The following is a 256,162-nucleotide window of genomic DNA, read 5'->3' as shown; positions in this document are numbered from 1 at the left end:
TAGTGAGTAGTGCGCTGTAACTATAGCACTGCCGCTCTTTCGCTTACATCTGTTTCCAGTTTGGAAAGTTGTCAACAAAATGTAGCCGAATCAGCAAATTAGCTAAACACAAATATTAGTTTAAGCAGATGAAATTATTTTCAAGTGTGCTAGCTTAAACAAGGTACACCAACCACATGCCACAACACATCTTACCAGCATATATAGGCAGATTCATGGCCAACATTTAGTGGCTGCGAATGTAAAAACTAAATCTTAAAAAAATATAAAACATTTCTATGTTCAGAATGACAGAGTTATTGAACACTAAAAGCAACAAGATTTTTTTTATTTTTTTTTTATATGAGCTGCACTTCAAAACATTCTCACACATTTTCTCAGACTGGAAATAAAAATAAGGAAAAATATCAAGTTAGAACACATAGCCCAGATAGACAGCTGTTGGTCAGTTACTTTGCTTGCAGTGAGGTAATATGGCCACTGGAGGGAGCAATTTATTTTGTTGTGTGACTGTTTGAGGCAACAGTCAACAACTTCAGCCTTTGTATGAAAATCTTATGGTTCCTTCAAACTCTGACGTATCAGTATCTCAACACGTCTAGTTTTGTACAGTTTTCTTCAGCTCTGCATCTAATTATATAGTGTTGACAAATAAGGTATGAATGTTAATAAATTAATCTATTGAGTAAACAATCAGATACCAAATTGTCCCAGTGGTCTCCCATTAGTTATGTGTTAATAACATAACATGTGATATGAAAATGTGCAAATTAATCAAATAAGCACTGCAAAACCAATCTCGGTTGTATTTTCATTTTATTTTTTTGTAATTTAAGCTAAGCACTTTTTCACCACACAACAAAGCTTTACAGTATAATCATTGATCTCATCACATTTGAACATCTAAAGCAGGTAAATCAACCTGGCATTTGACAATGACAGCACAGCTGAGAATTAAGCTCTATCTGCTGACTCAGCATACTGCACTGAAACGGAACCAGTTCTACACTTGTAAGAATCTTATGTATCTTTGCTATGAAAGATCTTTCATAGCATCCCTTATGACATAAGAAAACTGTTTTGGTTTCTTTTTTACTTCCGGAGAGTCTCCACCCTCTCCCAGTCTCACCTTAATAGAGCAGTAATAGAGCAATTAGAGAAATGTTAAAGGTATGTCCCAAAAGGTATCAATAACAGCATATTGGCTATGGAAATGTGCAAATCAATCTGTGTCAAAATCACAGCAGAAACACTCACTTTAATTTCACAAGATCAAATGAGAGACTAAGTCATGAACTACATATACAAACACACAATTATTCAGTGCTCTCTTTTTCAAATCCCATATTCTCCAATAAACATTAGAATTATTCTGTTCATCAAAATGCCTAAACAATATAAATCATTAAATCATCTATGAAAATAGAATAGCTATAGTCATAACATAAATGTGTTCACCTGATCTTTCTTCAACAGTTTTTTCTCCAGATTTCACTCAAACTTTTGAAAGATAATCAGGATGATGTTGAATTGAAAATATGATCAACTTAAACAATGCGTTTCCTCTTACTCCCTCGTTAACTCTTCCTAACAGTTTGTAATTTCCATTTGCCTTCAGCTTGTGTACAAACTGGTTAAATATATCAAACACAGGAAAAGCACATCCCATGATAATGTTGTCTCCAGAGTTGTAATGAAATATATAACTATGCAACCCAACAACTCGGCCAGAGGCGTCGAACACTGGGGAACCAGAGGAGCCAGGACGCATGGTGGAGGTTTTGTAGGTCACAACATGTTTTTCGAGAGATCCATCAGGCAGTATGTGCTCAATTCCTTGTTTTGTGATTTTTTGAATGATGGAGTAGGCAGTGAACAGATCATCTTTATACTGACGTAAATGATCGTTGATGGCCTGTACCCTGTCATTTTTCTTAATTATATATGTAGGATCCATTTTTTTCACTCCTCCCCTTGGGTGGCCAATGATAAAAGCTTGACCGGACTGAGGGACTAGACCAAAATTCTTGAGGAGCCCTGGTGGTACCTCAATTTTTGTGTATTGGTTGTTGTAGTTGTGACCTTCAGGGTTGAGCTCCAGTATGGCATAATCTCTGCTTTCTTCAAAGTCAATTAATGTCTCCTTACAAGTGAAGTAATAGACATTTGTGAGAGACTGAGGATCATCATAGTAAAAGTCAACCCACACATTTACATCCACCTGCATCGTTTTTTCATCAATGTGATCATTAAATAAATGTGCATTAGTCAGGATGAAGTTTTCAAATAGCACGAAGCCTGTTCCATGACCAACACCCTCAACAGTGACTTTACAAACCGACTCGCCGAGTTTCAGCAGATTCTTGACTTTGTAAACATCACTAAAAAAACTTTGGAAGTGTCCAAAATCGTCCTTCTTCTCTGTCACTTCTTCCTCATATGAATCAGCACACAATGTTTGTTCCATCCATTTTCTCTGAGAATCTGAGGTCTTAGCCAGCGAATTGTAAGGAGTTGACTGATCTATCAGCACTTTGGGTAAAAACTTTGCAAACTCAGACTCAGTTGGATTTGTTGCCCTCCCTTGTTTTCCTTTAGCATACAAAAATGAATAGGCATCATTACAGTCAGCTACACATCTGTCAGTAGGAGAGTCAAATACAATGTGATCAGTTGTCCTTTCTGTCTGGGTAAGACCTTGACAGATATGTAGGTCAGTCCTGTTTGAACTGTCCTTCTCCTGTTGTCTCATCATGATGGTGTCATTTTCTTCTGTTGTTTTCATCATCGATTCATTTGTAAAGTTCAGCAAAGAGCATCTTTGGGTGTGTGGTCTAAAATCTGTAACTGTGGCGATGTTTTGACAGGGTCTTGGATCACCTTTCTCAGCAGCATGGCCAAGTCCACCCAGCAGGAGGAGAAAGAAGAAGAACCATCTTGTCACTCGCTGAGGCTTTTCACCTCCTTCTGAGTGGTTGGAGGAGGTACCAGTCGGCTGGACACATACATCCATTCTTCTCTGCTTTCAAATTCAAAATATGTTGTGATTGCCACCAGCACCTGGAACATACAGTCCATAGTATTAGCTCTTAACTACTCAAGTATCTACTGTAATATTTTCATCCATCCAAGCCGGGTCACTAGTTTCATTTTTACTGCATTTCATAATATGTTGTTTCCCAATGCACTGTTTGTTATCGTAGCAAGAAGATAACAGTTCTGTTTAAACCTGCCTCATGCAACACTTGACTGAGCATAGGACCTTTTAAACGTGCCAATGTATGAACTGATTTTAATCAATGTAGCCTACCATTTAAGCATCTTTTGACGTGTGCACAACAGTGGAAACAATCATGGTGGGAATGTAATGTATACATTTAAAATGTGGCAAAAATCTGTTGGAAATACAAAAAACAGTCACAGTGTAAAAGAATAACACAGTTTAGTGTTCCATATGTCACAAAAAAACACAATGTGAAAACAATGTGAGTGTCAGACATTTAACATTATTAAAGAGTTAAATTATAAACACTATTCAAAGAGTATCTTTAACTTGGAACCTCTTTCACATAATTATGAAAACATACTTACAATGTAAGGAAAGCACCCGAATGTCTTGGATTTGTTTGAAGAAGTATATTCTAACTTTCAGTTCAGGTTGACAGTATAAACCTGTTGTTCCTCCCCCAGTAAAAGCTTTGACAATGACAAGTCAGCCTTATCAGCTGATAACGTTGATCTTTTTATATGATCATATTTTCCAAGTGAGGCCCAAATGTCATTGTCAAAGCCTTCACTCTGTGTTTCTATTGGCAGTTCCAGAAAAGCAGTGTTTGTGTGGGAGGAACAACCATTTTATAAGTTTCAAGGTCCATTTATTGTCATTATAAAACATGCTTTCACATGACATCGAAATTTATACTCAGGTCCCTGCAGTAAGTGACATTGAAAAACAAGTAAAAAGAGTGAATAGAAGACAGCATACTGAAAGTCAGGATATACCTCTTCAACCAAATCCAAGGTAAGACACCCAGGTGCTTTCCTTTTATACATTATATGTTTTTTATGTGGCGGAAGAACCTTATAAAACAATAGCTTCATAATAAGTTTCCAAGATATTTTAGTTGCAAAAGAGCCCATCAAAGTTGTCTCTGTGTATTAAATGTAAACCTACAGCAGAAAGTGGGAAAACATCTTTCCGAGAAATTGGTCTGTGGAAGCTTGAACCAGTTTGCCAAGATTCCACAGTGAGCCAAGTGTCAGTGCGAGCATCTTTGTAAACCAAACAGTTATCTTCTTGTTATGATAACAAACCGTGTGTTACTATAAAATGCAGTAAAAATGAAACTAGTGACCTGTCTACCATGTAACACAATCGGCTTACCCTACCTGTATGCCTCAAAAAGTGAGTAGTATAGTAGCTCTTGGATGGATGGGTGGATGAATGATACTTGAGTAGCAAAGAGCTAATACTCTGTATGTTCCAGGTGCTGGTGGAAACCACAACAGACATTAGGATTATAAAAGCATAAAAGAGAAAAAAAAAGAATGGATGCATGTGTCCAGGAGCAGACTGGCACCTCCTCCAACCTTTCAAGAGGTGAAAAGCCACAGCAAGTTGAAAGATGGTTCTTCTTCCTCCTCCTCCTGCTGGGTGGACTTGGCCAAGCTGCTGGGCAAGGTGATCAAATTTGCAACATTACGACGGTTACGGATTGTACACAGATTGTCCATCAAGGTCTTACCCAGACAGAAAGGACAGTTGATCCCATTGTATTTGACTCTCCTCCCAACAGATGTGAGCTAGCTGACTGTAATGAAGCCTATTCAGACTTGTATGCTAAAGGAAAACTAGCCTGACTCTCGCCAGACCCTTGTAGTTCCGCAAAGCTACGCTGAGCTCCACACAAGGGTCTGGGACTGCTCCATAGGCGATTCATTTCAGAAGGCGGGGCCTTGTAAAAAAAATCTTGTATGTGATTGGATAAACCACTTGTCCGTTATCTTGAATGACGTGCTACTTCAGCCACTCACTGCGAGCCGCCATTGTTGTTTGACTCAAACAGTCGCTTCAGCGCTACGTCACACCTCAGAAAGTCCCGCCCGGCGATCCTGATTGGTTCATTATTTTTTGCTCCGGGGAAGAAGTTTGCATTGGCCTCGAGTCCAGACCCTTGTGTGAAGCTGAGCGTAGCGCCTCTGGTGGAGCTTTGCGGAACTACAAGGGTCTGGCGAGAGCCAGGCTAAAGGAAAACAAGTGCAAGCAGCAAATCCCACTGAGTCTGAATTTGCAAAGCTTTTACCCAAAGTGCTGATAGCTCAGTCGACTCCTTACACCTCGCTGGCCAAGACTTCAGATTCTCAGAGAAAATGGATGGAAGAAACGTTGTGTGCCGATTCTTACGAGGAAGAAGTGACAGAGAGGAAGGACGATTTTGGACACTTCCAAAGTTTTTATAGTGATGTTTACAAAGTCAAGAATCTGATGAAACTGGGCGAGTCAGTTTGTAAAGTCATTGTTCCGGGTGTTGCTCATGGAACAGGCTTTGTGCTGTTTGATAACTTCATCCTGACTAATGCACATATATTTAATGGTCACGTTGACGAAATAACGATGCAGGTGGATGTATATGTGTGGGCTATGTTCCACTATGACGATCCTCAGTCTTTTAAAAATGTCTATTACCTCAGTTGTGAAAAAACATTAATCGACTTTGATGAGGATGAAGATTATGCCATACTGGAGGTCGGCCTCAACGTCATCAACGAAAACATAAAAATAGAGTTACCACCAGGGCTCCTGAAGAAGTTTGGTCCAATGCCTCAGTATGGTCAAGCTTTTATCATTGGTCACCCAGGAGGAGGAGTGAAAAAAATGGATCCTACGTATATAATTGAGAAAAAGGACAGGGAACAGGCCATCAATGATCATTTACGTCAATATAAAGACAATCTGTTCACTGCCCACTACTTCATTCAAGCAATAACAAAACAAGGAATTGAGCACATACTGCCTGGTGGAGCTCACGCAGATAACGTAGTGACCTACAAAACCTCCATGCGTCCTGGCTCTTCTGGTTCCCCAGCATGTGACGCCTTTGGCCGAGTTTTCGGGTTGCACAGTGCTGTGTTTGGTCAGACCTCTGGAGACAATATTATCATGGGATTTGCCTATCCTGTGCTTGATTTGTTTAAACAGTTTGTAACTAAGCTGAAGGCAAATGGAAATTATAAACTGTTGAGAAGAGTTGAAGAGGAAGCAAGCGGAAACATATGGTTAGAGTTGATCGCTCCTCCAACTAAATATCGAGATGATCACAAGTTCTCTGATGACTATTCTTCGAAAGAAGAACTGTGAGGAATCAGAAGGAAAGGTGAACTGTTGGGGAGAGAAGAGGGGATCACTTTTGAGCAATATCAATAAAATCATTTCTTTTTCATATGTTTATTCCTAAAATTTAAGATGACCAATGTGATTTTGTAGAATTTGAAAATTTAATGACAGTTGCAAATAATTGTGTTAGTGTTTCCGGTTAATGAATTAGAACCTCACTTTATCTTGTTAATTTTCAGTGTATTCTAGGTCTCCTAGTTTCCCAGCACTCACTCACCTGATGCCAGTTCCCACATCACCCAGATCAGCATTTGTTTTAGCTCATGTCACACCCACTTTTTGTTTCCTGTGCAGCTTGTTGACCTGCCTGTTCTTTTGCCTGTGAGTCTGTTTACATATATTAAAAACTTATTTTCTTGAACATCCAGTCTCCCTGTGTTTGTGTTGCTACCATGTTATGTTTGAGTGAGAACCCAAGAGCCTCAGTGTTTCCCTGAATACAAATCCTAAAAATATTAATCTAAACCAAAATCTAAATAATGTCCTTCATCTAACTGCTGTTGAGAATTTACTACCTGGCAGGTGAGACTGGGAGATGGTGGAGATTCTCCATTTGTCAAAAAGAAACTAAAGTAGTGAAGTGAAAATGGCCACTAGGGGGAGCAGTTTATTTGTCATCGATGGTACAGGTGGTTGTGTGACTGAGGCAACAGTCAACAACTTCAGCCTTTGTTTAAAATCACATGGTTTATTCAGCTCTGAATCTAATCATATAGATTTTTGACAAATAAGGTGTAAATGCTAATGAATCAATCTACTGAATAAACAATTATATACCATATTGTCACAGTGGTCTTCCATCGATTTTGTATTAATAACATAACATGAGATATGAAGAGATACAAATTAATCAGATGAGCACTGCAGAACTTTAATTTTTACTTCAGCACTTTTCCACCACACAACAAAGCTTTCACAATCATAGATCTCAGCTATGATTGTCACATCTGAACATCTAGACCAGATAAATCCACCTGGCACGTAACAATGACAGCAGGTGAAAATGAAGCTTGAACTGCTGACTCACCATACTGCACTGAAATGGAACCAGTTCTACATGTGTAAGAATCTAAAGTATTATTGAAATCTGGGGCTGGGTCTTTCAAAGAATCCCCGTGATGAAAACAGTTTTGGTTTCTTTTTGACTTACGGAGAGTCTCCACCCTCTCCCAGTCTCACCTGCCAGGTAGTGAATGAATTCTCAACAGCAGTAATACAGCAATAAGAGACAGTTGACATTATTTAAAATGTCTATGCAATAGGTGAGCAGGGAAAAACCACTCAAGGTTTTTATTTCATTTTAATTTCACAAGATCAAATGAGAGACTAAACTACATATAATAACACAATTACTCAATGCTCTCTTTCAATTCCCATATTATCAAAATGCTCAAATTACATTCTAGACACAAGATACATCCATTAACTCATTGAGTGCCATTGACGTATATATACGTCAATCAAAATCCAACGCTTGAGTGCCATTGACGTATATATACGTCAAATGCAGTTTTCTGCGGCTGGTAAATGGGGACGCTGTTGCGCACACTGTGAGTAATTTTGGGGCTTCTGGGATGTGTAGAACGAATGAGACTGTAGATCAGAGCAAGAAGTGAAGAGGAAGGAGAAGACGAGTGCGATCGGTACAGAGATAAAAAAGTTGGGAAAAGTTTCTATTTCTAGAGGAAAACGACGGGCAGAGCCTGGAACAAGTGTAACGTGGAGCTGGAGGAAGCTTAGCCACGGATGCTATTAGCATAGCTCCAGCATGAAGTGATCGGAGGAGGCAGGAAAGGTAAACTCATAGATGATCAGCACCGAAATGCCGAAGCGAAAGCGGATCGCGGAGTCAGTTTCACCAGTTGCTGTAAACCGACGTCGTGACGACGAACCGAGAGATCAGCGCGGTGCGTCGCTGCCGCGGCCGCGTCCAGCACAGAGGCTGAAGACGCCACGACGTCTCACTCCCTACTTCAGAGACGAGGCGAAGCAGCAGCAGGAGGAGAAGTAGGAGAGGGGAGGGGCAGAGAGGGGGTGAATGGAGGGGGAGAGGAGGGGGGAGGAGAGGGTGAGGGGGCAGCAACTGCAGGAGGAGTAGGAGAGCAGACATCACTCTGCATAGTAGGACTCCTACTTGTTGTATTTTAGTTTTTTTTTTTTTTTGTACAATGAAAAAACATGTGAAATGAAATTTTCAGATGTCTTACATGTTTTTGAAGCCAAAATTAAAACGGATAAATCACTGTTTTTCTTGAGAGACTCTCTTTCACAAAAATGCATTTTTCTCAGCTTTCTAGAAAAAAAGTGGTCTTTTTGGTGCAACCAGGCTCTATTCAACTTAAGATAAATTAAGAATGGAACAAGGTACAAACAAATGGTTTTTTCCCTAGTTAAATAGAGAGTCTCCTCTTTCCTTTGAGCTATTTTGTGTTTTCAGAGTCATAATACAAAATATTCTCTTGGTCTTAAAATATTACTCAAAATGCCCCGAAACGCTGGCACATGGCACTGACCATTTTATAAAAGGGCTGGCACTCAATGAGTTAATCATATGTAAAAATAAGTAACTATAGTCATTACACAAAAAAAACAGATCATCAACAGTTCTTTCCTGTTTCTCAAACTTTTGAATGATAGTCATCAGAGAACTGATCATCAGAGATTATATTGAATTGAAAAGGCGATCAACTCCAACAATATGTTTCCTCTTACTTCCTCCTCAACTCTTCTCAACAGTTTATAATTTCCATTAGCCTTCAGCTTGTGTACAAACTGTTTAAATATATCAATCACGGGAAAGGCACTTCCCATGATAATGTTGTCTCCAGAGTTGTAATTAAAAATATAACTATGCAACCCAACAACTTGGCCAGAGACGTCAAACACTGGGGAACCAGAGGAGCCATGATGCATGAAGGTTTTGTAAGTCACTCGGTGTTCTTCCAGAGCTCCATCAGGCAGTATGTCTTCAATTCTTTGTTTTGTGATTTTTTGAATTATGTTGTAGGCAGTGAACAGATCATCTTTATACTGACGTAAATGATCGTTGATGGCCTGTACCCTGTCCTTTTTCTCAATTATATATGTGGGATCCATTTTTTTCACTCCTCCTCCTGGGTGGCCAATGATAAAAGCTTGACCGGACTGAGGGACTAGACCAAAATTCTTGAGGAGCCCTGGTGGTACCTCTATTTTTGTGTATTGGTTGTTGTAGTTGTGACCTTCAGGGTTGAGCTCCAGTATGGCGTAGTCTCTGTTTTCTTCAAAGTCAAAGTCAATTAATGTCTCCTTACAAGTGAAGTAATAGACATTTGTGAGAGACTGAGGATCATCATAGTAAAAGTCAACCCACACATTTACATCCACCCGCATCGTTTCTACATCAACATGACCTCTTAATAAATGTGCATTAGTCAGGATGAAGTTATCAAACAGCACAAAGCCTGTTCCATAACGAACACCCTCAACAGTGACTTTACAAACCGACTTACCCAGTTTCAGCAGATTCTTGACTTTGTAAACATCACTATAAAAACTTTGTGAGTGTCCAAAATCGTCCTTCCTCTCTGTCACTTCTTCCTCATAAGAATCAGCACACAATGTTTCTTCCATCCACTTTTTCTGAGAATCTGTGGTCGAGGTGCAAGGAGTCGACTGATCTATCAGCACTTTGGGTAAAAGCTTTGCAAACTCAGACTCAGTGGGATTTGCTGCCCTCCATTGTCTTCCTTTAGCATACAAGTCTGAATAGGCTTCATTACAGTCAGCTAGCTCACATCTGTCAGCAGGGGAGTCAAATACAATGTGATCAACTGTCCTTTCTGTCTGGGTAAGACCTTGACGGACATGTTGGTCGGTCCTGTCTGAACTGTTGTTTTCCTGTTGTCTCATCACCATGGTGTCGTTTCCTTCCATCGTTTTCTTCATCAATTCATTTGGAACGTTTGGCAAAGAGCATCTTTGGGTGTGTGGTGTATAATTTGTAACTCTGTCAACGTTTTGAATATGACAGTGCTCTGGATCAACTTTCCCAACAACTTGGCCAAGTCCACCCAGCAGGAGGAGCAGGAAGAACCAGTTTTTCACTCGTCGTGGTTTTTTGCCTTGTTCTGAGTGGCTGGAGGAGGTGCCAGTCTGCTCCTGGACACATGCATCCATTCTTCTCTGCTTTCAAATCCAAAAGATGTTGTGGTTTCCACCAGCACCTGGAACAAACATAGCATTATTTTTTTACTCCTCAAGTATTAAAGCAGAAGTAAGCGATCCGGTCGTTTTCGCTAATGCTGCGTTCGAGGCAGGCTTTTGAAATCGTAAATTACAGCTTAAAGTCGATAAATGTTTTCTCCTCGGCTCAGAGCAGAGCAGAGGGACTGAGAGACCCGTGTTTCAGACCAAACACTCTATAGAAGTGATTGCTGTCGGAAGATATAACTATTTAAGACTTATATTAACACAAATATATCACTTACTTCTGCTTTAACTGTAAAATCATTCATCCATCCACCCAAGAGCTACTATACTGCTCACTTTGTGAGGCTTGGAGGTGAGCTTCAGCCAAACCAATCTTGGTATTAAGCAAGAGCTTGTTACATGCTAGACGGGTCATTAGTTTCATTTGAACTGCATTCCACACTATGTGCTGAAGCAATGCGGAGTTTGTCATCATAATAAGAAGATAACTGTTTTGCTTTACAAATATGCTGGTAGTAACACTTGGCAAATTTCCACAGACAGATACAGAGACAACTTCAGTAGATACTTAAGCGACAGAAAAATATACATATTTTCAATTATTGGAAATAAACTAAGAAGCTGTCATCTTAAGGTTGTTTTGCTGGACATAACCTTACAATTTTTATGTATGTGTTAGATAGTCACATATGAAAACATACTTACAGTGTAAGGGGAGCTCCTGGGTGTCTTGTCTTGGATGTGGTTGAAGAAGCATATTCTAAATTTCAGTTCAGGTTTATAAAGAGGTTGTTCCTCCCACACCAACACTGCCTTTCTTTTGAAATGTCCAATAGAAATACAGAGTGACGACTTTGACAATGACGTTAGTGCCTCATTTGGAGATATCGTATGAATGCCCCGTTAGGTCCAACAAGTCCATAGCAAACATATCACTAAAGTTAACACTATTCTCACTTTGGAAATAAAAGTAAAGGAGAATATCAAACAATTTCAACTTGCAGCTGTTGGTCAGATACTTGACCACTAGGGGGAACAGTATATTTGTCATTCTATGCTACAGGTGGTTGTGTGACTAAGGCAACAGTCAACAACTTCAGCATTTGTATGAAATCACATGGTTTCTTCTAACTCTGAGGTATTGGTACCTCAACGCGTCTGGTTTTATACAGTTTTCCTCAGCTCTGAATCTAAACGTGGTGGTGAGATATAACATAATGGTCATGAGTCAGTTTTAGCAAATTGTTTAACTTTTCATTGTTGTCATAAGGAGCTGTTGAGAAACAAGATTTAAAAAAAACACCAGTAAATGAATGTATTGAGTAAATAAATATAGACCATATTGTCCTAGTGGTCTTCCACTATGTTTTTGTATTAATAACATCACATGTGATATAGAAAGGTGAATATCAATCAGGAGAGCACAGCAGAACCGCTCTAGGTTTTAATTGAACTTTTTTCACCACATGGCAAAGCTTCAATACTTATTGATCTCAGCAGTGATTGTCACATCTGAACATCAAGAGCAGATAAATCCACCTGCAGGTAACAACAACAGCAGAGGTGAAAATGAAGCTCTGACTGCTGACTCATTTTCCGGTGACTCTGCATACTGAAATGGAACCGGTTCAACATTTGTAAGAATCGAAAGGATTTCTGACTTTCAGAGACTCCCCATGATTACATCAGTGAATGAGAAAACAGTTTTGGTTTCTTTTTGACTTACGGAGAGTCTCCACCCTCTCCCAGTCTCACCTGCCAGGTAGTGAATTCTCAACAGCAGTGAGCAGGATGACACATTATTTAGATTAATATTATTTCGATTGATTTTTATTCAGGGAAACAGTGAGGCTCTTGGGTTCTCACTCAATCATAAACCTGACCTGCATTTCAGACCTACGGCACATGGTAGCAACACAGCACAGTTGGACCCAAACACAAACACACAGGGAGGTTGGATGTTCAAGTAAAGAAGCTTTTAATGTTCATAAACAGATTCACAGGGAGAGGAACAGGCAGGTGAACAAGCTCAACAGGTAACAAAAGGTGGATGTGCAGAAACTTAGGTGATTTCAAAGTGTAGTCATGTATAAAAAAGATCTAGAACACACTGAAATTTAACAAGATCCAGTGAGGAACCAACTCATTAACCGAAAATACTGACAATTATTTGTAACTGTAACTTAATTTACAACAATCATCCTGTTGAAAAATCCAAATGTTTGTTTGGTATTCTTGGAATAAACAATACAAATATCACACATCACAATGATTGTATTTATAATATTGCTCAAACGCGATCCCCTCTCCTCCCCCCTACAGTTCTTCAACAGTTCACCTTTCCTTCAATCCTCACAATTCCTCTGTTGAAGAATAGTCATCAGAGAACTTGTGACCATCACGATATTTAGTTGGAGGAGCGATCAACTCTAACCATATGTTTCCGCTTGCTTCCTTCTCAACTCTACTCAACAGTTTATAATTTCCATTTGCCTTAAGTTTGGTTACAAACTGTTTATATATAGTAAGTAGAGGTTTGGCGCATCCCATGATAATGTTGTCTCCGGAGTTATACTGAAATATATAACTATGCAACCCGAAAATTCGGCCAAAGGCGTCAAACACTGGGGAACCAGAGGAGCCAGGACGCATGGAGGAGGTTTTGTAGGTCACTACGTTATCAGCCAGACCTCCATCAGGCAGTATGTGCTCAATTCCTTGATCTGTGATTTTTTTAATGATGGAGTGGACAGTGAACAGATCATCTTTATACTGACGTAAATGATCATTGATGGCCTGTACCCTGTCCTTTTTGTTAATTCTATATGTGGGATCCAATTTTTTCACTCCTCCCCCTGGGTGACCAATGATACAAGTGTTACCATACTGAGGCATTGGACCAAAATTCTTCAGGAGCCCTGGTGGGACCTCTATTTTTGTGTTTTTATTGATAAAGTTGAAGCTCTCAGGGTTGAGCTCCAGTACGGCGTAATCTTCCTTCTCATCAAAGTCAATTAATGTTTTTTTACAACCAAAGTAATAGACATTTGTGAGGGACTCAGGATCATCATAGTTGAATAGAGCCCACACATTAACATCCACCTGCATTGTTTCTTCATCAACGTGACCTTTTATTAAATGTGCATTAGTCAGGATGAAGTTATCAAACAGCACAAAGCCTGTTCCATAACGAACACCCTCAACAGTGACTTTACAAACCGACTCACCGAGTTTCAGCAGATTCTTGACTTTGTAAACATCACTATAAAAACTTTGGAAGTGTCCAAAATCGTCCTTCCTCTCTGTCACTTCTTCCTCATAAGGATCAGCACAAAATGTTTCTTCCATCAATTTTCTCTGAGAATCTGTGGTCTTAGCCAGCGAATTGTAAGGAGTTGACTGAGCTATCAGCACTTTGGGTAAAAGCTTTGCAAACTCAGACTCAGTGGGATTTGTTGCCCTCCCTTGTTTTCCTTTAGCATACAAGTCTGAATAGGCATCATTACAGTCAGCTAGCTCACATCTGTCACTAGGAGAGTCAAATACAATGTGATCAACTGTCCTTTCTGTCTGGGTAAGACCTTGACGGACATGTTGGTCAGTCCTGCCTGAAGTGTCCTTCTCCTGTTGTCTCACTATGGTGTCATTTCCTTCCGTCATTTTCATTATCACTTCATTTGGAAAGTTCTGCAAAGAGCATCTTTGGGCGTGTGGTGTACAATCTGTAACTGTGGCAATGTTGCGAATATGATCACCTTGCCCAGCTGCTTGGCCAAGTCCACCCAGCAGGAGGAGGAAGAAGAACCATCTTTTAATTTGGTGTGGCTTTTCACCTTCTGAGAGACAGCCAGTCTGCTCCATTCTTTTCTGCTTTCAAACCAGCACCTGGAACATACAAATTAGCTCTCAACTACTCAAGTATCTACAGTACCGTAATATCACCCATGATATAATACCAAAATTGGCTTAAGCCAAGTATTATACAAGAACCTGTTGATAGCATGGGCAGTATGGTATGGTAGTTTCATTTTTACTATAATTCTATGTTGCATCACAATGTGCTGTTTGTTATCATAGCACGATAACGGTCTTGTTTTAAGATGCTGGTAGGGAAGATTGACTCACTGTGGAATCCCGGCAAACAGGTTCAAGCTGCCAAAGACCGAATTCTCGGAAACACGTTCACCAGCTCTCTGCTTTGGGCTTACATATAACTGTAACAGACGGAGACAATTTTCATTATTGAGCAACTGAAAAAGAAATCAATTAGTGAAATTGGTTAAGCAGCTGGTGTGTTAGGGTTGTTTTGCTGAACATAACCACATCAATTCCACATATAGTATAAAAAGCCACATAATTATGACAATATATTGATAGTGTAAGGAAAGCACCTGGGTGTCTTACCTTGGATGAAGTTGGAGAAACATATTCTAACTTTCAGTTCAGGTGTTTATAAAGCGGTTGTTCCTCCCACTCAAACGCTGCTATTGAAACGTCCAATAGAAATACAGAGTGACGACTTTGACAATGATGTCAGTGCCTCATTTGGAGATATTGTATGAATGCCCTGTTTTGTCCAACAAGTCCATCAACATTTTTCGAACAATTAGTACCAAATATATCACTCAAAAGTAAAGTTTACACTATTTTCTTTTATTGATATGGTTGTTTTGAATAGACACTTGAAATACAGAGACTGTTTGTCAGATTATTGTATTAAGGCATGTAACAAACTATTCTGCTTCAGTTGCACTAGAAACTGAAGCAGTTTCTATATGTAGTATAGTGACATGATATGAGAAGATACACCTTATCAGCTTTTTAAAATCACATGTTTTTCTGAACAGAGTTGAAGTGACAGTGTAGAGGTTTGTTTAAAATAAATGACAAAGCTGCATTTTTCCCATACAAAGACAAATAAAGTGGCTTCCAGAAACAAATTACTTAGTAGTTAATAATGTTAAAATGATATTGAAAAAACAAAGACATAAGAGACAGAGAAATAAAAAACATTTAAAATAAGACATCAACAAATAAAACAGAAAACACAATACAAGACCTGGCCTTGATTCAGTAAAGGAGGAAAAGGCCCAGGCAGGCTTCCCACACCCATTTGTCTGGTCCTAAATTGAGACTCTAGTTTCCCTCCTGTCCACATCAATTCCAAGTTACAGATTTTGGTTAGCATGTTATAAGCTAGTCTGCTTCAGTTGCACGAGAAAGTGGGGAATATAGTATAGTGACATGATATGAGAAGATCAACCTAACAGCTTTTTAAAAATCACCCGTTTTTCTAAACAGAGTTAAACTGACAGTGTATACTGACATTTCATTGAAATAAATGATATTTTTCCCATAAAGGCAAGGAGACAACACATGAAACAAAACAAACAAACAAAAAGCACTTTTAAGTGTTTTTGTAGAGACAAATTACTTAAAATGTTAAAATGTTATCTAAAAAACAAAAACAAAAGAGACAGAGAAATAAAAATCATTGAATAATTTCCAACTTCCAGGTATTGGTTATTTAAAGCAGAAGTGAGTGATCCGGTCGTTTTCGCTAATGCTGCGTTCCAGGCAGGCTTTTGAAATCATAAATTACAGCTTCAAGTCACAACTGTCTATAGGCACTCTAGTCACAACCATAGACTGTAAAAGGTCACAACTTATGACTTTGTAGTGTTCCAGGCAACCCACTCGTGTTTTCCCGACCTGTTTTACCGGTGAAAGTCACTATAACGGCCACTCGTAACTTCGGACCCGTGAAATCGTACCAGTACGTCTTTTTGTACAGTCTATGTACCAGATCGAACTGGTACGACTTCACAGGTCGGAACAAAAACGAGTTTCATTGAACGCACCATAACAGTCCTCGTCCCTACGTCACCACATTCACGGCGTTCCTTGGCTGCACACACAGCCCTGCATGCCGTTCTCTCTCCTCATTGGATAAAAACTGTAGGATATGATAAATGTTTTCTCCTCGACTCAGAGCAGAGCAGAGTGACTGACAGACCCGTGTTTCAGACCAAACACTCTATATAAGTGATTGCTGTCGGAAGATATAACTATTTAAGACTTATATTAACACAAATATATCACTTACTTCTGCTTTAAGTCAAAATGATCCTGGAGTTTGTTTGTTTTTTTCCACCTGTGTTCTTCCTGTCTGCCCAGCGCTGATGTTGGTCAGAAAATCTCGGCCTAATCAATAAAGACACTGTTCCAGAAAACTTTATGAACTAAAATAGTATACAGCCAGATATGTACTTGTAACATCCCGGAGAAGCTTCTAATTTATACCCCATCTGTTTCCATTGGCTCCTCAGCATCTGCTCGCTCAGCTTCCATTACCTCTTTCAGGTACCCATTTTCCTTTGCTTCCTTCTCAACTCTACTGAACAGCTCCTCGTTTCTTTTTTCCTTTAGATTTCTCACAAATTTTCTAAAAATAGTGAGCAGAGGATGGGCGAACTCCATAACATTATCTTTTTTGTTTCGAAACTTGTAGGTAAATCCTGCGCTGTGCAAACCAAAAACTCGGCCAAGGGCATCAAACACTGGGGAACCAGAGGAGCCGTGATACATGAAAGTGTCATAGGTCACTATTTTATCTACATCATTCCCACCCATCATTATTTTTTCAATGCCTCGATCTTTGAGCTTGTCAGTGATTACATACATGATCAAGGCACTGGCTTTGTATGGATGTAATTTATCATCAACAACCTGTCCCCTCATACCTTTCTCGATGATACATGTAGGATCCATTTTTTTCACGCCTCCTTCTGGGTGACCAATGATGCAGGCTTCACCATCCTGAGGCACTGGACCAAAGTTCTTAAAGAGTCCTGGTGGGACCTTGATTTTCTTTGACTTTCTTCTTTGTTTGGGGTTCTCACCCTCAGGGTCAAGCTCCAGTATGGCATAATCCAGTTCAGCGTTGAAGTCAATTAATGTTTTCTTACAGCTGAACTGGTTGTAGTTTGTGCGAGGCTCTGGGTCATCATAATTAAATAGAGCCCACACGTTTACATCCACCTGACACTTTTCTTCATCCAAGTGCTTGTCAAATAAATGTTTGTTTGTTAGGATGAAGTTACCAAACAGCACAAAGCCAGTTCCCTGACAAACACCCTCAACAACAACTTTACAAACTGACTCACCAAGTTTCAACAGATTCCTGATTCTGTGAACTTCACTAAAGGATTGTTGGATCTTTCCAAAATTTTCCTTCCTCAGGGTGAGTTCTTCTTCAAAAGAATCACCAGGGAATCTTTCCTCCATCCATTTTTTCAGATCTGGAAACTGCTTGCGCAGTCTCTCATAAATCTCTTTAGTGTTGTCAATGCTTGACTCTTTTACTGCTCTTCCTACAGTGATTCCACTCTGCTTCACTACATCTATGACTGACTTTGTCTTCTGTCTGCTCTGTAGATCATTTGATGCATCTTTGTTTTCCTGCTGTTTCTCATCTCTTTTTCTCTTGTTCAATGGAAGACAGATCTTGAATACCTTACGCTCAAGGTTGACAACCTTTTCTGTACATCTTGTAAAACATTTTGGATTCTCATTGTCAGACAACTTGAATTTGCCGAGGTTGTCAATAAAGCGACCGTCTCTTTTCAGAGCTTCTTCAATTGTCATGCCCTTCTCTCCATAAACACAAAGGGTCCTGTACTTTTTGACAGCACTGCTTCTAAAAAGCTCCTTAGATTTGGTGTTCACACCTCCCTCCTTATCAATGAAGAAGACTGCATAAGCCTCTTTTGGATGTATTATTTTGTTTTGTTGGTCTTGGACCTCTTCGATCCTTCCTGATGTACATGATAGGATCAGACACACATCATCACTGAGACAAGTACAAGGGAAATGTGTCACAATAATCGTTTCCTTATCCCCTTTACCCATCTGAATTATAATGTTTTCATCAGCACATTTAATCTTCTCCTTGTACATTTCAGTTAATTTTATCGCCTCCAGCACTGTGCAAGGTTGATGGCAGTCAACAGTTTCTTCATGCTCAGACCCGCTGAATTTCAGTATGACATGGTGCAAATGTCCACCCTGCAGAAAAACCAGTGACAAAGTAAACATCAGATAACCTTCTTCTTGTGAAAATAAAGCCTATTCTGTGCATTGTGGTCTACTCACAACTAAGTCATTCTCCTCCTTCACTTTCACTTGACAGCTTGTAAAAGTCTGTGCAATAAGAGAAACATTTACAGTCACCTCATTCATGACTTGTGGCAAAATGGTTTTAAAATAAATGTCGTCATCTATTTTATCCTTACTTTTTCCTAGTAGCACAACTCATAACTGAGGTCACAGTGTGTGTTGGACTGCGTTATACAGTATATAAAAGAAATCCCATCGCACAGAGGCAGAGAACTCACCTGAGAGGCAGCAGCTCCACCTACTGGTGTACTCTCTGTCCTGCTGCCAGGATCCTGATAATAAGAAGATGCATACACAAATCAACTGGGTATGTTGTTGCTTATTCTGAACAGAAACAACACCCACATTAGGGAGAGGTGGCTTTACTGTAACCAACATTAAGGATACACAAGACACAGACATCAAAGATAATACATGTAAAGTTTTAATTACAGAACTGTTATTAGCCAAACTGTTACTTACCTTTTTCTTCTCTATTTTCTCTTTGGGAGGCATTTTGACCTAATATTACAGAGGCAAAATATACCTTTGTTAGAATGACATGCTAAAGCACTGAACAGGCCATCTGAAACCTTAAAGCAGATATCAGTGGAATGTTTTTGTTAATATAAGTCCTAAATAGTCCTATTTTCCGTCAGCAATCACTTACATGAAGTATTTCAGCCTAAACACGAGTCTCTCCGTCACTCTGCTCTGCTGTAACCCGAGGAGAAAATTTTCCTTGTGGGATACAAGTGTTATCCAATGAGGAGAGAGAACGGCATGAAGGGCTGTGTGTGCAGCCAAGGGATGCGCGTGAATGTGGTGACGTAGCACGAGGACCAATTGATGCCTGACAAGGGCGGGGGCTGCTAACTCATGGTGCGTTCAAAGAAACTCGTACTTTGTGTTTTTCCTTCCTGTGAAGTCATACCAGTTTGATCTGGTACGAGTTCACGGGTCGGAAGTTACGAGTGGCCGTTATAGGGAACTTTCACAGACAACAGGATGGTAAAAACACGAGCTACGGGTTACCTGGAACGCTACCAAGTCGTAGTTGTGACTTGAAGCTGTAACTTACGGTTTCAAAAGCCTGCCTTGAACGCAGCATTAGCCGAAACGGCCGTGAAGCTGATATCTGCTTTAACTTTGAAACTGAAAATGTAAAAACTGACTTTTATTTTCACTTTGTCATTGATTAGGAAGTGTTGTTATCAGCCTCCTATTTGCAGTAGTATGCAGAATGTTAGCATGGTTGGTGAGAGATGACTCACCATACAGTAAACTGACTTCACCCTATCACACAACGAGCAGTTGAGCGATGTAATGGAAAATGTTATATCTATGATCCTTGGATGAACTTCGAAGATCTTATGTTTACGACCTCTAGATGAACTTTGAGGAAAAGGGCAAGTTCAACTTTTGCACTCTTTGCTCCTGTTATAGTTATGCTTAAGAAAGTGGCTGTCTATATGCCTGAAACCATAAGTATTGTACCTGCTTCCTCTTTCACACATGTTAATACTAGCCTAATGATACAAATAAAAAATAATGTAGGCTACTTATAGTTAAAACCTCTTTTTGCTGGATTTATGATTTTATCTCTCACAAGCTAAAAGGACATTTTCCCTGGGGACTAAACAAGCACAGACTCACAACACATGAACAGTAAAATTGGGGGGGATTCACTGTCAGCATATTAAGGGTTGGCAACAATTAAGTGTTGAGGGAGTTGTACTATGCAAAATCGAGCATTACCCTGTATCAGCATTCTGCTTCCTGCTCTTTATGCAGTTTGCAATTGCACCGTTCAGAGATGGTTACTATTGTAGCCAATTTGGATCTGTGTGTGTGTTTGTATGAATAAATGTGGGTGTGTCAGTGGTGAGGCACTATGGTTGCTATGGGTTACCTGCACACCTGTGGGCTAAGGTTAGATGAGGGAGACATAGCTCAGGAGTGGCAGGTAATCAGGATCAGGGACACCACACAGTTTTTCAACCGTATCTGTGTGTGTGTGTGATGGCTAAATGGGTTTTGTATCACAGTCTTAGTATTTTTGTATGAGCTCACTTTTAAGTCTATTTGGCACCTGGTCTTTTGTAGTTTTAAGATTTAAAGTTAATAAAGTGTCAAACCCATTCCCATGGAGGACCTCATTTTTTACTCACCACCATGAGTTGGAAGTGACTTCAGATTCCCTCAAGTGGCCTTTTTTGTAGTTAGATTGCCACTACAGTTACACTTTGGCTTTTTGTCTACGGTTCTTCTTGTCTTTCTGTCCTTCCCTTCTTCTTATTTTCCCTTGCCTGTCCTCCAAAAACATAGGTCCCTCCAAAATGTTTACACACATTTCCTTATTAAAACTCAGTAGATTGTGAAAGTTCATTATGTCTGCTATATACTTTCAAATCTGACAGGAAGATCACGCCTCTGTAACATCAGCTGATAAGGCATGTCAGGGATCAGAAAGACTGATGCCGAAACTAGTCAACAAGGTAAAGAAACCTTTTTTGTCTAAGAAAAGAACCTAAAACTAAATAAAACTCAGTAGTTTTGAGTGCTCACAACATTACAAACATAACACACAAAAAGCATATCAGAAAATTCTAGCTACTTTGAGAGCAGGCTACACTTTATAATATAATTTAAAAATTGACAATACACATATCATACAATATTATAAAATACAATACAGAAACAAACAAACAAAACATTAAATCATGATTATAGGAAAATTAGCCCAATTGTTCACAGGTTATACCTTCATGAAATAAATAAAGTGTTACAATAAAATGACATGTGTAATATAACTGGAGCTGTGACCACTAAACACCACCTAACCTTAGACTGGGTAGTACAAGGGTGTGGTTGTACCTGCCTGCCTTCACTGTGGTCAGAGTGACAGAATAAAGGGGGTAGAGCTTGTCAAAGCAGATTCAGTGAAGATAGAGACAGTGAAATCAACATAATGCCTTCATTTTTATGACCCTGGGCTGTTTGTGTCATTAAATCATTACACAGTGGTGTGAATGAAGTGATTTAACTGCTTAGATGACACTATGATTCAACCAGCCGGCTAACACAAAACATCAATCATCAGCTTAAGTTACATTATCCATTTAAAACTTGACCTGATCGAGTCAACATGACCCGCTCTCAGCTCATTTACTTAAATTAAGCTAAATGTTAAACATAGGCTACATTTGAAATAACTTACACCTTTCATGACGTAAATTAAGAGTGTCTTTACCTGTTAGTTGTGATTAAGAGTCTGGAGTTTTAGTCGCAATGACGCCGGCGGCACAGTCGATCCTCTTGATTCAGAGCTGATGCCTGTTGTTTAAAAGTAGAATTTAAAAAATCAGGATAATTGGAAAAGCCAGGTTGGACAAAGTCTCATATGTCCATCCTGTTTTAATTGGTTTTCCGAACGGCAAAACAGAACAGGGGGCAGCTTTGTCAAGCCGGGTGTTAGGATTCACTGATGAGAGGACAGGTCAGGTGTGGCGTACTTCCCTCCAATAAACAGCGGATCTTAATGCTGATGTAAGGTGACTCACCTCTTATCAAAGTAAATACCGCTGCTGTCATTGAGTTCAGAGGGAGTGGTGAGTGGGGAACTGCTGACAGATTGAATGTATTAGTAATCCATTAAACTAGAATCTGCCATAATCGCAACTCAAATTAACAGTTGTGCACTTTGCAATGATGAGCAGTGGAAATTGATTCATTGCAAAAATCTTTTATAATCTAAAGTTCATACAGCACAAATACAAGTGGCCAAAAGCGCAACAGGTGAAACTTAATTAAGAACATTATGCAGTCTGATACTTCAATAAATTACTGATAACAATCTTCAAATGAGACGTATAAATTATTTGAAAATTATTGAATTATTGAATTTGATTATTTACATCAGTGCACTTCAATACAGTCAGTGCAGATACGATTACGATTCAAGATTATTGTGATATTACGAGTCGAGGGTTTTACCCCGATCGTAGAAGCCACGTAGTCAGAACAGATTTAAAGGATAATTTCCATTTTTTACAACCTGGACCTTATTTCTAGCATAAAATACGATCATTTACTCACCCAGATAACTTTGGTGTCATTTGTCCTCATTTCTTTAACTGCTGAGTTCCTTATTCTTGTCTTGCCTTTTGTGCTCACTATTTATCTACATTGCACTATCAAGACAGCGGGCTCTTTACCCACTTCCCCATCAAGAAGCCAGAAGTGACAAAGTCCAGCTAGAAAAAAATGTTGAGCTGTCCATCAAAACATTATTTTTAACGATCTCATATTTTGTCACGTTAAATAAAAATTTGGAACAACATCAAAGTTAGAACAGAATTTCAACTTGCAGCTGTTGGTTAGATACTTTGCTGGTAGCGAGGTGAAATGGCCACTAGGGGGAGCAGTTTATTCGTCATCTATGCTACAGGTGGTTGTGTGACTGAGGCAACAGTCAACAACTTCAGCCTTTGTATGAAATCACATGGTTTCTTCTAACTCTGAGGTATTGGTACCTCAACATATCTGGTTTTATACAGTTTTCTTCAGCTCTGAATCTAAACGTGGTGAGATATGACATATGGGCCAGTTTTGGCAAATTGTTTAACTTATCATTGTTGTCATGGGAGCTGTTGACAGACAAGATAAAAACACTAGTACATGAATCTATTGAGTAAATAATTATAGACTATATTGTCCTAGTGGTTTACCACAATTTTTTGTATTAATAACATCACATGTGATATAAAAAGGTGAATATCAATCAGGAGAGCACAGCAGAACCGCTCTAGGTTTTAATTGAACTTTTTTCACCACACAGCAAATGTTCAGTACTCATTGATCTCAGCAGTGATTGTCACATCTGAACATCTAGAGCAGATAAATCCACCTGCAGGTAACAACGACAGCAGAGGTGAAAATGAAGCTCTGACTGCTGACTCATTTTCCATGACAACGCTGACTCGTCATACTGCACTGAAATGGAACCGGTTCAACATTTGTAAGAATCAAAAGGATTTCTGACTTTCAAAGACTCCCCATGATTACATCAGTGAATGAGAAAACAGTTTTGGTTTCTTTTTTTACTTACGGAGAGTCTCCACCCTCTCCGAGTCTCACCTGCTAGGCAGTGAATTCTCAACAGCAGTTAGGAGAAGGACTGTGAGCAAGATGACACATTATTTAGATTAATATTATTTAGATTTTTATTCATTTTTATTCACTCAATCATAAACCTGACCTGCATTTCAGACCTACGTCACACGGTAGCAACACAGCAGAGTTGGACCCAAACACAGACACACAGGGAGGCTGGATGTCCAAGTAAAGAAGCTTTTAATGTTCATAAACAGACTCACAGGTAGAGGTACAGGCAGGTGAACAAGCTCAACAAGTAACAAAAGGTGGATGTGCAGTGCAGAAACTTAGGTGATTTCCAAGTGTAGTCATGTATAAAAAGATCTAGAACACACTGAAATTTAACAAGATCCAGTGAGAAACCAACTCATTAACCGAAAATACTGACAATTATTTGTAACTGTCACTTAATTTACAACAACAATCCCATTGAAAAATCCAAATGCTCATTTGGTATTCTTGGAATAAACAATACAAATATCACATTCACATATCACAATGATTGTATTTATAATATTGCTCAAACGCGATCCCCTCTCCTCCCCCCTACAGTTCACCTTTCTTTCAATCCTCACAATTCCTCTGTTGAAGAATAGTCATCAGAAAACTTGTGGACATCACGATATTTAGTTGGAGCAGGGATCAACTCTAACCATATGTTTCCTCTTGCTTCCTTCTCAACTCTACTCAACAGTTTATAATTTCCATTTGCCTTCAGTCTAATTACAAAGTGTTTATATATATTAAGTAGAGGATATGCACACCCCATAATAATTTGAAGGTCGTCTCCTAATGAATAACCTTTTATTAAACTATGCAACCCAACAACTTGGCCAAAGGCGTCAAACACTGGGGAACCAGAGGAGCCATGACCCATGAAGGTTTTGTAGGTCACTAAGTTATCAGCCCGATATCCACCGGGCAAAATGTCTTCAATTCCTTGCTTTGTGATCACCTGAATGATGGAGTAGGCAGTGAACAGATTGTCTTTGTATGGACGTAAATGATCATTGATGGCCTTTATCCTGTCCTTTTTCTCAATTATATATGTGGGATCCATTTTTTTCACTCCTCCTCCTGGGTGACCAATGATACAAGTGTTACCATACTGAGGCATTGGACCAAAATTCTTGAGGAGCCCTGGTGGGACCTCTATTTTTGTGTTTTTATTGATAAAGTTGAAGCTCTCAGGGTTGAGCTCCAGTACGGCGTAATCTTCCTTCTCATCAAAGTCAATTAATGTTTTTTTACAACCAAAGTAATAGACATTTGTGAGGGACTCAGGATCATCATAGTTGGATAGAGCCCACACATTAACATCCACCTGCATCGTTTCTTCATCAACGTGACCTTTTATTAAATGTGCATTAGTGAGGATGAAGTTATCAAACAGCACAAAGCCCGTTCCTCGTCCAACACCCTCAACAGTGACTTTACAAACCGACTCACCGAGTTTCAGCAGATTCTTGACTTTGTAAACATCACTATAAAAACTTTGGAAGTGTCCAAAATCGTCCTTCCTCTCTGTCACGTCTTCCTCATAAGGATCAGCACAAAATGTTTCTTCCATCAATTTTCTCTGAGAATCTGTGGTCTTAGCCAGCGAGTTGTAAGGAGTTGACTGAGCATTCAGCACTTTGGGTAAAAACTTTGCAAACTCAGACTCAGTGGGATTTGTTGCCCTCCCTTGTTTTCCTTTAGCATACAAGTCTGAATAGGCATCATTACAGTCAGCTAGCTCACATCTGTCAGTAGGAGAGTCAAATACAATGTGATCAACTGTCCTTTCTGTCTGGGTAAGACCTTGACGACGTTGGTCAGTCGTGCCTGAAGTGTCCTTCTCCTGTTGTCTCATCACTATGGTGTCATTTCCTTCCGTCATTTTCATTATCACTTCATTTGGAAAGTTCTGCAAAGAGCATCTTTGGGCGTGTGGTATACAATCTGTAACTGTGGCAATGTTGCGAATATGATCACCTTGCCCAGCTGCTTGGCCAAGCCCACCCAGCAGGAGGAGGAAGAAGAACCATCTTTTAATTTGCTGTGGCTTTTCACCTCCTTCTGAGAGACAGCCAGTCTGCTCCATTCTTTTCTGCTTTCAAACCAGCACCTGGAACATACAAATTAGCTCTCAACTACTCAAGTATCTACAGTACCGTAATATCACCCATGATATAATACCAAGATTGGCTTAAGCCAAGTATTATACAAGAACCTGTTGACAGCATGGGCAGTATGGTATGGTAGTTTCATTTTTACTATAATTCTATGTTGCATCACAATGTGCTGTTTGTTATCATAGCACGATAACGGTCTTGTTTTAAGATGCTGGTAGGGAAGATTGACTCACTGTGGAATCCCGGCAAACAGGTTCAAGCTGCCAAAGACCGAATTCTCGGAAACACGTTCACCAGCTCTCTGCTTTGGGCTTACATATAACTGTAACAGACGGAGACAACTTCTTGAGCAACTGAAAAAAATCAATTAGTGAAATTGGTTAAGAAGCTGGTGTGTTAGGGTTGTTTTGCTGAACATAACCACATAAATTCCACATATAGTATAAAAAGCCACATAATTATGACAATATATTGATAGTGTAAGGAAAGCACCTGGGTGTCTTACCTTGGATGAAGTTGGAGAAACATATTCTAACTTTCAGTTCAGGTGTTTATAAAGCGGTTGTTCCTCCCACTCAAACGCTGCTATTGAAACGTCCAATAGAAATACAGAGTGACGACTTTGACAATGATGTCAGTGCCTCATTTGGAGATATTGTATGAATGCCCTGTTTTGTCCAACAAGTCCATCAACATTTTTCGAACAATTAGTACCAAATATATCACTCAAAAGTAAAGTTTACACTATTTTCTTTTATTGATATGGTTGTTTTGAATAGACACTTGAAATACAGAGACTGTTTGTCAGATTATTGTATTAAGGCATGTAACAAACTATTCTGCTTCAGTTGCACTAGAAACTGAAGCAGTTTCTATATGTAGTATAGTGACATGATATGAGAAGATACACCTTATCAGCTTTTTAAAATCACATGTTTTTCTGAACAGAGTTGAAGTGACAGTGTAGAGGTTTGTTTAAAATAAATGACAAAGCTGCATTTTTCCCATACAAAGACAAATAAAGTGGCTTCCAGAAACAAATTACTTAGTAGTTAATAATGTTAAAATGATATTGAAAAAACAAAGACATAAGAGACAGAGAAATAAAAAACATTTAAAATAAGACATCAACAAATAAAACAGAAAACACAATACAAGACCTGGCCTTGATTCAGTAAAGGAGGAAAAGGCCCAGGCAGGCTTCCCACACCCATTTGTCTGGTCCTAAATTGAGACTCTAGTTTCCCTCCTGTCCACATCAATTCCAAGTTACAGATTTTGGTTAGCATGTTATAAGCTAGTCTGCTTCAGTTGCACGAGAAAGTGGGGAATATAGTATAGTGACATGATATGAGAAGATCAACCTAACAGCTTTTTAAAAATCACCCGTTTTTCTAAACAGAGTTAAACTGACAGTGTATACTGACATTTCATTGAAATAAATGATATTTTTCCCATAAAGGCAAGGAGACAACACATGAAACAAAACAAACAAACAAAAAGCACTTTTAAGTGTTTTTGTAGAGACAAATTACTTAAAATGTTAAAATGTTATCTAAAAAACAAAAACAAAAGAGACAGAGAAATAAAAATCATTGAATAATTTCCAACTTCCAGGTATTGGTTATTTAAAGCAGAAGTGAGTGATCCGGTCGTTTTCGCTAATGCTGCGTTCCAGGCAGGCTTTTGAAATCATAAATTACAGCTTCAAGTCACAACTGTCTATAGGCACTCTAGTCACAACCATAGACTGTAAAAGGTCACAACTTATGACTTTGTAGTGTTCCAGGCAACCCACTCGTGTTTTTCCGACCTGTTTTACCGGTGAAAGTCACTATAACGGCCACTCGTAACTTCGGACCCGTGAAATCGTACCAGTACGTCTTTTTGTACAGTCTATGTACCAGATCGAACTGGTACGACTTCACAGGTCGGAACAAAAACGAGTTTCATTGAACGCACCATAACAGTCCTCGTCCCTACGTCACCACATTCACGGCGTTCCTTGGCTGCACACACAGCCCTGCATGCCGTTCTCTCTCCTCATTGGATAAAAACTGTAGGATACGATAAATGTTTTCTCCTCGACTCAGAGCAGAGCAGAGTGACTGACAGACCCGTGTTTCAGACCAAACACTCTATATAAGTGATTGCTGTCGGAAGATATAACTATTTAAGACTTATATTAACACAAATATATCACTTACTTCTGCTTTAAGTCAAAATGATCCTGGAGTTTGTTTGTTTTTTTCCACCTGTGTTCTTCCTGTCTGCCCAGCGCTGATGTTGGTCAGAAAATCTCGGCCTAATCAATAAAGACACTGTTCCAGAAAACTTTATGAACTAAAATAGTATACAGCCAGATATGTACTTGTAACATCCCGGAGAAGCTTCTAATTTATACCCCATCTGTTTCCATTGGCTCCTCAGCATCTGCTCGCTCAGCTTCCATTACCTCTTTCAGGTACCCATTTTCCTTTGCTTCCTTCTCAACTCTACTGAACAGCTCCTCGTTTCTTTTTTCCTTTAGATTTCTCACAAATTTTCTAAAAATAGTGAGCAGAGGATGGGCGAACTCCATAACATTATCTTTTTTGTTTCGAAACTTGTAGGTAAATCCTGCGCTGTGCAAACCAAAAACTCGGCCAAGGGCATCAAACACTGGGGAACCAGAGGAGCCGTGATACATGAAAGTGTCATAGGTCACTATTTTATCTACATCATTCCCACCCATCATTATTTTTTCAATGCCTCGATCTTTGAGCTTGTCAGTGATTACATACATGATCAAGGCACTGGCTTTGTATGGATGTAATTTATCATCAACAACCTGTCCCCTCATACCTTTCTCGATGATACATGTAGGATCCATTTTTTTCACGCCTCCTTCTGGGTGACCAATGATACAGGCTTCACCATCCTGAGGCACTGGACCAAAGTTCTTCAAGAGTCCTGGTGGGACCTTGATTTTCTTTGACTTTCTTCTTTGTTTGGGGTTCTCACCCTCAGGGTCAAGCTCCAGTATGGCATAATCCAGTTCAGCGTTGAAGCCAATTAATGTTTTCTTACAGCTGAACTGGTTGTAGTTTGTGCGAGGCTCTGGGTCATCATAATTAAATAGAGCCCACACGTTTACATCCACCTGACACTTTTCTTCATCCAAGTGCTTGTCAAATAAATGTTTGTTTGTTAGGATGAAGTTACCAAACAGCACAAAGCCAGTTCCCTGACAAACACCCTCAACAACAACTTTACAAACTGACTCACCAAGTTTCAACAGATTCCTGATTCTGTGAACTTCACTAAAGGATTGTTGGATCTTTCCAAAATTTTCCTTCCTCAGGGTGAGTTCTTCTTCAAAAGAATCACCAGGGAATCTTTCCTCCATCCATTTTTCAGATCTGGAAACTGCTTGCGCAGTCTCTCATAAATCTCTTCAGTGTTGTCAATGCTTGACTCTTTTACTGCTCTTCCTACAGTGATTCCACTCTGCTTCACTACATCCATGACTGACTTTGTCTTCTGTCTGCTCTGTAGATTATTTGATGCATCTTTGTTTTCCTGCTGTTTCTCATCTCTTTTTCTCTTGTTCATTGGAAGACAGATCTTGAATGACTTCAGATCAAGGTTGTCAACCCACTGTGTACAGACAGTACGAACATTTGGATTCTTATTGTCAGACAACTCGAATTTGCCGAGGTTGTCAATAAAGCGGCCGTCTCTTTTCAGAGCTTCATCAATAGTCATGCCCTTCTCTCCATAAACACAAAGGGTCCTGTACTGTTTGACAGCACTGCTTCTAAAAAGTGGCTTAGATTTGGTGTGCACACCACCCTCCTTATCAATGAAGAAGACTGCATATTTCTCTTTTGGATGTATTGTTTTGTACTGTTGGACTTGGACCTCTTCGATCTTTTCTGATGTACATGATAGGATCAGACACACATCATCACTGAGACAAGTACAAGGGAAATGTGTCGCAATAATAGTTTCCTTATCCCCTTTACCCATCTGAATTACAATGTTTTCATCAGCACATTTAATCTTCTCTTTGTACATTTCAGTTGATTTTATCGCCTCCAGCACTGTGCAAGGTTGATGGCAGTCAACAGTGTATTCATGGTCAGACCCACTGAACTTCAGTATGAAACGGTGCAAATGTCCACCCTGCAGAAAACCAGTGACAAAGTAAACATCAGATAACCTTCTTCTTGTGAAAATAAAGCCTATTCTGTGCATTGTGGTCTACTCACGTCAAAACCATTCTCCACCTTCACTTTCCCTTGACAGCTTGTAAAAGTCTGTAAAATGAGAGAAAGATGTTAAAATTCTTAAATTCTTGTGAAAATAAAGCCTTCTGTACATTGTGGTCTACTCACAACTAAGTCATTCTCCTCCTTCACTTTCACTTGACAGCCTGTAAAAGTCTGTGCAATAAGAGAAACATTTACAGTCACCTCATTCATGAAATGATCAAAGTAGGGACTTGTGGCAAAATAGTTTTAAAATAAATGTCGTCATCTATTTTATCCTTACTTTTTCCTAGTAGCACAACTCATAACTGAGGTCACAGTGTGTGTTGGACTGCGTTATACAGTATATAAAAGAAATCCCATCACACAGAGGCAGAGAACTCACCTGAGAGGCAGCAGCTCCACCTAGTGGTGTACTCTCTGTACTGCTGCCAGGATCCTGATAATAAGAAGATGCATACACAAATCAACTTGGTATATTGTGGCTAATTCTGCATAGAAACAACACCCACATTAGGGAGAGGTGGTTTTACTGTAACCAACATTAAGGATACACAAGACACAGACATCAAAGATAATAAATATTTGTCGAGTTTTAATTAGAGAACAACTGTTACTTACCTTTTTATTCTCATAAAAGCTCCTGATATCCATTGACCCTGTTGTCTTTTTGGGAGGCATTTTGACCTAATATTACAGAGGCAAAATATACCTTTGTTAGAATGACATGCTAAAGCACTGAACAGGAAGTGACCATCTGAATCCTTAACTTTGAAATTGAAAATGTAAAAACTGACTTTTATTTTCACTTTGTCATTGATTAGGAAGTGTTGTTATCAGCCACCTATTTGCAGTAGTATGCAGAATGTTAGCATGGTTGGAGAGAGATGACTCACCATGGTAACCACTACAGTAAACTGATGGCTACTTCACCCTATCACACAACGAGCAGTTGAGCGATGTAATGGAAAATGTTATATCTATGATCCTTGGATGAACTTCGAAGATCTTATGTTTACGACCTCTAGATGAACTTTGGGGAAAAGGGCAAGTTCAACTTTTGCACTCTTTGCTCCTGTTATAGTTATGCTTAAGAAAGTGGCTGTCTATATGCCAGAACGGTTATTAGCCAAACTGTTACTTACCTTTTTCTTCACAAGAGAGGGCCTGATGTCCTTTGACTCAATTTCCTTTTTGGGAGGCATTTTGACCTAATATTACAGAGGCAAAATATACCTTTGTTAGAATGACATGCTAAAGCACTGAACAGGCCATCTGAAACCTTAACTTTGAAATTGAAAATGTAAAAACTGACTTTTATTTTCACTTTGTCATTGATTAGGAAGTGTTGTTATCAGCCTCCTATTTGCAGTAGTATGCAGAATGTTAGCATGGTTGGAGAGAGATGACTCACCATGGTAACCACTACAGTAAACTGATGGCTACTTCACCCTATCACACAACGAGCAGTTGAGCGATGTAATGGAAAATGTTATATCTATGATCCTTGGATGAACTTCGAAGATCTTATGTTTACAACCTCTAGATGAACTTTGGGGAAAAGGGCAAGTTCAACTTTTGCACTCTTTGCTCCTGTTATAGTTATGCTTAAGAAAGTGGCTGTCTATATGCCTGAAACCATAAGTATTGTACCTGCTTCCTCTTTCACACATGTTAATACTAGCCTAATGATACAAATAAAAAATAATGTAGGCTACTTATAGTTAAAACCTCTTTTTGCTGGATTTATTATTTTATCTCTCACAAGCTAGAAGGACATTTTCCCTGGGGACTAAACAAGCACAGACTCACAACACATGAACAGTAAAATGGGGGGGGATTCACTGTCAGCATATTAAGGGTTGGCAACAATTAAGTGTTGAGGGAGTTGTACTATGCAAAATCGAGCATTACCCTGTATCAGCATTCTGCTTCCTGCTCTTTATGCAGTTTGCAATTGCACCGTTCAGAGATGGTTACTGTTGTAGCCAATTTGGATCTGTGTGTGTTTGTATGAATAAATGTGGGTGTGTCAGTGGTGAGGCACTATGGTTGCTATGGGTTACCTGCACACCTGTGGGCTAAGGTTAGATGAGGGAGACATAGCTCAGGAGTGGCAGGTAATCAGGATCAGGGACACCACACAGTTTTTCAACCGTATCTGTGTGTGTGTGTGATGGCTAAATGGGTTTTGTATCCCAGTCTTAGTATTTTTGTATGAGCTCACTTTTAAGTCTATTTGGCACCTGGTCTTTTGTAGTTGTTTTTTTTAAAGATTTAAAGTTAATAAAGTGTCAAACCCATTCCCATGGAGGACCTCATTTTTTACTCACCACCATGAGTTGGAAGTGACTTCAGATTCCCTCAAGTGGCCTTTTTTGTAGTTAGATTGCCACTACAGTTACACTTTGCCCTTTTGTCTACGGTTCTTCTTGTCTTTCTGTCCTTCCCTTCTTCTTATTTTCCCTTGCCTGTCCTCCAAAAACATAGGTCCCTCCAAAATGTTTACACACATTTCCTTATTAAAACTCAGTAGATTGTGAAAGTTCATTATGTCTGCTATATACTTTCAAATCTGACAGGAAGATCACACCTCTGTAACATCAGCTGATAAGGCATGTCAGGGATCAGAAAGACTGACACCGAAACTAGTCAACAAGGTAAAGAAACCTTTTTTGTCTAAGAAAAGAACCTAAAACTAAATAAAACTCAGTAGTTTTGAGTGCTCACAACATTACAAACATAACACACAAAAAGCATATCAGAAAATTCTAGCTACTTTGAGAGCAGGCTACACTTTATAGTATAATTTAAAAACTGACAATACACATATCATACAATATTATAAAATACAATACAGAAACAAACAAACAAAACATTAAATCATGATTATAGGAAAATTAGCCCAATTGTTCACAGGTTATACCTTCATGAAATAAATAAAGTGTTACAATAAAATGACATGTGTAATATAACTGGAGCTGTGACCACTAAACACCACCTAACCTTAGACTGGGTAGTACAAGGGTGTGGTTGTACCTGCCTGCCTTCACTGTGGTCAGAGTGACAGAATAAAGGGGGTAGAGCTTGTCAAAGCAGATTCAGTGAAGATAGAGACAGTGAAATCAACATAATGCCTTCATTTTTATGACCCTGGGCTGTTTGTGTCATTAAATCATTACACAGTGGTGTGAATGAAGTGATTTAACTGCTTAGATGACACTATGATTCAACCAGCCGGCTAACACAAAACATCAATCATCAGCTTAAGTTACATTATCCATTTAAAACTTGACCTGATCGAGTCAACATGACCCGCTCTCAGCTCATTTACTTAAATTAAGCTAAATGTTAAACATAGGCTACATTTGAAATAACTTACACCTTTCATGACCTAAATTAAGAGTGTCTTTACCTGTTAGTTGTGATTGAGTCTGGAGTTTTAGTCGCAATGACGCCGGCGGCACAGTCGATCCTCTTGATTCAGAGCTGATTCCTGTTGTTTAAAAGTAGAATTTAAAAAAATCAGGATAATTGGAAAAGCCAAGTTGGACAAAGTCTCATATGTCCATCCTGTTTTAATTGGTTTTCCGAACGGCAAAACAGAACAGGGGGCAGCTTTGTCAAGCCGGGTGTTAGGATTCACTGATGAGAGGACAGGTGTGGCGTACTTCCCTCCAATAAACAGCGGATCTTAATGCTGATGTAAGGTGACTCACCTCTTATCAAAGTAAATACCGCTGCTGTCATGGAGTTCAGAGGGAGTGGTGAGTGGGGAACTGCTGACAGATTGAATGTATAAGTAATCCATTAAACTAGAATCTGCCATAATCGCAACTCAAATTAACAGTTGTGCACTTTGCAATGATGAGCAGTGGAAACTGATTCATTGCACAAATCTTTTATAATCTAAAGTTCATACAGCACAAATACAAGTGGCCAAAAGCGCAACAGGTGAAACTTAATTAAGAACATTATGCAGTCTGATACTTCAATAAATTACTGATAACAATGTTCAAATGAGACGTATAAATTATTTGAAAATTATTGAATTATTGAATTTGATTATTTGAAATTATTTAACATCAGTGCACTTCAATACAGTCAGTGCAGATACGATTACGATTCAAGATTATTGTGATATTACGAGTCGAGGGTTTTACCCCGATCGTAGAAGCCACGTAGTCAGAACAGATTTAAAGGATAATTTCCGTTTTTTACAACCTGGACCTTATTTCTAGCATAAAATACGATCATTTACTCACCCAGATAACTTTGGTGTCATTTGGAGTTAGCCGCGCCGCACCGCGGTCGGAGATGACATCATCCAGGTCAGAGGTCAGTAGGTCAACCTACAGGCGCAGCATGTTGATAACATGCCACCACGGGCTCAGAGGGGAATAGCACTAGCCCATCATAACAAAATATTGGTGAAATGAAGGAGTTTTGCGGCGGATAATGTGTTATTTAGAGGCTGCATTGCGTGCCCCGTGTTCTCGCATTATACGGATATGCGCGCCGCTCCACTGGGGCTAATTTCGTCAAAACGACTCCAAATGACACAAAAGTTGTCTGGGTGAGTAAATGATCGTATTTTATGCTAGAAATAAGGTCCAGGTTGTAAAAAATGGAAATTATCCTTTAAGCAAATTTATACCATACTGGAGCTTAACCCTGATGGCCAAAAACACACAAAAAATAGAGGAAAATCATGATTCTGGAGATTTTGTAACGTGAATGACAGTAGAAAATAATTATCAGTGTGTTAGTATTGGGCACATGACGTCTGTCCGACTACCCATTTCTCCGACCATACATTTCTTTATTTTTGCGTCCATTAGTCCGACCTCCCACTTCTCCGGCTTAAGTAGCCCTAACCCTTAACCTTACCCTAAACCTAACCTTAACACTGTAGAATGGGTAGTCGGAGAAATGAGCCGTCGGACTTTTGGGCAGTCAGACTGATGTATGCTCCCCGTTAGTATTTTGGTTCTTGAGTTAGTCCCTCACTTTATCTTGTTAAATTTCAGTGTGTTCTAAGTCTCTTTATGCACGACGACTCTTTGAAATCACCAAAGTTTCCCTGCAGTCACTCACCTGATGCCAGTTACCACATCATCCAGAGCAGCATTTGTTTTACCTCATGTCACACCCACTTTTTGTTTCCCATACAGCTTGTTCACCTGCTGGTTCATTTGCCTGTGAGTCTGTTTGTATTTATAAAAACCTATTTTCTTGAACATCCAGCCTCCCTGTGTGTGTCTGTTTTTGCGTCCAACTCTGCTGTGTTGCTACCATGTTATGTTTGAGTGAGAATCCAAGAGTCTCAGTGTTTCCCTGAACACAATCTAAATAATGTTTCATCCTGCCCACACTCCTCTGTCCTCATTTCTTTAACTGCTGAGTTCCTTATTCTTGTCTTGCCTTTTGTGCTCACTATTTATCTACATTGCACTATCAAGACAGCGGGCTCTTTACCCACTTCCCCATCAAGAAGCCAGAAGTGACAAAGTCCAACTAGAAAAAAATGTTGAGCTGTCCATCAAAACATTATTTTTAACAATCTCATATTTTGTCACGTTAAATAAAAAATTGGAACAACATCAAAGTTAGAACAGAATTTCAACTTGCAGCTGTTGGTTAGATACTTTGCTGGTAGTGAGGTGAAATGGCCACTAGGGGGAGCAGTTTATTCGTCATCTATGCTACAGGTGGTTGTGTGACTGAGGCAACAGTCAACAACTTCAGCCTTTGTATGAAATCACATGGTTTCTTCTAACTCTGACGTACCAGTACCTCAACACGTCTGGTTTTAAAACAGTTTTCTTCAGCTCTGAATCTAAACGTGGTGAGATATGACATATGGGCCAGTTTTGGCAAATTGTTTAACTTATCATTGTTGTCATGGGAGCTGTTGACAAACAAAATAAAAACACTAGTAAATGAATTATAAACTATATTGTCCTAGTGGTCTTCCACAATTTCTTGTATTAATAACATCACATGTGATATAAAAAGTGTGAATATCCATCTGGAGAGCACGGCAGAACTACTCCAGGTTTTAATTGAACTTTTTTCACCACGGCAAAGCTTCAATACTCATTGATCTCAGCAGTGATTGTCACATCTGATCATCTAGAGCAGAACATCTAGAGCAGATAAATCCACCTGCAGGTAACAACAACAGCAGGTGTAAATGAAGCTCTGACTGCGGACTCATTTTCTGGTGACTCGGCTTACTGCACTGAAATGGAACCGGTTCTAAATTTGTAAGAATCGAAAGGATTTCTGACTTTCAGAGACTCCCCATGATTACATCAGTGAATGAGAAAACAGTTTTGGTTTCTTTTTGACTTACGGAGAGTCTCCACCCTCTCCCAGTCTCACCTGCCAGGTAGTGAATTCTCAACAGCCGTCAGGTGAAGGACTGTGAGCAAGATGACACATTTTTTAGATTTTGGTTAAGATTAATATGATTAGGATCTGTATTCAGGGAAACACTGAGGCTCTTGGCTTTTCACTCAAACATAAACCTGACCTGTATTTGCAAACAACCTTAAGGTCACATGGTAGCAACACAGCAGAGTTGGACAGACACACAGACACACACACACACGTGTGAAAGTGAAAGTGATTAAACTATATCCTTAGACCTACCTTGTAACACAGCTCAACTAGATATTATTCCCAGGATCTTCTACGCACTTTTGATGACTGTAAGCACTTTATCATGACACGGTTGCACTTTTGTACTGTCTGAATCTGTATTATTTATCTATTGTACTGCTGCTATTTTATAACATGCCTTTGTTTTTATTTATTGTAATTTGTGTGTACCAGGGAACATCTATGTATGGGACAGCGGATGTAAATTAGCCTGTGGCTACAATCCGGCGTGCTTACGATTGTTTCGTTCATGAACTCGCATTGTCCCATTTTAAAAATAAATTGAATTGAATTGAATTGACACAGGGAGACTGGATGTTCAAGTAAAGAAGCTTTTAATGTTCATAAACAGACTCACAGGTAGAGGTACAGGCAGGTGAACAAGCTCAACAACAAAGGGTGGGTGTGCAGGGAAACTTAGGTGATTTCAAAGTGTAGTCATGTATAACAAGATCTAGAACACAAATTTAACACAACAAGATCCAGTGAGGAACCAACTCATTAAGCGGAAATACTAACACACTGACTGAATTATTTGTAACAGTCATTCAATTTACAACAACCATCCCGATGAACGGTCCAAATGCATGTCTTATATTCTAGGATAAACAATACAAATATCACATTAAAAAAAAAAGATTGTATTATAATATTGCTCATCTGTGATCCCCTCTTCTCTCCCCTACAGTTCACCTTTCCACAGATTCCTCACAATTCTTCTTTTAAAGAATAGTCATCAGAGAACTTGCAATCATCTCAATATTTAGTTGGAGGAGCGATCAACTCTAACCATATGTTTCCTCTTGCTTCCTTCTCAACTCTACTCAACAGTTTATAATTTCCACTTGCCTTCAGTTTGGTTACAAACTGTTTATATATAGTAAGTAGAGGATAGGCACATCCCATGATAATGTTGTTTCCAGAGGTATGACCATACATAGCACTGTGCAACCCGAAAACTCGACCAAAGGCATCAAATGCTGGGGAACCAGAAGAGCCATGAAACATGGAGGTTTTGTAGGTCACTATGTTATCTGCCAGAGCTCCACTGGGCAAAATGTCTTCAATTTTTTGATCTGTGATCACCTGAATGACGGAGTGGGCGGTAAACAAATTGTCTTTGTATTGTCGTAAATGATCATTGATGGCCTGCAGCCTGTTGGTTTTCTCAATTATATACGTAGGATCTATTTTTTTCTCTTCTCCTCCCGGGTGACCAATGATAAAAGCTTGACCAGACTGAGGCATTGGTCCAAAATTCTTCAGGAGCCCTGGTGGGACCTCCACTTTAGTGTTTTTATTGATAAAGTTGAAGCTCTCAGGGTTGATCTCCAGTATGGCGTAATCTTCGTACTCATCAAAGTCAATTAATGTTTTTTTACACCTGAAGTAATAGACATTTGTGAGGGACTCAGGATCATCATAGTTGAACAGAGCCCACACATTTACATCCACCTGCATCGTTTCTTCATCAATGTGACCTTTTAATACATGTGCATTAGTGAGGATGAACTTATCAAACAGCACAAAGCCCGTTCCTCGTCCACCACCCTCAACAGTGACTTTACAAATCGACTCGCCCAGTTTCAGCAGATTCTTGACTTTGTAAACATCACTATAAAAACTTTGGAAGTCTCCAAAATTGTCCTTCCTCTCTGTCACTTCTTCCTCGTAAGAATCAGCACACAACGTTTCTTCCATCCACTTTTTCTCAGAATCTGAGGTCTTAGCCAGCGAGTTGTAAGGAGTCGACTGAGCTATCAGCACTTTGGGTAAAAGCTTTGCAAACTCAGACTCTGTGGGATTTACTGCCTGCCCTGGTTTTCCTTTAGCATACAAGTCTGAATAGGCATCATTACAGTCAGCTAGCTCACATCTGTCACTAGGAGAGTCAACTACAATGTGAACAGTTGTCCTTTCTGTCTGGGTAAGACCTTGACGGACATGTTGGTCAGTCCTGCCTGAACTGTCCTTCTCCTGTTGTCTCATCACTATGGTGTCATTTCCTTCCGTCGCTTTCATCATCACTTCATTTGGAAAGTTCTGCAAAGAGCATCTTTGGGCGTGTGGTGTACAATCTGTAACTGTGGCAATGTTGCGAATATGATCACCTTGCCCAGCTGCTTGGCCAAGTCCACCCAGCAGGAGGAGGAAGAAGAACCATTTTTTAATTTGGTGTGGCTTTTCACCTCCTTCTGAGAGACAGCCAGTCTGCTCCATTCTTTTCTGCTTTCAAACCAGTACCTGGAACATACAAATTAGCTCTCAATTACTCAAGTATCTACAGTACCGTAATATCATCCATGATATAATACCAAGATTGGCTTAAGCCAAGTATTATACAAGAACCTGTTGACAGCATGGGCAGTATGGTATGGTAGTTTCATTTTTACTACAGTTCTATGTCGTATCACAATGTGCTGTTTGTTATCATAACAAGAAGATAACGGTCTTGTTTTAAGATGCTGGTAGGGAAGATTGACTCACTGTGGAATCCCGGCAAACAGGTTCAAGCTGCCAATGACGGAATTCTCGGAAACACGTTCACCAGCTCTCTGCTTTGGGCTTACATATAACTGTAACAGACGGAGACAATTTTCATTATTGAGCAACTGAAAAAAATCAATTAGTGAAATTGGTTAAGAAGCTGGTGTGTTAGGGTTGTTTTGCTGAACATAACCACATCAATTCCACATACAGTATAAAAAGCCACATAATTATGACAACATATTGAGAGTGTAAGGAAAGCACCTGGGTGTCTTACCTTGGATGAAGTTGGAGAAACATATTCTAACTTTCAGTTCAGGTGTTTATAAAGCGGTTGTTCCTCCCACTCAAACGCTGCTATTGAAACGTCCAATAGAAATACAGAGTGACGACTTTGACAATGATGTCAGTGCCTCATTTGGAGATATCGTATGAATGCCCTGTTATGTCCAACAAGTCCATCAACATTTTTCGAACAATTAGTACCAAACATATCACTCAAAAGTAAAGTTTACACTATTTTCTTTTATTGATATAGTTGTTTTGCATAGACACTTAAAATACAGAGACTGTTTGTCAGATTATTGTATTAAGGCATGTAATAAACTATTCTGCTTCAGTTGCACTAGAAAGTAAAGAATATGTAGTATAGTGACATGATATGAGAAGATACACCTTATCAGCTTTTAAAAATCACATGTTTTTCTGAACAGAGTTGAAGTGACAGTGTAGAGGTTTGTTTAAAATAAATGACAAAGCTGCATTTTTCCCATATAAAGACAAATAAAGTGGCTTCCACAAAAAAATTACTTAGTAGTTAATAATGTTAAAATGATATTGAAAAAAACAAAGACATAAGAGACAGAGAAATAAAAATCATTTAAAATAAGACATCAACAAATAAAACAGAAAAAACAATACAAGACCTGGCCTCAGGTGTGATTCAGTACAGAAGGAAAAGGCCCAGACACAGGCTTCCCACACCCCTTTGTCTGGTCCTAATTTGAGACTCTTGTTTCCTTCAGGTCCACATCAATTCCAAGTTACAGATTTTGGTTAGCATGTTATAAGATAGTCTGCTTAAGTTGCACGAGAAAGTGGGGAATATAGTATAGTGACATGATGAGAAGATCAACCTTAACAGCATTTTAAAATCACCCGTTTTTCTAAACAGAGTTAAACTGACAGTGTATACAGACGTTTCATTGAAATAAATGACAGAGCTGTATTTTTCCCATAAAGGCAAGGAGACAACACATAAAACAAAACAAACAAAAAGCACTTGAAATTGTTTTATGACTTAGATATTAAAATGTTATCTAAAAAACAAAAACAAAAGAGACACAGAAACAAAAATCAGTTAATAAAAAAAGTTCCAGATATTGGTTATTTAAGTCAAAATGATCCTGGAGTTTGTTTGTTTTTACCATCTGTGTTCTTCCTGTCTGCCCAGAGCTGATGTCGGTCTGATCAATAAAGACGATGTTCCAGAAAACTTTATGATCTAAAATAGTACACAGCCAGATATGTACTTGTAACCTCCTGGAGAAGCTTCTAATTTATAGTTACCCCATCTGTTTCCATTGGCTCCTCAGCATCTGCTCGCTCAGCTTCCATTACCTCTTTCAGGTACTCATTTTCCTTTGCTTCCTTCTCAACTCTACTGAACAGCTCCTCGTTTCCATTTTCCTTCAGATTGCTCACAAATTTTCTAAAAATAGTAAGCAGAGGATGGGCGTACTCTATAACATGATTTTTTTTCTGTCGAAACTCGTAGGTATATCCTGCGCTGTGCAAACCAAAAACTCTGCCATGGGCATCAAACACTGGTGAACCAGAGGAGCCGTGATACATAAAAGTGTGATAGGTCACTACTTTTTCTGCATCATTTTGATCCATCATTATTCTTTCAATGCCTTGAGATTTGAGCATGTCAATGATTGACTGGATGATCAAGACACTGTCTTTGTGTGGATGTAATTTATCACCAACAGCCTGCTCCCTCATCCCTTTCTCAATGATACACGTAGGATCGGTCTTTTTCACACCTCCCTCTGGGTGACCAATGATACAGGCTTCACCATCCCGAGGCACTGGACCAAAGTTCTTCAAGAGTCCTGGTGGTACCTTGATTTTCTTTGTGTTTGTGCCTTGTTTGGGGTTCTCACCCTCAGGGTCAAGCTCCAGTATGGCATAATCCAGTTCAGAGTTGAAGTCAATGAATGTTTTCTTACAGCTGAACTGGTTGTAGTTAGTGTGAGGCTCTGGGTCATCATAATTAAATAGAGCCCACACGTTTACATCCACCTGACACTTTTCTTCATCCAAGTGATTGTCAAATAAATGTTTGTTTGTCAGGATGAAGTTATCAAACAGCACAAAGCCAGTTCCCTGACGAACACCCCCAACAAGGACTTTACAAACTGACTCACCCATTTTGAACAGATTCTTCATTCTGTGAACTTCACTAAAGGACTGTTGGATCTTTCCAAAATGTTCCTTCCTCAGGGTGAGTTCGTCTTCAAAAGAATCACCGGGGAATCTTTCCTCCATCCATTTTTTCAGATCTGGAAACTGCTCGCGCAGTCTCTCATAAATCTCTTCAGTGTTGTCAATGCTTGACTCTTGACTTCTTTTGACTGCTTTTTCGACAGTGATCCCACTCTGCTTCACTACATCCATGACTGACTTTGTCTTCTGTCTGCTCTGTAGATTATTTGATGCATCTTTGTTTTCCTGCTGTTTCTCATCACTTTTTCTCTTGTTCCGTGGAAGACAGATCTTGAATGACTTCAGATCTAGGTTGTCAACCCACTGTGTACAGACAGTACGAACATTTGGATTCTTATTGTCAGACAAAGTGAATTTGCCGAGGTCGTTGATAAAGCGGCCGTCTCTTTTCAGAGCTTTTGCAATTGTCATGCCCTTCTCTCCGTAAACACAAAGGGTCTTGTACTTTTTGACAGCATTGCTTTTAAAAAGCTCCTTAGATTTGGTGTGCACACCTCCCTCCTTATCAATGAAGAAGACTGCATAAGCCTCTCTTGGATGTATCATTTTGTTTTCTTGGTCTTGTATGTCTTCGAACTTTTCTGGTGTACATGATAGGATCAGACAAACATCATCACTGAGACAAGTACAAGGGAAATGTGTCGCAATAATAGACACCTTATCCTCTTTACCCATCTGAATTATAATGTTTTCATCAGCACATTTAATCTTCTCCTTGTACATTTCAGTTGATTTTATCGCCTCCAGCACTGTGCAAGGTTGATGGCAGTCAACAGTGTATTCTTTACGGTCAGAGCGATTGAATTTCAGTGTGAAGCGATGCGAATGTCCACCCTGCAAAAGAACAGTGACAAAGTGAACATCAGATGGCACCTTTCTTGTGAAAATAAAGCCTATTCTGTGCATGATGTACATTGTGGTCAACTTACAACGTAGCCTTTCTCCTCCTTCACTTCACCTCCTTGACAGCCTGTAAAAGTCTGTACAGTAAAAGAAACATTTACGGTCAATGTAAAAGCATGCACATCATTCATGAAATGATCAAAGTACGGACTTGTGGCAAAATGGTTTTAAGAGCAGATTGTTATAATATTTTGTTTGTGACGTCTTACTAATAATAAGCACTGTCAACTATTTTCTCCTCAATTTTTCCAGGCAAAACTCTTTTTTAGATCATAACTGAGGTCACAGTGTGTGTTGGACTGCGTCATATTTTTTTTTTTTTTTTAAACATCCCATCACACAGAGTCAGGGAGCTCACCTGTGAGGCAGTAGCTCCACCTAGTGGTCTTTCAGGATCCTCCTAAAAACAAGATACATACACAAATCAACTGGGTATGTTGTGGCAAATTCTGCACAGAAACAACACCCACATTTGGAAGAGGGGGCTTTACTGTAACCAACATTCAGGATACACAAGAAGAGAAGAGATCAAAGACTCAAGATGGATTCATTAGTCCTGTAGGAAATTGGTCTCAGACATGCAGACTGCTACATGCATGGTGCATAGGCACGATATTATTGTGTAGACAGGTTTAAAGTGCAATCATCACAATACAATAATACATATCTGTCAAGTTTTAATTACAGAACATCCTTATTTGCCAAACTGTTACTTACCCTTTTCTTTTGAAAATAGGAGTTGATATCCACGAACGTTGGCCTTTTGGACGGCATTTTGACCTAATATTCCGAAAACAAAATGTGATGTTGTTAATATGACATGCTAAAGCAATGACCAGGAAGTGGTCATGTGCACAGTTCAGAAATGGCTAAACATTCCCGATTGTCTCATTCCAATGGTTCTTCTCGTCTTTCTGTCCTTCTTTGTGTGTTTGGACCACACCTAAGGGAAACAGTCTCTAATCGGATCGCTACTCTAGATGGCATCACCCTGACCCCGAGTACAACTGCGAGGAACCTTGGAGTCATTTTTGACCAAGACCTTTCTTTCAGCTCCCACATAAAACACATGACTAGGACCGCCTTCTTCCATCTGCGCAGTATCGCTAAGATTAGGAATATCCTCTCCCAGAGTGATGCTGGAAAAACTGGTGCATGCATTTATCACTTCTAGGCTAGACTACTGCAACACTCTCCTGTCAGGATGTCCGAAAAACTCTCTAAGGAGTCTCCAGCTGGTCCAGAATGCCGCAGCGAGGGTTTTGACAGGAATAAGGAAGAGAGAGCACATCTCTCCCACCTTAGCTTCTCTCCACTGGCTTCCTGTAGGATTTAGAATAGACTTCAAAATCCTTCTGCTGACTTATAAGGCTCTTAATGATAAAGCTCCAACCTATCTGAAAGAACTAATCATTCCTTACTGTCCTACCAGAGCACTCCGTTCCCAGAATGCAGGTCTGTTAGTGACTCCCAGTATCTCTAAAAACAGACTGGGAGGTAGAGCCTTCAGTTACCGGGCTCCTTTACTGTGGAACCAGCTCTCTCCATGGGTCAAAGAGGCAGACACTCTAACTACATTTTGAACTTATCATTCTCTGTTGTACTTTGTAGTTTGACCTTGGTGTCTCGCACTCTCTCTGTGTTTCCGCAGATCCACAGGAGCTCCATCTCTCTGCACCAGCCACCGCCTGCATCGCCCGCTTCCCCCCTTTCCCCTGCTGCTAGACCGGCCTCCCCTCCCTTCCCATGAACCAGTCTGCCATCCAGTCCTCCCATCGAGCTGACCGGCTCTCCCTGCCTTCCCTCCCACCAGAAACTGCCTCCATCAGCTTTTGTTAACAATTCCATGTTTCCCACATTCTGTGTTTTATAGTGTATTGTTGCTACACAGTGCACTTTTGCCCAAGACAAATTTCCCCTTTTGGGGACAATAAAGTTGATCTAATCTAAATCTAATCTGTTATAAACTATAAACTGTTTTCTTGTCTAACAACATCGATTGCACGTCTGTCCGTCCTGGGTGAGGGATCTGTTTGTCTCACATTAAGGCTGCTGCATACATGGTGTATAGCCAGGACATTATAGTGTGGATCACAACACAATAATAATATAATAAATAAATAATAAGTAGTAATTACAGAATATTGTTAGCCAAACTACTACTTACCCTTTTCTTCTCAAAAGAGGACCTGGCATCCTCTGTCCTTGGCCTTTTGGAAAGCATGTTGACCTAATGTTACAGAAGCAAAATTTGATGTTGTTAGCTAAAGTAGCATTAGCAGGTACGTCTTACAATGTTGTACTGTTCTTATACAAAGTTCAGCCAAACACCAGGTTGAAGAGAGAGGGATAGCAGAGGCTCCTCTGACAGCTGTGGAGCTGCAGCTGAACCGGCTGGAGAGCACAGCGCGACCCACGTCCTTTTTTGTTTGTTTGTTTGTTTGTTTTTTTAGCAGTGCAGTTGTCACAGGTGATGCATACCGTATCTATGTCCCAGTATGTTTGTCCTCTGATCTTCCTTCATGTGACCGCACTGCATAACTGGCGCATACTGTAAGTCCCCCTGTGTAACTTTTTGCTGTGAAATATGACTGAAGGTACGAGTGGAAGTCTGCTATAATGCTACTTTAATATTCATTCAACAATCTTTTCCCACTTAAAAAATATAAATAATAATAATAAAATGTGTGCACTTTTAAATACATTTATTATAGGGCAAAGAATGCGTAGACAAAAACGTTGACTTTTGTGCAGGTGGAACATGCTCAAACTGTATTAGTAGCTACTAGTAGCCTAGCTCATATCCCTTTAAGAACCGTGTGCGTGTCTTGTTAGTAACGGCTCGAGCACTGGAAGAGAGTAACGACTCCACCATTGGCTCCCGTGCCCCTAGTGGCAGGATGTGGGTATTGCAAAAGCGCCCAGAAAACCCATTCACTCCAATGTATGTGTTTTGCCCACTTGCTTGTAAATTGATGAAAACATGTCTTGGTCATATCAAATTATACTTATAATTTGTTTATTACAAAATGTAGATTGAAACATTAACTGTTTTTTTGTTGTTGTTGTTTTTTTACTCACCTATGTGTTAATGTTTATCTGTAAAGGGTCCTCAATGATGCTATTAAGGTGGGTGATCTAAATGTCCTTAAATTATTGAAAACACCACACTTGCTCATTCACCAACAATGCAGCGATGTCAGTTCTTGGGCGCTTTTGCAATACCCATATTCCTCCACCAGGAGGCGCTTCCATTGAACCGATGCTGTCCTTACTCTCTTTTCCAGTGCTCTAGTAACGGCACTACACGACACGCCCCCTACACGCCTCTCTCTTGCAGGCCGCAGACGGACATTGGACGGGAGGGGTGAGTGAGTGAGCGCTGCAATCTAGAATCTGAACGCTGGATGTCACGGTTTAACCCCAATACTAAACACTGAGGCTTTAAAAAAAAAAAAAAAAAACCTCTCTCCTTACCAGGAACTCCAGCAGTGGAGAAAAGTAACAGACAGTAAAATAAACATAAAAAGCGTATTCCTTCATTTCAATGGCCCAGGGCTGTTTGTGTCATCTAGCTGCTAACGATCAACAAGCTTACACAAACCTAACCTCAATTATTAGCTTAGCCTACCTACATAAAAGCAGAAGTAACATCAGCCATTTTGACCATGTCAACATGACCCATTCTCAGTTCGTTTAGCTACTTAAACTAGGTTAGAAATAACGGTGTAATCTTTCATGACTCAAATTAAGAGTGTCTTTACCTGTTAGTTGGTTGTCATTGTTGTTGTTGTAGTAGTAGTAGTAGTTAGTGGTTTAAAGTCCGCTCTTCTGGTCGATCCTCTGCGGTCCAGAGCTGCCGAGGGAGTGAGGGGGATTCGAAGTACCCGCCGTGAAAAAGGGGAGGGGCGATGCCAGCGCTGCCTTCAGGACAACTCGGAAGTCGGAACTCCAGCCCGGAAACTTATATCGAGGATCTAACCATGGCTGTTTCTGACACTATTAATGTTATTACGTATAATCTTGGGTAATTATATCCATTGTGCAAAACGGAGGAACTCTAACCCTTCCTTTTCTTGTTTCATTAACAAGTTTAAGTTATTCTTTTCATCCCTTAAAAAGACAAAAAAAAGTATGCAAAAAAGTTAAGTCTAAATATTTCTCGTTTCCTTCTCTTCTAAGCTATATTTAAATTTAACTTATCTTTTGCTGCTCTGTTTTTGTCTAACATGTATGCCTGGGAAATACTAATTGATTTATTTATTATTTACTTTTTTGTTTCATGATTCCCTTACTGTTATGTTGGCACTCTACACCGTGCCTGTTTTTCATGTGTATTGCTGTTGTTGTTGTTGTTGTTGTTGTTGTTGTCACTGACAGTTTGTATTTTCAATGCTATTAAAAATAAATAAATAAGTTAGCGAGGAGAAAGAATATGGGTGCACGAAAGAAGTTTGGTATATTGTTGCAGTTGGCTGAACACTAAAAATACATGCAGCTGCAATTCATGTTTATTTTAGAAGCAAAAGCAAAATTATTTTTATTATTATTATTTTGAATTATCCCGGACCTGTTTGACGCCGTTCAATTCATTTTTTTTTTTTTTTTTTTTTACAATGCGGAGCTCGTTTGTCCCGAGTTGTCTTGAACGCAGCAGGAAAACTAACTAGTACTAGAACTCTATTTACTTGGTCATGTCTGGTCATGTCCGGCAAAGCGTTCAGCGATATCTTACGGGGCATTTTGATTTGATTTTATTAAGATGAACATCCCCATTAGCTGCTGCACCTAATAATATAGGTGTCAGAGCTGAAATGTTAGGATCCCCTGTGGTTCACTGTCCAAACTGATTGACTGATTGAAACTGATACATTTAATCTGAAATAGATTTAAAAGGACATTATAATGCTCATAGAGGGGGGATTTAACTCCATTGAGTGAATATAAACAATTACCAAATGATTTATTCCATTGCTACTGTAGAATAATATGCAGTTGTGTTGACAACAATTTGCAAACTATAACAATTGAGTGACAACAAGCCACTTTCTCACTCATGTGTGGTGGTTAAAATAAACTATTACGCCCGAGTGGGTGCAAAGATAAAGATAGACAGGACAGTGCTGTTTTGCTTTGCTGGCAGAGTGTTCGAGATGTGACCATGCAAAGTTGATGCATTGCTGTGTGATAAGACACTTACTCCACCACCGTGACCGGAGATTACCCTGAGGCTACAGCTTGTTCATAATCAGCGGGTTCAAATATAGGCTACGCACCAGCCTTAAACATTTCTTCAGAACCACCAAAGGACAACCTTAACCCTCTATGGTCCCATGTTGCCCCCACTTTTTGGCCTGTAACATCTCCACAATTCATTCCATTTAATGCTGTAATACTTAAAAAAAAGAGAGGAGACCTTAGAGAACCAATAACAATGCTTTAATTTATCACATTCCTTTCAAGAAGCCATACTGAAACCCTTTTTGCAGACTTTTTCAAAGGAAACAGGTTTGCCATTTTGCTCCACTAAAACGGTCTGAAAACATACAGTAACTTCCTGGCCCCTTTTTCATCTGGAAAAATATATATTTACACTAATAGATTAGTAAAGTTAAATTTTTAATAGTTCCATGCAATTTATTTACTTATTAAATAATGGAAACTTGTTAAAATGCACCTGTTGCCCGAAAGCAACAACGTACCATTATAGAACATTGCAATGTTGCCTTGAGGCGACAGTGGACCATTATGGAATCAATATTGCATTATGAGACTATGGTAGTGTGTGTTTAGGTGTAAATATAATGTTCAAAAACATATAATTCATCATAATTTTGTTTTTTATCCTTAATAAATGTGATTTTGGATGCAGTAAAGTAAACATCAGGCTATTATGATGAGGAGGAGGAAGATGAGAATGAGAATTCGGATGAGGATGAGGCCAGTGAAGGGGAAAGTCTACAGAGACTGGTGTTTCTAATACAGTATATGATTAACCGTAATGGTACAATGTAAAAATTTCTTTAGATTATGTTTATTTAGTCTATTTTGAGACATAAAAACACTCCAAACATGTTTTCCCCCACTGGCATCATAATGCGTAGGTACCATAGAGGGTTAAAAGTGACACACAGAAAGACAGGCAGAGATTTTTTTTTCCATTTGTAGTTAGATTTATTCAGTATAAAGTTAATAGCAGCAGTCTTGATAAGAAAGCAACATCTACTTGATTTGGCAAAAGAAAGATTTCCTCCTGATGAATGGGAGAACATTTCATGGATCTGATAAAGAAAAAAAAAAACACAAATAATAACGGACAGTTTGGAGGATGGCTACTGTCGTTATGGAGAACATGCAAGAGTTCACTCAGATCTGCCACAACGTACTTCACCTGCTTTACTTTATGGAGTGTGTACTGTATAATACCTAATTAATGAACGATTAAAGCAGAAGTAAGCGATATTTTTGTGTTAATATAAGTCTTAAATAGTTGTATCTTCCGACAGCAATCACTTCTATAGAGTGTTTGGTCTGAAACACGGGTCTGTCAGTCCCTCTGCTCTGCTCTGAGCCGAGGAGAAAACTTTCCTTGTATCCTACAAGTTTTATCCAATGAGGAGAGAGAACGGCATCGTAACTCGTGTTTTTCCGACCTGTGAAGCCGTACCAGTTCGATCTGGTGCGAGTTCACGGGTCGGAAGTTACGAGTGGCCGTTATAGTGACTTTCACAGGTAAAACAGGTCGGAGAAACACGAGTGGGTTGCCTGGAACGCTACAAAGTCGTAAGTTGTGACTTGAAGCTGTAATTTACGGTTTCAAAAGCCTGCCTGGAACGCAGCATTAGCCAAAACGACCGGATCGCTTACTTCTGCTTTAAGTAGGCCATTATTACCAAGCTAACGTTAACACTGAGGGATACAGCACGGTATCCCAGAATGCATTTTTGCATTGACCAGACAGTTGAGAGTGACAATCATCAACAAGTATATTAGCAGGCCGGCGGTTCTTAAAAGTCGACCACTGACTGTCAACTTTAGCTTTATCATACAAATTAAGATTATAAAACAGACATCCCAAATAAAAACCTATAAGTAACAAACAAAGAAACAAACTCGACATGTAAACAGGTTTTGTGTGTGTGTGTGTGTGTGTGTGTGTGTGTGTGTGTGTGTGTGTGTGTGTGTGTGTGTGTGTGTGTGTGTGTGTGTGTGTGTGTGTGTGTGTGTGTGTGTGTGTGTGTGTGTGTACCACCAACTCCCGGACAGAGTCGTAATCAAAGTGCAAAGAGCTGTGGCTGTTTCAAAAATGTAGATCAAGTCTTGTAAAACAAATAGTTGGACTTGGAAACTTGTTAGTGGTGCCGACAGACCAGACCAGCAGTGAGCAGTGCTCGGGAAAAGAATATTTAAAAAAACCCCAACAAAAAACAAATTTTTTTTATGACAATACAAAATAAAGCACTGTAAGACCGAACAGTCAAAGCTGGTCAAAAAAGATGAGATGTGTTAACTCATAATTTAAAAACCAACCATTTCAACACAAACGGGCTGAGTCATTTAAACAAATTTCCAGTTTTAAGTTTACAGTCATTTACAACTTTGATGATTGTGATGCATTGTACTCAAATCATCTGACAGCAACTCTTAAACTACGTGATGACGTCACGTACGTCCGTACGTGATTCGACGTGCCTGCCGGTCAAACTGGAAGTTTGTCCGCCATTACTGTCACTCTCGCTTGCGGATCATGCAAACTGCCACACCTGACGGACTTCACCCGCCGTTCTTTTCTGCCACGGTGCTGACAGCGCTTACTGCCTTCATTCTTATGTTTTCCTTGGTCGTACTGCTTTGGTGAGTAATTTCTTGGTATGCATTTCAGAACTTGCGTTGAATTACTTTGTTTGAAATTCATTTTTCTCAGCTCAAACGTAGTTTTTTTAGCTTAGCCTAGTTTAGCGAAAAAACGTGGTAGAAAGGAGTCCGTCGTGCTGAGCAACAGGTACACAGTAAGTTAGACGTATCCGGTGTGTGCCTCCGTATCAAACTTCTTCCAAAACTACTAAAAACGATTTTTTTCCCCCCTCCAAATTAATGTTCAAAATGTTTAATTTTATTTAGCACGTTTCAGTAAAATGTAATGGTTAAATTTGATGGTTGGCACCAAGGTTTTACCTAATTGTAATGCTATAACGTTGTTCCATGTGTATTGTGCTTATGTCAGGTAAGCTAATAATAAAATTAAAGCCTGTATTTTTTGTGTGAAAAAAACCCATCGCGGTCACAGCCAAGGTCCCGTGTCCACGGTCTGTGCGCAGTAACCTGACTTCCAAAGAGTAGAAGAGTAAAAACTGAAAATCAGTAAAGTGCTAAAGAAATCAAATCCCAGGTCTTTATTTACTTGCTATAGGCTTTTATACATTTTACGGTTAGTGGTGTAAGGACTGTTTTGAAGATTAGGGCTGCAACGAGTAGCAGATTTTACTATCCGAGTATTTGAGGCCGCTACTCGAGTATTCGTTTACGGGGGTGGGGTGGTGCGGTGCAAGCGGAGCGCAGAGGCATGCGGGGGAGAGCAGAGCATAGGAGAGCGAAGCGAAGACAGACGGACAGCCGTCCTGTTAGAGGGGGGGAACAGGGAACTCCCTGTCAGGTAAATCGGACAGTCAAGTAACACACTTTTTTTCATAATAACACACTTTACAGCTGAAACAGTTGTCCATACAGTGTGATATTTAAAAGTATTAAGCAGCCTGTTTAAACATTTACACAAGTATACTCAGCAAAGCCTTTATGAAAGCAAGGTATCAGTAAGATATATATTAACTACCTTCTCACTGAATTCTATGTTGCTCCTCACCTTGTAACGTTTCAACATGCAAGTAAACCCTACAGAACAAAGAAATAGAAAAATAAATATCTTAATTGTTTGAGACTCCCCTCTCCATGAACAGTTTTTTTAGGGTGTCCTTGGATTTTGTGTATTACAGTTTGAAACAACACTGTGTTTCATGCAATGCCTGTAATGTTAAGTAACTGATGAATGTTCAATGCTATTGATAGAAAAATATTCCATTACATTATAAAGGTTGCAGCCTGTCTAACTTTTAATTCTCTCTTTCTCCTGTCTGTCTGTCTGTCTCCTCCTCTCTCTCTCTCTCTCTCTCTCTCTCTGCAGGCTGAAGCAACGGGGCCTTCAACCTGGTATGTCTACTGAACATAATATCATGTAAAACGTGGTCCTGAGAATTTTGGTTTTGCCATGGCTTGGAGGTGCAAACTTTGTGCTACTGTCTTTGATAAAAGGACACAGTTGTTTGAACACTATCGTTTGCATCATAGCAATTTCTCCTCAGTCAGTCCATTGCCTTGTCTCTATGATGACTGTGTCTGCACATTTTATTCATTAAATGCATTGAAAACTCACTTAAGCCGGTTACACACTCAGACAGGAATACAAAGTGGCAGTCTGTTAGGATGTGTGTCATTTGTCTGTGCTGTGTGTAAAATCAAACAACCTTTTAATGATAAAACTCTTCTCAGTCATTTAAGGACACATTTAAAACAGAATGAGATGGTGGATTGTCCATTCAAAAATTGCCACTACCGTACCAATGTGTATTCCTCATTCAATGCTCACAAAAGTAGGACTCATCCAGACTGTGAAGTCTCAGCTTTTAAAACTGAGATTGTCTTGACAGAAACTGACTGCCAACCAGTTCAGGGACAAGCTGAATCTGATGAAGCTGGTCCCTCTTTTCTTGAGCTGGATGCTCCAGAGTGTAATCCTCCTGAGTCTGGATTTGACAGTGGTGAATTGCAAGCTCAACTGAGAAACAACTTGGCTTCTCTGTTCTTGAAAATGCACAGTGTTCTGCATGTATCAGAGATGGCGATACAAGACATAGTTGAAAATTTGGCACAAATATTCACATTGTCCAAACCCCTTGTGAGAGACTCAATCATCAAGGTTTTAGGAGAGCATAGTCAGTCTCTAAATGATGCTCTTCTTAATGAAATTGTGGAAGCCGTCATGAAAAGTAATGTTTTTGTCAGCACTACTGCTGAGGGTGCAGAGTTGTCCACTGCTAAGCGGAGGAAAACGTTTGTAAGGAGTAACTACCCTCTGGTAATGCCAGTACAGTATGCTGTGGATTCCACTGGGCACACAGCTGTGTATGTTCCAGTACTACAGATGCTTCAAACAATGTTTAAAAATACAGATCTTCTTGACAAGATTCAAGAAACTAAACCATCACCACCTGGAATGTACATGTCTCATGAAGATGGGACATATTTCAAAGAAAATCCATTGTTGTCAGCAACAGGAGAGTTGAAGTTGTCACTGATTTTGTATGTGGATGACATTGAGCTAGCTAATCCTTTAGGCACCTCTAGAAAGATCCACAAGCTTTGTGCAGTATACTGGTTGCTAGCCAATATACCCAGTATGTATCGTTCCAGCCTTCATGTCATACAGCTAGCTCTGCTGTGCAAAGTACCTGATTTGCAGAGTTGCGGTTATGAAAGTGTCCTTTCACCTTTGTTGAAAGATTTGAGAACTCTTGAGCAGGATGGCATCTTTATTGAACCTGTCGGCCAATGTGTAAAAGGCACTGTCATGTGTGTCGCAGCTGATAATTTGGCTGCTCATGGTCTTGCAGGCTTTGTACAGTGCTTCAGAGGAGATTACACCTGCAGATTTTGTGTCTGCACTGCAGCTCAGAGACAGTCCAAAGATGTTTCTGAAGGAGAGTTTTCCATGAGAACGACGACCTGCCATGATATTCATGTGCAGAAAGTTGTGCAAGGAGAAACTGCATCTCATTGCGGCGTTAAGGGTGAGTGTGCTCTTAGTAAGATATTGCAGCATTTTCATCCAATTTCTGGTTTCCCGCCTGATATACTTCACGACCTTTTTGAGGGTATTGTGCCAGTGGAATTGGCCTTGTGCATCAGGGAGATGATTCGTCTGAAATACTTCACACTTGAATATCTAAACACAAAGATTCGCACATTTCCATATCAGCACTCTGATAGGGTTGACAAACCACACCCAATCCCAAAATCTTTTGCTGCCAAATTAAGCATTGGCGGCAATGGGCACGAAAATTCCACTCTGCTGAGGTTATTGCCTCTTATGGTAGGAAGTAAAGTTCCGGAAGGAGATGAAACATGGGCCATACTGATGGACCTGAAAGACATTGTGCAGCTGGTGTTGTCCCCATCTTTCACAGAGGAACACATCCAGTACATGCAGGCTAAAATAAGTGATCACAGACAGGGTCTTCAAGCTGTGTTTCCAGACTTTAAGCTCAGACCAAAACATCATTACATTGAGCATTACCCAGAACTGACAAAGCGTTTTGGGCCACTTGTTAACCTCTGGACCATGAGGTTTGAGGGAAAACATCGCTTTTTCAAGAGGGTGATACACGACACACAGAATTTCAAGAATGTCTTGAAAACTCTTGCAACCAGGCATCAGCATATGATGGCGTATCACCTCAATTCGCCATCTTTTTTCAGACCCCACACACAAGCCTCAAGTGTCACCTCGGTCCAAGTCGAAACACTGCCACAAGTGGCCAAAGACTTCATACAAACAAAGACAGACAGCCAAACTGTATACAGTACATCAAAGCTCTCCATAAATGGCACAGAGTTTGCAAAAGGAATGTTTGTTTCTGCAGGCCAGACTGGAGGACTTCCAAAATTCAGCAGAATTGAACATGTACTGCTTGTGAACAACTCTGTGTCTTTTCTTTGCAGGGACTACGAGTGCTGGTACATGGAACATTTAAGATCGTTTGAGCTGACATCTACAGGCAACTTCCTTGTGCATCAGCCGTCAGACTTGAATGACACAGTAAGCCTCACAGCATACATTCTTGATGGACACTTGATGTTGACACAAAAAAGATTTATTTTGATCTGACTTGATGACTTGAAGCATTAAAATGTATTTAGAAGCAGGCACCTGCACTGTACCATAGTGCTGGGCAATAGGGGCAAAATCAAACATCAAGATATTTTGACCAAATACCCCTATTAATATTTCATCAATATCGTAGGGATGATTGTTTGTGCTTTCACAAAATATTTACACAATGAGTTTTGATTAATAATTATCAGTAATGAGAATATAATAGAACAGCCAGATCAGTATGGTAAGTTCAAAAAGTAACATTACTTTATTGTAATGCAGACTTTAAAACCAGGAAATGACAGAACTTATGCCATATCACCAGATGATCTAGTCCCATATCATGATATCCTTACATTGCCCAGCTCTATTATACAGTCCCTTGAAACAGTGCCTTCTGCTTAAAATAATGACTTGCACCAATCATAAACAGTGATTTGTATTGAAAAATGAAATATGAAGGAAATTGTTGGCAATTATTTTCAGCCAAATTGTTGTCATTAATGAATTCTCTCTCTCTTTTCCTTCTTAATGATAGGAAATGGCAGCTCAAAACTTCCTCCTTCATGTCCATATCTCCCCAGACGTTGTCAGAAAGATGACATTCAATTCACGTCCAGAATCTGTGGATGAGCTAAAAATTATGATGAAAGAAAAGTTTAGGCTAGACGGTGACTTTAGCCTAGCATACCAAGATCCAGATTTTGATGGGCAGTTATGTTCACTTGTAGACATTGAAGAACTTCCGCAGAAGGCTGTACTGAAAGTGATCAGGTCTGAGAGTGATGCCAGTTCAGTTGCATCAGATGACACAATAATATTGCCTCATGCTATGACTTCAGCCAGGGCTGAAAGATGGCCTGATGTTTTTTCAGTGCCGACTTTTTCTCATGAGGTAGAATTCTTACTTGATGAGGGAAATGCTACATATGAGCGAACAGGGAAAACGCTTAGGTTATCTAAGGGACAAAAGCATGATGTTCTCGAGAGCCTTGCTAACAAAATGCATAGCTTCACAGCATACCCTGAGGATAAGCAGTTGTCAGTGGTAGCAGAAGCACTTGTCACCAAGCATCCCTGTCTTAAAGAGCCAGGATCTCAGACAGGATGGTATGGTTGGAAAAATAGTTTGAGGTTTAAAATGGGGAACTACCGTAGTAAGTTGAGTCGGGCAGGAATTTTTGAGGTAGCTGTAAATTCTGGGAAGAGGAGCAGAAACAACCCAGACAGACAAGCTCCCCATGCTAACATCAAAAGACCAAAGAGGGCAGAGGTGAATTTCCTTCCTAATTTCCCAAGAGGTGAAGATGCTGCAAGCCTTGAACAATTGAGACTCCAAATCGTAGATGAAGTGAAGATGAGTGACAAGAACCTTCTCCTGATTGGAAAGTTGATGCAGACCACCTTTGCCCTGCGGCGCAAAGAGGTCATCGATGATGAGCCACCTGTCGGCGACATCCTGGAACGCTGGCCTGCCCTCAAACTTGAGTCACAGGTAATATGTCTCTCACAAATCACATTTGAGTAGATGTACTAAATTTAATTCCTTTGTGTGGTTTTGTCAGTGAGAACTTAAATAGTCTTACTCTAATGTAGATTAATTTTTCTCCAAAAGCTAACAAGTGGTCATAGTATGTCCGTGTACGTTTCCATCTCCATGTGTCTTATTTTTCCTCAGGAAAGACACATATACAATGCTCTGACTTAAGCAATCATTTTATTTTTTTACAGATCTGTGCAGAGTTTCACAGAATCTCAAACATCAACCTGAAGAACTGCTTCTATGCTGAGTTGGATCAACACGCCCCCCGTTTTCTGAGCTTGTTCAGGAAGACAGCTGCACGCACAGGGAAAGTAGCAGAAGTCCTCAGTGAGATCTTCAGGATTTATGACCTCCAGGTACGTTGTGTAAGCTTCTTGGTGCTTGATAATGACGCTACAATAGTTTTCTTTATATTTGGTAGGACTCTGACCTCTAAAAGCAAGTAAAGCAAGAATATGTTTTCACACCCAAGGAACAAGTTGACGTCCATGTCAGACGTGCTGCTGTCCTCCGTGCTCTCCCTGCATATTTGCATGAGGATGACTCTGGATTTCTGAAGCAATGGGATGTAAGTATGTTATGGGATGCCAGTTACATTTTTTTTACTCGAATCTAGAAAATCAGTTTGTTTGTTTTTATTAAAAAATGTCAGTGTTTGAATATGTTATGTTTCTTGCCAGGAAGCATGACCTGATTACTCAAGATAAGAGCTTGTGAGAATTTTTGTGTAGTTCTTTTGAAAGGGAAAAAATATATATATACAGCGGGGAAAATAAGTATTGAACACGTCAACATTTTTCTCAGAAAATATATTTCTAATTGAGCTATTGACATGAAATTTTCACCAGATGTCGGCATCAACCCAAGTAATGCACACATACAAAGAAATCCGAACATTAATGTCCATAAATTAAGTTATTTGTAATAAAGTGAAATGACACAGGGAATAAGTATTGAACACATGAAGAAAAGGAGGGCAAAAAGGTATGGAAAGCCAAGAAAGCAGCTGGAGTTTGTCAGTATTTAGAATGTAATCCTGTCTCCTATCAGTGCAAAGTAATATCTGCTGGTTTAGTCCTGATTGATGCCTTTTAAAAAGGTTTCTCACCACCAAGGTGTCAGACAATAAGTATTGCATGGTGGGCAATGGCAAAGGGCTGTCTAAAGACCTACACAACCTTACTATTGCAAAACAGGAGTCAAAACAATAATCAGAAGGGTTCCCTAACAGTCCAGGACACTGGTGGAGAGCTTCAGAAAGACCTGGAATCAGCAGGTACAGTTGTTTCATAGAAAACAATAAGTAATGCACTCAACCGCCATGGCCTCCATGCACACACACCATGCAAGACATAGAGGCCATGGCGGTTGAGTGTGTTACTTATTGTTTTCTATGAAACAACTGTACCTGCTGATCCCAGGTCTTTCTGAAGCTCTCCACCAGTGTCCTGGACTGTTAGGGAACCCTTCTGATTATTGTTTTGACTCTTCTGTCTGAAATCTTTGGCTGCGTAGGTCTTTAGACAGCTCTTAGACAGCTCTTTGCCATTGCCCATCATGCAATACTTATTGTCTGACACCTTGGTGGTGAGAAACCTTTTTAAAAGGCATCAATCAGGACTAAACCAGCAGATATTACTTTGCACTGATAGGAGACAGGATTACATTCTAAATACTGACAAACTCCAGCTGCTTTCTTGGCTTTCCATACCTTTTTGCCCCTCCTTTTCTTCATGTGTTCAATACTTATTCCCTGTGTCATTTCACTTTATTACACATAACTTAATTTATGGACATTAATGTTCAGATTTCTTTGTATGTGTGCATTACTTGGGTTGATGCCGACATCTGGTGAAAAGTTCATGTCAATAGCTCAATTAGAAATATATCTTCTGAGAAAAATGTTGACGTGTTCAATACTTATTTTCCCCGCTGTATATATACACACACACACACACAGTGGCTGTTAGTTAACAATGTATTTACCGCAAGTATTTTTGTGAAATAGCTGAGGCAGTTTGGGGTCAACATCTCTGTTCTTGTCCGCAGATGTCACAGTCTGACGAACCAGACATCAATGACGTACCAGTTGGGCTCCTCTTGATCAGTGCCAGTTCAACAGATGCTACATTCTTCTGCCCAGAGAGGATTGCAGTCGTGCTTGAGGGTAACATGGTTATTGAGCTCCCCACATTCGCTGATGCATTTGTCATGCTTTTTGCACTGATTTATGCGCTGCATCTAAGTTACCCAAAAGCCTTGGCCAATACATTTGACTTTACCCAGAAAGTCTTGATGGGCCTGGATGATGGGAAGCTGAAGCCTAGGGTGTTGAGCCTTAAAAATGCCATTTTGGCAGTGGAGTAATTTCCTGTGTATGGACATACAAAAACCAGGTTTCTTGTTTACTTGATACATTTGCACAGGATGCACTTGATACACTTTATTTTTCTTTTTTGAAAAGAGATCTGTTTCAACAGTATTCTCAGTGAATTTTGAATGTGTTACTGTTCAAAAGTGATTTTTGCTGTAGTGTTTGTACTATATGGATGTGTATAACAGAAATGGCTACTGTAAAACAAGTAGCTTCTTAGTAGGTCGTTCATTTTTGCTATTCTCTTTGTACTGCTGTAGCCATTTCTGTGGAATCGTTAATGTACGGGTGATGATCAATGAACAGAACTGTTTATGATAATATTGGATTTGAAAGGCATAGTTAGGGTTTTTTGATATAAAGTTGTATGACCTCCTCACCATTAGTTCAAAAGAGTAATCCACAGCTGTAGCTCTGGGAGACAGAGTGAACAATAAATGGTGGCACTACAGCTGTAGATCCAACTTCAGCAACAATGCCAGAACTGTGCTTGCAGGATGCAGTAGGGGAAAAGTGTTGACACTGTTGAGGCACAACACTAATGGTGAGATGTCATACAACTTCATGCCAAAAAACTCGAACTATCCCTTATGATTTTAGCGATTTTAAGCTCTTCAAATTTTAACTAACCAAACAGTAAATCAATAAACAGTTTTCGTGATTGATTTTGTTTTTGCTCCCCCCAGAAAAATTGTGTATTTGTAAGATCACAAGTGTTTGTCCACTCATAGATGTGGTGGTTATTTCCTCTGGCCATTTTCTTAGGCCTTTGCACTGTTTTATAAGTACTACCAGTACTGTATTTTTGATGTTACTTTTGGAGTGTTTATACTGTATGGAAGTGAACTTGGTTGGCGATATACTATATACGGTAACAGTTAACAACAATCAGATATATTGCCATGTTCTTCAGCATGTAATTCCTTTTTTTTATATACATAATGGTTATGGCAATATTGGATTACTATAATTTTGGCATCAATGGGATGACATGCTTGGAATGTCGGGTATTCAAAACCACAACATTTTTCTTTGAGAAAATTCACGATGTATATCAGTATCACGATAAAACTTACCTGTACCGTGAAAGGAGTTTGTCCACTTCCAGGGTTCTAGGATAATCCTCTTGCCATTTTCTAAAGGCACTTGCACTGTTACTTTGCTGTTACTTAATAAAAGAGTAACTTGTATTTAAATTCATCTGTTTTTAATGTTTACTCAAAGTATGTTTGTAGTTTGTAGTAAAAGCTACTTAATAAAATTTACGTATTAAGTATGTATTTCATGTTTCTTAATTTGAGGGAATTTTAAGTTAAAATTAAGTGAAATATTTAAGTATATTGAACTTAAATAAGTAAAGTTAATATAAAGTGAACATTGTCTTGCTTAGAAATTAAATGTTTTCTGTTAACATAACCAATATGTTTTAGTTAGTTCTACTTATTGTTTTTGAGTACTCTGAAAACAAAAATACAGAGTAGTAATAACAAAATGAAGAAGAGTTTCTTAACTTAAAAAAATGTAGTGAAAAGTACTTAACCAAATATGTTTACTTAACTTACAATATTGTGTAACTGTCACTTAAAAATTTTTATGTAATCAGTTACAACAATTTTTTTGAGTTGAATTAACTTATCCGGTTTTACAGTGAGCAATGGTCAACATGCAAGAGACAGTGTTTCAACAAGTTCCAAACTGGACACGTTTCTTTCTTCTGTTTGGAAAAGATGAAATACTCGACCTGTGCTTCGATGTTTCTGTTCCAGTTTAGTTGGCAGCAGCTTTGGGATCACGGTGTCCCCCAAAGACCGGCCGAGATCGCCCTGCACCAAACCAAACTTTCCTTTTCTTTTCTTTTCTTTTTTTTTTTGCAAGCGCTCGGTCCAAGAACTGAAGCACCGACGAAACATAAGACGACAGCAGCAGCAGCAGCTACAGTCAGTTCCTCCTCTTCCTGCTGCCAAACGTTAACGTCTCTCTCACACTCGACTCAACGTCCAGACCTTCCTACGGCGGCGTCAGCGGCGTCGCTCCTCGAGGCCGATCTATCTATTCGAGGCCAAGTGAGAAGTTAATTCCATGGACGATACCGATGATGATGGGTTGCCAGGCAACGAGGTATCTGAGCCAGTCGAGCAGCTGCCCGTAGAGGACGTGTGTCTTTTCCCAGCTGGCGACAGGTGGAGGAGTTAAGGAGCGATTCCAGAAGACACGGACCGTTTTAACGGTAACGCACTGTGGTAAAAGATTAAACAGGTTGCACATTATGGTTGATTTTTGTTGTGTTTAAAAGGGATAGTTCAACATTATGGCAAAGTGGCACATTGCCATTATCCCTATAGTCATAGCAGTAGGTTCGTTACCTTTAATTGTCGGTGCAAGCTATTTTTAGAACGGCGGAGCAGAGCCGTGAGCTGCTCAGAGCTACGCTACGGAGGCTCATTATGGGATTTCTTGGTTTCCCTCATCAAACTCATCAATAACACAATCCAACAACTCCACAACGCTCTGGTGGACAAGTTGTGAGCTGCACATTCACCACGCTATGAGATAATAACACAACGTTACCACACAGAGTTGTTTTAGAGGGAAATACAGAGACTGTTGATGAAAAACTGCCCCTGAAGGCAACGTGCATCAGCGGTTTTGCATGTATTTCCCTCTAAAACAACTCTGTGTGGTAACGTTGTGTTATTATCTCATAGCGTGGTGAATGTGCAGCTCACAACTTGTCCACCAGAGCGTTGTGGAGTTGTTGGATTGTGTATTTGATGAGGGAAACCAAGAAATCCCATAATGAGCCTCCGTAGCGTAGCTCTGAGCAGCTCACGGCTCTGCTCCGCCGTTCTAAAAATAGCTTGCACCGACAATTAAAGGTAACGAACCTACTGCTATGACTATAGGGATTATGGCAATGGGGCCAATTAGCCAAAATGTTGAACTATCCCTTTAACACCTGAAATCAACCTTATATTTTGAGAATAAACTCTACGATGGACGACGGAAGGATACGGGTTGTTCATCATCCGCTTCAAGTCAACCTTCTCGTTGCAGTACGGACATGTCTGCTTCTTACCCACAATGCACCAGCCGCGGATGCAGAACTCGTGGAATCTGGATGAGGAGGGGGAGTTAAGGCAGAAAGACTGAAAATCATTTAAAATATATACATATATATGTATAGACACAGTGTGCAAACAGCTGGTAGGTGTCTTCTATGAACCCCTCCTCCTCCACGTCCACCAGGATCCTCTGACCACACACGGCACAGATGTCGTTGGTGAGGCTCCTGCTGGGCATCCCCCCTTTGTTGTAGTACTGGAAACACACACACACACACACACACACACACACACAAGGACAACAGTGTGTTAATTTAATACAGTCAGTGCAAATATCTGTAAAGTGCTATTACGATTCATCTTTGTCATACTTTCACTACAATTCCCATAATTTTGTGGATGCAGTGTGTAAAAGACTCAATTTCAGAGGCTAAAAACACATTTTGACACCTCTTATTCATTCATATCCAGGCACATAAACGTTGAGGAGTGGAGAGTTTTACCCCGATCGTAGAAGCCATGTAGTCGGAACAGATCTCAGCGAAGTCTCTGCCCATGACGCCGTAGTAAAGGCCGTAGAACAGCATGATCACACCTACGTCCATGGAGTCCTCCGCCTTGATCCTACACACACACACACACACACACACACACAAAGACAGTCGTGTCTTAGTAACTATAGATTATTATGCACTGTACATGTTTACATATCCAGCATCTGGAGAAAGCTTTCAAAACAGCTGTAAAGGCGCTGACATCACAGTGTAGCGACCACGTACACAAACTCAAAATCTTTCCAAGAATATTTGTCTCATTTCTAGTCAAAACTAATCTCTTTCCACTTAAAATAAGACTCATCACCTAAAAAGCAACTTGTTTTTAGATCATTTTCACTTGAAATAAGTAGAAAAATCTGCCAGTGAAAGCAAGTTTTTTGTACTTGTAAAGAAAAACTTGCTCTACTATCAAAATGTTCTACTTATTTCAAGTGAAAACATGCTTGAAAGAAATAAAAAAGTACTTTTTATGTGAGGAGTCTTGTTTTAATGTAATTAGATTTGTTTTGACTAGAAATTACATTTTAACTAGAAATAAGACAAATATTCTTGGTACGATTTTGAGTTTTCGCAGAGTACTTCAATTTAAGAACGTTTTATTGCAGGTTTCAACTCATCAAACGACCTTTTGGCCCATCATGTGTGTGTGTGTGTGTGTGTGTGTGTGTGTGTGTGTGTGTGTGTGTGTGTGTGTGTGTGTGTGTGTCAGCAGCAGCAGCGGACCTGAAGAAGACGTTGAAGCCGAACATGGTGAACATGATGGCCAGGTAGCACAGGACGCCCACGGCGTAGCTCAGCTTGTAGATCAACAGGAACCACTTGTAAACCATCCTGAGAGACGACGAGAAGAACCAACATCAACTTCAACACAACGCTGCAACAAACCAATAGAGAGGCCGAAGTGGAAGCAGGAAGTAACGGTCGCCATGGGACCTCAGGTCGAAAAAAGTCTCCATGTAAATGAACGGGAGAGAAAGTTTTATTTCGTGATCCGATTGAATTGTGCCATGAGAAAAAAATATGACCTCTACCTGTTTAAAACATCACGTTTCATGAAGATCAGCAGTTTGTTGTAAAACTATTGTAGAATAAAACTCTGAAGAATCCGTAACCAGAAAGACTCCAGGTCATGTAAGTGACCACATGGCGTCCTTTCCCATGTCAGTTGGTGACACCAGGGGCCTCATTTATCATTGTGGATACACCTTTTTTTACACCCTTTTTGCCCTGTTTTGTGCGTACGCACTTTTCTCCGCCAAATTTGGGATCTATCAAGCCAAAACCTGACGGGGAAAAGTGCGGACATTTACACCCATTTTGACCCTGGCGTACCGTGATTTACGCCTTTTTTGAGGAACAGGAGGAATTGACCCTTCGCCAACTCCTCCCACAAACGGCTATTGTCCAATCCTACGTTAGCAACCGTAACTATAGGCCTGGCAAGCTTTCCGCAGTGAGTCATTACGTTTGCTTTTGTGGACACATTTTGAGACTAGGACGAAAAACATTTGTTTGTAGAGAAGGATGTTGTTGTTGCTGCTGCTACTACGGCGGCGGCGGCAGCAGCAATATAGAGATGTTCAGATACGAGCTGACTTTTTTTTCGACTTGAGCAAGTGTAAATATGGGGATAACCATATGTTCACCTCCGAAATGACAGCTGTACTTTTACCGCGTTTACCTGGGCTTTTAGGCGAGGGATCCTCCAGGCAGGGACTGCTTTCACTGACTGATACAGCGGTGGGAGAAAACAAAACAGCAGCGAAAGCTGTATGTGGTTAACAATCGCCCAAAAACTTGCAGTTTGACAACGTTTCATGACCAGTGAGATGACCTAAGTCTTCGTGGGTTGATAGACGGTAAAATTACCAACCCGCTCTATAATAACACTAGGCTCTATGTTAATTGATAAACAGAGCGGATTGTGGATTTTGCTTTTTTGATTAGGTTATATGTGACGTCCGACAAGGATCAAACCATCCAAGTTTAAAAACACATCGGCAGCAGCGCCCAGTGATCTACAGCTACTGAGACTGTTATTAATCTGTCACCTGAGTTAACGAGGTGCACCTGTGTTTGGAGCTGACGAGAGGAGAGAATAAAGAGTGAGACGACGCGGCTCTGAGGAGGAACTGTGAAGGACTCTGTAATGGAAAATTACCTAAACCGAGTCCAGTAGAGCTGTAACTGTGTAGTGGAAAGGCGTGCAAAGTAATGGTAACTATCGTCCTGCTTCCTACATTGTTTTAACATCTAGGTTAAAAAAAAAAAAAAAGATTTTCTGGGATAAAGGGGCAGATTACACAAGATTCTTCTTCTTTCTGCTCCCTTTTGTTGAGATTTGGGAGGTTTTTGTTTCTATTGTAGCTTATTAAAATGCAAGATCATTTTTCTGACTGAGTTATTGCCCGATATCGCCGTCTGCTTTCGGAAAAGTTCCGCTTCTTTCCCCCGTCCTCCGCCCGCCTCGTTGTCACTTTGTTGTCACTTTGTAGCCGCTCCACAGAGCACATGGCTAATTAAATATGCACGTGCTGACCATATATGGTTGTATATAGGCGTTCCGGGGGCAGAGTAAGAGGTGTGTTCACGTGTGCACCATTCTTGGGTCCGGTGTGATTTAATGCGGAGAGTTGTGCGTACGCACAGTTTGATAGATCTGAAAAAGGTGTAAATATTTTGGGTGTACGCCATTTTCGTCTTTTCGCCGTACGCAAAAATGTAGTAGCAGTTTTACACCCTCTTTGATAAATGAGGCCCCTGGGGTCTCATTTATAACCGTTGCGTACGCACAAAACGGGCCTGAAAGAGGCGTACGTGACTTTCCACGCCAAGGTTGTGATCTATAAAAAACAAACTTGACGGGATGTGCGCAGCCCTAAGCAAACTCTGAGCCATGCGTACGCTGGTTTGGAGGAAAAGGGGAATTGGCGACACAGGCGGTGTGGTGTTGAACTGAAGTCAGACTCAGGAAATGTAGAGTGAGAAGAACGATTATGTTTTTATTATCGGCCGTCACACATTTAATTTCAACCCGTATGCCTTAGATCCATGTTGCCATGGTGATTTAATTCAACAGCGTTATTTTGCATCGGACGTGTTTCAGAAACATCTTCTTAGAATTTAACTGAAAATTCAAAATCAAAATTCCTTCTCTATATTTAATTACCACCATCTCTCCGTCATATTGTACTCCCCCAGCGCAGGAGGAGGAGAGGACGGCGCGGCTGCATGGAATAAAGCATCCAGTCCTATCGAGAGTCAATTAAACATCAAAGACTGGGAAAAAGCCACTATCACAATCGTTACACTCTGTTTTCTTGTTATCAGTCCTACTTAATGCTGTTCATCACAAAAACCGAGAAAAAATCGGCATAAATAAAAGCGTCATGTTAATTCTGAAGAATATATTTCAGGATGGAGGATACCACAAACTGACTCAACAAGTTTTATCGATCAGTCTAATTACTGTTAATAGGCCTATAGCGGTGAGCCCCGTGCGTAATGCTGCACCACGGCACCGCTGGAGGAGAATAAGGAGGGAGAGGGTCTTCAGGGACCAACGACTGTCTGGCCCATGATGGTGACTGGTTCATAACTTGTTTCAGATTCACTAGAACTGTTGTCATTGTTGTAACCATGTGCCGAACCAGGTCCAGCATTTGAGAGGGCAGTGCACCAAAACAACACCGCGTGCGCTCCGTGCCGCTGACGCCGTTAACAGCTGCAGCAACACGTCACGTTGTCACTTCAACACCTGCAGCTAATTCACAGCGCCGACACAACAACAGCACGTCAGGCTCATTGACATGCAGACCGCATTCATGTGGTGGTTTGCATTGACCATCTACGGTTAAAACAGGGCGTGTACAGGGCGGAACATGAAGCTGATTCAGCTGCGCACACTTGTAGGAACTCTGTGATTTATGAAGGGAAGTTTGCTTGCAAGTGTGTGTGCGCAGGGTTTTATAGAGCAGCAGAGATATAGCCTTACTGCTCCACAAAATGACACAGGAAAGCTGGTGGCAAAACTCTCTACACACTCTCTCTCTCTCACGGGCAGTGACACGCTGTCACATTTCAGCACTGAGACAGCGGACAGCGCACTTTTTTTGCGAGATCTCGCAAAAAAAAAAAAGTCCTTTCATGTCCCTTTAGGGGCTTCGTACTAATGTGATACTATTTAATTAGTAGTACTAAGTATTAATTTATTTATTTATTTTGAGATTAGTGCTCTTAAAATGTTTGAATTTAGTTAGCTTCTCTTTTTTTTTTTGCCTGTAACTGCTTCGGTAACGCTAATGACAACTCGTATTAATGTGCTAATGTTAAGCTAGCTAATAAGGCAGTTTTCCTGCTCAAAAGTAATTTTATAAAAGCCATTGGCCATTCCCTGTTTAAAATACCTTTTAATTGTGATATAACCGACAGTTTGAAGCGATAGCCTCTGTGAACTAACGTTACAGCGACCGTATTCAGGGCGTGTGTCTGTGTTTAATGTTATCTCTGGCAGGGAGCTGGGGAAGGTTAATCAGGAAAAAGCCCTGCCCTTTATAAGGTTTTTATAACAATGCCTGCTCACTTTACATCACTTTACTCGGCTAATTACTGGTGACAAATAATTTGAGCAATCAATTTGTGGTTAAAATGTAAGTTAAAAAAACGCCAGCAGCAGTTGAAGAAGCCTAACTGCGCACATAGCAACGGTTCCCATAGCAACAGCTGATCAGCGTAGAGCTAATGAAAACTTTTATTAGTGTGAATGCTTTCAGCATTCACACTATTGTTCTTCTGTTCGGCCATTTTCTTCCGCCTTTTTACGGTCTTCTTCTAGTCCTTCATACATTGTGCTATTTCAACAATTCATATATCAAAACGTGCAGCTTTTTCTGGACTTTATCGGATGTATTCAAATTTTTCATACTTTTTATACTTTTTCAAATATTTAACTTTTTCTGATTTTTTTCAGCTTTATAATGGGTGTTTTTCTGACTAAACTGTCAGCACGGCCACAAATTAAACTCTAGACAAATTATTTTCTCCAGTTTTGTAGCCACACTTGTCTTCTGGCTAAAATTCTGGTCAAAAATGCAAAGAGACTTATATATATTATTAAATATTTTTTAAATGCAGCCAGGGAGCTCTCTGCTCTCATTCAGCCCAATGCATTTTTTTCACAGCAGCAGGAGAAGGAGCTCAACTTTGTAACTTGCTGTTAAGTGCTTTTTAATTCATTTTAATTCACCAAAAAATAGTCACAGGTCACAAAAAAGTCCTCTTCTTACTTGGTGTGGCTAATTTCTGCACTTTCCTTCCTTTTTTTTTAAGCAGAAGCCAGTGATCCTCTTATTAAAGGTTTTATTTGCCCCTCACATACTGTCTCTGTCTGTAGCCTAGTGGTTAGCTTGCTGGGCTGGAGACCTGAAGGTTGCTGGTTCAAATTTTGCCTCAACAACAATTATAGTGAATTATTTTCCCAGTCGTCCTCTGTTGACTTCTGATAACTTGCTTCATGTTGAAACTGCTGCTCTCAGCCTGAAATTCACAGAAATTTTCATTGTAAGTCATTCAAGCTTGACTCTCAAGCTTTCTTGGTGTTGACAGTGTTTCCAACAGGTGCAGCTTTGGGCTCATTAACTTCAGAGTGAGACAGAGTGCAGCTCATCAACAGACAACAGACAACTGTGTCTACACTGTGGCCTAGAGGCAGAGTGAAAGTCTGCTGACCATGAGATTGTGGGTTCGATTCCTACCTCAGTCAAACATTTGTATGGTGATCATTCACTATTTGCTAATTCTGCAACAGCGTTCAGCTGCTTTCAGCATTCACACCATTTCCATTCTTGGAAATGTTTTTTCGAGTTTTTTACTGTTGCCTGAATTTGAGGACATGACAGGTTCCGGGATATTTTTAGCCATTATGATTGGAGGGTTTCAAATTAATCTCTCTGTCCTATTTTTCTGAAACCTAACAATTTCAAGTCTGATCAGAGCGGCGTCCCTAGCAACGGTCTATTTTACATAGCAATGGTCTGTTACAGACCTTAGAATGCAGTGGTTTATCACTCATAATACAGCATTTCATAGAGCCATGTATTAAATATTTATAAAATATACACTACTAGTATATTTTTAGACTATATGCGACGGGTTAACTAAATTGAGCGTAGTGTTAGTTCTGGCAGGCCACGACGTCAAGCTTTAACTGCATAGCTGTCATCGCCGGCGCAGATCAGCTGATGGCTCAGCTGACTCTGCGTGTCCGCTCCCTATTGGGAAATTGCATTCAGAGCGGGGTATTTAAACTGCTCTTGCCCGACCCTCCTTCCTGCTTCCTCTGCTGCTGGCACTTTCGCAACCCACCTCCACCCCAGCTCCTCCTGTATTCATGTTGGTTGCTCTGCTCTGTCTGGGTTTTCTTTGCTGCTGCGCTCCCTGCTTATGCCGTTCATGATGGCTCGTGAAGGGCAGGAAGGTGCTCTTCCTGCCTCAGGCTTTCCACGCAAGCGCGTGGAAGAGCAGGGGGTCCGTGAACAGTATCATACCGCCAAATAAAACTGTGCAAGTAAATAAAGATTATTTTGACAAAAGTGGTCCTGACTGAAGTAGATTAATGGATTTTTTTTTCAGTTCGTTATTCACAGGCGACTTTTTTTTTTATCATTGATACAATTATTTTGTTTAGTTGATTAATTATTTTGGTCTATATAACTTTATAAAACAATATACAATTTAAGAAAATTGACTGATGCACAGCAACTCACAAGAGTATCTGACTCCTCAGTTGTTGCCAACTTTTTCTGTTTGTCACCTAAGGTGGTTTTACAACAGTTCTTTTGTCTGTTCTCATTTTAGGTTCAATCAGAAAGACGATCAGCCTACTGTAAGTCTGTTCAAGTTGTCCATTGACATGTTTTTTGATTTGGCCTATGTTTTTCAGCCTTGTGGAGTTATTCCAGCTATCTGATGAAATTAGAAATGTGACCATTTGACTAATTGTTTTCTGATTATGATATAACATAAAATAGTGTTCTTGCAGTAGTTTTATTTTATAGTGGTGGTTTTCTGAATTGCTGTCTAATATTTAATTTGGCCACTGGATCCCAGTGGTAGTAGCCTTGTTTTAGTTTTATAATTGGATGTTTTATAATGTATTTGCCGAATTCAGATAAATATATACAGCCTGGAATATGAAACACCCAGTGACACTGACACAGATGTCACGGTTCACAGGGAAGAATCAACTATTTTTTTTAGTTCTCTTGAGAACCGACTTTTCAAGTTCTTAACTTGTTATTTTTCACATTTTCTTCCAACAGGAGCTGTTAGGAAGAAACATGCTGCTACCAGTGCAGCAGACACTGAAATAAATGCCTACGCCACCCACTGGTTAAACCTGGCCACTGACCATGGGGGAGAGATCAGGAACGGGCCAAAGACGCGTGACAACCCCAAGTGGGTGTGTATGAGTGTGTGTGTGGCGCCCTCTCGCTCTCCTGTCTCTCTCTCCCTCAGGATTGCTCATGGGCCTCCGGTGTGCATGCTGGGGGGGGCGTGGCCACGCTCCTAAAAGCTGGGTGGAGAACGCCGTCGCTCTCTCTCATTCCTTCCATGGCCTGGCTTCCCGCAGCTTCCCCGTTGCATCTGCCCTCTTGGTTTTAATGCACAGACAACACCCACATATCCATCCATGCACCTGCACGCACCACTGATATCCTTCACTACTGATACCGTTCATTCATTGTCTTTGTACAAATAAATGTGATTATTGTCGGCACCTTCCCCTCTCCGCGTTTTGTTTGTCAGGAAAAGGAGCCAGTCTGACAGACGCATTAACTGAGGTACAATTTAAAAGTGTTTTTGCAGTTACAAATCCTGTCTTTTTTTGGCTTTACTTATATCCACGACATCCCCTATAAAATATACATACTCACTAGATCTAAGATTTATTATATTATATTATATTATATTTATATATTTTAATTATATTATGTAGTATTTATTTAAATCAGACATAGGCAAACTCTTCCACAAAGGGCCATGGCTGCCCCCATGTCTTCCTGCTTCTCTTCACACAGTCGCCCGGCGCGACCAGTCTCCCTCCAGCTCTGGAGCTTTGCTTGGCGCCGCAAATGGCGACGGTGCCAGTACCTGTGGTCCCATTGCCGCCGCTGTGCACCAGCTGCCGGTAATGAGGCGGTGCCAGTTGCCGTCGTAACTACCGGTAGCCTAACTGGTGGCGGCAACGGGACCGCCGGTACGGGCACCGTCGCCATTAGCGGCGTCGAGCAAAGCTCCAGAGCTGGAGGGAGGCTGCTAGCCGCGCAGCCCAGCACAGGGTGCTGTGTGTGGGGAGAGGATTAGGAAGACCTTGGTCTGTAGCTCAGCGAAGCCGCGGTGTGGCTGTGTGCAGCGTGACCCCGCTCAGGCTGCAGCGGCGACTGTGTGCCGGGGAGAGGAGCAGGGAGACTCAACGCGGCACTGGTACTAGTAATAAGGGCAGCAACACATTCTGTGCTTCTGTACTGTTCTTCTCTGAATCCTAGTGGGGCTTTCAGCAGCAGACCAGCCGGGGGTGGGGGCCAGCAGGCGCTGAATTCCGGGGTTCATGTGTCTGTGGCTGCAGCTCAGGGTGGTTACAAACCACTTGTAGTTTCTAAGCGGAAGGGGGTGGGGACGAAGCGGGACGTCTCAGGACGAGGAGGAGCCAGGGAGTCGAGGGGATTGGATGGAGGGTATTAGAGAGAAATTGACCAATAGGAGCCATCCGGTCCGCATGGCTCCTATTAGTCAACTTTGTCTTACATTTAACTTAAAACTTGTTGAAACCTGCAGAAACAGAAATACGAATACAAATTACTTTATTAATCCCCAAAGGGAAATTCATTTGTCTGTCAGCTCATCTACCATTTGCAGAAGAAGAAAAAACCCTGATAGCTTCTTCTTTGTCTTGCAGCAAAAAGAGAGGAGCCATCCACCACCGCTGCTTTCCTGGTCCATCAAGGTGCCATGATGTGGATGATCCGAGTTCAGAATGGCCTCCACCATCTTCAGTGTGCATCTCTCCACCACATCCCTCAGTGAGTCACATCAGGGAAACATGATTGCAGTGCCTCGATGTTTAAAATGTTTGAAATATTTGGTAGCCTAACACTGACAACTTTCTTAACAGACAAAAGGATTGTTTTTTTTGTTTTTTTGTTTGGGTTTTTTTTGCGTTACTTTGACTAACTTGGCGTTACTGACAACTTTCTTCTTTGTCTTTTGCTTTCAGATACCTCCTGTGATTTCAAGTGCCACGATGATGTTCTGAGAACTGTATTAAGAATTGTGAGAATGATTTTTCTGATGCGAGTCAGGTAAAGCTCATTTGAAGCCTGGGCCGTTCTAGCCTGGTACCTATTTTCTGATACCTTAAATTAAGATAGGCCTAAATTAAATGGTTGTTATTCCAAACAATACACAATTCTGAGTTATGTATTTACTGTTATGTATTTACTGCCATTTATCAAAAGCAATCTGACTGATAAATAAAGCGTGGATGACTTCATGATAACCTAGGAAGTCACTCAGTTTTCCTTGTAAATACTGTAGATCATTAACCTCAGATACAGGTCCCATCTCCCTTTCATTTAAAAATATTGGGTGTAGTGAAAGGTCAACATTTGCGTGTATTTGGTTCTGATTAAAGCAGAAGTAAGCGGAATATTTGTGTTAATATAAGTCTTAAATAGTTATATCTTCCGACAGCAATCACTTACATAGAGTGTTTGGTCTGAAACACGGGTCTGTCAGTCACTCTGCTCTGCTCTGAGCCGAGGAGAAAAGTTTCCTTGTATCCTACAACCTTTATCCAATGAGGAGAGAGAACGGCATAAAGGGGCGGTCCTCTCTGTGTGTGCAGCTAAGGGATGCGCGTGAATGTGGTGACGTAGGGACGAGGGCGGGGACTGCTAACTCCATCGGCTGACAAGAAGTTAGCCAAAACCACCGGATCGCTTACATCTGCTTAAATCAAAGATTTGCAAACATTTCTTTTTTAATTGAGGTTTGGAGGCCATTGTTTAAAGAAGCAATGTTTAGTTCAAACAATATAATGTCTAACCACTGGACCCAATAATTTAATCTGTGATGGCAAATGCCATCGTATTATGGTCTGGGAAAAGCTGCTTGCAATGCTTCATACGATTTTCAATTTGTGACTTGAATCTGGAAACAGTTCACAATCTCTATTTGCTCATGTATCATATGCACATAGCATTGTCTCCCAAACGCTCAAAATGGTAGGCTAATATCCTTAGCAGGACAGGGATTTGCCCAAATGACTGTTTTAATTAAGATTCACTTGACATTAATGTACTCAGTGAAATTGGGGATGGCTGATCTCTAAAATCCAGAAGGGAAAAAGGGAAAGTCCAGCTCTATCAGTCCGGCCTGAACAAGATGATTCAATACACTCTTGATTTACATAGGGCCCTCCAGAATTACATGCATAATGTCTTGTAGAGTTTGCTATATAGTATCTTTCAGTATTGTGCATCCTCATAAAAGTGTGCCTGCATGCCCACAAACAAAGAATATCTGCAGCTGTGATAAGACTTGTGATTTTTACAAGGGTGTCTTTTGTAAAAATCAATAGTAATTTTTTTGCAGTTAAATTTCATTATATGAAAAAATGTTGGGTGTTCTACTGTAAAATTACCAAATGGAAGTTTGGGACAAGTGCGGGTCCCAACTAGGTAGCTTCTACATGTGGCCTGGAGGAACGGCCGACCTTCTGGTTGGTGGACGACCTGCTAAACCTCCCGAGCCACAGAATAAAATAATTAAATCTAACAACACTTGGATAATTTCTATGATGGCAATGATCAACCATGCAATTATTGCCATGTGTGACTCCAGTCAAACTGCTGAACCAAAGTGAATGTGTTTCTGAATGAAGTGAGAGATGAATCTGTGGATGTTCACAGAGTCTGATCAGTTCACCATCACTGATCAATTAAAGTCCAGTTTAAACCAGTTTCAGCTTCAGTTTGTCCTGATGTGAGGTGTTACCTGCAGCAGAAGCCAGTAGGGGGCAGCACCACACTTCACCCTGAACACTGTGACTCTGTAGAGCTGCTCTCAGATCAGTTTATGGAAGAACAGAACACCTTCCTGAGGATCAAGCAATCAATCAATCCATACATACATACATACTGAAATCTATAAGTGCATAAATATATGAAACATTAAGTTTGGTCAAAATGAAGAAAAAAAGTCCTTTCTGTGTTTTTACAGTCATTTCTTTCATTCATAAGAGACGGTGCGATTCACAGAAACAGGAAGTGGCATCAGAGAGAGTTCAGATGAGGTCAACATGTGATTTTACTAAATGTAAAACAGTCAGACACAAACAGCTTCACAGAATCATCAAGACTTGATCAGATGTCAAAGATCAACCTGAACTCATTGATTATCAGTGATTGATCGTCAGAGATCCAGTCAGACTCTCTGTGACAGTCAAACAACTTCCTGTTCTTAATCTGAAACAATAAAACAGTGAATTCTGAATGTCTCACAACACTTTCACTTTTGGCGCACTGAGAGCCGTTTGTGATAAATACACAGCTCCACCCATGAAGGATCATGTGACCTGAGTTTAAACCTCAGGGTGGAGCTGCTCAGATCAGGTCAGACCAGAATATTAACAGATAAACACACAGTTTCTATTTACATTAGGGATGCAAATTATCGAGTAATTCATTAATCGATAGTTGATAGACCTTATCGATCGATGATCGATTAATTGATAAGCGGCGATTTTCCTGAGAACCTAAATTTAAGTGGAAAATTTAAGATCAACATTCCTTATGGACTTTACACTAGTATTTGTTAATTTATTTTAAGAGCACAGCACAATGAAAATGTTTAAGTAGCACGTTATTTGGGACAGAGAGCTCTGAGGTTGAAGTCCTATCATAATGAGATGAGATGAGAGACACCGCTGCGTTTCCATTACAGATTTTCGCAAAATAAAAGCGATATTTCTGAAACTTCGAAAAAGTGCAATTGCCATTTGCGGGTGTTTCCATTGAAAGGTATTTTGCGAATGAGCCGTAATGCGTCTTGCGTTTCTATGGTGACGGCACAGCGATCTCAGCTGCCGACAGCTGTTGCTGTTATTGTTATTAACATTGACAAAAACAGCGCTTGATTGCTGAAAGGCAAAGCCCGTGTGGCGCTGGCAGCGGCCACAGATAAGGACGCACTCACACTAGGGCCAGTTGTTCCGTACCGTGCTGAAACCCGAATGCCCCCCTCTCCCCCGCTGGCCCGCACTCACACCACCTCCAACCCAAGCTGCTCAAGCACGGCTGCCTCCGTTGATATAGAGGGACTATTTGTTTACCAACACGGCGGATGTGCGCTTTAACCTGACTGCAGAAAGAACGGAGCCTTTTAACACCAGCGGTGATGAGGCGCTGACAACAATATAGGTGGTTGTGTCCACACACCCGTACTGGTTCATTTCGGCGCAGGAGGGAGTGGGAGCGTGGATGCGAGCCAAATTTCCTTCAACCATGCACGGAAAAGTGGAATGATAGGAAAGGTTTTTCTAATTTATTGAGAAACAATGCCCAGGTCAGCAATGCATGACAATAAACATGTGGTTCATTTGTCCCCTCAAGTTACATAAACCAACACAGCGTGGACACACGCGCTGTTCTCCGCGGCACCGCAACGAGCGCTTTTTCTTTCTTTTCTTTTTTTTTAAATTAAGCTCCGGTAGCGACCGGCTAAACTACGGAAGGATACTGTAAACCAGCGCGGATCCGGTGTGTTTATCAAAGCTTGGTCGCCGTGCTGAGGCACCGGGTCGGTTTGAGCTGCGTTCAGGCTGCATAACAACTCCTCAGGCAGCTCCGTGTCGGCGGCTTTTTGACTCGTTACTCACTGGTCGTCTGTGTGTTAGCGATTGTACGTGCCCTTCTTTTCCCTATAAGAGGGCACGGTTGCTGGTCTCCAGTGTTCGGACGCGTGCTAGTGCAGCAAACAACAAAAGGTGCCCAAGGCGAGGGTTTGTGCTAAAACACACATTTATTATAACAAAATACAACAATACCTCCTTGGCGGATGGGACACGAAAGCACATAAAGACACGGTCAAAACTGTATGCCTTCGACCAGCACACCTGTAGGCTGATTGTCCATGGTTTAAATAACCCCCCGTGACCCGGTGTGCATGATGCACTTCCGGTGTCAGCCGAAGTCACCACAATAAAACCCGCCAAGAAGAAACACCAAAATAAAAGCGCAAATGGCTCCTACACACCGGGCCCCAAATTGCTTCTGGGAGCAACCAGGGCAATTTATAAACATACATACCAGGAGCCATACAACAAGCAAACAGTAATAATCAATATTCAGTCAATAAGCTGTGGTGGCGGGATGGCAACCCGCAGCCCCAATGGCTCCGATGGCAGACCGGCAGCTCCAGCAGCTTCCGCTGACGACGACCAGCAGCCCCTATGGCTACATGATGACCGACAGCTTCAGCTGGTGGCCCCAATGGCCACGGTGCAGACCGGCAGCTCCAGCTCCAACTGCTCCGCGGTGAGGACCCGCAGCCCCTATGGCTCCGGGGCCGACCCGCAGCTTCACTGCTCCGCGCCGCAGCCGCTCTGTTGCCGCCACGCCGCTCCACCGCCCCGCTGCGAGTGTAGATCCACAGCCCCAATAGCTGCGGTGGCAGCCGGCAGCTCCGTTGTCGATGACCCGCAGCCCCTATGGCTACGGCCACGGCAGGCAGCTCCCGCAGCTCTGCTGACGGCCAGCTCTTCACTCGCTCCGCTGGCTCCGACATCCTGCAGCCCCTATGGCTCCGGTGACGGCAGCGATCTGGCTCGGTGGTGTGGCGTGGCTCAGGCCTGATCCCTCGCAACACGAACGGCATTCAATGTTCTTAGTGAAGCACAGTTTTGACTTTTGTACGTGCCCTTCTTTTCCCTATAAGAGGGCACGGTTGCTGGTCTCCAGTGTTCGGACGCGTGCTAGTGCAGCAAACAACAAAAGGTGCCCAAGGCGAGGGTTTGTGCTAAAACACGCATTTATTATAACAAAATACAACAATACCTCCTTGGCGGATGGGACACGAAAGCACATAAAGACACGGTCAAAACTGTATGCCTTCGACCAGCACACCTGTAGGCTGATTGTCCATGGTTTAAAGGGATAGTTCAACATTTTTGAAAATTGGCCCATCGCCATGATCCCCCTAGTAATAGCAGTAGGTTCGTTACCTTTAATTGTTGGTCCAAGCTGCTTTTAGATCGGGGGAGAAGAATACCGAGCGGCGCAGCTACACTACGGAGGCTAATGGAATTTCTTGGTTTTGCTCATCAAACTCAGCAAATACACAACCAAAAAACTCAAAAACGCTGTGGTGGACAAGTTGTGACCTGCACATTCACCACGCTATGAGATAATAGCGGAAAGTTAAGAGAAGTGAAGCAAATACTCGGAACTACTTTCTTCAGTGAACCACTGGTCGGAGGGACACAGTGTGCGCACCTCAGCCAGTGCCGTAGTATACGGACGTATCTGCAGTAAACAGGCGCTTTTGAAATCACTCCGCCGAGCAGCCGTCTAGAGTGTAAAGTCCGACTTTGCCTCTAAAACAACTCCATCTCGCAACTTTCCGCTATTATCTCAAAGCGTGGTGAATGTGCAGGTCACAACTTGTCCACCACAGCGTTTTTGAGTTTTTTGGTTGTGTATTTCACTGAGTTTGATGAGCAAAACCAAGAAATTCCATTAGCCTCCGTAGTGTAGCTGCGCCGCTCGGTATTCTTCTCCCCCGATCTAAAAGCAGCTTGGACCAACAATTAAAGGTAACGAACCTACTGCTATTACTAGGGGGATCATGGTGATGGGCCAATTTTCAAAAATGTTGAACTATCCCTTTAAATAACCCCCCGTGACCCGGTGTGCATGATGCACTTCGGGTGTCAGCGGAAGTCACCACAATAAAACCCGCCAAGTAGAAACACCAAAATAAAAGCGCAAATGGCTCCTACAGCGATGGTACAGCCTGAGTCCCTATAGCTACAACAGGTAACAGTGTTGTCTCTTTTCACCTCCTCTCCCTCTCTCCCTTGTGTGCTGCAGTGCGCTGCACACGTTTACACAGAGATCCGCTACATTATGTCGGCTTTGCTTGTTTACATTTCACAGTAAAACTCCCATTGAAAAGGAACGATTAATTGCAAGTAATTTAATTTAATCGATTAAATTCTTATCGACAATTAATCGATAGTCGATTAATTGTTTGCAACCCTAATTTACATGCAACAACCTAGCTGGATTACATTACTGTTGTTGTTATTATTATTATTTACAAACTACATCATTCTCCACTAATCATCCACCTGCATCTGATCTTACACAGGTAGAGGTGGATGATTAGTGGAGAATGATCAGAAGTCCAGAGTCAGGAACATTTCCAGGACTTTTCCATGTGGTCTCTTTATCTTCTTCAGATGATCTGATCTGTTGCATTTCACATAGACTCTGCTTTGTGAGTTTTCTATAGACGATACAAGCAACAGCACCAACAACAAACAGACCCAGTGTCAGTCCAACATGTGAATCCTCGCCTCCTCCCTCCTTGTCTCCTCTCTCCTCTGTATCTCCTGCAGAACAAAACCCCTCCACCGCGCTAAGGTAGCAATTCCAGAAGGGGATCTCACCTGTAACTGTGACCTCAGCATCACAGCCAATCAGAGTGTCTGGTTTCCTCATCAATGTTTCTGCTCTGGAGTCTCTCAGTTTGTTCTGGAGCTGAAGTTTAGATCTGGACTGAGACAGTTTGAGACAGGACAGTTTGTCAGGAGACACTGGTCTGTCTACTGCAGAGACAGAGACTTGGAGGAGAAGATCAGATGCTGAAGGGGTCAGACACAAGAACCTCATCCTCCATTTTAATGTTGACTGTTGAAGCTGGCAGTGACTCTTCATCAGTAGGAAATTTGGTTGAACCCTGACCTGGGAGTCCTCTACGTTTTCGATAGAACAGACCACCACCAACAACACCAACAACACCAACAACACAAACAGCAACAGCAACACCAACACCAACAGCAACAAACAGAGCCAGACCAACTCCCATTCCAACACGTCCTCTGCTGTTTCCCTCCTCGTCTCCTCTCTCCTCTGTGTCTCCTGCAGAGAGAAGCAGAGTGAGGTATCAGCTGTCAGGTCGGTGATGAGTGAAGAACACAACAGAGTCTGGACTCTGGGACTCACCTGACTGATGAACCTCCAGGTGGACGATGCTGATGGGTTCATTCTTAGCAGATCTTCTCCTGATGTTTGTTTCTCTCATGACGGCTCGACACTCGTACGTTCCTGCATCGTCTGTGGTCACGTTGTTCAGGATCATGGACACGTCTCCGTCCTTCATCTCTCTGTCCTTCAGCTCCACCCGGTTCTGATACGATGGAAGCTGGTTGTGTAGATCAGGTTTCTTGTCCCGGTACAACAACACATATTCTTGCCCCAGTCCAGGTCTGGTCCACTCCACAACTACGATCTCAGTGTTGCTGGGAGCTCGACATGGCAGAGAGACAGACTGTCCAGATTCATCTGTGATGTTCACTGGGAATGAAACAGAGAAACATCTGAGCATCAGGAGCAGTGATGTCATGTGACCACATCAAGTGTAAAACTCACCTGAGTCCTGAACAGTCAGGTAGAAGCTGCTGATCAGCTTGAGGACACTTCCTGTGTTTCTAACGTAACACTCGTATCTCCCAGCATCATTGAAGGTGACGTTCTTCAGAACCACAGAAAAGTCTCCGTTCTTCTTCTCTGGATCTTTCAGCTCCACTCGACCACGATAAGACGGAAGCTGGGAGTCTTTTTGAACCCGACTGTCCTTGTAGTGGAAGATGTTACCTTCTGGCCTCAGATCAGATCTGATCCATTTTACCTGTACGACTTCCACCTTTCCTGAACTATAACACGATAGAGTGACGTTTTCTCCTGGTTTCACTACTAGGTCTTGATGATCTGAATCACAGCAACAACAAATAAACAGGAAGTTAGACAGTTATCCAGTTTTCTTCGGATAGTTCATATTCAAACAGCTCTGAACATATCCAGACCTTTGTCCTCATGAGACTCAGTTCACCACTGAACCTACATCTGAACTCATTCAGGAGATGTTACAGTTCTGATGCTACAGGCTGTGGAGAGTCCAGGACTAACTAAGATCTGCTCTCTGGCTTCTCCATTTTAAACTTCATATTGTAGGCTATTTGTCAGACCAGACTTCATCACTTCCTGCAGACACTTATCTGTTCAGGCATGTTGTTGATTTCCAAATGAGCAGCTTGGAGTTTAGTCTACAGATGTTACTGGTTCAAAATTGCGGGGTTTTTCCTGCACTGCAGGATCGCGTGATCGCGTGACTTTTCACCACAACTGTTTTCCTCTAGGTGGCAGCACCGTACTAAATACTGCTCAGACGTTTTGGGGACAATGCTGACAGCCTGATAGCCGCGATTAGGAGTGGCGCTGTTCATGATACAGAATACAAGAGGATGAAAGGAGAACTAGCTGCAGACAGTAAATAATATAGTAGCCTAGTTTTTCAATGACAAAATGTAACGACGGCAGCTACAGTAGACTATAGCCCACGTCTCACTCTCTTTTTTCGGTCATCTGTCTCGTCATCTCCAAAATGTGTTTTTAAAATGAGCCAACTACAGTACTGTGCAGTAGTGCCGCAGATTTCTCACTCCGCACCTTGTTTGAGAGTGCAGCTGGATGATTTCTTGTGAATGAACGGGTCTGTGTCACTTTGGGGCTGGGCGATAAAACATAGGATAAATAACTTTCCCTCGATAGAAGACGCGGCCGATACAAAGTCTATAGGTTTAATTCATCCATTTTTTGACAGACAACACAAACAGCCAGTGATAATGAGAGTGGTGACACCGTCAGCCATGCAGCCGGCCTGGACTTTTTATTTTTAATTATGAAGGATCATCTGCGCAAGGCAAAGATGATAGCATCAACAAAACACGGCGTAACACACGCGGCTGTATGGGACAGGCTTTTATTTAATTCAGAACAAACCGCTTAGCAAAAATGGAAAATATAGTCTAGGGGAGAGCCGGGTCGATTGATACACTTTTCATTTAAACGTCTTTTTCAAAGATGACGTTATGTACACAAACATTTTTATCATGTGATCAACAACTCACATGTGTATTTTCTTAGTTACAAGTGTAATTTAACACATATGTTGGATGATCGCGCTGTTTTATAACTTTGAACGTAAGTTGACATTTGTCTCAAACGCCCCACCTATGCGGGTCGTTTGAGACACAGAGGAGGGACGGTTGAAACAGCATGTTTTAAACAGAAACTACTGACATTACTCTCGTTTTTATGCAGCATATCGGACAACATACTAGTGTACTCGTCATTGCCAAAATGTCACATAATTTCTCACAATATAAATAGGTCAAATAAATATTTTTGTCCCGTGCGCAATTGTCAAGATCCGCATTTCGATTAAACTCGCCTTTCTTCTTTTGTACAAGTTGTTGGACAACTGCATTTTCATTTAATTTACTTATTTCCCTGCCCTAAGTCATGTTTATGGATACACAGTTGAACATATTGTCATTTTTCCCTCGGCATTTTCCCCTCACTTTGCTGAATATCTGTTGATTCACGTCATAAACACGAACATTAAAAATATGTGGTGTTTATTAAAAATACATGTTGTTCATTCAAATCGGTTGTTGTTCATTGCAAAACAGTTGGGCCCAATCCCATTTCCCCCCTTGGCCCTACCACTTACCCCTACCCCTCCGTTTTGCGCGTTCACGTGTAGGGGTAGGGGTGTCCCAATCCCCGTTAGGACAGAGGGGTAGGGGGAAGGGGTAGGGCTACATAGCCCTCCAAACGGAGATTTTTCAGAGGCACACTCCAAACGGAGGGGTATGAAAATTTCCCAGAATGCATCTTGCGGCAGCCGGCAGCGGTGGCTGTAAAACGAAAAGCTGTTTTATTTCTCACTGTAGCGCTGTTATTACGTCACTTTATTAAGTTTTAATATTTTTTCTTGCGAGAAAGTAACTGTTTAGATCCAAATTTGTGCGGTTAGTTTATCCAAATGACGGCGGGTTAGAAGTTTGCTCCGACGATTTTTCGGAGAAGTGAAGCTCCAGGAGGAGCGGCTCCTCACAGAGGCAGCAGCCGGTCTGCAGCGCTGCTCCACCGGCCAAATTACGTCCTCGTCCCGGTCCCGCCGGGAGAGAAGGCGGTCGTTAATTAACTTATCCGCGGGTTTTTAGAGGTTTACCACCAGCATGTTAAATTCTTTTCAGCATTTAAATGTTGGTCTCATTGATGAAATCTGACAATTGTGGCAGTAACATTAGTTTATTTGGATGAAAAGTTAAGCTTCATGTGTGTACCAGTCAGAGGAGCAGGCAGCGCTGCCTCTGGGCTCTGTGTACAGAAATCACCACATTTACATCAGTAAATAAATGTTTTACAATGAACCGATCAGTCTGCATTAAGTTTTATCTTATTTTATTAAGTTATATGGAACACGCTATTTGATTTCTGGCAAAAGCTCGCCGCATCAGCTTACGTAAAAGCCAGTGAGACTACGTGATGACGTATGTGATTGTTGAAGGGGTGTCCCAATTCGGAGGGGTTGACTTTCTACCCCTACCCCTTGTAGCTCCGTTTCAAGGGGCGAGGGGCAAGGGGTAGGGGAAGGGGTAGGGGTAAAAAAGAGAAATGGGATTGGGCCTTAGGCTATTAATTTGGTGATTTATATACAGATATTGATCGCGCAGTGTGACCACAATCACTACGCACGGTGGCGTGAGGGACATTTGAAACAGCTGTATCAATCGTCCGTGCAGCGACTACTGACAATAAAACCTGTTTTGCCTCTAAACTTCAAAACTATGACATTTCATAATTTAGGACCTGTTTATGTACGAATTCATCTGTTGTTAGGTCATATTATTATTGCATTAAACACACAATACAACTTTTGATCACTTTCTCCCCGGCTACGTTGGTGGAGATCTCCCACACAGTAAAAGATTTAGGCAACACATTCTTCCAGCTGGCTGTTTTTCTTCCAGTTACAGAAAGTAGCCTATGTGCAAAGTACCACATTAACATCTCTATTCAGATAACGCCCATCGAAACAGCTGATTTACATGTCGGCCGTTAACACATGGCGATTGGCCATTCACGCGGCTTTGTTCTTGGTTTCGGCCAATCAGCTTATAAGCACATGGCTAATTATCAGCTTTCAACCAATCGCACTGTTTTAATGTGTGTGTGAAAGTTATTTTCTTTAGTTCATTTTCGTTTCTTTTGGATTTTTTTTTTTTACAACAATGTATCAATATAATATTGTTTTCGTTTCATTTCGTTATAAAAATCAATCCCTTTTCTTTGAAACAATGAGATTGAGCAGCTAAAAACCAGACCAGTTCAACTGTAGCGATTTTCATAACACTATCGCTCCGGATCAGAGGTACTAAGATGCTGATTATTAACTCAATAAACTCAACCATGGCTTGTCTTATTGTTAATCTGAACGCACATGTAGGCTATAAAGGGCAGAGTCAAGGCAGCAGATAAATCACAAAACATCAACGCGTCCGTGAGCGCAGCGCACCTCATTTTCTCCTGTGAAGAAGAAGAGAAAAAAGAATGAATGTTTAGGTTTATTTAGAAGAAGTCTGATTATGACTGCTGCTCTGAATCAGATTATTTGCTCATAATTCGGGTTATTTTCAAACAGTGGCCAAACAACAGATCAATTAATTATTATAGACTATATTTTCCATTTTTGCTAAGCGGTTTGTTCTGAATTAAATAAAATCAGCAAACCTGGCGTGCTCAACTCAAGGTATGAACGGGTGAATCGGGTGCCAGTCCAAAAAAATTCAAAGTCAAAAAACGCTGAGGACGGCTGATTGCCGAAACGCGTCCGTTTCTCGCTGCCGAGCAGTTTTTATGAATTAAAAAGTGTTTAACTTAAAGTGAGTGCTGAATTAAATAAAAGCCTGTCCCATACAGCCGCGTGTGTTACGACGTGTTTTGTTGATGCTATCATCTTTGCCTTGCGCAGATGATCCTTCATAATTTGTGATACATAATCATCAAGTCATAAAGCAAGACAGGCTTTATCATATTACAATAGTTTATGTGATTTAGGCAGGGTATACAGTAGTTAGTTCTAGTTTAATAGCCTAGAGGTTAAGATGTGGATTACTGCACAGATCACTGAGTCATCCGCCTGTCGTCCTCCGTTCTCACAGATGCCACCTGGCGGTTGTTTTGGCACATTGAGGCTTTTCATTAAAACCTCTTGTCTCGCCAAAGAAAAAAAATTCCTGAGTCTTGTGCCGTCTCGCGTGGACCACGCGTGAAGTCCGCAATTTTGAACCAGTAACATCTGTACTTGCCAGCTCATAGGGCCCCATTGTGAACCCGGAAATGTTGAGTACCCCAAAGTTTTATGTTAGAAATAGATAGTATGGGTCCCCAGTATTCAGAAACTGCCGGATGCTAACTTATATATATTGGGCAATTAGCACAATTGACATAATTAGCATAAATTAGCATAATTTCCTATATGGGCAATATTTCAGCAAAATTGACTTGGCTGATCTGGGCAATATTGGAGTGGTTTTAGGGGTTATTGATGATGCTGAATCCATTTCTGACATTTTCAAAATTCAAAACGGCTGTCTAAACCGGTAGTGACCAGATTTAAACCGCCAGTGGGCCGATTTTGATGGATTTCAATCTGGTCCCTTCCGGTTTAGACAGCCATTTTGAATTTTGAAAATGTCAGAAATGGATTCAGCATCATCAATAACCCCTAAAACCACTCCAATATTGCCCAGATCAGCCAAGTCAATTTTGCTGAAATATTGCCCATATAGGAAATTATGCTAATTTATGCTAATTATGTCAATTGTGCTAATTGCCCAATATATATAAGTTAGCATCCGGCAGTTTCTGAATACTGGGGACCCATACTATATATTTCTAACATAAAACTTTGGGGCCCAGGCGAAAAAAAAGTGTACTTTAACATACTAAATTTAAGCACACTTAGTGTACTTCATAAGCACAAAATTATTGTACTCAAAGTGTGTTATTTTCGAGTACTAAAAACGTACTTAGTATACTAATGATATTTCATTATTGCTACTTAAGATATACTAAAATACAACTTAGTGTACTTGACTGTACTATTTTGAGACACCATTAAGATCAACTTAAATATACTTAAGTACACTTTTCTCTACTAATACTGTACTTATTTATAATGTTCTTTAGTTCGATTTAAAGTATACTTTAATCCACTTTTCAGATTACTATTAATAAATTTAGAATATACTGGAAATGTATTTCTAATTTAATCATAATGTGTTGCCATTGCATTTTAAATATATTTACACAAATTAAATAAAAATTAAAAAGTTGTACTTAAGTATATTACAGTTCATCTTAATGGTGTCTCAAAATAGTACAGATAAGTACACTAAGTTGTACTTTAGTATGTCTAAAGTAGCACTCATGATATATCATTAGTATACTAAGTACACTGTTAGCACATCGAAAATAATATACTGTGAGTCCACTAATTATGTGTGCAGAAAGTATACTAGATGTATTTCATTAAAGTACACTTCAACGGTACACAGAAAGTATATTTTTTTATAATTAATTAGAATTTCAAATTACTTTTAAGTAAACATAAAAAATAATAACAACATGCTTGAGGTAGAACAAAAGTTTATTTTTAACACACACGGCATTACAGGGAAAATGTGCATAATAAAGTACATTTAAGTAGCCTACATCTTTAACAACATTTTCAAACAGTTTCTCTTCATCGTAACATTTTTATTCAAATTTGGATCATCTGACCCCAGAGAAGACCAATCACTGGTCCCCATCGTTTTTATTCTAAATGATTTAAAGCAGAAGTAAGTGATATATTTGTGTTAATATAAGTCTTAAATAGTTATATCTTCCGACAGCAATCACTTACATAGAGTGTTTGGTCTGAAACACGGGTCTGTCGGTCCCTCTGCTCTGCTCTGAGCCGAGGAGAAAACATTTATCGTATCCTACAGTTTTTATCCAATGAGGAGAGAGAACGGCATGCAGGGCTGTGTGTGCAGCCAAGGGACACCGTGAATGTGGTGACGTAGGGACGAGGACTGTAATGGTGCGTTCAAGGAAACTCATAACTCGTGTTTTTCCGACCTGTGAAGTCGTACCAGTTCGATCTGGTACGAGTTCACGGGTCAGAAGTTACGAGTGGCCGTTATAGTGACTTTCACAGGTAAAACAGGTCAGAAAAACACGAGTGGGTTGCCTGGAACGTACAAAGTCGTAAGTTGTGACTTGAAGCTGTAATTTACGGTTTCAAAAGCCTGCCTGGAACGCAGCATTAGCCAAAACGACCGGATCGCTTACTTCTGCTGTTTTGTCAAAATAGACAGAGTTAACAATAGTGAATTTATTCCAGTGCATGATCATCTCTCTGTTCATGATACTTCAGTTACAGTCGATGCAACAGCCTGTATAAACAGTTTTAGAGGTAGATTTGGATGCACATTGAGGAGCCTCTTGAAATAAACGCTGGTCAGTCAGTTTAGTTTAACTTAATTTAAAATATTTTTTTATTTTGTATATATGTAATAAAGTCATGCCATCATCATATATATGCAAATTAGCATGTGACGTTATCTAGCGACATCCAGGACTTTTCCTGCAGGCTTTAGCTACTTCCCACTGAAAATAGTTGGGAACACTGTTATCGACTTTGTTATAGACAAATTTGAATGCAACTATCTATAAAATTAGTGGTATTGTGGCATCCCTAGTTGCAACACAATATAACTATTAATTAAAGTGTGTTTTCTAAAGAAAAAAACACAAGCAACAAAAATAACCTTTGGTTTGCTTCCATCATGTGTTGTAGTACAAGGTGTGGTCCTTCTCCTTGCAACTGCCATGTGCCAGATGTCCTCATCCTTGAGGAAGGCTTCTTTTTCCCCATCAACTCCTTGTAGTTGTCTGTAACCACAACCATACATCAGACAAACTGTCAAAACCATGTTTTTTCCCTCTTTTGCTCAATATTTTAGATATTTTGTATGTCTCGTGAAATGCACCACAGTAAATCTAATATTATACACAACAAGTCACTTTAAGTCTTTTTATAAACATAGTTACATAAAAATAAATACATACAAGGTTAACATTAACAATCATTAGCATGAGCCACTGGCAAATTCTTTATCAAATCATCACTAACAGTAGTGGCTGGCAGCAAGTGCTAGCATAACAAATTTGTACAAACAATTTTTATTTTCTTTACAGTGGGCAATTTTTGCTAAACATTCTCCACACAGCAGCTCATAAATGTTCACACAAAATCTCATCTTAAGTTGCACTAAGTTAGCACCATTTACGCTAGCATTAGCTGCCGTCTGCCGCTAACAGCTAGCTAGCTAGTTATTAGCTAATGCAGTTTGTGAATGATAAGTTTGCCTATTATCTTGTTTAACTTAGTCATTAGTAGAAAGAATATTTATTCAAAAGATATTTCACAGCATGCACGAGCAATACAAACCTCCGAGTAAGAGCAGTTTTGCGGCCACTTTGTTTTTAGGTGCTTTCCTGCTGCCCCAGCACACTTGTATCTGCTTGTATCCATCCGTCTTCACTGGAGAGGTCCGGCCGTTTTAATACCTGAACGATGCTAAAATAAAACATCCCGTAATATAACTGACAACGCTTCCCTCAGCATCAAGCAGGTTGCATTCGGGGGTAACCAATCAGCGGCAGCACAGCGCCACGAGTACTTCAGGGTCAATTTGAAAAATGTCCACCACATGTAAATTTTAAATTCTGACAAAATTGTCTGTCAGACGCAGACTCTACGTTCTTGCAAAAAAAATTTTTAAAAAGTCTGTGTACACCATGGATGTATTATATTAACGGTGTGCACCCATAGACTGTAAAAAGACACACGGTAATGTACGGTCCCTCTCGGCCACCGTAGTAATGTCCATGCGCACGTATCCAGAGCGATAACCTTCCATGTGATAAGACATACACAAGGTTGTACTGTTTTTTAATTAGAAATACTGGTGACTACTGCATTATATAAAAGCACATGGTCAATTGAAAGGTGCTCTATTGTTGATGTTCATGTTTATTCAAAATTCACCATTAAATTTGGAGAATGGATGGATTTTTAAATATTGCATAAAAACAACGGTGGTGTTGAAGTAATCCAAATACTTTATAACACTAATTGCTAACATTTTAAAATTGAAATAGAAAAGTAAGGATATTTTTTCAATTAGAAAAGGTATTGTTACATAACAGCATTGTTGCATTTTGCTGGTAAAATACATTATTTTAAAAGGTTGAAGAGAAAAGGTCAGCTGCAGAAATTAACTGTTATTGTACATTATTTTACTTTTTTTTTTTTTTTTTTTTTTTACTTTTTTATTATTTTAACTGATCTTAGCACACTAAAAGAAATGGCTACATACTGATGAATTTGTTCTGGTTTATAGTGTACTTATGAAGAATACACTAATTTACCACTGAAGTAGTATTCAATTATTAATATACTTATTTTAAGTGCACTTTAACACTGCTGTGCTAACAATGATATGAAAAAAGTGTTATAAAAGTGAACTTATTGAAAGGGTGCTAAAAGTGCACTTGATAAAAGTAGCTGCAAATACACCGACATTAAACTTATATTTAACGCATTCAAAGTACATAATAAATAAATATACTAATCAAACACTTATATATATATGTCAGTGTTAGTATATTTTATATGAATATACTTAATATGAATTCAAGTATTAGTACTAAATAGTGTACTTTATCTAAGTAAACTGAAGTACTACTGAGGGAATAATATATTTTTAATTAATACATTTATAATATATTTTTGGTTTACTTTATTTTAACACATAAAGTCAAAATGTGCTAGAAATGTACTTTCAGAAAATTAAGTACATTTTTAGTACATTAAAGTATATTACTTTTTTACCTGGGGGTACTCAACATTTCCGGGTACTCATTTTTGGCAAGCAGACTAGTTGGCCATGTGTCAGATTCACTCTACTCTGGTGTAGGTTCAACTGGTTCTACTGGTTCTACTGTAGCTCAGTCCGTTCTGTAAATACACTGTGGACCAATGAGGCAAAAGTTGTGTAAAGTAGAAACCATCTCTACTCGGCAGAGTAGGCTAATTAAGTGATCATCTGATTCTGGTCCATGTTAGCCTACTGTAGCCTACTTTATCCTCCTGCGCCATCAACCAGGAAGAGAACAACAGAACTGCGCCATTACACAAGGCAGCGTCGTGTCCCGCTGCACTTGAACACATCGTCACACCAGGACTCTACAGTGAGTCCGTTCTCCTGTCCTAACCCTCTGAAACAATCACTCCGTAGCCTAGGCTACACTTGATACGGTGCCAAACAAAAGAGAGCGATTGGCCATGTTGACAGAGAGCGACGGACGGCAGCTGCTCACTCAACTGTAACTAACCACACTAGTTACACTACAGTAAACTACGGTCCTTACCGTCAGAGGACAGACATGCAGAGAGACACAGCAGGAGGAGATTCAGGGAAACCAACAACACCGTCGTCTCCTTCTTCTTCTGCTTTCCAATGTCTGTCATTCTTCAGACCAACGATGAAGACAGTTGCCTAAGTTGTCGCAGTAGTCGACCAGCGCTGCTGTTGTCCTGAACCCCGCCGGCCCACACCCAGCTGTGACGCAGCAGAGGAGTCATGTTACAAAAGACACGGCTCATTTAGCCAACTTCCCTCCGTGATCCTGCTCACCAACCCTCGTCACGGTTATGGATACCCTGAAAAGACTGCTCATGTTTGTAATAATTATTTTAGCTCACAGAGTTTGTTGCTTAATATATTCCACCATATTGATTAAATAACCTGTGGGAAACTGTTCCCAACTTCCCATATGGTCTTAACATATAATGTTGCTCATGTGTACTGAATATTGATAACTAGGCCTATCTCAATATTTACTTTAACCCTGAACTCTTCGGTCTGGTCTCTCCTCCTCTGTCTCTAACCCTCCTCTCCTCCATGTGCATTTGTTTCCAACGAAGCCGCCGAGAAATCAATCCATGGAGCGGTGGATAAGGTTATTTATCATCTACCATGTTACCATCATGTGTATATCTGTGTAGTCTTATCTGTCATCAACAAGAGATCACAGGTTACGAGTTAGCGCGTTATGTTTGTGTGGCGGTGTCGCCATGGAGACGAGAGCTGGGACACCGGGTCGGAGGCTCTGATCTTACAAGGTTGGTTTTCAGCCAAGAGACGCTCCATTCTCCCTGGAACTAGTTACTAGTCAGTGGTTTAACCAGAACTAGAGACAAGGGACACATGGAGCTGAGTTCCTCTTTAATAACAGCTGTTCAACACATGCTACAATGTAATTATGTGGTCTGGAGCGCCCCCGTGCGACCATTCCAGGGTATTGTTTCTGGCCATAAGCCATTTGAGTATTTATCCTTGATATCAGCTGTCAGTGTTCATCACAAGTTGAACAAAGTCTCTCACTAGTCACTAGCAACTTGTGACACAAATTGTCAGACTAGTTCTAACATCAGCCTATTGAAGCCAGCAGCTGCACTAGTGGCACCACATCCAGACTTAAGTCGGCTTTTTGGCAGACTAATGGTCCACAGGACTGAACTAGCAATGCTTATAGTCTTACTAGTTAACTAGTGAGCTGCAAAAGCTCTGACTTGTTAACCAGTAGCAGCTGTTCACCTCATAAAGCCCGTATCTCCACTAGTCACATAACACCAAATTAGTGGCGGAATAGGATTATAAATTGATTCATCTCCAACAAGAATATCACCCAGGGGAATTTAACATGGTTTACAGTCCTCACCGTATAAAGAGTGGGGGGCCCTCTACAGGCCCTTTAAAGCAGTACTAAAGAACTTTCAGTTTTGGTTGAGTTTGGCGGCGCCTGTGGACCAAAGCGGTAGTGTTATGCCTGAAGGAAGACTCCATTTCCCATGAACACTAGCGTGAAGCCCTGTAAATATCCTGCATTAAAATTAACAGAAGACATCAAAACTAAGTTTCTGTATCCAGTGGATCATTTCAAAGTGAAAACACAAACATAATCCATTGCTAAAGTGCTGTTTTGCCTGTTCCCTCCTTGTTGTGACTCGCAAAAGTGAAAGTGAAAGTAAAGTGAGAGCAGGGTTCCTACCATGCTCCTCAAAGCTGCTTAGTGTCAGAGAAAGAGATACAGACCCCCTCAGGCCACGACAGAGGTGTCATTCAATTTGTTGTAAGTCGATGTATCATCACAAAAGTTATGAAAATATTTTATGAAGGCTGAAAAGTTACTTAGTGTTGGTTTAAATACATCTGTGTTACAGTCAGCAGCAGCATCATGAAACCATGTCAGACTCAGTAGTTAGTATCTGAGTCACTGAAGAGGCATTCATTTATAATTACAAAAGACATTTAGACACATAAATAGCTCAGTGTTTGTGAAGTAAGATGTATGAATGCCAGTGTACAAAGTCTGGCTGTCTTTCGGTCAGACAGTCTGTCGTTGATCCAGTTAAAGTACGTTTATTGATTCCATGCTTATGAAACAAAGTCCATAATGTGTTAAAGGGATAGTAGCATTTTTTTTAAAGTGGGGTTGTATGATCTACAAATAGCCCCTAAGTACTTTAATTGCAGTAGAAGACTCTCTGCACTCCTCCCGTTAGCCATGCCGGGGTCATTCCTATGTTCCCACAGCCCTATGTTCCCACATTTCTAACTTTTGTTGTCACTGAAAATTAGGCCCTATTCCCACAGCCCTTTGGTCCCACCATTGGTTGGGTTTAGGCAATGAAGAAAAGAGTTGGTTAAGTTTAGTAAAAAGACCCGGTAGAGGCTAGACAGGCCAGATAGATAGAGTCCAGATAGGTAGAGAGAGTCCAGTGGGAACATAGGGCCTAATTTTGAGGAAAACCTTAGAACTGTGGGAACATAGGGCCGTGGGAACATAGGGCTGTGGGAACATAGGGCTGTGGGAACATAGGCACGCTCCCAGCAATGCCAGCCCATAATAGCCCTGCCCAGAGATTTACAACATACAGTGTTGTGAACAGACCCAAAGAAACGGCCTATTTTCACGGCCTAAAAGAGGTTTTACCTGAAAAATAATACACAGTTCCATTGTTCGCTATAATATATTTTTTTCCAGCCCCTCAAAGTGCAGGAAAAACACAGTTTTTATTTGGACCTATAACCAACTGCCTGATCGGCGGGCGCTAACCCTGGGCGGAGGGATACGTGAGTTGGTTAGGTCCAAATAAAAACTGTGTTTTTCCTGAACTTTGAAGGGCTGGAAAAAATTATATTATAGCGAACAATGGAACTGTGTATTATTTTTCAGGTAAAACCTCTTTTAGGCCGTGAAAATAGGCCGTTTCTTTGGGTCCATTCACAACACTGCATGTTGTAAATCTCTGGGCAGGGCTATTATGGGCTGGCGTTGCTAACGGGAGGAGTGCAGAGAGTCTTCTACTGCAATTAAAGTACTTAGGGGCTATTTGTAGATCATACAACCCCACTTTAAAAAAATGCTACTATCCCTTTAAGCTGTGTGTTGTAGTTTTACTGCAGTATACAAATAGACAAATACGACATAATTAGTATTAAACAGTTATAAAGCCATGTGGACCAGTAAATTAAACAAATGATACAATAAAGAAGTATAGGGATTAACATTTGTGGTCCATGACAAGCCATTTGAGTATTTATTCCATGCCATTAATATCAGGGTTTCACTGTTTTTCATTCATTGTCCCTAATAGTCATGCTTTACTCTGCATTTATAGTTACCGGAGCTGGCAATAACACTTAAAAGTTCCTCAGGCTTTAAAGAGTTAACCCTCCAGAGCCTGACTGCAGCTGCAGCTACATCCACTCTGTCTGCACAGGACACATTCAGGGAACCACTGTAAAGTTCAGCATCACTGTCTCTGAGTCTACATGTGAGGCGTTCAGGGACATCTGTAAATAGCAGCGTCTCCAACACCTTCATCAAAAGCTAGATAGAGGAAGGAAGTGTAGACAGACTACTGTGACCACGCAGAGTGAGGAGCTCATTTAACAGGAGGAACAATGGACGACACATCTCTGCTGAGGCTGCTCTGTAAGTACACACTGACACACTTATCAATATTAGTTATTGATCAGAAAACTGACTAATATACACAGGCTGCTCTGTAAGTACACACTGAGACACTTATCAATATTAGTTATTGATCAGAAAACTGACTAATCTACACAGGCTGCTCTGTAAGTACACACTGACACACTTATCAATATTAGTTATTGATCAGAAAACTGACTAATCTACACAGGGACAGATATAAAATATAAATGATCTTTTTAAAGCAGAAGAGACAGATAAAAGCCTCTTCCTGGTGTCTTCACTGTAACGTTTAACAACAGAAGAAAAGTTAGTGATCTTTACCTGAGGAGAATGAAGTGATGAGGACTCGTGCTGTCGGTTAGAGAGCAGACTGTGGAGCAGAGCTGATGAACGTCACCTCGTGTCTCTGCACGGCTTCAGACCCTCACTCACATCTGATCTGGAGTCAGAGGAACAGGAACTGGTGTTTATTCATGTTTGTATTAAAGTGTTGTGGAGGTCGACCTGTTAAAGCTGATGTCATGTCTCTGCAGGTCTGATGTCTCTGCTCTGCTGCACAACACACACAGGTCAGTGAACGCCTCTTTTCTCCGTCTGAATATGATCAACAACAGGATGAACTCAGGTTTGACTGATCATCAGCAGCATCAGTGTTTTGATCCTGTTGATCAATGATCAACGTCCTGAGGCGTCTTGTTGATGCTCCAACAACGTTAAAGCTCAGAGCTCTGTGCTCTCTCTCTGTTGCTGGAATAATACTAACTAGAAAATTTCCTCTGGGAAATTTTGAAAGGCCCACAGGGCTACTGCCGGTTTTGCCATCTCTGTCAACATGGGAATCAAACCCACGATCTTAAGGTCAAGACACAGCTGATCAGACAGACACATGATCATCTTTCTATAAGCACTGATATGGAGGAGCTGTAACCACATTAGGTTAACTCTGTGTGTGTGTGTGTGTGTGTGTGTGTGTGTGTGTGTGTGTGTGTGTGTGTGTGTGTGTGTGTGTGTGTGTGTGTGTGTGTGTGTGTGTGTGTGTAACTGTAATCACATGAAGCTGGTTCTAGAGTCTGTGTGTGGGGCGCATGACGTCTGTCCGACTACCCATTTCTCCGACCATACATTTCTTTATTTTTGCGTCATCAGTCCGACCTCCCACTTCTCCGACTTAAGTAGCCCTAACCCTTAACCTTACCCTAAACCTAACCTCAACACTGTAGAATGGGTAGTCGGAGAAATGAGCCGTCGGACTTGTGGGCAGTCGGACTGACGTATGCTCCCCCTGTGTGTGTGTGTGTGTGTGTGACTGACTTGACACATGTTATGAGCTGCATCCTGTGTCAGTCTGATTTAGCTGTGTCTGTGTTTATAAACATTTAAACGAGCGCCAGGTGGATTGTTTATGAAGTTAACGAGCTCTGGCCTGAGGATCAAAGAGGTTACCATGGCGATAGGGGCCCCCGCAGGCTGAGACAGACAGAAACGTGGAGAAAAAGAGCCATTTTCTGCCTCTGCACCGGTCTCACATTTAGGCTCAGCATGACAAAACAGTAACTCCTATCAGAACAAAACACAGATCAACGTTGCTCTAAGGACTTACTGAACGATTTGTGATTGGTCTGCAAGCTACAGGCACCGGAGCCGATCTAAAAGCCCGTTGTAAACAAACAAAAGCATGTGTGCACAGTGACATGTGCCTGATGAACTGTGGGGGAGCTCCGGAGAGGGGAAAAAAAGAGAAACCAACGAAGGAGCGAGCTATTTCCGGCCGACTTGCATGTGAACATGAAGTGAAATGTTTTGAGTTCCCGACGTGTAAGTGGAGTTGCGCCGGCAGCGCCACATAATATTAATTACCGTCAACGTGAGCTTGTAAATCTCACGGTGTCACCGCCGTGGCTTTACACCACCGCGGTATACCGAAGTATGGTATACCTTTACACCCCTAGAGTTAATGAGGAGCAGAGACAGACGTGGCCGCACTTAGAGGCGGATAATTCAAATTCTGTAAGTCTCTCTGATATTTTGAGCACATGGTGAGAGACAGAACAAGTTTTTCTACAAATTAGGAAAAAAATATGTTTGTAGAGTGTAAATTGTGGCCGGGCCGAGTGTGGAAAGAGTTTTTCTGGCATCTCTCCCACTCTAACCGATGATGTCACGCGCTCTGACACGAACATTCCGTGCAATACACAACCATTATAATCTCATAATTTCTCCAAAAATGATCATGGTCATTGATCAGGGATTGATCAAAAACTATATGACCTATCAAAACGTGGAGTAATACGACAATACACAAGACTTGTGTCTACTGTTTAAAGTTTAAATGAAGTCTCTAGGTGAAAGTATGCCTGAGCAGTAGACGTTTGTTAAACTCCAATGATTGTTCATTTTCGCTTTTTTTTTTTCCGTCCGTCCCATTGATTTACATGCAAAATTTTAGCAGTTTCGTAAACTGTTGAGAAAAGCAATAGCATACCGATCCCCGATCGATCCCGATCGAGCCATTTCATAGCTGTATGGACCAGTGCCCGGTGCGATGGCCCGTGGCCCTAATGAGCTGAGTTCTTCATTAACGTTTAATAGCTGGAGACACATGATCATATTTATATGTTTGAATACAATTAATCTCCTCCCACAGCTCGTCTGACTGTGAGTCCCAGCAGCTCTCAGCTGTTTCAAGAAGACTCAGTGTCTCTGAGCTGTGAGGAGGACGACAGCTCTGCTGGATGGAAGGTGATGAGGAACACAACTGAAAGACAGAGGACTCAGTGTGGAGACGGGTGGGGAAAACCAACTGGTTCCTCCTGTGAGATCAGCTACGTTGATCAATGGGACAGTGGAGTTTACTGGTGTGAGTCTGGAGAGGGAGCAACAAGCAGCAGCAGCATCAACATCACTGTGCCTGGTAAGATCAGACTGTGGAGTCAGTGTTGATGAAGCTGTGTGGAAATGGATCAACTGCTGTACTTTGTCTCTGTGTTGAGGTGGACCAGTGATCCTGCAGAGTCCTGTCCTCCCTGTGATGGAGGGACATGATGTCACTCTGAGCTGTCAATCAAAGGAGACCCCTCCCTCCAACCCCCCAGCTGCTTTCTATAAAGATGGCTCCCTCATCAGGACTGAGCCTACACGTCACATGACCATCCACCATGTTACCAAGTCTGATGAAGGCCTCTACAGCTGTAACATCACAGGTCACAGGTCTCCATCCAGCTGGATCACCGTCACAGGTGACAACATTTGATTCAGAGAGTTGAGGAAAAGCAAAAACAAAAATCTCCTCTATGTTTTACCTTTGTCATTTAACTCTTTGTTTTTTTGTTTTATTTTCAGACAGTCCGACCACCACACCTCTACTTACAACCTCCTCGCCTCTCTTTGTGCTGCTTATTGTTGCATCAGTCGGTGTTCTGCTTCTACTGGTTCTACTGGTCAGACACTGTGTCCAGAGGAAACCTAAAGGTGAGACACTGATTTATTTTTTTAGTTTCTTAATTCAAAAGTCAAGTTTTATAATACATTTTGTTGATGTTCAATTTGGTTCTTTCCAGCTGATGATGAAGAAGTTGGAGGAAATGACATCACAGATGACATCATGTACAGTGACGTCAAAATATCACGTAACCAACAGCAGCCAATCAGAGGGAGCCGAGGTAATGTTTTTATTTATTTGTTGTTGTCAGGGTGAAGGTTGGATGTCGACATCAGTTGTTTGTAGTCGTTGTTCAGTGACTGGACACTGAGACAGTGACGGTCCTCACAAGTGTAGGTAAACAAAATACAGTGTGTGTGTTTATGAGGACGTTGTTGGACAGTGTGCGATGTGGGGACCACGGTGCATTCAGGGACATTTTACACAATAAGGTCATTTGTACAAAATCAATCCATCAAACTATATGGAATAAAATATATAATGTAAATAGACCTCATTTCCCAGAGTTCATCACTGCCTCAGCTCAGATATGAAGGACAGATCAGCCTGACTCTGTGGGGGTGGGGTAGAGATGTGTCTTGTGCTGTCTGTGGTTAACTGAGTGTTGGCAGGAGACAGAGCTGCTGCTGCTCTCTGATCTTGTGGTGAAACAGCTTCCTGTTTTTATGAACATACCTGAGAATCTGCACTCACTCCACTCTGAGCCTATTATTAGAGACAATCTGGGTCATACACGCACATATAGGAAATGTTTGATATGATCAAACCTTCAGTATTAAACACTGTTTATTTGACACCAACAGCAAATACAGCAGGTACTGTAAATATTCACCCATTGTATAATAGCCTTGTGTGAATGTGTATGAATGATGATGGTGGTGGTCGGAGGGGCCGTTTGGCGCAAAATGGCAGCCAAGTTTATTAAAGGGACAATGCGGAGTTTCTATTTGGTTATAAAAAAGTCTCATATTAATGTGGATGAATCTACGTTACCACTTGTTAATGGTCCATTTTCTATAAATATATCGTTTTGTCTCTATCGTTATTTTGTTATTATTAGTGGTGGTGGAAATGCTGGGCGAGCCGACCAGCATTTCCTTACTTTTGGTTTTGTGGCGAGTCATGAGAATAACGCGCCGAATCGCCGTTTATGGTCGGAACTACGACGGTATGTGATCGTCTTTGAACCTAACATGAGTCTGTCTTGCGCCGGTCAAAGAATTTCACGGTGCGCGGAGGCTCATAAATGTAGTGTGAAAACACTTTGCTTTTCCTAAACTCCTCGTTGTCCCTTTAATGATCTGGTCTAGTGTTGGATTGAACCCAGCCTCGACCACGAAATCCAAAAATCAGAGTTACTTTATTAAGCCCCAAAGATAAATTCATCCAACTTGTTCTTTCTTGTTCTGCTTTCTAGCTTTTCTTTAAATTCTGTCTTTGACCAAATATCCACCAAACATTTAGTTTCTTCATCAGACCACTGCAGATTATGTTCCTCCACGTTGTCAGTCGCTACTTCCTCCTTCTCCTTCCTGCTCGTCTTCACAGCCTAGAATAAGACACGCCCACTGATGATGATGTCACGTTTCACAGGGAAGAACCAACTTTTCAGGTTCTGAACCTGTTATTTTTTCAGTCTGAAAAACTGGCGAATTAAAAATTGGGTTTGGGAATCAGAACTGGTACGGAGCCCTACTGGCGTGAAACCCCTAAAGGTGGACAGGACCAGGTTCTGACTGGTTCAGTCTATTTTAGCTGAGTCCTGCCAGCAGCAGTTACACAAGGATTTAAACAGAGCCCACACATCAGCACAGTCACACAATATGCTGATGACACCATTTTGTGTGCGCCAGAACTGGAAACTTGTCTTAAGAGTTAAACAAGACCATACTACACTAGCATCCCAAAACTTCACATTAGAAGAACTATCATGTTTCCTACAGTTTCCTCATGTGATGTGTTGTGTCCCGTCCAGAGAGTGATCCAGCTGCCGTCTACTCTGCAGTGAGGACTCAGGACGTCACCTATGGACCAATAGTCATCAAAGACGGCAGATCAAAGACGAGAGGTACAGCTGCTCTTCTTCTTCTCCTTCTTCACCATCATGGTCCAACACCAGAACCAGTTCAACTCCTCCCAGTTTGGTTTGACACCATTAAGACCAGTTTATTCTGACAAACTGTCCGTTCAGTGATTCTGCTTTGGTATCACTGAGTGATGAGTGTTGTCTATCATTGATTGATTGATTGATTGATTGATTGATTGATTGATTTGTAAAATGTGTAGCAGAATATAAAGAGTGGACAGAGCAGAGACGTTCAGCTGCTTCTCTAACGGTTTTTATCTTTTTTTAACTCTGCATGTAAAACCACAGCAGCAGCTTCCTCCTGTAGAAAACACTGAGCTGTGGTCTAAAGCTCTTCTTTTTTCTGCTCTGCCCAATGATGCTCATGCACACGGTGTGACAGTGTGTTTGAGGTTATTGCTCACAGCAGACGTGTCAAGGCACAAGTGTGAAAACCCACAAATATTTATAGAGTCCTGACTTGACCTCAGTAGCATCACATGTCCCGTCCTCCTCAGGGTCCTAAGTCCAGCAGTAAATAAAGGACCAGTGTTGGTATCAGCTGTGGTTCCTGCTCTGATCTGAAGTCTGTTCTGTTTTCCAGAGAGGGAACCAGCTGCACTTTACTCAACGGTGAGGACGGACAACGTCACTTATGGACAAGTAGCAAACAGGACCAGAGGTAAAGCTGATCTTCATGTTGGAACTTAGTACAGGGAGATTCTCCTTAAGCAACTATTTGGTAGTTTTACCTGATGACTGATTGATTATCAAAGTATTAGCTGATTGGTTTCCTGTTGGTCAACCAGTTGATAGGGGGGGGGGGGGGGGGGTTGACATGCAGGATAGGACCGCTCGGCAGGGGATTCGAACCGGGGTCGCCTGCAGTGAGGACTATAGCCTCACATGGGACGGGTGCTCTACCAACTGAGCTGATTTGATTTTATCTCTGAGAATTAACATGATTTAACTGAAATGATCTGGACCAGGTTGGACCAGATCAGGTCAGTATAAACCCTGGACTGTGTGATATGTTAAGACTCTGATCTTCAGTCTTCAGACCGGTGGGGTTTGTCCAGTCTTTGGAGGTTTCTTCTGGTCTTCAGGTTCCCATCAGGCCTGGGAACTCCTCAGGATCACAGAATAGTTGATCACAGAATCACAGAAGGTCCTCCAGGGACGGTCCAGTTAGTCTGGTCATCAGGTACTTGTCTCACTACCAGGTCATACCGGGTCCAGAGAATGAAAGAAGTGAAGTCAGGTAGAGGAGAGTTAGAGGACAAGGACAGGGCAGGTAGAGGACAGATAGGACTCATATTGACTGAACTGTGTGTCTGTGTTCAGAGTGTCCACCGAAGCCGGATGTCGTCTACGCTTCAGTGAAGACAAACTTCACTCCTTCACACCTGTCCCACCACTGATGTCCTGCTGCTTCAGCCCCTCCCCACAGTACATCCTGTGTTGTCATAGTTTATATATGAAACATATGAACATAATGATGTAGATAAGTTGGTAAAAGTCCTTCAGGACAGAGTCCAACGTGTCTCTTGTGATGTCAAACCTTCTTTTCTACATGTAACTCCATGTGCTGCAGACGAGACGTGAATGTGGAGCGACTAAAACCTTTGTGAGTTACAGTATAAAGCCATTAACATGACTTCCCAATGGTAGCCTACTAAAGACATTATTCACAGGTGGATTTTAACAACAAAATACTTCTTAAAAATCTTTCTGAAAAGTTCAGTTGAACGTTTTTTTTTAAATCAGCATCTTATTTAAATGTACAGTAGCCTGTCACTTAATGATGTGCTGGTATCGACCGCCCACCGCCTAATTTACCTGCCAACAGCTGAAAAGGGGAGTACGGCACTTATTTTTCCCCAATTAAAGCACTGTTATTAACTGTTTGCTCTGGTATCTTCACTTGTTTTCTCTCGTGTGGTTCTTTGGGTTTCACAGAGTTCATCTGATGGAAAATGTGACTGGTTCCGTGTTGGTTGTGGTGAACCGCTCCACACCTCCTCAGAGCAGAAACTACAGAGCTACCAAAACCACCAGCACAGACTAGAAACAGCCTGAACACCACCAGTGGTGACAAACTCTCACAGTCTGAGTCAGTGATGAGGGAACTAGAGTGGTCACTGTGTTTAAATAGCTGCCATTTTGTTTTATTGTTCATTTGTAAAGAGATTTTGAATAAAGGTCATTAAAACAATAATAAATAAAAACTATTGATAAGGTTCACTCTGTAAAGTCTCTGACAGGAGTTCTGGACCCACAGGGACCAGAGACCAGGACCCATGGGACTCTGTAGACCCTCGTTCACTGGTCAGAGTGGAGCTCAGTGAACTCATTCACTCTCATCAGTGAATCAGTGTAAACTACAGAACCAGATCAGACCTGGACCTGATGAGCTGCATTGATCCACAGGTCACTCTGCCACCTGCTGGACAGTGGAGGACATGACTCAGAGTGGAGAGAGGTGTTTATTGTGTTAATTATCATCTTAGTTATCAGGCTTCATCAGTTGGATCCAGATCAACAACAGGACCTTTGATCTCAGTTTCCTCCAGCAGGGATGAGGCCTCAGACGGTGCAGGTGTGTGAACTCTCCAGCAGGTGGAGCTGTTCCTCCAACAACTCCTCACTTTGTCTTCAAGTAACAAACAATAAAGACTTTCTACCAGGTGTAAAGGAGAGAGTCCAAGGTTCTAGCCTGGTTGGCACGACTTTCCAATGTTGATACTCAGCATTGGGTCTGGCCAAGACGTTAAGAGAATCCATTTCTCAAAGCGCATCCTTCAAACCTGGTTTACCCGCCCCCCTCAAATGCCTCAGTCTGCTATTGGTCGAAGCCAGAATAGGCGGTGTCGAAGCTTAAACCAATCACACCGCTCCATGCTGCTGTTTACAATGAGGTTCCGGTCGCTGCTCTACTGCTTGAACACGCCTCTACCCAGAGCCGTTGGAGAGGCTCGACGTTGATTGGCTCTCGAAAAAGAGGGTGGAGTTCCCGAAAATTCGGGAGACAGAAATCCAGTTAATAGCACGGTTGGCCAGACTAGAAGTCAGCAGCGCTTTTGCGAGGCTTGACGTCACTAGTGTGGGCGCGACCAGGCTACCAAGGTTCAGAGTTCAAGGAGGCATCTCCTTCACTTTTCAAACCAGCTTAAACCAGCTGAAACCAATCAGAACAAACTCAGCCTCATGCACCAACTGAAACCAACAGAAACTTATCCAACCTGACCCCCCCATTGGACAAAATTTTGAAGCAAACACCAGAAATACACAAATATTTGTTCTGAGGCTGAAGAACGTTACTTTTTTGTACATTCAAATTAGGGCCAATAGCATGAATTTTTGGAAATATTGTAGAGAAATTTCTGGGGAAAAAAGTAATACAATTTCTCCAAATACATTTAAACATTTCTAGAAAGTGGTAAAAAATTCTCAAAAAAAAAAAGTAAAAAAAAAGTGGTAAGATTTATGAAGAATAAAATAAATAAACAAGTTAAGATTTTTCTTGAAAGAAAAGTGGTAAAATTTCTCGAAAAAAAAAACGTTTTTAAAAAATTCTAGGAAAAATTGTAAAATTTGTAAAAAATAAAAATAAAAAAATAAAAAAGTTAAAATTTGTTAAAAAAAAAAAAGTTGAAAAATTCAGCAAAAAGTGGTAAATGTCTAAAAAAAAGAGAGAAATTCTAGAAAAAAACGGTAAAATGTATATATAAAAAAGAAAAATTCTAGAAAAAAATGTAAAATTTCTTTAAAAAGAAAGAAAAGAAAAACAGTTGAAAAATTCTAGAAGAAATGGTACAATTCCTGAAATGTTTTTTTTGAAAAATTATACAAAAAAGTGGGAATATTTCACCCCCTTGAACCAAAGACCGCTGGGACCCCATTTTGAGAACCCCTGCTGTAGTGAGTTGATGTTGTCAAGGGGGTGGATCGGACTACACGCAGGCGTAGCTCACAGTCGGCCATATGAGGACGGGCAACTTGCTCTGACTCTGGCTGCAGTTACAGTGCAGTAGATGGTGATCCAGTCATCTGCACTAGAAAAACGATTCATAACTCTGTGAAAAATAAATCAATATGTAGCTATTACTTTAACTATTTGCATAATGTCACTATAATGTTACTTTTACAAAAAAAATACATTATTAAAATTATCCGTGATTCTAAATATGATGCATCATAACCGCATAGACGTTCATAAAAATCAAACCGTTTTGAAATCGGACAAAAACTGAGCAAGTTATGGTCATTATAGCAGAACATGCACCATAGGCTTAATGCTCTGAGGGAGAGAGTTGCCCGTCCCAAGATGGCCGCCGTACTGGCTACGCTTTGTCATTGGGAAACAGCTGCGGGTGAGTCATCTAGTTCTTATATATATCTATGGATGTTGTGCTGAGCAGGTTCATCATGGCTGTACCTCCAGGTCGAGGATCTGCCGTCCCTTCTCCTCCAGCAGAGCCTTGGCGTCGGGGTATTCCTTCAGCGCCTCCATCAGGTCGTCCTTGGAAAGACAGAAGAGGTCGGAGTAGCCGATGCTCCTGATGTTCGCCGTCCTCCTGTTTCCTGCCTTACTGCCTGTTGACAATGGACAGCAACGGTATAAGGAAGCAATGTTGTGCTGTCGTCAGTTTGTTAGATTTTGCTGTTTTGTTTTTGAAACAATCCACCTCACATGTGATTAAATCTTCCTGCCTATGTTTAACCCACTAGAAACTCCTGCCCCACCAGAGATTTTATTTAACCTATATTTATTCAGGAATGATCCATTGAGATTAAAAAATCTCTTTTTCAAGTTTGCCAACTGCAAACTTCTCTAGTTGTAGCGACCACAGCATAGACAGTAGAAAAAATCGATTCACATAAATATCGCAATATCTTTTTTGACAATTTTTAAATAGATTTTTTTTTTTTCAAAAATCCTTTTTTTTTTCTTCAAAAATCCATGTGCATTTGTTTGCCTTTTTTACATACAGAGAGTACAGGTTTTCGTCCCAGCCCTAATAGACAGCCAGATAATACTTCTGTCTTTGTATCCACGAGCCAACCGCCATCAAAAAAGCCATTCATAGCCACAAACAATGCTCAGAACAAAGGTTATTATAGTTTTATAATAACCATGCGGGTTAAACTTACACCGGAGTATCCCTTTAAGAAGCGCTGTCTGCTTACCTTTGATAGCCAGGATACTGATCTCGCCAAAGTAGCTTCCGTCGCTCAGGACGACAAACTGCGTGATGCCGTCGTCGGCCACGACGGCGAGTTTTCCCTCCTTGATGATGTACAGATGTTACTGGTTCAAAATTGCGGGTTTTTTCCTGCACTGCAGGATCGCGTGATCGCGTGACTTTTCACCACAACTGTTTTCCTCTAGGTGGCAGCACCGTACTAAATACTGCTCAGACGTTTTGGGGACAATGATGACAGCCTGATAGCCGCGATTAGGAGTGGCGCTGTTCATGATACAGAATACAAGAGGATGAAAGGAGAACTAGCTGCAGACAGTAAATAATATAGTAGCCTCGTTTTTCAATGACAAAATGTAACGACGGCAGCTACAGTAGACTATAGCCCACGTCTCACTCTCTTTTTTCGGTCATCTGTCTCGTCATCTCCAAAATGTGTTTTTAAAATGAGCCAACTACAGTACTGTGCAGTAGTGCCGCAGATTTCTCACTCCGCACCTTGTTTGAGAGTGCAGCTGGATGATTTCTTGTGAATGAACGGGTCTGTGTCACTTTGGGGCTGGGCGATAAAACATAGGATAAATAACTTTCCCTCGATAGAAGACGCGGCCGATACAAAGTCGTTTCATTCATCCATTTTTTGACAGACAACACAAACAGCCAGTGATAATGAGAGTGGTGACACCGTCAGCCATGCAGCCGGCCTGGACTTTTTATTTTTAATTATGAAGGATCATCTGCGCAAGGCAAAGATGATAGCATCAACAAAACACGGCGGAACACACGCGGCTGTATGGGACAGGCTTTTATTTAATTCAGAACAAACCGCTTAGCAAAAATGGAAAATATAGTCTATAATAATTAATTGATCTGTTGTTTGGCCACTGTTTGAAAATAACCCGAATTATGAGCAAATAATCTGATCCAGAGCAGCATTCATAATCAGACTTCTTCTAAATAAACCTAAACATTCATTCTTTTTTCTCTTCTTCTTCACAGGAGAAAATGAGGTGCGCTGCGCTCACGGACGCGTTGATGTTTTGTGATTTATCTGCTGCCTTGACTCTGCCCTTTATACATGTGCGTTCAGATTAACAATAAGACAAGCCATGGTTGAGTTTATTGAGTTAATAATCAGCATCTTAGTACCTCTGATCCGGAGCGATAGTGTTATGAAAATCGCTACAGTTGAACTGGTCTGGTTTTTAGCTGCTCAATCTCATTGTTTCAAAGAAAAGGGATTGATTTTTATAACGAAATGAAACGAAAACAATATTATATTGATACATTGTTGTAAAAAAAATCCAAAAGAAACGAAAATGAACTAAAGAAAATAACTTTCACACACACACATTAAAACAGTGCGATTGGTTGAAAGCTGATCATTAGCCATGTGCTTATTTGCTGATTGGCCGAAACCAAGAACAAAGCCGCGTGAATGGCCAATCGCCATACGGCCGACATGTAAATCAGCTGTTTCGATGGGCGTTATATGAATAGAGATACATCTGTCATACTCAGACTTCTTCTAAATAAACCGCTCTAAATAACTTCTTCTTCTAAATAACCCTAAACCGCTCTGAGGCGAAACCAACTAACAGGGAGGAGTTGGAAGCAGCGATCCAGACATTTTGGATGGAGAAGCTGACCATCAGCGTCTGTAATAAGTACATCGATCATCTGGACAGTGTCATTGAGAAAGTTATAGAACTGAAGGGAGGAGCGACTGGCATGTGACCGTAATCGATATCCTGTCCTGGGGATGCTGTTTGTGTGCCTGCTGGTGACTGTAGCCTAATATAAAGCTGCTGTATATTTTAAATAAAGCTAGAGAAAAAAAATCTGGCATGAGTCAGTTCTTTGTTCTAAAGTTGTGGGAAATATACTAGAGACAAAAGAAGGGACACGCACATTAGGGCAGGTGACGTTATGTAAACAAACATTTTTATCATGTGATCAACAACTCACATGTCTATTCTCTTAGTTACATAGGCTATAATTTAACACATATGTTGGATGATCGCGCTGTTTTATAACTTTAAACGTATGTTGTTATTTGTCTCAAACGTCCCACCTATGCGGGTCGTTTGAGACACAGAGGAGGGGCGGTTGAAACAGCATGTTTTAAACAGAAACTACTGACATTAGGCTACTCCCGTTATGAAGCTTATCTGTGGAACGTGCGCTGCTCAGAGACTGGGCAGAACGGTCCCACTTGCTTTCTCCCCGGCTACGTTGGTGGAGATCTCCCACACAGTAAAAGATTTAGGCAACACATTCTTCCAGCTGGCTGTTTTTCTTCCAGTTACAGAAAGTAGCCTATGTGCAAAGTACCACATTAACATCTCTATTCATATAACGCCCATCGAAACAGCTGATTTACATGTCGGCCGTATGGCGATTGGCCATTCACGCGGCTTTGTTCTTGGTTTCGGCCAATCAGCTTATAAGCACATTATCAGCTTTCAACCAATCGCACTGTTTTAATGTGTGTGTGAAAGTTATTTTCTTTAGTTCATTTTCGTTTCTTTTGGATTTTTTTTACAACAATGTATCAATATAATATTGTTTTCGTTTCATTTCGTTATAAAAATCAATCCCTTTTCTTTGAAACAATGAGATTGAGCAGCTAAAAACCAGACCAGTTCAACTGTAGCGATTTTCATAACACTATCGCTCCGGATCAGAGGTACTAAGATGCTGATTATTAACTCAATAAACTCAACCATGGCTTGTTTTATTGTTAATCTGAACGCACATGTATAAAGGGCAGAGTCAAGGCAGCAGATAAATCACAAAACATCAACGCGTCCGTGAGCGCAGCGCACCTCATTTTCTCCTGTGAAGAAGAAGAGAAAAAAGAATGAATGTTTAGGTTTATTTAGAAGAAGTCTGATTATGACTGCTGCTCTGGATCAGATTATTTGCTCATAATTCGGGTTATTTTCAAACAGTGGCCAAACAACAGATCAATTAATTATTATAGACTATATTTTCCATTTTTGCTAAGCGGTTTGTTCTGAATTAAATAAAATCAGCAAACCTGGCGTGCTCAACTCAAGGTATGAACGGGTGAATCGGGTGCCAGTCCAAAAAAATTCAAAGTCAAAAAACGCTGAGGACGGCTGATTGCCGAAACGCGTCCGTTTCTCGCTGCCGAGCAGTTTTTATGAATTAAAAAGTGTTTAACTTAAAGTGAGTGCTGAATTAAATAAAAGCATGTCCCATACAGCCGCGTGTGTTACGACGTGTTTTGTTGATGCTATCATCTTTGCCTTGCGCAGATGATCCTTCATAATTTGTGATACATAATCATCAAGTCATAAAGCAAGACAGGCTTTATCATATTACAATAAAATGTGATTTAGGCAGGGTATACAGTAGTTAGTTCTAGTTTAATAGCCTAGAGTTTAAGCTGTGGATTACTGCACAGATCACTGAGTCATCCGCCTGTCGTCCTCCGTTCTCACAGATGCCACCTGGCGGTTGTTTTGGCACATTGAGGCTTTTCATTAAAACCTCTTGTCTCGCCAAAGAAAAAAAATGCCTGAGTCTTGTGCCGTCTCGCGTGGACCACGCGTGAAGTCCGCAATTTTGAACCAGTAACATCTGTACATCTCTCTGCCGATGTCGCCCTTCTTACAGATGTAGTCTCCTGGACTGTAGACCTGAGGCTGCAGCTTCAGCACCAGCTCCACCAGCAGGCCGGCCTCGCAGTCCGCGAAGATACGAACCTGCAGGACGACGAGGACGACGACAGAGAACACAACACCTATAATGTGTAAACTGCAGAATGAATCTATATGCTGAATGTATATACAATATGATATGAAGTGTAAGTTGATGTGAAATAATGTATACATATATAATATGTAGATATGGATGCAATTTGGTTTAGTATGTGATGACTTACTAACAAAAAAATGGATAAAGCACAGTAACAAAGTGGAAATGCTCACTCTGATTTTGTTTTATTAGGTGAGGCATATTGCTCACTTGTTTTTTGTATTTTCTTTGTTTTTAATTTTTCTACTTCTACTTGTACCCAAGTATTTTTTTACACATGTATCTGTACTTCTACTTAAGTACAGAATATGAGTACTTTTGCCACCTCTGATATTTGATACTGTTGGACCCCAGGAAGAATAGCTGTGGCTTTGCCGCAGCTAATGGGGATCCGTATAATAAACAAACAAACCGACACCTGGTCTGAGCTGGTTCTTAAATACAGAGTGGTGGCCCGACGGAGTGTGAGAGTGCAGACCTTCTTCAGCGTGTCCAGGTGGACGTTGATGGCGATCTCAGCTCGCAGCTTGTCGGGCAGGTACTTCAACACCTCGCGCTCGTCCACCGCCTTCTTGTTGGTCCACAGGAAGTCAAACCACTTGATGACTCGCTTCTCCAGGTCCTTTGTCACCTGGACGTGGTAAAGAGAGGTGGGGGAGGGGTTAAAGGTCAGAGGATTTGGTATTTAGAGACTTTTCATTAGGGGTGTGAGACGAGACGAGACGAGACGAGATTTTAAGAAAACTACAATGACAAAATATATGACTGGACCAACAGACTTTTATTTAACCGAGTTGCACAAGCATTTTGAAATGTTTTATTATAACTCTTTACATGCATGATGTAAGCATGAACTTTTTAACTTCTTCTTCTTCTTCTTCTTCTTCCACAAATTGAAACAATTTAAAGTTAAAAGTTAAAATAAAATAAATAAAATAAAATATTTATTTCTTTTTTTCAAGTGCAAACAATATTATGTGCAGTGTTTCCTCTCGTTTTTTTTTAAGTAGTGGCAGCGACCCAAACTACATAAGTAAGTGGTTCTCAAATGGCGCATTTCCACTAGCACGGCTCGGCTCGATACGGCTCGGCTCGGTTTGGTTGTGTTTCCATTACAACTGAGTATCACTAGTGCCGCCGTGACGTCATTTACACGGCGCCGAGCAACGCTCTAAACTCTGTAAATATATAACTTTAGCAACATTTGAATCGTTTTCAGGCGAGAAAGTAGTCGTTTAGATCCCCAACGTGTTGAAAATCTGACAAAATACCAGCTGTTTACAATTTTGTTTCGACGAAGTCGGCGTTACTAAAGCTAGCCGTAGTGATCAACACACTTCTGGTTATTTTCACAAAATAAAATACCCGCTGCCTTTTATCATAAGGAAAGCCATTACGATAGAATTGGTGCTTTTACTTTGAAAACAGGAAGTGAACCTACCCTCGCTGTAGCTAGCTTTAAACCGCCGTTTTGACTGCTCTCGTCCCGTTAACGGCATTTAACCGTTCAATATGCCTTACCGGAGAGTCTTGCCAGCTCTGAGATCGGCCTGGTTCATTGTAAAACATTTATTTATTGATGTAAATGTGGTGTTTTCTGTGCGTTCAGACCCCAAGGCGGTGCTGCTCTTCTTTCTAACCACAAACAAACTGCTGCTAGAGTTTAACCAGCCGGTGGTAAACCTCTAAAAGCCATCGGGTAAGTTAATTAGCGGTCGTTTTCTCCTCGGGGTGACGATGGTAGGCTGGCCGGCAGAGCACGTCAGGAGCCGGGCTGCTGCCTCTGTGATGTCGCGGTCGCTGCTCGGACCTGGAGCTTCACTTCTCCGAAAAACATCGGGGCAAACTTCTAAACAGCCGTCGTTTGGATAAACTAACCGCACATGGGGATCTAAACAGTTACTTTCTCGCATGAAAAAATATTAAAACTTAATAAAGTCACGTAATAACAGAGCCAGTCTCAATATTAGAAATTCTCTGGTAATAACAGGCTTCAGCAGGAACATTTCTGTTGTCGGTCGGTTATGACGCTTCCAGTGACGACGCTCATCGGCCAATCAGTGGAAGGCAGTCGGCTGACGTCACGTTTTAGTAACGCTTCGGCCCGCTTGGAACCAGGGCTGAGGTGATACCAAAAGTGTACCTGGTTGCAGGTACTGTGTGCTAGTGGAAACACGCAAATAGCGCGCCGAGCCGTGCCGAGCCGAGCCGAGCCGAGCCGTGCTAGTGGAAATGCGCCAAAAGTCCTTGTGAGGGTTCAAGGGGGTCCAGAACTTTTACTTGAAATTCTACCTCTTTTTTTCCTGGAATTTTTTACACTTTTTTTCTAGAAATTTTCAAAAAAAAAAAAAATTTGAGAAAATGTACCACTTTTTTCAAGATTTAAAAAAAAAAAACTTTTTGAGTAATTGTATCACTTTTTTCTAGAAATTTTTAAACTTTTTGGGGGGGGGAGAAAATTTGCCACTTTTTTCTAGAATTGAAAAAAAAATCCCCAAATGTTAAACTTTTTTGGAGAATATTCACCAGTTTTAGCAGGTTTTCCTAGAAATGTTTCACTTTTTTGTTTTAAATTCACCACTTTTGGACATACATTGACAAAGAAAGTAATGTTGTTCAGTCTCAGAACAAATATTTCAGTATTTCTAGTGTTTCTCGTTTGTTTCAAAATTTTGTCCAATGGGGGTAAAAAGTTTTAGAACCACTTAAATAACTAACTTACCTTTCGGAAGCTTATGTACTGTTTGATGGCGTCAATTCGAGCCTGGAAGTCGGCTCTGGCTGCGTTCATGTTGGTGATCATTGAGCAGACGTTACCGACGATGGTGGCAAAGATCAACACACCCACCTGGACAATAGAATAAAATAAAACATGAGAATCTGAACATTTCTTGGCTTGTGAGCGATCCTGTTGTTATACGTAGTTTGACTAATTAGAGACACTCACCAGAAAGTCAGTGACGACAAAGATGTACTCAGAGTTCTCCACAGGTGGCGGCGTTTCTCCGATGGTGGTGAGCGTCAGCGTGGACCAGTACAAACACATGAACACACAAACACTCATGAGCTGGAAGAGACTGAGTGCAAGAGTCTGGATGGGTCCAGATGCTGTGATAGGACCAAGGTCGTGGTCGTGACCAGAACCAAGACTGGAACTGAAACTGGGATCAGAACCAAGACTGAAACCCAGAACCACAACCAGAACCAGAACCGGTACCGGGACCGGAAATAGAACTAGAAACAGTACCGGGACTAGAACTGGTTCCACAATTGGAACCAGAATTGGAACCACAATTGGAACCAGAACCAGGAACAGTAACCGGGATTGAGACCGGGAATCAGGACTGGAATCGGAACCGGAACTGGAGCTGCGGCCGATCTGGGGTCACGATAAAGCGAGGGACCGGTCTGGGGCCTTTAGTTCTTCTTCTTTTTGACTTTAGAAGTTGTGCAGACAGCTTCCTGTTAGTGGGTTTCACAATAAGCTGAATTTGTCTGTTTTTTTTTAGAACGTCAATATCACATGATTCACATGGTATCAAGGGTACGTTATGTCACGGTGCTCGGAAGTCACTGCAGAACGCCCACTGAGTGGTAAAAACCACGAGTGGCAGAGTCGCAAGTCTGACATATCTAACTCCTAACAGAACTGCAAAACATCTTGAGGATACGTCTGACTTTGGTCGCGTTACATTCAAGAACCTGTTGTTTTCAATGACGGAAAGTAAATTCACTCAACCGGTCATTTTTTTTCGATCGATCAGCTGTGTTTACGGTTTCAGGTGTCATAGTTCTGATGGTTAGACGGATGAATTAGTCTCTAACACATCCTACAGTTTGACATGTCAGAGTTTTTCAGTATAGAAGCAACTCAGGTTTAAGTGTCAGGCCGAAGAGTAACAGCTGTAATCGGTGTGTGTTACAGGATTGAATAAAACATACAACGTAAACAATGTGACCGTATACATGTACTGAAGGAGGAGGCAGAGACCAGTGGTTAATTTTGGTTTCTGTTTAAATCTCATGACTGATTGAATAAATTAATTTTGAAATGATTTAGTGATTTCTGTCAACATGTCAGTGTCCGTGGACCAGATGATTTTGGGTTCTGGTACGGATCATTGTCGAGTCCTTCTGACCTCAGTTTGTTGTGATACTAGTACATGTTTTACCCGGTTTCTTCGCCACATTGAGGGGTTCTGCCACTCTGTACGAACACAGTGACGTAAACCCATACCCTCTTATAGTCTAATTAGCATTAGTCCAACAGATGAGGTTGTTTTCTGGATTTGTAGCACATTTTATTTTGTGTGTGTGTTTTGCTGTGAGTTGACCCCTCAGGGCTACCGTAGATATCTGTCAGATCAGATTCCTGTAGAGCAACTTTGAACCTATAGAAACCTTGTGATGTTTGCCTGCAGATACAGTTGTAAACACATTAATGTACAATGTGGGGACCCGGTTTACCACTGACGAACAGGCAGGTGAATGAGCTGAACTGAACAGGTAACAAAAGGTGGGTGTGCAGGGAAACCTAGGTGATTTCAACGTGTAGTCATGTGTAACGGATGTGCACTCACTCCACCCATAAAACACGTGCTAACCAACTTGCCAAGCGGTTGTCAACCTCTTGGCGAAGAGGTTAGCATCGTCGCCTCCGGTGCGGGAGGTCGTGGGATCGAACCCCACCTAGGGCAGGCCGTGAGAAACACAATGCAGAGGGCCAGATCGACATCGGCTACAGTGGTGCCGTGACCCGGATGCCCTGGGTGGAGTGAGTTCAGCGGGGGTGAGTGTAACGGATGTGCACTCACTCCACCCATAAAAGACGTGCTAACCAACTTGCCAAGCAGTTGTCAACCTCTTGGCGAAGAGGTTAGCATCGTCGCCTCCGGTGCGGGAGGTCGTGGGATCGAACCCCACCAAGGGCAGGCCGTGAGAAACACAACGCAGAGGGCCAGATCGACATCGGCTACACATGCATAGAACACACTGATATTTAACACAACAACATTATCATCATTAACCGGAAATACTAACACACTGACAATTATTTAGAAGAGTTATTCAATTTACAACAATCAAGGTAAACATAAAACCATCCCCCCAAAAAATAAAAAATGGTTTCGAGAGAGAGTTAAATGGTCTTATTCATAATGATGTCCTAATATTTCATATAAAAATTAAAGGTACATTGTGTAAGAATTACTCCCATCTAGCGTTGCAGTTGTATATCGCAAGCAACTCAATCGTATTTTTCATGCTGCATTCACGTGGAATCGATTAGATGGCAGACGGACGACGGCTGCTGCACGTAACGGCATAAACAAGCCTCTATGTCAACAAGTGGTCCGTCAGCACGAGGCAAAACAATACACATGACAATATGTTGTCATGGCGATGTCGTGTTGTTTTACCGGCTTTCTCTTGACTTCTGTGACTAAAATGACATCTGGTTTGTTAGCGACGGCCGTCTGCCCGACTGCAGGTGAATGCAGCATCAGTGTAACGCTCCATTCCTCCTCACTGCGTTACCGCGGTGACTTTTCACAGACGCCACCTCGACCTGAGCCGACAGCTCCGGTGTCTCCGCTGAGTTTCCGTGGTTTCCTACCGTCACGCTGCCACTGAATGTAAAAACATGGAGACACCACATGGCAGCCAGCACCGAGCTTACCCGCTCCATGGAGATATGAATGATATGAACGGCTCATTCAGAGCTGAAAGGAACACTTCAGGTTGTTGATGGGGGGATTACTGGTTAATGAAAAACAGACTGAAGAACCAAATAATCGATTTTCCTGAATAGATAACAGGAGAAGTTACACAATGTCCCTTTAAACAATAAAAAAAACATAAAAGAGAAAGAGGTAAAAAAAAAAAAAAAAAGTATTAATAAATGAGACATCAAGAAATAAGATAAAACAGGAAACACAATCCAAGACCTGGCCGTTGCTGCTTTCTCAGGTGTGGCACAGGGCATAAGCAAAATACCCATTAAGCTTCCAACATCTTTTATGAACCTTAACCCTTTGCCTGGTCCTAATTCAAGACACTAATATGTGTAGCTAGATATGTTTCATATTGCCCTATGCTTCTGATTTATACCCAATCTCCATTGGCTCCTCAGCATCTCGCTCTCCATTATCCCTTCCAGATATTTGTTTTCTTTTGCTTCCTCCTTAACTCTTCTGAACAGCTCCTCTTTTCCAGTTTCTTTCAGATTTCTTACAAATTTTCTAAATATAGTGAGCAGAGGATGGGCGTAGTCTATCACAAAATAGTTTTTCTGTAGTAATTCATAGTTATATCCTGCGCTGTGCAAACCAAAAACTCGGCAATGGCCATCAAACACTGGGGAACCAGAGGAGCCGTGAGACATGAAAGTTTTGTAGGTAACTACTTTTTCTGCCAGAGTGCCACCAGTCAGTATGTCTTCAATTTGTTGATCTGTGATTTCTTGAATGATGGAGTGGGCAGTGTATAGATGGTCTTTGTGCTGACGTAAATGATCGTTGATTGCCTGTACCCTGTCCTTTTTTTCAATTATATATGTAGAATCCAATTTTTTCACTCCTCCTCCTGGGTGACCAATGATAAAAGCTTGACCGGACTGAGGCACTGGACCAAAATTCTTCAGGAGCCCTGGTGGTACCTCTATTTTTGTGTCTTCATCGATGGAGTGGCTCTCAGGGTTGAGCTCCAGTATGGCATAGTCTTCCTCCTCATTTAAGTCAATTAATGTTTCCTCACAGGTGAAGTAATAGACATTTGTGAGAGACTGAGGATCATCATAATTGAATAGAGCCACTACATCTACCTGCATTGTTTTTTCATCAACGTGACCATTCAATACATGTGCATTTGTCAGGATGAAGTTATCAAACAGCACAAAGCCTGTTCCAGCAGCATGATTATCAACATAGATTTCACAAACTGACTCGCCCAGTTTCATCAGATTCTTGACTTTGTAAACATCATTATAAAAAATGTCCTTCTTCTCTGTCACTTCTTCCTCGTAAGAATCAGCACACAACGTTTCTTCCATCCATTTTTTCTGAGAATATGTGGTCTTAGCCAGCGAGGTGTAAGGAGTTGACTGAGCTATCAGCACTTTGGGTAAAAGCTTTGCAAACTCAGACTCAGTTGGATTTGTTGCCCGCCCTTGTTTTCCTTTAGCATACAAGTCTGAATAGGCATCATTACAGTCAGCTAGCTCACACCTGTCACTAGGAGAGTCACATACAATGGGATCAGCTGCCCTCTCTGTCTGGGTAAGACCTTGACAGACAATCTGTGTACAATCTGTAACCATGGCAATGTTGCAAATATGATCACCTTGCCCAGCAACTTGGCCAAGTCCACCCGGCAGGAGGAGGATTAATAACAGCCATCTTTTAACTTGTGGCTTTTCACCTCTTTTTGAGAGGTTGGAGGAGATGCCATTCTGCTCCTGGACACATGCATCCATTCTTCTCTCCTTTAAAAATCCAAAAGATGTTGTGATTGCCAGCAGCCCCTGGAACACACACAGTATGAACTCTTTACTTCACAAGTATCTACCATACTATCATGATATAGAGTGTGTCGACAGGTCACTATTCACACTAAGATATGGTAGTTTCATTTCATTGATGTCATAACAAGAAGATAACAGTCTTGTTGTAGATTCGGGCAGAAACACATGACTCACTATGGAATCCCAGCGAACAGGTTCGAGCTTCCACAGACCGAATTCTGGAAAAGACATTTACCTGCTCTCTGCTGTCGGTTTAAATTCAATAACTGTAACAGAGACAGCATTCATGAAGAAATTCATACAAATACTCTTTGAAATCACGTCTAAATCAAGTTTCCCTGCAGTTACGCACCTGATCCCAGTTCCCTCATCAGCTGGGCCCTTATTTGTTTCAGCTGTTATTTCTGTCTCACATCCACCTTCATCTTATTCACGTGCCTGTGCCTGAGAGCCTGTTTACATACATTAAAAGCTTCTGCCAGTCTGTGTTTGGGTCCAAATTTCCTGTCTTGCTACCACATGACCTGACAGCTGATTCCTCAACCCTCACCCACATTTAGTTTCAGAACTGAACTGAGATTCAGATAAAAAAAGTTAGAGATATAACATGTGATTTCAAACAAAACCTAAGTTGTTTACTGTTGCCACAATCAGTCTCACAACCACTTCTCTTTTCCACACCCTTTTCTCATCTTTTCTTTTGACTTTACTCAGTATAACATAGCAGCACTCTCCTGCTTTATCTCCTCTTCTTTTTCCTTTATTTGACTTTGTTCACTCCTCTGTTGTCTATATGTCTTAACTCATTTCTTTAACTGCTCTTTATTTACTTTATTTGTTTATTTGGGTGGGACAGTGCACATTAATGAACATATAAAAACATGTAAATGTGCCGGATTATAGCAGCAGTGCTAATTTCCATCCGGAGTCCCAAAACATAAAAACAGTACAGTGACAGAAAAACTCTTGTCTTGCCTTTTGTGCTCAATATTAAACTTCATCACAGGATCAAGATGGCCAGCTCTCTGCCCACTTCCTCATTTAAAAGTCAGAAGTGATTGAAATCCAGCAAGAAAAAAGATTTTAGTTGCACATCAAAACATTCTTTGTGACAGTCTCACATGTTCTCACTTTGGAAATACAAAATAAAGAAGAATATCAAACAATTTCAACTTGCAGCTGTTGGTCAGATACTTGACCACTAGGGGGGGCAGTTTATTTGTCATCTATGCTACAGGTGGTTGTGTATCTGAGGCAACAGTCAACAACTTCAGTCTTTGTTTGAAATCACATGGTTTCTTCTATTTCTGAGGTACCGGTACCTCAACACGTTGACAACACATATGACATATGGGCCAGTTTTGGCAAATTGTTTAACTTATCATTGTTGTCATGGGAGCTGTTGACAAACAATATAAAAACACTAGTAAATGAATCTATCGAGTGAATAATTATAGCCTATATTGTCCTAGTGGTCTTCCATCATTTTTTGTATTAATAACATCACGTGATATAAAAAGGTGAATATCAATCAGGAGAGCACAGCAGAACCGCTCTAGGTTTTAATTGAAATTTTTTCACCACAGCAAAGCTTCAATACTCATTGATCTCAGCAGTGATTGTCACATCTGAACATCTAGAGCAGATAAATCCACCTGCAGGTAACAACGACAGCAGAGGTGAAAATGAAGCTCTGACTGCTGACTCATTTTCCGGTGACTCGGCATACTGAAATGGAACCGGTTCAACATTTGTAAGAATCGAAAGGATTTCTGACTTTCAGAGACTCCCCATGATTACATCAGTGAATGAGAAAACAGTTTTGGTTTCTTTTTGACTTACGGAGAGTCTCCACCCTCTCCCAGTCTCACCTGCCAGGTAGTGAATTCTCAACAGCAGTGAGCAGGATGACACATTATTTAGATTAATATTATTTCGATTGATTTTTATTCAGGGAAACAGTGAGGCTCTTGGGTTCTCACTCAATCATAAACCTGACCTGCATTTCAGACCTACGGCACATGGTAGCAACACAGCACAGTTGGACCCAAACACAAACACACAGGGAGGTTGGATGTTCAAGTAAAGAAGCTTTTAATGTTCATAAACAGATTCACAGGGAGAGGAACAGGCAGGTGAACAAGCTCAACAGGTAACAAAAGATGGATGTGCAGAAACTTAGGTGATTTCAAAGTGTAGTCATGTATAAAAAAGATCTAGAACACACTGAAATTTAACAAGATCCAGTGAGGAACCAACTCATTAACCGAAAATACTGACAATTATTTGTAACTGTAACTTAATTTACAACAATCATCCTGTTGAAAAATCCAAATGTTTGTTTGGTATTCTTGGAATAAACAATACAAATATCACACATCACAATGATTGTATTTATAATATTGCTCAAACGCGATCCCCTCTCCTCCCCCCTACAGTTCTTCAACAGTTCACCTTTCCTTCAATCCTCACAATTCCTCTGTTGAAGAATAGTCATCAGAGAACTTGTGACCATCACGATATTTAGTTGGAGGAGCGATCAACTCTAACCATATGTTTCCGCTTGCTTCCTTCTCAACTCTACTCAACAGTTTATAATTTCCATTTGCCTTAAGTTTGGTTACAAACTGTTTATATATAGTAAGTAGAGGTTTGGCGCATCCCATGATAATGTTGTCTCCGGAGTTATACTGAAATATATAACTATGCAACCCGAAAATTCGGCCAAAGGCGTCAAACACTGGGGAACCAGAGGAGCCAGGACGCATGGAGGAGGTTTTGTAGGTCACTACGTTATCAGCCAGACCTCCATCAGGCAGTATGTGCTCAATTCCTTGATCTGTGATTTTTTTAATGATGGAGTGGACAGTGAACAGATCATCTTTATACTGACGTAAATGATCATTGATGGCCTGTACCCTGTCCTTTTTGTTAATTCTATATGTGGGATCCAATTTTTTCACTCCTCCTCCTGGGTGACCAATGATACAAGTGTTACCATACTGAGGCATTGGACCAAAATTCTTCAGGAGCCCTGGTGGGACCTCTATTTTTGTGTTTTTATTGATAAAGTTGAAGCTCTCAGGGTTGAGCTCCAGTACGGCGTAATCTTCCTTCTCATCAAAGTCAATTAATGTTTTTTTACAACCAAAGTAATAGACATTTGTGAGGGACTCAGGATCATCATAGTTGAATAGAGCCCACACATTAACATCCACCTGCATTGTTTCTTCATCAACGTGACCTTTTATTAAATGTGCATTAGTCAGGATGAAGTTATCAAACAGCACAAAGCCTGTTCCATAACGAACACCCTCAACAGTGACTTTACAAACCGACTCACCGAGTTTCAGCAGATTCTTGACTTTGTAAACATCACTATAAAAACTTTGGAAGTGTCCAAAATCGTCCTTCCTCTCTGTCACTTCTTCCTCATAAGGATCAGCACAAAATGTTTCTTCCATCAATTTTCTCTGAGAATCTGTGGTCTTAGCCAGCGAATTGTAAGGAGTTGACTGAGCTATCAGCACTTTGGGTAAAAGCTTTGCAAACTCAGACTCAGTGGGATTTGTTGCCCTCCCTTGTTTTCCTTTAGCATACAAGTCTGAATAGGCATCATTACAGTCAGCTAGCTCACATCTGTCACTAGGAGAGTCAAATACAATGTGATCAACTGTCCTTTCTGTCTGGGTAAGACCTTGACGGACATGTTGGTCAGTCCTGCCTGAAGTGTCCTTCTCCTGTTGTCTCACTATGGTGTCATTTCCTTCCGTCATTTTCATTATCACTTCATTTGGAAAGTTCTGCAAAGAGCATCTTTGGGCGTGTGGTGTACAATCTGTAACTGTGGCAATGTTGCGAATATGATCACCTTGCCCAGCTGCTTGGCCAAGTCCACCCAGCAGGAGGAGGAAGAAGAACCATCTTTTAATTTGCTGTGGCTTTTCACCTTCTGAGAGACAGCCAGTCTGCTCCATTCTTTTCTGCTTTCAAACCAGCACCTGGAACATACAAATTAGCTCTCAACTACTCAAGTATCTACAGTACCGTAATATCACCCATGATATAATACCAAAATTGGCTTAAGCCAAGTATTATACAAGAACCTGTTGATAGCATGGGCAGTATGGTATGGTAGTTTCATTTTTACTATAATTCTATGTTGCATCACAATGTGCTGTTTGTTATCATAGCAAGATAACGGTCTTGTTTTAAGATGCTGGTAGGGAAGATTGACTCACTGTGGAATCCCGGCAAACAGGTTCAAGCTGCCAAAGACCGAATTCTCGGAAACAAGTTCACCAGCTCTCTGCTTTGGGCTTACATATAACTGTAACAGACGGAGACAATTTTCATTATTGAGCAACTGAAAAAGAAATCAATTAGTGAAATTGGTTACGAAGCTGGTGTGTTAGGGTTGTTTTGCTGAACATAACCACATAAATTCCACATACAGTATAAAAAGCCACATAATTATGACAACATATTGATAGTGTAAGGAAAGCACCTGGGTGTCTTACCTTGGATGAAGTTGGAGAAACATATTCTAACTTTCAGTTCAGGTGTTTATAAAGCAGTTGTTCCTCCCACTCAAACGCTGCTATTGAAACGTCCAATAGAAATACAGAGTGACGACTTTGACAATGATGTCAGTGCCTCATTTGGAGATATCGTATGAATGCCCTGTTATGTCCAACAAGTCCATCAACATTTTTCGAACAATTAGTACCAAATATATCACTCAAAAGTAAAGTTTACACTATTTTCTTTTATTGATATGGTTGTTTTGAATAGACACTTGAAATACAGAGACTGTTTGTCAGATTATTGTATTAAGGCATGTAACAAACTATTCTGCTTCAGTTGCACTAGAAAGTAAAGAATATGTAGTATAGTGACATGATATGAGAAGATACACCTTATCAGCTTTTTAAAATCACATGTTTTTCTGAACAGAGTTGAAGTGACAGTGTAGAGGTTTGTTTAAAATAAATGACAAAGCTGCATTTTTCCCATATAAAGACAAATAAAGTGGCTTCCAGAAACAAATTACTTAGTAGTTAATAATGTTAAAATGATATTGAAAAAAACAAAGACATAAGAGACAGAGAAATAAAAATCATTTAAAATAAGACATCAACATATAAAACAGAAAAAACAATACAAGACCTGGCCTCAGGTGTGATTCGGTAAAGGAGGAAAAGGCCCAGGCAGGCTTCCCACACCCCTTTGTCTGGTCCTAATTTGAGACTCTTGTTTCCTTCAGGTCCAATCAAATCAAAGTTGTAATCAAAGTTACAGATTTTGGTTAGCATGTTATAAGATAGTCTGCTTCAGTTGCACGAGAAAGTGGGGAATATAGTATAGTAACATGATGAGAAGATCAACCTTAACAGCATTTTAAAATCACCCGTTTTTCTAAACAGAGTTAAACTGACAGTGTATACAGACATTTCATTGAAATGAATGACAGAGCTGTATTTTTCCCATAAAGGCAAGGAGACAACACATAAAACAAAACAAACAAAAAGCACTTGAAATTGTTTTTTTTAGAGACAAATGACTTAGATGTTAAAATGTTATCTAAAAAACAAAAACAAAAGAGACATAGAAATAAAAATCATTGCATCATTTCCAAGTTACAAATATTGGTTATTTAAGTCATAATGATCCTTGAGTTTGTTTGTTTTACCACCTGTGTTCTTCCTGTCTGCCCAGAGCTGATGTTGGTCAGAAAATCTAGGTCTAATCAATAAAGACACTGTTCCAAAAAACTTAAAGAACTAAAATAGTATACAGCCAGATATGTACTTGTAACTTCCTGGAGAAGCTTCTAATTTATACCCCATCTGTTTCCATTGGCTCCTCAGCATCTGCTCGCTCAGCTTCCATTACCTCTTTCAGGTACTCATTTTCCTTTGCTTCCTTCTCAACTCTACTGAACAGCTCCTTGTTTCCATTTTCCTTCAGATTGCTCACAAATTTTCTAAAAATAGTGAGCAGAGGATGGGCATACTCTATAACATGATTTTTTTTCTGTCGAAACTCGTAGGTATATCCTGCGCTGTGCAAACCAAAAACTCGGCCATGGGCATCAAACACTGGGGAACCAGAGGAGCCGTGATACATGAAAGTGTGATAGGTCACTACTTTTTCTGCATCATTCTGATCCATCATTATTCTTTCAATGCCTTGAGCTTTGAGCATTTGAATGATTGACTGGATGATCAAGACACTGTCTTTGTGTGGATGTAAATGATCATTAACAGCCTGTTCCCTCATCCCTTTCTCAATGATACATGTAGGATCGGTCTTTTTCACGCCTCCCTCTGGGTGACCAATGATACAGGCTTCACCATCCTGAGGCACTGGACCAAAGTTCTTTAAGAGTCCTGGTGGTACCTTGATTTTCTTTGTGTTTGTGCCTTGTTTGGGGTTCTCACCCTCAGGGTCAAGCTCCAGTATGGCATAATCCAGTTCAGAGTTGAAGTCAATTAATGTTTTCTTACAGCTGAACTGGTTGAAGTTTGTGTGAGGCTCTGGGTCATCATAATTAAATAGAGCCCACACGTTTACATCCACCTGACACTTTTCTTCATCCAAGTGATTGTCAAATAAATGTTTGTTTGTTAGGATGAAGTTACCAAACAGCACAAAGCCAGTTCCCTGACGAACACCCTCAACAAGGACTTTACAAACTGACTCACCCATTTTGTACAGATTCTTCATTCTGTGAACTTCACTAAAGGATTGTTGGATCTTTCCAAAATTTTCCTTCCTCAGGGTGAGTTCGTCTTCAAAAGAATCACCGGGGAATCTTTCCTCCATCCATTTTTTCAGATCTGGAAACTGTTCGCGCAGTCTCTCATAAATCTCTTTAGTGTTGTCAATGCTTGACTCTTGACTTCTTTTGACTGCTTTTTCGACAGTGATTCCACTCTGCTTCACTACATCTATGACTGACTTTGTCTTCTGTCTGCTCTGTAGATTATTTGATGCATCTTTGTTTTCCTGCTGTTTCTCATCACTTTTTCTCTTGTTCAATGGAAGACAGATCTTGAATGACTTCAGATCTAAGTTGTCAACCCTTTGTGTACAGACAGTACAAACATTTGGATTCTCATTGTCAGACAAACTGAATTTGTCGAGGTCATCGATAAAGCGACCGTCTCTTTTCAGAGCTTCTTCAATTGTCATGCCCTTCTCTCCATAAACACAAAGGGTCTTGTACTGTTTGACAGCACTGCTTCTAAAAAGCTCCTTAGATTTGGTGTGCACACCTCCCTCCTTATCAATGAAGAAGACTGCATATTTCTCTTTTGGATGTATTATTTTGTTTTCTTGGTCTTGTACGTCTTCGATCTTTTCTTGTTTACATGATAGGATCAGACAAACATCATCACTGAGACAAGTACAAGGGAAATGTGTCGCAATAATAGACACCTTATCCTCTTTACCCATCTGAATTACAATGTTTTCATCAGCACATTTAATCTTCTCCTTGTACATTTCAGTTGATTTTATCGCCTCCAGCACTGTGCAAGGTTGATGGCAGTCAACAGTGTATTCTTTACGGTCAGAACGATTGAATTTCAATGTGAAACGGTGCAAATGTCCACCCTGCAGAAAAACAGTGACAAAGTAAACATCATATGCCCTTCTTGTGAAAATAAAGCCTATTCTGTACATGTAGTATATTGTGGTCTACTCACGTCAAAACCATTCTCCACCTTCACTTTCCCTTGACAGCCTGTAAACACCTTCAAAAAAAGAAACATTAACTGTTAAAGGTATAGTTCAGGTATAATTCAAATTTCCCAAATGATCTACTCACCCTCATGTCGACTAAGGGCTGGGAGAAGTTATCTGTGGCTTCTCGGAGTTACGGGGAGTTACGGGGGGGTCCGCGCAGCAGCATTTGTCCATATAATGGTTGTGAATGGATACCACTTTTCTTCGTCCAAAAAGACACACCAAAACACATCCAAATACCTCCATAGTGCTCGTCTGTAATGTCCCTCTTGTATTGAAGCCCTGACATGAGAAATTGTTCCTGTGTGAGTGCAAATCACGCGAGATTTGCACTGACACAGGAAGAGCAGTGAACTGAGACACTGGGAGCTTCCGCTACAAACAAGCTTAAAATATAAACTTATTTAATTTTTTTCGGAACAATTTCTCATGTCGGGGCTTCAATACAAGAGGGACATTACAGACGAGCAGTATGGAGGTATTTGGATGTTTTTTGGTGTGTCTTTTTGGACGAAGAAAAGTGAGCCCCATTCTCAACCATTATATGGACAAATACTGCTGCGCGGACCCCCCCCGTAACTCAGAGAAGCCACAGAGGACTCTGAAACTTCTCCCAACCCTTAGTCGACATGAGGGTGAGTAAATAATGAGTGAAATTTTAATTCTGGGTGAACTATCCCTTTAATGTAAAATCATGCACCTCATTCATGAAATGCTCTAAGTAAGGACTTGTGGCAAAATGGTTTTGAGAGCAGATTATACTTTGTGCTTGTTCCATCTTACTTTGAAATAAGTGCCATCATCTATTTTATCCATACTTTTTCCTGGTAGCACAACTCTATTTTACATCATTACTGAGGTCACAGTGTGTGTTGGACAGCGTCGTATACAGTATAAAAAAAAATCCCATCACACAGAGGCAGAGAGCTCACCTGTGAGGCAGCAGCTCCACCTAGTGGTCTTCTACCTGTACTGCTGCCAGGATCCTCCTAAAAACAAGATGCATACACAAATCAACTGGGTATGTTGTGGCTAATTCTGCACAGAACCAACACCCACATTAGGGAGAGGTGGCTTTACTGTAACCAACATTAAGGATATACACAAGACACAGACATCATAGATAATAAATATTTGTCAAGTTTTAATTAGAGAACAACTGTTACTTACCTTTTTATTCTCAAAAAAGCTCCTGATATCCTTTGTCCTTGGTCTTTTGGAAGGCATTTTGACCTAATATTACAGAAGCAAAATTTGCCCTTGTTAGAATGACATGCTAAAGCAATGAACAGGAAGTGGCCATCTAAAACATTAACCTTGAAATTCAAAATGTAAAAACTAATTTTTATTGTCACTGTCACTGATTAGAAAGTGTTGCTATCAGCCACCTACAGTATATGCAGTAGATAGTTAGCATCTGCAATATGTTAACATTATTTTGTTTTCAACGTGACATAAAAGATGAGCTCTTCTCATGCCAGGGGAAATGTTGGTTGGTGAGAGATGACTCACCCGAGTAACCACTACAGTGAACTGATGGTTACTCCACCCTATCTGGCAACGAGCACTTGAGAGCGTTATGCCCTGGGGACTAAACAAGCACGGACTCAAACAAATGCACAATAAAAGATCAAAGTTCAGGATATAACCACATTTGCTTGCTATATAACAAACCAGGAAATGACTGACTGTCAGCATATTAAGGGTTGGCAACGATTAAGTCTTGAGGGAGAAAATCGAGCAGTTACCCTGTGTCAGCATTCTGCTTCCCGCTCAAATGCCGTTTACAATTGCGCCATTCAGAGATGGTTACACTTTTAACTTTTGCCTCTGCCACCGGTTCTTCTTGTCTTGCTGTCCTTTTTTTAATGTCCTTCCCTATTCCCCCCCCCCCCCCCCCCCCCCTCACCACTTTATTGCCTTTAATATCCTAATATCCCTTCAGCTCCCTCCAAAAACACAATAGATCAGTTAACTGCCAAACAGGAAGCAGACTTCAGCATCGGTCCCGCCAAAAACGAAAAAAAAAAAAAAACATTTCCTTACTAAAACTCAGTTTTGAGTGCTCACAACATTACAAACACAACACACAAAAAGTGTATCAGAAATTTCAGAGACCATCAAACTGTGTGACCACTAAGCACAATCTAACCTTAGACTGGGTAGTACAAGGGTGTGATTAGATCGTGCCTGCCTGCCTGCCTTCACTGTGGTCAGAGTGACAGAATGAGGGGGCAGAGCTTGTCAAAGCAGATTCAGTGAAAATAGAAGTGACAATAAAATAATCATAAAAAGCTTTTTCCTTCATTTTCATGGCCCAGGGCTGTTTGTGTCATTAAATCACGATTACACAACACTAAATGCTAACACAAAACATCAATCATTAGCTAACTAAAAGGTAGAAGTTGCATCATCCATTTCAGACTATTGACATAGCCTAGAAATAACGTAGGTAATCTTTACCTATGTTATTTCTATGTCAAGTCTAAAATGGATTATGTAACTTCTACCTTCTACCTCATGACTTAAATTAAGAGCGTTTTTACCTGTTAGTTGTGATTTGAAGTCTGCTCTTCTGGTCGATTCTCTCCTGTTCAGAGTTGGTGCAAGAGTGAAGTGGATTCAAAGTACCCGCCGTGGGGAAGGGGAATGACCAGGAAATTACGACACAATGCTGCGTTCATGACAACTCGGGAGTCGGAACTTCAACTAGGAAATTTCGGACATGCTACAGGTTAACTCGGAGGAGGAAAAAAATAATAGCCTAATAATAATAACAAAACATGGATGCCCGAAAGAAGTTTGGAATATTGTCGCTGTTTGCTGAACATATAGCCTATGCAGCAGCAATTTATGCTTATTTTGGAAGCAGATGAAGATGGACAACCAATTTTTTTGTTGGCATTAAGAATGAGGGTCGTCATGTTTCGTTGCTGTCACTGACGTCAAGTCGGAAAATCGCGGCTCTGAGATGATACACGAATTTCCGACCTATAATCAAGCAGTTTGACGCCGTTCAATTAACTTTTCACAACTCGGAGCTTGTTTGTCCCGAATTGTCTTGAACGCAGCAGGTACCAGAACAAATCTAGATGTTACGCCCGGCAAAGCATCCAGGGGGCGGCGTCTTACAGGGGAAAAAACAAAACATAGACGACCAATCAAGGATACAATGTTAGGAACCCCTATAGTTCAACTATTACCAAAATGATTAGTAAAAATAAACTCCATCTGAACTAGATTTAACAGTAAAATTCTCAGAGGGATGATTTAACTCCATAAACATTACCAAATGATTTATTTCATTGCTTGAATAATATGCAGTTGTATTGACAACAATTTACAAACTAACAAGAGTGACAAGCCACTTGAATGGGTGCAAAGATAAGGATAAACAATACAGTGGTGTTTTGCTTTGGCTGAGTGTTAGGTATGTTTTTGACATCATGTGACCATGCAAAGTTGTTGCATTGCTGTGATAAGACTTCCCACATCACTACCACGACTGAAGACGACCCTGAAGCTACAGCTTGTTCATAATCAGCAATGTTGGGTTCAAATATACTCCAGCCTTAAACATTTCTTCAGAACCACCAACTAACAACCTTAAAGGTGTACAGAAATGGCCGTTTGTCCTGTTTGTCGCGCCGAGTTGTCACGAGCTGCAACACGAGTTTACCCGAGTGAGGAAAACTAATTTGATTGGTCGTTATCGAGCGGGCGGGATATTCAAAGCTTGGGGCGAGACCGAGCTCCGTGTGTGTGTGTTGTCTCAGACGTTTGAATGACGGATGACGGATCCAATGTCAGTGGCTGGTGAATCGTGTACAGGCTGACGTATAATCCGTGCGCCTGCATTATCCAATGCGAAAAAAAAACTACACTAAAATACACACTTTCATCCCGGATTTACTCAAAAATAGAATTTTGCACAAAGTTTGACCTACATCGTCTGAAAGATGAGTTATTACATTAATTTTATGATCCAGAGTGGGCTCAAATTCAATTTTCTTTTCTGTACACCTTTAAAGGTAACGCACAGAAAGACAGAAAAAAAGACAGGCAGATATGTCTCAATTGTGCTTAAGTTGCACTAGAAATTAAAGAATATTTAGTATAGTGACATTAAATGAGAAGATCAGCTTTTTAAAATCAGCTTCTTTTTCTCAACAGAATACAAGTGACAGTGAATATGAGATACAGAGGTTTTATTTTTATTTTTGTGATCAATTTTTTTAAATTATTTTTTTCTATATCAATCCAGTAGAACAAAAACAAAAATATAATAAAAAACAAACAAACAAGCACCTTGAAAAGAAGAAAAAGAAAGAATGAAAAATGTTCCAATCTACTGCTGAGGAGGAAACAGAGAGGTCATGACTCCAACAGGTTTTAATGAGCAGAGGCGATTCTGCTGCTTTGCATATGAAGGTATACAGGTTGGAGACCAAACCCTCGGCAGATTGATTGGAACAGATTTTGTGAATTGGATGGATCTTAAACTCTTCTCCCCAAGGTATCCCATAGGCACACAGAGCACTTCGGAGTTGTAAATAAAAAAAGATACAGAGATACAGAGGTTTTATTAAAATAAATCACAGAGTGGCTTTTCCCATACAAGGGAGACAAGGGGACAGTAATACAAGAACATGTAAAAAGGCACTTGAAAGTGGTTTACAGAGATAAATAACTTACTACTTAAAGCAGAAGTAAGTGATATATTTGTGTTAATATAAGTCTTAAATAGTTATATCTTCCGACAGCAATCACTTACATAGAGTGTTTGGACTGAAACACGGGTCTCTCAGTCACTCTGCTCTGCTCTGAGCCCAGGAGAAAACATTTATCGTATCCTACAGTTTTTATCCAATGAGGAGAGAGAACGGCATGCAGGGCTGTGTGTGCAGCCAAGGGACGCCGTGAATGTGGCGACGTAGGGACGAGGACTGTTATGGTGCGTTCAAGGAAACTCGTGTTTTTCCGACCTGTGAAGTCGTACCAGTTCGATCTGGTACGAGTTCACCGGTCGGAAGTTACGAGTGGCCGTTATAGTGACTTTCACAGGTAAAACAGGTCGGAAAAACACGAGTGGGTTGCCTGGAACGCTACAAAGTCGTAAGTTGTGACTTGAAGCTGTAATTTACGATTTCAAACGCCTGCCTGGAACGCAGCATTAGCGAAAACGACCGGACCACTTACTTCTGCTTTAATGATGTTGCTTCCCACACCAATTTGTCTGGTCCTAATTTAAGACTTTGTTGCCTTCCTGTCAACATCAATTCCAAGATCAACTCCAAGTTACAGATATTGGATATTCAAGTCATAATGATTCTGGACCAGTGACCAGGTGAGTTTTAGGTTCACGCTCCATATCGTGTGAGTACCAAGTTATATCTCCTGGTACTGCTCATCTGAGTAGCGCACTTGACTCAGTAAGTCACATGCACCCCTGGCTATAACGACGCTGTTCCAGAGAGCGGTAAATGCGCAATCTGTTTCCATTAGCACCTCAGCATCTGCTCGCTCAGTCTCCATTATTACCTGTTCTAGATACTTGTTTTTCTTTGCTTCCTCCTCAACTCTACTGAACAACTCCTCGTTTCCATTTGCCTTCAGATTTCTCACAAATGTTTCAAATATCATGAGCAGAGGATGGCCGTACTCTATCACGCTATGTTCATTCTTTGGAAACCCGTAGGTATATCCTGCGCTGTGCAAACCAAACACTCGGCCAAGGGCATCAAACACCGGGGAACCAGAGGAGCCGTGAGACATGAATGTCTCATAGGTCACGACTTTATCTACATCATTCCCACCCATCATTATTTTTTCAATGCCTCGAGTTTTGAGTGTTTGAGTGATTGACTGGACAATGAAGACACTGTCTTTGTATGGATGTAATTTATCACCGACAGCCTGCTCCCTCATCCCTTTCTCAATGATACATGTAGGATCCATTTTTTTCACGCCTCCCTCTGGGTGACCAATGATACAGGCTTCACCATCCTGAGGCACTGGACCAAAGTTCTTCAAGAGTCCCGGTGGGACCTTGATTTCCTCTGTGTTTGTGCTTTGTTTGAGGTTCTCACCCTCAGGGTCAAGCTCCAGTATGGCATAATCCAGTTCAGCATCAAAGTCAATGAATGTTTCCTTACAGCTGAACTGGCTGTAGTTAGTGTGAGGCTCTGGGTCATCATAATTAAATAGAGCCCACACATTTACATCCACCTGACACTTTTCTTCATCCAAGTGATTGTCAAATAAATGTTTGTTTGTCAGGATGAAGTTATCAAACAGCACAAAGCCTGTGCCCTGACAAACACCCTCAACAACAACTTTACAAACTGACTCACCAAGTTTCAACAGATTCCTGATTCTGTGAACTTCACTAAAGGATTGTTGGATCTTTCAAAAATTTTCCTTCCTCAGGGTGAGTTCTTCTTCAAAAGAATCACCAGGGAATCTTTCCTCCATCCATTTTTTCAGATCTGGAAACTGCTTGCGCAGTCTCTCATAATTCTCTTCAGTATTGTCAATGCTTGACTCTTTTACTGCTCTTCCTACAGTGATTCCACTCTGCTTCACTACATCTATGACTGACTTTGTCTTCTGTCTGCTCTGTAGATTATTTGATGCATCTTTGTTTTTCTTGTTCAATGGAAGACAGATCTTGAATGACTTCAGATCTAGGTTGTCAACCCACTGTGTACAGACAGTACGAACATCTGGATTCTCATTGTCAAACAAACTGAATTTGCCGAGAGTCACAGAGAGTCTTGTACTTTTTGACAGCATTGCTTTTAAAAAGCTCCTTAGATTTGGTGTGCACACCTCCCTCCTTATCAATGAAGAAGACTGCATAAGCCTCTTTTGGATGTATTATTTTGTTTTGTTGGACTTGGACCTCTTCGATCTTTTCTGATGTACATGATAGGATCAGACACACATCATCACTGAGACAAGTACAAGGGAAATGTGTTGCAATAATAGTTTCCTTGTCCCCTTTACCCATCTGAATTATAATGTTTTCATCAGCACATTTAATCTTCTCCTTGTACATTTCAGTTAATTTTATCGCCTCCAGCACTGTGCAAGGTTGATGGCAGTCAACAGTTTCTTCATGCTCAGACCCGCTGAATTTCAGTATGACACGGTGCAAATGTCCACCCTGCAGAAAAAACAGTGACAGAGTAAACATCTGGGCCCGTATTCCTAAAGATTCTAAGAATCCTCTCAGAGAGCTCCTAACTTAACCTAAAAATTCCTAGCAAGGAGTCTTAGCTTAGGAGTGATTCCAGAACACTCTCAGAGAACTCTGAGCAAGGAGTGGACAGAAACTCCTATCTTAGTGAGGAGGTGTGGTTGACCCCCGTTGCTAGGTATGAGTCATCATTTCAAACGCTGTGATTGGTTGATCCTAAAAGTTAGATAAAGAGCACCCGCCCCATGTGTTGAGGCTATAGTCCTCACTGCAGGTGGCCCCGGTTCGAATCCCTTGTGGAGCAGTCCTATCCTGCATGTCTTTCTGCCTCCCATTTCCTGTCTCTCTCTCAACTGTTCTGTCAATTAAAGGCCAAAATGCTCAAAAAATATACTTAAAAAAAAAAGCTAGATAAAAAATATACTTTTGGTGATAATGGGCAAGGGATGGACCCTCAAATCGATACATTTAACCATAAAATCCAATCTTATGAAGACTGTGTAATTGTAAAAATTATTTCACATAAAAGAAAATATCTGTTAAATGAATAGTAAGCTATACTTTAAAAGTATCCTACAAAATGTGTGAAAACTTGCACAGTATTCACATAGTGAAACTTAGATTTATTTGCTTATATTAATTACCATGCTGGTCATTTTTGCACTTTCAACTTTCCAACTCAATTTGGTATTAACAAGGGTAAAATGGCTCAGCTTTAATCAGTGTCTGTGATTGCTGACCGGCCTATAAGAAGCAGTGTTGGTTGGCTTTGAAATCTACCACAAACCAGTGAACAGCAATGGAGAAGAAAAGAACATGGAAATCCAACTGGACAGAGGAACAGGAACAATCTGTAGCGTTTCATTCACCGTCATCCAGTGTTTGGAGAATATCTCTCCTGCCTCTTTTGTCCACCATTTTGTCCTCTGCTTAGGGAACTCCTAAGCCACTTAAAAGTCCTCTTCCCTACTCTTAACAGATCCCACCTTAGGAGCTCTCTTAAGAGCTAGGATTCTTTAGGAATAGCTTTTATCTTTATTAGGATCTACTCTTAACTTTTAGGAGAAATTCTAAGAAAACATCATGATTCTAAGAATTTTCTTAGAATTTGGCCACTAGGAGCAACTCTTTGCACTAAGAATCTTTAGGAATACGGCCCCAGATAACCTTCTTCTTGTGAAAATATAGTCTATTCTGTACATTGTGGTCTACTCACAACTAAGACTTTCTCCTCCTTCACTTTCACTTGACAGCCTGTAAAAGTCTGTGCAATAAGAGAAACATTTACAGTCACCTCATTCATGAAATTATCAAAGTAGGGACTTGTGGCAAAATGCACATCATACAATATTATAACAAAAACGAGAACAAAAAAATCATTAAACCATGATTATAAAAAAAAGCCTCATTGTTCACAGGTTATACCTTCATGAAATAAATAAAGTGTTAGAATAAAATGACATGTGTAATATAACTGGAGCTGTGACCACTAAGCACCACCTAACTTTAGACTGGGTGCTACAAGGGGTGTGGTTGTACTACCTGCCTTCACTGTGGTCAGAGTGACAGAATAAGAGCTTGTCAAAGCAGTTTCAGTGAAAATAGAGAAGTGACAGTAAAATCAATATAATGCCTTCATTTTTATGGTCCAGGGCTGTTTGTGTCATTAAATCTTTACACAGTGAATGAAATTATTTAACTGCATATATGACACTATGATTCAAGCTGCTACCAGCAAGCTAACACAAAACATTAATCATCAGCTTAAGTTACAAGACTAGCTTGTAAAAGTCTGTAAAATGAGAGAAAGATGTTAAAGGGACAACGAGGAGTTTTGGAAAAGCGAAGCGTTTTCACACTACATTTATGAGCCTCCGCGCGCACCGTAAAATTATTTTGACCGGCGCAAGACGGACTCATGTTTTCATTCATCAAGAATTAAAGTCAGAGGTTCAAAGAGGTTCAGTTACCGTCGTAGTTCCGACCATAAACGGCGATTCAGCGGCGTTATTCTCATGACTCGCCACGAAACCGAAAGTAAAAAACGCTGGTCGGCTCGACCAGCATCTCCGCCACCACTAATAATAACAAAATAACGTTAGAGACAGAACGATATATTTATCGAAAATGGGCCCATTAACAAGTGGTAGCGTAGATTCATCCACATTAACGTGAGACTTTTTTTATAACCGAATAGAAACTCCTCGTTGTCCCTTTAAAATTCTTAAATTCTTGTGAAAATAAAGCCTATTCTGTGCATTGTGGTCTACTCACGTCAAAACCATTCTCCTCCTCCACTTTCACTTGACAGCCTGTAAAAGTCTGTGCAATAAGAGAAACATTTACAGTCACCTCATTCATGAAATGATCAAAGTAGGGACTTGTGGCAAAATGGTTTTAAAATAAATGTCGTCATCTATTTTATCCTTACTTTTTCCTAGTAGCACAACTCATAACTGAGGTCACAGTGTGTGTTGGACTGCATTATACAGTAGCCTATATAAAAGAAATCCCATCACACAGAGGCAGAGAACTCACCTGAGAGGCAGCAGCTCCACCTAGTGGTGTACTCTCTGTACTGCTGCCAGGATCCTGATAATAAGAAGATGCATACACAAATCAACTTGGTATATTGTGGCTAATTCTGCACAGAACCAACACCCACATTAGGGAGAGGTGGCTTTACTGTAACCAACATTAAGGATACACAAGACACAGACATCAAAGATAATAAATATTTGTCGAGTTTTAATTAGAGAACAACTGTTACTTACCTTTTTATTCTCATAAAAGCTCCTGATATCCTTTGACACTGTTGTGTTTTTGGGAGGCATTTTGACCTAATATTACAGAGGCAAAATATACCTTTGTTAGAATGACATGCTAAAGCACTGAACAGGAAGTGACCATCTGAATCCTTAACTTTGAAATTGAAAATGTAAAAACTGACTTATATTTTCACTTTGTCATTGATTAGGAAGTGTTGTTATCAGCCACCTATTTGCAGTAGTATGCAGAATGTTAGCATGGTTGGTGAAGGATGACTCACCCTGAGAGCCACTACAGTAAAATGACTTCACCCTATCTCGCAACGAGCAGTTGAGCGATGTAATGGAAAATGTTATATGATCCCTGGATGAACTTTGAAGATCTTATGTTTACGACCTTTAGATGAATTTTTGGAAAAAGGAAAAAGTTCAACTTTTGCACTCTTTGTTCCTGTTATGCTTAAAGGGACAACGAGGAGTTTCTCCATCGGCAGAATGAAAAATTCTGCGACAATAAAAAAGTCTCATATTAATGTGGATGAATCTACGCAACCCACACTTGTTAATGGCTCCATTTTCGATAAATATGTCGTTTTGTCTCTATGGTTATTTTGTTATTATTAGTGGTGGTGGAAATGCTGGTCGAGCCGACCAGCATTTCTTTACTTTCGGTTTGGTGGCGAGTCATGAGAATAACGCCGCCGAATCGCCGTTTATGGTCGGAACTATGACGTTATGTGATCGTCTTCCAACCTCTGACTTTAATTCTTGATGAATGAAAACATGAGTCTGTCTTGCGCCGGTCAAAGAATTTCACGGTGCGCGGAGGCTCATAAATGTAGTGTGGAAACACTTCGCTTTTCCAAAACTCCTCATTGTCCCTTTAAGAAAGTGGTTGTCGATGTGCCTGAAACCACAACAGGTAGGCTACTGTTCCTGCTCTTTCTTCCTCTTTCACACGTGTTAATCCTACAGTAGCCTAATGATACATCATGAGCGCTAAATGTACCCTTGTATTATGATTGGTCTAGTGCAAGCTTACTCTGCAAGAAGTTCATTTTGTCTGCTGAATACTTTGTTTTAGGTTCTTTTTTTCAGACAAAAAATATAGCTACAAAAAGCATATCAAAAGTTTCAGAGACCAACTCAAACTGAATAGAGGGAGCCAATAGTCACACTTTATAGTAGAATTTAAAATTGACAATACACATCATACAATATTAAAACAAAAACGAGAACAAAAAAATCATTAAACCATGATTATAAAAAAAAGCCTCATTGTTCACAGGTTATACCTTCATGAAATAAATAAAGTGTTAGAATAAAATGACATGTGTAATATAACTGGAGCTGTGACCACTAAGCACCACCTAACTTTAGACTGGGTGCTACAAGGGGTGTGGTTGTACTACCTGCCTTCACTGTGGTCAGAGTGACAGAATAAGAGCTTGTCAAAGCAGTTTCAGTGAAAATAGAGAAGTGACAGTAAAATCAATATAATGCCTTCATTTTTATGGTCCAGGGCTGTTTGTGTCATTAAATCTTTACACAGTGGTGTGAATGAAATTATTTAACTGCATATATGACACTATGATTCAAGCTGCTACCAGCAAGCTAACACAAAACATTAATCATCAGCTTAAGTTACATAGTTAAGTTATTTAAGACTTGACCGGAATGAGTCGACATGACCCACTTTCAGCTCTTAAACTCTTACTTAAACTGAGCTAAATGTTAAACATATATTAGAAATAATGTAGGTAATCTTTGACTTTTGAATTACTTAAATTAAGAGTTAAATTAAGAGTTTCTTTACCTGTCAGTTGTGATTAAGAGTTTGGTGTTTTGGTCGCAATGTCGCCAGCACAATCAATCCTCTCCGGTTCAGAGCTGAGGCCTGTTGTAGAATAAAGAAATTCAGAATAGGTGGAAAAGCCAGGTTAGACAAAGGGGCTTTCTCAATAGGCGTTCTTGTCTGTGCTTGTGTTCTTCCAAAGGGCCTTTCTCAATATGTGTTCTTGTCTGTGCTTGTGTACTTCCAGGCTCATAAATCCATCCTGGTTTACGTAATTGGTTGTTCGAACGCTGAAACAGGATGAGAAGGGGCATCTTTGTCTAGCCAGGTGTAAGTAATTCGAGTAAATCAGCCACGGCTTTCTTCAGTAAGAGGTTGATCACAGATTCACTGATGAGGGGACAGGTTTTTTTTAACTTAGTTTTTAGGTTAAAATCATGTACAGAAGCATATTTATCATATCTGCTGTTCCATACACACAGTAACAATTATGATAAAAGAAAGGAGACAGAGACTATAATGACAGAAAGAAAAAAAATATAAAACAAAGTAGAGCAAGATGAGATAAAAGAAATATAATTATATCAGTATACCCATAGCAGGGCTCCACCTTCTGGTGAATATATCTTTTTGAAGCCTCAGGGAATATGTTATTTGTTCCATTTGATATATTTCCTTTATTTTTTCATTTCCTTTCATTTTTCCATATATCATATTGTGTGTTGGAGGGTCAGGCTTCAACCACCTTACTTTAATGCATTTAATTGCTGTTGCTATCTGTAAAAGATATTTTTGGCTCTTCCTTCAATGCCTCTTGGTAATAGACCATGTAGGGCCACCATTGGGTCCATTGCGATATTTCCACCAAATATTTTTATTAAGTGTTTCAAACACTTCCTCCCAGAATGCTTCCAGTTTCGGGCATAACCAACCACCACCAGACCTGTTGAGCTCTTCACACTCCTTCTTTACCTTTCAAACAGCGTTGACTTTAATGAGAACGAAGATTAGGTCATACTGGAGATCAACCCTGAAAGCCTCAACTTCATCAATAAAAACACTAAAGTGCAGGTCCCACCAGGGCCCCTGAAGAATTTGGGTCCAATGCCTCAGAACGCTTAAGTGAAAAAAAGGATCCCACATATAGACTTCCGTCCAGGCCATCAATGATCATTTACATCAATATAAAGATGATCTGTTTTCTGCCCACTCCATCATTCAAGCAATCACAGATCAAGGAATTGAGCTCATACTGCCTGATGGCGGTCTGACTGATAATGTAGTGACCTACAAAACCTCCATGCATCCTGGCTCCTCTGGTTCCCCAGTGTTTGACACCTTTGGCCGAGTTTTCGGGTTGCATAGTTATATACTGTATTTCATTATAACTCTGGAGACAATATTATCATGGGACGCGCCAATCCTCTATTTATGTTTAAACAGTTTGTAAACAAGCTGAAGGCAAATGGAAATGATAAACTGTTGAGTAGAGTTGAGAAGGAAGCAAGAGGAAACATATGGTTATATCGCTCCTCTAACTAAATATTGTGATGATCACAAGTTCTCTGATGACTTCTTCAAAAGAAGAATTGTGAGGAGTGTGAGGGATCACATTTGAGCAATATTATAAATAAAATCATTTTATTTTTAAATGTGATATTTCTATTTTTTATTCCTAGGTAATTTTGTTGTTGTTGTTGTTGTTGTTGTTGTAAATATAAAAAATAATTGTCAGTGTGTTAGTATTTCCGGTTAATGAGTTGCTTCCTCACTGGATCTTGTTAAATTCTAAGTTCTAGATCTTTTTAAACATGACTACACAAGTTTCCCTGCACATCCACCTTTTGTTACCTGTTTAGCTCGTTCACCTGCCTATTCCTCTACCTGTGTGTCTGTTTATGAACATTAAAAGCTTCTTTACTTGAATGTCCAGCCTCCCTGTGTGTTTGTGTTTGGGTCCAACTCTGCTGTATTGCTATCATGTGACCTTAAGGCTGTTTGCAAATGCAGGTCAGGTTTATGTTTGAGTGAAAAGCCAAGAGCCTCACTGTTTCCCTGAATAAAAATCTAAATAATATTAATCTAAAACGCAATCTAAATAATGTTTAATCCTGCTCACAGTCCTTCACCTGGTGGCTCTTGAGAATTCACTACCTGGCAGGTGAGACTGGGAGAGGGTGGAGATTCTCCATAAGTCAAAAAGAAACATGTTTTCTCAATTGATGATGTCATCACAGGATTTCTTTGAAAGTCTCAGCCCCAGATTTCAGAAATCCTTTCGATTCTTATAAATGTAGAACCGGTTCCATTTCAGTGCAGTATGGTGAGTCACTGTCATCATGGAAAATGAGTCAGCAGTCGGAGCTTCATTTTCACCTGAGTTGACATTTCCACTATGTTACATGCATGCCAGGTGGATTTATCTGGTCTAGATGTTCATATGTGAGCTAGATAAATGATTATTGAAGCTTTGTTCTGTGGTGAATAAGTTAAATTAAAACCATGAGTGGTTCTGCTGTGCTCATCTGATTCATTTGCAACTTTTCATATCATATGTGATGTGAATATACATTTAAAAAAAAGAAAGAAGACCAATTGCCCTGGGACAATTTGGTATATGATTGTTTCCTCAATACATTTATTTATTAGCATTTGTATACCTTATTTGTCAACAATCCCTGACTGTAATTAGATTCAGAGCTGGACAACACTGTAAAAAAAACAGATTGGATACTGACACCTCCAAGTTATACGAAACCATGTGGTTTCATACAAAGGCTAAAGTTGTTGACTGTTGCCTCCAACCCAGTCGCCACCAGGAAATGTTCACTATGGACGTTTCTGCAAACCCCAGAAACATCCATAATGAACGTTTCTGGGATAAAATACGTTCTATTCCAACATTTCGTTGCTCATTCATTTAACGTGAGCCAAATTACGTTCAATATCAACATTTCCTATAGGGGAGAGTGGGGTAAGATGAGCCAGTGGGTAAGTTGACCCACCCCTTGTTTCTAGGAAACTATAGGAAAAAGTTAGCATGTGACCAAATATTTGGGAGGCAGGCATCATTTCATGGAGTCTGTGAAGATTAGAACCATGTGAATAAAGTGGTTTAACATTTATGACCACTCTCGAGAGTGAATTTTGTCGATCATAAGTTTCATGAGAATTGTGTTTAGACCAAAAGAGATGATTGCAAATTTGTTTTATACATGGGTTGTGGTATCTATGAGCTACAACATGAGGTAGTAAACCTAGCATGAAACTGCACCATTTTAGCTGTGAGAGCAATAAACCCAAGCTAAGGTAGCTGTGGGGTAAGTTGATCCATTTGGCCAGGGGTAAATTGAGCCACCTATCCTATACAGTTAATGAATATATTTTGGCTGTATATGTCCAAATGATTAAATCAAGACTCTGTATGTTTGTGATTACAGTAAGTATGTTCCTATAAACAGGAAAAGTTGTTTATAGTGTGTCAAACTTTACTTTCAAAGAAAAATATCTGGGATTCTTCCCAAGATGCCACGTAATCGCAAAACTCCCCAAATCTCAGTGAGTTGGTGGCTCAGCAGGAAGTCCCTGCAGTTTGTGTTCACCTGTAACCTGGACAGATGGAATATTAAGTAAAGGGGGAGGTAGGAGATGGATGGAAGGAAAGAAGGGGGGGTTGATCAATTTACCCCACTCCTATGGTCAACTTACCCCATTCATGGGGTAAGTTAAGTCACAAGACCACTTTTTTTGAACATGCTATATTTTAAAAACAGTTATATTTACCCTCATTCTGTTCATTTGTAGGGATGCAAAACATCCTGAAATATATGCAGATGTGTTAGTTAGCAACAAAACTATAATTGTCTTGATGTAGTGATCCTGAATACAAAAAGTGGCTTAACTTACCCCACTCTCCCCTACGTGAATAGCATTCAGCATAGCATATTTTGGCATTGTTTTGAGGACATTTCTAGCAAGAAATGTGTGTTTTACTTTAGAAATCTATGTGGAATGAAAGCAAATTGTGTTTTATTAGTCCTCTAGCGATAATTTATCCGACTGCTTGTCACTTCCCCCCCGCTTTGCAGTGGGCGTCATGGTTTCCATAACAACGGTGGCTGAGACTCCTTTTCGGAGTCAAAATCCTTGAGGCCGATCGGCCGTGATGAGTTAACTGCTACACTATTCAACCCTTTTAAGCAATGTAAACTGCAATGTGGCCTCATTTTAACTGACAGTATATTCATACAAAAATTTACAGCCCGGACCTAATTCACAGACGGACAGCTTCCGCCGACAGAAGCTATAAACTCATTAATTTCACCCTGGCTTATTCAAAGAAAACATAGTAAAACTTGTAGACTTGTGTATATTAAATTATAATCATTCATTTATCAATCATACGATAGGATATGACGTCAATACCTTCGGCGCCAGCGCTGGACACAACAGCGCCACAGAGTGTCTACAACGCAATGACAACACCTTAAAGTGTGTAGGTCTATTGTCTACTGTGCTGACACGAGAAGTGGAAATTAAGCCATGTTGACTTTAGCCTAATTCAACAAAATGTGAATAACAGTGTGGAATCAGAACAGCTCTTTTTGAAGTCCAAATGATTCAAGTTAACTCAAGTCAAATATAATTTTTTTTATTCAAGAAAACAAACTTAAATTGGATTATCTCCCAAGTATGGAAGATTTCAAAGCTATAGGATCAAGGACTATTTGACTACTGCATGCACATGTTCTCTCACCAAACACAGTTGGTGATTATACTCTAATGATGTGATTTGCTGTTACTGTTTTAGCTGTTTTTATGTTTATTTTGTTGATGTTGTCCAAATGTGTACTTGATGTTGACCTACTGTGCTGCTGTTGACAAACAAGATAAAAACACTAGTAAATGAATCTATTGAGTAAATAATTATAGACTATATTGTCCTAGTGGTCTTCCACAATTTTTTGTATTAATAACATCACATGTGATATAAAAAGATGAATATCAATCAGGAGAGCACAGCAGAACCGCTCTAGGTTTTAATTGAACTTTTTTCACCACGGCAAAGCTTCAATACTCATTGATCTCAGCAGTGATTGTCACATCTGAACATCTAGAGCAGATAAATCCACCTGCAGGTAACAACGACAGCAGAGGTGAACATGAAGCTCTGACTGCTGACTCATTTTCCGGTGACTCGGCATACTGCACTGAAATGGAACCGGTTCAACATTTGTAGGAATCAAAAGGATTTCTGACTTTCAGAGACTCCCCATGATTACATCAGTGAATGAGAAAACAGTTTTGGTTTCTTTTTGACTTACGGAGAGTCTCCACCCTCTCCCAGTCTCACCTGCCAGGTAGTGAATTCTCAACAGCAGTTAGGAGAAGGACTGTGAGCAAGATGACACATTTTGGATATATTTAGATTTTGGTTAAGATTAATATGATTAGGATCTGTATTCAGGGAAACACTGAGGCTCTTGGCTTTTCACTCAAACATAAACCTGACCTGTATTTGCAAACAACCTTAAGGTCACATGGTAGCAATACAGCAGAGTTGGACAGACACACACAGGGAGACTGGATGTTCAAGTAAAGAAGCTTTTAATGTTCATAAACAGACTCACAGGTAGAGGTACAGGCAGGTGAACAAGCTCAACAGGTAACAAAAGGTGGATGTGCAGAAACTTAGGTGATTTCCAAGTGTAGTCATGTATAAAAAAGATCTAGAACACACTGAAATTTAACAAGATCCAGTGAGAAACCAACTCATTAACCGAAAATACTGACAATTATTTGTAACTGTCACTTAATTTACAACAACAATCCCATTGAAAAATCCAAATGCTCATTTGGTATTCTTGGAATAAACAATACAAATATCACATTCACATATCACAATGATTGTATTTATAATATTGCTCAAACGCGATCCCCTCTCCTCCCCCCTACAGTTCTTCAACAGTTCACCTTTCCTTCAATCCTCACAATTCCTCTGTTGAAGAATAGTCATCAGAGAACTTGTGACCATCACGATATTTAGTTGGAGGAGCGATCAACTCTAACCATATGTTTCCGCTTGCTTCCTTCTCAACTCTACTCAACAGTTTATAATTTCCATTTGCCTTCAGTTTGGTTACAAACTGTTTATATATAGTAAGTAGAGGATTGGCGCATCCCATGATAATGTTGTCTCCGGAGTTATACTGAAATATATAACTATGCAACCCGAAAATTCGGCCAAAGGCGTCAAACACTGGGGAACCAGAGGAGCCAGGACGCATGAAGGTTTTGTAGGTCACTACGTTATCAGCCAGACCTCCATCAGGCAGTATGTGCTCAATTCCTTGATCTGTGATTTTTTTAATGATGGAGTGGACAGTGAACAGATCATCTTTATACTGACGTAAATGATCATTGATGGCCTGTACCCTGTCCTTTTTGTTAATTCTATATGTGGGATCCAATTTTTTCACTCCTCCTCCTGGGTGACCAATGATACAAGTGTTACCATACTGAGGCATTGGACCAAAATTCTTCAGGAGCCCTGGTGGTACCTCTATTTTTGTGTTTTTATTGATAAAGTTGAAGCTCTCAGGGTTGAGCTCCAGTATGGCGTAATCTTCCTTCTCATCAAAGTCAATTAATGTTTTTTTACAACCAAAGTAATAGACATTTGTGAGGGACTCAGGATCATCATAGTTGAATAGAGCCCACACATTTACATCCACCTGCATCGTTTCTTCATCAACGTGACCTTTTATTAAATGTGCATTAGTCAGGATGAAGTTATCAAACAGCACAAAGCCTGTTCCATAACCAACACCCTCAACAGTGACTTTACAAACCGACTCACCGAGTTTCAGTAGATTCTTGACTTTGTAAACATCACTATAAAAACTTTGGAAGTGTCCAAAATCGTCCTTCTTCTCTGTCACTTCTTCCTCGTAAGAATCAGCACAAAATGTTTCTTCCATCAATTTTCTCTGAGAATCTGAGGTCTTAGCCAGCGAGTTGTAAGGAGTCGACTGATCTATCAGCACTTTGGGTAAAAGCTTTGCAAACTCAGACTTGGAGGGATTTGCTGCCCTGCCTTGTTTTTCTTTAGCATACAAATCTGAATAGGCATCATTACAGTCAGCTAGCTCACATCTGTCAGTAGGAGAGTCAAATACAATGTGATCAACTGTCCTTTCTGTCTGGGTAAGACCTTGACGACGTTGGTCAGCCGTGCCTGAAGTGTCCTTCTCCTGTTGTCTCATCACTATGGTGCCATTTCCTTCCGTCGTTTTCATCATCACTTCATTTGGAAAGTTCTGCAAAGAGCATCTTTGGGCGTGTGGTGTACAATCTGTAACTGTGGCAATGTTGCGAATATGATCACCTTGCCCAGCTGCTTGGCCAAGTCCACCCAGCAGGAGGAGGAAGAAGAACCATCTTTTAATTTGCTGTGGCTTTTCACCTCCTTCTGAGAGACAGCCAGTCTGCTCCATTCTTTTCTGCTTTCAAACCAGCACCTGGAACATACAAATTAGCTCTCAACTACTCAAGTATCTACAGTACCGTAATATCACCCATGATATAATACCAAGATCGGCTTAAGCCAAGTATTATACAAGAACGTGTTGACAGCATGGGTAGTATGGTATGGTAGTTTCATTTTTACTATAATTCTTTGTCGTATCACAATGTGCTGTTTGTTATCATAGCAAAAAGATAACTGTCTTGTTTTAAGATGCTGGTAGGGAAGATTGACTCACTGTGGAATCCCGGCAAACAAGTTCAAGCTGCCAAAGACTTAATTCTCAGAAACACGTTCACCAGCTCTCTGCTGTTGGTTTAATGTAACAGATGGAGACAACTTTCATTCTTGAGCAACTGAAAAAAAAAATCAATTAGTGAAATTTGCTAAGAAGCTGGTGTGTTAAGATTGTTTTGCTGAGCATAACCACATAAATTCCACATACAGTATAAAAAGTCACATAATTATGACAACATATTGATAGTGTAAGGAAAGCACCTGGGTGTCTTACCTTGGATGAAGTTGGAGAAACATATTCTAACTTTCAGTTCAGGTATTTATAAAGCGGTTGTTCCTCCCACTCAAACGCTGCTATTGAAACGTCCAATAGAAATACAGAGTGACGACTTTGACAATGATGTCAGTGCCTCATTTGGAGATCGTATGAATGCCCTGTTATGTCCAACAAGTCCATCAACATTTTTCGAACAATTAGTACCAAACATATCACTCAAAAGTAAAGTTTACACTATTTTCTTTTATTGATATGGTTGTTTTGAATAGACACTTGAAATACAGAGACTGTTTGTCAGATTATTGTATTAAGGCATGTAATAAACTATTCTGCTTCAGTTGCACTAGAAAGTAAAGAATATGTAGTATAGTGACATGATATGAGAAGATACACCTTATCAGCTTTTTAAAATCACATGTTTTTCTGAACAGAGTTGAAGTGACAGTGTAGAGGTTTGTTTAAAATAAATGACAAAGCTGCATTTTTCCCATACAAAGACAAATAAAGTGGCTTCCAGAAACAAATTACTTAGTAGTTAATAATGTTAAAATGATATTGAAAAAACAAAGACATAAGAGACAGAGAAATAAAAACCATTTAAAATAAGACATCAACAAATAAAACAGAAAACACAATACAAGTCCTGGCCTCAGGTGTGATTCAGTAAAGGAGGAAAAGGCCCAGGCAGGCTTCCCACACCCCTTTGTCTGGTCCTAATTTGAGACTCTTGTTTCCTTCAGGTCCACATCAATTCCAAGTTACAGATTTTGGTTAGCATGTTATAAGCTAGTCTGCTTAAGTTGCACGAGAAAGTGGGGAATATAGTATAGTGACATGATGAGAAGATCAACCTTAACAGCATTTTAAAATCACCCGTTTTTCTAAACAGAGTTAAACTGACAGTGTATACAGACGTTTCATTGAAATAAATGACAGAGCTGTATTTTTCCCAAAAAGGCAAGGAGACAACACATAAAACAAAACAAACAAAAAGCACTTGAAATTGTTTTATGACTTAGATATTAAAATGTTATCTAAAAAACTAAAAGAAACAGAAACAAAAATCAGTTAATAAAAAAAAGTTTTTCCAGAAGTAAAAGTTCCAGATATTGGTTATTTAAGTCAAAATGATCCTGGAGTTTGTTTGTTTTTACCATCTTTGTTCTTCCTGTCTGCCCAGAGCTGATGTCGGTCTGATCAATAAAGACGATGTTCCAGAAAACTTTATGATCTAAAATAGTATACAGCCAGATATGTACTTGTAACATCCTGGAAAAGCTTCTAATTTATACCCCATCTGTTTCCATTGGCTCCTCAGCATCTGCTCGCTCAGCTTCCATTACCTCTTTCAGGTACCCATTTTCCTTTGCTTCCTCCTCAACTCTACTGAACAGCTTCTCGTTTCCTGTTTCCTTCAGATTTCTCACAAATGTTCTAAAAATAGTGAGCAGAGGATAGGCATACTCTATAACATGACCTTTTTTGTTTCGAAACTCATAGGTAAATCCATAGGTGTGCAAACCAAAAACTCGGCCAAGGGCATCAAACACTGGGGAACCAGAAGAGCCGTGATACATGAAAGTGTCATAGGTCACTATTTTATCTACAGCAGCTCCACCCATCATGATGTGTTCAATGCCTCGAGTTTTGAGCATGTCAGTGATTACATACATGATCAAGGCACTGGCTTTGTATGGATGTAATTTATCACTGACAGCCTGTCCCCTCATCCTTTTCTCAATGACACATGTAGGATCCATTTTTTTCACGCCTGACTCTGGGTGACCAATGATACAGGCTTCACCATCCCGAGGCACTGGACCAAGGTTCTTCAAGAGTCCTGGTGGGACCTTGATTTTCTTTGACTTTCCTCTTTGTTTGGGGTTCTCACCCTCAGGGTCAAGCTCCAGTATGGCATAATCCAGTTCAGCATTGAAGTCAATGAATGTTTTCTTACAGCTGAACTGGTTGTAGTTTGTGTGAGGCTCTGGGTCATCATAATTAAATAGAGCCCACACGTTTACATCCACCTGACACTTTTCTCCATCCAAGTGCTTGTCAAATAAATGTTTGTTTGTTAGGATGAAGTTACCAAACAGCACAAAGCCAGTTCCCTGACAAACACCCTCAACAACAACTTTACAAACTGACTCACCAAGTTTCAACAGATTCCTGATTCTGTGAACTTCACTAAAGGATTGTTGGATCTTTCCAAAATTTTCCTTCCTCAGGGTGAGTTCTTCTTCAAAAGAATCACCAGGGAATCTTTCCTCCATCCATGTTTTCAGATGTGGAAACTGATCGCGCAGTCTCTCATAAATCTCTTTAGTGTTGTCAATGCTTGACTCTTGACTTCTTTTGACTGCTTTTTCGACAGTGATTCCACTCTGCTTCACTACATCCATGACTGACTTTGTCTTCTGTCTGCTCTCTAGATTTTTTGATGCATCTTTGCTTTCCTGCTGTTTCTCATCACTTTTTCTCTTGTTCCGTGGAAGACAGATCTTGAATGACTTCAGATCTAGGTTGTCAACCCACTGTGTACAGACAGTACGAACATTTGGATTCTCATTGTCAGACAAAGTGAATTTGCCGAGGTCATCAATAAAGCGGCCGTCTCTTTTCAGAGCTTTTGCAATTGTCATGCCCTTCTCTCCATAAACACAGAGAGTCTTGTACTGTTTGACAGCACTGCTTCGAAAAAGCTCCTTAGATTTGGTGTGCACACCTCCCTCCTTATCAATGAAGAAGACTGCATAAGCCTCTCTTGGATGTATCATTTTGTTTTCTTGGTCTTGTATGTCTTTGAACTTTTCTGGTTTACATGATAGGATCAGACAAACATCATCACTGAGACAAGTACAAGGAAAATGTGTCGCAATGATAGACACCTTATCCTCTTTACCCATCTGAATTATAATGTTTTCATCAGCACATTTAATCTTCTCCTTGTACATTTCAGTTGATTTTATCGCCTCCAGCACTGTGCAAGGTTGATGGCAGTCAACAGTGTATTCTTTACGGTCAGAGCGATTGAATTTCAGTGTGAAGCGATGCGAATGTCCACCCTGAAGAACAGTGACAAAGTGAACATCAGATGGCACCTTTCTTGTGAAAATAAAGCCTATTCTGTGCATGATGTACATTGTGGTCAACTTACAACGTAGCCTTTCTCCTCCTTCACTTTGCCTTGACAGCCTGTAAAAGTCTGTACAATAAGAGAAACATTTACTGTCAATGTAAAAGCATGTACCTCATTCATGAAATGATCAAAGTATGGACTTGTGGCAAAATGGTTTTAAGAGCAGATTGTTATAATATTTTGTTTGTGACGTCTTACTAATAATAAGCACTGTCAACTATTTTCTCCTCAATTTTTCCAGGCAAAACTCTTTTTTAGCTCATAACTGAGGTCACAGTGTGTGTTGGACTGCGTCATATATTTTTTTTTAAAACATCCCATCACACAGAGTCAGGGAGCTCACCTGTGAGGCAGTAGCTCCACCTAGTGGTCTTTCAGGATCCTCCTAAAAACAAGATACATACACAAATCAACTGGGTATGTTGTGGCAAATTCTGCACAGAAACAACACCCACATTTGGAAGAGGGGGCTTTACTGTAACCAACATTCAGGATACACAAGAAGAGAAGAGATCAAAGATTCAAGATGGATTCATTAGTCCTGTAGGAAATTGGTCTCAGACATGCAGACTGCTACATGCATGGTGCATAGACACGACATTATTGTGTAGACAGGTTTAAAATGCAATCACAATACAATAATACATATCTGTCAAGTTTTAATTACAGAACATCCTTATTTGCCAAACTGTTACTTACCCTTTTCTTTTGAAAATAGGAGTTGATATCCACAAACGTTGGCCTTTTGGAAGGCATTTTGACCTAATATTACGAAAACAAAATGTGATGTTGTTAATATGACATGCTAAAGCAATGACCAGGAAGTGGTCATGTGCACAGTTCAGAAATGGCTAAACATTCCCGATTGTCTCATACCAATGGTTCTTCTCGTCTTTCTGTCCTTCTTTGTGTGTTTGGACCACACCTAAGGGACACAGTCTCTAATCGGATCGCTACTCTAGATGGCATCACCCTATCCTCGAGTAAAACTGCGAGGAACCTTGGAGTCCTTTTTGACCAAGACCTTTCTTTCAGCTCCCACATAAAACATGTGACTAGGACCGCCTTCTTCCATCTGCGCAGTATCACTAAGATTAGGAATATCCTCTCCCAGAGTGATGCTGAGAAACTAGTGCATGCATTTATCACTTCTAGGCTAGACTACTGCAACTCTCTCCTGTCAGGATGTCCGAAAAACTCTCTAAAGAGTCTCCAGCTGGTCCAGAATGCCGCAGCAAGGGTTTTGACTCCCACCTTAGCTTCTCTCCACTGGCTTCCTGTTGGATTTAGAATAGACTTCAAAATCCTTCTGCTGACTTATAAGGCTCTTAATGATAAAGCTCCAACCTATCTGAAAGAACTAATCATTCCTTACTGTCCTACCAGAGCACTCCGCTCCCAGAACGCAGGTCTGTTAGTGACTCCCAGTATCTCTAAAAACAGACTGGGAGGTAGAGCCTTCAGTTACCGGGCTCCTTTACTGTGGAACCAGCTCTCTCCATGGGTCAAAGAGGCAGACACTCTAACTACATTTTGAACTTATCATTCTCTGTTGTACTTTGTAGTTTGACCTTGGTGTCTCGCACTCTCTCTGTGTTTCCGCAGATCCACAGGAGCTCCATCTCTCTGCACCAGCCGCCGCCTGCATCGCCCGCTTCCCCCCTTTCCCCTGCCGTTAGACCGGCCTCCCCTCCCTTCCCATGGACCAGTCTGCCACCCAGTCCTCCCATCGAGCTGACCGGCTCTCCCTGCCTTCCCTCCCACCAGAAACTGCCTCCATCAGCTTTTGTTAACAATTCCATGTTTCCCACATTCTGTGTTATTGTGTTTTATAGTGTATTGTTGCTACACAGTGCACTTTTGCCCAAGACAAATTTCCCCTTTTGGGGACAATAAAGTTGATCTAATCTAAATCTAATCTGTTATAAACTATAAACTGTTTTCTTGTCTAACAACATCTATTGCACGTCTGTCCGTCCTGGGTGAGGGATACCTCCTCTGTTGCTCACCCTGAGGTTTCTCCTGGTTTTCCCTGTTAAAAGGGTTTCCATGGAGTTTTTCCTCAGTCAATGTGAGGGTCTAAGGGCAGAGGATGTTGTTGTGATGCCATGTAAAGCCTTTTGAGACAAACTGTTTGTAAAAACAGACCATACAAATAAAATTGCCTTGCCTTGTTTGCTAGTTTAAATGTCCTCCCCTTTTTCTTTGTCAGACAGATAGATCAAAGATTCAAGATTCAAGATGAGCTTATTAGTCCCAATGAAAAAATTGTCTCACATTCAGGCTGCTGCATACATGGTGTATATCCAGGACATTATAGTGTGGACAGGTTTAAAGTGCAATCACAACACAATAATAATATAATAAATAAATAATAAGTTGTAATTACAGAATATTGTTAGCCAAACTACTACTTACCCCTTTCTTCTCAAAAGAGGACCTGACATCCTCTGTCCTTGGCCTTTTGGAAAGCATGTTGACCTAATGTTACAGAAGCAAAATTTTATGTTGTTAAAATGACATGCTTAAGCAGCATTAGCAGGTACGTCTTACAATGTTGTACTGTTCTTATACAAAGTTCAGCCAAACACCAGGCTGAAGAGAGAGGGACAGCAGAGGCTGCTCTGACAGCGGTGGAGCTGCAGCTGAACCGGCTGGAGAGCACAGCGCGACCCACGTCCTTTTTTGTTTGTTTGGTTGTTTTTTTTAGCAGTGCAGTTGTTACAGGTGATGCATAACGTATCTATGTCCCAGTATGTTTGTCCTCTGATCTTCCTTCATGTGACCGCACTGCGTAACTGGCGCATACTGTAAGTCCCCCTGTGTAACATTTTCCTGTGAAATATGACTGAAGGTACGAGTGGAAGTCTGCTATAATGCCAGCTTTTGTAGGCTACTTTGCTACTTTAATATTCATTCAACAATCTTTTTCCACTTAAAAAATATAAATAATAATAATAATAAAATTTGTGCACTACATTATATTATAGGGCAAAGAATGCGTAGACAAAAACGTTGACTTTTGTGCAGGTGGAACATGCTCAAACTGTATTAGTAGCTACTAGTAGCTCATATAGACACAGTCGGCAAGCAAGGAAACGTCACTTCCGGTTAGGGCCGTGGGGGAAAACAAACCGTGTCCCCCATACACACTCATGCAAAAACGCGGCATTTTAAACCTTTGTCAAAGGCTTTTTCGCCGTCCTGTCTAAGTTTTAATCACATGTATATGCTGACAGAGAGCTATATTTTTAGAAACTCATCACGATCTGGGTCGATTGTTGTCCGTACATTTAAAAATATTAGGTATTTCACAGTCAGTCATATTTGTCTTCCCCCACGGCTCTGACGCTCTCTTAGTCGCCGCCGGCCGGCTCTAGACACTCGTAGACACTGCCTGAGTTATTGTGTATTATTTTGCACCGCAAATAAATTCAAAAACCACAACCTGAACTTTTATATCGGAACTTCGCTCATCTTCTCCAAACGTGTAACGCTCTGACCGGAAGTGAAGGTTGCCGACCCTGCTGACTCGGTGTAGGCTATGGCTGTGAAAACTTTATATTTTAAGATGTACGGACAGCAATCGACCCAGATCGTGATGAGTTTTCTAATATATAGTTCTTTGTCAGCATATACATGTGATTAAAACTAAGACAGGACGGCGAACAAGCGTTTGACAAAGGTTTAAAATGCCGCCTTTTTGCATGAGTGTGTATGGGGAAAACGGTTTGTTTTCCCCCACGGCCCTAACCGGAAGTGACGTTTCCTTCCTTGCCGACTGTGTCTATCCCTTTAAGAACGGTGTGCGTGTCTTGTTAGTAACGGCTCAAGCACTGGAATAAGAGAGTAACGACACCACCATTGACTACCGTGGTAAGCATTTTGCGCCCGAGTGGCAGGATATGGGTGTTGCAAAAGCGCCCAGAAAACCCATTTACTCCAATGTATGTGTGTTGCCCACTTGCTTGTAAATTGATGAAAACAGCCGTGTTTTTGTTTTTAGGTGTCTTGGTCATATCAAATTATACTTTGTTTATTACAAAATGTAGATTGAAACATTAATGTGTAGACAACTGTTTTTTTTTTGTTGTTTTTGTTTTTTACTCGCCTATGTGTTAATGTTTATCTGTAAAGGATCCTCAATGATGCTATTAAGGTGGGTGATCTATAAATGTCCTTAAATTATTGAAAACACCACACTTGCTCATTCACCAACAATGCAGCGATGTCAGTTCTTGGGCGCTTTTGCAAAACCCATATTCCTCCACCAGGAGGCGCTTCCATTGGACCAATGCTGTCCTTACTCTCTTTTCCAGTGTAGTAACGGCACTACACGACACGCCCCCTACACGCCTCTCTCTTGCAGGCCGCAGACGGACACACTTGGACGGGAGGGGTGAGTGAGTGAGCGCTGCAATCTAGAATCTGAACGCTGGATGTCACGGTTTAACCCCAATACTAAACACTGAGGCTTTAAAAAAAAAAAAAAAAAAAAAACCTCTCTCCTTACCAGGAACTCCAGCAGTGGAGAAAAGTGACAGACAGTAAAATAAACATAAAAAGCGTATTCCTTCATTTCAATGGCCCAGGGCTGTTTGTGTCATCTAGCTGCTAACGATCAACAAGCTTACACAAACCTAACCTCAATTATTAGCTTAGCCTAACTTACCTACATAAAAGCAGAAGTAACATCAGCCATTTTGACCATGTCAACATGACCCATTCTCAGCTCGATTAACTACTTAAACTAGGTTAGAAATAACGGTGTAATCTTTCATGACTTAAATTAAGAGTGTCTTTACCTGTTAGTTGGTTGTCATTGTTGTTGTAGTAGTGGTAGTAGTAGTTAGTGGTTTAAAGTCCGCTCTTCTGGTCGATCCTCTGCGGTCCAGAGCTGCCGAGTGAGTGAGGGGGATTCGAAGTACCCGCCGTGAAAAAGGGGAGGGGCGATGCCAGCGCTGCCTTCAGGACAACTCGGAAGTCGGAACTCCAGCCCGGAAACTTATATCGAGGATCTAACCATGGCTGTTTCTGACACTATTAATGTTATTATAATCTTGGGTAATTTATATCCATTGTGCAAAACGGAGGAACTCTAAACCTTCCTTTTCTTGTTTCATTAACAAGTTTAAGTTATTCTTTTCATCCCTTAAAAAGACAAAAAAAAGTATGCAAAAAAGTTAAGTCTAAATATTTCTCGTTTCCTTCTCTTCTAAGCTATATTTAAATTTAACTTATCTTTTGCTGCTCTGTTTTTGTCTAACATGTATGCCTGGGAAATACTAATTGATTTATTTATTATTTACTTTTTTGTTTCATGATTCCCTTACTGTTATGTTTGCACTCTACACCGTGCCTGTTTTTCATGTGTATTGCTGTTTTTGTTGTTGTTGTTGTTGTTGTTGTTGTCACTGACAGTTTGTATTTTCAATGCTATTAAAAATAAATAAATAAGTTATCGAGGAGAAAGAATATGGGTGCACGAAAGAAGTTTGGTATATTGTTGCAGTTGGCTGAACACTAAAAATAAATGCAGCTGCAATTCATGTTTATTTTAGAAGCAAAAGCAAAATTATTATTATTATTATTATTTTGAGTTATCCCGGACCTGTTTGACGCCGTTCAATTCTTTTTTTCTTTTTTTTTTTACAATGCGGAGCTCGTTTGTCCCGAGTTGTCTTGAACGCAGCAGGAAAACTAACTAGTACTAGAACATTCTATTTACTTGGTCATGTCTGGTCATGTCCGGCAAAGCGTTCAGCGATTTCTTATGGGGAAAATTTGATTTGATTTGATTAAGATTAACATCTCCATTAGCTGCTGCACCTAATAATATAGGTGTCACTCAGAGCTGAAATGTTAGGATCCCCTGTGGTTCACTGTCCAAACTGATTGACTGATTGAAACTGATACATTTAATCTGAAATAGATTTAAAAGGACAGTATAATGCTCATAGAGGGGGGATTTAACTCCATTGAGTGAATATAAACAATTACCAAATGAGTTATTCCATTGCTACTGTAGAATAATATGCAGTTGTGTTGACAACAATTTACCAACTAATAACAATTGAGTGACAACAAGCCACTTTCTCACTCATGTGTGGTGGTTCAAATAAACTATTACGCCTGAGTGGGTGCAAAGATGAAGATAGACAGGACAGTGCTGTTCTGCTTTGCTGGTAGAGTGTTCGAGATGTGACCATGCAAAGTTGATGCATTGCTGTGTGATAAGACACTTACTCCACCACCGTGACCAGAGATTACCCTGAGGCTACAGCTTGTTCATAATCAGCGATGTTGTTGGGTTCAAGTAAAGGCTACGCTGAACCACCAAGGCACCAACTGACAACCTTAACCCTCTATGGTCCCATGTTGCCCTCAGGTGACATACCACTGTTTGGCCTGTAACATCTCCACAATTCATCCCATGTAATGCTGTAATACTTTTTTTTTAAAAGAGAGGAGACCTTAGAGAATGCTTTAATTTATCACATGACTTTCAAGAAGCCATTCTGAAACCCTTTTTTGCAGACTTTTTCAAAGGAAACAGGTTTGCCATTTTGCTCCACTAAAACAGTCTGAAAACATACAGTAACTTCCTGGCCCTTCTTCATCTGGAGAAAAAAATATTTACACTAATAGATTAATAAAGTTGCATTTTTAATAGTTCCATGCAATTTATTTACTTATTAAATAATGGAAACTTGTTAAAATGCACCTGTTGCCCCAAAGCAACAACGTATAGAAAATTGCAATGTTGCCTTGAGGCGACAGTGGACCATTATGGAATCAATATTGCATTATGAGACTATGGTAGTGTGTGTTTAGGTGTAAATATAATGTTCAAAAACATATAATTCATTATAATTTTGTTTTTTATCCTTAATAAATGTGATTTTGGATGCAGTAAAGTAAACACCAGGCTATTATGATGATGATGAGGAAGATGAGAATGAGAATTCGGATGAGGCCAGTGGTGTTTCTAACACCACTGGCCAGTAACAGTATATGATGAACCGCAAAAACTTCCAAAAATAAATAATTAAAAAAAATGTCTTTAGATTATGTTTATTTAGTCTATTTTGAGACATAAAAACACTCCAAACATTTTTTCCCCACTGGCATCATAATTCAGCGGACCAGAGGGTTAAAGGTGACACACAGAAAGACAGGCAGAGATTTTTTTCCATTTGTAGTTAGATTTATTCAGTATAAAGTTAATAGCAGCAGTCTTGATAAGAAAGCAACATCTACTTGATTTGGCAAAAGAAAGATTTCCTCCTGATGAATGGGAGAACATTTCATGGATCTGATAAAGAAAACAAAAGAACAAAAAAAAAACAATAACTGACAGTTTGGAGGATGGCTACTGTCGTTATGGAGAACATGCAAGAGTTCACTCAGACCTGCCACAACGTACTTCACCTGCTTTACTTTATGGAGTGTGAACTGTATAATACCTAATTAATGAATGATTAAAGCAGAAGTAAGCGATATTTCTGTGTTAATATAAGTCTTAAATAGTTATATCTTCCGACAGCAATCACTTACATAGAGTGTTTGGACCGAAACACGGGTCTCTCAGTCACTCAGTTTCTCTTCGGCTCAGAGAAAACTTTCCTTGTATCCTACAGTTTTTATCCAATGAGGAGAGAGAACGGCATGAAGGGGCGGTCCTCTCTGTGTGTGCAGCCAAGGGATGCGCCTGAATGTGGTGACGTAGGGACGAGGGCCAATAGATCCATGACGAGGGCGGGGGCTGCTAACTCCATCGGCTGACAAGACGTTATGGTGCGTTCAAGGCAACTCGTAACTCGTGTTTTTCCGACCTGTGAAGTCGTACCAGTTCGATCTGGTACGAGTTCACGGGTCAGAAGTTACGAGTGGCCGTTATAGTGACTTTCACAGGCAACAGGTCGGAGAAACACGAGTGGGTTGCCTGGAACGCTACAAAGTCGTAAGTTGTGACTTGAAGCTGTAATTTACGGTTTCAAAAGCCTGCCTGGAACGCAGCATTAGCCAAAACGGCCGGATCGCTTACTTCTGCTTTAAGTAGGCCATTATTATTACCAAGCTAACGTTAACACTGAGGGATACAGCACGGTATCCCAGAATGCATTTTTGCATTGACCAGACAGTTGAGAGTGACAATCATCAACAAGTATATTAGCAGGCCGGCGGTTCTTAAAAGTCAACCACTGACTGTCAACTTTAGCTTCATACAAATTAAGATTATAAAACAGACATCCCAAATAAAAACCTATACGTAACAAACAAACAAACTCGACATGTAAACAGGTTTTGTGTGTGTGTGTGTGTGTGTGTGTGTGTGTGTGTGTGTGTGTGTGTGTGTGTGTGTGTGTGTGTGTGTGTGTTTGTGTGTGTGTGTGTGTGTGTGTGTGTGTACCACCAACTCCCGGACAGAGTCGTAATCAAAGTGCAAAGAGCTGTGGCTGTTTCAAAAATGTAGATCAAGTCTTGTAAAACAAATAGTTGGACTTAGAAACTTGTTAGTGGTGTCGACAGACCAGACCAGCAGTGAGCAGTGCTCGGGAAAAGAATAAAAATAATAATACAAAAAAAATTAAAAAACCCAAAACATTTTTATGACAATACAAAATAAAGCAATGGTCGACATGCAAGAGACAGTGTTTCAACAAACTGGACACGTCTTTCTTCCGTTTGGAAAAAAGATGAAATACTCGACCTGTGCTTCAATATTTCTGTTCCAGTTTAGTTGGCAGCAGCTTTGGGATCACGGTATTCCCAAAGACCGGCCGAGATCGCCCTGCACCAAACCAAACTTTCCTTTTCTTTTCTTTTTTTTTTTTGCAAGCGCTCGGTCCAAGAACTGAAGCACCGACGAAACATAAGACGACAGCAGCAGCAGCAGCTACAGTCAGTTCCTCTTCCTCTTCCTCCTCCTCCGCTGACTTTGACACTTTGCTGCCAAACGTTAACGTCTCTCTCACACTCGACTCTCGACGTCCAGACCTTCCTACAGCGGAGTCGTCGTCGTCGTCGCTCCTCGAGGCCGATCTATCTATTCGAGGCCAAGTGAGAAGTTAATTCCATGGACGATACCGATGATGATGGGTTGCCAGGCAACGAGGTATCTGAGCCAGTCGAGCAGCTGCCCGTAGAGGACGTGTGTCTTTTCCCAGCTGGCGACAGGTGGAGGAGTTAAGGAGCGATTCCAGAAGACACGGACCGTTTTAACGGTAACGCACTGTGGTAAAAGATTAAACAGGTTGCACATTATGGTTGATTTTTGTTGTGTTTAAAAGGGATAGTTCAACATTATGGCAAAGTGGCACATTGCCATTATCCCTATAGTCATAGCAGTAGGTTCGTTACCTTTAATTGTCGGTGCAAGCTATTTTTAGAACGGCGGAGCAGAGCCGTGAGCTGCTCAGAGCTACGCTACGGAGGAGGCTCATTATGGGATTTCTTGGTTTCCCTCATCAAACTCATCAAATACACAATCCAACAACTCCACAACGCTCTGGTGGACAAGTTGTGAGCTGCACATTCACCACGCTATGAGATAATAACACAACGTTACCACACAGAGTTGTTTTACAGGGAAATACAGAGACTGTTGATGAAAAACTGTCCCTGAAGGCAACGTGCATCAGTGGTTTTGCATGAATTTCCCTCTAAAACAACTCTGTGTGGTAACGTTGTGTTATTATCTCATAGCGTGGTGAATGTGCAGCTCACAACTTGTCCACCAGAGCGTTGTGGAGTTGTTGGATTGTGTATTTGATGAGTTTGATGATGAGGGAAACCAAGAAAAATCCCATAATGAGCCTCCGTAGCGTAGCTCTGAGCAGCTCACGGCTCTGCTCCGCCGTTCTAAAAATAGCTTGCACCGACAATTAAAGGTAACGAACCTACTGCTATGACTATAGGGGTTATGGCAATGGGCCAATTTGACTAAAAATTTTGAACTATCCCTTTAACACCTGAAATCAACTTTATATTTAGAGAATAAACTCTACGATGGACGATGGAAGGATACGGGTTGTTCATCATCCTCTTCAAGTCAACCTTCTCGTTGCAGTACGGACATGTCTGCTTCTTACCCACAATGCACCAGCCACGGATGCAGAACTCGTGGAATCTGAATGAGGAGGCGGAGTTAAGGCAGAAACACTGAAAATCATTTAAAATATATACATATACAGTATAGAGACACAGCTGAGGATACATGTGTCCACAGGACAGCTGGTAGGTGTCTTCTATGAATCCCTCCTCCTCCACGTCCACCAGGATCCTCTGACCACACACGGCACAGATGTCGTTGGTCAGACTCCTGCTGGGCATCCCCCCTTTGTTGTAGTACTGGAAACACACACACACACAAGGACCCCAGTGTCTTTATTCAATACAGTCAGTGCAAATATCTGTGAAGTGCTATGGGAATGGCTAGTGGCTACGTCATCACATTCTAAAACATCACTTCCGTGTCCAATCGCAGGATATTCAGCACAGAAACAACAGGCAGAGCCGGGTCAAAAACACCATTTATGAATAAATAAACATATATATTCATGTATATGAATTTAATGCATTATATAGCATAAATGTGTGTTTTTTTTACTGTAAAAAAAAAAAAAAGAGAGAGAGAGAGAAGATGAACGTAACGGACGAAAGTAACAAAGCGATTTTCTCCGAGCACATACAAGTCTGATGTCTAACTTTGTCCTATGACTTTGTCAGCATGTAGGCTACATTTTGTATGACCTAACAGAACTGCATAAAATCTTGAGGTTACGTCTGACTTTGACCGAGTTACATTCAAGAAGCAGCTGTTTTCAATGACTGAAAGTGAATTCACTCTGTGATTGTTTCGATCGATCAGCTGTGTTTACCGTTTCAGGTGTCATAGATGGTTAGACAGATTAATTATTCCTCTAACATCCTAAAGTTTGACTTGTCAGAGTTTTTCAGTAGAGAAGCAGCTCAGGTTTAAGTGTCGGGAGTCACTGTGGGGACGAAGGAAACAGCTGTGACCTCGTCCCTCTGCACATTACAGGGGGTTGGACACGGAAGTGATTCATGACGTCACACTAGACATTCCCATTACGATTCATCTTTGTCATACTTTCACTACAATTCCCATCATTTCGGGTGCTGTAAATTTGGATGTAGTGTGTAAAAACACTAAAAACACATTTTGACGCTTCTTATTCGTTCATATCTTTGCACGTAAACGTTGAGGAGTCGAGAGTTTTACCCCGATCGTAGAAGCCATGTAGTCGGAACAGATCTCAGCGAAGTCTCTGCCCATGACGCCGTAGTAAAGGCCGTAAAACAGCATGATCACACCTACGTCCATGGAGTCCTCCGCCTTGATCCTACACACACACACACAAAAAGACAGTCGTGTCTTAGTAACTATAGATTATGAATGCACTGTACATGTTTACACATCCAGCATCTGGAGAAAGCTTTCCAAACTGCTGTGAAGGCGCTGACATCACAGTGTTGTGACCACGTACACAAACTCAAAATCTTACTAAGAATATTTGTCTTATTTCTTGTCAAAATGTCTCATTTCTAGTCAAAACTAAACTCTTTCCACTTAAAATAAGACTCATCACCTAAAAATTAACTTGTTTTTAGATAATTTTCACTTGAAATAAGTAGAAAAATCTGCCAGTAAAAGCAGGTTTTTTTGTACTTGTAATAAGGAAGAAAAACTTGCTCCACTATCAAAATGTTCTCCTCATTTCAAGTGAAAACATGCTTGAAAGAAGTAAAAAGTGTTTAAAAACAAGTTACTTTTCATGTGAGGAGTCTTATTTCAATGTAATTAGATTTATTTTGACTAGAAATGACATTTTTACTAGAAATAAGACAAATATTCTTGGTAAGATTTTGAGTTTTTGCAGTGTACTTCAATTTAAAGCACGTTTTACTGCAGGTTTCGACCCATCAAACGACCTTTTGGCCCATTGAGTGTGTGTGTTTGTGTGTGTGTCTCAGCAGCAGCAACCGACCTGAAGAAGACGTTGAAGCCGAACATGGTGAACATGATGGCCAGGTAGCCCAGGACGCCCACGGCGTAGCTTAGCTTGTAGATCAACAGGAACCACTTGTAAACCATCCTGAGAGACGACAACAAGAACCAACATCAACTTCAACACAACAATGCAACAAACCAGCACCAGCTGGACGAGGGATGGGAATTGATAAGAATTTAGCGATTCCGATTCAATGATCGATATTGCTTATCGATTCGATTCCTTATCGATTCTCATTGGGTGAGGGAATCAATCAATCAATCAATTTGTTTATTTCGGGCATGTCAATTTAAATCATCATCATCACACTTCATCTTAGTTCAAATAACACAATACACATACGAGGGAATAAAAGAGAAATTTGTTTGCATTAATGCAGTGGTTCCCAGCCTTTCTGGGCTCATGACCCCATTTTGACATCACAAACAAAGATTGTCTGTGGTGTTAGAAAAGAAAAGAAAAGAAAAGAAAAATACCTAATTAGTTTATTTAATACATTTTTTTAAATTATCAATTACTAGACATTTAAGGCGATCCCATTTGAATTCCAGGCGACCCCACATGGGGTCCCAACCCCGAGGTTGAAAACACTGCATTAATGGCTCTAACATTAAAAAAGTAGACAGGACCGACCTGCCTGGACAGGTTAACACTAGACCACTGTGGCTGTGGGGCAGCTGTGCTCACAGGAGGAATTTAACAATGTTTCCATTACATGGTTTTTATGCATCTGTATCTTCTCACTAGTTATTGTTTTCATAACGTTCGTTTTTATGCGGAGTGAGCGAGCGAACGAGAGAAAAGACACAGGGCGTAGCTACCGTTTCACGTGGCTACGAGCAAAACCTGAAACGAGGCGAAGAGAGAAAAACACAAAGAATAGACATGTAGCCTGTTCAGGAGACGTTGTCCTGTCCTCACGACGTGAGGGAGGAAGGACCGGAGGGTGGCTCACAGGTTAGTGATGAGGAAACGTCACTGTCAGCTGCATCTGTCAGCAGCTCCGCTCCACGCAGACACGCCACTAACTTTATTTTGTGAGAACAAACTGTGACATGTGGATATAAACACTAAGCACCCTCATTTATAATGAAGATCGGTTTTAACGTAACATCATCATCTGTACATTGTCCCTTTTAAATAAATTAAATTGAATTTGAATGAATCGTTCAGTCTGGTAGAATAACGGGTCTTTGTGGGCGCTGTGTACATCGGCTCCAGGTAGAACAACTGTAAAACACCTGGAGCTGATAAACTAAAGCCAGGAACACACCGGCCCAGCGGGTCGCGGCGGGGAGAGGCTGCAAAAATAACAATCCAGTAAACAGCGACATCAACTCTTGACGTGAGAGCAGCCCACGTGTCCACACTACACAGTGTCGGCCGGGTTACACACGTGTGCGTGCCATACAGTAGGTGCAACAGGCGATGCTGTCACACCACTCAACCCCCAGATTGAGGCTTCTGCCTCCACCCGTGTTTGCTTCGTTCTGACCCGAACACAGCGTGTGTTGTTTGTTTGTGTTTTCTTTGCACAAGTTTCTGAACCAAACGGAATCGATAAGGGAATCGTTAAAGCAGACACGCACACGATTCCAAGAATTGATCCAAGTTTTCGATTCCCATCCCTAAGCTGGACTGATGGAGACGACAGCAACTAATAAAAGTAGATGCAGTAGAGTAGTGTTCTGACCTGGGCGTCCTGCAGGACAGCGGCTTGCGAGTGGCTCTGAAGATGACGTAGCTGGTGACGACGGAGAACATCCCCCACATGGACAGGAACCTCCACCAGTACAGTTTGATGGTGAAGTACAGAGGAACCACCCACATCTGGACCAGAGTCACCAGCTGTGGAGCAGACAGCCGGTTTAATACACTCAACATTTATTTAAAACTTTACTGACTTACACATTAGATACGTGTCAGTCTGGACTGCAGCTTCTTTAAATGACAAAATCTGCATGGTACAACCTCGTGAAGGTCTGAGGGTTTTATTTTATCACGACTTTATTAGACTGCACTGGATTTAGGTTAGTGAAAAGCAGTTTTAACCTAGTTTTAGTCTATTTGAAGTGATACAAGACTGACAAACTACAACTCCTCCTTCTCTGGCATTGATCAAAAATCTCTCTTATCATGTCACTACTTGAAACTCATGTTCATAGGCTTACATTAATGTGTAATGTATGGTCGTTACTCATATTCTTGGTCCTCCCTCAATCACTTGTTTCTGACCATATCTCTCTTTGTACGGTCAAAGTACTGTCTTTAAAAGGTGCTATAGGAAAGAGTATACAGTTGTGCCACACGCTGGTGATAATGCTACAAAAATCACAGTGTTAATCTGTGTGTTTCTACAGATTTTGTGTTGGTAAATGAAAGGAAACTGAACTTCTTTAACACTTAGGGGTTATTTAGGGGAACAAACTACAGTTTTTAGAGGAAGTGCAGGGTTATAAATATGTCCCGTTCCGTCCCCAGCAGCATCACCCACGTTGTAGGAGCGGTGGTGCCGCTGCTTCCACTGCACCAGGACGATCTGAGCCACCACCAGCGTGGCGATGAGGATCAGCACCATCTCGGCGTGCATGGCCTCGTGTCCGCGGTGCTTCACGTGCAGACGCTCATGCTGCACCCTGCAAACAGACACACACACAGACACACACAGTATATTATAGAGACAGGAGGAGGAGGAGGAGGAGGAGGAGGAGGGGGGTGTGGTGGGATACAGATGAATTGAACAGAGGTAAAGTGCTGCGTTCAATGTCATATTCCAGAATTTGTAAAATAAAAAATACAGGTGTGTAAAAGAGAAGAAACTCACTTCCAGTTTTCCCTGTGAGTCATCTTCAGCAGGTCGTCCTGTAACAACAACACAGGGACAAGGGACAGAAATAGCAGCAGCAGCAGCTCTCAGTGGACACACACACACACACACACTAGGCTACCAATGTGGGTCAGAACCAAAACAAACCGTTCCATCCACCGCTGCAACGTTCTGAATTCTAAATTCTAAATTCGAACGCCGCCACGCGTTCCATATGTTTGATGATGACGCGACTGTGTTGCCACGTTGAAAACAGCAGAGTAGCGACAGACAGACAGCAGCTGACCTGGAGCAGCTAGGTAACTAGCTAGGGAGCCGCTAGCAGCCGTTTCTCTTCATTTACACGCTGTTTTTTTAGGTATAAACCGCGACAATTCACGTAGAAGTGTTAAGAGCTGTGTTAATAACTCGTGTTCATTCACTCACCTGGGGGTGCACGCCCGCCATCCTTTGTTTTGTTTTTTCTACCGGTGCCAGCTAGGCTAAGCTAAGCTAACTTAGCCGAGCCGACGAACCGGCGGCAGCTCCGTTAGCACCGCTTTGACAGCTGCTGCTTAGCTGCTGCTGCTACGAGGCTACGGAGGACGAGGAGGGACAATTCACTTCCCACAACCCCATAATAATACGTACTGTGGAGTTAAGACGTTTTTATCGAGGTGAGATTAAGTCATAACATTAACGATAAGTAGCACTTATCAACTTAACTGCTATCGTGTTGATAAAACCAGTGTGATGGTGCATCTCACCATTTGAAAATAATCAACTGGCCACAAAGGATTAATATTATATTCAGATAATGTAATATTCTAGCCATGATTGAAGATATTGAAGGTCCAATAAAGTCAAGACAATATTCCTCTCATTACACCACTAACAACCTGGATCATTGATAGAAATACAGAGTGAGTCCATGGATTTATGACTAAAATCCCAATGATTCATTCATCCTCAGTATGTTTGGTGTGTTACACTGCCACAACACTATAATCAAGACTGCTTAGCAAATGACACACATTCAATTAGAAATTGAGTCAAGGATAAAAACATGGATGAGCCAGGATACATTTCAATAAGATTTATTACAATATTTGTTGAAACAAAGCAAACAATTTCATTCAGTAAAAGAAATCAGCGATCCCTTCTTTGCCATCTGTCTTTTCCCATCAAAATGATGTTTGGTTTGCAACAGTTTGAACTTTACAACTTCAGGAAAAGAAAAAAAAAAGTGATATGGCAGGATAAAGGAATCAAGTCGTGGGTAGGGGAAAAAAGAAAACCCCTCCTTGTTCCCAGGGATGCAGTGCAGCGCACGCTTCTTGTCGACCTGTTGGATGAAATAATCAAGAGTTAAAAACCAGACACAACATGACGATAATGAATGGACTAGATCAACTAGATCAGAATTCGCTCAGACATCCAAGGAAGGATTGGGCCATCTTTGGTCTTTCGACCTCTGGTGGAAACTACGAATGGCAGGAAAAGTCGTCATCACAGCGAACTGGACATACAAACTCAAATATACTTAATAAAAATACATACCTCGACAATTATCACCACCACCGACGATCCGGTCTTTGAATGACCAGGCCGCCTGGAGACCACCACCCTGAAAGAGACAGGAAATAAGAAATCAGATGTGAAGCTAAAACACAAACAGAACAGATGATGAGGAGATAGACTCAAAACACTCCTGCAAAGAGAGTCATTCTGGATTTATACATTAAAGGCCACTCAGTATCCAGGGTTGAATGGAGAACTCGATTTTTCTCCTTTTCTGTGAGTGTATTTTGTGACTATTGGTGTGTGTTGTTGTCCTTTAAGATTGACTCTGATGACGGTTCCTCAGTCTCTTATTAGGCTCAATACTTATATTGTATGCATTTCTGATTTGTTTAATTGATTATGTAATGTGCAATGCTGATTTATTGACTCTGTGATTTTATTATTTCTTTCTTTTTGTACAGAGTCTGCTTGTCATTGGCAGGTCTTGCTGTTCAGGTCATGTGACCTCCTACCTGCTCACACTGAGCAGCTGTCTGCAATTACCTACTTAATTGTGAACTGAGACTGACAAACATTTTCACTTTTGTCCTGACGAAGGCCAGTTTGGCTGAAACGCGTTGACTCGCTTTTAAATAGATTAGCCATGTACCAATAAAGGCATTTTAATTGGTCGTACCCTCACTAGTGCCTTGGTTTTCTGTCTGCAACCCAGAACAGATGATGTGTTCACTTTTTAAATTCGCTCAGACATCCAAGGAAGGATTGGGCCATCTTTGGTCTTTCGACCTCTGGTGGAAACTACGAATGGCAGGAAAAGTCGTCATCACAGCGAATTACGGAAACCAGGTAAATGCATCATGGCTGAGTAAACAGGTTTTAATAGAATATTATCCTTAAATTCTGCTAATCTTTACTGGGAAATCCCATCTTTAATGGGAAAATTATACTCTAATAATAATTCCAAGGCAGGTTTACTGGATTTAAGGCCAGTTGGGAGTATTAAACACAAAGTTAATTCCAGAAGTAAAATCAAACTTAGCCACTTCAGTTTGCATCTAAAATCTAACCCAGCCGTGTTGCCCTTCTGTTTGTTTCAGATGTATTCACCTGTGTGACGTCTTCAGAAGGAATCTGGTTTCCTACTCCCACATGGACCTCAAACATGTTCCCAACAGTCGGCCTGAAGAGAGAGAGATTTGAGATGTGTTTAGTTAAACCGGTTAACGGATGAAAAATAAATCTTCCATTTCCACCAGTCGCTCAGACATCCAAGGAAGGATTGGGCCATCTTTGGTCTTTCGACCTCTGGTGGAAACTACGAATGGCAGGAAAAGGCGTCATCACAGCGAACTGGACTTTAAATTTTACAATAAAAATTTAAAAAACATACATGCCGGGTTCAGAAGTGTTGATCGTCACCGCTGAACGTTCGGTTGAGCCATCGTCAATGGAACTGATGACGTCGAGACATTCACTCTGAAAGCAAGTAGGAGATAGAGTTAGTGTTATGACAAAGACAAAGATGATAACAAGACAAGTTGGACTTTGTCAGTCGCTCAGACATCCAAGGAAGGATTGGGCCATCTTTGGTCTTTCAACCTCTGGTGGAAACTACGAATGGCAGGAAAAGTCGTCATCACAGCGACCTGGACTTTAAATTTACAATAAAAAAAAAAACATGCACACATACCAGGTTCAGAAGTGTTGATCGTCACCGCTGAGGGTTCGGTTGAGCCATCTTGACGTTTAGCTGTTCACCCTGAGACAAGAAAGAGGTGGTTAGTTATGACAAAGAGATGCTACAGGACAAGTTGGACTTTTTGTCGATCGCTCAGACATCCAAGGAAGGATTGGGCCATCTTTGGTCTTTCGACCTCTGGTGGAAACTACGAATGGCAGGAAAAGTCGTCATCACAGCGATGAGAGTTTAGAAGCCGAGGTAAAGCAGCTCTTGTCTCACCTGTCCACAGGTTGGGTGAAGCCACCACCGCTCTCTCTGCTTCTTGACGTACGAGTCGTGTCATCATCCATCTTGTTCTTGCAGGTCACTGGTTCCTGTTGAGCCAGATGTTCAGTGTTAGGATGAACAAACTATTCATTCAACTGCGCAAAATTAATTCAGTGCAACAAAAGATCATGGAGGTCACCCACACATCACCTGACTCACTTCATATGTTTAGATAAAGGAATTTGAGGAAATCAATTGTGATTGTTCAGTTTATCAATCAGGGTGAGGCTGCAATTTCAACTTTCAACATCTGTAACAAGTACATTTGTCCTTAATCAAGCTTTACTTCCTGTTCTAGAAAGAAGGCCAATGAATGAGAAGCATTACAGAAGCTTATGGTAATAATACTATTGCTCAGTCATTTGAGTGAGTATCTAATGTTCTTTTGCTGCAGAAAGAGACCACGCTCAGACATCCAAGGAAGGATTGGGCCATCTTTGGTCTTTCGACCTCTGGTGGAAACTACGAATGGCAGGAAAAGTCGTCATCACAGCGCGGGAAGCTGCTTGGTCGGTTAACAGCGTGTTCAGTGCACTAACCTTGCCCAGGATGCAGGTGATGGTTTCTGGTTGGAGGATGGTGCAGGTTTCCAGCGTAGACGTGCTGGTGCTCAATGTTTGGTGCCATTACACCTCTGAAAATAGAGAAAAGGGAAAAGAAACTACCTTTAATATAATGTAAGAGTTTAAATACTGGAAAAGTTTAAATAAGTGTGGGTTCATTATGGACAGGATGGAAATAAACACCTATATAGTTGATACTCTTCAACAGACAAACCTACGCAGTACATTTATGTCAACTACTGAAACAGTTTGATAATTAGGCCTAAGCATTTCTTAAGCCAATAATCCCTTCGTCGCATTAAAATAAAAATAGTAGGCTACTTCACATTTACATAAAGCACTGATATTGTTACAGATGTGATAGATTTGCAATTAACTTCAAAAAATTAAAAACTCACATGGGAAAAAAGACTAAATGTGTAAAGAAATTAAATAAACCTGACTACAGTAAAATATTAGACTTTTCTAAACATTTTCTCAACCTTTATATTTATTAGCCTATGCTGTGTTCCCAATTATCATAGTTATCTGAGTTGAGCACCACGTGTCCAGTTGCTAGGCTACATGCTGCTGAAACCACAACTGAATACTACTTTTTACTTTCCAAGTCTTTTTCTTTCCATTTTTAACCATCAAACGCTGAATGAGTTCAATTCAGTTACACCAGCAGTGTAATGAGTTAGGCTAAATCAACTTTCCAGATCAAAACTAGCACAGACACTTGGTTTAAATCCATCTATTGTACCAACTTCTGCTGTAAGATTGAGATTTATTTGAGAAATTAAGAGTTAGAAACGTTAAACTCGACACTCCTGAGAAACAACGTGGAGAAACTTCAGACAGAGTCTAAACGCTGAAACTAATCCTCGACCATCCGTTAAATAAACGCATCATCCGCGTCAAACGTCGCCATTTCACGTTTTCAAACACTATGAACTATCAGTATAACTTAACATTTAACGACTAAAATGAACGTAAAATCAATATTTACCGTTAGTTTGTGTTTTCTAGCCTCCGACTCTCTGGTTCCTCCGGCAACAAATGAGTTCAGCTCGCGCTTCATCTCCTTTTAACTCCGTCATGGCGGAAGGTCACGTGGTTTGTGACGCAACACCGCCCCCTGCTGGACCGGAGGGTTGAACCCGTTAGACCCTGTTGATTAAAGATCCGCATTATACACTACATTAATTATGGACTTCATGACTACAGGTGTTTTATACTAATCCGGTTTGAATGTTGTTACATTTTTCCGTATTATTCAAATTCACTTATATTTATGAAATCATTAAAATGATTAAATAATATTTCATATTCAACATATTTGTTTTGATGCAATATTATCTCAATACACACTGAGGTGATGTGACATCAGAGATGATTCATGATTTATTTATTCAAAATAATACTATTGATAATAATATTAGTAGTTCTATCATTGTTATAACCCAAATATTATTTGAAACATAAAAAACAAAACAATATTTACAAACTAATTCATGTTTTGACAAAGTTTTTTTCTAGTTTGACGTATAAAGCAGTTTATCTAAATTGTTTTTTCCACACACATTTTCAGTTATTATGTCTGTACGTTTCGTTTAATGGGACTGAAACCATGTGATTGAATAACAGTCGGGGTTTTTCCGGTTTGAATGTTGTTACATTTTTCCGTATTATTCAAATTCAGTTGTATTTTATGAAATCATTAAAATGATTAAATAATATTTCATATTCAATTTGTTTTGATGCAATATTATCTCAATACAAACTGAGTTGATGTGGCATCGGAGGGGAGTGAGACATTATGATAAACAAAGAGAGAGAGAGATCAACCAATCATCTCTCTCCTTTCCTAACCTCTCTCTCAGCTCCAGATCGGTGGATGATGATGATGATGCACCAGGAGGCTCCTCCCTCTCCCTCTCCCTCTCCCTTCCTCCTCCGAGCTCAGTCTGGTGGTGGTGGTGCTGCTGCTGTTGCTGCAAGCTGCTGGTGTTGCCGTGACGATGATATCCTCCTCCTCCCCCCTCCTCCCACACACACACACACACACACACACACACACACGGCAGCAGAGGAGGAGAGGGAGCAAACAAGACGCTATCATGACGCGATGGCTTCAGGCTGGATAACACACTGTCACACTCAGAGGAGCAAAACATGGTGAGTGCTGCTGCCTCGCGCTCTCTTTCATTTATTATCTTCTTTTATTTAGAGGGAGGATGGAGGGATGGATATAGACGGGTGGATGGACGGATTGATGGATGGATGGATGGAGGAATGTTTGGGGATGACAGCAGCATCTGTAGCCCGGTGGGAGGGAGGGCAGAGTGCAGAGAGAGAAGGAGGGAGGGAGGAAGGAAGACTGCAGGATGAAGCAGGGTGGATGAACGGAGGAGAAGCAAACTCATCCACCTCAGCTTTAGAGCAAATACTAGTGTGTATATGTGTGTGTGTGTGTGTGTATATACGTGTGTGTGTGTGTGTGTGTGTGTGAGAGGTATCAGGCCTGCGTTTACTGCACGTTAGCATCCTGAGTGCTAACAGTGACAAGAGGTACGTCACGTCTGGGAACAAGAAACTGGGCTGAACCACTCTGCATTTACAAATCTGAGCTGAGGCCTCGGTCGCTCGCACTCTGTGTTGTTTTTAGTTGGAAGGTCGACCAGACAATCGCAAAAAAAATGTATAAATGAACAAGAAGAGACAGAAAACAACAACATAAGATACTAAACGTCCATGGAAAAGATATAAAATGACCACAATGGGGCATAAAACGTATGCAAAATAACCAAAAAGCTGCTGTAAAGAACCATAAAACAACCACAGAGAGACACAAAATGAGCAAATAATAGATGTAGGGTAGGTAATGTTATTAATTCAAAGAGGTACCACCTTATTTTCTGAGAAGGTCATCACTTTTTTTTTAAATTAATATGGAAACTAGTCACTGAGCTTCATCGTCATCTGTGTTTGGTCTCCACCAACTCCCTGAGGGAAACATCTGGCTCTTCAACTAGCCTCTCAGTTGATAATTTGGTGAAATTTGATGATTGAAGCTTTTTTGTGTCACCTCAGATGTTGGTCCAACTATATATAACAGGACTGTCCGATGACCAGATGTGCTTCCTGTTCAAACGAGGGATCTTCAGGTTCTGTCGATTTCTGCTGCTTTGTCGAAAATCGCTACCGCCGCATAAACCGATAGGTCTATCTATAGATTCAAGCCGCCCTATCAAAAAATACAAATGGTTTTCTACCTCTGTATATCAAATAAAGGCATAAAGTAAGTGTTTTCTTCGCTCACATGTCTAATGTACAAAAAGTGTAATGAAATTTATTTCCGGGGTAGCGTTTTTTGATTGTCCAATAACATCCTCAAATCAAATAATGCTCCCACGGCTACCCTACGCATTCATGTAAGACTACTGATCACGTTACTGCCACTGTATGAATGGCAGCATATTTATACACATTTTAGCATTTAAAGCAGAAGTTGTTTTGGCTCCTGAACGCACCATAACTTCTTGTCAGCCGATGGAGTTAGCAGTCCCCGCCCTCGTCATGGATCTATTGGTCCTCGTCCCTACGTCACCATGTTCACGCGCATCCCTTGGCTGCACACACAGAGAGGACTGCCCCTTTATGCCGTTCTCTCTCCTCATTGGATAAAGGTTGTAGGATACAAGGAAAGTTTTCTCCTGGGCTCAGAGCAGAGCAGAGTGACTGACAGACCCGTGTTTCAGACCAAACACTCTATAGAAGTGATTGCTGTCGGAAGATACAACTATTTAAGACTTATATTAACACAAAAATATCACTTACTTCTGCTTTAACAACTCATTCAACAATAAAACAATATATGGGCGTGGAAATGAAACTTGGAAAATCGGCTCTGCACATGCGCAAAACCACCAAGTAGCAGTTCTCGACATGTAGCAGAAATCGACAGAACGCCGGTCCATCATCCATGTTGAGTCCAGCGTCCTCACTTTCCTTCCTTTTCCTTTTCTCACCAGCGAACACTGAACTATAGCTTCTTATAGCGAGGCCACAGGTGTTGCTGTTGGTGGCGAGTGCGACGAGTCGACGTAAAGTGGGAGATAACGGCAGGCAGCGGGCCAGCAGGGGGCGCTGCACCAATCACAGGAGACTTTAGGCGCGTTTCCACTGCAGATAGGGTGGGGCTTGAGATTTACTCTGTGCTGATTGGTCAAACTCAAAGCAGGATGTGACGTTTAAGAGAAAGCCCCGAAATAAGCGGCATTTTAAAAACCCAACGTTACTAAAAACGCGAGACGGCCGGAAAACAGAGAGTTAGTCACTTAAATGTGTTCAGAAATGGCCGTTTGTCCTGTTTGTCATGCCTCCTTCTATGAGTTTTCACGAGTTAGGAAAACGAATTTGATTGGTCGTTATTGAGCGGGCGGGATATTCAACACTGCAAAGACTCAAAATCTTTCCAAGAATATTTGTCTAATTTCTAGTCAAAACTAATCTCTTTCCACTTAAAATAAGACTCATCACATAAAAAGCAGCTTGTTTTTAGACACTTTTTACTTCTTTCAAGCAGATTTTCACTTGAAATAAGTAGAAAAATCTGCCAGTGAAAGTAAGTTTTTTGTGCTTGTAATAAGAAAGAAAAACTTGCTCCACTATCAGATTTTTCTACTTATTTCAAGTGAAAATCTGCTTGAAAGAAGTAAATAGTGTCTAAAAACAAGCTGCTTTTTGATGCGATGAGTCTTATTTTAAGTAGAATGAGATTTGTTTTGACTAGAAATAAGACAAATATTCTTGGTGAGATTTTGAGTTTTTGCAGTGAAAGCTTGGGGCGAGACCGAGCTCCGTGTGTGTGTGTGTGTCTCAGACGTTTGAATGACGGATGACGGATCCAATATCAGTGGCTGATGAATCGTGAGCAGCGTGACGCATAATTTGTGCGCCTGCATTATCCAATGCGGAAAAAAATACCACACTTTCATCCCGGATTTAATCAAAAATAGAATTTTGCACAAAGTTTAAGTCTACATCATCGTCTGATAGTTGAGTTATTACACTAATTTTATGACCCAGAGTGGAATCAAATTCATTTTTCTTTTCCATGCAGCTTTAAAGACGAGAGTATAGCAGTAGGCCTAGTGAAAAAAAAAGGGTGATAAATATGCGATTGTGGGATTACGTGGTCCTATAAATAAAAGTGTAGAAACCAAGTATTTCATTTGTCGCATCATCAAATCAGAGTAAATAAACGGACTGAATGAACTCTGCCACAAAGGACGGACCGAGGAGGAATTATGAATGACTGAGACAGAAACAGAGAGATTAACTTTCCCACGGGAAGAATACACGAAGACAGATCAGATTACATGTGTGTGAGTGTGTGACCTGTATTTGTGTCAGTGAGATTCAGCTGTTTTAAAAACCAGTTTCACCATCCTGACCTGCAGAAAAACCAGCTCAACGTTACGTAGCATTGAGTTCAGTTCAGTCAGTGTGTCCTTTAAAATCTCTGTGGATGATTTGATGGCGTCTGGTCTGTGGAGTCACGAGGACGAGGACGTGAGTCAGTTTCTAATTTAAACTAAGTAGGTTTCAATTCGTCAGATCATAAACAACAGATCTAATCAGCTAACAGCCATCGTTTCAGTTTATTGTGGCTGTTAATTATGAATCTGGTTCAGCTTGTTTCATTTTACTGTAATCAACCTGGTTTAATGTAGAGTTGGTTTCTATCTCTGTCTGTTCATTTGAAGAAGTAGAATATAAAATAGATAGATAGATAGATAGATAGATAGATAGATAGATAGATAGATAGATAGATAGATAGATAGATAGATAGATAGATAGATAGATAGATAGATAGATAGATAGATAGATAGATAGATAGATAGATAGATAGATAGATAGACTTTATTGATCCCAAGCTGGGGAATTACAGTGCAGCAGCAGCAGCATTACACAGACACACAGTGACATATAGTATAAGAATATAAAGAATAAGAATATAAACTATACATAATAAAATAGTAAAATATAAAGAACAAACTATACATAATAAAATAGCAATAGCAAATAAAATAAAATGTGATGTACAAAAGTATATACAATAACAAATTGGCAGCGATGATTTTAGTGCAAGAATGCGCCTATAACCATGACACAGTTAAATTATGTGAAGGCAAAACAAGATAAATACAAGACAAATTGAAACGGAAAGAAAGAAAGAAAGAAAGAAAGAAAGAAAGAAAGAAAGAAAGAAAGAAAGAAAGAAAGAAAGGGTTCGATTGTCTCTCTGTCTATAAGCGACAGTTACAAACAGTCACCACAGTCAACACTCACACATGCTGCAAAGACAGCAGCCTCGCTTTTGCCCCATAATCCTTTGCAGCTTTGTACTGCAGAGAATCCTTGAATGAAAATGTGGGGGTGCAGCAGTTATGAGTGTGTGTGTGTATGTGTATGTGTGTGTGTGCGACAGACATAAAGTGTGTATTTGGTCTAACAGAATATTTTGGGGGGAGGATGAGGTGTAAAAAATAGGATTATGTACAAGATCACAGGGAACTCATCTCCATAACCTCGTCCTCCCCCCTTTATAAATTATTCAGAAGAATATCTTACACACAGATTATTAAATATTAACAATAACATTGACTGTTTCTTTATTTAAACATTTTAAACAAGATATTTTTTTCTTTTTTAATAATAAAAGTATAAAAAATATATAGATATAAATCAAAATGAAAAATTGAAATACAAATCCACTGATTTATTTATTCATAATAATACTATTGATAATAATATTAGTAGTTTTATCATTGTTTTAACCCAAATATTATTTGAAACATAACACATGTTTCCTGTCCTGTCTTGTATTTTTAACTGGACCCAGAGTCTGTATTAATAAATTATCTATCTATCTCTATCTATAAAAACAAAACAATATTTACAAACTAATTCATGTTTTTACTAAGTTTTTTTCAAGTTTAAAGCAGTTTATCTAAATTATATCATTTTTTCCACACACATTTTCAGTTATTATGTCTGTAAGTTTTGTTTAATGTGATTGAAACCATGTGATTCAATAACAGTCGGGGTTTTTTAAACACTGAATTGAATAGAAATGTGACTGATTCTCGCTCCCTGGGTCTATATTTAGGATTTTAGGATTAGAGGACCCGTGATTGCTTCAGTTCTTTTTTGTTGTTGTATTATCTCGTCTCTTCGTCTTCCTCGGACCCCCCCCCCCCCCCTCCACACGTTCTTTTCTATGCAGTCTATTACCATGGAAACCACAGCCTCCTCCCTCCCCTCTTCTGTCTGTTTCTCCATCACTTTGAAGACATTTCGGTGACCTACATTACGTCTCGAATGCAGAAGCTCTTTATTAGCGACGTGCTCGCTCGTTGTGGGTTTGTAGTTTCACCTCCATCGTCGTCCTCGTCCTCGTCGTCCTTCCGCCTGTGGACTGGATCCCACTGTGGATCGTACCATCTGGGAGTTTAATTGGGGTGTGTAGAGAACTGATGCACCATCTGGGAGGAACATATGGACATTCCTATAGTGGAGGAGACCGACTCACTGGGGATTTGTCTGTTTGTTTGTTTATATTTGTTTCATTCAGTTGGTGTTGGACATGAAAAACTTCCAGAGACTTTTGTGACCATTTTGCGGCATTTTGTTTGGGCGATTTTTGTATATGCTAATTGATTGGCCTGGTACTAATCATTGACAAAGCAGCATGATCGACAAATACATTTTTAAACAGGACATTTGTGTTCAGTGACATAAACTAATAGGACAAGACAGCTCTCTTGACATTTAAGCTAAACAATTTGTTTCTGTTTTTTCTTTTTTCTTTTATCATCATTTAAGTTATGAAAAACAAAACCTGGATTTATTGGTTGAGTCACGTCAAGATTTCATGACACCCAGATCATCTCAAAAGACTCAAGTATTTTGTACTATCATGTTGAACAAGAAAAAGGTTCAAGGTTTTCCTTATCACGTCATAAAAGTCAGATGGATGCGGCCTCCTAGTGGTGATTAGAGGAACTTCATCTTAAGATATTGACATTCAACCACAGTATTTTTTAGCCTCGTAAACCAGCCTCTCGCGGAAAGACTGTTCAGGTTAAACCTCTAACGTATTGCAGTTTGAGGTCCTTGATGTCAAACAGTGTGAGAACGGGATCATCCATATGTTCCCCACTTTGTAGGCTATTGGACCAGGGAACATATAACCCTTTTTCTAAAAAAGGCTCCTTTTCCCCAAAAGGACCCGGGGAACATGCAATTTTTGGTCCCATACCTGGAAGTGGAGTTGTGACTTGGCATATTTTTGAGTGAGAAGTTTAGTTGTGACTTTGAGTGAGAAGTGTAATTGTCCCATTGGTTGAGTTTAGGTAATGAAGAAAGTAGTTGGTTAAGTTTAGTAAAAAAGACCAGGTGGAGGCTAGACAGGCCAGATTGATAGAGAGAGTCCAGATAGGTAGAGAGAGTCTATCAAATGGCAACAGCGGGGAACATAGGATTCTTTTATTTTATTTTTTAAAAGGTCCTATGTTCCCTGGTAACAGCGGGGAACCTATGTTCCCCAGTATGTATTGCGACCAGAGAACATAGGACCCTTTTTCAAAAAGAGGGCCCTATATTCCCTGATCGGGGAACATAGGACCCGGGGAACATAGGTACGCTCCCGTGAGATCCACTTGTCCAACTCACCTGATAGAAAATACACACAAAGAAAAACAAATGACAAAATGTGACAATAAAGTGTTAATTTTTCTCTATCCCTGTTTATCTGCTTTCCCACCTAATCCTCATCCCTGTCTCTTCTCCCCAGGCCAGGAGTCTGTCCTCAATCTGAACCCGCTGTGAATTAAATCAACACCAAGGTCCATTGCTTCCCCCAAATCACAGTTAAAGAGGATTGGACCGCTGCTTCTCTTTTTTGGGGGGAGTGGGGGGTGATTTTCACAGATGTATTTTTTTCTTTTTTAACCCTGGGAGTAGGCGCCACATGGAGACAGATGGATGTTGTGGATTTCTAGATGCCTGGACCGTTTTTGTTTTAATGAAACTGGAATGTAATGGAATCATGTTTTATTGACCACAGGCTCAAACAAAGGGCATGTCCGTCATTGTAGCAACAATTTAAACCTTTGACTAAGGTGGATGATTGTACACAGACTGAAAACCAACACCCACAGCTGACTCTGCTCTGGATGCAAAGGTCCTGTAGTAAGGGGATCTTTAACCCCTCAGATGTGACTGCAGGCTCAAGAAAAGGCCCGTGTCCGAATGTTTAGCCTTCCTCCGACATGACACGCCTCTCCCAAAGAGCCGACATGTGCAAACAACCGTCATAAAGAGGTAAATTACCATTCTGGCTCTTTGCCGCGGCCACACAATGGAATAAAAGTGTGAGACAAGAAGTTTACACAAAGTCAACAACAAAAACCGACAGCAGGGATACTAAGATCTGAACACCCGGCCCCTCCCCCTGGCCACAGCGTGGACTAAGGGGTGTGTTGGGAGGTTCACCCCCACCAGGCTGCTGCCACTCGCAGATGGAGCCCCACCAACGCTCCCCAGATAGCAGCAGTGAGGAGTGCACAGTCCTGGAGGCTCCACCCGGAAAAAACACCTGCCCGCAGCATGCAGGGAAGGTGAGACACGACAAGACACACGACAAACAGACAGACGCTGTTTTCTTTTCTCAGCAACAAGAACCCTTTAACCCTAGAACACTAACGTTAAAAATAGTAACATCATCACTAACGCCGGGTATTTTTTACCCAATATAATATACCCATAAAAAAAAAAATCTCATCAAAGTATATTAAAATACAACAATACATGGAAAATTGAAGTGCACTTCCTTTATTTTCAATTATTATACAATGTTTCACAAAATGAAAGAAAGATATCATGGAGGACCCTATAAAAAAAATTCCAAAATTTGTGATTTTTTTTGTTGTTTTTTTAACAAAAACTTCCTGGGAACTTGTCCTTCAGACCACCCATTTGTGGGACATTTGAGCCTTATTTGGTGGAGAAATTTTTTTTCAGCATCACCAGAAATGGTCACCCAATTTAGAATACATAAACACTAACGTCGGGTGAAATCCACCCGAACATGTGCCTGCTGAAAAAACTAGGGATGGGAGCAGGGAAACATGCCTACCTTCAATGACGTCAGTGACAAGTATGAAGCTACAGGGACCCATGAAACTCAGACAACAGCAACATAATGAAAATTATGAAACAATAATTTCACGGTGTTAGTGTTCTAGGGTTAAAGGGACATTGTGTAACTTCTGGTGTTATCTATTCAAGAAAATCGATTATTTGGTTCTTCAGTCTGTTTTTCATTAACCAGTAATCCCCCCGATCAACAAAGTGAAGTGTTCCTTTCAGCTCTGAATTATCCGTTCATATCATTCATATCTCCATGGAGCGGGTAAGCTCGGTGCTGCTGCCATGTTGTCGTGTCGCCATGTTTTTACGTTCAGTGGCAGCGTGACGGTAGGAAACCACGGAAACTCAGCGGAGACACCGGAGCTGTCGGCTCAGGTCGAGGTGGCGTCTGTGAAAAGTCACCGCGGTAACGCAGTGAGGAGGAATGGAGCGTTACACTGATGCTGCATTCACCTGCAGTCGGGCAGACGGCCGTCGCTAACAAACCAGATGTCATTTTAGTCACAGAAGTCCAGAGAAAGCCGGTAACTTGTTTACATAGAAGTTTGTTTATGCCGTTACCTGCAGCGGCTGTCATCCGTCTGCCATCTGCCCAATTTCACATGAATGCAGCATGAAAAATACGATTGAGTATGAGAGTAATTCCTACACAATGTAGCGCCCACCTTTTCTGGCAACTTTATTGTGCAATCATGTCTGAGTTTCAGTCCTCTTTCTTTCTGTTTTTCTTCCTCTGCATCTCCAGGTGGCTGACCTGTACTGTTCGGCCTGTGAGTGTGCTCTGTGTGAGGACTGCCTGTCAGACCATGAGGAGCACCCGAAGGTTCCCCTCAGCCAGGCCCTGGAGCAGCACCGCAGCCGCCTGCAGGAGAGGCTGGGGATGGTCCAGAACAGGTGCAGATACACTTTACATGTCTACCTACATACTTACACAAGGAAACACAGGAATCACACAAGCAGGAGTAACAAAATTTCTTGCCAGAAAATCAAGGTACCTAGACGTAGCTACACTTAAGATTCTTGCTACAGCTCTAGTACAAAGCCAGTTTGACTATGCTTGCACAAGTTGGTTTAGTAGTATTTCAAAAAACCTAAGACACAGACTACAAACTGCCCAGAATAAACTTATTGGAGTGGCCCTAAAATTTCACCCCCGTACCCACCTGACGATGCATCACTTCAGAGCCATGGGATGGCTGAAGGTAGAGGATCGAGTGTCCATGCTCAAAAGCAGAGCAGTACACAATGTCCTATTCAATAACTCAGCCTCTTATTTTTAAGATTACTTCAGGCGAGTTAACAATAGTCACGACTACAGGACCAGGGCAAGTCTTTATAATGTCAACACAGTGACTTTCAGAACAGCAGTAGGGAAAAGCACCTTTGCCTATAGTGGGGCTTTAGCGTGGAACAGTCTCCCTGCTTCAATTAAATTAATCAGCTCGAAACACAGGTTTAAAGTAGCAGCGAAGAGGTGGTGGGTGGACTGCTTAAAGCAGTAGAGTATTTCCTCCATCATCCTGCAACGTGCCTCCGAGTGACTCATGTGTGCACTTTTCCTTAAGGTGTATTGCAAATGCACATAATCCTCGTTTTGTGTATTGTGTATTGCAAAGCTGTATTTACCATATACTGTAAATTACTTTTTAGTAGTAATTATTCCAATGTTAATGTTTTATCACCTAGCTCGGATTGTCTCAGAGGACCAAAGTGGAAATAAGTCCTGGACTTTTCTGTGTTATCCTCGTCAGTTTTTTGTATTTCTTTTCTACTGACAAATAAATCAAATCAAATCAAAAAAACAGTGAGACAGGAGTAAAGAGAGAGGGTGACACCTAGTGGAGACAGAGGGAAATGCAGGATTATGGACCAACAACAGTGTAAGATTATTTTTGGCATCACGTTTGTTGAAATTTCTGTTCATTTTCCCTCCAGACTCCCTCAGATTTCAGACGCATTGTCCTTTGTTAAGGAGATTCTCCAACAGCTGACCAACCAGCGGACTTCCATCGAGGAGGACATCCAGTCCAGCTTCGAGGACCTGCACAAGCAGCTGGATGTCCGGAAGAGCGTTCTGCTCATGGAGCTGGAGGTCACATACGGACTCAAGCAGAAGGTGAACACAAGAAAAAACAAGACTTTGATTATTGTTAATGAGTGAATAGTGTTATAAAGACTGTTGTTCATTCATGACGGACAAATATGGGCACATGTGCAGACACACACGTAATCTGTATGTACTGTCTAGAGCTAGACTTCAGCTCTGTATACTACCTACTGCTGTAACATGTTATGTCAAAATGTCATAAGTAAAGAAAATGTTATGTCAAAATGTAAAAAGCAGAAGAAAAGAAAAGATTACGATAAAGATTTCATTCTGTGGGTAATGGGGGCGGGACTAGATAAGCTTTAGCTTCTCCCGCTTTCCCTTTCGGCCATGTGAATTGTATTATTTGAACTAAGATGAAGTGTGATGATGATGATTCAATTGACATGCCCGAAATAAACAAACAAATAAATAAAAAATAGATAAATAAAGACCTTCTCTGTCTGCACACAGGTCCTCCAGGCCCAGGTGGACAGCCTTCTTCGAGGGGAGGGGGACATCACCACCACCTGTACCCAGACGGAGGAGGCTCTGGCTGGGGAGGCGTGCGTGGCCAACCTGCAGGCCGAGCGGGAGCTGGGGGAGCGGCTGGCAGAGCTGGCCAGCCTCGGCCTGCCGTGTCAGCCGGAGGAGAACGACCAGCTGGATCTGGTGATGGAGACGGACGGGCTGAGGAAGTCCATCCACAACCTGGGGACCATCGTCACGACCAGGTGAGGCCAAAGGAATCTGACAAGTGTTTGTTTGTTTGTTTTGTTCACTCATTAATTCAACTCATTCACCTGGCTTCATCTTGCTCCTCTTGTTTAGTGCGGTGGCGAGCCAGAGCGAGGCCATGGGCATCGGCCTGGAGCAGTGCATCGTGGGACATCCTGCGTCCGTTACCATAGTAACGAGAGACAAGTCAGGGGGCGCTTGCAAGAGCGGCAATGCGATCCTGTCAGCTGAGGTTCATTTTACACCCACAGTCAAGTGAAATATCATCGTAATGCGACACATAATGATGGAAATGTACAAAACATGACTCATGTGTTGATCCAGGTGTTCACCCCAGACGGCAGCATAGTGGACGGAGAGATATTGGACCACAAGAACGGCACTTATGAGTTTGTGTACACGGTGCCGAAGGAGGGCAACTTCTCATTGGCCCTCCGGCTGTACGACCAACACATCAAAGGAAGTCCCTTCAAACTGACGGTCGCCAGGGCCTACGAGACAGAGGTCGAGGTAGGTGGAGCCTGTGTGACTTTATCTGACGAACAAACAGGAGGAAACCCCCAAATCAGTATTTATAAGCCATGTACTCTCTGGTCATCGCTGCCTCTCCAGGTGTCTCCCTCCACCACCACTGCGACCAACTCAGCAGCCAACGCCACCCCATCCACAGGCTCCTCCGAGGGGGCCAAGAGGCGAGGGAAGTCCCCTGGGCAGAAGAAGAAGGGCTCCAAGAGGGCCAGCAGTGCCCTAGGCACCCCACGACGCAAAACCCAGAACCCCATCGAGGATGACCTCATCTTCAGGATTGGTGAGTCTTAGTCTTTTCTCCTCTTATTGGTCTGGTTTATCTTCCTCTTATCTCAGGTTGTGATTTTGGTTTGTCAAACTTTGTCCTTCCTTGAGCATGTGTATTATCATGTTTCAATCGCATTGGTATCTCTTTTTTTTTTTTTTTTTTTTTTTTTATTGTGAAACACAAGACAAACAACATAACGGACATACAGCAATGGATACACAAGATGTGCGTGTGTAGTTCGAGTGCAGTGTAGTGGTGATGGTAATAGTGCAAATATAAGGAAAGAAATTAAGGAATCACGACGGTGACATAGGTCGCAATAACAAACAGGATATAAAGGGTAGTAGGGATAAGGCAAGGCAAGGCAAGGCAATGTATTCACATTATTTTCATATTCACTTAGTCAATCAGAGAGCTGCTGTGTTCAAAAGCGTCAGAATTTCTGATCTTTCCATTCAGGTTTGTATTTTTTATGTGGTACCTGACCTGTCGAGGTTAAAACTGTCCCAAATATACTGTAAAAGTCACAAAAAAAAAAAAAAAGGATTGGTGAGACATGAGAGTCAAATTGGTCTTCACTGGGTTTCAGTTGTTGCTCTGAAATGCATGAATCTTAGCAGTTTTTCAACACTACTAGTAACTAATAGCAACATATACCTTAACCGAAAAAGGACCAAATTTCAAGGGCGTAGAGCCAAAACGAGGTTTTCGGGAGCTGAGTTGCTCTGTCAAAGGGTTGATGCCAAAATTAAACAAATCTCTCTTACTTCAGAACAAACAGGTATTAAAGAAAGGTTACAGCCACTGCATGAGTTTTATCAGATTGTCCTCGCTCTCTCCAGGAACAAAGGGAAGGAATAAAGGAGAGTTCACCAACCTCCAAGGAGTGGCTGCCTCCAGTACTGGCAGGATACTGATCGCCGACAGCAACAATCAGTGTGTCCAGGTAAAACATATTTTTGTCCAGCCCTTATGGCCATTTTAATGGTTCAGTCTTGGTTGAAGTTACAGGTCAATGAACATATCACGACTAGAAGGATCCTCACAACTGTGCTCCCGCTACAGATTTTCTCCAACGAGGGGGAATTCAAGACTCGTTTTGGGGTGCGGGGTCGGTCACCGGGGCAATTGCAACGCCCCACGGGTGTGGCCGTTCACCCCAGTGGTGACATCATCATCGCCGACTACGACAACAAGTGGGTCAGCATCTTCTCAAGCGACGGCAAGTACAAGGTAGGTTTCAGCTTGACTCTAGAACTAATTGAGACTAACATGTCTTGGTCTTTCTCATTGGTTGTATTTATTGCTCAACAGGCAAAGCTTGGCTCTGGCAGACTCATGGGGCCGAAGGGGGTGTCCGTGGACCAGAACGGTCATGTGATTGTGGTTGACAACAAAGCGTGTACTGTCTTCATCTTCCAGCTGACCGGCAAGCTCATCACCAAGTTTGGTAGTCGAGGCAACGGTGACAAGCAGTTTGCAGGTAGTGTCAGTTGAAGTGTAATAAAACCGAAAGCAAAATGTCACTTCAGTCAAGTTTGTTTTCTATGTTAGTTTAAGTTAGTGTAATCCTTAAAAGTCCATCCTGTTGTTTCTATGTTCTTGTCCTGAAGGTCCACACTTTGCAGCAGTGAACCAAAACAATGAGATCATTGTGACTGACTTCCATAATCACTCTGTCAAGGTACTGACCAAACGTCACATTGATAAAAGAACACAATTACCAGTGTGAACAAATCCAGGGGAAGTTGAGGAGGAGATATAAAGATAGATTCCGATATTCTTTCTCTGTCTCTCAGGTTTTCACCCCCGATGGAGAGTTGGTGTTGAAATTCGGCTCTAATGGTGAAGGAAACGGCCAGTTCAACGCTCCCACTGGTGTAGCTGTGGACGTTAATGGGAACATCATTGTAGCTGACTGGGGAAACAGCAGAATACAGGTACAACAGTGCAGCACAGCAGGTGCAAACGTGTAATGGTGAGGACACCCATTCTTTGGAAAATTAGCAAAACATTTTCCTGTCCCTGTTTTCCAACATTTGCAGGTGTTTGATGGCAGTGGTTCCTTCCTCTCCTACATCAACACGTCTGCCGACCCTTTGTACGGACCCCAAGGTCTGGCTCTGACCTCAGACGGACATGTGGTGGTGGCCGACTCCGGCAACCACTGCTTCAAAGTCTACCGCTACCTACAATGATGGAGGCTTGGATGGCGAAGAGGAGGGCAGTGAGGAGAGGTGGTCGGAGGGGAGCGGTTGAAGAGTCGAGATGTGATGATGCACGATGTCAAATTCGAGGAACTATTGCATGAACCTCTGTTGCTGACTGTAATGATGGAAGCAAGAAACAAAGAAAAGAGCCGTAACTACACCACAAGACAAGTTTGTATTGTTGTCTGTAATGGATCAAGTAAGATAATCAAAAAAAGACAAAAAAAAAGGAAAAAATGAACAAGGTGGTGGCTCAAACCATCAAACCAAAAGTCTGAAGATCCTTACGTGGATGGGAATGCGATCTCAACCACATGAAATGAGATCCACAATGCAAGATTGGAGGAAAAACAACAAAAGATGGATTATTGATGTCAAATTCTGAAAGGTCCTCTTTCTTCCAGGCTGGCATGAGGAGAACAACAGAGGAATGAATGACAACTGGCTTTAAAAAAGAAAGAAGGAACAAATATAAGCTGCAAATAAAAGGATGAAGACACTGCTGGAAACCACTGCTTCAAAAACACACACTGGAGTGAATGATGGATGAAGGGATTGAAGAGGCAGCAAAGGTTTGAATGAATAAATAAAAGACGGTAATTTGGAGAGAGTGGAATGGAAAGTAGAAAGATTTCTACTGTTCCACCTTCTTGTACAGGTAAATAATGGTCAGTGAGCTAAAAGAGGTCTATGTCTCAGTTCAACATAATATACAACTTCACGCCACTACCACACACTTCACCTAGTCTTTGCACGGTAATTTACATTAGCACACCAACATCCGTGCTCACATTTGGAGGCTATAGCTTTAGCTACCAGAACTCAGTGGTTGTCAGTGTGCACTTGAGCACCTACAGGATTTTAAAATGGTCAAGCAATAGAGGAGGCCAGCTCCCAGCTTAAATCTGTAAAATACTGTCTGTGAAATACTGGTGAAAGATAAAAAGTCAGTCTTACCCAGCCAAATTTCCTTTAACTGTGGAAACGTTTGTAAAGTAAAAGACATGGACCGCTTTTAGCCTCTTGTCCATTGTTTGTGCGTTAGGATTGTCTGAATATGGAATGTTTCTTTTCTTACTTGCCATATGCTAGTATTCTTTACAAGTCTTAGGCAATAGGTTCATCATTAGATATGATTGCTTGACTCTGATTCTGATTGTTTGAATGACTGATTCATTGGGTTGATGCATCGAAGCGGCGACGACGTCTATCTATGCTTGGTTTGAGTGTTCATATATATTTTTCCTGAAGCATCAAGAAGATTGCAAGGAGAAGGGAGAAAAAAAATAACTTTAAATCTATCCTATATATTTGTGAGAATACCTTTAATAATATCATGTAAAATGTTCAAAATTATCAACATATTTGGAATCAGCAACATTTTTACACACTCAGTTCTGCTCGCCATCTCAGTGACAAATGATCGAGTGGGGGAACTCCGGAATGTGTCCATTCATTCCACCATTGACTGAGGGTTCTAGAATGCATTGAGAATTCCGAGGAGAATCGTCGTTTGCTTGTACAATTCCACGCGGTCTGCCATCTCCCATAGAAGAATACCTCAGTGTTCTAGAAGCATGCCTCTATGTGATTGTTGAACAACCCGATTTCCCCCCCCCCCCCAAAAAAAAATCCCAAAACGCCAGGTTTCAACCGTATAAGCTCCCGTTTTTTTTTGCAAACACTTCATCCACACCTAAACTGTAAAGGACAGTTGCAAAGCATTTACAAAATGACTTCTGGAAAAGTGCTGTGTGATAGTAATTAATAATAATAACCATTATAATATGAAGCATTTACATCAATTATTCAATAGGCAAGAAAAGCATTAAAGTTACTCAGCCCACCGTTGGACAGTTTTAATTAGCATCATTAATACACAGAGAAACTAAAAGAAGCTTGTGGTAGAGGAGCTGCTTGTGGTCAATTGTTTACACTATGTCATCTGTTGAAGCAGGAAAACATGACTACGTTCACCACAGATGAAAGGTTTTTCATATTTATTTAAGTTATTACTTCTATTTATTTATTTATTATTTATTTATTACTTATCCTCCTTAGGTATTTTAATGTTTATATCTTGCCATTTGATTGTGTTCCACCATGTGCATTGAAATTCTTAAGTGCCCATTATATTTCTTCTTTTTTATACATTTCATCTGTTTAGTTTAATCAAAATATGATTGTTGGTGATTGCTACGTTTTGTATTGGCTGTTGTGAGTGGACAAATCAGCGTTTAAAATTTTATTCTATTTTTCTTTTCTAAAAGTTGAAGGTTGTCGTGCTGTCGGATTCTCAATCTACCCAGTTAGCAAAAACAACTCATTAGCATTGAATTTCTGTTCGTAACCAATTGATTCTTTTGATGCAAAATGAGTTACATTACAGTAAAATGGCTGACTGTAAAAAAGAAACAAAAAACTGAAGTGCTGCTGGTTTGGTCAGGAGGTTCATTTTGAAATCCTAACATTGTCTATTTTGTAAGAATGTGTGCAACTAAGCTAACACAATAGTTTTTACTTGTTTGTAGGCATTTCAGCGCTGAATGCTAACAAGACTTGTCACAGACTAGCTATAGTTTAAAATCTGTGAGCTAAGTGCATGTACAACTCAAACAATAGATTAAAATGAAAGTTGTGAGTCCCAAGACGAAAAAACTGCTAATGTTTTTTTTTTTTCGTCATTGTTCAGATTGTCTGTAAAAAAGTACATTTCTGGCTTTGTTGAAATACCTGGTAGTTCTGCGACAGAGAAGATTTTTGAAATTCTTGGCTCTATTGGTTGTTTCAACAAACTCAGACTGTGACTGTTTTTTTTAAGTAATCTGGGCCTTGTTTGCTGGATATTCAGCCTTAATGTCAATAATATGAATGTTGTTTCAAAGCTGATACAATGGAATTGCCTTCTGAGTAATGATTTGAAATTCATGTTCAAACACACGTAAGTTAAGAATGATCTTAAAACAGATATAATTAGCTAGTTTGCAGATCCATTTGAGGTCTTAACACTGAGAAATTAAGAAATTCCTTAACCAACACCACAGACACTTAATTTGTCATTACAAGTGTTTACACGTGGCTCAAGTGTGTCGTCGTCAGTTAGCACCATGACATGAACATTTCAGTTAATTTGCTCGACTTTTCTTTTGCCTCAAATAGATAGTAGTAGTATTTTGGAGTACATCTCTTACAGTACTGACCAGTTTCTTACACTGACTTGCCTGCTCTTTCTCTCTCTGTATTTACTATCTGTCATGTCTGTTCACTGTTATGGACTATCTCTTTAATATTCACACACACTCAACACTGAAATAAAGCATTGATTCCTAAATGGCAGCCATCTGTTGTGGTTTGGTCTTTGTCAAAACTCTGCATATTGAAAAGATCTTAATGATTTTGACTGATGAGTTGCTGAAAGAAAAAGAAAAGGATGTATGGTATTTTAATGTGTTATATTACATTGTTATATTTCCGACTCATTGCCCATAATCAATCAATGAAGCAGCAGCGCCAAATGAAGCCTTACCCCAAAGGCAAATTGAATAGGCGACAATTTCTTTTTCTTTTCAAAGTCCTGTTTATTTTCCATACATACACAAGACACACCTGTATCGACATCATATATCATCATATGTGTTTGTTTAGTTGCTTTTAGAGGCTGCTTATTTTACTCATCTGATAAGCCGGAGTTTAATTTTAGACACAGTCATTTGCAGAAAATATTTATTCAAATCCCTTACATCTGTTACAGCAAGAAAACAAACTGTACAAATATCTGAGATACGGTACAGTATATGTTATCCACTATGGTTGCAACAATTGATGAACACTTATACCACGCTTTTCTAGTCTTTAGGATCACTCAAAGTGCTGTACACAGTTTTCAGTATCAGTTATTTTCCATGATATTAAAGGTCCCATATTATGCTTTTTTTCATCCATTTCATATAGGTCTAAGTGGTCCAATCACATTGTATTTGTAGCGTATTGCCCCCAAATCAATCTGCGGCTCTTAATCTCAGCAATCTAAAAGTAGCTCTGAGAACGAGCCGTTTCTGTGTCCGCACCTTGAAATGCAAATAACATAATTTACTGTGGTAGAAGGAGAAACATGGAGAGACTCCCACAGCCATCAGAAAGCTCTGTGTGAAACTCTGTCAAATAAAAAAACAAGTGAAACTGAGGAGCAGCATATACTATGCACGGTGTGGATTTTGATGAGAAGCGGTACCGGAGAATATTAGCTATTATTATTATTGTAGATCTCAAAAAAGTGAAGCAATCAAGCAACAGGAACACATGTATGCTACAAAACCAGTATAAAGTGGATTTTGCATATTATGGGCCCTTTAATACAGATGTGGTTTTTCCAATACAAAATACTGTAACCGTACTATACATTGCAATTTATCCCTTTCACTCATGTCAACATCACAGTCACATCCTGCTCTTGCTGGCCTCTGTTATTAAATAAAGTTAGGTGCTAAACAATAAACCATCTAAAAACCAAAAGAATGCCATCCCTGACACTCAGAACATTAACGAAACACAGACAAAACATTTCACAGACATATTTCAAAATGACAGTTATAGAAGTGAGATAAAGAAACTGCACACAATGCTTAGTTTCTGCTGGCTTCTTTGAGAATTAAGCAGCAAGAGCTTATCCTTCTTGTCTATGCAGACATAGGCTACTATATCAATCACAATCATCTGTTAAGAAAGGGCTCATCCATCCATCAATCAATCAATCAATCACATGTGCACACAAATTCATATGGCTACATATTGCACTTCACATATTCTTCACAATCAGGAGGTGGGAATCGAACCATTGACCTTCTGCTCATACTATAAACATACTCCCTTTGGACGCGTCACTGATGAGCAGAAACATTCAGTGCAGTTAAAGCTTTTAAACAGTACATGATTCTGACCTGAGCGGTCAGTTCCAGTGATTATTTTTTAAAATAAAGGAGTCATCACCCGGAAATCACATTTTTCCTTCTTATAAAATGTTATCAATTATCAAATACCTCCATACTGCTCGTATGTAACCCCCCCCCGTAACTCAGAGAAGCCATGGAGGACTGAAACTTCTCCCAGCCCTTAGTCGACATGAGGGTGAGTAGATAATGAGTGAAATTTCAATTTTGGGTGAACTATCCCTTTAAGGCATTTTTTGGTCACTGTAAAATAATGGAAAAAACAAACATAAAACAGGAACTGTCTTGGTTGGCCATCAGTCATCCTTCTCCTCCTCCTCCTCCTCCTTTCAGATCTTTACTGAAAAGAACAGAGGACAGTCCTTCATTAACAGCCAGTAACAAAATGTTCTGTAATTAGTCAGACAGAGCAGAGACAGGACTACAGCGCTCTCTACTGGCCGTTTGTAGACAGTGTGATGTAATGAAAACAACCAGTGGGAAGAGAGCATCACAAGCACAGTAGCTGTATAGATGGTAGCAAGTGCACTGACCTCTGGTCTGTGGTCTTCTTCCTTCAGAAGCAGAATCGCTCTGCAAAGGGAGCAGAGGGCAGATATATAAAACCGGTTCATTTGCATTAATTTCTCAAGACATGAAAGAAATGATTTTCGTTTCATGATATATTATAGCAACTCAGAGAATTGTAAAGGAGAAAAAACTGACTTTTGACCACGAGCTCCACTTCATGGCGAAGGGTGTTTCCACCTCTGCGGACAGTGCAGAGGTAGATGCCGCTGTCATCAGGGCGGGGACGAGTCAGGGTCAAAGTGAGGCCGTTGTTCTGTAGGTCTGGCATCTGCGTGCGCTCACGGTAGGACTCGTGTGGGGTCTCTGGCTCGTTCGGTCCGATCTCATGCCGGTAGACGACCTTAGGTTCATCAGACATCAACACCCCTCCTTCCTCTTCATTACGTTGATTGGCTTTGAAAGACAAGTCAAGACAAGTTTTCACACCATCCATTGGACAAAATGATTGACAGATTGCACAAGTGTCAGTCTGTTAGCATGATCCAAAATCATCACGTGTTTCTTCCCAAATTAGTTTCAGTGATTTTACTTTATGTATTACAAATCACAATCAGCCTTATTGACCATGTTATTGTGGATACACCAGCCATTTGAAACCAGGCACCAGTGGTTGTCAGGTGATCAGGAAGGTGCACACAGCAAACAGAAACAGGTGGAGGAGTTAGTAAAGGACCAGAAAGGTTAAAAAGAGAAGCTTCTATCTCCAATCGCTTTGACTAAACTGTCTGAAAGGTCTACTGCTTCAGTTTAGCCTTGTTTCACACTGGTGCACAGCCCTTAGCCACCTTGCTACACCATCAATTAACTACAGTTATTTACACATCTCATGCCAACACATCTAATAAATTTAATAAATGCTATTTTTAAGTAACTCATTTTCACCATGCACAAACAAAGATCAAAAACTTTGTCAAGTATTCACAAATTTGTCAAGTTAGTATCTAACTTTACTTGCTATTTCTACCATGTTTCTAACTGAATGTGTTTTTGTATGAATATCAAAAAGACATACAGTATAAAAGACAAAAAAAGACATGTGTAATTACATCCAAATATGTACAACAAAATGTATGTACTTAATTCTCTAAGTTCTTATTAATGCATTTTTGTTTCTGCTCCATAAATTGCTTCTTTGTGTATTTATTTATTAACAATTGTGTTTCTTTGTCTTTTATTTGCGTGAACTACAGTCGGCACACTAATAACGGTGACAACTCACAGACTTTACCTGAGCTTGGCTTGGTAAAAGAGTAGGGAAAAGTTAAAGAGAGTTGCAGCAAGAAGAAGAGCAGAGATGTGATCTGAAGGGAGGAGAGAGCACAGTAGAAACACACTGATTGGCACCCATCTGATTTAGATGTTCAGACAAAACACAACATGGACCACAACTCACCTGTACTTATATGACCTTACCAGGTGAAGATCAAAAAGCTGCCTGAGAGCATCAGAAATGTGTTTATCAAAAAACATTAATTTTGGTGAAGTGAAGCTTTATGAACCAGAGAAAGTGTTTTTACAGCAACATTTTATCCATCTCTCTACTGTCTATACTGCTTTTTTGCACGGAGTTGCCGCAGCCAATCCCAGCTGGGGTTCACTCTGGACAGGTTACGAGTCTACAACACACTCCCACATTAACTACTACAGACAATAACTACAGAGTCACAAATCAACCTAGTGTGCATGTTCTTGGACTGTGGGGGGAATGTGGTTCTATCACAGCTCAACACACATAGTAGAAGTGCTCGTAGCAGACGTACTGAGCTCTGATGTACACACAGTTAATCCATAAATATTTGGACTTTTTCACCATGGCAATGACCTTGCGATCCACAACTGTTGTCTTTCATGGACGTCCAGGCCTTTTAGTTTTGCTGAGCTCACCAGTGCATCCTTTTTTCCTCAGAATGTAGCCTACCCAATTGTGGATTTTCTCCAGCTTTCCTCCAGTATAGATGTGGATACTACTTATAGATAGAGCCAGATGGTAGAGGCCACCTCATCAGTTTGCAAGATTGCTTGAACAGGGTATATACAGGAATCTTGAAGTTAATTCTAAAACCTTTTCACTTTCACACACTTTCACTCACCACTTACTTCAAGCTGTAACCATTTACATCAGTGACACTTTTAACTTAACAGTTCTAGTTTGTGATAAAGACTATAGACCACTATGATACAACAGGAATCAAAATAGGCTAGGATAATAAATAAAAGTTATAAGAGTTTATAATAAAAAAAACAAAAAAACATTGCTCCACTCTCAAAAAACTAAAACAACCATCTTCTTTTCTTTTCTATGTACCGGTTCATCTTTGTTCTTTAATAAAATGAATAAATTCACACACTTTCACAATGTTTTTTAGGACTCAAACTCTCTGACAGCTAATTCAGAAAAAATACCATCAAAATGTAAGTCGTGAAAAGACTTTTTAATACTTTTTAAGGGTCTTAGTTTTCCCAAAATTGATTTATCACCTTTTAATACTTTTCAAGACCCCGCGGATACCCTGTTGAAAGACATCAAATCCTGGATCTCCTCTGACTTCCTGCTCCTATAAAATCAGTGCTTTCTATGGCATCATCCTAAACTGGAGCACAACTGCAAGAAACCTCTTTGTCATATTTGGCCAGGATCTCTCTTCAGCGCCCACATGAAACATGTCACTAGGAATGCCTTCTTTCACCTGCGCAATATAGCTAAAATGAGGAATATCCTCTCCCAGAGTAAAGCAGAGAGTCTGCACCAGTCCATTAAATAACTATAATTTGAATATATTTCACAGGTTAAGTAACAAAACATGCGTCAGTGTCCCAATATATGGACCAAGCTGTACTGTGAACTGACCTGCGTTGGGACCGTGACCATTGGCAGGCTGAGAGACCACCCTGGGTTCAGAGCCAAAACGCAGCCACTCCACGATGTCGCCTTGAAGAAGGTCGGTTGTGATCTGGGATGCCAGCTTCACAGACGACACCCCCTCTCTCACGATGATCTTGCCGACTGAAGCAACAGCTGAAAAAGAGCAATGACGATAAGGTTGTGTCTCTTTCGATCTAGAAGTGCATTGTTTTTATTTATTTCTTTGTCTACCAGCAAGCACTTTTTAATCTGTTATTTTGCCCAGCAGACAGAGAGCACAGCAGCTTCTTTTTAGAGTATTTTTATGAATAGTGTATTTTCTTCTTTGTATAATTTCTTGCATAGCTATGTATTTAGTTAGTATTCAATGTCCTGCTTTTTCTTTTTTTCTTCTTTTAAGGCTGCTGTCACAAACTAATTTCCCCTCGGGGATAAATAAAGAATAATCTAAAAGGTGCACTATGTGAAGCTTGAAATGAAGCTAGAACAGCTTTCCACCTCTTCAGTATGCTGACTTACATCTAATAATTAGGAGAGATTGTGAAAATGCAAAACAAATATATATGCAAACAAGATGATTGAGACAAGTTTATGAGCAACATACCTGCCCTGGTCTTCTTCCAATAACGGCATGCTGTAAAAGCAGCCATGACAATGAGGATGGCGATGACGAAGCCAAGCAGAAAAACATCCCAGGAACCGGAGAACCTGTTTCCAAATGTTTCTGCGGAAACAAGATAGCAAGATCCACTTTTTATTGCGTTAACTTACAAATCACATTTACCTTTATCTCTGATCTCTAGCTGAAGCTCTAAGATGTGTTATCTCCAGCAGAAACCTGAGCTCTAACCCACATCAACAGTTGAGGTTTTAGTTTGCTCCTGACCTTTCACATCCAGCTGGATCAGTATCTTGTTCACTTCCACTCCCAGTTCACGCAGGATGAAGGTGTAGTTGCCGCTGTCACTGATTTGTGGTTCACGTAGAAAGAGGCAGCCATCACTCCACGATGTACGGCCTTTGAACCGGCCGTTTAACTTTTCGTACCGGTCGCGTCCCTGCTCTTGAATGTAGACATAGCGATTGAGGTCATCATGGGAAACCGTAACTGTTGAAGTTGTCTTATTATAACCAATAAAGTGGCTGGGTAGGATGACGGTCATTGCTCCCACAAAGGCCTCCACCACCTGTCTGACAGCTGAAAGACAAACAGCAGTTATTACTGGTTTCATTGTTGATAATATGTGTCTGAATCCAGAGAAAAGAGGCCATAAGAGCAGCAGAAGTGCAGCGCCACTTTATTTACCAGGTTTCTCATAGGACGACACAAAGTGTTTAGTTCCAACAATGAGTCACAATTCTTAATTCTCTCTTTCTGATGGCCTGATATCTCATTTCATTTTTTTCTAGCGTGCGTTCACTTTTTTGGGATCTACAATAATAATAATAATGCATAGTGCATAGTTTGTTCTGCTCCTCAGTTTCACTTGTTTTTTTATTTGACAGAGTTTCACACAGAGCTTTCTGATGGCTGTGGGAGTCTCTCCATGTTTCTCCTTCTACCACAGTAAATTATGTTATTTGCATTTCAAGGTGCGGACACAGAAACGGCTCGTTCTCAGAGCTACTTTTAGATTGCTGAGATTAAGAGCCGCAGATTGATTTGGGGGCAATACGCTACAAATACAATGTGGTTGGTTGGACCACTTAGACCTATATGAAATGGTTGAAAAAAAGCGTAATATGGGACCTTTAATTTTATCATTTTCCCATTAGTTCATCAATTGTTAGGAGACAGAAGTTTGTATTCAAAAGGGGTTACTTCCTGTTGGGATTTGTACACTAAATTGACATTTTCAACGTGCCTTCGGTTTTAAAACCATTTGGTACCACACCCATGAAAATGTGAATTTCAACCTGCGTGTGTGTGTGTGTGTGTGTGTGTGTGTGTGTGTGTGTGTGTGTGTGTGTGTGTGTGTGTGTGTGTGTGTGTGTGTTTTGACTTTTTGAGCTTCTTCAGAGGCCTTCAAGATAGTGATAAACAGAGAGAGAAAAGAAAACACTGGAATACAGCCTGACAACCATTTAGCCTACTCCGAATGTTGTCTGCATTCTGGTTCCGGTCTATTAAAAGAGTAAAAGTGTTCACCGTTATAAAACGTATAACATAATAGACAATAACTTGCAATACAATTAAATACAATAAAAGAAAAAGGTTAACTTAATGGCTCGGTAATTTTCTTGTAAATGATATTCCTTACATTAAAAGTTTCACCACATTTTATTAGCTTGGTGCTTTTATTTTGACAGAAAGGCCTGTCTCTCTCGCCCTGGTTCCGGCTGCTTTACCAAAACAGCGAGTCAACCGCCCCAAACTACCGTCTACGTCGTCTGTTCTTCTGGAGGATACAACTCATATTTCTATACTAAGGGACCGGCAGACCGCGGATATCGCCCAGGATCGAGAAATGAACCTCATCTGAAATGTTTTTTAAGACGTCGGGGATAATGCTAGTTCTGCGCCGGAAGTTAGCAGCGTCGACTCCCATTTGCTAGCTAACAAGCTAACTTAGCTTAAAAGTTAACTCTCAACGGTCAGAAAATATGTGAGAAAATACCCTAAGGAAACAGGGTTAATGGACAGGATTTAGTTATTATTAGTGTTGTTATATTTTCTCTTTTTTTTTTCTCCTTTCGTTTCCTGCTGGTTGAATGTAAGTTACCACACTCCAATCCGGTAGGTGGCGCAATGCACCATTAAGATGGATGCCAGTCGCCGTTCAAATCCATCAGAAGAAGATGAAGCAGCAGCTTGACCTTGTCTGTGGCGCCTGCTCCTCTAATACATCCATGCTGCTCCTATCTAATCTGTCAGTTCGCTGCAAATCCAAGCAGGTAGAGTGAAGCGTTGGAGCATTAAGCCGAAACCCGACCATCACACCGTTATGTTGTTATTATGCCGTTGGGAAGACGGTGTTAGCGGCCAGCGGCTAGCGGACGCTAACTGCTACACTGCCATTATGCACAGTATCTACTATGCCGCTAGCCGAGGTCAGCAATGTCAGCTCGCTACCGTCAGGAACCCCCGTACTTGACTTGTTACCTTTAGTTTTTGGTTACGGTCGGCGACTCCAGAGCTTCACTCAACTGTATTTCTTACATGGCAAATGTCCGGCTGGTTAAATAACCTCGTAAACAGAGCAGAAATCGGTATAGTAGCCGGCGCTTACCTTGGACCTGCATCTTGGTTGACACAAATAGCTGACTCCGGTAACTTCTGGGAAGATGAAATGAGTCATATTATATATGGGGGGGGCGTGAGAATACGAATATCCTGGAGGAAGGGCCAGTTGTCCAGAGCCAATATTAGAGGATAGTTCAAGACATTTGGTTGTATGTTTGCAACGACAGTAAAAGTATTCTATTTTTATTTTTTAATGCTTTGATAAACCTGCTCTGTTTTACAGTGTCCATTGTTATTGTTAATGATTGATTTTTATTTGTAAATAATGCTTCTCAGATGGAACCCTGTCGTTTCTTTATCTGTTCAAAAACGTTGTCTTTTCTAAAACTTTTTTTATTATTATTATTTTTTTACAAAATAAATGTGATTATTAAACAGTAATCCCTGGTCTGTGCGTTGTTGTTGTTGCCACCACGATTCTGATTCCGTTTACTCACCTAAACGTGGTTTTAAAACGTTTTCTGGTCAGACACAAGTTTATTATGACTCGACATATGGCATTTGAGTTATGATAACACGGAGGAGCATTTTGTTTTGGTTCCACACGTGTGGGACTGAAATGAATGACCACCACGCACTTTAGCTTGTTGTGCCGACACTCATCTATCTTTTTTTCCCCCTTTGCGCTCGTTTTATTGTTTCTGAACACAACTTACGGCACTCTTTAAGTTAAGTCCACAAGTGTCTATCACTCAGGCTTGCCACAAGGCGTTTCGCTATAGCTAATACTCCCCGCATTGACCTTTAAACCGCTAGCATGTAGCATTATAGCTATGGTATCTCTGCTTATCCGTCTCTGTTGCTCCGTGGCCCTGATGATCGGCCAGTCCTCTGCCTCGTTTACTAATAATGACATAATAAGTGTAGTCGTTTTTGTTTTGTAAATTAATTCGCTACATTAGCTTTTCAGACCCCCGTGTTCAGTGTCAAACTAGCTTAGCCGACCTAGCTTAGCCACCGCAGGCATGTTGCGTTCGAGACGACTCGGAACAAACCATTCGGGAAACTTAAACTTAAAAAAAAAAAACTAGTCCCGTCTTCAGTCTGACGTCTCAATAAAAAACGTCGATGAAATGCTTTTTTGTTTTTAAATGCCAAAATACATTACAACAGCTTTATGAAATATGTGGAACCAATAAATTCATTTCTCTTCGATTTTTAAATGATCTGTTATATATTTTTTTAATTGTTTTTTTTGTGTCCTTTAATGTCTAAATGCCTTAGCTACGTGAAGCACTTTGAATGCAAAGTCTGCCCCGGTCCGCCGTGTCAAATTGTGTTATTCTGCGTTATTGCTTGGTCTCGAACACTTTGAAGACTGAAATCTGAGTTTTCTACTGGGAGTTCCGAGTTGTCTTGAACGCAGCAGTAGTCTTTCTATCGCTGTGTGGAAAGCCTGGTCTACTGATTTGAAATAAAGCTTTGAAAAAGATATATATTATGCAGTTTGCTCCTAAGCCAGTCTGCCCAGTGCCCACCATGTTCCTCAGCATCATTGCAAATGAGGGAAACCTCAATGATTTTCGAGGCTTAAATAAATAAAGGTTTGAATTGAGTTCCCATTAAGTTGGCCTGCTCACCAGAAGCTGGCTATACATTTGAACTATCCCATATTATCACATATTCCATGTTGTAAACTGTTTTCATGTATGCACACAACATCTATTTCATGTCTGCCTGTCCTGGGTGACTGTCGCTCACCCTGAGGTTGGTTCTCCAGTCTTTTTTTCCTCCTTTTTATTTGATTGCAAAATAAAAAAAACTGTTATATCATTCCATCCAAATTTTAACAAATGTCTGTTTGTTGCTAAGAGTTGTTTGTTGGGCAGATAGGACTATGCGGATGTCTGGGGTCATCCACTGACAGTCCAAAGGCTTGTACCTGAACATGATAAGACCTGGAATAATCTCCATGATAATGTCAGACAAGGTTTAAAGGGATAGTTCACTCAAAATTGAAATTTCAATTTGACTATTCTTGAAACGTGTCTGTTAAACCAGGTTAAAAGAATAGTTCACCCAAAATTGAAGTTTCACTCATTATCTCCTCACCCTCATGTGGACTAAGGGCTGGGAGAAGTTTCAGAGTCCTCCGTGGCTTCTCTGAGTTACAGGGGGTCTCGTTTCACGTTTCAAGAATAGTCAAATGTTGAATCATTGGCTTGTGTGAAAACAAACCAAAATGTGCTTATTGTTTCCCCTGATGTTTACTACTTCACCTGGTGTCTGCACTCATCACTCGCACCTTCTGTTCTATATACATGTAGAACAGGATAGATAGAGAACAGAACGGATGCACTGAAGGCGATGCATTGAAGGTCTTCATAAGGAAGTGGGGAGGCTCGGGCTGTCACACTTCACACTTCACAGTTCAGACTGACAACATGACGGTTTCATCTCCCTCTCCGCTGCCCGGTGAGTTCATCCCACATCTACATTTATTAGGCTGCAGTTCAAATGGAGAAACAGTTCCACTATATTCAATGTCATAGTGTCGTCCAGTGGCTGTTTCTTGTTTCAGACAAGTTGTAAACACTAAACCCGGAGATGAACATTGTAATTCTTAGCTCCTCTGAGGTTTTTTTTTTAGGTGATACACAACATTTTTAGTGCATCTCTTCAATTGTTGTGGCATGAGTCATGAAGGGGGATGAGAAATATCCTCATGGCTCAGTCACAATTCATGTTGTTAGGTTGCCTCAGTTATACTGATTATATTCATAAATTCATATGTTAAGGCTCTATTGTGCACATTGCACCTAACTATAAAAGTGGGCACCAATCAGTTATTGGATTAAAGTGATCAGTATATTTGTTACATAAATTTATGTTGAGTTACGGACATTTCACGAGGGATTGATTGACAAATCAGTTGAAGGCTAACTTTCACTCAGTCTGCTTCATTTCTAAATATTAATTGATTAATATTAAATAGTGAACATTGGTATAATCCAGGTCATCCTGGGCACAAGGAACTCTCGTTACTTTGTTAAACTAGGCAAAGTCCAAAAGTGGCTCAGGGCCACAGAGACAAAGTGACTTTCTGACCACAGCATACCTTACCTTAACATAATAATACTTTTATATATCATAGGCAGGTTTGCATTTCAACCACAACTGTGAACCTTCAACGGAAGTGAAATGTGCATTAGATGCGTCTTCACACAGGAAGCCTCAGATGTTCAGTGGAAGCACATGCACACATACTATCCTATTGTAATATGTGGTCATCATGAATATCTGAGCTCAGTCTGATTTCTTAAGACAAATAAAAACTCTTCACACCAAAAGTCTCACTTACATAATGCAATAATTAATGCATTACAAAAACAAGTTTTATAAGGCCATAATGTGGCAAGTGAAGGGGAAATCTCACCAGTTTATACTGAGTCCCCCTTTATACTTTACCTCAGTCACTGAGATACTGACTGGCTATCAGGTGTGTCTCTGACCACATGGGCACTGAGGGCGTAAGTGAATGAGACATTTTCAGTGGATGCATGGGTGAATAAGATAACACAACATAAGACAAGACGACACAAGACAACACAACATAAGATAGGGTGAACAGAAGGTGTGAAAACAGCATTTCCTGATGACACCTCTATGGTTCTTAGTCGCATGTTGACCAGAGCAGCAGCTGAAAGTACAGGAAATAATGCAACAACCTCAACAAGGAGTCCTCTCAGAAACTGAAGAACAGATCTAACTTACTCAGCTACAGAATAGATTTTAAAGTTCTGCTACTGGTTTACAAATCACTGAATGGTTTAGGTCCAGAATACATGAATGACATGTTAGTAGAGTCTAAACCCAGTAGAGCTCTGAGATCTACTGACTCAGGTCAGATAGTGGAGCTCAGAGTTCAGACCAGACATGGTGAAGCAGCATTTAGCTGTTATGCTGCACACAAGTGGAACAAACGGGGTCATTCCTATGTTCCCACAGCCCTATGTTCCCACATTTCTAACTTTTGTTGTCACTGAAAATTAGGCCCTATGTCCCCACAGCCCTTTGGTCCCACCATTGGTTGGGTTTAGGCAATGAAGAAAAGAGTTGGTTAAGTTTAGTAAAAAGACCCGGTAGAGGCTAGACAGGCCAGATAGATAGAGTCCAGATAGGTAGAGAGAGTCCAGTGGGAACATAGGGCTGAGGGAACATAGGGCTGTGGGAACATAGGCACGCTCCCGAACAAACTACCAGCAGAACTGAGATCAGCCCCAACTGTAAACACTTTTAAATCCAGGTTAAAAACATTTCTCTTTTCACGTGCTTATAGCTGAGAACTTAAAACTTTATCTATTTTCTATTCTTTTACTTGTATTTTAAAGCAGATATCAGTGGAATGTTTTTGTTAATATAAGTCCTAAATAGTCCTATTTTCCGTCAGCAATCACTTACATGAAGTATTTCAGCCTAAACACGAGTCTCTCCGTCACTCTGCTCTGCTGTAACCCGATGAGAAAATTTTCCTTGTGGGATACAAGTGTTATCCAATGAGGAGAGAGAACGGCATGAAGGGCTGTGTGTGCAGCCAAGGGATGCGCGTGAATGTGGTGACGTAGCACGAGGACCAATTGATGCCTGACAAGGGCGGGGGCTGCTAACTCATGGTGCGTTCAAAGAAACTCGTACTTTGTGTTTTTCCTTCCTGTGAAGTCATACCAGTTCGATCTGGTACGAGTTCACGGGTCGGAAGTTACGAGTGGCCGTTATAGGGAACTTTCACAGACAACAGGATGGTAAAAACACGAGCTACGGGTTACCTGGAACGCTACCAAGTCGTAGTTGTGACTTGAAGCTGTAACTTACGGTTTCAAAAGCCTGCCTTGAACGCAGCATTAGCCGAAACGGCCGTGAAGCTGATATCTGCTTTAACTCTATTTTTAGTGTTTGTTTTTATTCTGTCTTATGCTTCTTCTTTAATGTTTCTTTTATTTTACTTTTATTTGCTCTTGCATTTAACTCTGTTTTTAGTGTTTTGTTTGTTTTTATTCTGTCTTATGCTTCTTTTTTTTAAAAGTTTTGTCTTTATGTAAAGCACATTGAGTTGCCTTGGTATGAAATGCGCTATATAAATAAAGATGCCTTGCCTTGCCTTGCCTTGCCTTACTGAAACGACAGTTTCCTGTGTGAAAGTCCTAACCCTCTGTGCATGACATCATCACCAACATGGCCTGATTATAAAACCTAACTGGTGTTGATGGTTCTTACCTTCTGGCTTTCTACTGCATCCAGTTTGGAAGAGGGCATTCATGTACTCTGCTCCCTCTGGCTGGAACAATCTCCAAAAAACACTAAAACTACAGGCATTCATCACCCTTTCCGATTTTAAAACCAGACTTAACTGCTTTTTAATGGCAAATCATGGAGTGTGTAAATGTTTTACTGTTTAGTATTTTAGCATCACTGGATTAGTGTTCTTTTAGTGTGTTTTGTTGTGCATTGTTCTGTTCTATCTTGGTTGATTTAACATAATCTCTCTTCCCTCAGGATCCCCTGGTACAGCCTCCCCTTGTACCACACCGTCCTCTCTTCCTCCTTCTCTTCCCCCCATATCCCCGTCGGACTGTAGAACTCTGAACGTCATTCATCTTTTCTTTCTTTCTCTCTCTCTTTCTTTCTCTCTCTCTTTTTTCTCTCTCATATTTGTTCCCACTCGTTTGTGTGTATATCTTGTTGCTGCTTTCTTGGCCAGGCCATGCTTGTAAAAGAGATTTTTTTTTATCTCAAGCAATTTGCCTGGTAAAATAAAGGTAAAATAAAAAAAAATAAAAAAAATGTAAAAGTACTGGAAATGACTGTAACTGCTGCTTCTCACTGATTGGAGGAAACCTTTGATGTTTGAGGTGCTACCGGAGGAGCTTCAGACCTTGGACCTTCTTGAATAACCATGTGCTTCTCTTGCAGGCCTGGTTGTTGTTCTGCTGCTGTCCCCACTCACAGTCTGCGCAGGTGAACTTATAAAAGTCAAACATTGTTATAATGAATCTAATCACTGACAGTCTTTTGATAATGAGAACATATTTCCTTGTCCACTCTTAGTCTTCTTGAGCGCGAGTCCAAACCGTCTGCAGTTCCTACCAGAAGAGTCCGTCACTCTAAGCTGCGACGGACACCAGGCCATTAGATGGACAGTGAAGAGGACAACACAGAAGAGGACACAGACCTGTGGTGAAGACTTCGGGCTTCATCATGGATCCTCTTGCATCATCTCAGACTTGTTCTCGTCGTCGGACAGTGGCGTTTACTGGTGTGAAGACAACGATGGGCAGAAGAGTCCTGAAGTCACCATCACTGTGTCAGGTACAGAAACTAGATTCTCACGCCAACAATACTGACCCAACATCATTGCCGTATTGGGGTCAAAAGGTGACACTTGTGTTCATGTAGGTAGGCCTATGTATTTTGTACAAGTTCAGGGGCGGACTGGCCATCTGTACGTTCTGGAGAATACCAGAACGGCAGGACGGCCGCCGCCGGCCGCTGCGCAGCCGTCACAGTTTTTTTTTCTCTTGCTTATCATCTACTGTTGTTTCATGTCCAGACCAATAGGTGGCAACAACACGCCTGCAGGCACATAGATGCGCAAGCTCACTCGTCACTCAGCCGTTGACAGTGAGGAGTGAGTGTGAAGTGTAGCTTCAACTGGTAAAGCACCTCGTCTTGTGATCAAAACTCTTGCTCCTGTGTGGGATCGAATCCCTCCATAACCGTCTGAGTTTGGATAATGCATTTTCTTTCCCCATCATTATGATCACTCTGTCAAAGTTAAAGCGGTAACGCGAAATGCTTTTAACGCTTTTACCGCTTCGACTAGCAATTGTTTTTTTGCCCCAATCGCCGGTTCATTCAGCCTGGGGAGGGAGATGAGAGGGGGAGGGGGGGCGGTGGCGCAGTCTTAGTTATAATGTTACAGAAAACCTGCATGTTTTTTCTCCTCATGTTCCTACACTAAAGAACCTGTTCTTCTTATCACCAAACGAGGCTGCTCTCCCTCTGTCAGCTGATTTTTTAATACCATGAAGAAAGAAACGTCCAGATCTGGATGTTCCTTATGCTTTCCATTCATATTGCTGTTATTTCAAGCAATATATATATGTGTGTGTATATATATATATATATATATATATATATATATATATATATATATATATATATATATATATATATATATATATATATGTATATATATATATATATATATGTATATATATATATATATATATATAATATATATAATGTGTGGCCTCTCTCTATAATGTGTGGCCTCTCTCTGTCAAAAATGCCAGGGCCTATTTTCTGTCCCAGTCCGCCACTGTACAAGTTCAATATCCTGTATTACAGTTTTTCTCCACTGGTTTGGCTCATTTATTGAAACAGAAATTACATTCTCAAAACAACACGGACAAACCTCCAAACCACTTGGCAACTGTTCACAACAGAATTGTATTTCTCGTTCATTTCATCAAATTGCAAATGTCTTCGTTCATCTTTGCAAATGATTAAAGCAGAAGTAAGCGATATTTTTGTGTTAATATAAGTCTTAAATAGTTATATTTCCGACAGCAATCACTTACATAGAGTGTTTGGACTGAAACACGGGTCTCTCAGTCACTCTGCTCTGCTCTGAGCCGAGGAGAAAACCTTTCTCGTATCCTACAAGTTTTATCCAATGAGGAGAGAGAACGGCATGAAGGGGCTGTCCTCTCTGTGTGTGCAGCCAAGGGATGCGCCGTGAATGTGGTGACGTAGGGACGAGGGCTGTTATGGTGCGTTCAAGGAAACTCGTAACTCATGTTTTTCCGACCTATGAAGTCCTACCAGTTTGATCTGGTGCGAGTTCACGGGTCAGAAGTTACGAGTGGCCGTTATAGTGACTTTCACAGGTAAAACAGGTCGGAGAAACACGAGTGGGTTGCCTGGAACGCTACAAAGTCGTAAGTCGTGACTTGAAGCTGTAATTTACGGTTTCAAAAGCCTGCCTGGAACGCAGCATTAGCCAAAACGACCAGATCGCTTACTTCTGCTTTAAGTACAGGTAGCCTGCAGTTAGCACAATTTCCAAGAGAATAGATCTTGTTGATCTAAACTGATTGTTGATTCTCAGTCTAATGGTTGTTCTCTTGGATGGACTGACTCTGTTTGCGCCGCCTTGTTGTTCAGATGTGATCCTGTTGATTCCCCTGCTTCCTGTGACGAGAGGAAGTGATGTCACGCTGCGTTGTAGAGCCAAAGATACGACCATCGGCAAAGCTTATTTCCTCTTTGACGGCGGTGTGATCGGGTCGGGACCTGACGGGGAATTTACCGTCAGCAAAGTGCAACAGAGTCAAGACGGTTTCTACTCCTGTTCCACTGATCTGATTGGACAGTCTCCACGGAGTCGGCTGAGGGTCAGAGGTCAGGAAACCAACATCCACTTCCTGTATTTTATTATATGACTGTCAAGCATATAGTCTACTTGCCAACAATGAGTACCCGGAAATGTTGAGTACCCCTAAGTTTTATGTTAGAAATAGATAGTATGGGTCCCCAGTATTCAGAAACTGCTGGATGCTAACTTATATATATTGGGCAATTAGCATAATTGACATAATTAGCATACATTAGCATAATTGCCTATAGGGGCAATATTTCAACAAAATTGACTTGGCTGATCTGGGCAATATTGGAGTGGACTTAGGGGTTATTGATGATGCTGAATCCATTTCTGACATTTTCAAAATTCAAAATGGCTGTCTAAACCGGAAGTGACCAGATTTTGAATTCCATCAAAATCGGCCCACTGGCGGTTAAAATCTGGTCACTTCCGGTTTAGACAGCCATTTTGAATTTTGAAAATGTCAGAAATGGATTCAGCATCATCAATAACCCCTAAAACCACTCCAATATTGCCCCGATCAGCCAAGTCAATTTTGTTGAAATATTGCCCATATAGGCAATTATGCTAATTTATGCTAATTATGTCAGTTATGCTAATGCCCAATATATATAAGTTAGCATCCGGCAGTTTCTGAATACTGGGGACCCATACTATATATTTCTAACATAAAACTTTGGGGTACTCAACATTTCCAGGTTCACAATGGGGCCCTATGGGCTGGCAAGTAGACTAATAATGTCACTGCTTTTCTTCTGCTTCCTACTACAGATCTTTCTCCTCCCACCACTCCTAAGCTCTCCACCCCTTCCCCTACTCTCCCACTCACCTCTTCCCTCTCTCCTACTACAGATCTTTCTCCTCCCACCACTCCTAGCCTCTCCACACCTTCTCCTACTCCCCCCCTCACCCATCTCCACTCTCCAGCTACAGATCTTCCTCCTCCCACCACTTCCAACCTCTCCACACCGTCTCCTACTGCCCCCTCAGCCGTCTCCTCCGTCCTCCTCCCGGTTGTGGCAGGTCTGTCGTCACTGGTTGTTGTGATTTCGTTCCTGGTTGGAGGCCTGATCCTCTGCAAGAGACAAACAGGTATGAAGGTTAAAGCAAAAAAAGCTTACTTCAGGCACTCCGACGAGCCAAGGAATTCCCTTTAAAAAGCCTTTATTTTAAATTAGGGCATATCTTCTTATTAAAATGTTAGACGCCGACCGGTTTCGACCTCGCCGTCTTCGTCAGGGCGTTTGGAGGTAATACTGTACAGTTTTTCTCAGTTGCTAAAACACTAAACCCTGTTGTCTGAACCAAATTCTCAGTTGCCTGAACCCACTGATTGAATCAGTCTCTTTTGGCAAAACCATCAGCACTTTTCACCTGTTTAGACTTTAACAACTTACCAACACATTTTCATTGTGATGCACCTGTGTTGCATAATGCTGAGCACAGGTGGCAAAAGTCAAACACAACTAAGGCACAAGTTTCACCGGTTGAACACAACAACTCAAAATTTATCACACTTGTGTCCAATGATGTGAGGGAACATATACTGTAGTAGTTCAGGATGAAGTCCTGTGGCCTGATCCAGTACAGAGAAATGATGCTGTGGCTGAGTTGTGCACTTCTCATTTCTATATTTTTGTACTTTATTTTTACGTAGGCTTACTGTGTACAAGTGCTAAATGCACAAGATTTCAGTTTGTCTTTGTACTGTACAAGTGCTACGTGTAAATGTACAAGATTTCTGGTTTTTGTACTTCTTTTTTTTTTTTTGTACTACTATGTACAAGTGCTAAATGCACAGGTTTTTTGTTTTGCAAGAGGAGAAGATGAGAGACAGCAGGGTGAAGGAAGAAAGGATGAGGGAGGGAGGGATGAACTGGGAAGAAAAAAGAAGAAGGAAGGAAAAGGGGATGAAATGGATGTGGAGAGGGAAGGAGGAGGGTGAAAGAAAGGGAAGGAGAGAAGTGCTACAGTGTAAATGCACATGTTTTTAGTTTTGCAACATGCATTTAGCCTACAGTGAACGATAAACATTTATTTCTACAGCTTCATGTCCTGAGCGTTGTGTTTTCTATTTTTCTATGTAGTGTTTAGTGGCTGCTCAGTAGTGTTTTTAATTTTGATTGACTCGGGGCACAATTTGACAACATAGTTCAGTTTTGGGCACAGATTGAACTGTTTTGAGGTGAAAGTTTGGTTTTGCAAGAAGAGTCTGAGGTTTTGTGAATGTAGCTTGAAAATTGGGGTTTGTGTTCACAGTTTAGAGAAAATGAGAGAAGCTTTCGAGAAATGTGTCTTAGCAATCGAGAAAAACTGTAATCAGAGTCAGGTGCACTGATTGCTTTTGTGAATCACCTGCGTTCAGACACCAAGTAGCCTATTACATCACATGACATTTCCAAAAACTCCTGTGAGTACATTTCTACATCAATCGAAAATCACATTGAGGAGTATGTAAAACTTATGTATACATTTTTTAATGAAAAAGAGAAAGAAAAGACATTAATAAATGGTATGAAGGTTGTTCCCACCAGGATAATAACTTTGATAATAACCCAGCAGCCTGTGTTCTGGCAGTGCACTCAATGATGCCATTGCTCGATACAACACCGTTCTTTGCATAGCCTCCTTTTGAGCTTTAGGCAGTTGGTAACGACCTCTTGTGGCATTTCTTGTTTGATACACATGGGTACCAGGGCTTAATGACAGTTGATTATATGAACAGAAGCAGTGGCGTGCACAGACTTTTTGAAGGGCAGGGGCGAAAAGGAAAAAAAAGGGCACCTAATAGCGCGTCCTCGCCACTGAAGAGGGCACTTTAGCACGCGTTTTAGCTCCCAAGAGGCCACTTTAGCACATTTTTGGCTCCTAGATGTGGCTCCTAGAGGGCACTTTCAGGGCTGCCAAGTTTCAGAAAATGACAAGAGTGAGACTGTAGCGACATGGTGCGTTTGGTGGTCGGCGGCGAAAAAAATTTGGCCTTTTTAAACGTTGATTTGGCCTGTTTTATAATATCAATACCTTAAGACTAAAAAACATGGATGTGGCCTGTTGTAACACGTGTTTTGGCTCCCAAGAGGGCACTTTAGCACACGTTTTGGCTTCCAAGGGCACTTTAACATGTGTTTTGGCTTCCAAGAGGGCACTTTAACATGTGTTTTGGCTCCTAGAGGGCACTTTAGCACACGTTTTGGCTCCTAGAGGGCACTTAAGCACGTGTTTTGGCTCCCAAGAGGGCACTTAAGCACGCGTTTCAGTTCCTAGAGGGCACTTTAGCACGCATTGTGGCTCCTAGAGGGCTCTTTAGCACACGTTTTGGCTCCTAGAGGGCACTTTAGCACACGTTTTGGCCCCCATGAGGGCACTTGAGCACACGTTTTAGCTCCTAGAGGGGACTTTAACACACGTTTTGCCCCCCATGAGGACACTTAAGCACGTGTTTTGGCTTCCAAGAGGGCACTTTAACGCGCGTTTTAGCTCCCAGGGGGCACTTTAGCACGCATTTTTCAACAATTGGGCCACGAGGGGGGGCAACCGCCCCCCCTGTGCACGCCACTGAACAGATGGGATATTTTGACATGCATCTCGTTTACATTAGACCGTGATGTACACTTGAGAGCAAGCCGAGCTGCTTTGTTTTGAGCCAGCTGCAGTTTGCACCAGACCAAATCGTTGAGCAGTAGTTTAGATGTAGCGTCTCAATTACTTGTTTGGTCAGTTGCGGTGTTAATGGGATAGTTCAACATTTTAGCAAATCGGCCCATTGCCATTATCGCTATCGTCATAGCAGTAGGTTTGTTACCTTTAATTGTCAGTGCAAGCTATTCCTTGTCCTTGTATCAACAGTTGACGTTTCTCTCAGTCCTCTGAGATGCTCGGAGTGAGTCCAACCTCTCCAGGGTTAGGGAAGTTGGGGAGGTTCGGGGTGGATGAACAATGAGTCTGTCGTACCTGATGTATGCAATGTTCCCTTTGCTCCCTTTCCGCCTTCATGGCAGGGATGAGTTCCTTTCTCTTCAGGCGTTCGGCTTCAGGATAATCCTTGTTGAGGAAGATGTTAGAATTTCTTTCAACCTGTGTCGTCTGGCCATCACAGCCATCTTGTCCTTGAAGCGAAGGAACTTTACCACAATCTGCTTTCATCCTCTCTTTTTCCCATTCGATGGGCCCTTTCCACCTCGACCTTCTACTCATCCATCTGTAGTTTTGTCGTGAGCAGCTCTTTTTGCTCTCCGACTCCTCCCAGCTCTCCCGTAGGGACTCTGGAATGCCATCTATGACTATATTATTGCGTTTCAATTGACCTTCTAGGTAGTCTGATTTCCCACTCATGGTCATGACAGATTCACACACAGTACTAATATCAGTGCGTGCCTCTTTGCTCTAATTTATAAGCTCCTTGCAGGTGTCTCTAAGTTCATCCACTTCTTTTTGTGAGAATTGTAGACTGCTCTTCAGGTCCTGAACCTCTTGTTCCTGTTCATATCATCCATTCTCTTGTTTGTGGAATCAATCAATTGTTATGTCTGTTTAACTTAAAAATGTAGTTGTTTTTTTAACATTAAATGTATCAGATGTGTATAAATTAAGTGAAATCGAGCATTAACCATAACAAAGATCAGATGAACATCTGTCTGGTGCCTTCTTTGGAGGAATCTGGACTTCTCCAGAAGCTGCTATAACTGACAGCTCCTTTGACCTTAAACCTCCTTACAGGCCGGCTGATACAGCTGCTGTCTGGACTGGCACTTTCAGCAGGTGAGCGCCTTCAACCTTAATCAACACTGCCCTCTAGTGGCTGGAAACACCAACAACATTTGGAAGCAGTTGCATCCCAAAACACAATCACAGCTGTTACAGAACAACGACACCTTGTAGCTATTTTGCATCTGTGTAGTTGTTATTTTTTAGTAGTTTTTGCATCTATATTTAGTCATCTTGCAGTCTTTAATGTCACATTATTCTCATTTGTGTCAGTTTTTACTCATTTGACTGAAGTTCTGACATAAAACATAAAGACTTAATTCAGACCTTTGGCTCTTGACTAACCATGTTCTGCTGCTGTTGCTGCAGGTCTGGCTGTTCTGCTGCTGTCTGGACTCACCATGTCTGCAGGTGAACTGATGGAAAACAAATGTTATCCCAAAGAAATCAGTCACTTTCACTTTGATAAAGTATTACAATATTTCCACTGTTCAGCCCGTTGCTCTGCCTCCGTCTGTCTCTGTCCTCTCCTGTAGACGTCTTCCCTCCTTTCTCTGTCCCTGTGCAGAGAGTGCTCTGCCATCTAGTCGTGGTCTGTCCGTACTGCGTCTCAACCGTCCTGATGATATCCATCTACTGCAGCAGGAGGACAGGTAGCAATTTGAACCACTTCACATGTCTAATCCTACTGATACCTGGAACAGTTTGTTCATTGTGCTTATGAAATAAACATAAATAAATGAACTCCATCCACAGGAAACAAACGACACATGTCCATCAAGCTGAACAAGCGTGTTCAAAGCGAAGAATATGCCAACGTCTCAAATGATGTCACCACTGAGCATGACTTCTGAACTAAAGAGGCTGGACTCAATGATAATGATGATAATAAACAAAATCGAAGGTCTGGGATGTCTTTAAAACAAATTTTCATCTTCTCTGCTGCTTTATTGATAGTTTTGCTTATGTGCCGCTTTTGATTTCAGCAACAATAAATGATTTATGTAAAATAAAATTTTACAGTTTATTAGATGAAAGAAATTTGATAATAAAGACAATATCAATAATCTAAGTGTTTGTTTATTAATTTCATATATTACATAGCTATTATACCGTGGACTTTCAAAAATACAGAGATTTCTTTATAATCATTTCCTCAAAAATATAACATCTTATTGTAAATCCAGCTCTTGTACAGTAGATGAGATTTTTTTTTTTTTTTTTTAAAGAAACAAAACGGAGGTCGTTGTTTTTACGGAATAAAAAAATGTTAAAGTGACTTTCGGAAAGCGGTAGTGTTTTCACACTACATTTCCCATGAGCCTCCGCGTGCCGTGCACGGTTAAATTCTTGGACCGGCGCAAGATGGACCAAAGTGAAAGCATTATCAAAGAATGTTTTCATTGATCAAGAATTTATTGATTGATTGATGATTGATTGATTGATTGATTGAAGAATGAAAGTCAGAGATTCAAAGACGATCAGATACTGTCGTAGTTTTGACCATAAACGATGCCAACTAGCAATCCGGCGGCGTTATTCCCATGACCCGCTGGGCAGCATCCGGGAAACCAGGAAATGCTGGGCAAGTCGACCATTAAATAATAATATCAAAATAACTATAAAGACAAAACATTATATTCATTGAAAATGAACCCATTAACAAGTGAGGGTAACGTAGATTCATCCACAGGGCCGGGCAATTTTAAGCAAAATTAGGCAATTTGAAAGTGAAAGTTCCAAAGCTGTAGCACGTTTGATTTGTTGTGAAGTTTCAAAGTGATGAAATTTAGAGGCTTGCTGTAGCGCCGCCATCAGGACTATTGTCTTGCATTTCCAGTTGAGGACATCTGGCATGGGACTGGACCTTTGTGAGAAGTATTGGTAGATTTCTCAAATAGAAACGTTGCACGAGCTGAAGCTTGAACTCACAATCTTCAACACCAACAACCATCTTCTATCTCACTTAGCCAATCGTCCAGAGGAAATGTCACGTGTAGAGCTCAAAACCTCCACATCTCTCTCTATTAAAAAGCGGCAGTATTACTCATTACATGTGAAATTAGGTTCATGTAGTCAAAAACAATTCTTGTTTTATTTTTCTAAAATTAAGCACTTTCTCTAAGAAGCACAATCAAAAACGTTTTGCAATGAACAAATAATTAAAATATTGATTTGATTTGATTTGAAAAGAAAATGTATTCAGTGTGTGTGTTCTTTCGTCTATTTTATTATTGATTTATAATCTACAATCACATGAGACACAAACGCTGATGCAACAAAAATCCTACTTAAAGGCACTGAAAAAAATAGACATTATGATGCTTCAGACTTTTTTGTATAGATTTACAACTTTAATTTGATAAACAAGAAACCGTGGAAGATTCATAAGCAAAGTGACAATATATCTTAAAATATAAAAACTAATCCTAAACCAGTTGTAATCATTAAACCCAAAACTTAAGAGAAAATGGTATTCCAATTTAAAATGAATGAACCCTCAATTTGTTTAGTAACAAAACAAATGATGTTTCCACAAAGTACAATAATACCAGAAAGAGATTTTACAGAATTTGTTACCCTTTGATAATAACTATAAAAATGTAACACGATTCATTATTTTCAACTTGTAACTGCAACCTCACAAACTGCTGCAGCTTTCAGTAACATTCCTGAGTTTATATGTACTCAGCGCTTTTCATGTCATCCAACGCGCTTGAAACCATTATTTATTTATACAACATTCTTGTTTGCACGTAAAGATCTTCTTGTTGACAAAATCTCGTCAAAAAACTGCAACTAAATGATTTAAGGTGTCTTTTAAGACTACCTACTGCTATATATCTACTCCACACACTACAAACAAATAGTTTCTTCTGTATGGACTTACATGTTCCTCTCATGACAACAACTGAACTTTCCCTCCTTTATGGGATTTCATGTGCATCGTCAAATTCTCCAGCTCCATAAATGTTTTCCCACAAACACTGCAACCAAATGGCTTCTCTTTTGAATGGACTCTTGTGTGAGACAAAAGATTTGACTGCTGGATAAATCTTTTCCCACAAATAGCACAAACAAATGGTTTCTCCTGTGTGTGGAGTCTCATGTGCAAAGTAAAAGTCCCTCGAAGCCTAAATTTTTTACCACATGTAACACACTCAAATGGCTTCTCTCCTGTATGGACTGTCATGTGGTCATTTAGACTCCCTTTCGCACTAAATTTTTTACCACAGGTAGCACAGTCAAATGGCTTCTCTCCTGTATGGACTTTCATGTGGACTTTAAGCCTAGCTTCGATACTAAATTTTTGGCCACAGGTTGCACACTCAAATGGCTTCTCTCCTGTATGGACTGTCATGTGGTCTTTAAGCCTAGCTTTGATACTAAATTTTTGGCCACAGGTTGCACACTCAAATGGCTTCTCTCCTGTATGGATTCTCATATGGTCATTTAGACTCCCTTTCACACTAAATTTTTTACCACAGGTAGCACAGCCAAATGGTTTTTCTCCTGTATGGATTCTCATGTGGAGTTTAAGATGACCTCTTCGACTAAATTTTTTACCACATGTAGTACAGTCAAATGGTTTCTCTCCTGTATGGACTTTCATGTGGATTTTAAGTCCACTTCTTTGACAAAATTTTTTACCACAGGTAGCACACTCAAATGGTTTCTCTCCTGTATGGATTCTCATGTGTGTCTTCAAAACCCCCTTTGTGATACATTTTTTACCACAGGTAGCACACTTAAATGGTGTCTCTCCTGTATGGATTCTCATGTGTCTCTTCACTGTTGTTTTTGTGCTAAATTTTTTACCACATGTAGCACAGTCAAATGGTTTCTCTCCTGTATGGATTTTCATATGGTCTCTAAGACCCCCTCTTCGACTAAATTTTTTACCACATGTGGCACAGTCAAATGGTTTCTCTCCTGTATGGCTTCTCATGTGTCTCTTCACTGTTGTTTTTGTGCTAAATTTTTTACCACATGTAGCACAGTCAAATGGTTTCTCTCCTGTATGGACTCTCTTGTGTATCTTCATATATGAGGGTTTTTTAAATGTTTTCCCACACTCTGAGCAGCGGTGAGACTTCTTATCAGTGTTACATTCTTCATCACTCACATGAACAGCTTCACTGTTCAAACTTGACTCAGGTGCTCTGGTTTCTCTCCTGTCATCATCACTGTCTTCAGCTTTAGAGAACGACTCTGAGACCTCATCTTCTGTATCTGGTTGAAGATCTACAGGTTGATCTGAGTTCCTGGCTGGTTCAGATCCTCCACAGTCGTCTCCATCAGCCTCCATCTGTTCAGCTGAGCTGCTGGATGGAGGCTCTGCCTCAGTTTGTCTTTGATCAAGTTGTAGGGACTGAGGTTTCTCCTCCTCATCCTCACTCTTCTCATGAAGAAAAGCGAGGGAGAACGTCGGAGTGGTCAATAGTTCTCTCTTTTCTTCTTTAACATGTAGACTCTCTGGGTTCTCCTGATCCAGACTAGTGGTCAACTCAGGAGGATCCTCTGCTTTTATCATCGACTGCTGATCACCTGCAGAAACAATGAAACACACATTATTGACAACAGTATCTTCATACTGTCACTCATAGAACTGGTGTCTGTATGAACCCCAATAATCTTCTCAGTGGACACCAACAGCATCTCTTGCAGCCATGTTGTAAAGGTACTTTATTTGTCACATATACAGCTAGTACAGTGAAATTCTTTCTCTGCATTTAACCCATCCCTGAGGAGCAGTGGGCAGCCGCGGTGCAGCGCCCGGGGACCAACTCCAGATTATGAGCCAGAGCCTTTGGTCAGTGGCGCTGACTGGAGGATTAACCTAGCCGACATGTTTTTAGTGGTGGGGGAAACCGGAGCACCCGGAGGAAACCCACGCAGACACGGGGAGAACATGCAAACTCCACACAGTAAGGACCTGGGCGGCCGGGGATTCGAACCCAGGACCTTCTTGCTGTGAGGCAACAGTGCTAACCACTCAGTAATCCATAAAGTCACCATGATCAAACAGAATCCTCCAGTTACCACCATCAAAGTACCTCCATAGAAAATGACTAGTAGTAATAAAGTATTGGAATTGGACTCTAAGCAATGCCCTGAGAGCCCTGAGCTGCATCAAAGCTTTCAGACTGAGATAGAAAATGTACAGAATGAAACAATTAAAAGTACCTTCCAGGTACCACCACCATCACATCATTTTGATCCATGAAAATAACATGAACAATTTAACCAATTTCAATAAATAAACATGTTTTTTTTTTTTTTTTTTTTTAAAGTTTTCATTTTTTGGTGGCCGGGCCCCTTGTGAAAATACACAATCTACTGGCCAAGTGGGCCAGTAAGAAAAAATATGTCATGCTGGACACTGCCATCAATACTATTACTCTTTAGTAGAACTTGTTGAGTTGGTCCAAAATGTCCTGTTATAACGTGACTAGTGGTTAAATCCTAGAATAGAAAAGAATCTGCAAAACTTCAATCATAAAATTTACTACTTTTCTAAAAATCTAAGTCTGTGTGTGATGAAGACACGATTCAACACCTGGACCTAAAACAATGGTGTCTTCCTGATTTTCACAAATAGAATACAGGTTCCACAGATCAGAAACTGTGTTATAATGAATGTTTAGCCTCTTTCTAGGCCAGATTTGAGAAGTCTAGGTACAGTGGTTTTTGACCTGGACCATAATGTGGTCTATATGATGAGAAAACGGTGAAATGTGCCTTTATTGCATTTTTACAAATAGAATAAAGGTTTCACAGATCAGAAACTGTATCTGAATGAATCTTCAGGGCCTGTAGATTAATCTGGTCCAGATTTGAGAAGTCTGGGTACAGTGGTTTTTGATCTGGACCTGGTCTAATGAGGTCTGTAGGTATCAAACAAAAACGGTGAAATCTCCCATTTAGCATTTTCACAAATAAAATAAACGTTTCACAAATACAATTGCGGGTGTCAGGCAAAGTTATTGTCTTACCTAAAATGTCTAAAATGTTTTTACATCAAGAAGTGTCACAAAAAAAGACAGTAGCTACAAACAGTCGCACTGCACGTTACGTTAATTTCCTCTTAACTTTCCCCTTAAGTGCCGAATCGGAAGCTAGCTGACTTCAGCGTCGTCCAAAAACAGGACTATGGGAATAAATTCAAATATAAAAAGATGAATAGTTTGTAGTCGATAACAGCAATGTTGTAGAGTAAGTCGCCTCAACATTCTTAGTTTTTCTAACTTCCTGTAGTAAAATGTTTGATAGCCACAGAAAGGTTAAAAGACAAATAGTAGCCTATAGGCTACAACATTTTCTCTTTCTCTACAAACCGGGACTTTGATTTTCATTGATGTAAAACTGAATCACCAACCAATTTTGTTGAGAACGACTCGAGGCTGCAGGAGAACATCCAGCAGGTTCCTCTGCCGCTCGATCTCCTGTCTGAAGCCCGAAGCCTCCGCCTCGTAGCCGGCTACGACTCTGTCCACGGCCGCTAAGATTTCCTGGGAGGCGGCGGTGAGTCTCTCGGTAACGAATCCTCTCAGAAACTCTACCGGAGACATTTTACTGTCGTTGTTCTTGCCAAATGACTCTATTGTTTTCCCAAACGCGACTCTCTTCCAGTTTGGATACGTGAATAAACATCATCCGAGTACAAACGTCAACTCCACCAAACGCTTCGTCAACCACAGACTCAGATTAGTGTGACTGTAAGAATAATTCAGGCACACTACATCTAGACTCCGTGATATCGCTCGTCTCGATGCTTTTCCGGTGTCAGTGCGTGTCTTCAAGTCGTCCGACTAGAAACTGAAACCTATCCTCCTCTTCTTCTTAGCCATGTGGTTGGAAAAAAACGGCATCTGCTGGATTTAAAACTGCTACTGCAGGTAAACACTAGAAGATGACGAGATAGGAGTTGAATGAGAAAAGTTGAATCAAGTCTGAAAGGTACCCCTTTCAGTGTATATATGTATATATATTTTTTGTTTGTCTATTCATTGTATGTTTAGTGTCTGAATATTTGTATGTTTGTATAAATGTTCAATTAAAAAAAAAAGAATCAAGTCTGAATGCGAAAGTATGACAGGCATCTTTATTCATGTAGCGCATTTAATACCATGGCGAACTCTTATGTGCTTTACATAAAGACAAAACCTTTGAAGAGAACAGCATAAAAATTGTAAACATTAAACATAGGGCAAAGAAGAATATATATTTTTTTTTTTAAAAGGCAGAGAAAAGAAAATAGATACAGTTTAAAGTTCTTAAAAAGAGCTCAACCATAAGCACATGAAAAGAGAAATGTTATTTGTTTACAGTTGGGGCAGATTTCAGTTTCAGAAGAAAGGAAAATGTATTCAGTATGTGTGTTCTTTCGTCTATTTTATAATTGATTTATAATATAGAATCTACACACTAGACACAGATACTGATGCAACAAAAATCATACTTGAAGGCACTGAAAAATAATAGGCATTATGATGTTTCAGACTTTTTTGTATAGATTTGCAACTTTAATTTGCTAAACAAGAAACCGTGGAAGATTCATAGGCAAAGTGACACTTACAATATAAAAACTGATCCTCAACCAGTTTTAATCATTAAAACCAAAACTTAAGAGAAAATTGTTTTCCAATTTAAAATGAATGAACCCTCAATTTGTTTAGTAACAAAACAAAAGATGTTTCCACAAAGTACAACAATACCAGAAAGAGATTTTAGAGAATTTGTTACCCTTTCATAGTAACTATAAAAATGTAACACGATCCATTATTTTCAACTTGTAACTGCAACCTCACAAACTGCTGCAACTTTCAGTAACATTCCTGAGTTTATATGTACTCAGGGCTTTTCATGTCATCCAACGCGCTTGAAACCATTATTCATTTATACAACATTCTTGTGTGCACGTAACAATGTTCTTGTTGACAAAATCTCGTCAAAAAAACTGCAACTAAATGATTTAAGGTGTCTTTTAAGACTACCTACTGCTATATATCTGCTATATATCTACTCCACACACACTACAAGCAAATAATTTCTTCTGTATGGACTTTCATGTTCCTCTCATGACAACAACCGAACTTTCCCTCCTTTATAGGATTTCATGTGCATCGTCAAATTCTCCAGCTCCATAAATGTTTTCCCACAAACACTGCAACCAAATGGCTTCTCTTTTGAATGGACTCTTGTGTGTAACAAAAGATTTAACTTTTTGGGAAATCTTTTTCCACAAATACCACAAACAAATGGCTTCTGTCCTTTATGGACTGCCATATGGTCATTTAGACTCCCTTTCAGACTAAATTTTTGACCACAGGTAGCACAGTCAAATGGTTTCTCTCCTGTATGGATCCTCATGTGGAGATTAAGACTTATTCTTTGACAAAATGTTTTACCACAGGTAGCACAGTCAAATGGTTTCTCTCCTGTATGGATCCTCATGTGGAGTTTAAGATTCTCTCTTTGACTAAATGTTTTACCACAGGTAGCACAGTCAAATGGTTTCTCTCCTGTATGGATTCTCATGTGTCTCTTCAAACCTGAGGGATTTTTAAATGTTTTCCCACACTCTGAGCAGCGGTGAGACTTCTTACCAGTGTCACATTCTTCATCACCTACATGAACAGCTTCACTGTTCAAACCTGACTCAGATGCTGTGGTTTCTCTCCTGTCATCATCACAGATAGCACAGTCAAATGGTTTCTCCTCTGTATGGAGTTTTATATGGTCTTTAAGAGTCACTCGTTGTCCAAATTTTTTACCACAGGTAGCACATTTATATGGTTTCTCCCCTGTATGGAGTCTTATATGTTCTTTAAGACTCCTATCATGGCAAAATTTTTTACCACAGGTAGCACAGTCAAATGGTTTCTCTCCTGTATGGATTCTCATATGTTCAAGAAGATGCTGTCGTTGTTTAAATTTTTTATCACAGGTAGCACATTCAAATGGTCTCTCTCCTGTATGGACTCTCATGTGTGTCCTCAAATCCGAGGGTGCTTTAAATGTTTTCCCACACTCTGAGCAGCGGTGAGACTTCTTACCAGTCTTAAATTCTTTGCCACTTACATGAACAGCTTCACTGTTCAAACCTGACTCAGATGCTCTGGTTTCTCTCCAGTCATCATCACTGTCTTCAGCTTCAGAGAACGACTCTGAGACCTCATCATCTGTATCTGGTTGAAGATCTTCAGGTTGATCTGAGTTCCTGGCTGGTTCAGATCCTCCACAGTCATCTCCATCAGCCTCGTTCTGTTCAGCTGAGCTGCTGGATGGAGGCTCTGCCTCAGTTTGTCTTTGATCAAGTTGTGATGACTGAGGTTTCTCCCGATCATTCCCCTTCTTCACATGAACAGAAGCGAGGGAGAACTCTGTGGTCAATCCCTTTTCTTCTTTAATATGTAGACTCTCTGGGTTCTCCTGATCCAGACTAGTGGTCAACTCAGGAGGATCATCTGCATTTATCATCAACAGCTGCTGATCACCTGCAGAAACAAAGAAACACACATTATGAACAACAGCATCTTCATACTTGTCTACTTCAGTTTAGACTGAGCACTGTGGGACCGGGCCTCACGACAGTACCCGCTAATCGCTAATAACCTGAAAACAGCAGTGACACATGCTTTCACGCCGGAGTCTCCAAACCAGTTCATCTGAGAAAAAAAAGTAGGGACCTGCCTTGCCGTGTAACCACAACAACAACAAAAAAAAACTGACAGCGAGTGAGCGTCACGACTTCCTGTATCTGGCCCTTCAAATTAAAAGCCCTGATAGCCTTTCATATACAGTTCAGTCATATTGATTTTGACTTAAAGCAGAAGTAAGCGATCCGGTTGTTTTGGCTAATGCTGCGTTCCAGGCAGGCTTTTGAAACTGTAAATTACAGCTTCACAACTTACGATTTTGCAGCGTTCCAGGCAACCCACTCGTGTTTTTCCGACCTGTTTTACCAGTGAAAGTCACTATAACGGCCACTCGTAACTTCTGACCCGTGAACTCGTACCAGTTCGAACTGGTACGAGTTCACGGGTCAGAAAAACACGAGTTACGGGCTGCCTTGAACGCACCATAACAGTCCTCGTCCCTACGTCACCACATTCACGTGCATCCCTTGGCTGCACACACAGAGAGAGGACCGCCCCTTCATGCCGTTCTCTCTCCTCATTGGATAAAAACTGTAGGATACAAGAAAAGTTTTCTCCTCGGCTCAGAGCAGAGTGACTGAGAGACCCGTGTTTCGGTCCAAACACTCTATGTAAGTGATTGCTGTCGGAAGATATAACTATTTAAGACCTATATTAACACAAATAAATCGCTTACTTCTGCTTTAATTTTGACAAGACACGGCTTCCAATGTTTTTTTTTTCCTGCGACCAATTAAATCTTGGTCGGCGAATGATTTTTTGGTCGACCAGTGCTTGGTCGACTATTTGGGGGCAGCCCTAGTAAACGTACAATTTCACCAATACAGGCAAAACCGGCTTCCGCTTAAAATATAGACTTTTTTTTTTTTTTTTCGGTAACAATTTCTCATGTTGGGGCTTCAATACAAGAGGGACATTACAGACGAGCTATGTGGAGGTATTTGGATGTTTTTTGGTGTGTCTTTTTGGACGAAGAAAAGTGAGTCCCGTTCGCTACCATCATACTATCATATGACAATGCAGTGCTGCACGGACGCGTAACATCTTGGCAGAAGAAGAAATAAAGAGGAAGCCAGTTGCATCATGACGTGTCACATGAAAGCCACCAGTCTGTAGTTATTTAACATAAAAGCTCTTCTTTAATCATCAACATTTAACCATCATATATTCTAGTCAAGTGTTTTACATAAACTCTGATATCACTGGCAACAAAATGGATGTTGATAAACTCAGTGATGATTCTTTTATAGATTTGCAGCTTTAATTTAGTAAACAAGCAACAGTGGAAGAAAAGTAAAGAAAGTAAAAGTAAAGATTAAAATGTCAACTTTTGTCCACGACCAATTTTAAACATACAAGAAACTTCAGAGAAAAATGTGTTTAAACCTCCCGCAATAAATGAACCTTGAATTTATTTAGTAACAAAACAAAATATTTTTCCACCAAGTACAATTATAACAGAAAGAGACTTTTATTGTAATAACCTGTTACTGTTCAGCTCAACCAACAACTCTGCAGCCACAGGTAGCCTCATGCTGCCTCAATAACATACATGTGTTTCCATGTAAAACAGATTTGTAACATGTATTTGTAGCATTGAATCCATGAACACACTGTTTTATACCATTTTAAAATCATACAAACTTTAACAAAATATTTTACATTACATACACTAATGCGTGTCCTCTTGACAGAAATATATGAGAATTTATGCAGCTGTATATTTTTTTCCTGTGTGTGTCTGAAGATATTTCTTTTGAACAAATCTTTTCCTACAGAGACTACATACAAATGATTTCTCTGGGATTTCATGTGTCTTCTGAGATTCCCTGCTGTCGAATATGTACCCCCACACACACTACAAACAAATGGTTTTGCTTTTGTTTGGATTTTCTTGTGCTTCTCAAGATCATCACGTTTATGGGATTTCATGTGCAACACCAAATTCTTTCGGGACTCAAACTTTTTGCCACAAGTTGCACAATCAAATGGTTTCTCTGTTGTGTGAGCTTCCATGTGGCTCTTAAAAGCTTTATGTCGGAAAAATATTTTTCCACAAGCATCACAACTGAATACTTTCCCTCTTTTATGGGATTTCATGTGCAAACCAAAATCCCACAGCTTCATAAAAGTTTTCCCACAAACACTGCAACCGAATGGCTTCACTTTTGAATGGACACTTGTGTGCCAGAAACGATTTATCTGCTGGGCAAATCTTTGTCCACAAATAGCACAACCAAATGGTTTCTCATCTGTATGGACTTTTACATGCTGTCTAAAATTATTTCCATGTCTAAATGTTTTACCACAGATAGCACACTCAAATGGTTTCTCTCCTGTATGGGTTCTCATATGTTCTTCAAGATTGCTTTTACATGTACATTTTTTACCACAGGTAGCACAGTCAAATGGTTTCTCCCCTATATGGTGTGTCATATGTCTTTTTAGACTCTTTTTATATCCAAATGTTTTACTACAGGTAGCACATTCATATGGTTTCTCTCCTGTATGGGTTCTCATGTGTCCTTCAAGATTCCTTTTACGTACAAATGTTTTACCACATGTATCACACATGTATCACAGTCAAATGGTTTCTCTCCTGTATGGGTTCTCGTGTGTTCTCTAAGACTCCCTTTATGTCTAAACTGTATACCACAGGTAGCACAGTCAAATGGTTTCTCCCCTATATGGTGTGTCATATGTCTTTTTAGACTCTTTTGATATCCAAATGTTTTACTACAGGTAGCACATTCATATGGTTTCTCTCCTGTATGGGTTCTCATGTGTCCTTCAAGATTCCTTTTACGTACAAATGTTTTACCACATGTATCACACATGTAGCACAGTCATATGGTTTCTCTCCTGTATGGGTACTCATGTGTCTCTTCAAAACCCAGGTTGTGCTAAATGTTTTCCCACACTCTGAGCAGCAGTGAGACTTCTTACCAGTGTTACATTCTTCATCACTCACATGAACAGCTTCACTGTTCAAACCTGAAGGCACTGAAAAAAATAGACATTATGATGCTTCAGACTTTTTTGTATAGATTTGCAACTTTAATTTGATTAACAAGAAACCGTGGAGGATTCATAAGCAAAGTGACAATATATCTTAAAATATAAAAACTGATCCTCAACCAGTTTTAATCATTAAACCCAAAACTTCAGAGAAAATGGTATTCCAATTTAAAATGAATGAACCCTCAACAAAACAAAATATGTTTCCACAAAGTACAAGAAAAACAGGAAGACATTTTAGAGAATTTGTTACCATTTGATAAAAACTATAAAAATTTAACACAATTTATTATTATCAACTTGTAACTGCATCTTCACAAACTGCTGCAGCTTTCAGTAACATTCCTGAGTTTACATATACTCAACACTCACTTATTTACATGTATTCAGCGCTTTTCATGTCACCCAAAGCGCTTGAAACCATTATTCATTTATACCACATTCTTGTGTGCACGTAAAGATCTTCTTGTTGACAAAATAACTCGTCAAAAAAACTGCAACTAAATGATTTAAGGTGTCTTTTAAGACTACCTACTGCTTACTCTACACTACAAGCAAATAGTTTAACTTCTGTATGGACTTTCATGTTCCTCTCAAGACAACAACTGAACATTCCCTCCTTTACAGGATTTCATGTGCATCGCCAAATTCTCCAGCTCCATAAATGTTTTCCCACAAACACTGCAACCAAATGGCTTCACTTTTGAATGGACTCTTGTGTGTAACAAAAGACTTGACTTTTTGGGAAATCTTTTTCCACAAATAGCACAAACAAATGGCTTCTGTCCTGTATGGACTATCATGTGCTTCTTCAAATCCCCCTTTGTGCCAAAGTTTTTCCCACAGGAAGCACACTCAAATGGTTTCTCTCCTGTATGGATTCTCATGTGGAGTTTAAGATGACCTCTTCCACCAAATATTTTACCACAGGAAGTACAGTCAAATGGTTTTTCTCCTGTATGGATACTCATGTGGAGTTTAAGATTATCTCTTCGACTAAATGTTTTACCACAGGAAGTACAGCCACATGGTTTTTCTCCTGTATGGATTCTCATGTGGAGTATAAAATTACTTCTGTAACGAAATGTTTTACCACAGGTGGGACAGTCAAATGGTTTTTCTCCTGTATGGATACTCATGTGGAGTTTAAGATTATCTCTTCGACTAAATGTTTTACCACAGGTAGCACATTTAAATGGCTTCTCTCCTGTATGGATTCTCATGTGCAGTATAAGACTATCTCTTCGACTAAACGTTTTACCACAGGTAGCACACTCAAATGGTTTCTCTCCTGTATGGATTCTCATGTGGAGTTTAAGATGACCTCTTCCACCAAATGTTTTACCACAGGAAGTACAGTCAAATGGTTTTTCTCCTGTATGGATACTCATGTGGAGTTTAAGATTATCTCTTCGACTAAATGTTTTACCACAGGAAGTACAGCCAAATGGTTTTTCTCCTGTATGGATTCTCATGTGGTGTTTAAGATGACCTCTTTGACTAAATGTTTTACCACAGGTAGCACATTCAAATGGTTTCTCTCCTGTATGGATTATCATGTGTACCTTCAAATTCCCCTTTGTGCTAAATGTTTTCCCACACTCTGAGCAGCAGTGAGACTTCTTACCAGTGTTACATTCTTCATCATTTACATGAACAGCTTCACTGTTCAAACCTGACTCAGATGCTCTGGTTTCTCTCCAGTCATCATCACTGTCTTCAGCTTCAGAGGACGACTCTGAGACCTCATCATCTGTACCTGGTTGAAGATCTTCAGGTTGATCTGAGTTCCTGGCTGGTTCAGATCCTCCACAGCCGTCTCCATCAGCCTCCATCTGTTCAGCTGAGCTGCTGGATGGAGGCTCTGCCTCAGTTTGTCTTTGATGAGGTTGTAGGGACTGAGGTTCCTCCTCCTCATCCTCACTCTTCTCATGAAGAAAAGCGAGGGAGAACGTCGGAGTGGTCAATAGTTCTCCCTTTTCTTCTTTAATATGTAGACTCTCTGGGTTCTCCTGATCCAGACTAGTGGTCAACTCAGGAGGATCCTCTGCTTTAATCATCAACAGGTGCTGATCACCTGCAGAAACAATGAAACACATACCATGAACAACAGTGTCTTCATACTGTCACTCATATAACTCAGGATAATAGAATTTCAGTAGTCGATACCAATACCTGTGAATTTCCACGATTCTCGATACTGATTCAATACCACGATTAAAAAACAAAAAAAACGGAACCCATGTACTTTTAAATTCACTACTTTATTGAGAACTGTTTCAAACTGTCAAGTATTTAACATCACTGTTTTTCACATCTTTTTGCACAGAAAAAACAAAAAAGCCATTTGTAAAACTAAAAATTCTGTTTGTGAAGTGATTCAGCATTTGTGGATCACCAATCACACACACACACATCTCTTTCCTAAAAAAGGTATTTCTGAGACTTTCCTGTCGAGATCCACACAGATCCACAAACACACAGCTGGTCATTCACAAAGGGCCGCTCTCCTCACCAGTAGTGGGCAGTGTTAGCGAGTAGCTGAATTAAAACTAACGAAGAAGACTGCTACCGGATTATCTCGAGAAATTATTTTAATTTCCACTGTTAATACGTCACTTTATTAAGTTGTAATATTTTTTCATGCGACAAAGTAACTGTAGTTTATCCAAATGACGCCTGTTTGGAAGTTTGCTCCGCCGTTCGCGGAGCAGTGAAGCTCCATCTGTGGAGCAGCTAACTAGGCTACCACCGGACGAGCGGTCTATCACAGAGGCTACAGCCGGGCTGCTGTGGTGGTCGGCCGGCTAACCAGCGTTGAGACCATTAACATATATGGCTGGTTGAATTATTTTTAGGAGATAAATGCTGGTCTCATTCAGTGGTATAGTCTTTGTCCACTAACACAACTAACGTTATTTCACTGTAGTCTATGATGGGCTATGTACATAAATCACCACCGTTACATCAATAAATAAATGTTTTACAATGAAACGGTCAGTCAGGTTACATTAACGATACAGGTTTCATTTCGTTTTCTCCCCGGGGATGACGGCGCTGGCTGCTGCGGGATGACATCGGAGGTTAAAGGGCCGACCACCACAGCAGCCTGGCTGTGATGGTCCGCTCGGCGGTAGCCTAGCACCTAGCAGCTCCACCACCGTTTATACTCAGTATAAGGCCCTGTCCCAATTCTCCCCCTAACCCTAAATATTTGCCCTAACCCTACATTTTGCGCGTTCACGTGTAGGGGTAGGGTGTCCCATTACTCTAGGGAGGAAGGGGAAGTGCGATTTTGCCCTTAAAATCAGCCCTCAAAATGTAGTGAGGTCCGATGCAGGCTTAAAACTAAGTGGAAAATGAAATTAACCGTTGTCACGCTCGATCGCCGTTTAGACAAATCTGAAATGCTTGAAGAAACATTACTATTTCTCTCTGTGTGTGTTTTGTGTCGCTATGTGTGGTATTTATTGGGGGAATCACGGTGTCGCGTCAGTGGCTGCAGCTGACAGGGACAGCTGATGGCGGTAGCTAAGCTAACGGCGGCAGCAAAGCTAACGGTGGTAGCTAAGCTAACGGTGGTAGCAGCAGGAAGTCAGCTGTTAAAACCCTCCCGTTGTGGGACACGACATGAAACTACTCCTGTTAGCTCAGTCATGTTGTAACTCAGATATCCGCTGGAGAAAATATTTTTTCACGGACCGTTTATTGAGTCACTGAGTTATTAAAGTTAAACAGGTAGCTAACCGTTAGCCCCGCTAATCTCTGATAACCATGACTAATTACAAAAATTGTTTAGACCGAGATAAACAAACACAGCCAACGCAACAGGCAACACAACAGCGGAACCGCCGGCATTATTCATGAATGAAAATAGTAGCACGCTCCACCGGTATAATTGACCCTTTGTTGGCCTTCTGATTGGACTGCTGTTCCACCAATCAGAGCGCTTCTCCCCATGTCACGTGTTGCGCAACATTCTTGGACAACCCTGGAATGAAACCCTATGAAACAAGATAGGTAGACAGCAACTTTTGGGCAAAAACTACTTTATAATTTTTCAATATATGGTTAAAATGTTCCTGGGGTTCCTGCAATAGCAACTCACAATATCTGGAACGTATTCCCGGAGTCATTTTTATCCCATTCCCTAAACACAAGACATCAATAAAGATACTTAGCCTATATTATCATATTACTTTAACCTTCTGTTATGTATTTAGTTGAGCTTAATAATAGGGTTTGGGGGTGGTCCACTAGGGGGAGCTGTAGGCATAGGTCAGGGGTTAACTGCATAGTTTTGTTTGTTGTTGTTGTTGTTGTTGTTGTTGTGCAGTCCTCATGAGAAGTGAGCCTGTTTTTCCCTGGCTGTACTGAAGTGCTATTGAAGCTCATTCATCCTCCAGTCCACTCTCTGGTCGTGTTCATAGACAGAGAAGATCTAATACCTTTAAAGTTATCTAGCAAACGTAACATTACCGCTACTAATGTCTTTTGAACTTTGTGAAGTTTTACGAGGAGAAACGGGAGATCGGCGGAGATTAGCTTGTACCTAACGTTAGCTAGCGCCGTTAGCTACTAGCTAGTGAGTGACCAAAACAATGATTTTTCCCCACTTTTCGGAAAAGTCGGGTAATGCCCGTTCAACCGCTATTGAGCCACGTCTGTCCTCTATCACGGACACCATTTTTCTGATGTGTAAGTTAATTCAAATTTTCCTTACTAGCAATTTAAATCTGCCTAATTTTCAATGGTTACCAATGGGAGTTGACCCTTCCGTGACCATTGTTTGTCCAACCTAGCAACAGTAATCGTGGGGGGCGGGGCCTTGACAAAGGGTCAATTGTAAACATGTGACGTATGTTATCACGTTCGCTACGTTCACTACACTAGTGGTGTCCCATTTCCACAGGGAAAGATTTTCTGCCACTTTCCCTCAACGAGGGGAATTTACGGTTGAGGGCACTCAAAACCAAGTGGAAGATTTAAGGGGGAGAATTGGGACAGGGCCTAACTGTACAGTTTATGAGTTTAGTGGTGTGTCATAAGGATTCGAGTCATGTACCATAGATATTTGATTGTTTTTTGAGTATTTGTTGTGGTTGAAAAAATTGCCCCCATACTTTAGCGTTGTGGCTATCGCTAGTGCCGTCTAGCCATGGTGTAACTCCGGTTTGCCTGCATCAATTTTAGTCGCGTTCTTTGCTCCCACCAACACTGGGTGACCATCAGGTCGATTTAGGGGTAAAAAAAATGACCGGAATTCTCCTTTAAGTCTGTGTGTGATGAAGACACGATTCAACACCTGGACCTAAAACAATGGTGTGTCCCTGTAAAGTTGGTTTAAAAATTAGGCTAACTACAGAACAGAAAACTATATGTGGAAAATAAATCTGTAGATTTTGGTGATGACTCCAAAAACAGGACTGTGGGGGGGAAAAATCAAACCTAAATGATACTAACTACTTTCTATTGATAACAGCAATGCTGTTTTACAGACAAAGTCGCCTCAACACAATTGCCCTCTTAGTTTTTGTAACTTCATAGTACAATTTTTGAGTTAGTTAGAAGATAAATGGAGAACAACATGTGCAAACCTAGACTTTGAGGTTCATGTATTTAAAACTAATTATAAAACGGAAAGGTGAAATCCGGCAATCTGATTGGTTGTTAGCCGTGGTATATTGAGCATATACCACGGCTACTATTCTAAAACCTTATCACAGCGCAGGCTATCACTCCGCGTCAGGCACGTATGACTGGTATGAATGGAAGTTGTTGTCATGTATCCATGACAACGGACTGTTGCCGTCCGTAGCAAAAGACAGTTGATGTTTTTACGATGTTAAAAAACTGGACTAAAGTAGTTGAATTGACATGTTTAAGGTGAACTTTCACCTCCAGAGGGTTAACAACGGTAGAGGGGACTGAGCAGTGACTTTCACCTGAAAAAAAAGCGGAGGAAAAGACGAGATGCAGAGCTACTTGGAGCTAACGTCTGGAGAGGTGGGACTATTTTTTTCACAGTGAGGCTATTTTATTGAATAATATGTATTTCTGGTTGAAAAAAACTAACGTTACATGAAATTGATTGCGTATCCCTCTTTCATATTGTCATTATTGGTAACCGTTTTATCGGGACGACAACCCCCTTAGAGTGGTATAATGAGCATATACCACGGACTGGAGTGATATATTGCTTAAATCACCGACCTGTTTTGTTGAGAGCGACTCGAGGCTGCAGGAGAACATCCAGCAGGTTCCTCTGCCGCTCGATCTCCTGTCTGAAGCCCGAAGCCTCCGCCTCGTAGCCGGCTACGACTCTGTCCACGGCCGCTAAGATTTCCTGGGAGGCGGCGGTGAGTCTCTCGGTAACGAATCCTCTCAGAAACTCCACCTCAGACATTTTATTTACTCAAACTCTCGGTTGTTCCCGCCGAGCGACTCTGTTGCTCCATCCATGGCTGCTGCTTCCCCCCAACCGCGACTCTCTGCTTCTTCCTTTGGGTTTTATGGCAGCTTGCTACACGTTACAGGGAGCATTACTGCCCCCTACTGAGCGGGAGTTTAGTGGGCAGCTGTTACAGACCATAATCTTTCAGAGAACAATCTAATAACAAGGAGAAAATAAATTAATAATAATAATAATAATAATAATAATAATAATAATAATAAATATAAATATAACAGTAATAGTAATAACTTAAAGGGATAGTTCACCCAAAATTCAAATTTCACTTATTATCTAGGCTACTCTTGATGCCTCAAAGATGAGAGAGTTTCTCATGTGTCTGAAATTCACTAAATTATATTTCAATGTGTTACTCAACTTTTTGACATGCGCTTTAAAACTAAGTGTTGGATCTCGAGTTACCCCCAAGTATTTAAATTGTTCTACATGTTTTATTTTTTTATATTTTTTTTATAGATATCGGTATCTCTCATCTCCTCCAACGAGACCCGCGTATTGCTCCTCCTCTTCCTCCTTCCGCTTCTGCTTTGTTGTTTCCGGCAGCGTAGACTCGTTCAGCCGTGTTACTGCCCTCTACTAATCTTACAGGACTTTCTTCAGTCTTGTTGTTGTTCTTCTGTGGGGTTCAAAAGGCTTTAAATAATTGTAAGAATAATTCAGGCACACTACATCTTAGAAGCAGGGCCGGTTCTAGGCAGCATATATGAGGGGGCAGTCAGAAATGTGAAGGGGGCATCATGTGAACACATTATGCTCCAGCACTTTTTTTTCTCTGTGCTTATAGTAACTTCATTGAATTGGGTTGTTGGCTATGTGTCCAACCCCAACCTGGAGAAGTGGATTGCACTTTGTCAGGCCTCTTCAGACCTGTCCAACTAGGGGCCGCAAATTTTTTACTCTGGTAATGCAAAGAGCCACATTATATGGGGGGTTAGGGGTGCATATACCTGAAGATGCATTGCAACTCTACTATGGTCAAGATTTACAAAACTGAAAGGTAGGGTTATGAATACTAAAAAACATTTTAGAAAAGAACAGTGTCCCTTTTTCGGCGGATTTTTGTGCTACTGCAGATAATTTTGTCAACTTGTAATATACACATTTTTTGAGTATATTGAAATGTGCTTTCTCAACTTCTAAAATTTGGATTTGAGGGGGCAAGACATTTATTTGAGGGGGCGCTGCCCCCTCTTGCCCCTGCGTAGAGCCGGCCCTGCTTAGAAGACTCCGTGATATCGCTCGTCTCGATGCCTTTCCGGCATCAGTGCGTGTCTTCAAGTCGTCCGACTAGAAACTGAAACCTATCCTCCTCTTCTTCTTAGCCATGTGGTTGGAATAAACCGCCATCTGCTGGATTTAAAACTGCTACTGCAGGTAAACACTAGAAGATGACGAGCTAGGAGTTGACCAAGGCAGTAATGTGCTTTACATAAAGACAAAAACCTTTAAAAAGAACAGCATAAAAATGTTGTAAACATTAAGCATAGAGTAAAGAAGGAGAAAAAAGGCAGAAGAAAAGAAAATAGATAAAGTTCTTAAAAAGAGCTCAGCCATAAGCACACGAAAAGAGAAATGTTATTAACCTGGATTTAAAAGTACAATCAATAGAAAGAAAACCACATAATGTGGCAACATACCGCACACTAAGACTGTATGGAGCAACGCGTTTCGCATATAGCTTCTTCAGCCTGAAAAGCGTTGCTTAAAGGTGTACAGAAAAGAAAATTGAATTTAAGCCCACTCTGGGTCATAAAATTAGTGTAATAACTCATCTTTCAGACGTTGTAGGCCAAACTTTGTGCAAAATTCTATTTTTTAGTAAATCCGGGCTGAAAGTGTGTATTTTTTTTTTCGCATTGGATAACGCAGGCGCACGGATTATACGTCAGCCTGTACACGATTCATCAGCCACTGATATTGGATCCGTCATCCGTCATTCAAACGTCTGAGACACGCACACACACACGGAGCTCGGGCTCGCCCCAAGCTTTGAATATCCCGCCCGCTCGATAACGACCAATCAAATTCGTTTTCCTTACTCGGGTAAACTCGTGTTGCAGCTCGTGACAACTCGGCGCGACAAACAGGACAAACGGCCATTTCTGTACACCTTTAAATAAATCATAGATCCTCCATACCGTCTTAGTGTGCGGTATGTTGTCACATTTTGTTGTTTTCTTTCTATTGATTGTACTTTTATGCCACACTACCAGCACCTAGACTGTTCACTGTGCACGGGCATTTTTCTCATTTCTAAATTCTGGATTTAAGGGGTTACAGTGGGGCTGATTTCAGTTTCAGAAGAAAGTAAAATGTATTCATTATGTGTGTTCTTTCGTCTATTTTATAATTGATTTATAATATAGAATCTACACACTAGACACAGATACTGATGCAACAAAAATCCTACTTAAAAGGCACTGAAAAAAACAGACATTATGATGCTTCAGACTTTTTTGGTATAGATTTGCAACTTTAATTTGATTAACAAGAAACCGTGGAGGATTCATAAGCAAAGTGACAATATATCTTAAAATATAAAAACTAATCCTCAACCAGTTTTAATCATTAAACCCAAAACTTCAGAGAAAATGGTATTCCAATTTAAAATGAATGAACCCTCAATTTGTTTAGTAACAAAACAAAAGATGTTTCCACAAAGTACAACAAAAACTGAAAGAGATTTTACAGAATTTGTTACCCTTTGATAAAAACTATAAACATTTAACACAATTTATTATTATCAACTTGTAACTGCAGCTTCACAAACTGCTGCAGCTTTCAGTAACATTCCTGAGTTTACATATACTCAACACTCACTCGCTTACATTTATATAGCGCTCTTCATGTCACCCAAATCGCTTGAAACCACTATTCATTTATACAACATTCTTGTGTGCACGTAAAGATCTTCTTGTTGACAAAATATCTTGTCAAAAAAACTGCAACTAAATGATTTAAGGTGTCTTTTAAGACTACCTACTGCTATATATCTGCTATATATCTACTCCACACACATTGCAAGCAAATAGTTTAACTTCTGTTTGGACTTTCATGTTCCTCTCAAGACAACAACTAAACTTTCCCTCCTTTATGGGATTTCATGTGCATCGTCAAATCCTCCAGCTCCATAGATGTTTTCCCACAAACACTGCAACCAAATGGCTTCACTTTTGAATGGACTCTTGTGTGAGACAAAAGATCTGACTGCTGGGTAAATCTTTTTCCACAAATAGCACAAACAAATGGTTTCTGTCCTGTATGGATTCTCATGTGGAGTATAAGTTTATCTCTTCGACTAAATGTTTTACCACAGGTAGCACACTCAAATGGTTTCTCTCCTGTATGGATTCTCATGTGGACCTGAAGTTGACCTCTTCCACTAAATGTTTTACCACAGGAAGTACAGTCAAATGGTTTCTCTCCTGTATGGATTCTCATGTGGAGTTTAAGATTCTCTCTTCGACTAAATGTTTTACCACAGGAAGTACAGCCAAATGGTTTTTCTCCTGTATGGATTCTCATGTGGAGTATAAAATTACTTCTGTAACGAAATGTTTTACCACAGGTGGGACAGTCAAATGGTTTCTCTCCTGTATGGATTATCATGTGTACCTTCAAATTCCCCTTTCTGCTAAATGTTTTCCCACACTCTGAGCAGCGGTGAGACTTCTTACCAGTGTCACATTCTTCATCACTCACATGAACAGCTTCACTGTTCAAACCTGACTCAGGTGCTCTGGTTTCTCTCCAGTCATCATCACTGTCTTCAGTTAAACAGGACGACTCTGAGACCTCATCATCTGACTCTGAGACCTCATCATCCGGTTGAAGATCTTCAGGTTGATCTGAGTTCCTGGCTGGTTCAGATCCTCCACAGTCGTCTCCATCAGCCTCCATCTGTTCAGCTGAGCTGCTGGATGGAGGCTCTGCCTCAGTTTGTCTTTGATGAGGTTGTAGGGACTGAGGTTCCTCCTCCTCATCCTCACTCTTCTCATGAAGAAAAGCGAGGGAGAACGTTGGAGTGGTCAATGGTTCTCCCTTTTCTTCTTTAATATGTAGACTCTCTGGGTTCTCCTGATCCAGACTAGTGGTCAACTCAGGAGGATCCTCTGTTTTTATCTTAAACAGGTGCTGATCACCTGCAGAAATAATGAAACACACATCATGAACAACAGTGTCTTCATACTGTCACTCATATAACTGGTGTCTGGATGCACCCCATTATCTTCTCAGTGGACAGTCTAGGAATGGGCGATATTTTACCGTTTGCGATATACCGTCCAAAAATTTCCCCACAGTAAGAATTTGTCATCTTGCGGTAATAACGATAAATTAAAAGTAAATAAAGTAAAAGTCCGATATCATAAACTTATCGGCCCGATAAGATATATTTTTGTCAGCATTGCTGTGTGGGTCGTTTTTTTTTTAACGAAGCGCTCTCACTCCTACGTGAGACCTGAACGGCCTGCAGTAAATGCTGCGTTCAAGTTAGGGATGTCCCGATCCGATATTGATATCGGATTTATGTCCGATATCAGCCGAAAAAAACGAATATCGGATTATATCGGACTGCATCTAAAATCTCCGATATAAACGCTCCGATAAAAGCAGTCCATTATTCCGCTCCAGCACTTCTGTCCTATATGAATAGGTGACTCTCGTTCACACTCCAACACAGTAGGTGGCGGTAATGCACCTTAATGTTGTTGCGCCGGCCGCCAGAGAAGAAGAGCTGCCGGCTGCAGCATGCAGAGATCACATGATCACAACAACAACAGCGTGTGTAGCAAGGAGAAGTGATTGTGGCTGGTCTATTTTGTATGTAGGTTTTTGTGTTGTTTTTTCTTCCTTCTATTTTTTGTAAAAAAATGTGAAAATAAAATATTCAAAAAAAAAAAGAAGTGATTGTGGCTGTGTGGCACGTAGACTACACACACACACACACACAGACACGGGTGCATGGACAGGTCGCGCTGCCTGCTAATAAACGGTAAATGCGCTATATTGCTCTAAATGTACAGTTCAGATTAACTACAGACGGGGTCGGTGGTCGGATTCTTATGGAGGAAGACCAGCTGGTCCACATGTTGTGCCGTGTTAACAGTGCTAAAGCCAGAATTAAATAACGATGCTAATTTATGTTAGCCCGTCTATGGCGTTTTACATTATACGTTAGCATTAAGCTAGCGGGCTTTATACTTAGTTGTGACACTGGCTGTGTGTTTTGAACGTTGTTTCAAACTATGTGGGTTTGATTAAACATCTTTGATGCTTAAATATTGCTGCTTAATATATTGCTTTACTCCTCTTTTTATACATGCCATTTTTACTGTTGGGCAAGCTATAATCTTCAATTTGGAGCGACAAATAAAACCTTGAAGCAAGAAGATTTTGCCTTTTGTTTGACATTGATGTACATACAGTAATTCAATAACAGTTGTAAATGAGGTTTATTTTTTAATATTTTACAGTTCAAAAGTAAGCTCACTACTGTCTTCTGTCGGTATCGGGCCGATATTGAAGGCTGCAATATCTGTATCGTATCGGAAGTGAAAAAGTGGTATCGGGACATCCCTAGTTCAAGTGGCCTCGGTATAATCGGAAAAACGACTTTCTGACTGAAAAAATAAAAATAAAATCAGAATACTCCCGGAAGGTCACTTCGGAACTCGGTCAAAATTTGGGTAGTTGCAGACTTGACTTGATATCAACGTCTTATCCACAGTATTTTACCCATTACCCATGTTACACATTAGAAATATGAACATAAAAACGTCGGAAGAACGACTCGCAAACCAGAAACTGGGAACTTCCGTCAACCCGTGAACGCAGCACAACCTGCAAACGTTTGTAAACAGAGACCATGACGGGCACTAATGTGGAAACACGGTATAGTCTACTTGCCAGCCCATAGGGCCCCATTGTGAACCCGGAAATGTTGAGTACCCCAAAGTTTTATGTTAGAAATAGATAGTATGGGTCCCCAGTATTCAGAAACTGCCGGATGCTAACTTATATATATTGGGCAATTAGCATAACTGACATAATTAGCATAAATTAGCATAATTCCCTATAGAGAATGTGAAGCTGACGTCACGCCGCTTTGCGTTGGGGAATGACGGCGCCATCTTTGGAGGAATGCAAACGTAAACAGAGAGTGGGGACTGGATTCAAGACCCAGATTTACTCCCTCCACTGACTTATCCAGACATCGTGAACTATCTCGTTTTTGGTATTAGTGCATATACTACTGTGGCATTTTTTTACACAGCAGCTGTCCCACCATGATTACTTTTAAGCGACTTTGGGGAACTTTTTTTAGGGAGACGAGCAAGTGTTTACATCCACGATCCTCCAAAGATGGCGCCCAACGTCCCACGGCGTGACGTAACTTCACATTCTCTATATGGGCAATATTTCAACAAAATTGACTTGGCTGATCTGGGCAATATTGGAGTAGTTTTAGGGGTTATTGATGATGCTGAATCCATTTCTGACATTTTAAAAATTCAAAATGGCTGTCTAAACCGGAAATAACCCAATTTTAACCGCCAGTGGGCCGATTTTGATGGATTTCAATCTGGTCACTTCCGGTTTAGACAGCCATTTTGAATTTTGAAAATGTCAGAAATGGATTCAGCATCATCAATAACCCCTAAATCCACACTAATATTGCCCAGATCAGCCAAGCAGTTGTTGAAATATTGCCCATATAGGCAATTATGCAAATGTATGCTAATTATGTAAATTATGCAAATTGCCCAATATTATCATCCGGCAGTTTCTGAATACTGGGGACCCATACTATTTCTAACATAAAACTTTGGGGTACTCAACATTTCCGTGTACTCATTGTTGACAAGCTAAAGAAGACAGTTCGCTGGATATTTGTAATAAATGTTCCAAGCAACTTCCAGGAGGAGGGAAACATAGTGCGAGCTTTAATACTTCAAACCTGATCAGTCCTGAAACAAAACCGTCACTTCGACAGAGTTTTTAAAGCTACGAGGAAAGACGCTAACAGCATAAAGCCACCGGGACATAAACACACACACTATCTCCTTCTCTCTCTCTCTCTCATACACACACAGACACACACAAACTCGGTCTGTCTCTGTCTTCCTTGAGAGAAAAAAACACACACAAAAACAACAGAACCTCATTTGCTTCTTTTTGTAACTTTATGTAGTCAAATTTTTGATAGCCACAAAAAAGAAGATAAATGGAGAACAACATGTCCTCTTTCTCTTTAAACAAGGACTCTGAGGTTCATGGATGTAAAACTGAATCACCAACCTGTTTTGTTGAGAACGACTCGAGGCTGCAGGAGAACATCCAGCAGGTTCCTCTGCCGCTCGATCTCCTGTCTGAAGCCCGAAGCCTCCGCCTCGTAGCCGGCTACGACTCTGTCCACGGCCGCTAAGATTTCCTGGGAGGCGGCGGTGAGTCTCTCGGTAACGAATCCTCTCAGAAACTCCACCTCAGACATTTTACTGTCGTTGATCCCGCCAAATGACTCGTTAGTGTGACTGATTACCGTACAATTAAATTGTAAGAATAATTCAGGCACACTACATCCTGGAAGACGCCGTGATATCGCTCGTCTCGATGCTTTTCCGGTGTCAGTGCGTGTCTTCAAGTCGTCCGACTAGAAACTGAAACCTATCCTCCTCTTCTTCTTAGCCATGTGGTTGGAATAAACCGCCATCTGCTGGATTTAAAACTGCTACTGCAGGTAAACACTAGAAGATGACGAGCTAGGAGTTGACCAAGGCAGTAATGTGCTTTACATAAAGACAAAAACCTTTAAAAAGAACAGCATAAAAATATTGTAAACATTAAGCATAGAGTAAAGAAGAAGAAAAAGGTCTTAAAGTTCTTAAAAAGAGCTCAGCCATAAGCACATGAAAAGAGAAATGTTATTAACCTGGATTTAAAAGTACAATCAATAGAAAGAAAACCACATAATGTGGCAACATACCGCACACTGGAAGCAACACGTTTCGCATATAGCTTCTTCAGCCTGAAGAAGCTATATGCGTAACGCGTTGCTTAAATAAATCATAGATCCTCCATACCGTCTTAGTGTGCGGTATGTTGCCACATTTTGTCGTTTTCTTTCTATCGATTGTACTTTTATGCCACACTACCAGCACCTAGACTGTTTGCTGTGCACGGGCATTTTTCTAAATTCTGGATTTAAGGGGTTACAGTTGGGGCTGATTTCAGTTTCAGAAGAAAGGAAAATGTATTCAGTATGTTCTTTCGTCTATTTTATAATTGATTTATAATATAGAATCTACACACTAGACACAGATGATGAACAAAACAAAAATCCTACTTAAAAGGCACTGAAAAATAATAGACATTATGATGCTTCAGACTTTTTTGTATAGATTTGCAACTTTAATTTGATTAACAAGAAACCGTGGAGGATTCATAAGCAAAGTGACAATATTAAAATATAAAAACTGATCCTGAACCAGTTTTAATCATTAAACCCAAAACTTCAGTGAAAATGGTATTCCAATTTAAAATGAATGAACCCTCAATTTGTTTAGTAACAAAACAAAAGATGTTTCCACAAAGTACAACAATACCAGAAAGAGATTTTACAGAATTTGCTACCCTTTGACAATAACTATAAAAATTTAACACGATTCATTTTTTTCAACTTGTAACTGCAGCTTCACAAACTGCTGCAGCTTTCAGTAACATTCCTGAGTTTATGTACTCAACACTCACTCGCTTACATTTATATAGCGCTCTTCATGTCACCCAAAGCGCTTGAAACCATTATTCATTTATACAACATTCTTGTGTGCACGTAAAGATCTTCTTGTTGACAAAATATCATCAAATAACTGCAACTTAATGATTTAAGGTGTCTTTTAAGACTACCTACTGCTATATATCTGCTATATATCTACTCCACACACACTACAAGCAAATAGTTTAACTTCTGTATGGACTTTCATGTTCCTCTCAAGACAACAACTGAACTTTCCCTCCTTTATAGGATTTCATGTGCATCGTCAAATTCTCCAGCTCCATAAATGTTTTCCCACAAACACTGCAACCAAATGGCTTCACTTTTGAATGGACTCTTGTGTGTAACAAAAGATGTGACTGCTGGATAAATATGTTTCCACAAATAGCACAAACAAATGGTTTGTGCTGCGTGTGTTGTTTCTTGTGCAAAATAAAAGATGGTTGAAGCCTACATTTTTTACCACAGGTAGCACAGCCAAATGGCTTCTCTCCTGTATGAATTCTCATGTGGAGTTTAAGACTCCCTCTTCGACTAAATTTTTTACCACAGGTAGCACACTCAAATGGTTTCCCTACTGTATGGACTATCATGTGCTTCGTCAAATACCCTTTTGTGCTAAATGTTTTACCACAGGAAGCACAGTCAAATGGTTCTCTCCAGAATGGATTTTCATGTGTTTACTCAAAACGCCTTTGGAGATACATTTTTGACCACAGGTAGCACACTCAAATGGCTTCTCTCCTGTATGGACTCTCATGTGGAGTATAAGATGACCTCTTCGACTAAATGTTTTACCACAGGTAGCACACTCAAATGGTTTTTCTCCTGTATGGATTCTCATGTGGACCTTAAGTTGATCTCTTCCACTAAATGTTTTACCACAGGAAGTACAGTCAAATGGTTTTTCTCCTGTATGGATTCTCATGTGGCGTTGAAGATTCTCTCTTCGACTAAATGTTTTACCACAGGTAGCACACTCAAATGGTTTTTCTCCTGTATGGACTCTCATGTGGACCTTAAGTTGCTCTCTTCCACTAAATGTTTTACCACAGGAAGTACAGTCAAATGGTTTTTCTCCTGTATGGATTCTCATGTGGACCTTAAGTTGCTCTCTTCCACTAAATGTTTTACCACAGGAAGTACAGTCAAATGGTTTTTCTCCTGTATGGATTCTCATGTGGCGTTGAAGATTCTCTCTTTGACTAAATTTTTTACCACAGGTAGCACAGTCAAATGGTTTTTCTCCTGTATGGCTCCTCATGTGGAGTTTAAGATGCTGTCTTTGACTACATTTTTTACCACAGGTAGCACAGTCAAATGGTTTCTCTCCTGTATGGATTCTCATGTGGATTGTAAGACTATCTTTATGACGAAATGTTTTACCACAGGTGGGACAGTCAAATGGTTTCTCTCCTGTATGGATTATCATGTGTACCTTCAAATTCCTCTTTGTGCCAAGTGTTTTCCCACACTCTGAGCAGCGGTGAGACTTCTTACCAGTGTCACATTCTTCATCACTTACATGAACAGCTTCACTGTTCAAACCTGACTCAGGTGCTCTGGTTTCTCTCCAGTCATCATCACTGTCTTCAGCTTCAGAGGACGACTCTGAGACCTCATCATCTGTATCTGGTTGAAGATCTTCAGGTTGATCTGAGTTCCTGGCTGGTTCAGATCCTCCACAGTCGTCTCCATCAGCCTCCATCTGTTCAGCTGAGCTGCTGGATGGAGGCTCTGCCTCAGTTTGTCTTTGATGAGGTTGTAGGGACTGAGGTTCCTCCTCCTCATCCTCACTCTTCTCATGAACAGAAGTGAGGGAGAACGTTGGAGTGGTCAATGGTTCTTCCTTTTCTTCTTTAATATGTAGACTCTCTGGGTTCTCCTGATCCAGACTAGTGGTCAACTCAGGAGGATCCTCTGTTTTTATCATCAACATGTGCTGATCATCTGCAGAAACAATGAAACACACATCATGAACAACAGTGTCTTCATACTGTCACTCATATAACTGGTGTCTGTATGAACCCCAATTGTCTTCTCAGTGGACACCAACAGCATCTCCTGCAGCCATGTGCACCCATTCATCAATCAGTGATCCATAAAGTCACCCTGATCAAACAGAACCCTCCAGTTACCACCATCAAAGTACACCTCCATAGAAAATGACTAGTAGTAATAAAGTATTGTAGACTATTTACAACCAATTCCCTGATAGCCCTGAGCTGCATCAAAGCTTTCAGACTGAGATAGAAAAACAATGAAATAATTAAAAGTAAGATCAATACTATTGTTACATTTTAGTAGAACTTGTTGAGCTGGTCCAACATGTACTGTTATGTCATTACTAGTGGTTAACCCTGTAAAACCCAAATATAGAAAGACGCAAAAAAAAATTTTTTCAACCATTCAGATGTTGTTGTAGGAGGCCTTTGGGGCTGAAAATGGAGTGTTTTCAAAAATGTTATGTTTTAGTAAGGTTTTACGGAAATGTTGTAATATTAATGGGGAGCAGAATCTCCTGTATTTCCACTCATTGTCTGAACAGCAATACAGAACTAAGGATTCATTTGCAGGGTTTTGCTTTTCCCAAGCCAGTATATAACATGAATAATAATCTCAGTCATGTTGTTATGAAGACTCATTTATTCCAACAAGAAGAACTTTGACATGTTGTTACGGACCTTGAAAGAATGGCTCGTAAGGCCCGGAACACATCAAATAAACGAATCAGAAACAACTGTTGCCACTAAATAATAACGAATGTTTATTGGTTTAAACAAACAAATACGAAAAGCAACAAACCAAAAGGGTTGGAGGTTCCCGGCCAAAACAAACAAAAGAGAGGGGAACACTGAGCCAGCCATCGGCCGTCGTACTCAGTGTTCACCCCCGAAACTAAGGCTGCCTAAATAACCCACTAAACCTAAGTGAAAGAAAAAGGTAATCCGAAAACAGGACTACCGGGAACCTCCGAACCAAAACCAAAATAACAAAAGCTCAAAGGATTTCTGGCATGGGGGAAACCGGAGCCTCGGTCTCCTCACCCGTTCACCTGCAGGGAAGAATAGAGAGAGAGACAGGGATTCACAGCCTCCTTAAGTCAGCTCCAGCTGACGAGGTGATGAGTCTCACCTGAGGACTGGCTGCGTGGAGAGAGAAAGGTGGAGAGAGACACAAACACACACGCCCACACACACACACACATTCACACACAGAGCCCCACCTCCTGGCCACACGTAACACATGTATTTATATTATTTACAGTGATAGTCCCAGAAGCAGTTATTGTCCTCTGAAAAACAGAGGCAGACATCTAACCAGCATCACACTTGCTTTGGGTATTAGTATACCTTTTTGAATGCTGTACTCATTCGTATTTGTTGCCAGAGCTTCAACCATGTCTTCTGACACAAACTTTTGGAAGTATTTCAGTGGTGTGAGGAGGGAGTTGACATCATCAGTGAGAGCTGGACCAGAAAAATCAGTATTGGGACTGATAAAATCTCTTTTTTTTGCCAGCGACATCTGTCACGGGGCATGATGTGTTTGTTTGATTGGGGCTCAATGTCCACAAGCCAATCAGTAGGTTCTTGGTTTTCTTTGTCCACACAGGCATCGCTATCGGATTCTTCGTCACTTGCATCAGTGTCGTCGAAATCCATGTCCACATGTCCCATGTCCTCTCTCCGTTTTGGACAATGGCAATTACTTCCTGCACGCTGTACCGATGATCTTGCCTTGCTGGTGGCATTCTGAAATGGAAAAAATAAAATTGAAACAAATGTATATACAAATAGCACACATGCTTACTAGATTCTAGATGGCCAGAAGGAAAGATGGGGTGATGGGGAGACTGATTTCATTATGAAGTGTTTACACTTTGCACTGAAGTAGCCTGTTCACACATTTCACTGGTCACACAATACTGACCTATTGACCTATTGGAGACTGTGATTATCATCGTAATAGGAAATGCATGTAGCCTCCAGCTTACAACCACACCTTACATCCATGAACATTAACACCTGTTCCAGGACAATGCCACGAATGCACCAGGAGCATCCCTGCTTTGACTATGAATTGCTAGGAACATTTTCTTATCAATAGAGACTAAGACAAAGGGCATACATGAATTTCTTTGTAAGAAAGTCCTGCATTCTGTGATAAGGAGAAAATACTGAGTGTTGAAGGTGGTTAGAAATTAAGTAAATTAAAATGTTTAAATATGGCAATATATCTTTGCTCTTTAGTTTCTAATACAATAAAAATATGTAAACATGTAATCCAATATAAGGCTGAAGGCTAGAATGTGTGAATCATGTGTAGTTTAAAGTTATATTGTGAAATTTTCAATTGAAGTTCCTCTCAAAAACAGGGCTGTTTTGGCTACCACTCTGACCCAGCGTTGTAATATTGCAACAATTATAGAACAAGCTCTAAATAAAATGTAGGGCATATTTTCCACAAAAACTATATATGTTCATGTTCTAGACATTGTAATAAACACAAAAAAAATATTCAAAGCATTTTACTTACTTGAAATAGATGAATCCAGTCCAGTGAATCGTAGGGATGTTGCTCGATCAAAAAATTGGAGGTTGTGTGACTTCTTGACCTGGGGGCGGGCCTTATATACAAATGTTGGATCCAATCGCAATGTGAGAACAAACTATAGGACCCAATGATCATGTTAATATGGTTGAACCAAAAAAAAAAAAAAATTAGACGCTTTTTGGGGATAACCAAAATTGTTGTAATTCTGCAACACTGGATCTTACAGGGTTAAAGGAGCAATATGTAAGAATGTGGCCAAAATTGTTACTGCAATCAAATTCAAAACACAGCAGTGCGTTGTCCCCCCTCCCCTACCCCCCGGACTCCAGGTTGCGAGACAGCGACGTGCTAACCTCCGCTCTAAAGTCTCAGTAAAAAGCTAAATATTAGGGCTGCCCCCGACCAAAGATTTTGTTGGTCGACCAGTAGTTGTCACTTATGGCGATTAGTCGACCCCCCACCTTGAGGGGAAAAAAAAAAAAAAAAAGTTTTTGTTTGGTTGAGAATGAATTAATTAATGCTTGTGACTGGTGTTGGGTCCGAGATTCAACAACAAGCCGGTCTGGTTTCACCGTTATTACCAGCAGAAGGCCCGTTTATCACCAATAAACACAGTAGATGAGGAGCTCAGGCTGGTGGGGTGGGTGGGTGGGGGGGGTCTATGCCCGCACCGCTCCACGCCGCGGGTTGAAACGCGGGTCGACCCGCTAACAATCGGCATTTGGCCCCTTTCCCATTGACCAAAATGAGCCGAGTCTGACAGAGCATAAACCAGTCGTCCCGCTCTCATCCGCGGTGCAAGAAACACAGTGTCATGCCACAGCCAATTCAATTCAAAACTACTTTATTAATCCCACAAGGGGCAATTCATTTTGAGCAGCAGGTTGTCGTGGTTTGTATGGCCTACATGGCCCACAATAAATAGATAATCAGTACAACACACATCAGACAACAACACGGAGCTTGAAATGGGTATAGTATAAAAAATAAAAAAAATAGAGAAACCCTATGAGGAATTTAAAAGTCTGAGTGCAGAGGGGACGAATGATTTAGAGAAGCGGTTTGTTTTACACATAGGAAGGGCCTAACGGCGCCCTGAAGGCAACAGAGCGAATTCACCCACAAGGACATGGCTTAGTGGGACACAAAAATTTGAGTACACCTAAATTTTGTGCTGGTGCACCTACAAATAAAATAAATAATCTCGGCGTGCCATATTAAGTTTCGCTTTCACCACGCGCGCTGCTGTTATGCATGCACGCTTCTCTGTGGTGTGTATGTGTGTGAGAAGATGCGGAGATGAATGAAGGCGCTCGTCCGATGGGGGGGGCGGCGGCGGCGGCGAATATCGCTACATTTTAACTTTTTTAAGACGTTAGTTTAGGCGACAGCTCTTTGTTGTTAAGGCGGCCGCCTTAACAGGAAAGCGCTGCGGGAAACCCTGAATTCTTCTCTTTAGCTGCAACTCAGACTAACTGGGCTACAACAGCAAGCTGTGTATAAACGGCAGAGAAGCCGATTATTTCTACTGTGTGATATCAAGGAAATATGACCATAATAACCGATAATAGAAAACAATCTTGGTTTTTTCCCCCTGCGATCTCGTTTTATCTCCCAGCCGTAGCGGCAGCTCAGGCAGCCTGGAGGCTGAAACGCCACTGACGCCGTGACTGGGAGAGTGCGCTAGGTGGAACAGGCCAACACGTAGAATTAAAAACATGAACGTGATTTGCGGTCCTAAAAAAAATTTTTTTGATGTGAATATTCTGGCTGTACTATTGTTGTTAGTGAGTTCATCATGTTATATAAACATTATTCCTGAGTCTCTGTGACATATTAACTGCAAAATGTTTTTTTGTGTTCATCTCTCTTTCTTTTTTGTGGCATTGTCGTGTGAGCTACTGACTAATTTGAATTTCCCTCCTAGGGATGAATTAAGTATTCTCTATACTTAAAGAATAAAAGCAAAGACGGTTTATACATACTGTAGGCCTATATGTGTATTCTGTACAAGTTCAAGAACCATTCTTATGCATTTTCTGAGTTGTTCACCTTTATTTTAGGCACCAAAAATGTTGGCTGGTATAAAACCACTGTGGCAGGTGGATTTCAAAATCTACCTGCCACAGTGGCTGGTGGCCAAAAAAGTTAACTTCAGGCCCTGATTCTGGCTGTACTATTGTTGTTAGTGAGTTCATCATAGGCTAAACATTATTCCTGAGTCTCTGTGACATATTATCACTTCTTAAAATGTTTTTTTGTGTTCATCTCTCTTTCTTTTTTGTGTCATTGTCGTGTGAGCTACTGGACTAATTCGAATTTCCCTCCTAGGGATGAATAAAGTATTCTCTACTCTATTCTCTATATTAGGAGGATTTTACGGCCAGTTGCTTTAGATTTCTTACATATTGTACCTTTAAATCCTGAAATAGAAAAGAATCTGCAAAACTTCAGTCAAAAAATTTACTACTCAAAATCCCTTTTCTAAAAACTTAAGTCTGTGTGTGATGAAGACACGATTCAGCACCTGGACCTAAAACAATGGTGATTTCCTGTAATTTGGTTTAAAAAAAATAACTACAGAACAGAAAACCATGTGGGGAAAATAACTATAAATCTGTAGATGTTGGTGATGACTCCAAAAAAAGGACTATGAGAATAAATTCAAAACAGTAAACAAAACTTGGTAATCAACAACAGCAATGTTGTTTTACAGAGTAAGTCGCCTCAACACAGCTACCTTCTTAGTTTTTGTAACTTCCTGCAGTAAAATTTTTAATAGCCACAGAAAAGTTAAAAGATAAATGGAGAAAAGGGACTCTGAGGTTCATGGGTGTAAAACTGAATCACCAACCTGTTTTGTTGAGAACGACTCGAGGCTGCAGGAGAACATCCAGCAGGTTCCTCTGCCGCTCGATCTCCTGTCTGAAGCCCGAAGCCTCCGCCTCGTAGCCGGCTACGACTCTGTCCACGGCCGCTAAGATTTCCTGGGAGGCGGCGGTGAGTCTCTCGGTAACGAATCCTCTCAGAAACTCCACCGGAGACATTTTACTGTCGTTGATCCCGCCAAATGACTCTATTGTTTCCCCAAACGCGACTCTCTTCCAGTTTGGATACGTGAATAAACATCATCCGAGTACAAACGTCAACTCCATCAAACGCTTCGTCAACCACAGACTCAGGTTAGTGTGACTGATTACAATTAAATTGTAAGAGTAATTCAGGCACACTACATCCTGAAAGACGCCGTGATATCGCTCGTCTCGATGCCTTTCCGGTGTCAGCGCGTGTCTTCAAGTCGTCCGACTAGAAACTGAAACCTATCCTCCTCTTCTTCTTAGCCATGTGGTTGGAATAAACCGCCATCTGCTGGATTTAAAACTGCTACTGCAGGGAAACACTAGATGACGAGATAGGAGTTGACCAAGGCAGTAATGTGCTTTACATAAAGACAAAAACCTTTAAAAAGAACAGCATCTAAATATTGTAAACATTAAGCATAGAGTAAAGAAGAAGAAAAAGGCAGAAGAAAAGAAAATAGATAAAGTTTAAAGTTCTTAAAAAAGAGCTCAGCCATAAGCACATGAAAAGAGAAATGTTATTAACCTGGTTTTAAAAGTACAATCAATAGAAAGAAAACCACATAATGTGGCAACATACCGCACACTAAGACTGTATAGAGCAACGCGTTTCGCATATAGCTTCTTCAGCCTGAAGAAGCTATATGCGAAAAGCGTTGCTTAAATAAATCATAGATCCTCCATACCGTCTTAGTGTGCGGTATGTTGCCACATTTTGTGGTTTTCTTTCTATTGATTGTACTTTTACGCCACACTACCAGCACCTCAACTGTTCGCTGTGCACGGGCATTTTTCTAATTTCTAAATTCTGGATTTAAGGGGTTACAGTGGGGCTGATTTCAGTTTCAGAGGAAAGGAAAATGTATTCAGTATGTGTGTTCTTTCGTCTATTTTGTTCTTGATTCATTTATAATCTAGAATCTACACACTAGACACAGATGCAAAAAAAAAAATCCTACTTAAAGGCACTGAAAAATAATAGGCATTATGATGTTTCATAGATTTTTAATTTGATAAACAAGGAACCGTGGAGGATTCATAAGCAATGTGACAATTATATCTTAAAATATAAAAACTGATCCTCAACTGAGAAAATGGTATTCAATTTAAAATGAATGAACCCTCAATTTGTTTAGTAACAAAACAAAAGATGTTTCCACAAAGTACAACAATACCAGAAAGAGATTTTACCCTTTACCCTTTGTGAAAACTATAAAAATTGAACACAATTCGTTATCATCAACTTGTAACTGCAGCTTCACAAACTGCTGCAGCTTTCAGTAACATTCCTGAGTTTACATATACTCACACTCACTCGCTTACATTTATATAGCGCTCTTCATGTCACCCAAAGCGCTTGAAACCATTATTCATTTATACCACATTCTTGTGTGCACGTAAAGATCTTCTTGTTGGCAAAATACCTTGTCAGAAAAACTGAAACTAAATGATTTAAAGCAATACTTACCGATCTGGCATTTCACTCAGCACAGCACAAACATTTGAAAATCAACAGCTCCACCTCCCTCACAAGTCCCACCCACCTCTCCCTCCTCCTGCACCTCCACGAGCCCCCTCCCTCCCTGCTGCATGCGTTGGCATGGCAACGGTAAACAGAACAGGAACGCGAGTGAAACGGGAACAACACAAACAAACACAACACCGGAGTTTTAAACCGTATAAACGGACTCAGTGATGATGACTGATGAGTTTTATAATAAACTGTTGTTAGCCTACTGCTACTGGAGACGCAGGGGAAGTGATTGTTACAGATTACAGTTCTCAACGAGCCGGGCTGGCGGCCGGACCAGCGCCACCTGATGCGCTGGTTCAGGGCCAAAATAAATCCAGACCGAGCCGAGTCGAGCCGCGCCGGTCCGGAGTTCCACCGGGTCCGGACCGCTGAGAACTCACAGAGCTAAGGGAGCTAACAGTAGCCTAGCCGTTAGCACTGGATGCTTTTGACTTCCTGTGTTTACGTATCACTCGGGGCTGATCACTATCAACGTTACAATATCAGACATGAAACTCCGCGACCAGCTGCGGCTGCAGTTATTGGTCTTTTAAAAAACTATTTATTTCCAAAAACCTTCTTTCTAGTGTGTGTTGTGACTCTAGTCTCCTCTGCTCTCTGTGTCCTGCTACTGCTCTGTCAATAAGCGTTCTTCCTGGTCGGGAGGGGGGAGAGGAGGAGAGGGGTGCACAAAGTGATTACATATTAAGTAGGTTCGGTCGCTCGTCAAATCTTATTAATCGGACCGAATAATATTATTGGTCAGACTTTTCTCAGAATTATATGAGAATGAAAAAATTATGAGTTTTTAACCCTGTTGGGTTTCTCTTACATTTTAATGTATCATCAGATTATTAATAGCATTTTAACTTAGACAAAGAAATGTGCAAAAGTTCCAGAAAGGTAAGTATTGCTTTAAGGTGTCTTTTAAGACTACCTACTGCTTTATATCTACTCCACACACACTACAAGCAAATAGTTTAACTTTTGTATGGACTTACATGTTCCTCTCAAGACAACAACTGAACATTCCCTCCTTTATAGGATTTCATGTGCATCGCCAAATTCTCCAGCTCCATAAATGTTTTCCCACAAACACTGCAACCAAATGGCTTCACTTTTGAATGGACTCTTGTGTGTAACAAAAGATTTGACTTTTTGGGAAATCTTTTTCCACAAATAGCACAAACAAATGGCTTCTGTCCTGTATGGACTATCATGTGCTTCTTCAAATCCCCCTTTGTGCCAAAGTTTTTCCCACAGGAAGCACACTCAAATGGTTTCTCTCCTGTATGGATTCTCATGTGGGGTTTAAGATTCTCTCTTCGACTAAATGTTTTACCACAGGAAGCACACTCAAATGGTTTTTCTCCTGTATGGATTCTCATGTGGTGTTTAAGATGAACTCTTTGACTAAATGTTTTACCACAGGTAGCACATTCAAATGGTTTCTCTCCTGTATGGATTCTCATGTGGAGTTTAAGACTCTGTCTTCCACTAAATGTTTTACCACAGGAAGTACAGTCAAATGGTTTTTCTCCTGTATGGATTCTCATGTGGTGTTTAAGATGACCTCTTCGACTAAATGTTTTACCACAGGTAGCACATTCAAATGGTTTCTCTCCTGTATGGATTCTCATGTGGAGTTTAAGACTCTGTCTTCCACTAAATGTTTTACCACAGGTAGCACAGTCAAATGGTTTCTCTCCTGTATGGATTCTCATGTGTACCTTCAAATTCCCCTTTGTGCTAAATGTTTTCCCACACTCTGAGCAGCGGTGAGACTTCTTACCAGTGTCACATTCTTCATCACTTACATGAACAGCTTCACTGTTCAAACCTGACTCAGGTGCTCTGGTTTCTCTCCTGTCATCATCACTGTCTTCAGCTTCAGAGGACGACTCTGAGACCTCATCATCTGTATCTGGTTGAAGATCTTCAGGTTGATCTGAGTTCCTGGCTGTTTCAGATCCTCCACAGTCGTCTCCATCAGCCTCCATCTGTTCAGCTGAGCTGCTGGATGGAGGCTCTGCCTCAGCTTGTCTTTGATGAGGTTGTAGGGACTGAGGTTCCTCCTCCTCATCCTCACTCTTCACATGAACAGAAGCGAAGGAGAATGTCGGAGTGGTCAAAAGTTCTTCCTTTACTTCTTTAATATGTAGACTCTCTGGGTTCTCCTGATCCAGACTAGTGGTCAACTCAGGAGGATCCTCTGTTTTAATCATCAACAGGTGCTGATCACCTGCAGAAACAATGAAACACATAATGAACAGTGTCTTCATACTGTCACTCATATAACTCAGGATACCAGAATTTCAGTAGTCGATACCAATACCTGTGAATTTCCATGATTCTCGATACAGATTCAATACCACGATTAAAAAACAAAAAAAAACGGAACCCATGTACTTTTAAATTCACTACTTTATTGAGAACTGTTTCAAACTGTCAAGTATTTAACATCACTGTTTTTCACATCTTTTTGCACAGAATTTAATAGGGCTGCCCCAAAATAGTCATAAAAAATCATTAGCTGACCAAAATTTCATTGGTCGACTAATCGCAGGAAAAAAAACTAACATTTGGAGCCGTGTCTTATCAAAATTAAGTCAAAATCAACATGACTGAACTGTATATGAAAGTCTATAGGGCTTTTAATTTGAAGGGCCAGATACAGGAAGTCGTGACACTCACTCGCTGTCAGTTTTTTGTTGTTGTGGGTTTTTTTTACATGGCACAGCAGGTCCATCACTCTCCCTCTCTTTTTTTTTGTCAAAAGCGACTTTTTCCGATATTTTTGTCTCATATCTGTAATGCACAGAGGGTGATCTACAAATGTTCCTTGGTTTGCACACGTGTTTTGCTATCCACAAATACAAATTTCTAATTTGTAACTTGTATTTTGGTTTTTACATATTTGTAAATATATTGGGTATTTGTAAATATATAATTTTACATTTGTAAAAACAAAAAAGCCATTTGTAAAACTAAAAATTCTGTTTGTGAAGTGATTCAGCATTTGTGGATCACCAATCCCACACACACACATCTCTTTCCTAAATAAGGTATTCCTGAGACTTTCCTGTCGAGATCCACACAGATCCACAAACACACAGCTGGTCATTCACAAAGGGCCGCTCTCCTCACCAGTAGTGGGCAGTGTTAGCGAGTAGCTGAATTAAAACTAACGAAGAAGACTGCTACCGGATTATCTCGAGAAATTATTTTAATTTCCACTGTTAATACGTCACTTTATTAAGTTTTAATATTTTTTCATGCGACAAAGTAACTGTAGTTTATCCAAATGACGCCTGTTTGGAAGTTTGCTCCACCGTTCGCGGAGCAGTGAAGCTCCATCTGTGGAGCAGCTAACTAGGCTACCACCGGACGAGCGGTCTATCACAGAGGCTACAGCCGGGCTGCTGTGGTGGTCGGCCGGCTAACCAGCGTTGAGCCCATTAACATGGCTGGTTGAATTATTTTTAGGAGATAAATGCTGGTCTCATTCAGTGGTATAGTCTTTGTCCACTAACACAACTAACGTTATTTCACTGTAGTCTATGATGGGCTATGTACATAAATCACCACCGTTACATCAATAAATAAATGTTTTACAATGAAACGGTCAGTCAGGTTACATTAACGATACAGGTTTCATTTCGTTTTCTCCCCGGGGATGACGGCGCTGGCTGCTGCGGGATGACATCGGAGGTTAAAGGGCCGACCACCACAGCAGCCTGGCTGTGATGGTCCGCTCGGCAGTAGCCTAGCACCTAGCAGCTCCACCACCGTTTATACTCAGTATAAGGCCCTGTCCCAATTCTCCCCCTAACCCTAAATATTTGCCCTAACCCTACATTTTGCGCGTTCACGTGTAGGGGTAGGGTGTCCCATTACTCTAGGGAGGAAGGGGAAGTGCGATTTTGCCCTTAAAATCAGCCCTCAAAATGTAGTGAGGTCCGATGCTTAAAACTAAGTGGAAAATGAAATTAACCGTTGTCAAGCTCGATCGCCGTTTAGACAAATCTGAAATGCTTGAAGAAACATTACTATTTCTCTCTGTGTGTGTTTTGTGTCGCTATGTGTGGTATTTATTGGGGGAATCACGGTGTCGCGTCAGTGGCTGCAGCTGACAGGGACAGCTGATGGCGGTAGCTAAGCTAACGGCGGCAGCAAAGCTAACGGTGGTAGCTAAGCTAACGGTGGTAGCAGCAGGAAGTCAGCTGTTAAAACCCTCCCGTTGTGGGACACGACATGAAACTACTCCTGTTAGCTCAGTCATGTTGTAACTCAGATATCCGCTGGAGAAAATATTTTTTCACGGACCGTTTATTGAGTCACTGAGTTATTAAAGTTAAACAGGTAGCTAACCGTTAGCCCCGCTAATCTCTGATAACCATGACTAATTACAAAAATTGTTTAGACCGAGATAAACAAACACAGCCAACGCAACAGGCAACACAACAGCGGAACCGCCGGCATTATTCATGAATGAAAATAGTAGCACGCTCCACCGGTATAATTGACCCTTTGTTGGCCTTCTGATTGGTCTGCTGTTCCAACAATCAGAGCGCTTCTCCCCATGTCACGTGTTGCGCAACATTCTTGGACAACCCTGGAATGAAACCCTATGAAACAAGATAGGTAGACAGCAACTTTTGGGCAAAAACTACTTTATAATTTTTCAATATATGGTTAAAATGTTCCTGGGGTTCCTGCAATAGCAACTCACAATATCTGGAACGTATTCCCGGAGTCATTTTTATCCCATTCCCTAAACACAAGACATCAATAAAGATACTTAGCCTATATTATCATATTACTTTAACCTTCTGTTATGTATTTAGTTGAGCTTAATAATAGGGTTTGGGGGTGGTCCACTAGGGGGAGCTGTAGGCATAGGTCAGGGGTTAACTGCATAGTTTTGTTTGTTGTTGTTGTTGTTGTTGTTGTTGTTGTGCAGTCCTCATGAGAAGTGAGCCTGTTTTTCCCTGGCTGTACTGAAGTGCTATTGAAGCTCATTCATCCTCCAGTCCACTCTCTGGTCGTGTTCATAGACAGAGAAGATCTAATACCTTTAAAGTTATCTAGCAAACGTAACATTACCGCTACTAATGTCTTTTGAACTTTGTGAAGTTTTACGAGGAGAAACGGGAGATCGGCGGAGATTAGCTTGTACAGGTACAAGCTAATCTCCAAACCAAGTGGAAGATTTAAGGGGGAGAATTGGGACAGGGCCTAACTGTACAGTTTATGAGTTTAGTGGTGTGTCATAAGGATTCGAGTCATGTACCATAGATATTTGATTGTTTTTTGAGTATTTGTTGTGGCTATCGCTAGTGCCGTCTAGCCATGGCGTAACTCCGGTTTGCCTGCATCAATTTTAGTCGCGTTCTTTGCTCCCACCAACACTGGGTGATCATCGGAACAACGATTTTGGGGTCAAAAATGACCGGAATTCTCCTTTAAGTCTGTGTGTGATGAAGACACGATTCAACTTGAATACCTGGACCTAAAACAATGGTGTCTCCCTGTAAAGTTGGTTTAAAAATTAGGCTAACTACAGAACAGAAAACTATATGTGGAAAATAAATCTGTAGATTTTGGTGATGACTCCAAAAACAGGACTGTGGGGGAAAAATCAAATCTAAATGATACTAACTACTTTCTATTGATAACAGCAATGCTGTTTTACAGACAAAGTCGCCTCAACACAATTGCCTTCTTAGTTTTTGTAACTTCATAGTACAATTTTTGAGTTAGTTAGAAGATAAATGGAGAACAACATGTGCAAACCTAGACTTTGAGGTTCATGTATTTAAAACTAATTATAAAACAGAAAGGTGAAATCCGGCGATCTGATTGGTTGTTAACCGTGGTATAATGAGCATATACCACGGTTACTATTCTAAAGCCTCATCACAGCGTAAGCTATCACTCCGCGTCAGGCAAGTGTATGACCAAAGATATATGAATGGTTTATAAACCGTCTTTGGTTTGACTGGTATGAATGGAAGTTGTTGTCATGTATCCATGACAACGGGCTGTTGCAGTCCGTAGCAAAAGACAGTTGATGTTTTTACGATGTTAAAAAAATGGACTAAAGTAGTTGAATTGACATGTTTAAGGTGAACTTTCACCTCCAGAGGGTTAACAACGGTAGAGGGGACTGAGCAGTGACTTTCACCTGAAAAAAAGTGGAGGAAAAGACGAGATGCAGAGCTACTTGGAGCTAACGTCTGGAGAGGTGGGACTATTTTTTTCACAATGAGGCTATTTTATTGAATAATATGTATTTCTGGTTGAATAAAACTACATGAAATTGATTGCGTATCTCTCTTTCATATTGTCATTATTGGTAACCGTTTTATTAAAGCAATATGTCGTGATATATTGCTTAAAAATCACCAACCTGTTTTGTTGAGAACGACTCGAGGCTGCAGGAGAACATCCAGCAGGTTCCTCTGCCGCTCGATCTCCTGTCTGAAGCCCGAAGCCTCCGCCTCGTAGCCGGCTACGACTCTGTCCACGGCCGCTAAGATTTCCTGGGAGGCGGCGGTGAGTCTCTCGCTAACGAATCCTCTCAGAAACTCTACCGGAGACATTTTATTTACTCAAACTGTCGGTTGTTCCCGCCGAGCGACTCTGTTGCTCCATCCATGGCTGCTGCTTCCCCCCAACCGCGACTCTCTGCTTCTTCCTTTGGGTTTTATGGCAGCTTGCTACACGTTACAGGGAGCATTACTGCCCCCTACTGAGCGGGAGTCTAGTGGACAGCTGTTACAGACCATAATCTTTCAGAGAACAATCTAATAACAAGGAGAAAATAAATTAATAATAATAATAATAATAATAATAAATATAACAGTAATAGTAATAACTTAAAGGGATAGTTCACCCAAAATTCAAATTTCACTTATTATCTAGGCTACTCTTGATGCCTCAAAGATGAGAGAGTTTCTCATGTGTCTGAAATTCACTAAATTATATTTCAATGTGTTACTCAACTTTTTGACATGCGCTTTAAAACTAAGTGTTGGATCTCGAGTTACCCCCAAGTATTTAAATTGCTCTACATGTTTTATTTTTATTTTTATTTTTTTATAGATACCGTATCTCTCATCTCCTCCAACGAGACCCGCGTATTGCTCCTCCTCTTCCTCCTTCCGCTTCTGCTTTGTTGTTTCCGGCAGCGTAGACTCGTTCAGCCGTGTTACTGCCCTCTACTAATCTTACAGGACTTTCTTCAGTCTTGTTGTTGTTCTTCTGTGGGGTTCAAAAGGCTTGAAATAATTGTAAGAATAATTCAGGCACACTACATCTTAGAAGCAGGGCCGGTTCTAGGCAGCATATATGAGGGGGCAGTCAGAAATGTGAAGGGGGCATCATGTGAACACATTATGCTCCAGCACTTTTTTTTCTCTGTGCTTATAGTAACTTCATTGAATTGGGTTGTTGGCTATGTGTCCAACCCCAACCTGGAGAAGTGGATTGCACTTTGTCAGGCCTCTACCTTCAGACCTGTCCAACTAGGGGCCGGGGGGGGGGGGGGGGCAACCAGGGTCTTAAAGCCCAATTTTTTTACTCTGGTAATGCAAAGAGCCACATTATATGGGGGGTTAGGGGTGCATATACCTGAAGATGCATTGCAACTCTACTATGGTCAAGATTTACAAAACTGAAAGGTAGGGTTATGAATACTAAAAAACATTTTAGAAAAGAACAGTGTCCCTTTTTCGGCGGATTTTTGTGCTACTGCAGATAATTTTGTCAACTTGTAATATACACATTTTTTGAGTATATTGAAATGTGCTTTCTCAACTTCTAAAATTTGGATTTGAGGGGGCAAGACATTTATTTGAGGGGGCGCTGCCCCCTCTTGCCCCTGCGTAGAGCCGGCCCTGCTTAGAAGACTCCGTGATATCGCTCGTCTCGATGCCTTTCCGGCATCAGTGCGTGTCTTCAAGTCGTCCGACTAGAAACTGAAACCTATCCTCCTCTTCTTCTTAGCCATGTGGTTGGAATAAACCGCCATCTGCTGGATTTAAAACTGCTACTGCAGGGAAACACTAGAAGATGACGAGCTAGGAGTTGACCAAGGCAGTAATGTGCTTTACATAAAGACAAAAACCTTTAAAAAGAACAGCATAAAAATGTTGTAAACATTAAGCATAGAGTAAAGAAGAAGAAAAAAGGCAGAAGAAAAGAAAATAGATAAAGTTCTTAAAAAGAGCTCAGCCATAAGCACACGAAAAGAGAAATGTTATTAACCTGGATTTAAAAGTACAATCAATAGAAAGAAAACCACATAATGTGGCAACATACCGCACACTAAGACTGTATGGAGCAACGCGTTTCGCATATAGCTTCTTCAGCCTGAAAAGCGTTGCTTAAAGGTGTACAGAAAAGAAAATTGAATTTAAGCCCACTCTGGGTCATAAAATTAGTGTAATAACTCATCTATCAGACGATGTAGGCCAAACTTTGTGCAAAATTCTATTTTTTAGTAAATCCGGGCTGAAAGTGTGTATTTTTTTTTTCGCATTGGATAACGCAGGCGCACGGATTATACGTCAGCCTGTACACGATTCATCAGCCACTGATATTGGATCCGTCATCCGTCATTCAAACGTCTGAGACACGCACACACACACGGAGCTCGGGCTCGCCCCAAGCTTTGAATATCCCGCCCGCTCGATAACGACCAATCAAATTCGTTTTCCTTACTCGGGTAAACTCGTGTTGCAGCTCGTGACAACTCGGCGCGACAAACAGGACAAACGGCCATTTCTGTACACCTTTAAATAAATCATAGATCCTCCATACCGTCTTAGTGTGCGGTATGTTGTCACATTTTGTTGTTTTCTTTCTATTGATTGTACTTTTATGCCACACTACCAGCACCTAGACTGTTCACTGTGCACGGGCATTTTTCTCATTTCTAAATTCTGGATTTAAGGGGTTACAGTGGGGCTGATTTCAGTTTCAGAAGAAAGTAAAATGTATTCATTATGTGTGTTCTTTCGTCTATTTTATAATTGATTTATAATATAGAATCTACACACTAGACACAGATACTGATGCAACAAAAATCCTACTTAAAAGGCACTGAAAAAAACAGACATTATGATGCTTCAGACTTTTTTGGTATAGATTTGCAACTTTAATTTGATTAACAAGAAACCGTGGAGGATTCATAAGCAAAGTGACAATATATCTTAAAATATAAAAACTAATCCTCAACCAGTTTTAATCATTAAACCCAAAACTTCAGAGAAAATGGTATTCCAATTTAAAATGAATGAACCCTCAATTTGTTTAGTAACAAAACAAAAGATGTTTCCACAAAGTACAACAAAAACTGAAAGAGATTTTACAGAATTTGTTACCCTTTGATAAAAACTATAAACATTTAACACAATTTATTATTATCAACTTGTAACTGCAGCTTCACAAACTGCTGCAGCTTTCAGTAACATTCCTGAGTTTACATATACTCAACACTCACTCGCTTACATTTATATAGCGCTCTTCATGTCACCCAAATCGCTTGAAACCACTATTCATTTATACAACATTCTTGTGTGCACGTAAAGATCTTCTTGTTGACAAAATATCTTGTCAAAAAAACTGCAACTAAATGATTTAAGGTGTCTTTTAAGACTACCTACTGCTATATATCTGCTATATATCTACTCCACACACATTGCAAGCAAATAGTTTAACTTCTGTTTGGACTTTCATGTTCCTCTCAAGACAACAACTAAACTTTCCCTCCTTTATGGGATTTCATGTGCATCGCCAAATTCTCCAGCTCCATAGATGTTTTCCCACAAACACTGCAACCAAATGGCTTCACTTTTGAATGGACTCTTGTGTGAGACAAAAGATCTGACTGCTGGGTAAATCTTTTTCCACAAATAGCACAAACAAATGGTTTCTGTCCTGTATGGATTCTCATGTGGAGTATAAGTTTATCTCTTCGACTAAATGTTTTACCACAGGTAGCACACTCAAATGGTTTCTCTCCTGTATGGATTCTCATGTGGACCTGAAGTTGACCTCTTCCACTAAATGTTTTACCACAGGAAGTACAGTCAAATGGTTTCTCTCCTGTATGGATTCTCATGTGGAGTATAAAATTACTTCTGTAACGAAATGTTTTACCACAGGTGGGACAGTCAAATGGTTTCTCTCCTGTATGGATTATCATGTGTACCTTCAAATTCCCCTTTCTGCTAAATGTTTTCCCACACTCTGAGCAGCGGTGAGACTTCTTACCAGTGTCACATTCTTCATCACTCACATGAACAGCTTCACTGTTCAAACCTGACTCAGGTGCTCTGGTTTCTCTCCAGTCATCATCACTGTCTTCAGTTAAACAGGACGACTCTGAGACCTCATCATCTGACTCTGAGACCTCATCATCCGGTTGAAGATCTTCAGGTTGATCTGAGTTCCTGGCTGGTTCAGATCCTCCACAGTCTCCATCAGCCTCCATCTGTTCAGCTGAGCTGCTGGATGGAGGCTCTGCCTCAGTTTGTCTTTGATGAGGTTGTAGGGACTGAGGTTCCTCCTCCTCATCCTCACTCTTCTCATGAAGAAAAGCGAGGGAGAACGTTGGAGTGGTCAATGGTTCTCCCTTTTCTTCTTTAATATGTAGACTCTCTGGGTTCTCCTGATCCAGACTAGTGGTCAACTCAGGAGGATCCTCTGTTTTTATCTTAAACAGGTGCTGATCACCTGCAGAAATAATGAAACACACATCATGAACAACAGTGTCTTCATACTGTCACTCATATAACTGGTGTCTGGATGCACCCCATTATCTTCTCAGTGGACAGTCTAGGAATGGGCGATATTTTACCGTTTGCGATATACCGTCCAAAAATTTCCCCACAGTAAGAATTTGTCATCTTGCGGTAATAACGATAAATTAAAAGTAAATAAAGTAAAAGTCCGATATCATAAACTTATCGGCCCGATAAGATATATTTTTGTCAGCATTGCTGTGTGGGTCGTTTTTTTTTTAACGAAGCGCTCTCACTCCTACGTGAGACCTGAACGGCCTGCAGTAAATGCTGCGTTCAAGTTAGGGATGTCCCGATCCGATATTGATATCGGATTTATGTCCGATATCAGCCGAAAAAAACGAATATCGGATTATATCGGACTGCATCTAAAATCTCCGATATAAACGCTCCGATAAAAGCAGTCCATTATTCCGCTCCAGCACTTCTGTCCTATATGAATAGGTGACTCTCGTTCACACTCCAACACAGTAGGTGGCGGTAATGCACCTTAATGTTGGTGCGCCGGCCGCCAGAGAAGAAGAGCTGCCGGCTGCAGCATGCAGAGATCACATGATCACAACAACAACAGCGTGTGTAGCAAGGAGAAGTGATTGTGGCTGGTCTATTTTGTATGTAGGTTTTTGTGTTGTTTTTTCTTCCTTCTATTTTTTGTAAAAAAATGTGAAAATAAAATATTCAAAAAAAAAAAGAAGTGATTGTGGCTGTGTGGCACGTAGACTACACACACACACACACACAGACACGGGTGCATGGACAGGTCGCGCTGCCTGCTAATAAACGGTAAATGCGCTATATTGCTCTAAATCAGGGGTCCCCAAACTTTTTGCAAAGAGGGCCAGATTTGGTGAGGTAAAAATGTGTGGGGGCCGGGTCGGCCGACCTTTCAGCCTGACATCCTTTGAACCATTAACATTAAATGCAAATTAACTAGGCTATTTAATACTTTTTTTTCATTGCAAACGGAATTCTTTTCATTTCTTCACATAGCCTAGATAAATAAATCTAAACAAGTTTTTTTTTAAATCAAAATCACTCTGCTTTTCATATTTGAAGACCAGATAAAATGACATAGCCTAAATGTCTGGGGGGAAAAGGAAGCTTAAACATATCTAGGTTAATTTGAAACATTATTATATTTTATATTATATTATATTTTTAAAAAATCAAAAATTGCACTTGAATAAAAATCACAACCAAAAACAAGAATAGACCCTGTCTCTGTTAAGAAAAGATGCACTCAAATATAAAACCACACACAACCAAAACAATAAATAAAATGGCTTATCAAGTCTCAACAAAACTGCACTTGAATAGATATTGACCGTGTCATCACAGTAGATGAGGTGAGTGACTGAGGCTGTGTATGTATGATGGTGTGGTGGGGGTGTCAGCGGCGTGGAGCGGCTCTCATAGCGGGGACAGCTCCGTCACACCGCCGCTGAGTGCTGTAGGGACGGGGGCGGGGGGCTTACGGCAGCACCGCTGCTCGTTGGAAACAGCAGTGATGACGTGCTTTCACGTCCGAGTCTCCAAACCAGAAGCGTTTGTAAACAGCACCGGAAAAGTCGCCAGATTTGTCGCCAGTGGCTTTTGTCAAAAAGAAAGTCGATGAGAGGGTTTGGAAAGTCTCCAGATTTAGGGAGAAAGTCACCAAGTTGGCAACTGACGTTACCTTGCGTTGCTCCTCATATCAGTCCTCACATGCTGCACTGTGTGTGTGTGGTAGCGGCCCCGCCTCCCCCCACAGAGACAAAGATCCTGGATGACTGACAAGAGGCTTCACTCCCTTCATTTCATTCCGCTATGGAACAAACGCGCCCAGGTGCTGAGACCGAGTCACAGAGTGAAGCCTCTTGTCATTCAGCCTGTTTGGAGGCCAGAGACGAGGAAAACAAACAGGCATGCACATGGCAATATATCGAGGCTGGGAAAAAATTGTACGTGCTGGCGGGCCGCATATTATTGATTTTTTTTTATGACAGAGGCCGCGGGCCGGTTGGAATTTGAGCGCGGGCCGGATGCGGCCCGCGGGCCGTAGTTTGGGGACCACTGCTCTAAATGTACAGTTCAGATTAACTACAGACGGGGTCGGTGGTCGGATTCTTATGGAGGAAGACCAGCTGGTCCACATGTTGTGCCGTGTTAACAGCGCTAAAGCCAGAATTAAATAACGATGCTAATTTATGTTAGCCCGTCTATGGCGTTTTACATTATACGTTAGCATTAAGCTAGCGGGCTTTATACTTAGTTGTGACACTGGCTGTGTGTTTTGAACGTTGTTTCAAACTATGTGGGTTTGATTAAACATCTTTGATGCTTAAATATTGCTGCTTAATATATTGCTTTACTCCTCTTTTTATACATGCCATTTTTACTGTTGGGCAAGCTATAATCTTCAATTTGGAGCGACAAATAAAACCTTGAAGCAAGAAGATTTTGCCTTTTGTTTGACATTGATGTACATACAGTAATTCAATAACAGTTGTAAATGAGGTTTATTTTTTAATATTTTACAGTTCAAAAGTAAGCTCACTACTGTCTTCTGTCGGTATCGGGCCGATATTGAAGGCTGCAATATCTGTATCGTATCGGAAGTGAAAAAGTGGTATCGGGACATCCCTAGTTCAAGTGGCCTCGGTATAATCGGAAAAACGACTTTCTGACTGAAAAAATAAAAATAAAATCAGAATACTCCCGGAAGGTCACTTCGGAACTCGGTCAAAATTTGGGTAGTTGCAGACTTGACTTGATATCAACGTCTTATCCACAGTATTTTACCCATTACCCATGTTACACATTAGAAATATGAACATAAAAACGTCGGAAGAACGACTCGCAAACCAGAAACTGGGAACTTCCGTCAACCCGTGAACGCAGCACAACCTGCAAACGTTTGTAAACAGAGACCATGACGGGCACTAATGTGGAAACACGGTATAGTCTACTTGCCAGCCCATAGGGCCCCATTGTGAACCCGGAAATGTTGAGTACCCCAAAGTTTTATGTTAGAAATATATAGTATGGGTCCCCAGTATTCAGAAACTGACGGATGCTAACTTATATATATTGGGCAATTAGCATAACTGACATAATTAGCATAAATTAGCATAATTCCCTATAGAGAATGTGAAGCTGACGTCACGCCGCTTTGCGTTGGGGAATGACGGCGCCATCTTTGGAGGAATGCAAACGTAAACAGAGAGTGGGGACTGGATTCAAGACCCAGATTTACTCCCTCCACTGACTTATCCAGACATCGTGAACTATCT

General features: G+C 40.7%; 13 protein-coding genes, 1 long non-coding RNA gene and 1 pseudogene across 18 annotated transcripts; 4 read left to right on the top strand and 11 right to left on the bottom strand.

Annotated features, from left to right (window-relative positions):
* Positions 1–16,882: 16,882 nt before the first annotated feature.
* On the bottom strand, positions 16,883–19,258 carry LOC311001466 (serine protease FAM111A-like; the record flags this gene model as incomplete). The annotated part of the gene is made up of 3 exons (XM_083992554.1): positions 16,883–18,402; positions 18,982–19,087; positions 19,226–19,258. 3 exons carry the CDS (start codon positions 19,256–19,258, stop codon positions 16,883–16,885), a joined length of 1,659 nt encoding a protein of 552 aa, XP_083848680.1.
* A 21,718-nt stretch (positions 19,259–40,976) lies between these two features.
* LOC311001551 (serine protease FAM111A-like) lies at positions 40,977–43,610 on the bottom strand (the record flags this gene model as incomplete). Its single annotated transcript, XM_083992635.1, has 4 exons — positions 40,977–42,767; positions 42,863–42,913; positions 43,195–43,236; positions 43,554–43,610. 4 exons carry the CDS (start codon positions 43,608–43,610, stop codon positions 40,977–40,979), a joined length of 1,941 nt encoding a protein of 646 aa, XP_083848761.1.
* A 16,731-nt stretch (positions 43,611–60,341) lies between these two features.
* On the bottom strand, positions 60,342–160,762 carry LOC311001345 (RING finger protein 175-like). 2 transcript variants are annotated; one of them, XM_083992413.1, is made up of 9 exons: positions 160,614–160,762; positions 160,185–160,222; positions 159,855–159,996; positions 159,054–159,208; positions 157,337–157,444; positions 156,571–156,691; positions 155,542–155,675; positions 61,692–61,793; positions 60,342–60,849 (listed from the first exon to the last, which is right to left on the bottom strand). In XM_083992413.1, the coding sequence occupies exons 1-9, from the start codon at positions 160,632–160,634 to the stop codon at positions 60,729–60,731; spliced, it is 942 nt and encodes a 313-aa protein (XP_083848539.1). In that variant the 5' UTR covers positions 160,635–160,762; the 3' UTR covers positions 60,342–60,728. The 2 variants fall into 2 exon arrangements, with proteins under 2 accessions (XP_083848539.1, XP_083848538.1); XM_083992412.1 differs by lacking the exons at positions 60,342–60,849; positions 61,692–61,793 and adding exons at positions 153,702–154,492; positions 155,353–155,454.
* LOC311001465 (RING finger protein 175-like) lies at positions 61,833–63,128 on the bottom strand (the record flags this gene model as incomplete). Its single annotated transcript, XM_083992553.1, has 3 exons — positions 61,833–61,997; positions 62,245–62,365; positions 63,022–63,128. The coding sequence occupies 3 exons, from the start codon at positions 63,126–63,128 to the stop codon at positions 61,833–61,835; spliced, it is 393 nt and encodes a 130-aa protein (XP_083848679.1).
* LOC311001341 (signal-regulatory protein beta-2-like) lies at positions 77,165–89,186 on the bottom strand. The gene is made up of 4 exons (XM_083992406.1): positions 88,977–89,186; positions 79,011–79,349; positions 78,585–78,935; positions 77,165–78,500 (listed from the first exon to the last, which is right to left on the bottom strand). Exons 1-4 carry the CDS (start codon positions 89,074–89,076, stop codon positions 78,217–78,219), a joined length of 1,074 nt encoding a protein of 357 aa, XP_083848532.1. The 5' UTR covers positions 89,077–89,186; the 3' UTR covers positions 77,165–78,216.
* On the top strand, positions 92,579–95,862 carry LOC311001464 (transmembrane and immunoglobulin domain-containing protein 1-like; the record flags this gene model as incomplete). The annotated part of the gene is made up of 3 exons (XM_083992552.1): positions 92,579–92,609; positions 95,257–95,523; positions 95,603–95,862. 3 exons carry the CDS (start codon positions 92,579–92,581, stop codon positions 95,860–95,862), a joined length of 558 nt encoding a protein of 185 aa, XP_083848678.1.
* Positions 96,174–99,545, top strand: LOC311001385 (uncharacterized protein). The gene is made up of 4 exons (XM_083992470.1): positions 96,174–96,271; positions 98,027–98,119; positions 98,721–98,798; positions 99,461–99,545. Exons 1-4 carry the CDS (start codon positions 96,214–96,216, stop codon positions 99,535–99,537), a joined length of 306 nt encoding a protein of 101 aa, XP_083848596.1. The 5' UTR covers positions 96,174–96,213; the 3' UTR covers positions 99,538–99,545.
* On the bottom strand, positions 102,543–110,152 carry LOC311001463 (cyclic nucleotide-gated channel rod photoreceptor subunit alpha-like; the record flags this gene model as incomplete). Its single annotated transcript, XM_083992551.1, has 6 exons — positions 102,543–102,712; positions 103,307–103,419; positions 106,936–107,054; positions 107,585–107,737; positions 109,829–109,954; positions 110,054–110,152. 6 exons carry the CDS (start codon positions 110,150–110,152, stop codon positions 102,543–102,545), a joined length of 780 nt encoding a protein of 259 aa, XP_083848677.1.
* Positions 120,464–124,955, bottom strand: LOC311001462 (serine protease FAM111A-like; the record flags this gene model as incomplete). The annotated part of the gene is made up of 5 exons (XM_083992550.1): positions 124,924–124,955; positions 123,548–123,610; positions 123,310–123,366; positions 122,338–122,385; positions 120,464–122,245 (listed from the first exon to the last, which is right to left on the bottom strand). Exons 2-5 carry the CDS (start codon positions 123,602–123,604, stop codon positions 120,464–120,466), a joined length of 1,944 nt encoding a protein of 647 aa, XP_083848676.1. The 5' UTR covers positions 123,605–123,610; positions 124,924–124,955.
* On the bottom strand, positions 127,766–129,172 carry LOC311001461 (serine protease FAM111A-like; annotated as a pseudogene). The gene has a single exon. The product of its transcript is annotated as a serine protease FAM111A-like (transcript).
* On the bottom strand, positions 143,467–146,078 carry LOC311001460 (serine protease FAM111A-like; the record flags this gene model as incomplete). The annotated part of the gene is made up of 2 exons (XM_083992549.1): positions 143,467–145,248; positions 146,022–146,078. The coding sequence occupies 2 exons, from the start codon at positions 146,076–146,078 to the stop codon at positions 143,467–143,469; spliced, it is 1,839 nt and encodes a 612-aa protein (XP_083848675.1).
* A 744-nt stretch (positions 160,763–161,506) lies between the features above and the next one.
* LOC311001625 lies at positions 161,507–165,291 on the bottom strand. 2 transcript variants are annotated; one of them, XR_014596186.1, is made up of 6 exons: positions 165,253–165,291; positions 164,238–164,332; positions 163,651–163,745; positions 163,381–163,449; positions 162,798–162,870; positions 161,507–161,793 (listed from the first exon to the last, which is right to left on the bottom strand). It is a non-coding gene; the product is annotated as an uncharacterized lncRNA (long non-coding RNA). The 2 variants fall into 2 exon arrangements; XR_014596187.1 differs by lacking the exons at positions 161,507–161,793; positions 162,798–162,870 and adding an exon at positions 162,909–163,166 and having other exon boundaries at positions 163,381–163,440; positions 163,659–163,745.
* An 8,542-nt stretch (positions 165,292–173,833) lies between these two features.
* Positions 173,834–180,288, top strand: LOC311001637 (tripartite motif-containing protein 2-like; the record flags this gene model as incomplete). The annotated part of the gene is made up of 13 exons (XM_083992746.1): positions 173,834–173,932; positions 175,210–175,358; positions 176,400–176,580; positions 177,025–177,284; positions 177,382–177,520; positions 177,613–177,798; positions 177,901–178,096; positions 178,927–179,030; positions 179,150–179,317; positions 179,399–179,567; positions 179,698–179,768; positions 179,884–180,024; positions 180,130–180,288. The coding sequence occupies 13 exons, from the start codon at positions 173,834–173,836 to the stop codon at positions 180,280–180,282; spliced, it is 2,016 nt and encodes a 671-aa protein (XP_083848872.1). The 3' UTR covers positions 180,283–180,288.
* A 4,326-nt stretch (positions 180,289–184,614) lies between these two features.
* Positions 184,615–189,867, bottom strand: LOC311001578 (uncharacterized protein). 2 transcript variants are annotated; one of them, XM_083992662.1, is made up of 6 exons: positions 189,560–189,867; positions 189,278–189,397; positions 188,659–188,826; positions 185,946–186,203; positions 185,774–185,813; positions 184,615–185,580 (listed from the first exon to the last, which is right to left on the bottom strand). In XM_083992662.1, exons 1-5 carry the CDS (start codon positions 189,834–189,836, stop codon positions 185,797–185,799), a joined length of 840 nt encoding a protein of 279 aa, XP_083848788.1. In that variant the 5' UTR covers positions 189,837–189,867; the 3' UTR covers positions 184,615–185,580; positions 185,774–185,796. The 2 variants fall into 2 exon arrangements, with proteins under 2 accessions (XP_083848788.1, XP_083848789.1); XM_083992663.1 differs by having other exon boundaries at positions 184,615–185,575.
* Positions 189,868–194,285: 4,418 nt separating this feature from the next.
* LOC311001336 (uncharacterized protein) lies at positions 194,286–205,922 on the top strand. The gene is made up of 9 exons (XM_083992395.1): positions 194,286–194,332; positions 197,828–197,872; positions 197,963–198,223; positions 200,084–200,320; positions 201,072–201,392; positions 205,017–205,058; positions 205,374–205,415; positions 205,541–205,657; positions 205,761–205,922. The coding sequence occupies exons 1-9, from the start codon at positions 194,302–194,304 to the stop codon at positions 205,856–205,858; spliced, it is 1,194 nt and encodes a 397-aa protein (XP_083848521.1). The 5' UTR covers positions 194,286–194,301; the 3' UTR covers positions 205,859–205,922.
* Positions 205,923–256,162: the final 50,240 nt, after the last annotated feature.

This window comes from Trachurus trachurus (genome assembly GCF_905171665.1).
Source record: "Trachurus trachurus genome assembly, chromosome: 18".
Classification (NCBI taxonomy): Eukaryota; Metazoa; Chordata; class Actinopteri; order Carangiformes; family Carangidae; genus Trachurus; species Trachurus trachurus.
This window is presented reverse-complemented; position numbering and strand designations above follow the sequence as displayed.

Excerpts from the sequence above, each read along its gene's own strand:
- LOC311001341 (XM_083992406.1), bottom strand. The coding sequence starts at position 89,076 with ATGACAGACATTGGAAAGCAGAAGAAGAAGGAGACGACGGTGTTGTTG. Across the intron at positions 79,350-88,976 it reads TGCATGTCTGTCCTCTGACG|ATCATCAAGACCTAGTAGTG; the intron begins GTAAGGACCGTA and ends GCTGTGATTCAG. Across the intron at positions 78,501-78,584 it reads CCTGGAGGTTCATCAGTCAG|GAGACACAGAGGAGAGAGGA; the intron begins GTGAGTCCCAGA and ends TTCTCTCTGCAG.
- LOC311001345 (XM_083992413.1), bottom strand. The coding sequence starts at position 160,634 with ATGGCGGGCGTGCACCCCCAG. Across the intron at positions 160,223-160,613 it reads TGGCGGGCGTGCACCCCCAG|GACGACCTGCTGAAGATGAC; the intron begins GTGAGTGAATGA and ends TTGTTGTTACAG. Across the intron at positions 156,692-157,336 it reads GGCTTCAACGTCTTCTTCAG|GATCAAGGCGGAGGACTCCA; the intron begins GTCGGTTGCTGC and ends GTGTGTGTGTAG.
- LOC311001578 (XM_083992662.1), bottom strand. The coding sequence starts at position 189,836 with ATGACCGTCATCCTACCCAGCCACTTTATTGGTTATAATAAGACAACT. Across the intron at positions 189,398-189,559 it reads GATCCAGCTGGATGTGAAAG|AAACATTTGGAAACAGGTTC; the intron begins GTCAGGAGCAAA and ends TTGTTTCCGCAG. Across the intron at positions 188,827-189,277 it reads TTGGAAGAAGACCAGGGCAG|CTGTTGCTTCAGTCGGCAAG; the intron begins GTATGTTGCTCA and ends GCTCTTTTTCAG.
- LOC311001385 (XM_083992470.1), top strand. The coding sequence starts at position 96,214 with ATGTACAGTGACGTCAAAATATCACGTAACCAACAGCAGCCAATCAGA. Across the intron at positions 98,120-98,720 it reads CGGCAGATCAAAGACGAGAG|AGAGGGAACCAGCTGCACTT; the intron begins GTACAGCTGCTC and ends TCTGTTTTCCAG. Across the intron at positions 98,799-99,460 it reads AGTAGCAAACAGGACCAGAG|AGTGTCCACCGAAGCCGGAT; the intron begins GTAAAGCTGATC and ends GTCTGTGTTCAG.
- LOC311001336 (XM_083992395.1), top strand. The coding sequence starts at position 194,302 with ATGACGGTTTCATCTCCCTCTCCGCTGCCCG. Across the intron at positions 194,333-197,827 it reads ATCTCCCTCTCCGCTGCCCG|GCCTGGTTGTTGTTCTGCTG; the intron begins GTGAGTTCATCC and ends CTTCTCTTGCAG. Across the intron at positions 205,658-205,760 it reads CTACTGCAGCAGGAGGACAG|GAAACAAACGACACATGTCC; the intron begins GTAGCAATTTGA and ends CTCCATCCACAG.